At 37.4% G+C, this 288,358-nt stretch overlaps 1 protein-coding gene and 1 long non-coding RNA gene across 2 annotated transcripts; one reads left to right on the top strand and one right to left on the bottom strand.

Annotated features, from left to right (window-relative positions):
- Positions 1-65,553: 65,553 nt before the first annotated feature.
- Positions 65,554-66,874, bottom strand: LOC123454746. The gene is made up of 3 exons (XR_006633463.1): positions 66,622-66,874; positions 65,988-66,151; positions 65,554-65,880 (listed from the first exon to the last, which is right to left on the bottom strand). It is a non-coding gene; the product is annotated as an uncharacterized LOC123454746 (long non-coding RNA).
- Positions 66,875-67,159: 285 nt separating this feature from the next.
- On the top strand, positions 67,160-287,499 carry Adamts19 (ADAM metallopeptidase with thrombospondin type 1 motif 19). The gene is made up of 23 exons (XM_045133955.1): positions 67,160-67,246; positions 68,043-68,677; positions 125,154-125,319; positions 135,246-135,418; positions 137,211-137,294; positions 137,993-138,150; positions 152,048-152,091; positions 172,156-172,261; positions 196,905-197,045; positions 198,662-198,812; positions 208,772-208,873; positions 214,204-214,334; positions 215,679-215,851; positions 224,476-224,603; positions 227,156-227,276; positions 232,843-232,923; positions 242,614-242,771; positions 247,828-247,981; positions 257,114-257,249; positions 263,390-263,594; positions 266,118-266,270; positions 283,394-283,571; positions 286,324-287,499. Exons 1-23 carry the CDS (start codon positions 67,171-67,173, stop codon positions 286,473-286,475), a joined length of 3,606 nt encoding a protein of 1,201 aa, XP_044989890.1. The 5' UTR covers positions 67,160-67,170; the 3' UTR covers positions 286,476-287,499.
- The last annotated feature ends 859 nt before the right edge of the window (positions 287,500-288,358 follow it).

Here is a 288,358-nt window from a genome sequence, read left to right as displayed (position 1 = left end):
AACACTTTTCCAGTCCTCTTTTACAATAAATACATAACTCTATTTTCCAATATGACATATATTAAATGTTTGCCATTAATATTCGGATAATCATAAACATGGTAGTAAAACAAATTCTACTTATTTATATATCTTCTTCCAAATATTTTATATTCATGTGCATCAAGTTAAGTTAATTTATTTAAAGTATTATTTAAAGTAGGTAGATTAGATAGATAAATAGATAGATAGATAGATAGATAGATGTATAGAAATCAAATGGCAGTTGATGTAAGTGTGTATTGATCTAAATTTATTTATACCACATAAAAGAAAAAGCAAAAGATGAATTTTAATGTATTTTTATGTTATATAGTGAATGCTTGGACTGTCCAGTATTTCCATCTTTCTTTGTTTACCTTAAAATACTGATGACAAATTCCATTTCTGTGTCTACAGATTAACTTGATGTTCTATTGAAGTTGTCATCTCTTCAATATAAACTTAATCAAAAAGGACTAGGAAAAATGCTGGTAAGATCGCAAAGATTTGCATATATTACAAGTAATATCTTCCTACTTGTAGATATTTTTAAAATGAGTCCTTCAAATACTAAGAGTGGATGCCCAGTGTGAAAACCCACTGTGGTCATCAGTAGTACCTCCATCCACCATGTATGACCATGGTCAAACATGTGCTCCAATTTTCAATATGAGTATCTTCCATCTCTAGGAGTCTACTATGTTCTTTGAATCCACTCACATGACCCAGCATTTAAAAAACATATTTATTTATTTTTATTTATATTCAATCAATAGAAGAGAGATAAGAGAGAGAAAAAAATAGAAAGAAAATGGGCATGGCAGGGCCTTAGCCACTGCAAATGTATTCCAGATGTCTACCCCACTTTGCTCATCTGGCTTACATGGGAACTAGGGAATCATTCCTGGGTCCTTAGGCTATGTAGACAAGCACCTTAACTTCTAAGCCATCTCTCCAGTCCAGGAAGCATCATTTTCAGATCTCCCAAACTTTATCCAGGCTGAGATATTCTCATGGATCTGAGGTTCTTTGTGTGCTGCCAAGGTGGCTCTTCCTCCACCATCACAAAATCATACTTAGAGTTCATTCTCTTTTCCAGATATTCTTTACCCACATGCAGACCTTTTGTCCAGAAGGATCATGTGCAAGGGAGGCAGGCACTTTTATAGACTACAGAGACCCATATCATTCCATTTTGTCATGTGTCAGCCATATGCAAATGCTTAGTCAGCAGTACAATCAACTAAGTTGCCATTATCATTAGGATTGTATCAGTCCAAGAGAGTTTGCCTGATCTAAACAGAATTTAATTTTTTCACAACCACTTCTGGCAAGGCTGTCATCCAGATATTGTACCAACTAGGCTGGCTTGGTGTTGCCATTAAAGGGATAGAATGCCACGTTTGGAAATGTTCAGGGAAGAATCCTAAATTTTATAAGAAATGCATATCATCTCCCACTTATTTCTTGCTAATTTTTACCAAGGCTTGGGATCCTTCTCTGGGGATATCAGAAAGATGTCACCACACTACTATAGGACGGTGTGAAGACTATTAAATGATTATTCCTTACATTCAAGGATCTCAGACACTTGTGAGTGCTAGGGGAGAAGAAATCCAGAGTATCACTTGACCACAAGGCCACTGTGAGTTGACTCAAAAAACATAGTAGAGTCTTAGAGATCTAAGATAATCGTATTGAAAACTGGGGTACATGGTTGGCCATGGGTCATAATGTTGGTATTCTAGGTATGGCTGAGAAATATAGGCATTGTGCCACTCTGCTTCTGTCGAGTCATAACAAGTTTGTATCCAGGTTTATGTGAGGTACAACATGGAGCATGTGGCTGTGGCTATGGCTGTCTGCAATCATACCAGGTGATTGCAAGAATAGTATTGGCATTGTTATACTCATAGTGGTATGCTGAACAGTGTAACATGATAAGTGTTTTATGGATAATTTTCATATCATATTTCATGACCTTCTCAAGCATGCATGAAAAAGGATCTTAATTTTTAATTTTTAAAATTTTTTTAAATTATCTTAATTTTTACAAAAAAAAAAACCAAAAAAGACAAGTGAAATCTATGGCTTAGACAACCCTATGCAATTGGAAAGCCTTAAAACTAACACAAAACCTGGAATGTTTGGTATTAAAGTCTGATGCTTGTTCAGAGCCTCATTAAAGCTTTGCACCAAGAAGGAAAAGATGACTAAGGTCTTTTGATTTGCATGTGTAAAGATCTCGTTGTTTAATTTGTAAATATTCAAAAAGTGCTTGGGGACTTTTTGATACTTAATTAAAGATTGAGTCAATTACTATAATGCTTTGGATTTTCCATTTCTTATTCCAGGGGCTGGGGAGATGGCTCATCTGCTAAAGACACTTGCTGACCTGATTAGGACTCCCCAGTACCCACCTAAAGGCAGTCACACAAAAGGGTGCGTGCTTCTGGAGTTCATTTTCAATGGCAAGAGACCCTGTTAGGCCCATGTTCACACTCTCGCCCATAAATTAAAAAAAAAAAAATCAAATTTTCATCATTTATTTTTGATGCTGGAGATCATTATGTGTATCAGCAGATGTAGGTTGATTAGGCTAGGCATGCCTCTCCCTCTCACCCCAATAACCTGGATGAAGTATTAGTAGAAAGGCCAGAGCAACTGAAGAATTCTCTCATCTGAGAGCAAATATGTGAACAAAACAGTACATTCTCCCTGCATTGTGTCCTCAGCCCTATTTTTTTTAATCATGTAAAGGTTTGATGTTTGTTTTGATAATGAATAAATTAGAATAAAATATGAATGCACCCTCTGTAAGGACCCAGTGGGAAACTCTCGGCTGAGCCAGTTCTCAATCAGCAGGTGAATGGAGTTCAAGTTGGCACCAAGACTTGGCATGGGAAGTCTGCTAAGTTAGAATAACATTCATGATGAAAAAGCAAGTGTGTGTGCGTACTTATGTGTGTACAAGGGAGATAACTGCACTTAGAAAAGTTTCAGCTTTTTTGAATCACCAAAATTTCATATAAATTACTCTAGGTAATTGCCTTATCATGTGATTTATTCTTTATTTTCTTATTCTTCATTAATTCGACATACACACTTACTGATGCACACAAGTATTTACGACTTGGAGGCTGAACATCTTTGGAAGCTCCCATCTATAGAACAGGTCCATTGTTTGCATCAACTGTCACACACTTTCAGAGTTAACTTGAGCTGTTTGTTAAGGTGCCGGGTGTATGGAAAGAGAAATTATATTGCACTGCATCAAGAGCTTCCTGGACTTGGTGTTAATACTTCTTTTCCTGTCTTATCAAATTTGAGTCTGCTTCTGTGTTCCTGGACTTCTCCATTGGCATTACTTTTTGAAAGGTTACTGTATGTCCTTGTTCTGAAGACATTGGACATTAAAGAAATTATCCAATTCCAATTAAGCCAGGCACTGAAGGTAAGAGCCTGCATGTCTAGTAACCTGGACCCAATGTTGTTGCCAATCTCCTCCACTGCCTTTCCAAGAAAGCTGCCTTAATGTTAGCAATTCCCATGCCTTCACCCTGTCACTCAGATTTAGGCAAAGGTTGGCTCCTGCTTATAGCCTTCCTTTCAACAGGACATGTCTAAAAGTAAGAGGTGGCAGCCTTGGTATAGGCTTCAGTCTAAGCTATGTCTGATTTCTATAGGCAGTAAGTGTAAGGCAGACAAAATGATTTCCTGATACTTTCCCATTTTTGTTGTGTCCTTATATCCCATATCAAACTCTGAGACCTGCAAAGTATTAAGCCTTGAGAAAAAGTTTTCATAGAGGTAGGCAAGTGTAAAAATACTTATCCATATCCACCACCTTGCATTCCAGAAGTTTTTACATGCTATACATTTGTTTAACCTGAGGAACATAAAACTATATTTTTATTTTTTAAACTTTTTATGAGATAGAGAAAGCAAGAGAGAGTGAGAGACAGACAAAAAGAGAGAGAGAGAATTGGCATGCCAGGGACTTAGCCACTACAACCAAACTCCATACACATATGCCACTTTGTGCGCATGCGTGACCTTGTGAGCATGCGTCTCCTTATGCAGCTGGCTTATGTGGGCTCTGGGGAGTTGAACCTGAGTCCTTAGGCTTTGCAGACAAGTACCTTAGCTGCTAAGCCATATCTCCAGGACAAAGCTCTATTTTTATATGAAAGAAGTCTAAAAGTCCAGCTAACATGTGGAGAGAAATTTTGCAAAATAACTTATCCCAGGTAAGAATCATGTAACACCTGCATGTCACAGAAGGAGACTTCTATTCCTACCCCATGAGCCTCCTCCTGCAGTCTGGCTCAGTCTTTAAGTACACAATGGTCAATCTGGTCCTTTCCACAAGGCCATTGAAATTACAGCATTTTCTCTTGCAAATTAGAATTAAAAATGTGATTTTTAAATAAGAAATAAAATGTAGATAAGGCAGATTTGTTCTGAAACAGCTTATTTGGATGACATTAAGGAAAGAAATTAGATTTTTCTTTTTCTCTCAGCATGTGCTTTCTTCAAAGTCAAGGATACAGCAATAAACCTCAGAACATTGCAGGAAATATGATTTAGAATCTTCTCGTTACTACAAAATAGAGTAAAACAAAAACTCCCCTCTGTGAACTTCTTATGTCACTTTTTAAAAATAAAATAGTTGTGTTGTTTAGTTATTTATTGGAAAGAGGCAGATAGAGAGAATGGGCATACCAAGGCCTCCAGCCACTGCAAACCAACTCCAGATGCATGGGTCACCTGGTGTAGCTGGCTTGCATGGATCATGGGGAATCAAAGTTGGGTCCTTAGTATTCATAGGCAAGTGCCTTAGCCACTAAGCCAACTCTCCAGCCCTAATGTATCTGTTTAAATATCATCAATTTAAATAGATTTTGTGACTCTCTTAAGATTAGAATTTTTTCTATTTTGGGGGAATTTTTAGAATTTCAAGTGTAATAATTAGAACTTCTTTAGGGAACAGGAAATGTAAGATCTAGATAAAGCTATGTTGAAGTGAAATTGAAATTTATTGAATTAAAAGTAATATTTTATGTGACTAAAATTTAAAAAATTAAATGCCTAAAATTTTACCCTTGATATTATTTCTTTTCTATTTTTTATTCATGACTATCAAAGCTAAGGATTTTTTTTTTTTTTTGGTTAATAGCACAAATTTCTGATGTTGCCTGGGGCAAACAAACACAAATGGCTAAATATTATATTCCTACTATATAATTACTGAACTTAAAACTGGAAAAGGACTACATGGGTGGGAAAAGAGGCAAATTGTTAGAGGAAAAGTATATACTGAAGAAATTGCATTATAGTAATAAATGATAAGTTGCAGTTTTTTTATAATTTCACTAGGTGGCATGAAACTGACTTGAACAAAAACAAAACTACTGTAGAAGAGCCAAGAAGTTTGTGATTTAAAAAATAAATAAATAAAGCATTACCTAGGAATTATGCATATTTATTTATTTGAACAGCACACAACTTTGTTGCTTAATATTCATATTGGGGACTAAGTGGTCTGTCCATATAAAAGTGTTAGTGCATAGTAGTCAGTTCAGTATGTTAATATATTTTTTGTTTATGTCATTCAAATTATTAATATTATCAGTAAAGTAAGCCAGTACTATTTACAATATGCAATATAATTTGAAATGAGTCATATAATTATTTAATTACCGAAACAAAAAACTGCTAAAAGTAAATAGTATTTAAAAGTGAAGATATTTACAAATATATTTAGTTAAAATATTTTCTAATAATTTGTAAATTTTAGTGAAATATCCATTTTGTTTGTTTCAATTTTTGCTTTTCTTTTAATATTTATTTATTTGAGAGAGATAAAGAGGCAGAGAGATAGAGAGAAAGAATGGGCACTTTCAGCTAAACTCCAGATGCATGCACCACCTTGTGCATCTGGCCTACATGGGTCTGGGTAATCTAAATTGGGATTTTGGCTTCGCAGGCAAATACTTTCACCACTAAACCATCTCACCTGCCCTAACTATTCACTTTGTATGAAGTGCTCTTAACAATGCAATTGTACAAAGTGTGTGTAGGTATACCTAGCAAGACCCCCACCATATGTTGACTTCAAGTGTTTAAAGTCTACACAGATAACACATGTGTTATACTCAGTGCTGTGTTGCTGTGACCCATCACATATCCCACTGTGTTCCCTTAGGAATTGATAGATGAACAAAATTTATTTTAAATACACAAATATTCAATATTTACCATATGCAAATTCATCCCTCCCTTCCTACATTCATGCACATGTATGTATGGTGGACATGTATGTAGGGATGCATGCTCCTATGCTTGTGGGTGCTCATGTGTAGAGTGCACCAGCCCATGTGTGCAGAGGCAAAGGTGGATGTCCACTGCATCCTTCTTGATCACTTCTCCTGCTAACTTTTATAAGCAAGGTTTCTCACCAAAACCAGAGCTGACACTTTTTTTTTTTTTTTTTTTACTAGAAAAGCAAGCCAGCAAGCCCTGGCAATCCTTCTGTGTCGATCACGTCAGGACTTGGATTACCAGTGTGCACCACCATATCTTGCATTTTACATGGGTGCTGGGGCGTGAGCTCAGGTCCTTATGCCATGCATGCCATGGACTTGTCCCATTGAGCTATCTTCCCAACCTCAATATTCCCTTTCCTGTGCTATGAAGAATATAGCCTTGGGCTAGAGAGATGGCTTAACAGTTAAGGCACTTGCCTGCAAAGTCAAAGAATCCAGGCTCAATTCACCAGGACCTACGTAAAACAGATGCACAAGGAGTGTGCATCTGGAGTTAGTTTTCAGTGGCTACAGACACTGGCATGCCTATTCTCTCTCTGTCTCCTCTCTCTCTCTATCTGCTTGCAAATAAACAAATAAATATAAAATAAAAAATATGTAAAAAATATAGCCTAATAGAGATCCTTCAACCAAGTATGGAATTTATAAATAGTTTATATATGGTAAATGCAAAAACAGGGAAAACTTGGAAGATACCATACACTAGATAATTAACAATATGTGTGTACTCTGACTAAACAAAATATAGTGAGTAAATTAATGTACACATCCTTAATTTTCATTTTCCAATATCTAAATATTGTAACAGAGAAATTATAGCTAAAATGCTTATTTACATTGGCTTGCTTTCCCTATAATGATTTGTTTTTGACAGAAAAGTTGAGCATGGGTTTCATATGACTCCTCTAGTAGAAATTCACATCACTTTATTTTAATCCAAATTAAGTACAGCTGGGTGTGGTACATTCACATTTAATCCTAGTACTTGGGAGGCATAGGTAGGAGGATTTCTGTGAGTTTGAGTAAAAGCCTATCTTGAAAGAAAAAACTATATATATGCAAATAATTTTAGAAAATGAAAAGAAATGACAATCATTCACTCCTGGAGAAAGAGAGAAAACTATTTAAATTAATTGGAAAAATACCTAACCAGAAGCAACATATGGAATGAAAGGGTTTATTTCATCCCACCATTGCCAGAGAAAGTTTAATAATGGCAGAGCAAGCATGGCAAGAACAAATAGCATGGTGTCACATCTCCATACATTAGCCAGGAGGAAGGAGAGAGAATGAATTTGCTGAGTGCATCATACAGGACTGGACTATAACATCCCAAGGCACAGCCCCAGTTACACACCTTCTTCAGCAAGGGTCAACATTTCAAGTATAAGGCTTAATCACAAACACATATGGGGATGGGGTGCATTTTACATTGAAACCACCACACTCAGTAAGAGAAATAGTTACGTCAAATTATTTATGAGGAAAATAAGGCACAAATGTATAAGCAAAAGCATATCCAAAGCCACTCTTCTAATGAGCAGAAAAAAATTTTGAAATTAATGAGTATTTACATCAAACCTTGTTTTTTTTTTGTTTTGTTTTTTTGAGGTAGGGTTTCACTCTAGTCTAGGCTGACCTGGAATTCACTATGTAGTCTCAGGGTGGCCTCGAACTCATGGTGATCGTCCTACCTTTGCCTTTCAAGTGCTGGGATGAAAGGTACCACCACACCCAGTTTCAAGCCTCTTCTTGTGAATTATTGTAATTTATAGATTTTCTAGGTGGTCAATTAGAGATTCAATAAATTTTAAAATAACATACTATTTGTAGAGCAGTTTTGCAGAATATGAACTTTGATTTTGTTCTTATATGTCATAATATCTTGTGAGTGATTTATAATACAACAAATTTAAAAAATGGTTTGAAGTATATAAATTTAAAATGAGAAAACTATATTTGAGCAAGATAAGAATAAAAAAATTCTGGTGGTACTTTTACTTTCAGACATGTGATTTGAAACAAAACTCTTATGATGATAGTTGGAGAACCTACAAGAAGGAAACATGTGTCTGAAAACACTTGAGATTGGAGAAGATAGCTTTACCAGGCAAGAATTGGGAAAGGTTTGAACGTTACTTAGATAAATTTAGGACTTGTGTTTATTTCTCATTAAAGAATTTTCTGTTTCTGAGCAGAGGAGCCAAAAAGTTCAGCAGTGGAATATGTCCTTTGATGGTGTAGATAGGATAGAGGAAATTAGAGTACAATTTCAAGATATAGAAGATCTTCCTCTCACATTAGTTTGAAAATGTTGAGGGGCCCACCCCATAATAAGGGTGAAATCACATGGAAAGGTCCTTCCAAAGAATGTATATTCATGCAACAATCTCTATGCCACCACACAGACTGAGGCAACCTGATTATTTGTGCCATAAGCAGTAAGATTTAAAAAATTAATAAACAAATAAAGACACAGTAACATCCGTAACATATGTGGTTTCAAATTATTTCTTCAATCAACTTAAAAAATATATTTTATTTAGTTCTTGGAGGAGAGAGAAAGAGAGAGAGAGAGAGAGAGAGAGAGAGAGAGAGAGAGAGAGAATGGGCATGCCAAACCACTAGCCACTGCAAACTCCAGATGTGTGCACCACCATGTGCATCTGCCTTAAATTGGTTCTGGAGAATCAACCCTGGGTCCTTAGGCATCACAGACAAGTGCTTAACCACTAAGTCAATTATCCAGCTCTTCAATGAACTTTTTGAAGATGGTCTCTGTAGTAGTCAGTTTCAGGTCACTGAGATCAACTTCCTAACTATGCACAGTTATGGAGGAAGAGATATTTATTTGAAGTTTACAGAGCCAGGGAAAGTTATATAATAGCAGAGGAACCTGACTTGTTTTCACACGTCCAATAAGAGAAAGAGAGTAGGAGGGTAGAGAGAGAGCCAAAAACCATCACAACCAAGCACACTATAGGAACCCAAGGCAGAACTCAAACACTTTGTTCATCTTTAGACTGGAATTCAAAATCTGCCACCACACAATAGGGCTGGACCCTGTGATCTGCCTAATGACACCTCTCCAGACATGTGTCTATAGATCTAAATTACAAACTTAAAAAAATCCTGAATATATTGGGGGCCATCCATTCCAAACTAACACATTCTATCCCTGCCCCCCAATAGATTTATATTTATCTCATTTTACATTATAAATTGTATTCAGTACAAATTTAAAGGTCTCTGCACTCTTTATCAACTCAAGATACTTCCAAAATCCCTAGTGTCATCTGAGATTTAAGATCTCTCATAGCTTTGAGTCCTATGAACAAGTAATATACTTTTGACTCCTATCAACCAAGTTATATACTTTCATCATATAAAGGCACATAGTAGACATTTTCAATTGTTACAAGGCATAGCAAAGGGAGACTGAAACAATGCCAACTCAATAACCATCAAGCAAACATCAAAGTTTTATAGTTCAAGTCCAATAGCATAACCAGTGACTGTGGTCTCCAGATTTTGTAATTATGCCCCACCAGCTGGACTGAGTAGCCAGGGAAAACTTCCATCCCAAGCAAACAACCTCCATGGTAGCCTTTGTACAGACTTCGCTCCACAGTTTTGGGCCCCTTGCAAGCCATCATTTATTTTCTAATGACTTCATCGGCCTCTTCTTCAGAGCTCTCACCACATGCCCATATGCTGCATCTCAGCAGAGGCTCCTGGGGCTGTGTGTGCTTCATGACCACTCCACACATTTTCCATGCTTCCAGAACCAATACCACTTGTGTAGGACACAGCCACATTCTTAACTCAGGGAGGAAATAAATCATAAACTTGAAAAGCAGGTTTCTTCTCTATTCAACTCTTTTCCAAAAGAATTTGCATGCCTCTCATAGCCTTTCCACAGGCATCCTTTCCATTGCTTCAATGTAAAGGAGTTGGGCTATCTTCCTTCAAAATGCTAGTGTATTTGACAATAGCAGCTTCAGCAACCAGTTTCTGTTACAATAATTTTAAACTTATTTGATTTTTTTCCAACATAAAATTTTAAATATCTCAGTCAAATATTTTTGGCCAAGCACATCATCAGTCCATTACAAATTTAACCTTGATCAAACTTTCTGGACCAGGGTAGCAAAATGCAGCCAGCCTCTATACCAGTAGCCCCGTTTCAACAAGGCTTTCTATAGTTTTTCCTTCCCCTTAGAAAGTTCATAAGCCTCCAAGTTCATAAACCAAGCCTTCAAATACAACTTTCCCTATACTTAGCATTTTCAAACTATCATAATAGTCCATAAAATTTGGATTGCTGCTCCAGAAAGGCATCTTCAATTGTATTTTCCAAGACTATGTCCATTCCTCCAAAACAAAAGTTCCAAAAGACCAAAAATCCAAATGGTCAGATTAATCTCAACCACATCCCACTCTTAGTACCAATTATGTAGTAGTCAGCTTCAAGTCATAATTATGGAGGAAAGGGTATTTATTTGAAGCTTACAGATATAGGGGAAGTCTCTTAATGGAAGAAGAAGCTGACGTGTTTTCACAGGCCCAAGCAGAGAGATAGAGAATCCAAAAGCCAATAGCCACCACAAGCAAGCACACTTCAGGAACTCCAGAAGAACTATGGCACTCTGTATGTCTTTAGACTGGAATTCCAAATCCACCAGCACACCTTATGTCTGAACACCATGATCCACCCAGTGACACCTCTTCCAGCCATGTGGCTATAGATCTAAACTACAAACTTTAATAAAATCTTGAATATATTGAGGGCTATCCATTCAAAACACCATAGTATACAAATAATTCAAACATAACCAGACAAATAAACAGATAAGACAATATAACTAAAAACCAGCAGCTACAATGAAACACAGATGCAGACCTACAGGGGCTCCCAGGGTCAGCAACACACACACACACACACACACACACACACACACACACAGAGAGAGAGAGAGAGAGAGAGATATGTAAACTCATGTAGAAGATCGGAGATTTAAGATGGTACCATGGAAAACAGAATGTAAAAATTTAGCGTAAATGTAAATAAAGTTGAACATACATGTTCACATGGTCTCTTAAGCACAGAATGGAGATCTTGCAAGCCATGTCTTCATCAAGCAATTAAAGTGTACCTGGTCAGTACTAGAATCAAGTAAAGTCTGTGCCACCTGCTAGAGTGAAATGTGGAGACTGACATTTTTGCAATGCTTCTTTAACATGTAGATGATGTAAAACTACTCTTAAGGAAATGGCATTCCAAACTTGAAGGACAGTCTACACATTTACTGTTCCAAAAATCTTCAAATGAATCAAGCATGTCCGGACTATCTCAGAACAAAGAGAGAGCATACGTCAGCATGGTGCCTATTTCTGTTACAAGATATTTTCTTTTTGCAACCAGCATCATAAGAATACTAAAAATGTTGGAATCTTAAGGCACATAAAAATGATGAATTAGGGCTGGAGAGATGGCTTAATGGTTAAGGCACTTGCCTGTGAAGCCAAAGAAGGCATGTTCAAATCTCCAGGTCCCTATAGCCAGACACAGGAGCACAAGCGCACAATGCTGCACACGTGCCACAAGGGGGCCTCAGTGTGTCTGGAGTACGTTGGTAGTGGCTGAAAGGGCCTGGGCAACCAATCTCTCACACCCCCTTGCCTTCCCCCCCACCTCCTTTTTCTCTGTGTCTCTCACTCAAAAATAAAATTTGAAAACATTATGAACTCATAGTTTTTCTGATTTTGGTAGTTATAATATGACTATCTAGAAGAGTACTTTTGTTCTATTAAATCCACAAGAAAATAGTCAAGGATAAAGGGGTATATTCCAAAACTGTTAAATAGTTCAGACAAGTTTCTCTGTACTTAAATTCCAGCTTTTCTGTACTTGAAGTAGTTTAAGACAGAAAAAATGTAAAATGTAAAATCTCTTTCAAGTAATTAGTGGGTAAAAAATGCATGGATATAAATACATGCAAATTTATAAAATATTTTGATAAGCTTTTGTCAAAAAATAAATTAGTCATATATACTATAACAGTTAGAAAATAAATGTGGACAACTTCCTCCATGATTAATATACTTGGAACAGTTACATCTTCCAACAGAGAACAACTAGTGGAATCCACTTGGATCTGAAGAAGTTTCATGAGAGGCAGTATGTGAAGAACCTGAATTGACCATTGGATCTGAAGGCAATTTGATATTACAAATAATCTGAACAGGGAGGCTTAGGGACTCACAGAATGTGCCTACATAAGAACAGAGAAGCCATAAAGAACAGTTGGTAACAAAGAGCAGATGAAAATAGACATTTTATTCAAACATTTAAAACATTTATAAATTTTTTCTATTTACTGAACTATAAATTCTTAATTTCTAAAGAATAGAAATAGCAGAGAAATTTCTCTGGCCAGTCTGCCACTGAATCCAAATCTATAATGAAAGGACAGCACAACTTTAGATATTAAGATACATATTTCTGAAGAAAATATACCCCATCACAATGAAAACCAAAGATGTTTAGTACTGCCTGATCAACAATGAATAGATGGCATGCCCATGTAGAATGCAACTAAAGTAATAAGAAATCAGTGACTTTGAAAATATCACCAGAGTACATGCAAAAAATAAGCTAGAAAATTTATTCAAAAAGTTTGTAAAAAATAAGAAGAGTTTCTTAAAACTTAAGCTAAAAGAAAGTTAGCTTGAAAGCTAAACTCTTCAATTACCACAGCACCCAATGTTTACTTGTTTTGTGTTTTCTCCCTCATGTCTCTTTCACAGAGTGTTATGGAGATTTAAATAAGCAAGGTCACATAAAACAATGGTATAACCAGATAGCCCACAAACAATAAAGGCATTATTTAAAAAGATTACAAAAATCAGGTTATGACAGCCCATATAATGGGGGAAATCAATATTTGAAAATAAAACTTTAAAAAGATAACATAATGGAATTTCAAATGGGAAAGTGTGGGGGTGGGGAGGGAGGGAATTACCATGGGATATATTTTATAATCATGGAAAATGTTAATAAAAATTTAAAAAAAGATAACATAAAAATATCATTATAACTATTTTCAAATATCCAAGTCAAATATAACAAAAAAAAAGTTAAAAATATCACGGAGAAGATATGAGGAATGCTTCCCTTACTGTTTCATCACAATAGCTTAACCATGGTAGAAAAACTTTTACTTTGGGACTACAGAGGTGGGCTGAGTCATTAAAGATGCTTATTTACAAAGCCTGATGGCCCAGGTTTGATTCCTCAGTTCCCATGTAAAGCCAGATGCACAGAGTGGCACATGTATCTCCTTTGTTTACAGTGGCAAGAGCTCATGGAGTGCCCACGCTCACCCTCTTTCTGTCTGCATCTCTTTCTCTTTCTGCCTCTCTCTCTCTCTCTCTCTCTCTCTCTCTCTCTCTGCCATTCTCGAATTAATACACAAATAAAAAACATTCAAGCAAAGAAAGAACATTTTTTACATTTTAAACTTATTGATTTGTTTGAAAGACTGAGAGAAAGAGGCAAATAAAGAGAAAGAATGGGCATGCCAGGGATTCTAGCCACTACAAATGAACTCCAGATGCACATGCCATCTTGCACATCTGGCTTACGTGGGTACTGGGGAACGAATCTAGATCCTTAGGCTTTACAGGCACGTGCCTTAACAGCTAAACCATCTCCCCAGCACCAAAAAAAAAAAAAAAAAAAGTTAATATAGACTCACATCGATCGTCAATTGACATGCACAGAGTAGAGCAAAAGGATAAGTCAAATGTAATAATACATAAACATAACATAATATAATATATAAAATGATATAAATATAACATAGTAATACATAAACAAGAGCAGAAAACCCTACAGACAGAAGGATTGGTAAGTACCACAAAGTTAAAAGTAAGAAGCTTTGTTCTTCTAAAGAACCTCCAGTTGCTGGCAGTGTGACTCAGAGATGGTGCAAGGGTACCAAGCACACGGAATCCACATCTCATCACCATCAAGTATTCCCCACAACCTGATAAAAGGGGGCAAAACTATCTTGTCTGCTTTCCTATTAAGATTGTTCCCTTTTATGATGATTGTTTATATAATCATAAAACAGATATTTCTGTCAGTTCTGTGTTGTCAATTATATCACTGTCTGTAGTGTGCCTTTTTGTTTGTCTGTTGAGACTGGAATGAAGTAGCCCAGGCTGGTCTTGAAGTCATGACAATACTCAGGCCTCAGCCTTGTAAGTGCTGGGATTATAGGCATGAACAAACATGCCCAGCTGGCCAAGATTCTTGAACCTGTACTTCATAGGCAAGGATAACTCGTGGGCCTATAAATGTATTTTTATAGTGCTCAGACTGATATTTATGGAAATGAAAACAAGTGAGTCAAAACCAAATTCAGGTTACTCTACACAGTGACCTGAGTGTTTCCTTTAAAAATTGTCTAGCGTTTAGAAGGTGGAGCCACAGGACTGTTAAGTCAGGACAAAATGGAGTCACCAAAGACAGCGGGATGGCAACAGACACAAGGAAGTGAGGTCATCCACGTTCCTCAAGAAACCACCCAGCCATTATCCCTTCCTTGCCTAACAATGCCCCAGGTCTAGGTTTGTTGCCTCCTTATCTGTCAGGTCACCTGGTCACTATTCTGGTCTCACACCCTAGCCATTTCCTTTCCTCACCTTCCCCCAATTGAAGAGCTCTACATAGCCCACTACCTGTAACCTCAAGGTTCACTGCTCTGCTCTTGAGAGTCAAGCCTGGCAGCTGTGTTTTTCCCGGAAAAAAAAAAAAAAAAAGAAGTCCATCTTTGCCTCAAAGTAGTCTTGGTGGTCTTGGTCACTCCTGAACCTTACAAAGATAACTCTAAAGTTGTTAGTACAAGCTAAGAAACTGCTTTCTCACAGATGAACCTAAGATGATGCAACACCATAACTTCACTTCTTTCTGTATTCTTATGTGTGATACATACATGTATCATGAACAATGTATATAAATGTTTACACCAGTAATAAAATAAAATAAAATCATTTCAAAAATTGTTATGTAAAACATAACATGAAATATGCAAACGACTCACTTTGAGGCTGCACACGGCATGGTTGAGTGTCAGAAACATAATGTTGAGTGAAATAAGCCATGCACAGGCAAGAACACACTTTATGGTTCTTTTTAAAGCTCACAAAATAGGTAAAACCATGGTTCTGGGAGTTTGAATAGTTAGGACTTCAACAGGGATGGGAATAGGCAGTTTCTGGGAGTTGGCTCCATTCTCTTTCTCGACAGTTTCACTGGCATGTGTTCTGGAGTAAGATAGTGAAGCAAACATACTGAAACATGAAAAGGTCATGAGGACTAAAGATATATGCTATAAATGTCCTTTTAAAACATCAGCATTTTTTACTTTTTAAATATTATCTACTCACAACAGAGAGAGAGAGAGAATGGGTTCATCAGGTCCTCTAGCCTCACCAAACAAATGCCAGATGCATGTGTCACTTTGCACATCTGTTTAAGTGTGTTCTGGGGAATCGAACCCAGGCTGTTAGGCTTTGCAGGCAAATGACTTAGCCACTGAGCAATCTCTCCAGCCTGATTTTTTTTTTTTTTTTTTTGGAGACACTGACCTCAAACTCACAGTTATCCTCCTACCTTAGCCTCCCAAGTGCTGGGATTAAAGGAGTGTGCCACCACACCCAGCAAAACATTAGTACTTCTTAAAACTATACTTATAGAAAAATAGCAATTAACTGGTATTGTAATAAAATAAATGAATAGGGGCTTGGGATTTGGCTCAGTGGCTAAAGATGCTTACAAAGCCAACGGGCACGGTTCAGTCCCCTAGTTCTCATGTGTAGCCAGATACACAAAATGGCTCATGCATCTGAAGTTTGTTTGCAGTGGTAGGAAGCCCAGGCACATCCATACATCCATCCACTTTATCCTTTCCTTCCTCCCTGGCTCTCTTTCTCCCTCTTTTTCTCTCTCTTTTTCTCCTCTATATGCTTACAAGTAAATAATTTTTAAAAATTTAAAAATAGTATTCTAGAAATTCTGAAGTAAGTTATCCCTAAAAGGTACAAAAGCTCATGGCAAATACCTAAAATTTATTCATTTTTCTCTAAAAGTCTTCCTATTTCTCAGACACCAATCACAATTTAAAAAATAGAGCAAATTTCCATCCAGGAAGATCCTCTATGGAATTGGGAAACATGTGATAACATACTCTGAAATGTGTCACACTTTATTAAACTGGTGAAAGGATCCTGGATTAGTATATTTACACAGAAGGGACAAAGATGCACCCCTCAGGCCTGGCAGTTACTAAGCCCATGGTTCAGGATATAAAAGTACATCCATTTTTTTTTAAGTACACACTTGAGTGTGCCTCTCTATTGAGAAGGATCCACTTCAAAGAAATCTTGTTTTAGAAGTGCATGCCACAGATCCCTAATAGAAATGCTTTTCGTGACAGTTTCTCCCTGTCCTCATTCCAAGCGCCCAGCCGTCGGTGTTTTTATGAGCAATGCCTATTTTGTAATAAGGATCTAAACACAATCCTCAAACCCAAAGATCATTATGACACTATGACTCACCTCTCTGAATGGTGTGGACGTAAGAATAAATTCTTATTTTCTACCTTACTGATGAGCACATTTAATGTCTATTTAAGGTGATTGTCAGTCAAATTTCTGGTTTTATAACTAGTCTCCTAAATTATAAAAGGTGTCCTAGGGATGCATTTATTATAATTCTCTTAGCATGTTGAGAGATAATGATCATAAAATATTCTTTCACACAATTACACAATTCTGTACAGCACAGGAAACAAGTCAAGGCTGTGACCCAATGTGAAGTGTTTCTGGACTTTTTCCTGCATGGAACTGTCAACTTAGCAGTGGTGGCCTTTCTTGAACTATCCCCCAAAGGCAGTTCTGTAATCCATGTAGTATCATGAAGCAGAGGAGTCAAGGTCCTGACGTCACTGTGGGCTTGCCCTGACCTTGGTTGCATTGCCCAGGCAGCTCGCTGTGCTGTAGGCTTTTTTGCCATCACTCACAAGGACTGTCCAGGGAAGATCTGTCTAAGGTAGATGTCCTTGCCTAGAAGATACTGGGAAACCTAATCATGTCTCATGTTCTGCCAACTTCAGCATACAGCAATTTTTGAGTGTCCTCAGCTTCTGCATATGTATGTGGGAGCTTATGCTGCCTTCTTTAGAACTCTTATCACTAGCAGCTCCTGACATCTCTATCTGCCTCAGTCTGTATTGAAGCCCCCTCCCAAATAATCATTTTAGCAACTATATGCACACTTCAGTACTCGATATTAAGCAAATTTTATTTGCTGACTTACTGAGCAAATTAATACATGTCCATTGTGTGGCAAGAAAATACAACAGCTATGTATTTGGAGAAGGTAATAGATAGGCCATCTTAAGTGCAGTATTTTGGATACTATGGAAGTTCTTGTCCATGGTATATGACACACTTCTTACTTCACATCCAGAGCTGCCATTCAGAAAATAGCCCCTCAAAATCCCTTGATAAAGGGAGTCAGTGTTGCCAACCCTCTATCAATCATTACCACATCAACCCACATATCCCTTATATACAAAGTTAAGCTATGATAAATACTTGAATTCAAGTACATAGTTTAGAGGGAATTAAGGGAAAGTAAAGTTGACCCTGTCTAGAAAAGTTGATAAAAACTGTTAAGAAGAGTAAGTTTGAGAAGGAGGAGCATGGAAGATGAGCTGGGAGTATCCAGAAAACTCACTTCTTTACTGGGGAGAAGCCATAGATGTGCTGGTTGATAAAAGGGAGCCTGTGCACTTGGATATTATCAGAAGGACGAGCGTTGAAATATATTGGACACGGGAATGTCAAAGGATGTCATCAAAGGGCTTACTGAAACAGTAAGAATTTGATGACTTTCAATGTCATCCAAATATTCCAAAGTGGGTCTGCACAGGTAGAGTTCTTGTTTGTTCGCTTATTTTTTGGAATGATTTAAAGGTGGTATACATCACTGAATTCAGTGATAAGCATGTTTGACAACAGTAAAGTATCCATTGCAATTTTAAAAGACTAGAGAGATGGCTTAGCAACTAAGGCATTTGCAGGAAAAGCCAAAGGACTCAGGTTTGATTCCCCAGAACACACATAAAGCCAGATATACAAGGTTGTGCATGTGTCGGGAGTTCGTTTGCAGTGGCTAGAGGCCCTGGCATGCCCACTCTCTCTCTCTCTCTTTCACTCAGATTAATAAATAAAATGTTTTATATAAAAAGATCAAACTTCCTCCAAATTACTTTAAAAAACCCTTAAGTTCTTCAAGAGATCCCAATCTACAGTCACTTAACTTTGCTTCAAAAATAAATCTTGCCTGCAGCTTTAAGCGTCAGTATAGCTTTTCCTAGACTTTGCTCTAGAGGTGACATTGTTTAGATACTGTCTTGTCCGAGCAAGATCCCTTTGCGTTGCATTTATTATCGGGTGTCCCATGTCAGTGTGATCAGTAGCCAAGTGCACAGGCGCAGCAAGAGAGCATCAGCTGAGGTGATTGCTGAGAAATGACAACTCCAACAATGCACTGGCTCCTCACAGCAGGTTGGCAGCTGCAAGATAGAGAGACTGAAGGGTCGGTGTCCTCAGTGATTCATATTCTTTTTGACTACAGGACAGATGTACAGTGATTTCTCATTGCTGTCCTGTACCTCCAGATACCATTAACCATAGGTAAATTTAAAAGATATCAAAGGCATGTTGACATGATATTTCTGAACAGTTTGTTCATGTTAATGCTTTGAAGCTTGACATTTCAAAGCTTGTCACTTTGTCTTTCAGGTGGATATCTCGTCACCAGCTTTGTCGTGGTATACTGAATATATTTGTGTCAGGGTAAATGGGAGAACTGGCTTGCCAAAACGTTTTCTTTACTCATCTTTTAAAAAATATTTTATTTATTATTTATGAGAGAGGGAGAGAAAAAGGGAGAGAGAAGACACAGATCGAAAGAGAGAGAATGACATACCAGGGCCTCTTGCCACTGCAAACAAACTCCAGATGCATGAACCACATTGTGCATATGAGTTACAGGGGTAGTGGGAAATCAAACACGGGTCCTGAGGCTTTATGGGAAAGCACTTTAATTGCTGAGCCATCTCTCCAGCCCCTCTGTTCCTCTTCTTGCTCTTTTATTGTGATTCTTCTGCCTTTTCCTATGCATCCAAGTTGGCAAATAGATCTCAATGTATATGCCTGTGTCACTCTTGTATAATATGAATATAGATCAAAATAATCACAGGCATATTTTGTTAGTCTAATATTAACATAATCCAAAGTCAGCAACATGAGATAGTCTATCCCATAGTCATGAAGTGCAGTCATTGGAATAAAATAATCTTCTATTCAGAAGCTATAACTCAAAGTACATGTTCTACTGAAAATAGATCAGAGGAAAGCTACAAGTAGAAAAGAGACATATTTCACTTAAACTCTCAAATCCCTTAATATATTCTTTTTTTTATTAGTTTTCTATTCAGCAAATACAGACAGTTTGATATCATTGTTAGGCTCATCTGTGACCTACCCCCTCCCCATTGGCCCCTCCTTGTTGAGGTATATGGGTCGTGCATTGTGGAGTTAGCCCCCAGTTATTGGTATGATAAATGTCTCTGCATATCATGACCCAACATGGCTCTGACATTCTTTCAGCCCCTCTTCCACAAAATTTCCCTGAGCCATGTTGGGTTCATTTTTGGTCTACTTCAGTGGTGAGGTGTTGGGGGCCTCTGGGGCTCTGGCTCTCTGATTTGGTAGGCGTTGGTTTTTCTCTGTGTTGATCTCCTTCCCCTTTGTACTGGTATCTGGTTCATCAGGAAAACAGCACCCTTGCTTGTTTTGCCAGTTTTCCTTAGTTTCAGCCAGGGCCCTTTTGAGGTATGATGGGCCCTTAATATATTCTTGTTACACATTTAAGAATTAGTAGCACACATTTAAGATATAGATACATACATACATACATACATACATACATATATAGATATATACATACATATGTATACATACATATAAATATATGATATGTAGTTTCAATATGTGTTAAGATAGTTAATAAAATCATTTATAAAATGTTACTGAAAGTAAAGGTTGCTTTTAAACATATCCAAACAACATTCTATTTCCAGAATAATAAGAATCCCTCGCAGTGAGACAAATTTGTCAAATATTTCTGCCAAAGTGATATTGAGTTGATAGCTAATGGGAACTAGTGGTTCTATTTTTATCTTAGATTCCTATAAGCCAAGCCAACATACACAGACTAAAATACTATTCCCATAGAACAAGAATCTGTAAATAGGATATAGTGAATATTCTTTACTATTTTACCTCAGCAAGGAAAAGTCATACCCTAAGCCTACTTGGTTCAAGAATGAACTCATAGCCGGGCGTGGTGGCGCACGCCTTTAATCCCAGCACTTGGGAGGCAGAGGTAGGAGGATCGCCATGAGTTCGAGGCCACCCTGAGACTCCATAGTGAATTCCAGGTCAGCCTGGGCTAGAGTGAGACCCTACCTTGAAAAAAAAAACAAAGAATGAACTCATATTCAAGTCTGTGAAAGGTCTTCTGACCTGCTATGAAATGCTGTGAGATATTTACCTACCATCAGTTTCCTAATAATCAAACAAAAATTAAATGAATGATTTTCATTAAAATTCTAATCACTTAAGTTGGATGCAAATTTCATAGCTTTCTATTTCTTTGTCTGGTATACCCTCATTTGGATAAAGGGTTAAATTCTATTTGCATATAATTAATGTCTGCTATGTATCAGGCATTGATTTACAAACTTTCACATATATAACCACAGTTAATTTGTAAATGGCTAAAATCTCAATCTTCCTTGGGTTTATAAAGAAGGAAATTTGCTGTGACTTTTAAAACCACTAAAGGTCTGTTTGGGGTTACAAAAATGTGAATAAACATATTTGCATACGTTTTGTTCTCAGAAAGATGTTGACCAAGTTGCATGAATGGGTATACTCATCATGCTACCAAAAAGAGTTGAAATTGTTTCACACCTGTTTCTTATCCACAGTGCTTTGCATTATCTTGATTTTTAATGGCAGTTGTTTTGCTTACCTTAGCCCTGGACTAGGCTGAATAATTGCTTCATGCTTCTTCTAGATGCTTCTGTGAGTTCTCTGGAAACAGTAAGAAAGATAGGCTTGCTTTAGACAGTGCCAATCCAACGGTGATCTTTCTCACTCCTGTTTGCTGAGTCTCCCATGCTTCCTTATGCTCATAACTGGAGCTTGTGGACATCAGCACAGTATGTGCTCTGAAACAGGCTTCCTCCAGCCTTTGAATGAAGGACTTGAGGAGAATTTAGGAAGGAAGTAACAAAGGTCTGCAGTTGAAAACACTGTTGTATTGACGTTTCTCCATCGCAGTGCTATTAGAGCATGTCAAAGAAAACGCTGTCTTACAGGTCAGCTTCTCAGTGCCTTAGGTCTCTGTTATCTGTTTACCACCTCTAATGCCTGACTCATGCCTCTTACCCTACACTTTGTTCTTTTCAGTAGAAACATTTCCTCTAACAATTCATACCTGAGGAAAACAAAGGTCTCCCTGAGCTATTCCTTTCTACTTTGGAATTCAATTATTCCCAAACCACTGTACTCCACTGACTACCAACTTCCTTGAGCCTTTCATCGGTACAGCTGATGCTTTTAAGAAATTCTAGCTTCTCCTTTTTTTTTTTTTTAATCTTTACTGTAAAATTTGAGAATTGGAAGTACCAGAACTGAATTTTTTCTTTTCTCTATTTTCTGCCTTAAAAAAACCCCTGTATTTTGTGCCCTAAACATTTTCTATAAAATTAATTCCATTTTCCTACCTAAAAGAAAAATACTATTAAAAATGCTATTGCTTGTTATCCATAACGCAAGAACTAGAAAAAAAGCATTCAAGACATTTTTTTTCTATCTCATTAAAAAATTCAGAACATGAGCATTCTATTCTTGTTTTGCTAATATCTTTAGTCACATATATCCCAGAAATTCGGTTTCTTTCTAGGCAATCTTTATTATCTAACTTCTCAGGGCTCATGGAGTGACTGAGTCCCCAAATGCTAATACATTGCACTGCTGTGTCTGTTGGTGTGCGATTATTTGAAATCTTGTGTGACATGCCACGTAAGATTAAAAACTTACTGGAAACACAACACACACACATATATTATATTTACATGATGGCAATAGCCGCAGTAGCTATGCTCATAAATAGACATGTGATGACTGGTACCACATTGAGAGGAAGAAAAGGGCCATTAGCTAAAGTAATTTAGCATTTAGGTCTAGAGTACCTTTTTCAATCCCAAGATTATTCTCAAAGTAATTCAAAAGAACTTTGGTCATGAATTATCAGAAGCTTTAAACGTGAGCAACTCTTTCTCCTATCAATTCCATGTAAAACAATTTTTCTATAAAGATAATCAAAGCTGGGGTTGGAAATATGGCTCAGCAAGCAAGAGCAGTTGCTGTGCAAACACTAGAACATGAGTTCAATTCCTTGCTCCTATCTAAAAAGTCACACATGGGCGGTAGAGATGGCTTAGCAGTTGATGTGCCTGCTTGCAAAGCCAAAGGACCCAGGTTCATATCCCAGTACCCACATAAAGCCATATGCACAAGGTGGCATATGCATCTGGAGTTTGATGGCAGTGGCTGGAGGTCCTGGTGAATCCATTCTCTCTCTATTTGCCTCTCTCTCAAATAAATAAGTAAATATAAAATACTCATATGTGGCTACACATGCTTGTAACCCCAGTGCTGGAGACAGACATAGGAGAAAGAAGAATCACAGAGCTCAATGGTCATCTAATTTATCCAAAAGAAAGGTGAGGGTTGGGTTCAGCGAGAGACTGTCTCAGGGAAATAAGGTGAAAGATGGAAATAAGAGGGAAGGAGGACTTGCCATGAGTGTGCACAGGATGCACATATCTACATACAAACCCACACACCACATACTAAATATGAACAAAATAAGCTTATGAGTATAATTATATGTAAGTATGCCAAATATAGCACCATGTGTATGTATATGCTACTAAAAGTTAAGAGAAGTAGTTGCACATATGTTTTGATCAAGTGAAATAAAACTATTTGTAAAAATAAAACCAGGAACTAGAAACCTTATGGAAATATAAACTTTATAGCATATGACTGGCAATAATGTCTGTCCGGATAAGGAATTTTTGGTAATATTTATATTTCTCTATATTAAAATTATTTACAATAATTGTACATTAGTTAATAGAAAAGTTATGTTGTGTGTGTGTGTGTGTGTGTGTGTGTGTGTGTGTGTGTGTGTAGTATTCATATGTATACATTCCTAAACTGACCAAGTTGTTTTTCTTTACTGTAGGAAATGGTGGTGGTAGATCTTCCCATCTGATAAGGCTGTTAAGAGTTAATTAAGAGATGAAGAGATTGCTTAGTTCTTAGTGTTGTTGTCTGCAAAGCCAAACAACCAAAGTTCTATTCCTCAGGACCCATGTAAGCTAGAGGCACAAGGTGGTGCATGTGTCTGGAGTTTGTTTGCAGTGGCTGAAGGCACAGTGGTGCCCATTCTCTCTTTCTCTTTTTCTTTCTGTCCCTATCTTTCTCAAATAAATATCTTGTTAGTTAATTAGCAGTTACCCTTCTTGCTTTTGCATAAGTTCAATACTTGACATTTTGTTTCAGTGCATTTCCTTAATATATGTATAATTTATCTTATAAATCCCTGCAATGTAGAAGTTAAATCAAATGTTGCCTTACTTCATACCTACATGAAAACATGAAATTAAAAATAATTTTATTATAAAATGCATTACTATCCCATTTCTAACATTACCACAATAGTGTATAACATTGTCATCATGATAGCATTGTCACAGTAATAATAACATTGTTAATAATGAAAAATCATCATTATTCTAATACTAGCATATTGACACTATTAGGGTATAACACCATTCTTTGTTTACATTGTTTTTATTGAAAGATCAATTTCATCTTGGAATTGATAGACATTTGTTATTATAGTTATCATCATAAGTGGACATGAGGTATAGGTCATGCGTGGAGTTAGGAAATCTAATGTATTTTTGCAATTTTATGTGAATGATACTGCTGCTGATACTATTCCAAATTTGCCCAGGACATGTAATTAAAAAGTAGTATACCTAGGAATTCAACCTAGGTCTGTTTAATTCCAATTCTCCAAATGCTATTAATCTTCATACTACTGTAAGCAGATAACTATATATAATGAATATATGGCACTAAAATTATTTTTATAAAAGAGCTAGTGATTATAGACGTGCCTCCCCATATGTGTGACTGTTGCTTTTGTTTAGCAATTCTATGATTAACACTGTGGTTTATTTTATCTGTTCCAAAAAAATATCTAGAATGTTCATTGTAGTGTTCCAAACTTAATGAAAATAGAAAAGTCTTTGTAACAAGCGAATATCTGAGACCTTATTGAAATAAAAGGCTATTGTACACTTAAGCAAACCATCAACAGAGTCACTAGACAACCTACTGAATGGGAAAAAATAGTCTCCAGATATACCCTGACAAAGGTTTAATATCTAGAACCTGCAGAGAACTCAGGAACCTAAACAATAAAACAATCAAACATCCTGTCCAAAAAGCGGGGCAAGGAATTGAACAGAGAGTTCTTGAGAGAAGAAATGCAAATGGCCATTAAACACCTAAGGAGATTTTCAACATCTTTTCTTATCAAGGACATAAAAATTATAACAAGTAGGAGATTCCATCTCACTCTATTCAGAATGGCAACCATGAAAAAAATCAAATGACAACACATGCTGGTAGGGATATGGGGAAAAAGAAACCCTTGTCCACTACTGGTGGAATGAATACTCATGCAGCCTCTGTGAAAATCAGTATGGAGACTTGGTATAATGCTAAACATAGAACTACCAGTTGGCCCAGCTATACCTCTTTTGGGCATATGCCCTAACGACTCTACTATATACCAGAGACACATACTCAACCATTTTGAATGCTGTCCAATCCAAAATAACTAGTACCTGGAATAAGCCCAGATTCCCATTAACAAATGAATGATTAATGAAGATGTGGTACATATACACAATGGAATTCTACACAGTGGTAAGGAAAAACAAAATAACCAAATTGCGGAGAAAATGGGTGAGCCTGGGAAAAGAATCATACCAAGTGAGCTCACACAGGCTTATGAAAGTAAGCACCACATGACCTCTCCCCTATGCAGTTCCTAACCTGGATCAGTCTCAATTAATTGTAAGTCGTAATAAACGTCAAGAGTATGGAGATGGCACTAGAATGAAACTAGGAAAAAGGGGGAAATAGGTAGTGGCAGAAGGAAGGGCTACTCAACAAGTTGATGACCATCAAAAATAAGAAAGAGAGAGAGAGAGAAGAGAGAAAGAAGGAAGGAAGGAAAGAGAGAGAGAGAAAGACCTTGGGCATAGACTGGGGGTAGGTATATGCAAAACTAATGGCAATATGGATCACTTCAATAAAACATTTTTCCTGGATATTATTCTACAAGTCATTACCCTCAGTAAGTGGGAGGACGGACCCAAAGAGAAGAGCCTTATAAAAGATAGAGAAAACATAACCCTAAAACCATGGGCTCTGGTTGATAATTCCCACAGGACCAGAATTAGGTGCCCCCGCCAACAGTGAGCTATTGGTCAGGGGGATATGAGGTCCCAAAAATTATACAGGCCATTGCCAAAACACTTGGCTACAAGCAAGAGCTAAAAGGTAAGTCCCTATTGCTGAAGACACCACAGCCTGTGGCCACAGGACATCAGGTGACCATGCTGGAACTGAGAGGGAATCCAGTTCCTTGCTGGCTAGCTTCATAGTGCTGAAGGATACTATGAGAACTGGTGGAGTATAATGGTTGCCAATAAATAGGACATCCTGCCAAATACAAAATAAACTAGCCAAGCAACATTGCAATAGTGGCATATAATGGATGCAGGTAACCGATGGCTCATAGATTGGGCATGAATTCATATCTGGCTCTGGGAACTGAGGTAAAATCCCTAAGACAGGAAATCAATAGTCTCCAGAGAGAAGCTCATTGCTATTTGAATACGAGTGAAAATACACATCAATAATTTTCTCCAATAACTAGGCTTAGCCCCTTTAATTCAGATGGCTCTCATCTTTGGTTGGAGAATCTGTTCTGTCTTGCAGACAGTGGAGAATTCTGAGGAGAACCATTATACATCAATACTTCAGGAATAGAGAGCTGTCTACCATGAGATGGGTCACCTCCACTTCATCTGCCTGCGTCCAGAAATCACTACAGAGGAAATGGTGAGTCGACTAGTACCCTCATAACTAGCCTGGAAACCAGTTCCAAGAAAATGGAGACAGACACTGGTAAGTGAAATGCCAACAAAACAAGATCCAGAGGCTACAGAGAAAGCAACACTATATAATATCCCTATTTTGCCAGCCAAGACTCAGGAAACAATGCAGAAAAGGGGGCAGAAAGATTGTAGCACCTCAGATTGTCACAGGAATAGCCTGAGGCATCATGTCCACCAGTCTCCTCCCTCAGACTGACTGAGACCTCTTCATCCTCATAATGAATACCACCAACCTCACTGAAAAAACCCCTCAGAATTAGGGTGGTGGAGGGGGCTAAGAGTACATACAAACTTTTTTATAAAAAGTCAATGAATAATAAAAATTTGAAAAAAGAAATATTCAAAACTCTCATGACCCAGAGTCTTAAGCCTCTGACTTTTCCCAATCCTCTAGCCACTTCCACTCCCAGAAATATTCTTTCATAATAATTTGTCTGTATTTCTACTACCAAAAATGAACATTGCATTAAACTTATACAGTAGCTTTGAAAGTTTTTATTTTACACAAGTCTATACTTTTCAGCTTGTTAAATGTAATAATTTCTAGAAGTATTTACTCTGCAAAATCATTATCCTTGATTAAATGTTTAGTTAGCTTGCCACTTAATATTCTTATGGGAAAAAAGTAAAGTGTCTTGGAATAACAGGGAAATTTTCACTGTTCTGGGATAAAAGATGTGTTTGAAGATTAGATTCCACCCTTAATGCTGTATCTAAGGCCTAGAGCTGATTTGTGGTGTAAATTGTAAATTCAGTTATCTGGAATTTTTCTGGCAGGCCTTAATTAATTTCTACTCATTTTGTCAAACAAGAAATGCTACAATTTGAACTGAATATGGACTGTTGGAAGAGTCTTGATCTTCCCTCCTTTTAACAATAGGCCATTATAAAAACACATTCCAAAACAGTTAAATTATTCATTGAAATTTTCATACCCACTTACACTAGATTTGTCTCGAGGCCAGTTTAACAGTCTTCATTAAAACTCAGGGTTATAAATTTATACATGAATACTGAGTTGTTTGTTCAAAGCATAAGCAGTCCTAAAATTGAAGGCTAAGATTTCACAGCCAATTAGATGACATCATTCTGCTATAATTAACACCTCTACAATTAAACCTCTGCAATTATGGGTCACAGATATTAACATGAGTGTTTGAATTCTGACACTATGTAGTGAGTATGTAGACAAACAATTTGCACTATGGATTCCTTTGTTGTGATGAAACGAAATTATTTAATTCAAAGAAAATAATTTTAAAATATTAAAATTGGCTTATGTTCCTATATTTGAAAGCCAATAAAAATGGAAACATGAAACAGTATCCAAAGTTATATAATCAGAAAACCAATGTTGACATGAAAAACAATGCAAAAACATTAACCAACTGTGTGCACGTAGTCGGCAAGAGCCACCCACTCAATGCTGAGTCACGTGCCACAAGGATGAGGAGAGGCCAGTGTATTTCATGAACACTTGCCTTGCAAAATGGTTGCCCATCTCAGTGTTCCCCTACATAAGAAGGTACTGCCATAACTCTAGCCGAGCCAGTAGGGGACAAAAAGCTTGTTGTTAATACAACTGCCTTTACACATTTACTGTTAGTTGATACCTCAGGGCTACAAGTGATCAAAGATATCTGGGTGTTGATACAAAGAATTTTGTGCTCTTTTCTTCAAGTTCTCTTTCCCATATCCTAATTCACATCTTTCTGCTGTGGGTAGATTTACATTTTCTTGATTCCAAAATGCCAGTTTTAGATTACATCTCACTGACAGATGTTAGATACAAAGTTTTTTTTTTTTTTTTTTTAAATTTTAGAGAGGAGGGTGGAGGGAGAGAGAATTGGCCCAACAGGGCCTCCACTACTGCAATCAAATTCCATATGCTTGCACCACCTAGTGGGCACGTGCAACCTCATGCCTGCCTCACCTTTGTGCATCTGGAGAGTTGAACATGGTCCTTAGGCTTGGCAGGCAAGAACCTTAACTGCTAAGCCATCTCTGCAGCTCCTAAGTTTGTTTTTATTGTGTGTAAATGGAACTGTAGAGAATCCTATCAATCCTGGAACTACATGGACTGAAATAAGAGGTTGACACTTAAAGGTAATCAAATGATGCAAAGAACATAAGGGAGAAGTTTCCTATTAAGATAGTCGATTTCAATCTGTCATAACCTTGTTTTAAAAAACAGTTACACAAGGAATATATGTACCCATCCTTTGCATACAGGTTGACCTTATGACTTATTTGGGTCAATAGAATGTGGCACAAGGGATATTATAGGACTTCTGAGCTCAGACCTGAACACATCTTGTAAGTTACTCACTTGTTTTTAAAAATCCATCTATCACTTGAAGACGTGTGATTATTTGGAAAGCATAGGAGCCTCTAAAAGGAAAGATGGGGACTCAATATCACTAGCCACTTCAGCCACCTCAAATGAGGCCAAGGTGGTGTGAAGGAGATCTTGGAATTTCCACAAGATTTCATTGCTAGCTGAATATTTTTGTAGTTGAGTCCAACCAACCTAGGAAACATGAAAAAAAATGGCTGCTGAATTTCTGCGATAACTTGTCTATAGCAGCTGATAACTCAAACAGAATCCTACTACAAATGGCATAGCAATAATATAATCCTAGCCCCACTCCTTCCGTGAATTTGTTTTGTGTCTTCTCTGTAAAATATGATACTTTTTAATAATGTCTTTTCCAGACTTATTTCTGAAGCACCAATCTTAATCTCTTCTAAAGTTATACTTTCCTTTATATCAGTTGGCTTTTTCTTATCTTTCCAGTAACTATGTACTAGTAAGGATTTGCCACCCTCCTTACATTGTAATTTTCTTTACTCCATTCATTTATAAGTTATACCTTCATTGACCATCAATTGTGTGTGTGTGTGTGTGTGTGTGTGTGTGTGTGTGTGTGTGTGTGTGGTGTGTGTGTGGTTGCTTGTGCAGGCATGTGTGCACAGAGGCCAGAGGCAGAACTTGGGTAGCTTTATCAGTGCTTTCCTTCTTATCTTTTGACACAGGGTATTTTACTGGGCATGAAACTCACTAATTTGGATAGACTTAACTAACCAGCATGTCCCAGGGATCCTTCTGTCTTCTCCTCTCAAAACCTGGGACTAAAGTGCATGTCACCATGTTTCGCTTTTGCGTGGCTACTGGGAGGATCGGAACCCAAGTCCTCTTATGCTGCACAGCAAGCACTTTTATGTCTTCCCAGCCACTTGACCATCCATTTTTATATCTTCCAATATTTTTTAGCTTTTTGTTGAAAACTTAACTATCCCAAATTTCTGACTCAGGCCAGTTTCCTATTCTTTTGCTTAGAATCTCATCTTGAATTGTTGTAGAAAATTAAATTAAATGTCTCAGTATTTCAAACTTGGCTTTAAGCTAACTTCCTAACATTTAAAAATAACGATGCTGTTTAACCAACTCTACATTATTTACTGAGCTTATTGATTGACTTTCACTCCAGCCATTCTCCTATACATCTGATGACAACTTTCTTATTGGCCCTCCTTCATGGTTTCTTGGCCACTATATTGTAATAATTCTAATAATTTAATTTTTGCTCCACTTCCTAAGTGATCTCAGAAATATCACTTCCTTTTCTCCTATCTCATCTCCAAATCTCAATTGTTATCCAAATTTAATAAATCATCACTTAATTTGTTTCTTTGTGTTTATAGCTTAAAGGTTGTTGATTGTTTTTAAATGCAGACGTCAGCATAGAACTTAAGCTTTCAGTGTGGCATGCTAGCAATAATTGTGTGCAAATTGTTGACCCTTTAAATGTCCACTAGCTTTTTCTCCATGCAAAAATTCTATATACACATATAAATACCTAAGTATAATTGTATTTTATACATACTTATACACATCTATCCATATGTTTGGTATATATTACTGATGCAAAGATGTGTTGTAAATCATTTACAAATCACAATAAAATATGCAATATACTCTGCATTATGGCTTCATACAGTCTGCTGATTACAGCAGTATGTTGCTTAATTCTTGCAAAGTATTGTATTGGATCATATCTGATACAATTATTGTTGTATTGATAGACAACTATAGTCCTAACAAGAATGCTGATGACTTCAGTTACATTAACGGGTTAGTTATACATACCACATACTTTAACATTGGACCAGCACTGCTAATACCTTAAGCATACGTGTCCCATTCTTATTACTTTATCCTCATCCTGCAACATCACAGATATTGGGATTATAATTTTCCTTGAGTGGTCTGTAACAAAGAACTGTGACTCATAACAGATGCTTAAGTGGGAAGCAATGTATAAAAAATTAGTGAGCTGTTAGAGCTGGTGGAGGACTGGAATTTGAAAATTGCCACTAGAAGTCTGGGCTCTCAGCCATCCTGGACAAAGTGACTTTCATTGTTATTATCTATCAGGGGGAAAAAAAAAAGAGAAAAAAACCCTGAGGGGCTTTCATTCTGGTTAGCAAAATAACAGTGAATCCTCACAGAACACCCTGTCAGGACTGCTCAGTAAAAGATCAGCAATCTGCTTCAAATGTAGCTCTTGGCTTCTACTATAGTGACTCTAGCAAGACACTTCATTATAGACTGTCTTGAAAGTTTTAAAGGAGCAAGTCAAATCAGAGAATACAAAGTATACACAAACAATGATGCAAGAGTCTCATCAAAGAAGAAGTTATGTGTTCCTGCTTAGGATTTTCTTTTCCTTTTTTTGTTTATTACATTTATTTATTTATTTATTTGTTTATTTATTTATTTATTTATTTATTTATATGAGAGTGACAGACAGAGAAAGAGGCACATAGAGAGTGAGAGAGAATGGACATGCCAGGGCCTCCAGCCACTGCAAATGAACTCCAGAAGCATGCACCCCCTTGTGCATCTGGTTAGCTTGGGTCCTGGGGAATCGAGCCTCGAACCAGGGTCCTTAGGCTTCACAGGCAAGCACTTAACCACTAAGTCATCTCTCCAGGCCATGATTAGGATTTTTCTTAATTCATACAGTTTCTAAGGATCAACTAGCAACATCATAACCACTTGCTGTGAGAAACAACTGCTGAACATGTGTGACCTTCCAAACCTTACAATAAAACTACTTTGAATTTAAAATCATAGCAATAAAGAATGGATTCTATCTTTATTTCTTCTTTCAGTGAACTGTGTAAGCTTCCACTTGGACATGTTTGATGATGGAGGACTTACCATATCCTTATTTATGCTATCTGCAACAAACATGCAAAAACCAGTAAGACTAAAAACAGGCCTGAAGTCATCCAGGTTTCTGTCCTCATGGCTGCAGCATCTACCAACTTATTTTGCTAGTTTGGGCACAGGCTCATCAATGACCACAGTAGCATGCCAACAAGGTCCTGAATGTTTCTAGAGGGATCTTGCTAAGTAGGCAGAAACTATCTCCACAAAGATTAAGTTTAAAAATCAGTATTCTGCCTACAATGAAGTCACATAATCACAAAGCAACCATCTTAGCACAATTACTTTTTATTCATATGGAATGAATTCTTGAGCTTGCCAAAGCTCAGTAATAGAAGCAATTATATTTATTGAATTTATGCTCCACATTATGGTGATTATTGCTTTTTTTAAAAAAAAAATACTATTGAACTTAATGGCCTGTAGGAAATGAAGAAATTTTCCAACAGGTAAAATATTTTTGTTATGTAAGATCTTTTAGAAAAGTTTATTTCTCATATCCACATTTATAGGTCAGAAGTGCTAGATTTAAATTTAAATTATGCTTTTCTCCAAGGTCTATATTATTCTTCATCCCATGGCATTAAATACATGACTCATTTATTGAGCAAAAACTTCCACAAAGTTGTAATATTAATAATTTTGGTCCAAAATCAACAACTGCATTCTTTTTTTTTTTTTTAAGTAGACACCGTATGGACACATCATGTGTTGGAACCATCATTTCCTTCCTCCCTGCCCCTATTCCACTGAGGGCCCTCCTCAGTGGGATTGTTGGCATTCACCATGGTGGTGTGGGTTAGGAGTCATGAGAGCAGTTGGTCATTGTGGAGGGCAGAAGAGCAATGCCTCTTGATATTCCCTCCCACCCTGTTTCTCTCGCAATCCTTCCTCCCTCACTTCTACAACATCCCCCAAGCCTTGGTGGATGTGTTTTAAGTCTACTTTAGTGTTCAGCTCTCAGCTGCTTCTGGATTTTGACTTTGGTACATTTTGAGTATCCTCAGGGTCTGTCTCCATCACCCTGGCACAGTTTGTCAGGCTTTGCGTGGAAGCAGCACTTTTGCTCATCTCACCAGTTCCTCTCTGCTTTCACCTGAGCCCTGGCAGATGTGTGAGGGGTAGTTCATCTCCTCACAGAGGGTCAGCTCTCTTTTCTTGTCTTCACTATAGTGGTTTTGCAATGTATTTAAGAATTCCCTCATTGTGTGCTAGAATATTTGAATTTCAATATTAACATATACAAATCTGTAGATATTCACTACCGTGCTGAAAATTATGGGGCTTCCCTTTTCCCCTACTTATGGTCCTTGTCAGCAATGCTGTTTGCCTCTTTCATTTTACAAATGCTTACTGACCCCACACCTGATAATAAGCTAATTCCTGTGCCTGTCTCCTGACTAAGACTAGTGAGGTTCTTGATGCACAATGAACTAACATTGTAGTTGGAAAAGACAGCACATGAATTACTATGCAAACACACAAATAACTACGAAAAGTATAGATTATGGTAAAAAGCTTTGATTATGAATTTCATCAAGAAGAAACACACAGGTTGAGACAAAGAATAACAAAATGATATCGGCTGACAATCAATAATTTCATTCTAGCACTTTATTCATTAGCAGTAGCACAAGTAGAGAGCAAATGTCAGGTTTTCCAGAAGGGGGAAAGCTCTTCCACAAACTCATGTGTTGATTGATGCTGCAGGTGATATGGAAGACCATGAGGATTTTGTGTTCCTATAAACTTTATCTTAGCAACGTTTAGTCCTTTATAGATAACTGCGGTGGTTTGAGTAGATGGCCCCCAATATATTCAGTTTTTTATTGTTTGTAGTTTGCATCTGCAGCCACCTGTCTGGAGGCAGTGTTACTGGGTGGATCTTAAGGTGTGGTGGTGGGTTTCAGATTTCAATCTAAAGGTATGCAAAGTGTGCCTAGCTGGAGTTCCTGAAGTGTGCTGTTGTGGCTTTTTGACTTTTAGGCTTGTGCCTCTCTCTCTCTCTCTCTCTGTCTCTCTCTGTCTCTCTCTCTCTCTCTCTCTCTCTCCTTGGACCTGTGAAAGAAGGCCAGCTTCTTCTGTCATGTATGGAACTTCCCCTGGATCTGTGATCTTCAATAAATGTACTTTCCTCCATAACTGTGGCTGGTCTGGAAGTTCATCTCAATAGCCTGAAGCTGTCTGCTACAATAATGAATAAGTTGTTTTTTTTTTTTTTACCTCTATTTTGGAAAACTTAACTGTTTGGTCTTCTATGTAGGGTTCATAGGTTGTAACTAGAGACTTTTGAATCAATTGAGGTCTGGTAATAACTGTGAAAAGTGTCATGGTAGGAATCGAGAAGTCAAAGTCTCCAATTCCAGTCCAGGATCCCCATTCCCTAGGAAATGTCTTTGTACAAGTAGTGATAACAATTCTTCCTTGCCCATAAATGAGAATGTTACATTTGTAAAATATCACTGAAGTTTCATTACAGATCTGAAAATCTTACTCAGATTGAGAAGTGAAATACAGGGCTCATATCCATATTTATAGGTCAGAAGAGCACTTCTGATGGCTCAGACGTTAAGGTGCTTTCCTGTAAAGCTTAATGACCCCAGTTTGATTCTTCGGTACCCAAGTAAAGGCATATACACAAAGTAGCATAGCCATCTGAAGTTTATTACAGTGGTTAGAGGCCCTGGTGTACCAATTCTCTCTCTATTTCTCTCTCTTTCTCTTTCTCTTGGGGGGGAGGAGTTGTGGTGGTACACACCTTTAACCTTAGCATTTGGGAGGTTAAGGTAGGAGGTAGGAAGATGACTGTGAGTTTGAGGTCAGCCTGAGACTACATACTGAATTCTAGGACAGCCTGGGCTAGAGCAAGATCCTACCATAAAAAAAAATAGAAGCAAAATACAAATATTAAACAAAAATGTATGTATTATCTACTACAGTAATGTGCTATATAGTACATTACCATGTAACATAGAATACACAGGGCACAGTAGTAGAACGTAATATTTAGTATTGAGTGATTGAGTTTACATATTGCATAAACATTTACAGTAATATGCATGTATCTGTATTATATATTTAGGATATTTTAATACTCCACATTCTCAATGTAGATTTAGGAACTGTAATAATGTTAGCTTGACTTACTTTGTTCCAATTAGGTTCTTTGTTTATGAGAGGACACTGAAGCCTAAACTTATGAAGGGACGGACGTTGCCTTATACCCTGCAGCATCTAAGCAATGGCACAGTTGTCCCTCCCCTTTCCCCTTTGTCTCTGGACTTAACCCAGTCAGTCCTTCTGCTGACGCTGTTGCACTCATGTTGCAGCTTCCTCTGCAAGTCTCCTGAGCCTCTGTGGATATGGTAGAGGTGACCATGTTGTGGTGGGTAATCAACAATCTTTTCTAATCATACTGATGGATCCAGTTTTTCCCCAGATTCTCTGCCATCTGTAAAACCAAACAGAATATATGGGCATAGGGAAAGACTTTCTGAATAAGACCCCAGTATCCTGAGGAATAAGACAAACACTTAATCACTGGCATCTCATGAAACTAAAGTGCTATTGTACAGCTAAGTAAAATATCAATATCAATAGGCAATCTACAGAATGGAAGTAAATCATCACCAGCCATACATCTGACAAGGGTCTAATATCTAGAATAAAAGAAATAAACAATGCAATCAATCAATATAGTCAAAAATGGGACAGAGAACTGAACAAATAATTCGGAAAGGAAGAACAACATATGGCCATCAAACTTCTGAAAATATGTTCAACATGATTAGCCACGAAAATGCCAGGTATAACTTACTTGGAAAGTTCATCTCACTCTAGTCAGAATGGCTATTATCAAATAATCAATGACAACAAATACCAGTGAGGGTATAAGGAAAGAGGGACACTCATTCACTACTGGTGGGAGTGTCAGTTTGTATCACAGCTATCAAAATCAGTATGGAGGATTATTTAAAATCTAAAAAGAGGCTGGGCCTAGTGATGCATGCCTTTAATCCCAGCACTCGGGAGGCAGAAGTAGGAGGATCACAGTGAGTTACACACTGAGAATACAGAGTGAATTCCAGGTCAGCCTGGGCTAGAGTGAGACCCTACTTTGAAAAAAAATCTAAAAATAGATTTGCCATTTAACCAGTTCTGGGCATGTACACTAGAAACTCTACATTAATATAGATATGTTTTCTTATCCACATTTATTGCCTCTCTATTCGCAATAGCTAGAAAATGAAAACAGAACAGATGACCATCAACTGATGGATGGGTAATGAAGATATGGTACACATACACAATAGAAATCTTCTTCTATTCAGCAGTAAGAAATAATTAAGTTATGAAATTCACAGGAAAATGGATGAATCTGGAAAAAAATATATACTATGTGAGATAATCTAGGTTCAAAAAAAGAAAACATTGTATGTTCTCTCTCTCATATGCAAGCCTAACATGGAATAATGTAATTTGTTCACAAGTTATAGTAAGCATCAGTAGTATTAGCTAGGAAGTTAGAAGGAGCTTATCATAGCAGATATGAAGGGACTGATTCAAAGAGGGGATAGTAGGCTGGAGTGATGGCTTAGAGGTTAAGGCCTTTGCCTGCATAGCCAAAAGATCCCTGTTTGATTATCCAGGACTCACATAAGCCAGATTCACAAGGGTATACATGCAGCTGGAGTTAATTTGCAGTGGCTGGAGGCCCTGGCATGCCAATTCTCTGTCTCTATCTCTCTCTCCCCCCCTGCAATTTCTCAAATAAATGAATAAATAATATATTTTTAAAAAATAGAGGGGACAGGAGGGCTGGAGATATGGCTTATCAGTTAAGGCACTTGCTTGCAAAGCCTGAGGATTCATGTTTGACTCTCCAGGGCCAGACACATAGTGATGCAAGCATGCAAGTTCACACATGTGCACAAAGGGGTATATGTGTCTAGAGTTCAATTTCAGTGGCTGGAGGCCCCAGCATGCCAAATTTTGCTCTCTCTATCTCTCTCCCCCCACCTCTCTGTCACATACACATACTTTCTCACATTAAAACAGGCTAGTCTGCTGAACTTGCCTCAAAACAAGAGGTGTAGTAGACAGGCAAGTAGAGGGACAGAATAGATCAGATGCATAGGTCTAGGAGGAAACATATGAGGGAGGCGAGGGGTAGTCACAAAACTAAGGACAGCATGTATTAATACTGTAGCACTAAAGACTGCATGCACCAGCACTATAGCACTAAAAACCACACGTATTAGTACTATTGCACTATTGGCTGAAGGATACACTTCTTCATTACTAATGCATTATCTTTCACTAGGGTTTTCTGGCCATTATTATTGTCCAGTTTTCTAACATATTACTGTGTATATACAGGGTAAGATGAAATGTAAAATCTGAAATTTGTATTAAGAATGCTCAATCAATAAAGTTGATGCAATCTATGCAAATATCCTTAAAAACCCTCAAGCCTGAGACACTTTTGCTGACATATATCCTGGGTAAGGGCTACTCAACTTTTATGTGTGTGTATATGTGTGTTACATATGATACAAAAAGATAGACCTAGTACCCATTCTGTTACAGTTGGTAATATAGGAAATATATAATTTTGTTTAAATATATTTACAAAATTTTATTATTAAAAATATTATGTATGTGGGCTGGAGAGATGGCTTAGCGGTTAAGCGCTTGCCTGTGAAGCCTAAGGACCCTGGTTGGAGGCTCGGTTCCCCAGGTCCCACGTTAGCCAGATGCACAAGGGGGCGCACGCATCTGGAGTTCGTTTGCAGAGGCTGGAAGCCCTGGCGCACCCATTCTCTCTCTCTCTATCTGTCTTTCTCTCTGTGTCTGTCGCTCTCAAATAAAGAAATTAAAAATAAAAAAAAATATTATGTATGTGAGCCAGGCATGGTGGTACATGCCTTTAATCCCAACACTTGGGAGACAGAGGTAGGAGGATTGCTGTTGAGTTCGAAGCAGGTGAAGTAAGAGGAATCTATATAGCATTCTCTTCTGTGTATTCCTAACTTAATCTGTCATTCCTTGTTCCGTGGTATAATAGAGGTTACACATTGTAGCTCCAAGAAAAGCTCAGAAATATCATTTCACTGATACTTTGTGGGCAGAGGTGAGATACAGCTTTGTAAAAAAAAACTTTATGTCATTCAAAAGTACTGGTAAGCCAAAAACATAAGCTACATTTCAGTGATTATACAATGACTGACTTATCAATCTCCATAGGAAGAATTAATTGCCTTTAAGCATTAGCATATATGTTAAAATGTTGAAGAACAAAATACAACTTAAATAAAAATTGACAAGTAATAAGAAATAGTGGCTCTGCTGGTACAATGCATGAAGACTTGAGTTCAGATCTCAGCAACTTTGTACAAGTCTGGTGTGGCCTGTAGTCACAGCACTGGGGAAATAGAGGCACGAGGAGCCCTACAGTTTCCTGGTTACCTGTTAGCTGAATCCATGAGCTCCTGGTTCAATGAGTCACTTGTTTAGACTGAAGAGCTACCTGGTTTTCTGACTCTCCAGCCTGTTGGCCATTCTTGTTGGACTGTACATCCCAAGTCCTGTAAGCTAATCCAATAAATCCCTTAATAACACATATTCACTCCATCAGTTCTGTTCCTCTAGAGAACCCCTGCTAATACATTGCACAAGCATGGGGACTGAAGTTCATCTCTGCAGTACATACATAAAATTCTGGGAATGGTGGCATGTGCCTGCAATCATAGCACTGGGAAGCCAGAGATAGGAGGATCTCTGGGGCTTACTGACTAGCTTGTCTAATCAAATTGGTAAGCTCTGGGTTCATTGCAAGATCCTATTTAAAAAAAAAAAAAAAAAAAAAAAAGCAGATGGAGAGCAACTGAAAAATCACCCAACATTGAAGTCTGGCACTACACAACACACACACACTGTGGTGATTTGAATAGATGGTCCCCAATATATTCAGTTGTTTATTTGTTTATAGTTTGCATTGGCTGGAGGCAGTGTCACTGGGTGGATCTTAAGGTATAATGGTGAGTTTCAGATTTCAGTCTAAAGATAGGTAAAGTGTGCCTAGCTGGAGTTCCTGAAGTGTGCTGTGGCTTTTGACCTTTTGGCTTGTACTTCTCTCTCTCTACTTGGTCCTGTGAAGGCAGGCCAGTTTCTTTTGCCATTTATGGAACTTTCCCAGGATATGTAGGATTCAATAAATATCCCTTCCTCCATAACTGTACATGGTCTGGAAGTCCATCTCAGTGAACCTGAAGCTGTCTATACAGAACTTGGTACCAAGGAGTGGGCTGAGATGAACCTGGCCATGTGGATGTTGATCTTTTGGAACCTTTGTTTTGGAGGAATGGATTTGGTGCTTGCAACTGAAGATGCCTTCTGGAATGGTAAGCGAAGTTTTATGGACTATTCTATTGAGAGTTTGAAAATGCTAAGTGCAGACAATATTGAACTTTGAGGCTTGGCTTATGAGCTTTCTAAGGGGAAGAAAAGACTGCAGTGGACTTTGTTGGAACTAGGCTACTGGCATAAGAGCTGACTGTGTCTGGCTGCCCAGGCCCAGAGAGTTTGATCAAGGTTAAATTTGTAATGGACTGATGTGCTTGGCTAGAGATATTGGACTGAGAGATTTAAGATTTTAAGCTGAAAAACCTCAAGCAAGTTAAAATTACAGGCACTGAGACTGGTTTTAGGTTACTGAATCTGCTATTGTCAAACACATTAGCAATCTTAAGGAAGATGGTCCAATTGCTTTACATTAAAATGATGAAAAACTATGCTTTAAGAAAGACTATCATAGAAATGTAAACTCTTTTGGAAAGAGTTGACTGGAGAAGGAACCTGCTTTTCAAGGTTAGGATTTATTTTGTCCCTGAATTAAGAATATGGCTGTGTCCTGTACACCTGGTGTTGGATTCAGAAGCATGAAAAATGCGAGGATTGGTCATGAATTGCACATGGTTCCAGGAGCTGCTGCTGAGATGCAGCTTGAGGCAGGGCATGATGCCCTGATAGGCTGAAAGAGCCTCTGGAAGATGGACCGTGGTTTGCATGAAGACCTCAAGATGTTTTGGATATACCAGGACTATGCAAGCGCTACCATAGAGCGCACTGTTGGCCTGAGATGGAAGTGTTCCCTGGCTACTCTGCCCAGCTGGGGGGGCAGAATTGGAAAATCTGCAGACTGTCAGTCTCTGGTTTTATTGAACTAACTGCAGAAGTTTGATGGTGGTTGAGTTTGCATTGTTTTAGTCTATGCTTGCTATGCCTTATACCAGTTGAAAATGTTTACTCTGTAGCTTTATGTTAGAAATGTTTAACTTGTTTGACTTTACAGGCCTTAATATCTTAAATTGGTCAAGACTGTGTGGGGCCCTTTGAAACTGAACTGAGTACAATTTACAACGTGTGATGGTTATAAATCTATTGAGGGCCAGGGGCAGAATGTGGTGGTTTGAATAGATGGCCCCCAATATATTCAGTTTTTTATTGTTTGTAGTTTGCATCAGCAGCCACCTGGATGGAGGCAGTGTAACTGGGTGGATCTTAAGGTGTGGTAGTGGGTTTCAGATTTCAATCGAAAGGTATGCAAAGTGTGCGTAGCTGGAGTTACTGAACTGTGCTGTGGATTTTGGCTTTAGGTTTGTGCTTCTGTCTCTCTGCTTACCATCTTCCATCTGTAGGCTTCAATAAATATTCCTTCCTCCATAACTGTGCCTGGTCTAGAAGTTCATCTCAGTGAACCTGAAGCTGTCTGCTACACACATACACACACACACACACACACACACACACACACACACACACATTTACATATGCACACATAGTTACACATACATAGACACCACACACACTCACATGATATAGAAAAAAGTTAAAACAAAAATGATTTGGAAATTTCTAAAATCTTAATGGTCATATAGGCATACACTTCCAAAAGACCCAGTAGAAATAAAATAAGATAAACCAAAAAAGAATAATCTAAATCACATTTTAATCAAATGATGAGGACAAAGGTAACCTTGTAAGACATGAGGAACTAAGCTAACACTTTCAAAGAGTGTTTTGTTTTGTTTTGTTTTGATAAGGTAAGGTCTTGCTCTAGCACAGACTGACCTGGAATTTACTAGGTCTCATCTCAGGTTAGTCTTAAACTCACACCAATCCTCCTACCTTGGCCTCTCAAGTGCTAGGATTAAAGGTGTGCACCACTATACCTAGCTATTTAAAATTTTTTTAAAGGCTACTAAGAAAATTATTTTTAGTAAAAGTTATCCTTCAGAAATAAAGATGAAGATATTTAAAAACCAGCAAAAAATTGAGAGCTCATCACAATAATATCCAACTTTAGAAGACATAAAAGAAGTTCTTTGAGTTGAAGCAAAGGAATCACAAATAACTATGTGAACCCATACGAAAGCATAAACAATTGTAGCACATAACACAATAGATAAGATAAGATAAAATAGGATGTGGAATTAAGCCAGGTACTCATCAATGGATTAATTTTAAAAAGTGCTCAAATACATAATAAAAGACTATTTTGGCTAGGTTTGGTGGTGCACACCTTTAATCTCAGCTCTTGAGAGGCAGAGATAAGTGGATTGCTGTGAATTCAAGGGCAGCCTGGGTTTCAGGTCCACTTTATCTAGAATGATTCCCTGCCTATAAAAAAAAAAAAAGACTATTTTGCCTTTTAAGAGGAGGAAAATTCTATTATTTACAACATGAATGGAAAAGCAGGATGGCATACTATGTGAATAAGCAAGGAAGAGAAAGAGGTATACCCCAAGATCTTACTTGCATGAGGAGTGTTCAAAGGCTTGAGTTGTAGAAGTGATGGTCACTGAAGGCTAGGAGAGGCTGAATGAGGAAATGGGATGTCAAACTTCAGCTAAAGGAGGGAAGGTTGATTTTGTGATCTAGTGCAGAAAATGGTGACTATGACAATAGTACACTACAGATTTTTGAAAATGCTTAATGGTGATGATTTCAAATGCTTTCATTATAACAAATATGTATATGACGTGCTGGTGGCTTTTTAACTAGTTTCATATAATCATCCCACCATGTAAGCAATGTCAAGATTTACATTGCATTCCATAAATACATGCAAGTTCTTAATTAAAAATAAAGTTAAAATTAAGAATATATTTGAATTTAAATACTTGACAATTGGTGTTTTGATTAAGGGCTTTCAAGTTATTCTGTGAAAGGGATCTTTGAGTCAATGAACAAAGCGGAACTATAGATAGATTAGATGTTATAAAAAAGCATAAAAACTTCAGAACAATGAGGTTTTAAACAAATGCATGGAACTAGTTCTAAGAAAAATAGCTTGTATATATTAATTAACACTTTGAGTCATCCATGATGGCGCATGCCTTTAGTCCCAGCACTTGGGAGGCTGAGGTAGGAGGATTGCTGTGAGTTCAAGGCCAGCCTAAGACTACATAGTGAATTCCAGGTCAGCCTGGGCTAGAGTGAGACCCTACCCCTAAAATACAATTAAAAAAATCTTAGAAATCAGGAATATATTTATAAATAATAACATTGAATAGTTAAAATATACTTATAAAATATTTTTTATTTTTATTTATTTTAGAGAAGGGAATAGAGAGGGAGAAAGAGAGAGAGGGGGGGGGGAGGATGGGTGCATCAGGGCCTCAGTCTCTGCAAAGAAACACCAGACACATATGCCATAAACTAATCCTCATAAAGCCTACAGTGCTTAAAGTTCAAGCTTACCAAACTAAAAAAAAAAGTCAATTAATGCCTAGTTTGTAAAAACTGTCTCAGAAAATAAATAAGTCTTCCTCAACTCTGATCTGCAACCAGAAACAATTATAGAAAAAATATGCTATCTCCATCTATAAGCAGATGTGGAAAGGTAATATAAAATGTTAACAATGGAATCTTAGCATTTATACTTTGCTAGTTTTTTTGTTATGGATTAAAGTTCAAAATGTGCATATCCATAAACTAGCAATAAACACTTAGAAAATGAAAATTCAAGCAAGAGATAATTTACTACTCTCTGTTTAGCCAAAAAAAAAAAAAAAAATTATTGCTTTTACAGAAAAAAATGTTAGCAATACAGGAATAAAAACCCTTATCGCTTTAAGTTAAAAATAAATTGCCAGTCATTTTGAGGAATAATTGACAGAGTTGATTTACACATTAAGATAGGTATAGCCACTCTCTACAAATTTCTCATCTAAGAATCTGTCCAAGGCTTAATCTTGCATAATTTCACAAAGAACACATGAAGAATCCTCTATATAGTACTGTATGCGGTAGTTAAAACATGGAGAAACCCTAACTACTATCACTAGAAAGGTGCATAAAACCATGGTATAGTTATATATTAAATATACCATACTTTGTAATTATATACAGAATTTATATTAAACATGATTAAGCTATATTATTTCAAATTAATTTTCTTATAAATTGTTTGGTCAAAAGTGACATGCATATGCTTTTGTTGTGGACTATTTCAAAGTTACTGAAGAGTCTTGACTTACCTAATATTTTTAAAAAAATTACTTAAAATATCTGATGCAATAGTTGTATGGCGTTACATATCAGGCAAAACAAGACTGTGGTCTTCGAAGTAAAGAAAATGTATAAATTAAGTTCTATGCTTTCTTTGGCCTTCTATCTGGTGACAATTTACAAAAGAAAAGGAGGTCTTTCAGAGTATTGCCCTATTTGAGTTGATTAAGAAAAAATCAACTTTACACCCATTAATAATATACTGTACTAGAGATTGAATTTGTGCCACCTTCTAAAACTCATGTTCAGGTTGAATTGTCATTGGAACAGTTCAAAGGGAAATCTTTAAGAAATGATTATATCATGACAGTCAATCTCATTTTGCAACTGTTACTATAATAAAAAAAAAGACAAATTTTGGCTGGAGAGATGGCTTAGTGGTTAAGGCACATGCCTTTGAAGCCTAAGGACTCCAGTTTGATTCTCCAGGTCCCATGTTAGCCAGATGCACAAGGGGGCACACACATCTGCAGTTTGTTTGCAGTGGCTAGAGGCCCTGGTGCACCCATTCTCAATCTCTCCCCCTCCTTCCCTTTCTCTGTCTCTCATTAATAAATAAATAAAAGTAAAATCTTAAAAAAAAAAAAACAGCCATTTTGCTTACTCTGTCTCCCTTGCCATCCTTCTTCCACATGAGGGACAGTACTCCTCCTCTCCAGAGAAGGCAGTGTTCAAGATACTGATATTAAGACCAGGTCTTCACCGGACACCAAACACCCTGGTGCCTATAGAATGGTAAGAAAAAAAATGCTTGCCTGTGAAGCCGAAGGACCCATGTTAGACTACCCAGATCCTATGTAAGCCAGGTGCACAAAAGATGAGGCATGTGCAATATCACACATTCTCACTAGGTGGTACAAGCATCTGGAATTTGATTGCAGTTGCTGAGGCTCTGGGGCGCCAATTCTGTCTATTAAAAAAAATTAAAATTATATATATGTTCTTTATAGATAGCCCAGTCAGTTATTCTGTAATAGTAACACAAAACAGACTAAGATACATGGGAATGTCATCCAAAATATAATATTAGCATCATTAGAAGGTTTAGTGATGGCATTCCTCAGTAGACCAGAGTGAAAATTAAGAATGTTTAATTACTTGGGTAGCTTATATCACTGGAAATGATGAAATACGATGAAACAAATGTCAATTAAATTTTATCTCTAAAAGGAAAGGGATTAAGATTCTAGTAATGACCAACAACGTGAAAGTGGTCTCCAAGGAAGTCCAATGCAGAACTATATATGATTAATAGACCACAGATGTCCTGGTGTACAATAGATGACTTGATCAATAAAGAAGGTTCTTGGTATATGCCAGCAGAAGAAACCAAGGTTGGAAAACTTGGAACCATTCTGATAAGAAGTCAAAATTCCTTTCTCAGTTTCTAGACAGGTACCAATACAATCATCATTAAGAAGAAATTTACTCTATAAGAAGGACCTTGTTTAGAGTACAGAAAGTCTACAAAGTAATGAGCCCTCAGTCTTTCTCCAGAGGACCTTCTATTGATTCATATAGCTGTGTGGTGTTGAGGGTGTGAAGGGAATACCCAGACATTTCTAAGCCACTGGAGACAGAATCTCAGTTGATATTTATGTCAAGAAGATTCATGACCTTATTGTTAGCAAATGAGATATTGAGCCCAGGAAATCAATGGCTCAGATATGAATTATAGTAAATCTACTAGACCCAAATACATGACCAGTGGTCATTTCCTTGGCTTGCAATGCATAATTGGGTTTGACATGTTGGCAGCTGGCACAATACCCAACTAGATCTTGTGGGAGTAAAAGCTGTTATACTAGACAATATCAAGCCAAAGCCTCAAAACTGCACCATCACCAATTTGCAAACCAAAGACAATGTCATATTCATGATTCTTGGTAGAGACTGGCTCCCTCCTTAAGAAACTATAAGATTCAGATATGGAGGTTTCCATCACATTTCCATTTAATTTAGCAATTTTGTTCCTGCAGAAGCTGGATGGATCCCGGAACACGATGATAAACATTCTTAAAAAGTAAGAAGCCCAAGTCATAGCTATCCTATCAGGTGAACCACTATGCTAAGTCAAGTAAATATTATCTTAGAGTCATTGTATGTGGCCACTGATCAGTACTTTATTATTTACTTTTTTTTTAAAAAGGAAAGAAGCAATTTGTACTTAAAATAAAGTGACATACATTTAGAATTTAGAGCTTCATTAACTCCTCATCTCTCTGCCAGAATGTACAATAAACAATTCTTGACTGTGAGTTTATCCTATAGAACATCAACCTGATTTACTCAGTGATAAAATCATGATGAATGCATTAGAAGAAAAATAACTGATCAGCATTCTTTAATCTTTTGTAGGAAGAGACACACACATCAAAAGAGGAGAGAAAGAGAGAGAATGAGGGTCTATGCTTATGAGCATACCAGATCATGAGTTAAAGTGGAAGATAAATTACACCTTATAAGAACCTACCACGAAGAAGGAAGCAAAACCCCTCTCAGGCACCATAAGGCTGTAGAAGTTACACGTCACACCTGAAGGTAAAATTCCAGCTCAATGAAACCGGAGACACAAATGCTAACATTGAGAGCCGCTCAGGAAGTAAAAAGGGCTCTGTAGCAACCTCACATTCAGACTATATGATTTGATAACCACTACAGGTTGGAGATACTCATGATGGTAAAGGAGTCTATGTGTATTCGGTGGCAATTTTCCTTGTGAGCATGCCAACAGAGAGCTTTGAGGCTGTGAATCATAGGATAGTCCCTGCGGCGAGAAGCAGACATCTTTGGAAAAGCCATCACTGACATTAGTTGGTCAAGTGAAATGGAACACCCACTATGGGAAAATTCAATGCATATCATCAGCTAGCCACCCAATAATAAGTGGGGCCTTCTGAGATACTAACTTAGAAGTTGGCCATACCTAGCAATAATGCATCATAACTTGAAATTTACAGATCTTGGTTTACCTTCAAGCAATAGCAAAGAGCAAAACTAGTCCATTTCAGTTCATGTCTTATAGAGATAGAACTAGGACATATACAGAGACATGGGAAGGTGTTTACTAGGGGAATAGCTTCCCTGTTTATGAAGCAGTCGTACAACAAGCCGCCACAGAGCTGGAGAAATAGCAAAGACAATAGTAGTCTGGCTCCATGTATGTCCAAAGACATCATAAATAAAGGAGCCAATGGTATAATTCTCAGTTTCAGGTTAAAGAAGAGGCCTGGCAGAGGTAGGAGGGCACTGGTGTGAGTTTTAGAGACCAAAGGCAAGAAAATAAGGAGTTGATCTAAGTCCAGTAGAGAAAGACAGCCAAGCTCTAGTGGAGAGAGAAACAAACTGTGTTCTTGCTCCACTTTTTTTTTTGTTGTTGTTCCATCCAGTCTCCTATATGATTGGATGGTATTCCCTTACTTTAATGGAAGATCTTCGCCACTGAGCTCACCAACTCACCTGCCTGTTATCTCTGAAAATTCTTGATGCACACATCAGCAGCAGCTCAGTTAATCCAACCTAACATGTAACCTCCTGGATTTACTGCTTAGCAGAAGAAAGGTAAGCTTAGTGCCTACTGAGGCATAGAGAACTAATCATGCTTTCCTAGCTATCTGCTTATCATTTAATCCAGTCAAATGGACATGCAAAGTGCATGAAATGCTTCTTTAATCCCTGTGGCACCCACAACTGTGGAAACAGCATCTTGCCCTAAGGTCAGCATAGCCAGCATTGTTTGGTGCTGACTTGATATATAATAATGGTGTACCACAGAAGCCGAAGCACAGCTTGCCTCAGGGTGCCTTGAGACAGTGGGGATTATAGAGTCTGTCAATTATCAGAATTTTGGATTATGATGTTTCTTGTCATCTATACTGCATGATAATAGGAAGCCTGAAATTGGAATGTATGAAAATTCAAATGTGTTGGGAGGTTGACAGAAGAAGAAAGAAAAAGAAAAGATTGGAAAGATAGGGAACAAGGCTGTGTGAGGAGGTTCACGGAAGGGTGTTTGTAAGTAGGCACAACGTGAATGTTATCTTATGTACTGATGTCCACAAGTAATGTCCACATAGAAGAGGCAAGTGTGAAAATGGAGCCTGTAAGTGGCGGCAGCCAGTCTCACTGGCCGCTTTTCTGCTGAGAAAATGGAAAATGAATAGCCAATGGCAAGGGCAGAGGCTGCGTTTGAGCTCAACAGCACTTTCTCTGTCTAGCTGATCTGTTAAAAGCCAATGTCATGTGTCCAAAGAGATGACAATAGATCAGTGTTGATCATTTGAACATCTTGGCTTAGTGACTTAGGGAGCACATTTGTAGCCTTGAATTTTGAGCTAGCGACAATGATAGTTTAGGATTGCCTTTCCTACACACAAAGTCTCTCGGCTTACATTGCTATTTGATGGTGGATAGATGGTCTGATTGGCATAGGAGTTCATAAATGTCACATCACACCAAGTGAACACTTTACTGGCCACTACCTTCTTTGCTATCAACTGAAGGCTTTCTCCCTGGATCTCAACAGAATCCCAGGGATCCTGAGACAACTTCCCTGGAAGGTGGGAAGGAGGAGCCATGACTTCTGTCAAGAATTTCCCATCAGGGCTGGAGAGATGGCTTAGCGGTTAATTGCTTGCCTGAGAAGCCTAAGGACCCCGGTTCAAGGCTCAATTCCCCAGGACCCACGTTAACCAGATGCACAAGGGGGCGCACACATCTGGAGTTCATTTGCAGTGGCTGGAGGCCCTGGCATGCCCATTCTCTCTCTCTCTTTCTATCTGTCTCTTTCTCTCTGTCACTATCAAATAAATAAAAGTACCCAAAAAATTAAAAGAAAAGTATTTCCCATCAGAGCCATCTTCCCCACCCCCCTGTCAGATTAAAAGCATTCAGTCTCAAGGAGAAAAGTAAGAACATTTGCTACTTTAGAGCAAGAGCAAACAAGAACATGACTGCAGGAAAACGAAACAAGCAGCTTCATGAGCAGGGCAGCGTGGGGACATTAGTACCTAGCACTACAGCTAGAAGAGATACACCCCACAAATCACAGAGGCTGCCAAGGCTAGGTACGGAGAATGCGTGCCTCCTTTTCACCACTAAGGCTAAGAAAAGAACACACAGGGTAAAAATAACAATGGAGTACAACTGGGAAAATGGCAAGTTGCAGACTTGTATCAAGAAGCGTTGAGAAGTGCACTCAGGAAAGTTAACCCAGGCCCAGTGGGGCCTCACAGGAATATGAAACTTGGTACACTGAGGATTACCACAGCCATGTCAGCCTTCAATCTCGACCTAACCTTGCCTATATTAGTGCAAGCTACTGCACACTCCATGTAGAAAAAGGGTAAGTATTGCTCATCTCCTACACTACCATGCTATGCGACCAGTTTATCTTCCAACCCAAATTTCAAAGCATTTGTCAGTTCTGGAATAAGCAGCCTAAAGATACAAAGTAATTCTCAGAGCCACACTCTGATATGACCCCAATACTGTAACAGACAGGCATTTTGAAATAAATGCAATTGACATTTTTAAGACTAATAGAAAAGTTAGATGACATGCAAAATCATATGAGGGATTTTAGCAGAGAGCTGGAGACTATATGAAAGAATCAAGTGTAAATACTGGAAACCAAGACCTCAGCAATAGAAGTGAGACATTCTCTTTGCTGCACCTTATAAGAATTTCATTTCTTGATTCACACTGCTACAAATATAAATGGTCCACCTGATCTAACCTATCAAGTGTTTCTAATTTACCTTACAATGATGGTTCTGGCAATGAAATGAATGTAACAAATCTAAATCAGGTTACTTTATAGTCTCACGTGTGTGTGTGTGTGTGTGTGTGTGTGTGTGTGTGTGTGCGCGCGTGTGTGTGTGCATGTGTATATGCATGTTCATAATAGGGAAATGAGTTTTAACTAATTTCATAATAATAATTGAATTATTTGTTGCAATTGGCCCTAAGTTTGAGGGGACAGACTGAGGCGTGAAGATGGAAACAGCTTTGCACTTGAAGCTAATCAGGAGTGGCAGTTACTGTGGAATCTCTGCAGCTCACGCAAATGAGACTCCTTCCAGGGAGCAGCCATTTTTTATTCCAGCTATGGCTCAAGTTCCCAACTAATTCTGTTAAAAACACTTGTTCTGTGACAACACAACTTTCTATATGACCTAAAACAGCTCCAAGCAACTTACCAAAATGGGTTTTTCATTAAATTATATTTTAAAGTAATAATGATCAGGTTAAGTGGTCCCATTCAGCATAATACATGCAAGACAAAACAAGCAATAGAACAGTGATCTGATGTGAATTCTGTTGAATAGTGCTGTTAAAAATCATGCCGATCCCACCTATATGTTTTGGTGTTAATCACACTGTTTCATTGAGTGCTCACAGGCACAACTCCTGCCACTGGGTGAGCAGAGGCAATTATCATAGTGGCCACACAGCCTGGGAGACCTGAACTATCATAGAACCCAGACAGCCTGAGAGACCTGAACCATCATAGAATCCAGATAGCCACAGAGACCTAGACTATCATAGAACCCAGATAGCCAGAGAGACCCGAACTTACTGTGCCAGTGAGGGTAAGCTTTGAGGCCTAGGACTCTCTATAAAATTTTATTCTTCGTTTTATACATTTCCTTCCCTTTATTCTTGTAGAGTACCTGTACAAATTAAGTACACTGCTGTGATTTTTTTTTTTGAGATTTATCACATTACTTTACACTAAACAACTCTGCTACTAATTTACCACATATGAAGGTCTTCAGTATAGACAGAGAAATCACTAAAGCTCTTGATAGCTTTTCTCCAGAGAGGATTTTACATTAAATTAATAAATATTTGTCACGTAATAAAATGTTTTCTTGCTAAATTTACTCTATCTCATTTTCCAAAAAGAAAGTCCTATTTTAGCTAGTTAACAAAAAGAAGAAAGCAGTTAATTATATACCATTTACTTGCCATTATTTGATGTCTGATTTACCTAAAAAATATTATACAGTGTAGATTTTGTTCTAAAACAAGTGTCCTGGAACAAAATGATTAAAAGGATCTTTTAAAGTAATCTCAAGTACATTCATACTTATGCTTTCTAAAAAAAATTAGTGAGTCAGCTACTTAATGATGTAAATATAGCATAGGATTATACATAGAACAGTTGGAAAAAATCATGAATTTAATTAATATAAATAACTGTTTAGGTCAACATAAATACATTGTTATCTTTATAGACAAGAATATATTCACAAAAGCATTTTAAAACAAGATTTATCATATATAACTATGCTTCTGAAATGGAAAAGTAGTTTATAATCTACCTTTGATTTTATGCTTATTTATCCTGAGATAATATTTTAAAGGTTTTCCAGAAACAGGAAGGCATACCTTTCTGGTTCTAATTTAAATAGTCATATGATATGTGACCTTAATGAGTGAGAGCATATTCAGGACAGGGCAGTTTCTCAGATGGATCAAGTGTTTTTCTGTTAAATTGTCAAAATTTAAAACAAATGTCTCCCTATGTTGAAACAACAACAACCAAAAGGCAACTTCAAGGGCATCATCAGTCATAACTTTAAAGCTCATGCCTAAATAATTAACAACTAAATCATGTAGAAAACATAGCTTTGTCCTGATCAATTTGGGGTATTATTTAAAGTCTTCTTCTATAATGACTGATTTTCCCTTTGCACTTTCACTCAATAAACTTAAATGAGTCAATTATGTGCAATAAATATAAGCAAACAAAGAGGCATTGAACAATTTTAATTGTGAGGCTTTTCTTCCCTTTAAAATTCTTCTGAAGGCTTTTTTAAAGGTTAAAGAAAATTAAATGTTAAAATGGAAAATATTTTTGAAGTGTTTACCATAGTTCTCCTGTGCCTCACAAATAGTCACAAATCTTATGATGTACTTCAATACTTGGTGTATATTATGCCATTCCTTTCTGCATTCTCATGAAAACACATGTATACACAGGAGGGGATATTATGAATGTTGCACATGACTGACTTATTTAAGAAGTTATAATACAGTGTATAACTCTTTGCATAATAGGAGAAAAAATCCATATGATTTTAAAGTAATTGAGAATATGTGCTATAGTAAAGTGAACCATTAGTTATCCTTTTCATTCACCCATTGATAGAAGTTGATATTTTTCTTCAGCTTTGTGTGCCCATGAGTGATGGTACACTGAACGTTGTACAATGTCCTTAGGTGTTTGAGCCCCTCTGTTTCTAAGATGGTTTGCTTAGAGGTATAATGCAGAGTCAATGGTATGGGCCATTTTGAATGTGGTTAAATTTGCCAGTTCTGTTTTCAAAGAGGATCTAGCACATGTTCTCAAAAGCTTCCATAAACTTCTATTTCTCTTTTTATTGTGGTGAGTGAAAACTTGAAAACATGATTTTTTAATAATGTCCATTATTCTTGCTAATGGTGAAGTTGAACAACTCTTCACATATGTTTATTTCTATTTTGTCTTCTGCCAATTACTTATGCTATCCTTAACCACTTTTCTTATGGACAGTGGTCTATTTAAATTAATATTAATTTATTTTCATGTTAGTTATATTGATATTCTGTCTGCATGCTGTTTTCTTTCAAAATGTTTCAAAACATTTTAAAAAGGAATTCTATGTTTTTCTTTTATTACTTTTATTCTATATTGAATCAAAAAAGCTTCCCCAGCTAAAGATCATTCGAGTGTACTCTTGTAATGATGTTTTTGCTGCTGACATGTTACGAACCCAAGGACGGATAAACTTTTCCTCAAGAAGCAGATGCTCAAAAGTTTATTAATTGCTTTCATACATGCCACCAGTGCACATTGGCCATGCCCTTCTTGATTAAGGGTAGGTTTATGGAGAATGAGACTGTCTGATATAGTCCAAAAGGGATGGCTTATATGGCCTAGGAGTGAGTCCATCTTCAGAGGGAGTACAGGGTCTTCTACTTTGGGTCCTCTTCAAGCTGTTTGGGCATATAATTCTCATATAGACATTTTTTTTTCTCACTACCCTTTTATTGAGGTTCTTAATAATCTCTTACAACCTTGGTGAACCATTAACCAGTGTAGAAACTTACTTCATGTCATCCCTTCTTCCAACCAGGCAGACAAAAAATGATGCACATTTGTAGCCATAGTAATTGTCCTTCAAGAGTGGCTGGTTGGTGTTACCAGAACGTTACAAAGGAACCTAAACACTATGGCTGAGTTTATTCTTCCTTAGTCAATTTGTCTTAGAAAATTTGTCATGAAATGGTAAAGTTTGAGGAAGTGACTTCAGCAAGATAAGTGTGAGCGTGCACATATTTTTATAGTGAAAAGCTTATAAAGGATGGATTTCTCAGGACTTGCTTAGATTTGATTCTTATATACACAAGTTCTATTTTGTGAAAACATTTCTGCACATGCTAAATTAGATTCCTTTCTTCTTTCTTTCCTTTTCTCTCTTCCTTCCTTCTATATAATTGTTTTCTTTCCTCTACAGCATGAATACATACCTTCAGATATCAGCAGATACTTAGTGTCTGGCTATTATTATGCCAGGAAACATTCCCACCTCTAAGGAATACTGTTGGGAAGACAGGTCCACTCCTTCCTTCAAAATAGTCATATTGTATTAGAATGGAATGATACCCAATTCATAATGGGCAGCTCAGTTTACCTGCTCTCTGTTGTTCCATAGTTTGGTATTCATTCTCACCAATAGCAGGAAAAAAGTAAAAAGCTTTATAAAAGAAGGGAGTAACCTACTTGCATTAGAAAACATGAAAATGATCTAAAAAATTTGGGACTTACATTTCAATTGTCTAACCATGTCTTTGTAGTACTCTCTCCAGGGCTGAGTTGATACATACATATCTGGTACACATTTTCATTTCCAGGGCTTATAGAATGGAGAGTTATATACAGTTCTACAAGACAGGTCAGAGAGAATTTAATTGCTCTGAGTAATACTCAGCCTTTGGTTTATCTGATCCATGGGTTGGAAAGCTCACTCAAATTAACTATATCCTCGCTCCAAAATATTAAAGATTCACAAGATGTTTGTTTTTCCTAATGGGAAAACAAGGTATCGAAAAAAGCAATTAGGGCTGGAAATATGGCTTAATGGTTAAGGCATTTGCCTGTGAAGCCTAAGGACCCATGTTTGACTCTCCTGATCTCACGGAAGCCAGATGCACTAAGGTGAGACAAGCAGAAGTTTGCACAAGGCCACTAAGTGGTGCAAATATCTGGAGTTCAATTTCAGTACCTGAGGCCTGGTGTAGCAATTCTCTCTCTCTAAAAAAAAGAAAGAAAAGAAAACAGCAATTGCACTAAAATTTATATCTGGGCATGTGCTAAATCACTGAACTCCCCTTAACTTCACTGAGGTGGTAGGCTCTCAATCTCCTATTCTTCCTTATCATATTCTTTGCAGCCTGTCCTTACTAATTGATTAAACAAGTGTTATTTCTCTTAGGATTACATACCCTTTGATGTGTCTGCGAACCATTTCATAAAGTCTTAGACAATGGAGAAAGAAGGGATGTACATTGATCTATTTCAGAAAAAAGTAATTTTCATTGTTTTACATTTATAGACATAAAAACAGCACCAAATAAAAATTGTCTATTAATTATTGGAGGGTATACTTATTGACAAGACTTCATCTATAATTTCAGCTAAAATTGATTAACTTTACAATAATACATTGTAATCCTTCAGGGCTTACCTGTTAAATGCACAGGTTAAAAAAAAAAAAAAAAGTCACAAGCCCTGACCTCTGTAGTTTCCCCAGCAATTGAGTGTTGTTCTGATTAGATTTTTTTTTTTTTTTTTTTTTGTGGGGCATTCAGGTGATTTTCATTTGGAGATTCATATTAATAGCCTTTGCTCTGTATGTCAGGAAAGCCCTTGTAAGAGAGCTGGCAATTTTATGGTATTTCTTTCCTGGTATCCATTCAGTAACTGGAGAAAAAGTAAAGCACTTGTACTAGAGATGGTTACATTTCCACCAAATTCCACTTCTTTTCCTTGAATAAAATGTCATAAGTTATATTGCCTACTCAAGCTTTCAAAGATAGGTGGTATTATATAGCAAATTCCTCCAAATTGAAATATTCCCTCCCAAAGAAAGCAGGGAGCTAGGATGCTAGCACATCTGGGAGAAGTGAAACTTCCAAGGTCACAGGAACGCTCCCCCAAGGAAAGAGAGCAACAAACAACTGCTGATGGGAAATACTGACTAGCGCTGTGTAGCAATTAATTCTCCTGATGCGAGGAGAGAGTTACAAGTTCAACAAGTCTGGGAAAAAGGTTGCAAGACCCCCTTCCTAAGGATATATAAGGTAAACAACTCCTGGGAGAGATACGCTTCAAATAGCTGAGCTCCTAAAGATTGTGCAGTGTGTCCCAGAGATGCAACTTCTGTAAATCATAGCCTATGCTGGGGTGGGACTTTTGGTGATGCAGCTGCCTTTGAGTCATCCGTTGCTCTTGCATGCTACTCCTCGCCCTGCTCCATAAGTAACCCCAATAAACTCATTGGTTCACCAAAACTGGTTTTAGTGCAGTCATTCTTTGAACTGTCATCTGTGACCTATCTGGAGTGAACAGAAGTACATTTGTATCTCCCCAGAGAAAAATTTTCCCATGACATATGGTCCTGTAGACAGATTTTGTTAAATGATTTTGATTAAACATGATGTGTATCACTAAGGTGCTTGGAAAACAAGTCTATGTCTAACTGAGCCTGTCTTTTCACAGCCTGGGTACAGACTACAGATAAAAGAGTGCTGAGGAGGAATGACCCTGTGTCTTAAAGTATAAAGGATGTTTGACCGCAACTGTTACACAAGTGTAAAAAAATTCTATAGTTTTAATCCTTTTAACATCATTTGTTAGCCTAGTCTAATAAATACAGCATATTTATATTGTTTTAGCCATTTTGTATTTTATATTTTGTTACTATCCTGTTATGAGCACATCATGGATTCAGGATTGTCCTTGGCTCACCACAAGCAGATTTAGATTTTTTAAAAAAATGTCCTTCAGAAACAACCAATATAAATTTTCAAAATATTATGGATTTGGGGTTCTTCTGTGTTCATGTTTTTCAGAAGTAGCATCCAATAAAGCAGTGCAAAATATCAGAGCATATTCCTTTTCCCAAAATATCACAATCTTAGTACAGAGTTGCAAGTTCTACTCTTGTAGGCAGGGAGAGAGATTAACTTAAATATTACATCTCCTCCAGACTTTCTGAGGGGTGCTCATGTTTCTTCATTCAAGCAACTGTGTTCATACTTCATAAACTTAGACAAAATAGCACCAGGTAAGTTACCTAGCCATTTCACTTGTACAATCCTATGGTATGTTTGCAGTCACAAAAATGTGGTTGGCTCAGACCATGTGGATTTTCTTTCTTGTAATCAGAGCCTACTTTACCTATGAGGCTAATTGCTGCCCCATCTTCCAGGATGCTAAGCAAACACCTACAGATCAGCTGGTCCTCAGCACTATCCCATGCAGGAATTTTGCAATCTAAATGTTCCCATCACCTGTTTATTTTTCAAAGCTATTGAGAAAAGAGTTGCTTTTTTTGGCTTCTAATGGTATTTAAAGTAATTCTCTCTAGCATTCTAATCTTCTGGCCTCTAGATTATTGCCTCCCAAATACATCAAGAAAGTTTGAGACTTACAGGAGGTTCAAAACTCTTTGATCCACTCACAGAAAGCCCTTGGATGTCCATTCTAACCTGAACTGGCAGCTTAGAGTCTGTTCCTGCCATTGTTTTGTGTAGGATCAAGAATGAGTATATCATCATCACATCTTAGGTTCCATTTGACAAGTTCATGGTCTCAGAAAAATGTGGTTGCAGTACATATGTCATTCCAGAAGACTATTGACAATAATTTAAAGATAATATTTGCTCCTGTTTGTCATTCACTTGTAATGGATGAGTGGAAACTTCGGAGACTGGTCCTCTGAACGTAAATCACTGAAATGATGTCATTATGTAACCTCAAAATTGATGAAAATGTCTGGACAGCAACGCCATAGCCATGTTGTTATCATGGTCCCTACAGTGATGACAAGTTACTTAGTGATCCCTGCCGAAAGAATGCAATGGAAAAGTCCAGGCAGAAAACAATTGTCTTAATTTTGGAATTGGAGTATCCAAAGGTTTATGTAAATGATGAGTAAATATTTCGTATCAAAGAAATTTCTATGATATAAGTGGTATATAGGTCCAAAGCATGATTTTGTTGTTGTTGTTCACAAAGTTGAAGAATTCCATTATTATACCACGTACTCACTTCAGAGAGTTAGGAATCTGCATTTGTCATTTGAATAATGGTCTCCGTTACTACTGAGAGAACATTAAAATGCCTACATAGATGAGACTAATTCTAGTATTAACTTTTATAGGTAATCGAAATAAAGGAGATATTTCATGTCCGGTACCACACTCAGAAATAAAACACAAGTCCCACATGATCCTGCCTCCTAAAATGAATAGAAATATAGTTTTGTATGGTTAGGATGCTGAAAATATTAATTACATTAAAAACTTGGTAATCTTCATTGATCAATATTTCCAAAGGCCATTTATCATATCACTCTGTAATATCTCTGTCTCACTTTCTCCAAAAGTTCATTGAAACTGAAGAACAGTTTATGCACAATATTTTCTTTCTCTTTCCTTTTCAGGTGTCATTTTATTCTTAAAATAATTATCTGCACAATAAGAATTAAGAATTTAAAAGGCCATCTTATATCCTGTATGCTATTAAGCAATGATCAAATACCAGTGGAACTTAGAGTAACCATTAGCAGGGAAGGGGGGGTGCAAAAGTGGGAGAAAAAGAGAGAGAGGTTTTGGGGGGAGATTCAGATTCTAATTCAATCATGTGTTATGATGGCAAGATCTCTCAATATAGTTTTGTTTTAAAATTGTATGGAAGGCACAAAAATGAGCTGAGGTTAGTCCTAGGGAGCAATTTGTGGTATGCTGCAAAGAGTTTTGGGCAAATTGGATTTTGAATTGTTATGGCATAGATCAATAGGCCCTGACCTGGCACTTATGATGAATTATGAAGAAAAGAGGCAAGCATATATGGAAAAAATAGGACATTTAAGTTAATGTGGTTGGGAGGTGGCTTGAACTAGGCAGAAGGAATGGTACAAACAGTCCTGAAGGGAATAAATCATGGGCCATTTCAAAAAGCTAGAGAAATCCAAAGGAAGAGCATAATGGGATGAAAGTGAAGGTGTGACAGGACTTTGAGTACTTAATTATAATTGCCTGAGGTTTGAATTTGGGACCTAAGAGCGTGAGAAAGCCATAGAAGGCCTTTAGGTCAGAACATTATTTTAATTTTTTAAAATGATGTGTGTACCTGTATGCTTGTATGCATGTATGATTGTAGCTGATGTCCCCATGTGTGTTTATGGGTAGTGTATATCACAGCACATGTGTAGCAGTCCAAGGACAACCTCAGGGTGTCTTTTTCTCTCCCTCCACTATGCATTAGTCAGGGTGTCCTTACTTGTGGTTTTGTTTTTGCTGCTTGACTTGGAGTGGTGCACTCTAATTGGCCTATGACTTTCTTGATTCTCTTGGCCCCGCCTCCCCTTCCCACAGATTCGCTAATGAGCCACTTCGCAGCTCCTTTATATGGGATTTGGGGAGTTGAATTTCTTCTGTCAGGCTTACAAGCAAGCTCTTTTAAGGGCTGAGCTATCTTCCCAGCCCTGCTATTTTCATTTTAAATGATCACAAATTTGACTGTCGTGTAAAGATTGGATAGTGCTGGAGATGGCATAGAAGCTGAGCTAGGCATGTAGGATGGTGCAATAGTTTCCATAGGAGAAGGCTGCATCAGGTGAGCTCTAGAAATGTCAGTGAGAGTGAATGAAGACAGGAGCTAAATGAAACAAGCCATGGCTTGATGACGGTTGGATGTGAGTGGTAAAAATGGTATATGAATCAAGGAAGACTTCCATGCTATGGACTTCTGGGTGGATATTGGCACCCCTTACTAGATGTGCAATCTTGAGGAAGTGTCTCAATTTTCTAAGAGTAGACCCATTGATGGTTGAAATTTAAGCAGTTAGAGTAAGGCATACTCCATATCCTTCTTTAAATAGACTTATTGAAATCTAATTCACTGTTAAATGTACAATTGAGTGAATCTTGCAAAATGCATATGATCATTTAGCCAGTGCCATATATATAACGGTTCTCACTGAGAAAATTCCTTCTTCCTCCTTTGCCATTTAGCCCCTGGCTTCTCCAGTTGACTTGCTTTTGATTTGTGCTATCTTTTCTTTCCTAGACTTTAATGTAAACCAAAACATCTTTCACTCAGAATAATGCTTTTGAGAAGGTTGACAAGTGGCTTACTTCCTTTACTTGCTGTCGGTTTTCCACTAAGATAAGCTACAATTTATTGTTAACCAGTTGATGTACATATAAGCTCCTCCCAGGTTTGTCCATTATGAATTAGCTGGTATAAAAATTTGATGACACTTCTTTTGTATGTACACATATTATTTCTTCTTGATAAAAATCTGGGAATTGGCTGGATTGATGGAATAGTAGTTAAGATGCTTGCCTGTGAAGCCTGAGGACCCATGTTGTACTCCCAGGTCCCACGTAAGTCGGATACACAAGGTGACACATGTACAAGGTCACACATGACACAAGACGGCACATGCATTTGGAGTTCAGTTGCAGTGGCTGGAGGAGCGGGCATGGCAATTCTCTCTTTCTCTCTCTCTCTCATAAAAATCAGCCAGTGTATTGGGCTTGACTCAAAAAAAAATTAGGAATAGGGTTGTTGAGTTGTACAATAAGTATATATTTAAGAAAAATATGATGGAGAATGTAATTTCAAAGGGGAAAGTGTGAGGGTGGGGAGGGAGGAAATTACCATGGGACTTTTTTTATAATCATGGAAAATGTTAATAAAAATTAAAAATTTTTTTTAAAAAAGAAAAATATAATACCAATCTGTTTTTCCAAGGCAACTCTAAAATTTTGCTAAAAATGAGAGTGTTGATAACTTCATATTCTAGCAAACATTTTACATAATAGATATTTTTATTTCATTCATCCTGACTAGTATGATACTAGAATGTTAGTCAGCCTTTAATGCATATTTCTCTACTTAGTATTGGTGGATATCCTGATATATACAACATAGATGATAGATAGACATATTGGTGGATACATATAGAGATACAAAGATAGGAATAATGATGTCAACATTCCTCTAGTTGCAGCAGTTTAGTCACCATTATTGTAATAGTTTAAATGTATGCTCCCATAAAGTCAGACTTGGGTCTTGAATCTCCAGTGGGCAGAACCCTACTGGGGAACAGTCGTGTCACTGTGGGCAGATCTTGGAGTCCAGCTCTAAGCTATGTTTGAGGGTGGATCTTGAGTGCAGCTCAAAGGCATATGGAGTGCAGTTTGAACTTTTGCTTCATGTTTTTTGCTGGTGGTTTGATGGTGTCTCTCTGCTGTTGAATCTATGCACTTAAGCCAACTTTTTCTGCCATGGATGGAACTTCCCCTGAGATTTGTAAGCCTGAAATAAACCCCTTCTTCCCATATGCTGCTTCTGGTTGGATGTTTGCTCTTGCAATGTGAAGCTGACTGCAACATTTATGATAGACCTAAATTGAGTAAAGTATATTTTCTATATGGAAATGCGAAAGAAAAGGACTTAATATTGTTATGAGAGGAATTTTTTTAAATGGGAAATCAACAAGACAAACTATAAGGTACAATTCAATAAACTAGAAGTTAATATAGTTTTATTTAAGATAGTGTAATTTATTCACTATGATATCAAGTTGGATCACATTAATGTCACTCCACATAAAGTCTGACATGTATACTCTATGCTTTTGTTTGCTTGTGGGTGGTAGTACTTCTCCTCTGCCTACGTGTGTTTTTCTAACAATTTTTAAATTTTTTTTCTCTTGGTGATAGGTCCTATTTTCTGCCCATTGCTTGTATGGAAGTTTTTATTGGATGCTACAACATGAAATTTTTACCTTTTCGCTATGCTTTTAATTATTATTCCTTTAAATACAACAAACTTTATTCAAGTAGGCAATTAAATTACTTGCAAACAGATGGATCATTTGGAGACTTACTTTTATGCCTTATTGGGTTAGTCGTATGTCAACTTTAATTACGAAGACCAATTCAGTCCATGATTAAGCAGATACTCTTCTAAGAACACAATCCAATACCCTTTGTATTATGGTGTCCCTCCCCCACTCCAGCCCATGGGACCTGCGCTGCCTGGACAGTCTGCTTGTTCTAATGCTGTATGTGTTCATCTTCCTCATCCAAACCAATGGGTAGTTTATTCACATGCATGTACAAATCAGAAAACAGATAACTTCATCTGGGCTTCCCAGCTCCAGAACTTTAAGATTATGCTCCCAAATTCTTCTATATTCTTTCCATCTCATGATGCAACTTCATTTCCCTTGATTTTACATGTTGGATTTAGTGAAGCCTGTCCTGCAGATTATGGAAGAAGTGGTAGTGACCTCTGTTATTAGAATGCTAAAGCCCTGTTCCCATCTTGGATATACTTTCTTGTGACTACTTGAATAACTCCACTGGGGACACCAAAGACCTTCAGACCTATTCTTTTTCGGTGACTGTAGCCTATATTGGCCAATAGTTTACTTGCATTCTGACCATAAAAATTAACCATAAATGGGCCCTTTTCTGAAAAAAACAGAGTAGGATACCTTTGACTTTTTAAAAAAATTGATACTACATCTTTCTTAATTTATCATTAAAAATGGACAATGAATACCTCAATATAATTTTTTAACCTTGTGATGGTTTATATTAACTGTCAACATAATAGGATCTGTGGCAGAGGATGTAGATTACGTTAGCCTCTGTGGGACTATCTTGATTAGGTTAATTTAGGTGGGACAACCCACCTTATCTGTAAGGGGTACAGTTCCATGGAATCCTGGACTACATGGAAAGCAGAGATATGCCTGAGCAGCAACATTCATCATTCTCTGCTGACTGTGACCTGTTCCCTCAAGTCTCTGTCACCATGCCTGCCTCATCCTGATGGACTACAACTTGTAACTGTAAGCTGAAATTACCCCTTCCTCCCTCGAAATGATTTTCTACAGTTTCTTTGTCCCAACAACAAGAAGCTGACTAATTCCTACCTTACATTAACCATTGCAATAACAACAACCTAAATTTTGAGAGTGGCTTGTTACTACTGGACATTGGCCAGGGAGAAAGAGTATGGGGGATAGTCTAAAATGCCTTGAAGAAACTTTACTCTAGCTTTTATCTAGAAACAAATATGTATTTAAGTCTTTGGAAATATAGTATAGAGATTTCCTTGTGTCCTTCATCCAGTTTTAACCAATGATAACATTGAATGTGTGTGTGTGTGTGTGTGTGTGTGTGTGTGTGTGTGTGTGTGTGTGTAAGCACAGCCATATTAGTCAGGGTTCTCTAGAAGAACAGAACCAATAGAATTAATTGTATTAAAAAGGGAATTTATTAGATTAGCTTGCAGCAGTCCACCAATAGCAGTCTGTAGGCTTGAGAGACAATGGATCTGGTAGCTGCTCAGTCCACCGTGGCTGGATGCTTCAGAATTCCCAGTCCAGCACTGAAGGACTGAGACTTTCTCCAGAGCCACTAGTCTTCAGTCCATGCTGGAAGGCTAAGGAAACTTGGTTCCAATGCCAAAAGATAGCCAAACAGGATAGATCACACACAAGTGAAGGCACTCACCAGCAAGCAGCACAGGCAGCCAGGCTGGGAGAAGGGGATATTTCTCCCAGGGCTCCCTTACATAAATCTTCCCTCTGGGAGAGCCTTGTTCTCTAGGGGAAAGGCTCAGTCTGGGGGAAGGACTTCCTTCTTCAGTCAATCCTTCCTGCAAACAACCTCAGAGACCTGCCCAAGAGGAATGTCTGTGGATTCCTGTTTAGGTTAGGTTGGCAACAGAATTTAATCATCACAATAATATAGCAAACTAGGAAATGAATGCAGCATAATATTAAATAATTACAGATTCTACTTGGTTTTATTAAATTGCATGCCTGTGAATTGATTTATGTGAAATTTTTTTACGTGTAGATTCATGTATCATACCATGTGGCTCCTTTTTGTCTCCCCTTTTCTCCTTTGTAAAATGAAAGCTCTGTGGCAATTACTCTATCCCTGTACCCTCCACAGTTTGTTAAGTGTGTGCAAGGAAAATAAACTGCTCCTTTAGTTTCTCAGCTGTGCAAAAGGAGAAGCCCAGCATTCAATGACTTTTACTTAATTAAATCAATTACTGAATTACTGTCTTGAGAACATTGATGTATACCTGAAAGAGATGTTGATGGTGACAGTCTAGGCTTTGAGTTGATGTTTCTAGTGGGTGAACCTTCTGAAGGTCTTGGAAAGATGATGAGTACAGTTTGCATATGGAGATGACATAAGTGCTTCATAAAGAGGAGTGGAGCAGTAATGATTTAAAATATATATCCATAGAGTCTTTCATGCGTTTCTCTTTGACTATGAGCTGGGTGTAGTGACTTCCTTTGTACAAGGAGAACTTGGTAGGAATGATGATGCACCTCTTCTGAAATTCAGAAATAACTATGGCTTTTACTTTGTATTGTCTCCCAGATGGTGATCAAGGAGAACACATGTATTCAGCAGACCTATGGAGGCACACATGCATCAAATTGTGAGCTTTCTGCTACCAGCAACTTGAGTTTGAAAACAGAACTTTTGTGTCATCTTAGCTATAGTTTCTGAAATCATACCCCTAGCCAAAAATTTGGCTTCAATTTCTTAGGAACCTTGAGCCAGAACTACCCAGCTCAGCCACTCTTTTTTTATTGTTGCTGTTTGTTTTTTGTTTGAGGTAAGGTTTCACTCTAGCTCAGCCTGACCCGGAATTCACTATGTAGTCTCAGGGTGGTCTGGAACTCACAGAGCTCCTCCTACCTCTGCCTCCTAAGTGCTGGGATTAAAGGTGTGCGCCACCATGCCCAGCAAGTTTAGCCACTCTTCAATATTCAGAAATGGTCTGAGACTCTAAGTTTCTGTTGATTGAAACTTCTAACATTGTTATGTCTCAATAAGATACCTGACACACTCTCTGGAGCTCCCTCATTTTGGGTAGCATGCTTCTTGAATTCTTGCTATATTTCTTTGTATCCTACACTCCCTGTGCTCCAGGCTAGTAAGCTAGAAACGTTGTAGGGTCCATTTACTGCTCTTCTCTCCTGGGTCACAACCCTAAGCTGCCTGTTGCTTAATGTTTGCAAATCACAGTTAGACAGTCCTTGCCTGTATTAAAATTGCTTACGGTAAGAGTTAAAATCTGGTCCCTGTTATTCTGTCATGGCCAGAGCCAGCTTAAGCCTTGATGTCAATGTAGATGTGAGTTTTATCAGGATTTGAAGCCCTCACACAATTCAATGAAAGAGTTCTTTGTATTTTCTCAAGATTTTAAGTCTTTTTTTTTTCTCCCCTGGGGGAGGGCAGAGTTTAAGATTGTTTTAGGTTGTGAGAGGCTCAGTGCCAGCAATGAAGAGAATAAGGAGGCTTGGAGGCATCAAAGCTAACTTTGAACACAGAGCAGCCTAGGTTATTAATGCAACATGTGAACACCTTGTGCCTAAGAACACTTGGTTCCACTTACTCTGATGCATTCTCATTTACCTCTGCCCCTTCTGTCCTTGCTCTGAGAACACAACAGCAGAGCTTGCTTGAAGCTAGCTACCATCTGGAGACATATCATATGTAGCAACCTGTCTTAACCAACATATTTTTCCCAGCTGCTCTTTTCTCTCCTTCGGGGTTCATTATGCATACACAGGCCACAGTCCTGCCTTTTCTCTGCTATTCCACATGTATGTCACCTAATTCCCAATCAGAGTGTATCCTTCTCTCACATACACACGCTCAAGCCCACTTTAATGGATACTCTTATTTGCCCATCTACACAGGCTTCTCTAGTGAGAGCACAGATATTCCCCACACATCATTTCTCCTAGGCTTGTTCTGTCCCTAACTCCATCACACGACACTCATAGTGGCAGGTGGGCAGTAGAGTTATCAGTGACTCTACACCCAGGAGTTGAAATTGGAATATGATAACCATCAAGAAATCAATTGCCACTACTTACTTAAGCATCTTGGAAATTTTCCTGAGAATTTGAAACACTATTCATTGTAAATCATTAAATTAAGGTGATATGGTGAAAGATATGTAAAATCAATCATTTTTATTTTTCAAAACCCAACAGGCTTACAAATCTTTAAATGTATACAAAACAAAAGCATATACAAAATAAACTATAATAGCATTCAAATGGAAAAAAAAGTTGAGGTAGCTGGAAAATAGACAAATGTTTCTACAACAATTAACCTTTTCCATGAAGGACTAGTAGGGACTGTATGTAAAAAGGAAATAAAAGCAGAAATGGGAACTTAAAATGCAGACCAGTATTTTAGCATATTTAAGTTAATAATGTAGTTCATCTGAAAAATCCTCAAGTGTATTCCATAAACAATTTAATATGACATGCATTTCTTCTAGAATTTTATTTTGTTACTGTTAAAACGTATGTGAGAATCATCTTAAGATCTATTGATTCTATTGATGTTTTTCAGGAACTAGTATTAATAGCTTCTTGATTTCTGTAAAATGATTTTTTTTTTTTCCCTGATTCTTGGCTAAGTTTTAAATCTGAATGATTGGGTTCTAGGAAAAGAAGTCCTTAGGTTCCCAAGTGAGTCTCTGGGAACACCCTAGTTACTCCAGTTTTAGAGATCTTTACAAGGCAAGATTTGGAAACATAGCAGCCTTGACAAACCCACCTAGAGTGTCTACACTACACGTTTATTGTTAAACCCTGGACAAGAAAAGTATTCTAGGACCTAGCTTATTCACACAATGGGTTTCCTTTGAAATAAGATCTTCTGCCTTTCTTAAAGGCATAGCAGTCACCACTGACACTAGGAATGGAAGGTAAAACAACAAAGGACGTGGGGACCACTTTAAGTGCTGGAAGTTTTAAAGATGATTCACATGAACTTTCACTTCTAGGTGTCTGGCATGGTTGCAGAAAAAGAAGGACGTGGCAGGTTAGAATAATCATCTTCAAGTCTGATTGTAAGATCCAATGTGACTGACAGGGATGTGGGGCTGCAACAAAGAGGGATGTTTGAGATTGAAATTTCCCAGGAGAACAGTACTAGCATGCATGCGTGCACACACACACACACACACACACGAGACAAAAATGCTCTCACCTTGTCTAAGAGGTTTGGAATACAATATTAATATCAATCTAGTTAATCTCGTGATAAGGCAGGGTAAGGGGCTCTGAAATGGAGGGGTGTCTCCTTGTTGCTGTCCTGGGTGCCTTTAAAGCACACTCCACGAGGAACTGTATTATCTCCAGGCTTAGGAAAACCTGACGGATGAAGGAAGGTAGGAAGGCAAATCAAAAGTCTTGCAGACAGTCGGTAGCTACGTGCTCAAGCCTTTCCTAACTTTTGCTTTCTGCGCAGCCCGGGTGGGGAGAGCAGTGGACAAAAGGAGGAATCTGAGCAAGGGGGTGGGCTGGGAAGGGGCAGCTCGGCTACCTGATCGCACCTAAGCCAAGGAGGGGCGTGGGCCGAGGTGGGGGATGCAAATGAGTTCTTTGGGAACGGCCAATCAGGAGTCAGGTGAGGGAATTTGGTTCGGGACCACCCCTGCCCAGCCTGTGCACACGTGTGCGGTGTTCAGGGACCTTTGTCCCGCAACGTCACGCTTGGCGGGCACCCCCTTGGTCCCCTTTTCCTGTTGGATCCTCTTGATTTTTTTTCTCCTCCTACACCCCAAGTTGCTAACACAGTGTGCTCTCCCCCTCCCTAACCCCCCCCCCCCCCACACACACACCGCGAGTCAGAGTCATTCCCTTCCGCGGCTCGGAGCTTTAGTCTTTGAGCGCAGAGGAGGGTACGGGTGCTTTGGTACTGCAAGTAGCCAGGACAAGGGCACCAGGCTGGCCTGGGACACCGCTGCGCTCCAGCCCGCGCGGGCGGTCCTCAGCCTGGCGAGCCCTGGTGTGTCCGTGGGTCTGTTCTGTAGGTTTCTTCAGGCTCTGGCCCTTGGGGCCTGGAAACACTCGAGACGTCCACAACACAAGAAAAACAGACTCATCACCTAATTCGCCAGGGAGCTGGAGCGCTGCGGGGGCCCCTCCGGCGCTGCCTCCCCGCTCCTCCCCCACCCCACCCCACCCCCGCCCTCGCTCCGTCGGCCTCCCGACCAAGTCACACAGCCTGCCCCCCACCCCTGGCAGACAAAGGGCCCGGGCACCACTCGCCGGCCGGCCTCCAGCGCTCCGGGGAGGCGGCCCGCCCGCGGTGGATCGCGCCGGAGGCGTGCGCGGGGCGAGGAGCCGCGAGCGCGGGAGGGGAGCGCGGCATGGAGGTGGGCCCGGAGATGCGCCTCTCCCACCTCTGCTGCTGCTGCTGCCTCCTCTACCAGCTAGGGTTCCTGTGGAACGGGGTCGTCTCAGGTAAGGGCTCGCCTCCCTCTCCAGCTTCGCCTCCAACTCCCCCCCACCCCCAAGACCGAGCACGCGAGAGCGAGAAGCATGCTGAGCAGAGCTCAGTGCAGACAGATTTAATAATAATAATAATAATAATAATAATAACCGCAACAACTTAAATATAAATAAATAAAGAAAGAAAAATGTGCGCCCCGAGGCTTGGTGAGTTGCAGGTCGGGCACCGAAGTTGAGCGCGCACTTTTCCGGAGCTTATTTTAGCCATCTTTAAAATGCTTATCAATATATATATATATATATATATATGTATATATATATGCATATATATATGCATATATATATATATACATGTGTGTGTATGTATGTATATATATATTCCCCCTCCCCTCTCTGGGCCAAATGGTTTGCAAAGGTACCTGGAGGGAAAACTTGGGAGGTGTGCTCTGAGTTTAAGATTTTGGTTTTTTAGACATCACGTAAGTTATGTTGGAGTCTGCACCGGTTTCACTAACTAAATCCAGTCCCCCGACTCTGCAGTAGCCCCCCCCCCCCACACACACACACATCCTCTCCCACCTCTCCCATCCCGGTACTTTTATTCTGAAAACGCTGGTCTTTGTAACCTGATCGCGAGGCTTGCCGGAGTTGCGAGTTTCTGGGGCTGGACGGGTGGTCTCTCCCGTGCAGGCGTGTGAGCGCCGGTTATCTGCACGGATTGTGTGCCCGGGGATGCTGGTGTTTCCTGGAGCCCCCACACCTCTCTTTCTCTCTCTCTCTCTCTCTCCCTCTCTCGCCTCGCCTGCAGGGCTGCAGCTCGCCCCGGACGGCGAGCAGTGGGAAGTCGTGTTTCCTGCACTCTGGCGCCGGGAACCGGTGGACTCCGCGGGCGGCAGCGGAGGCAGCGCGGACCCGGGCTGGGGGCGCGGCGCTGGAACCCGGGGACCCCCGGCCGGCAGTTCCCGCGAGGTGCGTTCCGTGGCCCCCGTGCCTCTGGAAGAGCCCGCGGAGGGTCGGTCCGAGTCCTGGTCCCCGCCTACCCGGCCGTCCGAGGCTGAGGACGAGGAGGAACTGGAATCCCAGGAGCTGCCCCCGGGAGCCAGCGGGGCTCCCCGGGCCTCGTGGCAGCCGCCTCCGTCTCCGCGAACGCCCCCGTCCGCGTCCCGAGCCCTTCCAGGCGACCCCGAGCCCGACGGCGGGGAGGAGGTGCTGCTGAAGATCCCGGCCTCCTCCAAGGACCTGTACCTGCTGCTCCGCAGAGACGGCCGCTTCCTGGCGCAGCGCTTCGCCGTGGAGCAGTGGCCCAGTCCCGGCCCCGCACCCACCGGGGGGGCAGCAGAACCTCGCCCTCCGGCGCCGCCCAGTGCCGCCTGCTTTTACACCGGGGCGGTGCTCAGGCACCCCGGCTCTCTGGCGTCTTTCAGCACCTGTGGAGGTGGCCTGGTAAGCGAGCAACTGCCCTCCCCAGCTCCCCACCCTCCCCGCTGCACCCCTTCTTCCACCGCCCCCCCCCCGCACCCCTCTGCCTCGGTCCCATTTGCATCCACCTTCTCCTCCAGCCCTCTCTAGTATAGTCTTCTGGACTTCGCCTTGACACTCCACCGCCCAGGTGTCTACACCAAGCACTTCCGAGGGAACATCCCTAGGGCAATCTGAGACATCGGGTCTTGTTGGATGTATAAATGGCCTCAGCTAACTGTAAAGTTCTTAAATACTTTATGCAATTCTGCCTGCTTCCTTCTTGTCAGTGGATCAACTTCCTTGGGTCCTCCTGAGGTTCTAAGACCAGCATCCGGGGTCTTTTTAAAGCTGGTCTGCTTAAGTGGAATCTCTTGTTTAACCTCTTCCCCTAATCTTTTTTTTTTTTTTTTTTTTTTTTTTTTTTGGTTTTTCGAGGTAGGGGGTCTTGCCCTAGCCCAGGCTGACTTGGAACTCACTATGTACTCTCAGGGTGGCCTCGAACTCACTGCGATCCTCCTACCTCTGCCTCCCCAGTGCTGGGATTAAAGGCGTGTGCCACCACGCCTGGCTCTCTTCCCATAATTCTTAGATTTTTTTGTTGTTGTTTTTTTTTTTCAAGATCCTACTACTTCAAAAGTTTCAAAACAGTTCTCTATGGAAGTGTACCCTGACAGCTGTCTGGAATTTAAACACATTTACACCTGCTCATTGCCTTTGGCATGTCCTAGTAAGGGGGTGGGGGGAGGGGGTCCATTGAAAGCCTGGGACCAATGGACTCACACTGGAATTCTACCAATATCCAATGGGTTACCTTTGGTTAAGATTTATATGCTATTTGACAATAGTCCCTTTTCTTCCCTCTACTCAGTGTCGAAAAGTAGCAAGGTTGAGAGCCTTGTTCTGTTGGGGTGTGGAGAGAGAGTCTCATGACTGAGCTTGTAATCACAGCACTAGGAAGGCAGGGTGATCTTGCGAGCTCACTGTTCAGCCAGTAGAGCTTATTTGGCAAGTTCCTGGCCAGGGAGATAAGAGATCCTATCTAAAATAAATAAATAAACAAATAAATAAATAAATAAAGTATAGGGAAGGACAACTGTGGCCTCATGAGATACCTTCTGTTGAAGAGGGGGCAGAGGGTCGCTCTGAGTCCTGGTAGCTACCTACCCCACATTCAGTGGCAATAATTATACATTCACCTTGTCCTGCTACTATGGCCACAATGGCCATTACTGTTCATATAACGCAAAGCTAACAAGATGCCAAAGTCTCCACGTGACTTGCGGCTTCATGTTGCTTTTCATTGGGCCATTTATGAAATCCACAAGAGCTAGCATGAATGCAACTTGCTCACTTTGGCAACGAAACTAACAGCCAAGGATGACAGATACAGAAACTACTGGTGTTATCCAAATAACTTGAAATCTAGAAAAAGAAGCTTAAACATTTGAACAAAGTGAAAGTGGAAAATTTCACCTATGTCACCTCAGTCCTAGAGTTAAATGATGTAAACTTCTGGGCAGGGTATATTTTACCAGATGGTGAATATTCAAATAGGAGCATTTTTAGGCATGAGTGAAAAAATGGGCTCAGAAACCTACATGAAAAGCTTTGAAATGAAATGTGTTTTCTATGGAAGGATACTTGAATCCTTCACTGGGGAAAAAATTGTGGGGGTCTTATTGTCCACTAGCTTTTGGCTAGGGATTAAATAATTACATATAGAAAGTTCTTGGTGTGGTAAGAGTAATAAGGGATAAAGCATTTCACTGTGTTGAAATGTGGGCTTTTGGTCAGATTTTCCAAATGAGTTATGCCTTCTCTCCATACTTAAGGGAGCAAAGCTAAAATTATGAGTAGGTGTTTTCATAGACTGAATAGGAGTTTGACATCCCTCCTGTGTTTATCATGTTGGGTTTTTTGCTCACTTTTCCTATTCGCCACACATGTATATATCCTGAACTGGGAAGTCTTTGTTACTGAGGAAAACTGACATTGCCAGCAGTACAGTATAGCAGTCAGAGTTGGACTCAAAATTTAGGCAAATAGCCAAGAGGGTGGTTTTGTTACTCCAACTGCCACACCAGTCTTTTTACTTTGAGCTGCAGGGTTAGGAAAGAGAGCCCCATTTGATACCTAGACTTTGGCATTGCCTTCTTCCCTGGTGATGACATGCTCCGCACGCCTCCTGTGTGTAGAATGACAGACTTAGATGGTTGAATTGAAGATTTGGATGACCAGCTTTATGGATATTAAATGCATTCTAGGTTTTCTGTTAGGGCTAGAGTAACTTCCCTTCAGGAGCTCACAGATGAGGCACCATGTATCAAGGGATGTGATGGGAAAAGTCATGAAATAATGCCATGTCAGCTTGATTGTGCGGCGAGTAAACTTGCTGCTGGGCTAGCTAAAGCCAAATGCCCAACAGAGCCAAAGTTGAATGTACTGGTTGTTGCAGGGACAGACTTGAGGAGTGGTGTGACAGCGTAGGGACTCAAGGGAACAAAAATAACAGAACCAACTAACTCCTGTGACCGGTCTAGAAAGTTAACTGAGAAGATCTTAAAATGTCCATTGAGATCAGACCTTCAAAGCCTCAATTGCTAGCAGGGGTGCCCAGGCTTGACATTATCTGCACATTTGTTGAGCTTGGATGCATGCAGCCAGTGGATTGCCTGTTGTCTCCCCTGTTCTGGACTTTGGCCTGCTAACTTGGATGCTGATAGGACTACGTTATGCTCACTCTGTAACCTTAATGTGTAACCTCATGAATTCTTTATGTAGAGGATGAATTATTTTTAAATGAAACCACCTTTGGCTTTTGAGTGTCGTATCATAGAAAAGGTTTTCGTATTGTTAGTTGCTCAGTAAAGCTTAGATTCTAGTGTTCTATTCTACCCCCTCCCCCTGTAGCTAGTTTTGCCTACTAGCTATTCCTTAGCTACCAAGCTCAACACCTTTTGGATTATTACATATTATTTATTTATTTATTATGCAAGACTCAAAGAGAGAGAGAGAGAGAGAGAGAGAGAGAGAGAGACAGAGAGAGAGAGAATTGGTGCACCAGGGCCTCCAGGCCTCTAGCCACTGCATTTGAACTCCAGATACGTGCGCCATCTCGTGTGCATGTGTAGCCTTGCATGCTTGCGTCACCTGGTGTGTCTGGCTTTGATCAGACCAGGAGAGTTGAACATGGGTCCATTTAAAAGGATAAAAAAGTCTCTATAAGAGGAAACAGATCATCAACTTCCCAACATTGTAAAGTAGTAAGCATTTATGGGGCTTGGGCCATTTATTCTTCAGATATTGACCTATTTTGTTTTGTGAAAGGAAAAATGAAAGGATGTAAATTTTGGAAACAGTGTCAAGTATTTAATCTTTCTGCATTTCACTTACTTTCCTTATAAGATGCATGAATTATACTTACCTATGTAGCAGCCAATTTATCAAGTGTTATGATTTCTATTTCCCCTAATTAGACAAAAAAAAATCCTTATGTGAGTCAAATATTAGATTGGATGGGTATACAAAAACCACAGTACTAATCCAGCAAATATTTATCGAATGACTCCCATGACTAAAGCATTTTGCAGATACAGAAGATGAAGAAATGGTACACTTCCAAGAGTTCTCAACACAACTTGTCAGTCTGTAATGTAAACAGGAAGTGTCTTCGATGGAAATGTATGTAAATGCAGAGGTGCTGTGAGGATTCTGGGGAACTAGTTTTCCTTTAATTTCCAACATCTTATAAGATGCCTAGCATAGGCACTAAGAACATAAAGAAATAACCATATGCAATGCATAAAGTACTTCATTATACCTTACATGATATTCTTTAAAAACTGAAAAATAAGGGGCTTGCAAAATGGCTCAGTGGGTAAAGATGTTTGCTCTACAGGTCTGCTTACCAGAGTCCAGATCCCTGCCACACATATAAAGTCAAGCGCAAACTGGCACACACATCTGCAATCACAACCCACCTACAGCAGTGGGAGACAGAGATAGGAGAATTATGGACCAGTTAATCTTGGCAGCAGCAAACAGCATCAAAAGAAACCCCGTCTCAAACAAAGTGGAAGGGGAGTACCAACATCCTAAGACTATTCTCTGACCTACACATGTATGCCATGGTGTGCGCGCACCCATGCACACATGTATTGGAATACATTTGCATAAAAGTACTCATAAATAATAATAAGTACAAATATAAAAGTAACAACATAAATTTTAGGATACAGTGCAACAGATGTTTCTTCAAAACTGACACTTTATTATTACTTTTTGGTAATTCTGGAGATTGAACCCTGCATACTATGTAAACTATATCCCAAGCACAATAATAGTTTAAAAAACACATCTAAGTAGTAAGTCAAATAAAATAGGTTTGTACCTGCTTTGCCTATGGTTAAATTGATTCATTTTTTTTTTTTCAGGATGATAGCTAATAGTGATTAAATTACTAACCACTTTCCTTACTTAAGAGTTTTAGCTAGGCATGGTAGTACATACTTATCATCAATCCTAGAAATTGGAGCCCGAGGCAGGATGGTTATAAATTCAAGTCCAGCCTAGGTTGCATAGGAAGACACTGTCACCAAACGAATAAAAGTTTTATATATTAGAAGTCATTTGTATTTGTTTTTGAAAAAGAATATGTAACTCTGTGTAAATACCTTCCCCCCCCCCTCAATATTCTCTCTTCCTATAATCAAAGAATTGCATACTGTTTCAATTTGAACACTTTGAACAAGCTGCCATATCAAGAGGTAACATCAGAGCAGAAGTCAAGGCAGGGAGGGGAAGAAGAAGGCAGAGCAAAGAGAACAGAATCAATATAAAAATGGAACAAATTGTTACCCATAAGAATGATTGGATATAATGGAGCTGAATTTGAATGACCATTAGAAAAGTCAGTAGATGAATAGGTAAGTAATTTGTGTCTTGGCAGGTCAAACCCAGAAATTATTTCAGAACATGGTGCAAAGGACAAATGTATACAAAATATTAATGAACACTTGTGGGCCATGACTCATAGACCTAGATCTATAATTTTTCTAATAGGAGTTAATTCTCTTTTAGGAAGTACTTGATGAGGCATATTAAATACATGTACTTTTACCTTACCTTCCAGCCAAGCTTTGATATTAGGCCACAAACTACATTTTTCAATCTAGGTCAGATATATAGAGCTTCTGCTAAGTTTTCCCCATTATATATGAAACCAATTCCTAGTGCAACTTTATGTATTTCTTTTAGGGGAGGGGATGGTTCGAGGTAGGGTCTAGCTCTAGCCCAGGCTGACTTGGAATTCACTATATACTCTCAGTGTGACCTTGAACTAATGGTCATCCTCCTACCTCTGCATCCCAAGTGGTGGGATTAAAGCCTGTGCCACACCTGGCTAGTTTTGGAATTCAAATTACATACAAATGCAAAGTAGTTTACATTTACAACCTTGAATTTTTTAAGGCTATTGTTGTCTCAGATAACATTAGTTGCATTTTGTTTTGTGCAATTTATCTCATTACCCAAAGTTCTGACCAGAACAAATGTATTTTGTACTCATGTTTCACTAGTTTAAAAATTTAGTATTTGATTAAACTTTGTAATTTCCAAGTCATATGCCTACATGTGTTTAAACAAGAAAATGTCGAATATTAGAAAAGGTATAGGGCAATTGGTAGGAATAGTTGTGTCAAAACAAGAGCAGAGTGTGAGGTTTATTGTGAAATGGGCCTCAAAGATGTATTTTCCAGATGGAATGTATGATTATTAATTTAATGATTTGACTTAACTCTGCTGATATCATTAATGCTGATTAGGTAAAAGTTGACAGTTTCTTGTGTGTGTGTGTGTGTGTGTGTGTGTGTGTGTATGTGTGTGTGTGTGTGTGTGTGTGTTTGGGAAACAATTCAACAGAGATAAATCACTTTTAGAATGAAATGACACCCAGCAGACTTCCGGTTGCATAAGTAAAGTGAGACCCAAACCTTGATTCATTGTGACAAAATATTAAAAAACATAAAGGTCCAGAGAAAAATCCCATGAGTTTAGTAACGAGAGATTATGCACAGTGGGATGAAAATCTCTTGATCTGCAATGGTTGAATCGGTAATCTTGGATGCCAGAACATGGATTATTCATAGTACCAAGTAATGGTAATGATTTTGAAGCCTGAAGTACATATTCAGCTAACCTCCCCTTCATATCAGAGGCCAAAATAGAGGTGTTGTGGCTGGAGAGATGGTTCATGGTTAAGGTGCTTGCCCGGAAAGCCCAAAGACCCAGGTTTAATTCCCGATGCACAAGGTGGTATATGCATCTAGGGTTTGTTTGCACTGGCTAGAGGCCGTGGCACACCCATTCTCTCTCTCTATCTTCTTCTCTCTCTTAAATGAATAAATAAAAATAAATGAAATATTAAAAAAAGTTATCTTTAAAGTTATAAAGACTCAAAGCTTACCACAGGGAACGTCTGAAAATCAATGAAGTCTCCCCACATCTGTTCCACATTTTTAAGTGTCCCTTTCTAGGTATAAAAAGGGTTATGGGCTGGCGAAATGGTTTAGCGGTTAAGTGCTTGCCTGTGAAGTCTAAGGACCCCGGTTTGAGGCTTGGTTCCCAGGACCCATGTTAGCCAGATGCACAAGGGCAAGCATGTGTCTAGAGTTTGTTTGCAGTGGCTGGAAGCCCTGGCACATCCATTCTCTCTCTCTCTCTCTCTGGCTCTTTTCTCTCTCTGTGTCTCTCAAATAAAATAAATAAAAAGTTAACAAAAAATTTTTAAAAAGGGTCATGTGCTTCTATGATCTGAAGTAACTGAGGCACAAGCATATAAATAGCCATATTTAAGTTTATAGCTTCTAACATTCTTGCAATATTTGAATAGACGTGTGCGATTGTCACAAATGAATCCAAAAGATTTTCCACTTTTAGTAGTTCTGTTTTATTTGTTCCCAAATATATCCCATAATTGCTCTCCTAAACTTGGTATTCATGCACATTTGATGGATTCCTATGTCCCCCTATTATGAACAGAGTGAAAGCACTGTTTTCTATTTGATGTACAAAAGTCAAAAGACATGTGTATGTACCCGATAGTAGTACACGTATGTTTTTATTTTTTTAGGCAAGCCAACAAACTACTTTTTTATGAGAGAGAGAGAGAATGAGTGGGGGGGGGGGGGAGGGAGAGAATTGGCTTTGGCATATGAGGGCCTCTTGCCACTGCAACCGAACTCCAGATGCATATGACCCCTGTGTGCATGTGCGACCTTGCCTCCTTGCGTCACTGTGTCTTTGGCTTATGTGGGACCTGGAGAGTTGAACATGAGTCCTTAGGCTTCTCAGACAAGTGCCTTAACTAGTCAGCCATCTCTTCAGAGAAAAGATCTTTTTTTCAAAAGTGATATTTATTTATTTGAGAAAGAGAGAAAAAGGACAAGGAAGCAAAAAGAGAGACAGTGAGAGTAAGAATGGCCCTACTAGGTCCTCTAGCCACTGCAAAAGAACTCCAGACACATGCACCACCTTGTGCATGTAGCTTATGTGGGTACTGGGAAATTGAACCTGGGTCCTTAGGTTTTGCAGGCAAGTACCTTAAATGTTGAGCCATTCTACAGCCTCGTGCAAATATCTTTTACTCATTATTCTGTTTAATTTTGGTCTTTATTTCCAATTCGAGTTCTTTATATGTTAAGATTATAAATGATATGTTAATTACACAAAAAAATTTGTAGAGTGTAGCAAATTTATGAAATATATAAATTTAAAGTGTTACCATCCATAGATGAACACTTACACTTTCAATGTTTTATGAAAATACCAAATCAAATACCTTTATTATTTTTCAGATTTATTGGTAATCTAGGAAAAGGACATATTCTTAAAAACAATTTATATTGGTTCATAAGACTGGCTCAATCAGCTTGAGAAAATTCAGTGGACATATTTGGTAAAGACTTAATCACACAATGTAGGAAAACAAATTGTGAAAGTCTTTTGAACAGGAACTATTCATATTTTAAGTATAATTATTCTCTTTGGCAATTTTCTTGTAGCAGTTAAATAAAAAATCTAAATAGGGCTGGAGAGATGGCTTAGTGATTAAGACACCTGACTGTGAAGCCTAAGGACCCAGGTCTGATTCCCCAGGATCCATATAAGCCAGGTGCACAAGGGGACATATGTATCTGAAATTCCTTTGTAGTGGCTTGAGGCTCTGGCATATCCATTCTCTTTCTCTCTACATATGCGCCCCCCATTAAATAAATAAATAGAATATTAAAAACTTAAATATCTACCACCCTTCTATCTATGTATCTATCTAATCTAACTACCTGTGCAAAAGATATAGCTATATATCTATATATATCTATATCTATCTATCTATCTATCTATCTATCTATCTATCTATCGATATCTATAGATAGATATCGATAGATAGATAGATATGGCAATTTGCAAATTATTTTTATTTATTCATTTGAGAAAGAGAGAGATACAAAGACGTAGAGAGATAGAAGGAATATGAATAGGCACACTAGGATCTCCTGCCACTGCAAACGACCTGCAGATGCATGTGTCATTTTGTGCATCTGGCTTTATGGGTACTGGGGAATCAAACCCAGGTTGTTAGGCTTTGCAGGTAAGTGCCTTAACCACCAATGTATGCTGTAAGTATTTGTCAGTGGTAGACTGTATATCATATTATATCTATAAAGCCCCCAAAAATAAAATGATAAAATTAATAGTTCCTTCCTTCAAAGTATTTACAATTCTGAATAAACTATTGATTTTTTTTTGCTCAATTTCTTGTCTGTATTTTATTCATTATAGTTCTTTGGTTTAGCAGGTGTCCAATGTCTTTGTGTTAAGGGAACAGTCTTTAGGTACACAAATGTCTGCAAGACATTCTGTAGTTTTCCAGTTCAACATAAAGAATGGCGGAGGTAATTTAGTGTCATATGGGAGAAAGTCTTGTGTTAGTGGAGAAGTAATCGGATGCTCCAGTCCTTTTACAGGAAGTAATATGACGGATTGTAATGAACAGGATACTGAAGGAGCTGTAGTAAGACGCTGTATGAGCTAAAAGTTGATAAATAATCATGTATTGATCTATGCCTTACCTTCTTGAGAAAATTTCTAACATGGGCCAACATTGTGAGGACAATTTCTTTTTCTTGTTTACTTAAGGTTTACTAACTGAATCATTAACAAGGCATATTTTTTTAGTTTACTTTAGTTTAGGGTTTTTTTTTGTTGTTGTTGTTGTTTTTTCTTTTTTTGTTTTTCGAGGTACAGTCTCGCTCTAGCCCAGGCTGATCTGGAACTTACTATGTAGTCAAAGGGTGGTCTTGAACTCAGAATGGTCCTCCTACCACCTCTGCCTCCTGAGTGCTGGAGTTAAAGGTGTGCACCATCACACCCTGCCAAAGCATATTTTTAATTAGAAAATATTGATATCTGAACATTCTTTAAAAATATTGCATTTACTTATTAATTTATTTCAGAGTGTTTAAGAGAGAATGAGGAAGAGAGATAGAGAGAAAGAATGGGCACATCAGGGCCTCTAGCCACTACAAACCAACTCGAGACACATGTGCCACTTTGTGCATCTGGCTTTACGTGGGTAGTAGAGAATTGAACTCTGGTAGGCTTTGCAGCCAAGTACTCTTAACTGCTGGGCCATCTTTCCAGCAATTTCAAGTTTACTTTCAAAGCAATAATAAACAGCACATTTAAATTGTGCCCATTCATAATTGGATGTTTTCAGTTGATTGTAATTATACCCCTTCCCAATAGCTTAATGATTTTACATTGGATAAAACACAACACAAGGAAAAGATGTGCTTGTATAATCAGGGGATTATTCCTATAGAGAAGTGGATTAAATTAGGGAAAGTAATCCAGTGCAGAGGTAATAGGAAAAGAAACAGTGACTTCTTTTGGAATATGTTTAGTTTAGAAGTTTTATGCCTCCTTTGTCCAAATGAAGACCACAGTTTGATGCAGAGTGCATCTTGGGTGCAGCTCCAGTGAGCACGTCATGTTACGTCCATCTCATCTTTATTCTGATGCCAAGTCTGGGACTGAGAGAAGTGAGAGAATGGGAGCTCAGCCACTTCAGTGCTACCCAGATATTTTTATAGGATTACTATGTGGTAGTGTTGGAAAGACCTGGTGATTAGATAGTTTAGTACTTGTTTATCCAGTAAGAGGAACTTGATTTCTTTTTATAATTAATGTGTGCATATCTTCAGTAAATGAAATCTTTTATGTTTTTATTTAGATGATCATGGAAACGAGCTGATGAATTGATGAACACAGGCCAATTTTAGTATTATTAGATCATTTACTTAAGAGACAGAGAGGGAAGGAGAAGGAGGAAGGGGAGGCATGGGGTGAGGAGAGAGAGGTGGGGGAGAGAGTTTCTTCTTCAAAGACACATTCAAAGGAGAGGCTTCAAGCTTTCTTTCCCAGATTCTTTGTTAGTCCCATTGCCTCTGTAGGGGTTAACTCAAAGACCACTTGTCGAGTAAGCTTGCATTGAAATATTTTTGACTGGAGACTTCTTGGCATCATGTATGTTATTAACATGTGTTGTGTAGACACAGTATAAAAACTCTGGAGGTATAAAAAGGAAGAAAGTGGTGAGATAGAAGTTGTGTGATCTGTATTACAACTCAGAATTCTGAATTGCACTTCAAGGCTAATGAATCTAAACCTACAAAGGAATTTTCATGTAGGCTATCATTTGAGGCAGCTCTTGTAGTGACTTTGGCATTCACAGAACACAAGGTCCTTCATGGACACGTGCTTTTTGGGTGTGTGCTTTGTGTTGATCAGACTTTAGAAATTTGAGTTAACTTAATGCTTTCATTCTTTTTTATTCTCTTTTCTTTTAGATGAATTATGGCAAACTTGCATACCTTCTATCTTTTCCTTCTCACTTTCTTACAGAAGCTTATTCTTATGTCATGAAGTGCAAAGGGACCTAAAATTCACATTATTAATCAACAGGCTATAAACAATAAGTAGTTGGTAGCTGGAGAGATGGTTTAGCAGTTAGGCACTTGCCTGTGAAGCCTAAGGACCTCGTTTGGAGGCTCTAATCCCAAGGACCCACGTTAGCCAGATGCACAAGGGGGTGCATGCATATGGAGTTTGTTTGCAGTGGCTGGAAGCCCTGGTGTGCCCATTCTCTTTCTCTCTCTCCCTCTTTCTCTCCTTGTCTGTCGCTCTCAAATATAAACAAAAAACAAGCTGGGAAGTAATAGAATGGCCAGTATGAATATTTTTTTTCACTTCAGATGAAAGGTTAGAAATTAGACATAAGTTGAAGGTGGATTTCCAGTTTAGAACCAGGAGGTAAACAGGAGGTTAAAAGGACAATGGGAATTGATAAGAATTAAATGATAAACTATACCAAATGACAAATAACAGGTCTTGTCTACTCTTTTAGCTCATAAATTTGATGTCAAGGGTCCTATGAAGTCATTAAAGCTTGTAGTCAGAACAATGAACACATAAGGAGCAGGCAGATATCTGTATCATCTAAACAGAGGCGTGTTTATGGTTATTCTCCATCATACTTGTCAATTGAAGTTATATAATGGCAAGTGAACGCAAAAGGTACTTACTGCTAAATCTTAAAGCATATTGCCAGCAAATATTTTAGTTTCTGCAACTCAGAGAGGCAATTAAGATGTGGACAGAGCAATTTGCGTATAGAAAGCATATCTAGAGTTGGGGTGTTGCTTGTCTTTGGTTATACCATTAAAAAGAACATAAAACTTCAAAAAATATAAATCACAGTAAAACATCTGAGTACTTCATTATGGGAAATATCACATGTTAATTAAGTTTGAATAATTTTCTATGTGAATAGCTAATTTTTAAAAATTAAGTTAAGTTTCCAATGTGCAGTTGAGATAATTCTTATATCTTGGGCTGGAGAAATTGCTTAGTGGTTAAGGCACTTGCTTGAGAAGCCTAATGACCCAGGTTCAAGTCCCCAGTGCCCATGTAAGCCACATGCATCATCAGGTGGTGCATGCACCTGGAGTTCATTCTTAATAGTGGCAGGAGGCCCGGGAGCTCCCATGGTCTCTTTCTCTATCTGATCTTCCTCTCTCTCTCTCTTCAATAAATAAATGAATAAAATATTTAAAAGACAATTGTTATATATCTATAAATTTTCAGTTGGAATGTCATTAGGTCAAAATAGGCACCTCTATTTTTCAGTGTTTATGTAACTATTAAATTCATAATCTTAGGATAAAGTTTCCTGTATAGAAAAAAATTCTAACTCCAGGCTAATTATTTCTCAACAATAAGATATATTCATAGATGTCAAGTGGATTTTTGTAGGGCAAGTCATATAAAATGTAACAGGTTAAAAACAGTAACATCAGTGAATTTTTTTTAATATCATTTATTAACAACGATTTAAATGCCATAAAATTCACCTACTTAACTGTGTATCCATTGCCCTATTTCAGTTTTATGGCATTCCCATCACCTCTAAGTGTCCATCATACCACTTTTCAGTCACTCTGCATCCTTAAACCCAGGCTACAATTAATGGATTTTCAGCCCATATTAATTTTTTGCCTACTTTATATCAATGAAATCTTACAAACGTTTCTTTTGTTTTGACATGTGTATGAGTATGTTGTGTACATACATGTTTATATGTGTGTGGGTCCGTGTGTGTGTGTGCATGTACATGTGGGTGCCTGAGATCAGCATTAGACATCTTCCTCAATCACTCTCTATCTTACTTTTTGAGATCGGATAGGCTGCCAGGCCAAGGACATCCTGTCTCTGCCTTCCCAGAGCTGGGATTGTAGATGTGCCACTGTGCCAGGCTTTCACATGGGTGTGCCTCACACTTGCACACCAAGTGCATACAAAGTGTGCCACCTTCACAAACCCTGTTTTGTTGTTCTTTCAGCTATCATCATTATGTATAGGGTTTGTCCGCCTTATGACATTCTCTTTTCTTAATGAATTAATCTATTGTCTGGATGCACCGCACTTTATGAATTCATCAGTTGTTGGGCATTTGGATCACTTCCATGTTTTCACTATTACGGGTAATAATACTATAAATATGTGCAAGTCCTTGTGCAGGTATACTTGTATTCTCTTACAGTGGATAAATTGGAATGGAGTTACTAGTCATAGACTAATTTTGTGTATAATATTTCAAGAAACCATCATACTCTTTTGAACACAGCATTTTACATCCCACCCACAATCTGTGAAAGCTGAAATTCTTCATGTTCTCAAGAATACAGGCTACTTTCCTTTTGCATAATATCTATTCTTAAGTGTATGTAGTTGTGTTTCACTGTTTTCCATTTGTGTTTTCCTAGTAAATAACTATATTGAGATTTTTTTAATAAGTCAGTAGCCATTTATGTGTTATTTGATGCATTGTCTATTTAAATTTATTCACATACTCCCCTCAGTTTATATCTGGTATTCATTTTTCAGAGACCATCATAGAATTTAGAATTCATATATACACACATATATATATGTATATATATACATACATATATTCATATATGTATATATTCACACATACATATATATGATTTGCTAATATTCCTTCTAATCTATGATTATTTATTTTACTTAATAGTGTCCTTTTATGTCACTTAACATTTTTAGTAAGATTCATTTTACCTTTTTTTATCTTTTATTGTTGGTCATAATTAACCCAAAGTTTTATACTTTCAGTCTTACAATCCCTCCTATGAGGGAGGTAGACTCATGAAATGTGGGAGCGGGTGGAAAGATACAAGAGGAAATTAAATCCAATGATGCATACTTAGGGTATCTTTTAAGTCTAAGAATTTGGAAAGCCCTTATTTCCTCATTTCCATTTGAAATGCCGTGGAATAGCAGGCTAACACATCCCTGGGGATAGCCTACCACTGCCCATTAATATGGTTGAAAAGCTCTCCAAAGCATTTGCCTATAGTTAGCTCAGTTGTGGTATTTTAGTAAGTGTTCTAATAACTTGGCTGCTCTTGTCTTTGGCTGTGGACTCTCCACTGCCAAATTTTTGGGTTCTTGGTCATATGGTCTTATGTGCTCATGTTATGAACCTATTAATAACTCACCATAGGCTTGTAAGTGAACACATCAGACTCTATATTGGAACTGCATAACCAAGTGTCTATTTAATACTTCTCTCATTTCTTTCCATTACCTCTTTCTCTAGCACAAATACATTCAGTGCTTACATTCCCCCTGTCTCTGTTACTATGAAATGAATTTCAATACTTTTATCATAGAAGGTTAAAAATACAAGTGAGAGAGAAAAAAAAATGAAGAATCACTGTCATCATATGATGGTTATAACCATGACAACAACATAGGCTTTAAAAAGTATATTCAAGGGGCAGGAGAGATGGCTCAGCAGTTAATGAGCTTGCCTGCAAAGCGTAAGAACTTGGGTTTCATTCCCCAGTACCCATGTAAAGCCAGATGCATAAGGTGGCACATGAGTCTGGAGTTGGTTTGCAGTGGCTACAAGCCCTTCATGCCCATTCTTTCTCCTCTCTATGTCTCTTTCTGCCTCTTTCTCCTCTCTCTCTCTCTCTCTCTCTCTCTCTCTCTCTCTCTCTCTCTCTTTCTCTCTCTCTCTCAATAAATAAATAAACAAGCTGGAGAGATGGTTTAGTGGTCCAGGCACTTGCCTGCAAAGCCAAAGGACCCAGGAACCATGTAAGCCAGATGTACTAGGTGGCTCATGAGTCTGGAGTTTGTTTTCAGGGCTAGAGGTCCTGGCACACCCATTCTCTCTCTTCTGCTTCTTTCTCTCTCTCTCTCTCTCTCTCTCTCTCTCTCTCTCTCTCTCAAATCAAATAAATAAAGTAAATATTTTCAAAAATGAGAACAAATAAAAAATATTTATTTCGTTGATAGATGGGGGAGGGAGGGAATGGGCATGCCAAGTCTTCTAGCCACTGTAGATGAACTCCAGATGCATGTGCCACCTTGTGCATCTGAATAAAATATTTTTAAAGTATATTCAGGATCATAAACTGAATTTATAAAAAAATCTGCTCGTGCCAGGGAGGTACATGTTTTAGAAAAAGTATCACTTCAAAGCAATGCTTATGTGCTAAATCTGCTTTTTAAAAAATCATATCTTAAGGGATTTATTCGATGTTGCTATGTTAGGGAACTTTTAAAACTAAAATGTATCTAACTTAATATTATTTCCTTAGTACACATTTTGTTTGGGTATGCCCAGTTACATTTTAGGATGTCTGGATGTTCTTTACATTATATTTCTTGTTGTATTGCTGGACCTTGGTTCTTCCAGGTATTCACTCCCATCTTAAAAGGCAGATTCTGCAACCAAGAGTGAGAACAGCATAAATCAAAGGAGATAAGCATAGTCATTGAAACAGCTTTCTGATGGGCACAATAGCCAACTGCTCGGGCAGGAGATGAGTCATCTCTACCACATATGCCAGAGCCCAGCCGACTTTACAGAGGAAGTGGTAATTTAAACACAAGTGCTACTCTCACTGCTAGATGGCAATAAACACTAAGGAGACTTAAAACCTATCAAAGCAGAAATTCAGGGGCTGCAGAGAGCTGTATACTAAAGGAGACGTATAACAGACCCTCCAAGGCTCAGGCAATGGTAGGGAAGAAGGAGCAGATGGATTGTAAGAGCCACAGCATGGGAAAGGGGCCATTGTCTCCCCCACAGAGACAGACTGATGTATTCATGACCCCACAGTGAATACCCCACCAAGGAGAACCTTCAGTGAAATGAAGCAGGGGGAGAGGAGAGTTAAGAGACTATGACCCAGTGGCTATATGACCAATAGACAATATGTTCACACAGCAAAATTAATATTAATAATAAAATGTTAAAAATTATATATTTTGAAAATGTGAGTAAAATTCAGATGTAGGGAAAAAGCATATATTTCAGGGTCATGAATACCAGGTAACAAATAATAAGAAATAGATCTACAATGAATAGAAAGAATATTTGATTCTTCCAATAATAATACTTGCAAAGCCTGCAGCGACTGACACTTCTGCTATTTTATTTATTGACTCTGTCAAGGAGAATCAACAAATGCAGATGCTGCTGTTTTCATTTGCATCGATTCTAAAGAAAATAAAATGCTTATAATTTTTCCATTACTATAATTGAACATCATTATATACCACATTCACATTGTAAGAAAGCATGACCAGTTTGCACTGAAATCCACTAAGATACATGCTGTCACCAAGCTGTATACTATGAATATGGAGTCTATAGGAGATTAAATAATTATCCCAAGTTAAGGAGCTACCCATATCTAGGGATGATATTCAAAACTGTGTTACATGTGTGTGTGGTGGGATAGTTGTCTCAATTTTGGCAGAGATGTATTATTCAGTCACAATATTTTAATTACTTTATCGAAGGTATTTTTTATTAATACATTAATTAATAAGGAATAGATAGAAAGGAAATATGCATGTTAGCTATGTAATTTAGGTGGGAAGAGGGAATATAAATATAAAATCTACTTTTAACTTTTCTTTCTGTATCTTCTCCTGTGTTAATATATTAAAGAAATTTTCACACAGTAGATATTTCCTTTCAAGTATGTCAGTCATTGCTCTCTATCAATAGCACCTACAAAAGCATGGGACCAGAGTATATTACCTCCTGATTTTATTTTGAGAAAATTCTGTGGTTGGAAACTGCTGGCATGTTGTAATCACTTTGTCTGCAATCTACAGAAAGTTTTTTCATGTCATAAATGGCTGTGCAAATAGGAACAGGTATAGACATTGGTGGCCATCTGTGCATCAGTTGCTACATTTTAGACACTGTCTTCTGTTTTTGAACAATTGCATAAAGTCCTACAATAACCCTATGAATAATGTATTATTTTATCCAGTTGATTTGTCACTTAGGATGAAGTGTAACTGGCCTAAGGTCAACAACAAAGCTAGCTGGACTCAAACCCAGGTCTGCCTGATTTCAAGGCTGTTGCACTTTCTTCAGGAAAGTGGTTTGAAGACTAGATTCTCTCAACTGCAGAGTTGTAAAGTGTCACCCACATAACTTCAGGCTTGAGATGAAAGCAAATACCATTGCTTGGCCTTCATTTTGATAACATCAGCTCTGTTTTTTGTGTTTATTTGTTTTATGTGTTATAGCTTTCACATGACATTTTCTTACACTAACATGCTAGTTAAATTTTTTAAAAAAAGAACCATCGTGGGCTGTAAAACTTTTCTAACTTCAGCATAAGGTTAATTAGAAATACTCTACTTTAGGATAAACTGTAATAACAGATCCATACTAATAATTGTCCAACACTGCAAAATGTTTTGAAGTGTAAGCTGAAAAGGTACACTCAAGAACCACCGAAATCTCTACTGTTAGCATGATGATATGCGAACCAAAAAAGTCAGTTAGAATACATTGAATCTGATGTATCTATATCTCAAGGATTTGTACAAGGTGGTGCATTTGTACCTTAGTGATTGCTGGCATTGGACAAAGGACTGTTAGAGAGGGTAGTCACCTCTGAGAGGGAAAGCCAATGAGCAATCTGTGTGTATGTCCCAGCTCACAGTTTAAGAGATGTTCTAAAACGTCACACTGAAAGGGAACCTAAAGTTGTACTTAACATTGTTGGTGAGCTAAAGAAACAAAATTTGAAGTATGGAAAGTGAAGGGACTAGAACTTTCAGAACTAAAATAAAGACTGGAACTGTATGATTCTTACAAACCAGGGGGAAAAGGTGCAGATGGATTGTAACTTTGCTGATTTATGTTTATAGAACATTCTAACCTGCTTTTTTTTTTTTTTTTTTTTTTTTTGGTTTTTGGTTCTTTGAGGTAGGATCTCACTCTAGCCCAGGCTGACCTGGAATTGACTATGGAGTCTCAGGGTGGCCTTGAACTCACGGTGATACTCCTACCTCTGCCTCCCAAGTGCTTGGGATTTAAGGCGTGCGCCACCATGCCTGGCAACCTGCTTTCTTAAATATGCATTATTTTTCCAATGCACAGAGTACATGTTCCCATATACACTTTTTTTCTACTATGCAATAAATCTCAAATGTATGAAGAGCATAAGATCATACAAAGGAGGTGTCGCATCCTAAGTAAATGAAATTAAAGCTTATTGAGAAGAAATGTGAGATAGTCAAATACTTAAAACAAAGTAGCATACTCTTAGATAGCATACAAGTCAGGAAAAGAATTTCAAAGTAAGTGAGAAAAGAATAGTAACTGAATGAAAATGAATGCGAGCATATGGTTTGTGAAATTCAACTAAAATGCTAATAGAAAAAAATGTATGTTTTTAAGTGCGACCGAAAAGGCAAAAGACTTAAATCTATGACCTAAGATTATACGTGAAGAAAGTAGGAAAAGATTTAAATGAAAAAAAAGTAAGCTTATTTTTGTAGAAATAAAGACAAAAGCATTACCAATGAAAATTATTCCAATAATGAAGAAAACCCAAAGTTAGACACCTTTAAACAAATCACAATACCGTTCTTACTCAGCATACAAATCTTTGAAAACACAAATGTCCTGTCTGCTTATTTGCAGAGGAGGCATTGCGGATGAGGAGGTGTGAAGAGGATAACAGAGAATCTAATCAAACTTGACGACAATAACTTCAGCAAACCCAGAACAACACTGAGTAGTTTCCCTTCATAATGCTACTGCCTCCTGACCCCTTGTTCCCAGATCCAACTCTGGGGGTGTTCTGTGGCCTTGGAGGAGTCAGGGAGAAGATGCCGCGAATCTGTCAGTTCTTTAACCTTGACAGTGCACTGAGGCCACACAATTTCAGATATTCTGTTTACTTAGCACACATTTTATATTTTCACACAAATCTTTTGAGATACAATGCATACAATGTATAATTTTATATATATACACACATGTATATATGCACACATACACACAATCCCAGTCTCTTATTCCTCTCTAGAAGTTGCTTCAGACAGCAGTCTCGGCATTGAGAGCTTTCCTAAGGACTTAGGCAGACTACAGGTATAAGCGGCCCTTAAGGTCCCCAGAAAATTCCTTAATGTCTCCCTTCCTTTGGCCCTTGAGGTATCAGGCTTTGATTAAAGAATCTATTGAAATGTGAGATAAAGAAGAGTAGATCTCTCTTCTAAATTCCTTTCTTTTTTACCCTTCAAAATCAAATGTACCGAAAACAGCTTTCTAAATTCTCAGTTTACCTAAAATTACAGTAGTGAAATTATGAATCAGTTAGTTACCCAGCCTAAAGTTCTAAGTGTTCCACTCTGGCACATACTTGTACGGCTCCAGGTAAGTGCTGTAAACATATCCCAGCAGAACTTAAACTAAGGAAGAGCAGTTTGATTCCTGTCCTATCCAGGAGCCTCCATGACATCTCTTAAAACATATTACAACACAACTTACAACGAGAGGCAACGGTTGTGGTTCCTCTTGTGTCTGGGACTTCCAAGTCATCTCTGTGTCTTTACCATCCTTGCCTCTGTGTCCCATGTCACTGGTCTACTGCTCACAAAATCACATCACCACACATTTTCTATTTTTATTGAGATTTTTCTAAATGCGTGTTTATTAAAACTGTATTTTTCAACATATTTTCGTTAATTATTTGCATATTTGTGCACGTGTGCAAGAGAGACAGAATGGGTGCACCAGGGCTTCCAGCCACTGCAAATGAACTCTGGACCTATGCGCCACCTTGTGCGATGGCTTACGTGGGTGCTGGGGAATTGATCCTGGGACCTTAGGCTTCACAGACAAGCACCTTAACCACTAAGCCATCTCTCCAGCCTCAAAAGTATATTTTAAGATAATTCCATTTTATGTTATTAGTATAGGGAGGCATGAAAAATAACATTTATTATCTGTTTATATGCATAACTTTGTCTATGTAAGTGCAAATTTTGTAACTTACTTATACAGAAGAAATTGTTATATATTGTGGATCTTTTTTGTCTACATGAAAATATTTTCTTGAACTCTGTGGCTTAGACAGTATTTTATGCCATTTGGGTAACATATACTTTTAAAAATGACAATATAGTGTAACATGAAGGCCTAATGACTTATTACAACTCCCCTATGGCCCCGTAGTTGCAAGCAAAGAGTTCTACTTTCTATTAGCTTTTTTATTTTGAATAAGATACTTGATTTCTTTAAGATTTTATTTCCTTCGTTCTTTTTTTGTCTTTGTTTTTTCGAGGTAGGGTCTCACTCTAGCTCAAGCTGACCTGGAATTCACTATGCAGTCTCAGTGTGGCCTTGAACTCATGGCAGTCCTCCTACCTCTGCCTCCCTAGTGCTGGGATTAAAGGCGTGCGCCACCATGCTCAACAAGATTTTATTTCTTTATGCTTAAACTGTGTAAAGGAATTTCCAAATTTATGTAGCTATAGATGAAATTAGAAAACGTTCAGCAAGGAGAGATGGCTTAGCGGTTAAGCGCTTGCCTGTGAAGCCTAAGGACCTCGGTTCGAGGCTCGGTTCCCCGGGTCCCACGTTAGCCAGATGCACAAGGGGGTGCACGCGTCTGGAGTTCGTTTGCAGAGGCTGGAAGCCCTGGCACGCCCATTCTCTCTCTTCCCTTCTATCTGTCTTTCTCTCTGTGTCTATCGCTCTCAAATAAATAAATAAAAAATTTTTAAAAAGAAAAAGAAAAAAAAAAGAAAATGTTCAGCAAGTAAATTGTTCTTGTGTTTTGTCAAACTCAGGCCTAATGAACGTAGGTGGGTAAGTCTTTGTTTCCAAGTGCTCTACTGTGCATTCCAGTTACTTATTAGTTACTAGTTTGTACACTTAGGTGGCCATTTATGGCAGGCAAAATATATCTGGAAATTGGCAGTGTATCTAATTGTATCTCTTGAAGTGTGTGTGTGTATGTGTGTGTGTATGTGTGTGTGTAGGGGATCACAATTTCACCTACTTGAGAATCACTATTCCAGAAAAGAGCATTGTGCATGGTGTCAAATCGGCTACCTGAAGATGGACACATGCATGCCACTGTTCTCTAAGACATCCTCCATGGATTCCAGGAGATAGGGTTTAATGTATTTGTGCACAGCAGTGGCCATGTAGACAGATTTTCGTGTCTGTAGACATTCCATTTGGTGCCATTTTATAATAATAAAATAACAATAATCTTGTAATATATAACTTACATAGATCCTCACATACCTTTGCAAGTATGCATGCACAATATATTCTGCCAAATCACCTTCTTTTTTTTTTTAAAAAAAAAAGTATTTATTTATTTATTTATTTATTTATTTATTTGAGAGCGACAGACACAGAGAGAAAGACAGGTAGAGGGAGAGAGAGAGAATGGGCTCACCAGGGCTTCCAGCCTCTGCAAACAAACTCCAGACGCGTGCACCCCCTTGTGCATCTGGCTAACATGGGACCTGGGGAACTGAGCCTCGAACCGGGGTCCTTAGGCTTCACAGGCAAGCGCTTAACCGCTAAGCCATCTCTCCAGCCCCCAAATCACCTTCTAATTGTGCTAGGACAATTTACACTGTCGCCACTTGCACCTAAGCACTACTTGCTAGTATTCGTTAGGCTTCTATGTATCGCCACCATTCCTGGGGAACTTTAAATGTGTCTTTCCACAACTTCCATATCTTCCATGTTCATAATCTTTTGTATATTATCTCATTTGTCTTCTAAGTCATTCAAAATTCTACATGGTCCTATAATGAGAAAACACGAGTGAGCACAGAAGGACATAGATTCATGTAGCTAACAGTTGTTGCGGATGTTAACATTACAAGTGTTGCTTAAGTTTCTAACTTTAAAATGTGCACATCATGTTGAAATCCTCATGGTACTCCTTTCCAGCCAAGTTCTCTCTAGCATCTGCAGATGTAACCACTATTCTCAAGTTGGTAAACATATTTGCATTCATATTTTTATAATTACCTAATTGTAAAATTGCATATTTGTGCATCCGTAAAACATATAGCATTGTTTTGTGGTTCGAAAATTTGCATAACCGGGATCATACTGTAGAGATGTTTCTGAAAGTTGCCCTTTCAAATTCAAAGAGTGTGTTCAGAGAAAATTACTTGAGGTGCTTCATGCAGCTCTAGTCTACTCTTTAATTACACTATGTACCCATTTGAATATGGTGCCACTTGTTTATCCATTACTCTATTGGTGGATGTTTATTGTTTCTCATTTTGTTTTTAGGAATTCTAAGCAATGAAACAATGATCATCATTTTACATTTTATGTGTAAATGTGCAAGAGTTTCTCCTATGTATATAGCTATTACTTAAATTTTGGTTCATGAAGACACATCCTTTTTTATTTAGCAACGACTATAAAAATTATACTGCTTGGTAACTGTAACATTTCATTCAGCCCTGTATTTTCCCATGTTCATACCTAATCAACTCTTGGTGCTGCCAGGCTTTATTCTTTTTTAAATTATATTAATTTTGTTGACAACTTCCACAATTATAGATAATAAACCATGGCAATCTCCCCCCACTTCCTCCTTCACAACTCCACCCTCCATCATATCCCCTCCCCTTCGCAGTCTCTCTTATTTTGATGTCATCATCTTTTTCTCCTATTATATAGTCTTGTGTAGGTTGTGTCAGACACTGTGAGGTCATGGATATCCAGCCCATTTTGTGTCTGGAAGACTGCATTGAGTCCTATCCTTCCTTTGGCTCTTACATTCTTTCTGACGCCTCTTCTGCAATGGACCCTGAGCCTTGGAAGGTATGTTTTCAGTGCTGAGCATGCCTCTGTCACTTCTTTTCAGCCCTGTGGTGCCTTCTGAGTCAACCCAAGGTCACCGCCACCTGAAAAGAGAAGCTTCTCTAACCAAAAGTGAGAATAGCACCAATATATGCATGTGAACATTATGAGAAGAGCTTACCAGGAAAATGGTGAACATAATATATACACTTAGGAAGACACCAGCAGGTGTTACATCCCTAGGGCTCATGACTTTCTTTTAAATAATTATTTATTTATATGCAAGCACACAGGGAGAGGAAGAGACAGGGAGAATGAATATGGTTGTACCAGGACCTCTAGCTGATGCAAACAAACTTCCAGGCACATGTGCCATCTTGTACATTGTGCTTTACATGGGTCCAGGGGAACTGGTAATTAGGTTTTGCAGGCAAGCACCTTAACCGCTGAGCAATCTCTACAGTCCCAGACTTTATTTTTTATTGTAATCTTTACCTGTATCTCAGTATGTGTAGGAGAAATATAAAGTCAATTTTTAAAAGAAAAATGGAAAATAGAATAATACATTTAAAGCACATCACCTAATTAACATAGAAACTTTACATCTAGTCCACATGGATCAGTTATCAAGATTGTCTTAATAGTGCAAGACCATTACACCTCCCTCCACACATATTAAATGACTGAAAAAGTACGAATGTGTTCATTTGCTAAGATATTAATTGAGTAATAACAAAAAGATCTAAGGGACTGGGGAGATACTTAAGTGGACAAAGTGTTTGCTGTATCAGCACCAGGACCAGGGTTCAGATCCCTAGAGCATATGTAACAGTCAGGCTCAGTGGTGCATGCCTATATTCCCAACACTGAGTGCTGAAGGACAATTCCTGAGGTTTGCTGGCTAGATGCCTAGCCAAATTGGTGCATCCTAGGCTCAGTGAGGCCCTGCCTCATAACATAAGGTAGACAGTGATTGTGAAGGGCACCTGAAACCTCTGGCTTGTACACATATACATACATGTGCTTCTACACACATGTACCAACACATCCACGGACATGTGCACATACATTGCTAAATAGCACATGTCAAAAGAGGAAATCACCAGAGTATTCAGTGAAAATGATAACAGAACAAAATGTGAAATTGCATTGTTTGGTGAAAAATTATATTTGTGCTAGGAAAGAGGACAGGTTTATATTAAATTTTGAAGAGGGAAAAGTAAACTTCAAATGTAATAGATGAATCAAAATATTACAGAAAACAGCAAAATAAGAGAAAGTTTGAAACCCCGAATAATGAAAAAATAATAATTTTCTGCAATAATAAATAAGTGATATATTCATATCTAGAATAATCAAAGAGGAAAAAGAGAAGTGAACAATGAGAGAAGCAACACCATAGTATTTGAAGTTAAAATGCTGATGAAATCTTTTTAAAGCACTTCATATCAATAAAATTTAGTAGAAAGGGATGAATTCTTTTAAATAAATATATTACCAATCTACTATGTGAAAAATGTAGAATAAATATGAAAAGCTACATATTCCAAAATTGAATTTGTCATTAAACTTTTGCCTCATGAAGAAAATTACAGGCATACATGGCTTTTAAAAACTTTAATATTTATATATCAAATATGTAATTAAGAAATCCTATAAGTCCTTTCAATAATATAAATGGAAGGAGCACTCCCTAAGTTTTATCAGAAATTTCCTGACATCAATAAAAGATAAAGATACTGAAAGGAAGAAATTAACAAAACTGTAAAATTTCACATGAACAAAGACCATGTAATATTTAATAAGTATCAACAAGTAGATCTAGAAAAACAAAAACAACAACAAAAACCAGCATGACTGAAAAGTTTATCCCAAAATTGTAAGGTTGGCTTGATATTTAAAATACCTGTCAATGTCATAACTGTATTATAATTTCAGTGTTATGCAGAAAATGATAATAGAATTCACTACTAGTGATGAAATCTGACAAGAAATTGTAAGTAGACATAGCCATGTCAAACTGTTAATGGAACTCTGTAGGAAACATATGGTTAACATTTTTCTTAAATTTGAGACTATGTCTCTTCCCTCCATTGTCAGGAAGAAGACCAGGATGTCCATTCTCACCATGCATTAACAACATTGCACTCAATATCCTATAATTACTGTAAAATTAATGGGAAGTAATTGAATATTAAAGTCAGGGAGATAGAACAACAACAAATCAAATTGGGTTTATTTGCAGGCAATACTGTGCCATGCACATAAAATATCTTAAACAAGTCTATGAAGTAATAAGTAGAATAGACGAGTTCAGCAAGGTCATATGATATAGAACCAATGTAGAAAAACAAAACGACATATCCTCCCCAAGCTTAAAACAACCAAAACTGTTGTTCTGATTACTACTTTTTTCTTTTTGAGGTAGGGTCTCACTCTAGCTCAAGATGACCTGGAATTCACTTTGTAGCCTCAGGGTGGCCTTGAACTCACAGTAATCCTCCTACCTCAGCTGCCTGAGTGAGTGCTGGGATTAAAGGCGTGCGCCACCATGCCCAGCTATTCCTCACAGTTTTTTTTTTTTTTCTTCATTTCCTTTAGTATTCTACTTGCTTTCTGTCAGCAGTAAATTCAAAGGGACAAAACAGTAGGATTTCCTTCTTTGATAACCATACGTTTTTTTAAAGGATTTCTGTGGTAGGTTTTCACTCAAGCTCAGGCAGACATGGAACTCACTCTGTAGCCCCAAACTGGCCTCAGAAATCACTGTGATCCTCCTACCTCTGCCTCCCGGGTGCTGGGATTAAAGGCATGTGCCCCACACCAAGCTCCATACTATTTTGTAATACCCAACAGTTTAAAACTTTTCTTCTTTAGAAATAATGCATTTGGGAAAAAAAGAAATAATGTATTTGGAATTGGCAATATTCAGAAAAAATGTAATATGGCAATATACAATAAATGATGTGTGTAGTGTCAGTAGTACAATAAAAAACTGATACCATCTTGAAAACCATAGATTTAAAAAATAAGTTTAAAAACTATAACTAAAACAGGGAAATCTGGGCTTCCTTCGTGCATGGTGTGTTGACTCACTTTTGGTCACATTTCTACTCACAAATCATAATATACATACCACAAGTTTATGAGCTAAAATATGTATTCTCATTTATACAGCTTGATTTAGAAGTTCATGTTCTACTTTCTGTGTAATACATTTGCATGTTTTTTTGGCAGCTGCTTACTGAGCTCCAAATAGCAAAGCATTTTCTAGATGCACATTCCTGTTGAAACAATCTCATTTTGTCTGTAAAAGAGGTCTGGGACATTACTCATTTAGAGTACACTCAGAAAAACATATGCCTTCAATTATAAATTAGTCTGGCAGAGAATGAATTAGTGAAAACTGCCATTCATATGTATTTTTGTTACTTGTTCAATTAAGCCTGAATGGATTTATGCTCATATGTGGAATCATATCCTATTTGTGAAGTACACTTAAAAAGTGTTACAGAAAAATTGTGAGACCAAAAGAAAGCATGAAGTAATGTAGTTTTTGTAGCGTATGTGTGTGTGTGTGTGTATGTGTGTGTGTGTGTGTGTGTGTGTGTGTGTGCGTGTGTGTGTGTGTGTGTGTGTTATACCTTTAGCTCTCAGTGTTATTTATTTTCTGTGAGAGACCCTAACAGTCATAACAAAGTAGCTATACTAAACTTTTAGGTTGTGTGAAAATCTTAATCATTTACAGATAAAAGACTTAGAACCTTGTAAGCTAGAGCATAGGAGTATTTCACTTTCTGTAGAGATTTAGATTGGAACAATGTGCTTTCACACATATAATTTCATTTAATGGACAGGAAGGAAGCAGTTATAAGTGAGATGAGAAAAGTTTGCTTAAGTTTCACTCTTAATGCTCCCTTTGTCTTAAGTAACTTTAACTGACACTCATACCCCGTCTTTCCTAATCCAAGTTATCAACCCATGACCTGAGGCTGTAAAGAAAACCAATTTGGCTGGATATGCCTTCAAGCTAACGAGTGGTGGTGAAGGAAACTAATCCAAAGGATAGAACAGACTTAATATGCTATCATTCTTTAGTAACCTGTGAAAACCAATCTTTTAATGCTATGATCCAGCCTCTTTAGGCATGTTTCATAGTCAAGCCAAAAAAAGGGGGGGGGGGAATTCTAAGTCATTATAATTTAAGGCCAACATTTCTTTTTGTAATACGTTATTTATTATTTTTAATGAGAGATAGAGACATAGAAAGGGAGAGAGAGGGAAAGGGAAAGAGAGAGAGAGAGAGAAAGAGAGATTGAGAATGGGCATACCAGGGCTTCTTGCCACAGCACCATTTTTTGCGTCTGTCTTTATGTGAGTACTGGGAAATTGAACCCAGGAAGTCAGGCTATGTAAGCAAGTGCCTTTAATTGCTGAGCCATTTCTCCAGCACAAGGCCAACATTTATGAGATCCTGTTATGAAAAATTGCATTGTTTACACATTTAATTAATAAAATTTGTGGCTATTTTCTGTTTAAATCCTTTTTCTTTCTGCAACTAAAGTCACATTGCAGAAGAAAGAGTGCCTACTGAAGATGAAGCCCCTTGGAAAATTCTGTCATCTTTATTGCTCCTGTATAGATTTTACTGTTTTAGACAAAGATAGTTGATGAGATCCTTGTGGTAACCAAGATGATCTCAAATCAGTGCATGGTGAGATTCAGTGAAGTTATTACTAAGAAACACATTTTCAGATGTGTTGGCTCATGAAAGCTTCAAATTTGAAATGGAACTGCAGGAGACTTGAACATGCCTTCCTTAATCTAATGGTCTCAGACCTCCTGTTCTGACATTTTTGAGATGCATTAGGGTTCATTGTTTTTTTTAGTTTTCTGGAAGAATGAAAAATTACAACTTATGGGGCTTGTGTTTATATTTGGTACTAATTATTATTTTTTTTTAAATCAGCTTCCTGTCTTTTTTTAAAAATTTTTATTTATTTATTTATTTGAGAGTGACAGACACAGAGAGAAAGACAGATAGAGGGAGAGAGAGAGAATGGGCACGCCAGGGCTTCCAGCCTCTGCAAACGAACTCCAGACGTGTGCGCCCCCTTGTGCATCTGGCTAACGTGGGACCTGGGGAACCGAGCCTCGAACCGGGGTCCTTAGGCTTCACAGGCAAGCGCTTAACCGCTAAGCCATCTCTCCAGCCCGGTACTAATTATTTTTTAGGTCTACAAATGCTTTGAAAGTGTCCTTTTGTACCTAGGGCAATGTTCTACAACTCAGTAAATAGAATTTGCTACATGATTTCTGCTGGTGACAATGAGGTATAGAGGATGGAGACAGCTCTACACTGCTGCCTGTAGCAGCCAGAGGAATTCTCTTTAGACTTCAATACAGGGTGATTTCTGAGGCGTATTAGATAGGGTTATGTGGATAAGGGAAAGGTACACATCACAAGTGTTTTATAAGGGAGTCAAGATATATTTTTTCTATAAACAATATTTATAGTCTGTGATATTCCCAGAAAATTACAGGTTCACATCTGGAAAAATAAGAAAGGTTATTCTCAAAGGTCATATATACTTAGCCCTTAAGCATAATTCATTGCCATTGCAGCACTCATTTGAAATTTCTCCATTGAACACAATATAGTCTCTACAACTAAATATGTTATTGTGCTGGAATTCCTGACTTTCATCTGTTTTCAGCCAGACTCTGAGATGAAGAGGCTCCCTTTCCTTCTCACATTCTCATAATTTCCCCTGACTTCTATTCCGCCCTCACTCTATGGTTAATGATAATGCTGTACGGATTAGCCTTTCCTGATCCGTGAGGTTATATCACATGCGTAAGGTCTCAGAGGTCTCAGCTGATGGACCAGATAATTGAATATGGTCCTCCAATGTTATATCCGTGGTCTGTGCTTTTATCCTTAAATTTTCTTCCAATTAAAATTATCATATATCTTTTCCTATAATAAAACACAACTTCATACAACTTGAAAAACAATACAAAATATTGCTATTAGTACAGATGCATTTAATATGGGACTGAATTATTTATTTTGAATTTGTTTTATTGTATTTTGTTTTTATCATGCAGTTTGAGAGGAAAAATAGACGCAGTCATATTTTAAAATGAGAAAACAGAGGTAGTGAGCTTATTTGGAAGGGGTTCACTTGACTGCCTTAGATTTAAAGCAGTCTCTGAATCCAGGCTGTCTTGGTCTGAGTCCATGTTCCACAAGTCTTAGCTGGATAGCCTTAGGTCAACTGCATGACCCCTCAGTGTCTCAGAATCTTCATTTTAAGACTTGACAGATGATTGACTTCTGGCATCATTGTGAGTGTTACAAAAGCATTTTTGAAATAAAGACACTGTTTTGGGGATGCATCAAGTTTTAATAATTAAGCATTATTTTAACACTTGATTTAGGTATTTTTGAAGTTATTTAACTGAATTTAGAGTATTAATTTAGGATGTCATGAAATTCAATTTGTACATTAATTTGTTTAAATATATCAGAAACAAAGCATATACAACTCATCCTGCCCCTGCCTTCCAGTCAATGTCTGCTGTGCAACCAAGTAGGTGAATATGGGTTCTCACTGCCATTTGAACTCCCAAATTCCTATTACTACCATCTCCCCCCCAAATTTTTACCATCGTTTTGGTGCTAAAAGACCATCCAGACAGATTCAGCTCTTCAGGAGTGTTCAGAAGCTCCCTAACAAGTGTGGAAGAATGACTTTCCTTGGCTGAGTGGTCAAAGTAAGCACAGCAAAAGTGATGGCGGGTTATGATGTTCATTTTCTTGCAGCCTTGAATTTTATCAATGACCTTCAAAACTGTACAAATAATCTGGAGGAACAAAAACAAGGAAAAAGTATACATTGGCACCTTAGTAGGTATTGTGACAGGTGCAAGGCAGGAATAAAATTTTCTTATTGTGACCAAAAGCAAAGCCAATTCCTGTTGTTTCTATAAGTATCAAGTCAAATGCATGTTAAGTAAAATTAATTTGATCAACATAAATCTCGTGGAAAGTAGAAGAATTACTGGCTAAGTGAAAGTCAAATGTAGATAGAGAAGCATTCCTAATGCTTCAAGAAATCTGCACTCTCCACCATGGATGTTTCATTTCATCCTATTTTACTGAAAATAATGCTGAACAGGTCTTAAATATATTTCACGAATATATACTTTTATAAACAACTCATTAAATTGGCTATATGAACACAGGTAACTCAGGTTATTTTCAATTACTTTTTAATTAGGAGAAATACTTGGCACTACCAGTTTTTACTTGCTGTTTCTCTTGTCCACTTATTTGTGCAAGTATTTCTCACTGAAGCTATTAAGCCATTTGATATGTATGTTTATTTAAGATATAATAATTTCTGGCTTTATCTAAAGGTCTTTGATGCATTTTGTATTGGTCTTTGTTCAGGGTTAAAAAAAAAAAAAGGTGAATCTAACCTTTTCATCTGCAGGTGGACATCAACTTTATTGAATTGGCTATTTTTTCCCCAAAGTATGTTTTGATAATGCTATAAAAAAAAAAACCCACAGGTGAGCATAGCTGTGTAGGTTTATTTCTGAGCCGTCTATTATATTCCACTTGTCTTTATGCTTGTTTTGGTGCCAGTAACCTGCTGTCTTTTCCGCTCTGGCTTTATGCTATAAGTTTAGGTCAGGAATTGTGAATACCTACTTACGTTTGCTTTGACTATGTGTGGTCTTTTGTGTATTCCTATGGATAGTTGGAATATTATTTTGTAGTAAAAAAATAAACAACAGAAATATATAATACAACAGTGGCCCACAACATTTTATAGCAATTACCACTGCCAGCATTTTATGAGAGTACATGACTCCAATAACCATAATCAATTCTCTAGTTTTAAATATGACATCTGAGGAAATTTCTGTAAAGTGGCATTTGCTTATTGTTTCTATTTTCATCTCCAGCTTCTTGGTCAGGGTGAACTTTTGTTTTGGTCTGTTGTATGCGTGTATGATATGTGTGCATGTGTGTTCGTATGTGTGAGGTCAGAGAAAAAGTTTGGGTATCCATCCTTGTCCACCCTTACCTTCCAGCTTTCTTGAGTCAGGGTCACAAGTTGTTTTCTAACAAGAAAGGTGGCCCCTGAGAGCCTGGAAGATTCTCCCACCTCTGCCTCCCTTCTCTCCTACAGACATGGCTGGTATTATAAACACCTGCCACAGCATTACACTTTTATGTGTGTGGGGGCCCCAAACAAAGGAGCTCATGGTTGCATGGCAAGAGCTTTTTCCACTGAGCCATCTCCTTTTCCCATTGATTATCTTTTTATGTCATTATTCATTGGGGTTTCATCCATGTGAATTTCCTATCCCACAACTTGGAATGCTCCTTTTATTGTACCTTTATAACTCAGAGTTATTTATTTTAAATATGCTTATTATGTTAAAATGTTATAAATGGGGCTGGAGGGATGGTTTAACGGTTAAGGCATTTGCCTGCAAAGCCAAAGGACCCAGGTTCGATTCCCCAGGACCCATGTTAAGCAGATGCACAAGGGAGCGCAGGAGTCTGAAATTCATTTGCAGTGGCTGGAGGCCCAGGCGCGCCCATTCTCTCGCTCTCTCCCTTTCTCTGTCAAATAAATAAGTATAAATAAAATAAAAAGTGCTGTAAATAAAAAATATGATAAAATACGACCTTGAGATATTACAGCTCAGCAGGTGCAAAGCCTACCAGACAGGGTTCTGTTCCCCAGTGCTCACGTAAACACCGATGCACTAGTGGCATCTGGAGTTCTTTCGCTGCAGCAAGTGGACCTGGCATGCAAAAACTTTCTTTTATTCCTCTCTCTCTTGAAAATAAGTAAATCCTTTCTAAGTATATTTTCTTCCAGTCAACCAAGATTCATATAGATTTTTTAAACCATAGAGTAATTTAGCATATTGAAATTTAATGCAGTTTAATGTAAAAATGTGAACAGTGTGTTTGTTGCACATGACCTTTGCTCTAATGTTATAAGCACATCTTTGTGGCATTCTCTTTAAGTATTTGGGAATTGCTGAATTTCAGTGAAAGACAGGATACAGAATGAGATGTAGATTTTTATTTATGTTCCATTTAAAAAACACAATGCTATGCATTGTTGTTGGATACCTATATGTACCTGAATTCTGTTTCTAAAAATTATGTAATGAATTAAATCAAATGGAATAATTAGTGTACACAAAAACTAAATGGATTTAGGAGGAAGAATGCCTATCAAAGGTATCTTTAAAGTTACCAGCACATTTTGAGAATTATTTGTTAGAGAGTGCTTGAGTATTGGTTGGATAATTAAAGATGAATGTGTGCATGTTTATTTATTTCGTATGAAAACAGGAGTTTGTAGGAGTAACTCTTTTAATGAGTAGGTTATTCTTGCTACCTCTAACAATTCTTAGAATTTTAGCATGTTGCTTTTCCTATTTTGATATGATTATATTGAATTATCTTAAAAGTTCAAAGACTACATACCACATTCATCATTAAAAAAAAAAATAACATCACATGCTTTCAAAGTTTTGCAATATGATCTTTAGTGAGGCAAATGTAATGGCTATGTAGCATGTGTCTTTCCTGAATATGTCATTATTTACCTGATCCTTTCTTTAATGATGGACTTTGGGTTGATGCACATTTTGTTTTTCATTTTAAATTTATACTATATGGTTGTTGCTTGTTTCAGATCTCTTCTTTCTTAAAATTATCATCAAATTATGCCTATGTATTTTTTTCTTCAGCACTTTTATATTGTTGAATGCAACAGAAATATTGAGTGCTACAAAACAAAGCAGGGAGGTTTTATTCTGAGGGAATCCAGTAACACTGAGGTACACTGCCATAGTTCTATAAAGATTTCCTATAGTTTGATGTCACTTTTTCTTTCACTTTCATTAAGTGCTAATTTTAGCTGATGGTTGTTGTTGTTTTTCCAGGTAGGGTTTCACTCTAGCTCAGGCTGATCTGGAATTCACTATGTATTCTCAGGGTGGCTTCGAACTCATGGAGATCCTCCTCCCTCTGCCACTCTAGTGTTGGGATTAAAGGCGTGCTCCACCACGCCCAGCCCTTTTTGCTGCTTTTGTCCCAAAATAATTAAAGATTTATTTAAATTATTATTTTCAGTAATAATTGTGTTATTCTAAAACATATTTATTTATTTGCAAGCAGAGAGAAAGAGACAGAAAAACAGAGAGAATGGGTGTGCCAGGGCCTCCGCCACTGCAAAAGCACTCCAGAGTCATGCACCTCTTTGTGCATCTGGCTTTATGTGGGTACTAGGGAATCAAATCCAAGTCATTAGTTGTTGCAGGCAAGCGCTTTAACTGATGAGCCCTCTCTCCAGCCCTAATTCTGTTATTTTTAATATTAAGCAAAACATACAACATGCAAATAGAATATGAGCTTGTATAAATATTTGTGTTCTTATGGCTGTAAATATATTGACATATATACCAGTTTAAAATAGGTATCATTGAATGATCGTGCTATTTGAATCTGTCTTTCTCTGTATTTCAACAAGTTATTACCTTTTAAAGACATTTTAAAAACTCAGTAAGTGGGCTGGGGAGATGGCTTAGTGGTTAAGCGCTTGCCTGTGAAGCCTAAGGACTCTGGTTCGAGGCTTGGTTCCCCAGGACCCATGTTAGCCAGATGCACAAGGGGGCGCACGCGTCTGGAGTTCGTTTGCAGTGGCTGGAGGCCCTGGTGTGCCCATTCTCTCTCTCTCTCTCTCTCTCTCTGCCTTTCTCTCTGTGTCTGTCTCTCTCAAATAGATAAATAAAAATAAAAAATTAAAAAAAAACTCAGTAAGTTCTATTTAGATGATTACTGGATACCCCAGCCTCTGCATTCATACGTCTCCCTGATGCTAACTCTGGAGAAGCTCACCAACATAAACTCAATCCAAACCCACCTGCTGCTGCCCTGTGCATTCATCCTGAGCATGGTCAGTTGAAGGCCTTCTAGAATAGCCTGTAGACTGCCCAAAAGGGTGACATTCCTGCCCCAAAAAGGTCATGGAACCTGCTTGCATTCCTCTTTCTACTGACCCCTTGTCCAAAATTAGGATTAACATGGCCAGCTTGAGGAAATTTCTACTCAGTCCATTTGGGGAAACTCTATTGCTACATTCCTTTTTTAAAATTACTTATTTATTTAAATTTTTGTAGTCAGTGAATACGGTCAAATTGGTTCCATTTTTAGCCTCCTCCTGTCCTCCTCGCTCCATGGGGCCCTCCTTGTTGGGGTATATGGATCGTGTATTGTGGGGTTAGCCTTTAGTTTTGGGTAAGAGGAAATGTCTTTGCGTGTCATGACCCAATGTGAGGCTCTGACATTCTTTGTGCCCCCTCTTCTGCAAATTTCCCTGAGCCATGTTGGGTTAATATTAGGTCTGTTTCTGTGTTGAGACCTTGGGTGTCTCTGTGTCTCTGGATATCTAGTTTGGTAGGGGTTGATTGTTCTCTGTGTCTATCTCCTTCACCATTGGGCTGGTTTTATTTTAATGTTCCATTATTGAAATAATGAAATTATGTCTGATTGTTGCAATGTACATTCTTTTATTTGCTATCCAAAAATGGTTCCGATTCCTTTTCTCTACTGGTTTCCCTCTTAGATAAATTTTACATGTAATATTTTCTCACAGTAGCCAGGTCTTAGTTATTGTTTCTTCAAAATGGGCTTGAGGGGATAGAGAGATGGCTTAGCAGTTTAGGCATTTGCCTACAAAGCAAAAGGACCCAGGTTTGATTCCCTGTTGCCCATGTAAAGCCAGATGCACAATGAGGCACATGCATCTGGAGTTCGTGTGCAATGGCTAGAGGACCTACATGATTATTTATACTATATGGTTCTCTCTCAAATAAAATAAAACATTAAAAGCAGATTTGATATGATCCCATGTGTACCAAATTTTTTCAATTTATTTTTTATACTTTTTGTTAAATCTCAACTTTTTTCCTTTAAGAATTCAGATTAACATTTTAAAAGTATTTAATTAGCCGGGGGTGGTGGTGGTGGTGGTGGTGCACGCCTTTAATCCCAGCACTTGAGAGGCAGAGGTAGGAGAATCACCGTGAGTTCAAGGCCACCCTGAGACTACATAGTGAATTCCAGGTCAGCCTGGACTAGAGTGAAACCCTACCTCAAAATAAGTATTTAATTTTTCAAATTGATAATATTTGTGTAGTCTTAATACCATTTAAATGGGGATGCAATGTAAATGACAACACTGTCTTCAGTCTTAACATTCATGCGATTCAGATTCAGTTCGGAAATGTTAAAAATAATCCATGGATAATTTTTATTTCATTAAGTGTTAGAATCAACATAAAAATAAATTTTAACACGATGGCTGTATATACCAATGCAAAAGTTATAAGAACAAGAGAAAGATGTCTTTAATTAGTTTTTTAAAATTATTTTTATTTTTATTTATTTATTTGAAAGTCACAGACAGACAAAGAGAGAGAGAGAGAAAATGGGCACGCCAGGGCCTCCAGCCACTACAAACTCCAGATGCATGTGCCTCCTTGTGCATCTGGCTAACATGGGTCCTGGGGAATCAAGCCTCGAACCGGGGTCCTTAGGCTTCACAGGCAAACACTTAACTGCTAAACCATCTCTTCAGCCCCATAATTAGTTTAATATGACTTTTAGTGAAATAAAATGGCTTAACCCTTACTCTTCATTATAACTAAGATACAAATAAGAGAAGACAAATAAGCAAGTGTTATCTATTTTACCATGATGTTTCAGTTACTTTTACTGTGTGTTCTTAAATATTTTATTTTTCTGGATGTTTCATTTTCATTTCAAATCACAAAAGTATATCCATTACTATTAATATAGCATTGATTATATCTACAGTATTAATATAGTAATAAGTATATTCATAGTATTAATGTTGCAAAATCTGTATGCATTGGTGATGACCTTTGAGATTGGATCCTTCTCAACCTTTTCCATTGAATTTATATTGCAATTTGCATTAATGAAATAAGGAATTGAATGGTACCTGTTCCTAATCACTTTATTTGAACTGTAAATGCATAATTTACACAGTAATTATTGCCGGAGGGAGGTCATGTGATGTTTCGGGAGAGCAGTCATCCCATAGGGATAACTGGTTTTCTGTTCTTACCTCTTTTTCCCAACAGAAGCACTGGAAATAATAATCATACCTTTCTTCTTGATATATTTTTTATAATTTTATTTATTTTCAAGGAGAGAGAGAGAATGAGAATGGGCATGCTGGGGCTTAATGCCACTGCAGATGAACTCCATATACATGTGCCACTTTGTGCATCTGGCTTTACATGGGTTCTTGAGAATCATACCCAAACTATCAGGATTTGCAGGCAAACTCCTTTAACTGCCCCTTTGATATGTTTTCTTTTCTTTTTTTTTTCCCCTCACTTGTCATGCTGGACATGAACCACACCTCCTAACTTTTCACTCTTAGAAAGCTTCATTGATCTTTGTCTCTCTCAGTTTTTCAAGGTAGGGTCTCTCTGTAGCCCAAGCTGACCTGAAATTCACTTGTAGTCTCAGGCTGGCATCAAACTCACTGCAGTCCTCCTACCTCTACCTCCTGAGTGTTGGGATTAAAGACATGTGCCACCTCGTCTGGCGATTATTACTCTTCTCTGCACTTCCTTAACACTTGTGTGTCCTATTCTCTCTATAGTCACTTGGTGATTTCATCCAGATCCGTGTTCTATATGACTCCAAATTGTAAACATTTAGATAAGGCATCTCTTTTGAATTCCAGGTTTATATCCAGCAACTTATTTGACAGTCAACAAGAAGTCCAGTGGATATATCAGTTAGATTTCATACTGAATTGGTCTCCATCCTTTCCTTGTTCTCTTCACATTCTTCTCCATAGTATTGGTGTTTAGCAATAGAGTTCCATTTGATAGAGTTGAGAATCACACTCCAATCCTCCTACTGTGAATGATACTCTTTATCACAAGCCACACCTCTAAAACCAGTCCATTTTAACTTTTCTACCTTCAAAATTTATTCTGAATCTGGCCCTTTTCACTGTTCTCAGCTGTACATTAGCTTTAAATGATGGCTAAGCTTTTCTGTGAATTATTGTGGAAGCCTTTTTCCCTTTTGTACAGTAATTACAGAAGACCCTTTTTTTTAAAACAAGTACAGGTATGTTCACTGCAGCGTTTATTATGTCAAAACATACATAGTGCATATAAAACGACAGAGTCTCTAAATATCCACAGATTGATGTATAGTCATTACTGTTGAGTAATCAGTAAAACAAATTGGTTTGGGGAACAGGGACATAATTCACTTCAATTTAATCAATAAATAGCTAATTAAAATTGCACCAAATAAAGATTAATATGTATTAGATATTTGGGTGGACCACATATCATATTTTTATCCTGCAAGTTTCAGGACTGAAGTATTCCCTCATAATGACAAAAATAACAAATCCTGTTTTCATCCTGTTATTCTAGACTGATCTGCAGAAGTGTCGTAAAGTAATCCATTTCCTCGAGTCTCTTATTTCAACTCTGACTGAATACTGAACGTGTTTGCATCAACCTTCCTTGCCATAGAGGGAATCCAAGGAAGTGAAATCTAAGGAAGACAAGCTAGATCCAAGTAAATAATAGAGTAGCAATGGAGGAGGGCATGGAGCCAATTTCAGGTCAGAAATGGTCATAGTCACTGGGTCATGCCCTTATATTATGCATTTGAGGCATGGAAAGACTTGGAGTGTAGAATCAGAGCTACTAGTTGCGAGCAGGAACTGAAAGTATTCTAGACTAGTAATAAAATCATTTATGAGGCTTTGTATTATCCAGCAGTGGCATGAATTGCCTCAGAGTTGTGACTGCATTATTGGTATATAAGATACATAAAAAGAATTTAACAACTTTACTAATGATATCAAAAAATGAGGGCTGGAGAGATGGCTTAGCGGTTAAGCGCTTGCCTGTGAAGCCTAAGGACCCCGGTTCGAGGCTCGGTTCCCCAGGTCCCACGTTAGCCAGATGCACAAGGGGGCGCACGCGTCTGGAGTTTGTTTGCAGAGGCTGGAAGCCCTGGCTCGCCCATTCTCTCTCTCTCCCTCTATCTGTCTTTCTTTCTGTGTCTGTCGCTGTCAAATAAATAAGTAAATAAAATTTTAAAAATTGACACATTTTGGTGGAATTTGGATCATGTACTGAGCCCTAATTTCTTGTCTTGATGCTTCCTCATTTATAAATGATTTTTAAAAATTTAAATTTATTTTTATTAGAGAGACAGAGAGAGAAAATAGATATGCCAGGGCCTCTAGTCATTGCAAATGAACTCCAGATGCATGCACAGGGAATTGAACCTGGGTCCTTTGGATTTGCAGGTAAATGCCTGAACCACTAAGCTTTCCTCCAGCTGCAAGAACATTGTTCTTGATGAAGTCTGCTGTATGCAGGATATTTTGGGTTTAGATTTCAATATTTATGTCATTTTACGTCAGCTCTTTAGGTTTTAAGATCTCTAAGGTCACCTCTGAAATTTTCATTTTCCATTAGCTGTCTCTGTACCCCCAGATAGGACATATATAAAGGAGAGAGTCAGTAAATATTGGGAGACAATAAAGGTCAGTTCTTTGTTGTCATGTGTACTTCTGCACTTAGAGAAACCTCATGGTTAAGAAACAAGGCACGTGGGATCTAACTATTAATGTAAGAGTTAGGTACTTTCACAGAAAATCCCATTTTAATTCCTTGATGACATTCATCATGGAGGTGGGAAAGAATCCTTAAAGGATCCTATGGAAAGGCCACCCCTAACTATATTTCGCTGATATGTTAAAAATGAGAAACAGGACATAATAACATCTTCAAGTAAAGCCTTTAATTATTAGGATGTTAGTTACTGTGGCTTGATTCTTTCAGAACAATTCCTTGTTTTGCACACATCTTTATGTCCTACAAATAACGTATTAACTGACGCTGTCTTCCCATGGTAAATATTACTGAATAAATTAATTATTGTATTCATCTGACCTCTAGTTGAATCCTGAAAGTAAGTTGCAACAGATTTTCCATGTCTGTGAGTACCGATGCTGTGGTCCTTGAATAGTTTGCTCCACTAATCTTGTTTCCATGGTGAAATGAATCTGCATTCACTCTCTAGGGGTATGTAGGAGGTTGGCAACATCTCTGTCAATTGTGAGGTCACCAGTAAGACCTGGCAGGGATGAGTGCTTCCCCAAACTGCAGCTGTGCAGCTTTCTCAGTGGGCTCATTTAGTTCCACTTACAGAGCATAACTAGGCAGGAATTGCATGAGATAAGTGCCACAGGAGTTCATCACCATGGTGAATAGCTCCAAAAAGTCACTGATTCGCTAACCTTTTAACAACTAGGCACATCACTTAATATGTGCCAGTTCATTATGTGCTTAGATAGGTGGCAAGTGGAAAGCCACTTTTTTCTCTTTTTTTAAGAATTACTATAGGTCAGGTAAAGCTAGTTAATAATAAATTTAAATCCTCCTCCTGACTGAACTATATGGAACATGTAAAATTTTCTCCGTTTTCAACAAAAAGAAAGTTACATTGTTATGACTTTTTTTTTAAACATTTTTTTTCTTTTTTTTTCATTTATTTATTTGAGAGTGACAGACACAGAGAGAAAGACAGATAGAGGGAGAGAGAGAGAATGGGCACGCCAGGGCTTCCAGCCTCTGCAAACGAACTCCAGACGCATGCGCCCCCTTGTGCATCTGGCTAACGTGGGATCTGGGGAACCGAGCCTCGAACCGGGGTCTTTAGGCTTCACAGGCAAGCGCTTAACCGCTAAGCCATCTCAACAAGCCAATTGTTATGACTTTTAAGAATGCTAATGAAGGCATGAAAATGGTTCTTATTTTTTGCTGTTGAATTCAAAAGCATCTTGGTCACATGTGTTTGGTCACCTTGTATAGAACTTGTAAGTTTTTCAATGTGAGAGATATAAGTTATACAAGGGCAATCAATAGATTCTTCGTAGCAAACTGAGGCAGAGTTAATTCCTGTTCTTCCTTCACAGCTGCTCTACAAAGTTAATTCTGATTTAAAAAATAACTCAAGCACGTATACTGCTGTTTTGCTACTAATTTTACCACCAACTTTTCCTTCTTTGTCCCCTTTTCTGGTTCCTTCTCTACTTAACATTGTTAAGGATGCCAGGGTTTATTTTGAGTCTCTTTATCCTCTTGCTAGATAATATCATTCATTTCAATGGACTGGAATATGTTCTTTCTGGAAGCTCCCACATAGGAATGTAGCTTAAGTTCCTCCACTAATCTCCATTCTTCAAGTGTCCTCTTTATTCCTATCTATTTGAATGTCTCACAGGCATATCACAGTCCTCATCAGAAACAGTTATTCTCTACTTTTAAATGATTCATCCGTATGGTCTGAATTTTATGTCCCAATTACAAACACTAACTTCTCTTCTTGGGAATTGAAGCCAGAGCCTCTGGAGTCATGCTTAGCCATCCAGTGACCTTGTCCCTCCTGCTGCAATATTACATCATTAACGAAGTTGAGTATCTGCCCTGTGTTCTGGGTGAGAGTCAAAAACAGCCCGCAGTGTGTTCACTTTTCTCCACATCGTTCATCTGACCTCCATGGTCACATACCTGAACTATTAAGATTGACCTCACTTGACTGTGATCTCTGTATAGTGTGTTTGTCAAAAGCAGACCTAGAACGATTTTCTTTGGAAATTATATAAGATTATATGTTGTCCACTGACATTTGCTTCCAATTCCCTTTCATGTAAAATCTGCATATGGCATCATGATTTTAGAGGTTGCTTGCACAGAGCTCTGCCAGCCTCCTAATTCTGTCTCTGCTGCTGTTACTGTGCTTAACACCTGTTGTTTCCATGTTATTCATGTCAGGTATTTTTATTTTAACTGTGCCTTGACTGGTGTTCAGGTGTTCCTCACTGATAGGCTTTATATGAATGACACCAGTGACAACTGCTTTAAGTACCATAGTGCTCTCAAGGAGGTTTGGTGTCTCTCTACCTTTCTATGTCCATCTTTTCAGTATAATCTTAATCATATATACATATGATACTTAATTATATCATAAAATGTATTTTTATTTTATTTTTTTATTTATAATTTAATTTTTTATTGACAACTTCCATAATTGTAAACAATATCCCATGGTAATTCCCTCCCTCACCCCACTTTCCCCTTTGAAACTCCACTCTCCATCGTATCCCCTCCCCCTCTCAGTCTCTCTTTTTATTTTGATGTTATGATCTTTTCCTCCTATTATGATGGTCTCGTGTAGGTAGTGTCAGGCACTGTGAGGTCATGGATAGCCAGGCCATTTTGAATCTGGAGGAACACGTTGTAAAGAGTCCTACCCTTCCTTTGGCTCTTACTGACTTTTCATTACCTCTCCTGCAATGGACCCTGAGCCTTGGAAGGTGTTTATTTATTATTCATTTATATATTTGAGAGGGGAAAAGAGAGAGAGAGAAAGAATGATCATGCCAAGGCCCTGATATGCATCTGTCTTTACGTGGGTACTGGGGAATCGGACCTGGGCTTGCAGGCATTGCAAGCAAGTGCCATAAAATGTATTTTTAAAAGTTAATAGTTATCATAAGAATTATGATGGGACAAAAAAAATCTCACCCCTTTGATTTCTGCTCTTTGGGTTGATTCTCTTTCTTCTTGGACCTGCCTCAGCCTAATTATATTATGTATTGCATTTTACTGTGACATGTACACATGAGGAACAAACATGTAAGTAAGAATAGTAATTTTTTTTCTTTTGTGAACATGAAATAGATAAACTGACTCTCCTTGTGTTTTACAGAGTCATACATCCCCTTGGGTGTGTGACATTCTTCTGCTGAGAAAATGCCTTTTCTCCACTAATACTCATTTTCAATGGACTGCCTTCATCTTTTTCTGCAGCTACAGTCTCAGATGCCGTTTCCTTAGAAAGGATGTCAGGACACACTACTTGGTGTTTATCAGAACCTTATTTGCTTCTGTAATGATACTTGTTACAAGTATTTTTCTCTGAATGCATGATGTTTTCTGTCTGTTTCATTAGTATACAAGGTCCACAAAGACAGAAATCAAGTCTGCTTCCATCATTGAATCCTAACACTGTCATCATCTTGTATTCTGTTTGCAGATTTCCAGGTATTCAATAAATAGATCAGTAATGAATTTCACAGTCTCCACGGAGATGCAATGGGTCATAATATCATTTGGTTACATTGGTTTATAGACTAATATGTAGATCAAAAACTTAATTTACCCCCCATTCTTAGCATGCCTTTTATTTGCTTTAATATTTCATAGATATCCAAGATGATGAATTTAAAAAAATATATAAAAAATGAGATTATAGTAAAATGAATGGATGCAATAATATGAAAATCATTCTGTTTTCCTGATCTAAATTAAGACAACCATTAAAATAAATTAGATAAATAATAACAATAACAAAATATTTATCATTTTGAGTAATATTAAGAAAAGGCATTCTGTTGTAGCCCGGTTCACATTACTGGCAGAAAACACCTGACCCAGGGCAGCTGGTGTAGAAAAAAATGTTTATTTTGGCTTACAGACTCTAGGGGAAGCTCCATGGTGGCAGGAGAAAACAATGACTTGAGCAGAGGGTGGACATCACCTCCTGGCCAACGTCAGATAGACAACAGCAACAGGAGAGTGTGCCCAACGTGTGCCCAACACTGGCAAGGGAAAGATGGCTATCGTACCTATAAGCCCACCCCCAACAACACACTGCCTCCAAGAGGTGTTAATTCCTAAATCTCTATCAGTTGAGAACCTGTCATTCAGAACACCTAAGTTTGTGGGGACATCTGAATCTAACCACCTCCATCTGTTGTTGGCTTTGCCAGTTTTTACCACTTCCATTTCTTTTCTTCAACGTAGAGGACCAAACACAGCTATTTTTCATCATACTTGTGACTTTGTCTATATGTAGCAGAAAGAAGGAACATTTTAGTATGTTTTCAAATTCATATCAATGTCAAATGTCCTAGGAAAGCTCAAGAGAGGACAATGGTTTATAAGAAAATGGGAAAAGAATTTTTTTCTCATTGGTAGTACATAAATCTGTTCCCGTGTAAAGATTATATAAATAAAATATGACTGTGTTGAAAGAATAAACACAGGAAGCCAGCGTGAGACACCCTGTAGTAAAATCTGTAACTGTGTCCAAGAAAAGATAGAGGATATAAAACCAAAGGAAATTCTCATCAAGGTCTCTTTGTAATTATGAGTCACATAAGTGACCTAGCTATGGAAGGACCCAGATCTTTTTGATAATCATTTCCTTTTGTGTCATGCTTCCAGCTACACTGACCCTACATTTCCTCAAACATGCCACATCTGAGCTGTTCACATGTCTTGATCTTGCCTAGAATGCTCTCACCCTATACCTGGCTTGGCCATTTTTCATGAGCTACAGTTCTTCTCAGATGTCCCTCCCCACAAAAAAAAACATTCTTTTTTTCTCCCCCAAGAAAGGGTCTCACTCTGGCTCATGCTGACCTGGAACTCACTATGTAGTCCCAGGGTGACCTTGAACTCATGGTGATCCTACTACCTCTGCCTCCCGAGTGCTGGGATTAAAGGCGTGCGCCATCAACACGCCTGGCCCAAAAGACCATTCTTACATAACTTTAATCCCTTCATAGCTCTTGCTACTACCAGAATTCATGTGTGTGTATATGTGTGTGTGTGTGTGTGTGTGTGTGTGTGTGTATGTGTATACACGCACACAACTTCTCACTGTGTAAGCAGGACATCTAATAAGATACACTACCACTGCCCCATTTTTTCTTCTAGTATTTATTTTTAGGTGATACAAACTCTGCTAAACTTAACTAAAAAGTCAATACATTCATTAAAATATCCATTTCGTAATCATTACATGTTCCACACTCATATCAAATGCACATTGGTCTGCTGCATACCTCCACATTCAGGCTTTTTTAGAGTGAACATGCAGTGCCAGGGATGGGTGGGGTCAGATTCCTTTGCCTGGCCTTGCCTTGCCTAGCTTAGACTTTACATTATTCTCCTCAGGACCCTGAGCTTCCTATGCTTCTTATAGAAATGGAGCAGTAAAGGATGCTGACAATGACATGAATGTTCTTTGGTAAGGAACAGTAAGTATTATGGTATGTTATGTGCCAGGTGCATAGAGGCCACATTTCTAGCTTCTTGGGAGAATGTCCTCATTAAAGATGCCCTTCCGTTCTTGGAGCACTCACACTTGTCCTGAGAGACAGGGCTTCATTCTCCGTTGGTTACTTTAATATATAGATGTTCGAGGGAGAGAGAGAGAGGAAAAGGCAGATAGAGAGAGAGAATGGGCACGCCACATCCTCCAGCCACTACAAACAAACTCCAGACACATGTGTCACCTTGTGTATCTGGCTTACATGGGTACTTGGAAATCCAACCTGGGTCCTTAGGCTTCAAAGGCAAGTGCCTTGACCACTAAGCCATCTCTCCAGCCCCCTCTGTTGGTTACTTTTAACTTGAACCTTGGTCTTTAGGTATCTGTCAAAAAACATCTAGGCTGTGTTTGTGTTTTTTTGTTTGTTTGTTTGTTTGTTTTTAATTATAAAATGCTACACAGGAGCCGGGCGTGGTGGCACACGCCCTTGATCCCAGCACTTGGGAGGCAGAGGTAGGAGGATCGCTGTGAGTTTGAGGCCACCCTGAGACTACATAGTAAATTCAAGGTCAGCCTGAGCTAGAGTGGGAGCCTACCTTGAAAAACAAAAACAAAAACAAACAACAAAAAAAATGCTACACAGATAGAAATTGGGGTGTAAATGATCACATGAAGCTTAACAAAGCTGTCACACAAATACAAAGTTGTAGGCTTCCTTCGTGAATGGGTAGTTGGTATCACACTCATGCAGTTATGCTTTTACCCAGAGCCCTCTCCCTAACCTATGTACTAGAATTTAACAGTACTCCTTTACTTAAAAATTCTTGTCTTACGATGAGAAAAGGATATTTTAAGAATTAAACATAGCAGAGACAAAGACAAACTAAAACCCTAAAACATTTTCCCAAGTCTGTTGTAGAGAATTACTGGACACCTACCCTGAGAGGAGCCTGGGGGTGAAACCCTTAGTGTTTGGAAAGCCCGCGTGCCTTTGGCAGCCAGTGTGTCCAGTCACATCAAACAGCTGAGATAACGTTCAGAGCCCTCTGCTCAGTGTTTCTCTCCGCTGCTCTGTGAGCGATAATGCCTGGCCTTGCTGTTGATATCAAGTTTTGGATGTCTACCATCTGTGAGGTGCTGTGCTTGACATCCAAATCCGTAGTGCAGAATTTTTTCAAGATGAGGATTATTTGAAATAACAATCATATGGCAGGCGTAGCTTTTTTCAGCTTGCCTCCCAAAGGCAGTGTACATTTGAAGCCAGACAATTTTTGGTTTGAATCCTGTCATCATCATATATTGATTCGTAATGTTGGGGCACAATAAATCTTTTGGGAATTCACTTTTTGTAACCATCAACACTAGTGAAATTAACAAGTATGTCCTAAGATTAGTTAGCCAATTAAATGAAATGATACATATAAAGTGCCTGACATATAGGCAGGCTCCTTTTTCTTAAAGTTTTTATTATTTATTTATTTATTTGGAGAGAGAGAGAGAAAGAGGGAGAGAGAGAGGAGACAGAGTGAGAGAATGGACATGCCAGGGCCTCTAGCCACTGCAAACGAACTCCAGATGCATGCACCAACTTGTATATCTGGCTTGCTTGGGTCTGGGGGAATTGACCTGCCTGGGTCCTTTGGCTTTGCAGGCAAGTGCCTTAACCACTGAGCAATCTCTCCAGCCCCCAGGCTCCCTTTTAATCATTTGCTTATGAATGTTTAAAATACATTTGAAAAGAAAATTAATTAAGTGCTATGTAATTTTTAAATGATTTATTTCTTTGGGGAGGGGGAGAAAGAAATAATAGGCATGCTAGGGCTTCTAGCCACTGCAAACAAACTCCAGACACATTGTCACATTGTGCATCTGGCTTATGTGTGTACTGGGGAATCAAACCTGGGTCCTTAAGCTTCTCAGGCAAGTGCCTTAACCACTAAGTCATCTCTCCAGCCCAAAGCACTATGTCATTTTTAACCGGGGCCAATAGCAAGTGGATGGAGCCATGATCAGAAATGCCCATTTGGGAGGACATGCTGCTTTGAAGGGAGTGCTGGTACAGAGGTCAGATGACTGACGTAAGAGAAAGAATAGTGGACCTCGAAGGGAAGAAAGGGATTATGGGCATCTTAGATGTTGGACTATCTTCATAAAGGTAGTTTATCTATGCACTGACTGATAAAAATAGAGAATGTTAACCAGTGTTAGAAGTAAGGATGTGCCCTGCATGAGGAACCAGAGGTAATTGGTAAAGAAGACTGAAGCTAGGACTGTGAAAATTTGAGGATAATAAGAAATTTTGGGTAACCTTGTTACAGTTTGTAGACGGTCCTAATTTAGAGAAGTGGTGTTGGGGCTGGGGGCTTTGAATTAAGGTAGAATTATTAGTAGAATGTGGGTAGGAGGTAAATGTCTACTTATATGTTGAAACCAAGACTTTTTTTCGGTTAATATGGGGACTTAAACAGTAGTCTTAACATTCACATTAATTTATGGATTTGAACAAACATGCAATTTATTATTATTTTTTTGTTCTTTTTATTTATTTATTTATTTTGCTTTGTTTTGCAGGATAGGGTCTCATTGTAGCTCAGGCTGCCCTGGAATTCATTATGTAGTCTCAAGGTGGCCTTGAAATCATCATGATCCTCCTACCTTTGTCTCCTAAGTGCTGGCATTAAAGGCATGTGCTACCATCCTTGGCTGTTGAGAATGGGCACGATAGGGCATCCAGCCACTGCAAATAAACTCCAGATGCATGGGCCACCTTGTTCATCTGGCTTATATGGGTCCTAGGGAATCGAACCTGGGTCTTTTGGCTTTGCAGGCAAGTGCCTCAATCACTATGCCATCTCTCCAGCTCAACATGCAATCTTTTTCAGGCTTGGTTTTCTTAATTTTAAATTTTCAGAACTACCCAGAATATTTAGAAGTTTCCTTCTATTCTTGTACTTGTATAATTCCCTTTGAAGCTCATTGGCTGTGAAATAGACTAGAGTGATTTTTATAGTCCGGTTGCCTGAAAAGTTTTCCTAAAGATAATTCTTGGACATTTAAGGAAAGCAACACTGGAAAAGACTAATGGAAGAAATGGAACTCTAATTTTCCTTTGATGAAGTCATGGGTGGAGTGAATAGATGCTCTTCACAGTAGTAAATTGCACTTTTATCTCAGAAAAGAACAATACATGGGTTTAAGAGGACTGCAACTTGAGTACCTGTTCTGTAAGAATGTACAAGGAGGAAATGCTCACTTTGAATCTAAAACCTTGATTTCAAAGATTTCATACTTCTGTGCAGAAACAGGGACATTCTGGAAACAGAACCCAGCATGTATAATGGGTAAGGATGGGTAAAGATATAATCATATAGTTACATGTGTATTCTAGTATAAATGTTGCTTACCCACTGATCATGGGGCATTTGAGAAATAAAAATAAAAATGGAGAGGTAGACAGCAGTTTGTCGTAGCTTTATACTTTTTATGCCTTCTTCAATAAAAGCTGTGAGACTATAATCCTGGGCATAAAAGGGAAACACTGAGGGGGTCAGGATAGAAAGGCAGTTTTCTGATAGTATATAGCACAGATAGGGTATTTGAAGCATATTTTCAAACATGCATATATACATATTAAATGGACAACTGCATGAAGAATTACCCCCATTTTAATTCAATATGTATTATATTTTACATGTTATATGTTATTATATTATATATTTACATATTTGTTATATTTTATTAAACCTAAGACAAAGATTTATGATATCAAAACTCATTCTGTGCCCTATATTATGTTTATATTTTAAGGTATCATGCTTTATGTACTTAATAAGGTATGCACTGTAACATTGCCTACAAGAAAATACTTAAGGAAAAAAATACACGCTGAAATACAAATTCAAACAAATAAGGCATCTTGCATTATTGATGCCACATCTTTTTATCCATTTGTTACCAAAAATAAAGCACTGTGATCTTTCTAAGATCTCACTATCTCGGTAATACACCTATTCTTCATTTGTTGTTTCTGTGAATGCAATGTGACACGTGCACACGCATGTGTGTGTGTGCAATGCATGCACATGCATGTACTCACCTAAGTGTGCTTAATTTAGGTGGACTGAGCAGAACGTAGGGTTTGCTGCTCCATCACTCTTTAACCAGTTCTTGTTTAATCTGGAGTCTCTTACTGATATGGGAGCTTGCTGCTTTCATAATAAGCCTGGACATTCCCTGGTATCTGCTCCCATTGCTGGGAGTAGGATTCAAGGTGCCTTTGGCAATGCCTAGCTGTTTACATGGATCTGGAAATTTGAATGAGGGTGGTTTCAGGCCGCACCAGTCCCTCGTGCTTGTGCAGGAAGTACACTTAAACCCCTGAGCTGTCTCTCCAACCATTAATGCACCTAATCTCTGGACAAGACACTGATCATCCCAAGACATTCAAAACTCTGCTGTTTCCCACTCCCCCTACCCCGCCCATGAAGAATGCTGTTATTTTGTTTTTCAATTTAATAGGTTCATTTTACTTTTTGCATTTTATTTTTATATTTTCCTCTTTCCCAAACCGGGCATCTTTTTCAATTAGAATGTAGAACCTATATCCAGTTTTCTGAAGCTAATAATGGTTCATCCCTGAAGGAACACCCTTCCCTCAATCTTATACAAATGCTGCCACTCCTCAACCCCATCTCATATCCTGGAATTATAAGATGTGTCCTCCCTTCCCCTTGGCCTTTAGTTCTGTTGATATATTTAATTTTATAGTAATTAATTATTGAAATTGCCAGCAACTGCACATATTTTGTGTGAGTGTGTGTGTGTGTGTGTGTGTGCGTGTGTGTGTATGTGTATTGTGTTCAGATGTGTGCTTGCATTTGGAGCCAGTGATTGACAGAAGGTGCTTCCTCAATCATTCTCTAGCTAACTTTCAGTGGAGTCTGTTAATGAACCTGGAGCTCACAAATTTGGCTTGAGGAGGTACCCAGAAAGCATCCCTTGTCTCTGTCTCCCCAGGACTTACAGGCAGGTGCTACTATACCAGCTTTTATAGACGTTAGGGTCCAAACTCTGGTTCCCACACTTGGGCAGCAAACACTTTACTCTTCACTCCATTGTAAGCCCCAACTGTACATGATTATAGTGTTAATATGATGTTCATATATGGATAAATACTATAAAAGGCTAAATCATGTTTATTAAGCCCATTAATTAATCAAGCTATTTCATATACCTGCCATTTTTTGTGAGAAGAAAATTTAAATTCTACTCACGTTTCAAATGTACAGTGCTTTGTTGTTTTTTATGGTTGTTATGTGGTACAGTAAAACTCTTGCAACTATTTCTCCACTAACTGAAACTTTGCATTCTTTGAACCATCTTCCAGCCTTCTCTCCTCTCCTGACCACTCTCCTACTCTGCTTCCATTAATGCAACTTTGTAGATTTCCCATGAGTATGAGTACTGTGTATTGCTATTGTCAAGTCCTTGACAGGAAGCAGTGTAAGGAAGGAGAGGGTTCATTCAAGCCTGCAGCTTCCAGGGCATACATTCCATCATGACTGAGCACGCTTAGCTGCAGAAGCAGGAAGCCAGGAGCTCACATGACAGCTATAGCCAGGAAGCAGAGGATGAACAGGAAGTGAACAGTCTAGTAAACCCCAAAGCCTGGCCCCCAGTGACCCACTTTCTCCAGCAAAGATCCATCTCCTAAAGGTTCCACAACCTCCCAAACAGCACCACTGTCTGTGGACCAAGCATTCATTCCAACACATGCACTCATGGTGGACATTTTACATTCAAATCACAACATTCTGTCTCCGATTCTTACAGGTTCCATGGCCATCACAGGATGTCACAGAATGCATTCAGTCCAACTTAAAAATTCCCCATAGTCTTTATCAGTTACACCACTCTTGAAAATCCAAGGTCTCTTCTAAGACTAGAGATGATTTTTTAACTGTGACCACTTATAAAATGTAAAAAAAGCAAATTATGAATTCCCAGCATATATGACACTATGACACTGAGTAAACATTCCCATTACATAAAAGATGAATCAGGGCATAACTAGGAAAGATTGGACCAAAGAAAGTCTGAAACTCAGCAGAGCAGATGCTAAATCCAGCAACTTTATGTCTGGCATGTCAGGCTTAGGATGAAATCATCTGGGCTCTGAGAGGCTTGGCTACAGGACTCCTACTCCTCCAGCCCTGCTGTCTGAGCAGACATAGCTCCTTTCTTGGGCTACCTCCACTTAAAGCCAGTAGCTTTTCTTAGTAGATATTTCAGGGTCCTGATATCTCCAAAATCCCGGGGTCTCCATTGCAACCTGGCTTTTATCTGAGCCACTTCATTCATTGCCTTTCAGAGCCTTCTTGCAGAGAATCCTCCTTGCTTTAGTGTCTCTCTGAAACCATTGCAATAGATACTAGACTTCCTAAGCATTGCAGACTTGTGCCTATATATCCCAATGCCACATGGGTAACAGTTCCGGCTTGAGTTAGAGCCTGGCCCCTTGGACCTCATTATAGTAGTTTCTGTGTACTGACCATGGGGTAACACATTACTAGACTCTCACTTTCCAGGAAGAAGGAACTCCTTCAGTATTCTCTCTTCAGGACTTCTTTCAAAAGAATTTCCACTTTTACATTAGTGTTTTCCATAGGTTCATGTCTCGGCTTAGGGCACTTGTTCTAGTGTCTAGGTGCAAAAAGAGATTTCTCGTTAATGATATGAATCTTGCACTTGCAGCTGCATTTTCAGCACTAGAACATTCATTGTGGGAAATTTTAAACTTGATCCTTTCCTCATCAAATGACACATTTTTCATACCTATTTGTTCTGTTTATTGCACTCACTATTGATCTGGATAACAGCTAATAATCATACCTAGACATTTCCTCTGCAGAACCAATTAGATCATCATTATCTTTCAGTTGAAACTCAATTTCGCTGAGGTTCTGTGCACATGGATAGAATTCAGCCAGATTCTTTGTGCGATTATCCATGAACTGCCTCCTCCCAAGCAGTTCTTTTGCCTTTCTGTGGCCTTAGGGTGGGATCTTGCTGCCTTTTCCCCAACTTGTTCATTTCCTAAGTCTCCAGAACGTTCTTTCTCTCTTCAACAAGGGATATTTCAACTCAGAGGGATCTGCTGCACAATACTCCATCCCTGCCTCTGGCTCTTACACTCTTTCTATCCCCTTACCCATCATGTTTCCTGAGCCTTGGAGGGGGTAAGAAAGATGTTCATGTAAGTTTAAGCATTGGGCCATTGTTACTTGGAGTTTGAGCTTGACCAGTTGAGTCTTTCCATCACAACTATTACCAACTGCAAGAAGTGCTCCTCCGTGACCAAGACAGACCATAGTATCAATACTCTGTGGGCACAAGCGTAGATATTTAGCAAATATTTTGATAGGACAGTCACCTCTATTCAGCAGAACAGCAATAGTGGTTTCCCCGTTAGGGTCTATGACCTCCCTAGTCATAGGCTTTTAATTAGGTTTACAGCACCAGACATGAACTCTCTCCTGTGAAGCGGGCATGGAATCTAATCAGAAAGTTGTTGGCTGTACCCACAAGAGTTGTGGCACTGTCACACAGGTAGGCACATGCTGCCTGACGTGTTGGTTACTGTAGCACACAGGGTCCATAGCTGAGTAGGACTGTTGATGATTATTCTTCCCCAGAAGCCTACATAGTATCGTGAAGGCCAACTGCCAGGGAGAGTGCTTCCATACCAGCCCAAGTCTAATTTCTCCACATCCACATAACCAAAGCATGCCATGCCTTCAACAAAAGGCTTTTTCTTGTGTTCTCAGATGCCTTTCATAACATGTAAGACACCAGAGGTCAGCATTGTAACATTTGTAAAACCTTACTATAAAATCTTTTTCCAGAGGGTAGGCAGGATCTCTGAAGGCCCACCACAATATATTCTAAGCAGCACCAGTTGGTCAGGCATCGGTTGGTCTTAGGAGTCAGCAGTTACAGAGATGCTAAAGGAGAACACTAGCAAGGTTTAGCTCATCAAGAAGAGATTCCATTACCAGTATCAGTTGTTTCTGGAAAAGGCAATATTGGGAACAGCACCATAGATGGGAGGCACTAGCTTTCCATAATCCCCAAATGTATCCCATAAAATATCCCGCTTCCCTGCCCTGTGATACTGCCATGGGACTGCTTTGCATCTCTCCACCCCTGGTGGGCTCACTGGGGCCCACTCAAGCTGCATGGTGCAACCCAGGGCCAACGGGGAAGGAAGCTGCTCTCCAGGGCTGCGGTGCCTGCCTTTGAGCTGGCTTGCCCTATCCTCCTGGTTTGACAGGCTCCAGAGAGGCAGCACTGAATCTGTCGCCTTGGAAACTTTCTGAGACTCCCAAGCTTCCTTCCTGTCCTCAGAAGGGGAGGCAAGAGGCCTTGTTTTCAGTTCAGAAGAATCTGCTACACAAGAGTTGGTTATCCTCATGACAGTCCTGTCGCTATTGTACACTGGGCGTGTCTGTACACTTGGGAGCGTTTAGTAACTGTAGTCACCAAAAAGTTAGCAAAAAGCCAAGGAGTAGGGAAGAAACGTTAAAAAAGGGATTGGAAGGTAGTAGAATATAAGTCATATGAAGGTAATGGGGAAGGAAAGAGTTAAGATACCTCCTTCGCATACTGTTCTGATTTCCATTGGCAGTACACACACACACACACACACACACACACACACACACACACACACACATTTTTGGTATGTCACTCTACATCAGGCTAACCCTTTGCCCATTGGCTATATTTTTATAAGTAAATTTCTAAATGACTTTTGTTTTTGTTTTATCAAGGTAGGGTCTCGCTTTAGCTCAGGCTGTCCTGAAATTCACTATGTAATCTCAGGGTGGCCTTGAACTCATGGCAGTCCTCCTACCTCTGCTTCCTGAGTGCTGGTATTAGAGGCGTGCGCCTCCTTGTGTACACGTGCAACCTTATGTGCTTGCATCACCTTTTGCATCTGGTTTATGTGGGACCTGAAGAGTCAAACATGGGTCTTCTAAGCCATCTATTCAGCCCCTAAATCATGTTTTTATTTGTTTGTTTGTTTGTTTCTGTTTTTTTGAGGTAGGGTCTCACTCTAGCCCAGGCTGACCTGGAATTCATTCTGTAGTCCCAGGGTCGTCTCGAACTCATGGCGATCCTCCGACCTCTACCTCCCGAGTGCTGGGATTAAAGGCGTGCGCCACCACGCCCGGCCTCTAAATCATATTTTTCAAAACAGATTATCACAGATTTACAATATTTGTTCTGTTTAGTCTTAAATTATCCAATTCACTTAAACTTTGCTGAGAAATAAAGTTGTGGTTAAGCAGTATGGAAGAGTGAAGACCTGAGACGGAGACAGTAGTTCTTTGGTAATGAATGCGAGGAGAAAATGGAGTGAGGGAGTGAAGTGGACTCCCCAGCGGAAGCAGGCAGGGAGGAGGAATGCTCTACGGCTCCTTGTCTCATGTGGTGCTTTACTCATCCTATAAACAAAGAATGTCATGTCTTCCGCAGTAGGATCCCTCCTGTCTTCTCAGATAGCTTTCTTAACATGTAAGACACATTAAATGTTCAGTGTCTGTTCTTCTCTTCAGTAGCCCAAAATTAATGGAGATTTGACCAAACAGAATATTTAAATTTGATAGCAACAGCAGTGTTTACACATTACTGAGCATTGGCCAAATCAAATTTTGTACTGTTATTGGAAATGGGTGGCAGTATCAATTGATGCTAATGATAGCTTTAAAAGCCTACAAGTCAGTTACAAATAAAGTTTTTTTTTTTAAATCAATGCCAGTAAAGATGAAATAACAGGTAGCTTATTTTCAAATAAGCATTGCTAAATTGTAAAATATTGATCTTCCTGTTAAATTTTGAAATACAAATGACAAAGTAATGGATGCGCCTATGTATATGGCAGGAGGCAGAAAACAAACATTGAACTTAATTTCACTCTCAAATGTTATCATGAAATATTTCAAATGGTTAACATTTTGAAAAGTATGAAAAGGGCAATCAGGAAAAATGTTCGCATTTACAATGCAGAACTGGATCCTGTTATTATTTCACCTTAGTTTCCTATCCTTTTAAAGTTTTTGCACACAAGTAAATGCTGCCTAACTATGGATTTTTGAACACAGGCATTTAGTGGAGAGGTTGGTATGTGTCTGTGTATTTACACAGCTGGTAAAAATCACAATGCAGATAAAGCAATCTATTTTTTTTTCTGATGAAAAAATAATAGGCTTTTGTTAAATAAACCTAAGATTTTTATTATTTGGCTTCAATGCAACTAGTATGTTGCATGATATAGACCAAAGCTAGAGACATGTGCGCCATAGCCTGGTCTCAGAGAGAGATCCCACACCGTGGCATTTAGTGCTAACTGAGCTCAGAGTAAGCTTTGTCCCACATGCCATTCTCAAGAGAGTAGAGATATAGTGGCTGTCAAATTACTGGGCATTTATAACTCTTCTGGGTTTTTTTTCTTTAAGTCTATGTAAGCCGGACATTGTGGTGCACGCCTTTAATCCTAGTACTCAGGAGGCAGAGGTAGGAGGATCATGGTGAGTTCGAGGTCAGTCTGGGAATACAGAGTGATCTCCAGGGCTGGAATGAGATCGTACCTTGAAAACAATAATACAACAATGGAAATACATACATACATCTATAGAGAAAATCATAACATGCTGGGTGTATTACATTATGAGAAAGTTTCTACTTAGTAACAGAAAATATGACAGGAGAATATTCTTTGCAAGCAATACTTGTTATCAGAGACAGAAGGGTCCATGAACTTTGATTCACTGGACTCCATTAATAGTCGAATGATTGAGTGCTTAAATTTGTTATGTTTATCATTTCAATTAAAATAAAATAGCGAGGAACTCATTACAGTTACCCAGCATGAGATCTCATGATAAAAGCAGTAGATATATTTTAAGAAATTATCCATCAAAGAGCCCTGTTTTTAAAATTGTATTTATTTATTAATTTTATTTGACAGAGAATAAAATGAGTAACATGTGACACAGTCATCTAGTCTTTCTGTATCAATTTTTTTTTGAGGTAGGGTCTCACTCTGGTCAAGGCTGGCTTGGAATTCACTATGTAGTCTCAGGGTGGCCTTGAACTCACTGCCATCCTCCTACCTCTGCCTCCCGCCCGGTCTGTATCAAAGTTTTAATACATTCTGATAATGCAACAAATTTAAATTTGATTTCTGTACCTGTGGAAATGAAGTGAATGAGGGGAAATTAGGAATTGTTTGTCTACTGAACAAGCACTTGTTGACTATTTGATGCAATGGATCCTTGATCATGACTGGGAGAAAAAGAGAAAGATATCCTATAACATGAAATCTCTTTCTGGGTATCCAAAAATAATTCATTTCTAAGGTAAATATATTCCCTTAATTTTCAGTTCATAACATATACGATATCTGAAGAAATAACTATTATTATGTGACATGCACATCAAATTAAAATGAGTCCTACAGTGCATTTCACATGGTTAGTATGAAACAGAATTGCAGACTGCTATTAGAATTGGGTTTGAATAATTCATGTGTTCAGGGGCTGTTTCTGTAAAAATGCTTCCTAAAGTGGCAACATAGTTAAATGGGTGCTATGTATAGATTGATTTTATAGCCAAATAATAAATATTATAAAAATTAACTTTTACCACTTACTTCACCTATGTGGAATATTTTCCTAGTTCTATGAAATTTATATTCCAAAAACGGAAAAAATAAATGAGTATGCTTAGCTTCTATGCATTAAAGGATACCAACTACTAAGTTCTTTTTATTGGTCATAACCAGAGCTTACAGTTTTCCAATTTCTCTACACAATTGGATGACTATAAAACTATTACTAAATGAAATCTGTGTATGAAAGTGATGTCTTATTTTTCTAATTCATTCTGACAAGTTTCTAAAATACTTAGTAGAAGGCGTTAAGAATATTTTAAGTATTTATTTCACAGCTATTTCTCCTGTATTTGCCATGATATTTTACAAGAATTACTTCATTAAATAGAAATTGTCAAGAAGTTGGACTGTGTGGTGTATGCAATTAAAGGCTGCATTGCTCTTTCTGTACATGTAAGTGACCCCATGGGTCTCCCAAAGTGAGCCTTTAACATTCCAGAATTTTTACTGTGCATCTGTTGCTGGCATCCAGCCTCCCACCCACACAGGCTAAGACTAACCAAATGAAGTTTATGCTAGTGCTATAAAGTACATAAAGATGAAGTAATGAAATGGTAAGATAGTTACCTTTCAAGTGGGGTTGCTGAAAGAGCCCTTCTAGAAGATTCTATGCACATCTGTTAAGAAAACGGCAAGTTGTGTTTAGAGCCTACAAAGTAATTTTAAATTGTATTTCTTACATATGTTTTTGTGTTATATATTCCAGATGGGATTTATACAACTCAATGAAGACTTCATATTTATTGAGCCATACAATGATACAATGGCCATAACAGGTCACCCACACCGCTTATATAGGCAGAAAAGGTCCACTGAAGAAAAAGCCACAGAAAAGTCAGATCTTCACAATCATTACTGTGGTGTCATTTCAGGTAACTAATATTTTTGAAGGGATTTAACTAAATGTTTAATGTGAAAATAATCCTTTAAAAAGATCTGCCTGTCTCTGTCTCTTCAACTTTCTTACCCCTGACTCCATGTTCCATGTCTCTCTGTCTGTCTCTATCTATCTATCTATCTATCTATCTATCTATCTATCTATCTATCTATCTATCTATCTATCTATCAATCATCTACCTATCATACATATATCTATCTATCATCTATCTACCTATCATCTATCTATCTGTCTGTCTATCTATCTATCTACCTACCTACCTACCTACCTGCCTACCTATCATCTATCTATCCAACTATCTATCATCTATTATCATCGTCATCATCATTTCTGTATCTCTTATATCAGCTTTATTTTTAACATGGAATCTCATTGACTCTTCACATTTTATGATGCACTCTATCTTAATATTTAAGATTAAGAATTCATAAGATCTTTCAAGATCATATAACATATCCCATAATGCTCTTTAATTTTGAAGTCTTTCTTTGCACTGCACTGGAATCTAAATAGCTGACAGAATTCCAGATGGGTTGAAATTAATACTATGAGCTCATATCCTTGTTTTAGTTCACCTGCAAGACAGCATCATAGATAAGACTTTACCTTGTCAGGAGCATCTTCCTCTTCCTTTAACCCATCTAAATATCACTTGGAGGTTAAAATTACCATAACTATCACAATAGAAAGAAGAATAAAGATTTATTCTTTCTATTCAAAGTATCTGAATTCAGTGTCTGAAACTTTCAGAGCCTCAAACACATTCCCAGCTATTGAATCATCACCTTCTTTAATCTTCAAGCACACAAAAATAAAATGAGGGAGACTGCTTTGTCTGCATTTTTTGGTCCTTTAGAAAATCTGTAGACATCTAATGCAGTCATCTCAGAATAGTAACTAACCTGAACAATGCTTTCTAATATAATGAAATATGAAATATGAAGTTTTAGAAGAATTTCCAGTGTAAAGAGTTTATTATTAAAATCACAGATTTTAAATCAATTATTCATGTCATTATAGCCAAGATATAAGTTGGAAGTTTGATTATGGTATTTGAAGGTTATTTAAGTTTATGAAGTATATCAGTAACATTTGCAGAGCCATCAACAATCCAAATCACAATTGTTTAAAATATTTAGCTTCAGGAAAAATATAATATACTTCTGTTTAGTATATGTTTATTTCAAAGTAATCAGATTTTTTACATTGTGTGAAAACTCTTATTGAATGAAAACACTGTTTAGCAGTGAGTACATCTTGATGTTCTATTTGGTGTTTCAGATGTTACCAAGTTGATTAAAATATAGCCACTTCTTCCCTATTTGAGGGAATGTAAATGCCAAGAAGTTGGCAGCTGAACAGAAATTATAACGTGAACAAAAAAGAAAATATTTTGTATTGTGAAACCATAACACAACAGCAATAATTTGGCTTTGGTCCATTTAAGGGGATTACATCGTGTGACTTATACTGGAAATCTACAGTACATAACTTTTGAATCATAGTGCATTCCAGCTGTTCTAATTACTCATGTGCACTAATGACACAAAGCAGGCTTTGTGTGCCATTATTCATGGAGGAAAGTCTCCCAGAGAGTTAACTCTAATAGGTTAGCAAAGCGTAAGTGCATGGTTCATGTTTGGCCAACACTCACAGTGATTCTGGTACACATTTCACAATACCTGTTATGCATGTTTTATGTATTAGTGTTGACCCTTTTGGAGCAAGGAATTACATTCAAGGAGGATAAGCTGTCACCAATTAGATAATTTACTGAGCTTCTTTAACTTGTGGAGTTTTTCAAATGCCATTTTAAATTTAACAATATCTGAAATGAAATATTTATTTTTACTCATGTAATCATCTTTTGTTTTTCCTTCTTACTTTGGGTCTACATATTAACATGATAACATAGCTTTAATTTGGATGATCTTAAAGAATCATCCTTATAAAATAGAATCATAAAAATAATTATTATATTATGAGAATAGGCATGCATATGAATTATAATGTATTTATCTTCATCTTGGTCTTCCCCTGTTTAATAATTTTAACATCATGGATAGATTGTTTCTTTGTACTGATTTTTTTCAGCAAGGCCTTCCTACTGTTATGATGACTTTATTATGCTTTTTGTTAAAATATAACATAGAAGAGGGAAAAGTGGAAAAGTTTAAAAGTTAGGGGCCTTGGATTAGAGATCCAGTTTCAGTCTCACTCAAATTAGCTATTCTATGCCATTTATACTTTTGAATCTTATCTTCTGTATTTGCATTGTAAATATAATCAGTAAGCTTGCAGGTCAAATGACACACAACTTTTTTTTTTCTAATGTTTTAATGACATGCCAGAGCCTCTTACCTCTGCAGATAAACTTCAGATGTATTTGTCACCTTGTGCATCTTGCTTTACATGAGTAGTAGTGGGGAACGGAATCAGGGTGTCAGGTTTTGCAAGCAAGTGCCTTTAGCCTCTGAGCTGTCTCCCCCTCCCCACAAGCCTTGTTCTTAAGGGGTAAATAATAATTATTTTAGGTAGTCAGATAAATCAGCTATGTTCTTGCACCGCACAGTAGTGACAGTGATAATGATAAACATCTTGTTCCTTTAAGTAGGGAGCTGATATCCAAGAGGAAGGAATATGTCTTAAGGAATTGCAGCATGAAGCCTGTGACGCAGAACTCTTGAGTTGAGGTTGTCTGTGTTGAGATACCTATGTCACCAAATCCTAAGTGTGTGAACATGGGAAACTGACTTTTTCTCCCAACAAGCCCATTTACCATATGTAAACTAGGAGCAGTGATACCTGAACATCAAGGCTGTCCTCAGAATTAAGTGTAATTAAATGGGAAATTGAAAAACATATGTGAAGGTTGTAGCATACATTGTTAATGAGGCAAGGGCATTTCAGGCAGAAGAATCAAGATGTGCAGAGGTAGAAAGGCCTGAGAAAGTATCAGGCAGGAAGCAGAATCCAAACTCCTGCCCTTGGTGAGCTGACGCCCTGGAGAACAGCTGTACGCTGCCCAAGAATGGGACTCCTGTATTCTGACAGCAACATTATCAATTGTAGTGCTTACCATCGTATCATAAACCTATAGGTGAGTGTAGGACTCAATATGAAAAAGAGACCACTTATCATATTAAAGAGCTAGGCTTGAGCAGGACACAGAGAAAATGTTTTTTAAGCTGACTTAACCAGGCTACTGTTGAAATATTTCCCACAGTCATCCAAAAATGCTGCACAGATCACTGTCAGTGTGTGGAGGGGATAAGCAGAATGCATGTTGAACATCTGTCTGTGCATAGTTCTCTTTTCCTTTTCTGTGTTTTTCAAAATTTTATTTATTTATTTATTTGAGAGAGAGAATGAGAGCACCTGAACTCCAGATGTATGTGTCTCCTTGTGCATCTGGCTTTTGTGTGTTCAGAGAAAATCAAACCAGGATACTCAGGCTTCATAGGCAAGCACCTAAACCATTAAACCATCTCTCCAGCTCTGTTTTTCCTTTTTTATTTTACACCCCCCCCACATACAATGTATTTTGGTCTTACTTCCCTTATTCCCCTTTCCTCACATTAACACCCTTCTTCCACATTAAGCCCCAACTAACTTTCATAACTTTTTATTGTTTAGTTTGCCTTTCTTTTGACCCATGAGGGGTTCCTTACAGGAGCATGAATGAGGGGTTTCTTACAGGAGCATGGGTGAGAGGTTCCTTACAGGAGCATTGGTGAGAGGTTCCTTACAGGAGGATGGGTAAGGGGTTACGTACTGGAGCATGGGTGAGGAGTTCCTTACAGAAACATGGGTGAGGGTTTCCTTATAGGAGCATGGCTGAGGGTTTACTTACAGGAACATGGGTGAAGCATTGCTTGCAGGAACACAGATGAATTGTTACTTACAGAGTATGGATTAGGGGCTAGTAACAGGAGCATGGGTGAGGGATTCCTTACAGGGGCATGGATGTAGGGTTCCTTGCAGGGTCATTGGTGAGTGGGTTACTTACAGGAGCATGGCTGAAGAGTTTCTTACAGGAGGATGCATGACGGGTTCCGATAAGAAAATATGAAGCTAACATATTAATGCTAAGATAGCTGTCACTATAAAAAGCAATAAAAGAAACATATTTTTCTGTCTTTCCTGCAACTATACAGTTGGAAATCCCCCTGTTTTATGAACGGTTCTCCTTTTTCTATTTTTTTTTGTTCCTCTTTAGTTTTTCCTCAACTCTGTTTCCTTTTCTCTGTGTTTCCCAATATATAGGCATTTCTTTATGTGATACAACTCAAAACACTCAGTTTAACATCACATTTATTAGTTACAAAGTCTGTCTCTGTTTCAGTCTGTCTCTAGATATGTAGGAACAACTACTCAAATGATTGCCAAAAATCTCAGACAATATATTTGATGTTGAAGCTATTATAAAATCCCAGTGAATTTATTTATGTTTTAAAGAGCTCCTTTTTTATAAACTTGTCTTAACTTTATAAAGGGTGGAAAAGTCCTTTGTATTTACTTGCAGAAAAAAAATTTGATTTTACTGAGCCTATCCCTTTTGAATTCCTTGTATTTTAAATTTAATTTTGTCACCTTTATGTTAGTGAAATATTTATTTCCTTGTCACTCAGTATATGAGAGCCATTAAATAATTATTATTTTTATTTTTTAAATTTATTTTTTTATTGATGACTTCCATGATTGTAAACAATATCCCATGGTAATTCCTTCCCTCCCCCACTTTCCCCTTTGAAAGTCCACTCTCCATCATATCCCCTCCCACTCTCAATCAGTCTGTCTTTAACTTTGATGACTTTTTATAGTAACTCTTAATATCTTTTAAATAAGCCATATGTAAACCTTATTTCAAAATATTTTTTCAGATTATAGGCTCTAGAGAGAAATCAAACAAGATAGTGAGATTTTAGATTGAGACTACCATAGCTGTCACTATGTAAGGCAGTAAAGGGAACAAAATATCCAAAGGCTGGGGATGTCATTCATTTGGCAGAGTGCTTGCCTGGGAAGAACAAAGCTATGGGTTAGATCCCCAGTATCACATAAACTGGGTGTGGTAGCACATGCATGTCATCTTAGTACTCAGGAGGTGGAGACACATCAATCGGAAGTTCAGGACAATCCTAAGTTAGATAGCATTGCAAGACTCCCTCTCTCTCTTTCTCTCTCTCTCTCCATATATATATATATATATATATATATATATATATATATATGAATGAGACATTTAAGAATGAAATTCAAAAAAATTAAGATCCAGCATAGTCTGAGTAGACTCTTTTATGGTAAGGAAGTCTTCATTGATAAAGAAAAATTCAAAACTATAACCAAGAGAACAAGCAGCTAAGTAAAAAGCTCCAACAGTGAGGAAGCCCCTACTGACATGGAAGAATGACACAGGAGTGGGGAGACAAAAGGTTGGTCTAGCTGTTCCTGAATTAGTTTTATATTTCTAAAATATTACATGAAAGTCTGTTGCCTAAGTACAAACTGGAATGCTTAGTGCAATGCAGAGAAAATTGTTTAAAAAATGAGTTGACAAATCACATGGCCACATTCAAGCCACAATATTTAAGGCACATTAAATTATTCTTTGAGCTATCAATAGTCTGTGACTGTTGCTTTTGAACTCACTGATAGTTCTTACAAGTTTTCAAGGATAAGGAGAAACACCTCTGTCCCTCCTTTGTGGAGCTCCGAGTGTGACTAGAGACAGCCAAAAACGTTTTACGGCCAACGATGAATCGGTCTATGGAAGCTGCCAATAAAATGTGAGAATGTACACACATATGCAATCTTACATGATCCATTGATTGGGTATCTATTACCTGGACATGATGAGTCTCTTTATATTCTTGAAGGAATGTTTCCTACTAAATATTTACCATAAGGTTGTATCATGAAATATTAATCTATAACTGTAGGTAGAATGAAATCACAATTGAAAAATACTACACAATCCTTATGTGATATAGGTCAGAAAGCAAAATCTGTTCTTGTTCTCCTCAGGCCTTTAGTATTCGCTTTAGGCACCAAACCTGGGTTCATAAGGTTTACTTTTAACCAAAGGAATTCTGTTCCCCATGACTAGTCTTGGTTTTGTTTCTTGCACTACCATTTCACATCTTATTATGCTTACTTTCAATATTTGAGTGAGATTTTCTTCTTTCATAATATACCAATTTAGTTACATGCTATTTGAGTAAAATTGACTTATTTTTTTAAAAATATTTGGTTTATTTTTATTTATTTATTTGAAAGTGACAGAGAAAGAGGGAGAGAGAGAGAGAGAGAGAGAGAGAGAGAGAGAATGGGTGCGCCAGGGCCTCCAGTCACTGCAAACAAACTCCCCTTGTGCATCTGATTAACATGGGTCCTGGAGAATCGAGCCTCAAACCGGGGTGCTTAGGATTCATAGGCAAGTGCTTAACTGCTAAGCCATCTCTCCAGTGCAAAATTGGCTTATTAAATAGATTTTTTAAAATTTGTGCTATCTCTAGACAAACTGATTAATTGTAATTATATGGATGAAAGCTAACCAGAAAGTTACCAGCTGTGGTGGTGGAGATTGTTCATGTTAGATATCAGATCTGATTTTGTTAGGTTCAGAAGTTATTACTAGAAAAAAAACGAAAAGACAAGAACCCAAGAGATAAATTTACCCTTTAATTATGCAAAAGATGGACTGCAAAGAAAAGTAAAATAGGGCTGGAGAGATGGTTTAGTGGCTAAGGCACTTGCCTGCAAAGCTAAAGAACTGTTTGATTCCCCAGGACCCAAGTGAGCCAGACACACAAGGTGGCTCATGTGTCGGGAGTTTGTTTGCAGCAGCCAAAGATCCGAGAGTGCTTATTCTTTCTCTCTATCTGCCTTAAATGTGGGCAGTATGGGTTATATAAAACGGATATACCTGGGCTGGAGAGATAGCTTAGTGGTTAAGGTACTTTCTTATGAAGCCTAAGGACCCATATTCAATTCCCCAGGACCCAAATAAGGCAGATGCACAAGGTGGTGCATGCATCTAGAGTGCGTTTGCAGTAGCTAGAGGCCCAGGAGCACCCATTGGCTCTCTATCTGCCTCTCTTTCTCTCTCATAAACATTTTCTTTAAAGAGGAAATAGCTGGCTGAGCAGCAGCATTCATTATTTTCTGCTTCCTTACTGTGGACTGAATGCATTGAGTTGCCTCCAGATCCTGCTAGCATGTCTTTCCAGCCACGAGGGACTGTAATAAACCTGTCTTCCCCCAAACAGATTTTTGTTAGGCATTTTATCACAGCCTGTGCATCTGGCTTATATGGGTCCTGGGGAATTGAATCTGGGTCCTTAGGCTTCATAAACAAGCACCTTAACCAATGAGCTATCTCTCTATCTCTCTAGCTCTGTCTGTTTTATATAACCCATACTGCCCACATTTAAGGTGGATTGTCCACCTTCATTGATCAAGATAATCCCTCACAAACATGCACAGAGGCTAAACTAAGTATATATCCCATCACAGGTGATTCTGGGCCCTATCAAGTTGACAATATAAACCTTCACACAATTTATTGTTTTGTCATTGTTTTCTGTTTTCAACATTAGTTCAAACATAATTTTACACATTGCAACAATTATTTCCCTTTTACTGTTATCTATTATCTATGTTTAATTATATATGCAAGCCAGATTTTATTTACCCATTATAGTAGTGGTCACTTGAACTACAATGGCTGACACTAAATAGATGTCTTCTTATCTCAAGTGCTGACAAGAATGCTGAGTGCTCTAAAGTGTCGGCCATTGTAGGAATATTAATTTATTCAAGCTTGAGTGTATTAAATTAGCTTTTCTATTGACGACAGATGTGATTGAGTCCTCTCATATATCAATTAGCCATTTAGATATATTTTTGTAAGAAATGGCTGTTCAAGTCCTATGCTCATTTTTTTCAATTTGGATATCTGTTATTGAATTGCGGTAATTCTTTATTCTGGAAATATTTTGTGAATATCTACTCCCACACAGTGACATTTTTTCACTGTGAAGGTAGCATGATTTAAGAAAGTGGTTGAATTTTACAAAGTCAAACTTTTAAATATATTTTGTTTACAGTTGCCACTTTTATTAGACCCTTAAGGTCTAGCTTTACATGTTCCTGGCATAAAATGGAGTCAAAGCTTTTGTATACCCTGCATACTGATTGGGGAACCTACCTAGAACTAAGACATGTAGGTCAGTCATTTCAAGTATTTCTTATTAATAGATATTTATGTTGCCAATGTCAAAAGTAAAGTCCTAACATATTTTATTTGTTTATTTTTTTCAAAGTAGGGTCTTACTCTAGCTCAAGCTGACCTCTGTAGTTCCAGGCTGTCCTTGAATTCACAGTGATCCTCCTACCTCTGCCTTCCAAGTGCTGGGATTAAAGGCATGTACCACCACACCCACCTTGAGTAATTTTTATATAGAGAGTTTTGTATTAGAAATTTTCCTGGCATTATTTTATTAAAGAACTCTCCATCAGCAATTCTGGAAAGTAAATGACATTATTTTATCATTTTACAGATGAGGAAACTGGAGATAACTGGGAAATACTAGCTTCCTAAAGATATTTATCTTGTAATAAATCTCAGTTAATTCTGGTCATACTCTAAAGTCAAGTACCATTTGAGATTCCATGTCACGGGAAATTTAATTGGTTTTGCTCAACATTATGGATATGTAACTCATTTGCCATTAATGTAACTAATTTACCAAGATAAGGGTGCATTTATAGGTTCATTTTAGGGCTGAGGCAGTTGTTTTTTGCTCAATAAGAAAGAGGACCTGAGGTTGATCTCCAGCAACCTTGTGGAAAACCAGACAAGGCCACAAATGCCTATAATTCTAGTGCTGAGGAGTCTAGAGTCCAAAGGATCCCTGGGACCTGCTAGTCACCCTGTGTACACCAAATCTGATGAACTCCTCCCGATTCACTGAGAGACTCTCAAGGAAATCAGGACACCAGATATTCTACCCTGGCCTCTGAGCATGTATGCAGAGTATTCTTGTGTATAAACACACACATGCATACACTACATCAATCAAAAAGACATTTAGAGGCTGGAGAGATGGCTTACAGGTTAAGGTGCTTGTCTGCAAACTCAAAGGTCCTAGGTTCAATTCCCCAGGACCCACATAAGCCAGATGCATAAGGTGATACATGCATCTGAAGTTTGTTTTCAGTAGCTGGCGTTCCTGGCACACCCATTCTCTCTATTAGCCTCTCTCTCTGTACTAACTTAATCAAAATTAAAAAATTAAAAAATAAACATTTAGGGCTGGAGATCTGGCTAAGTGATTAAGGTGTTGTGTTTGATTCGCTGGTACCCACGTAAAGCCAGCTGCACAAAGTGACACGTGCATCTGGACTTTGTTTGCAGAGGTGTGGTAGTTTGAATGTATGTCCCGCAAGAGACTCACATGTTTTATGAAGGCTTGTAACTTGTATTTCCAGTCACCTGGCTGGAAAAGTTGTCACCAGGGATGAATCCTGGGGTCCAGCCAAAAGATGTGCAGAGTAGTCTGGGCTCCTGTTGCGGAGTGTTTGGCCACCTGTTCTGTGCTTGTTTATGGTGCTGGCTACATGGTTGTGTCTCTGCTTAGGTTTGTGAAAGGAAGCCAGTTTATTCTACCATAATGGAACTTCCCCTGGATCTGTAAGCCTCACATGAATCCCTTCCTCTTAGAAACTGTGTTCATTCCAGCAGCTTAAAGCTGTTTACAACAAGCCAAAAGAGACCCTGATGCACCCATATTCTCCCTCCCTCCCTCCCCCCCCCCTCTCTCTCTTGCTTCATCTTTATCTTTATCCCCTTGCAAAAATAAATAACATATTTAAAATTTTGTTTGTCTATTGCAGATAAACGAAGACCTAAGTCTAAAAAGCTACCAGAAACTGGAAGAGGAAAACGACATTCATACAAATTACCTCAAGAATATAATATAGAGACTGTGGTGGTTGCAGATCCAGCAATGATTTCTTATCATGGAGCAGATGCAGCCAGGAGGTTCATTCTAACCATCCTAAATATGGTAAGTGAACGTTGAAGTTCACCTGCATGAAATATATATTTATAAAATGAAGTTCTTTCCGCCTATGCAGGGAATGTATCTTAGGGCTTCAAGAAATTCTTTAAAAAGTGATTCATGAGTATTCCTTTATTTTACTGACATCAATAAAAATTTTGATTTCATATCTTCAGTATATCAAATTGATCTATGCACAAAGTAATAGCAAATATGATTAACTTTGTTATCTCCCTTTCTTCCCTGCTCTTTCTCTGTTCTCCTTATCTCTCCTTCTGCCCCTGCTTTTACTTTCTATATTTTATTTATTAATTATAAATAAGAGCATTGTACTTAAAATAATATAATTATTTATTTGGTAGAGAGAGAGAGAGAGATTAAGAGAGAATGTTTTGGCATGCCAGGGCTTCTTGCCACTGCAAACAAACTCTGTTTGCATCTGGCTTTACATACATGCTAGGGAATTGAACCCACGCCATCAGGTTTTGCAAATAAGCACCTTTATTGGTTGAGCCATATATCCAAGCCCATACTTTTTTTTGAAAGACCAGCATTGATAATCACAGAAATGTTACAACCTTTGTTTATATGTGTGATCCCAAGTCTGTTGATTCATTTTGGAGCGTTATAAAATGGATGCTGCCTCCCACCTTTAGCCTATGTAGGTATGTGATTGTGAATGCCAAGCATTGTTCCCGTTAATAGGTATCACCTAATAACTACCAGATAAAATCTTAATCAGCGGATTCTCAGCTAAATTTGGTGATCAGTGTCTGGATTGTAGAGATCTAGCTTGTACTTGCATCTCGGGCATGTTTATTGCTGCAGTAATCCTTTTACTTAATTACATATTCTATTGCATAAACCTTCAAGGAGGATCTCACAGGTTATAATGAACAGTGTGGTTCTTGGAAAAAACAATCTAAACTGAGTCAGATGTTCAATGGTAATTCTAATTACCTTAGAAATCAAGGTAGGAACCATGCACGTGGGGATTAAATACATGGCCATTTTTTGCTCTTCCGACACTTTGATGCTGCTTGCTGTCTAGCTCCACTAGCCCCCAATGCCGGGAGGCCGCCAGCCTACCCTGGCATCTCAGGAAATAGGAATTTTCTGAGACAGCCATGGATTTTGTAATACCGATTAAGAAATTGCTAAATTTGGGCTGGAGAGATGGCTTAGCGGTTAAGCGCTTGCCTGTGAAGCCTAAGGACCTCAGTTCGAGGCTCGGTTCCCCAGGTCCCACGTTAGCCAGATGCACAAGGGGGCGCACGCGTCTGGAGTTCGTTTGCAGTGGCTGGAGGCCCTGGTGCGCCTATTCTCTCTCTCTCCCTCTATCTGTCTTTCTCTCTGTGTCTGTCGCTCTCAAATAAATAAATTAAAAATTTAAAAAAAAGAAATTGCTAAATTTTAATTTAAAATGGCGTCGGTCCACATTAAAAACCAAATCATGTTGGGGCTGGAGAGGTGGCTCAGCAATTAAATGTGCTTGCTTACAAGCTGGGGAGAAGACATCACTTCAGTGGATGCAGCCATCCTTATAACAAGGTACCTTTTCCAAAGGCAGTTAAGTTGCATCCCTGATGGCTCAGGTTCTAAAACCCACTACTTAAATTAACACCAGATGCACAAAGTGGCACGTGTATCTGGAGGTTTTTTTTTTTTTTTTTTTTTTTTGGCAATGGCAGAAGGCTCTGGCATTCCCATATTCATGCTCATTCTATCAAAAAATCATGTTACTTACAGCTTTACTTTTCAGTTTTACTTTAGGATTCTTATTTTTATTTGCTTTTAGGTATTCAACCTTTTCCAACACAAGAGCCTTGGTGTGCAGGTCAATCTTCGTGTGACAAAGCTTATTCTGCTCCATGAAACTCCAGTAAGAAAGCCTTGAGTCTTCATTTAGTTAAGTGGGTGAGAAATTATTCAGGAACTTTTAAGAAAGGGAATGTTAGGGATGTACTTTTATGGACTTAAAATCCAAAAATATCCACTGAGTCACTTAAAGTATACATAAAAGTGGACTTTGGTTTCGGGTAATATCTCAACTTTATTTGAAAATGGAATGTTCTTAGTTTCCAAGGAACATAACAACAAACCTTGACTTTCCAAAATGTAATTTTAAGTCATTTTAAATGACTGACTTATGTTATGATTTAAACATATGTTTTAAAAATGCTTTCTTATCTGTTTCATTTTTAGTGGAGAGTCATATTCTGGGGCCATACTTTGGTCAGTTAAAAAGCACTAATTAAAAAGCACTTTAGAGAAACTTTGTGTATGAATTGTGGAAGTAATTATAGAAATAAGCCTAGAAGTTCCACAACTTTTAATGTTCTGCTATTCTTCATTCCTTTTTAAAGGTAGCTTCAAATAGATTTTATAACTATTACACCTTCCTCAAATTTCTTGTACTTTTTTTTCCAGCTCAGGCTAAATTTACTATAAGTGTCTTCCAGGGTTAATTAATATTATGGCCAGCAGTCTGCTACAGTATTTCAGAAAGTTCCTCCAGGTTTTAGTGTTTGGGTATATCTAAGACTAATATGCCTGGATGTCAACTGTCACCTGTTACAGGCAGATCTGTATATTGGGCACCATGGAGAGAAAATGTTGGAGAGTTTCTGTAAGTGGCAGCATGAAGAATTTGGCAAGAAGAATGATATACATGTAGAAATGTCAACAAGCTGGGGAGAAGACATCAGTTCAGTGGATGCAGCCATCCTTATAACAAGGTACATTTTCTAAAGGCAGTTATATTGCATCCCTCATCCACTGCCTGTGCTGTGAATCTCATTAGTCCCTTGATGTAATGCTTTTGTTCCAGAATTTATGTTCCAAATATTTTTGGCATAAAGATTTTAGTCATTTTTCTCCATTTATAATAACTGAGTTCTCAAAAGTCAAATGGTGAATGACATGTTGACAGAATATTTGTTTAGTTAATTTAAAAAATTCCTTTCAGCCGGGCGTGGTGGTGCACGCCTTTAATCCCAGCACTTGGGAGGCAGAGGTAGGAGGATCGCTGTGAGTTCAAGGCCACCCTGAGACTCCATAGTGAATTCCAGGTCAGCCTGGGCTAGAGTGAGACCCTACCTCGAAAAACCAAAAAAAAAAAAAAAAAAAAAAAAATTCCTTTCAATTTTTAAATATTTATTTATTTATGACAGATAGAAAAAGAGACAGACATGGGGAGAGTGAGTATGGGCATGCCAGGGTCTTCTGCCACTGCAAACGTAATGTAGACTCATATGCCACTTTGTCCATCTGAATTTATGTGGTTATTAGGGACTTGAACCCAGGCCGTCAGACTTTGCAAGCCAGTGCCTTTAGCAGCTGAGCTAACTCTCCAGCCCGAATACTCTACTTTTTGATATGGAAGACATATCCATTGATGATAGTAAGTTAAAACTGAGGTGAATTCTGGTATAATATAAATTTATATGTTTTTCAGTCAATAGCATACAAAGTAGATTTATAAGTTAAGTTCAACAATTTATGAATAATCTGGATCCACCTAGGAAATTTTTCAACTATGTCCCAAAATAATTAACTATGAAATACAGTGTGAATGTATTTATAACATATATTTTAGTGCTTCAATTAGTATAATATGTATATATAAAAGGAGAAACTATGTAATCTCCATATTAGTATCTATATTAAAAACTATCCCTATATTTACCATGCTTCTAAGCAAGTGATAGCAGAAATGAATGAGCATTGTGCATCAACAATTTAAATAATAAAATATAATTTAAGTAATAAACATTTCATATTGCAAAAGGTAGTAAATCAAGATTGTTTTCTGAAACCTGCTGAATGAATGAAAGTTTCTTGATTATATTCAACAAGTCTAGTCATGAATAATTGTCAAAGAAAAAAATATCTATGAATAAACTCAACAGAGCTTCCATGTATAGTGACTCAGATACTGGTGTGTAACTGTGATAAACCATGATGAAACTGGAAAATAGCAACATGTTTTTTAACAATATTACACAACTGCTTACAGTCACTGAAGAATATCTCCTAAGAGATCAAACATATATTAGAGCAGCCCACAATTTTCTCAGCTTTTTGCCAGAGGATCATTTCTTTGCTTGTATAAGACCTGGGTGTCTAGATAAAGTCTGAAGTCCTGCTGAAAACACCAGAGGCAAGAGTCCCAAAGGGGCCCAGAAAGACATGTGCAGATCATCTGCTGAATGTGGCAAGGAAGGGGCAGCATTCATGCCAGTCAAGACTGCCCTAAATGTACCAGACTATTGTTACAAGGGAGTTCAGGTTTTGAAAAAGATGCTAGTACACCAGCAGACTCAGACTGAACCTTACGATAGCTTTACCTCCCTCTTAACATTTGTCTATGAAAAGAGAGAGGCTCAGTTCCATCATTATGACCACATGTCACTGAAATGACTTCTAACAAACCTTGAAGTCATGCCTAAACAAGTTCTTTAGGAGGGACAATTGAAAGAGTTCTACCAATTCACAGGAGCTTGGGAGTCATATTGGGCTTTAGGTAAGTAATTCATCTCTCTACCAAATAATAAACACAAATTTGCCCAAGTTATAGATGATGAACTGGTAATTGAATTGCCTCCTAAAACAAGAGTAGGAACTTTCCAAATAAAGTTGTTAGAATCATGTCTAAAACATAACATGCCTAAAGCATGATAAAAAATATCCAAAAAAGAACCTAGAAAATGTAAATAAAGGAAATCATTAACGGAAATTGATCTTGAAGCTTTCTAGAAGATGGATTTACCAGAATGATATAGTTGTAATGGAATTTCAAAGGAGAGAAACAATAGGTGAGAAATATTGTTTTGAGAAAAAATCAAAGAAATACTATAAAATTGAATGAAAAACAAGTGTATAACCTGCACACATCATCAAAAACTGTTGTAGACCAAAGATAAAGAAAAATAAATTTATATCATCCATATAGAAAAAAATATATTATGATCCAGTCACCAGTGGAAACATCCTTACAGACACATCCAGAGTCACTCTTTGCTGATAACTTAGCCTCTCTCCATCTCATCTTGTGGATAGTCAGGACCAAGAATCATAGTAGCTATACATAAGTCTTTTAAATACTTTGTCATTTGTTTACTATTAGAGAGAAAAGGAGACAGGGAGAGAAGGGGCAGCACAGAGAGAATGGGCTTGCCAGGTTTTCTGACCACTGCAAGCAAACCACAGATGCATGTGCCACCTTGTGCATCTGGCTTTACATGGGTACCTGGAAATCATACCTGGGTGGTTTGGCTTTGCTGGCAAGTGCATTAACCACTAAGCTGTCTCTCCGGCCCTAAATATGTCTTAATAAAGAAGTGATATCCAGAATGTTCACAGGATTGTTTATGTGTATACACATAAACACATGTATTAATATATTAAACTCTTGGAGCTTAATGAGAAATGTAAATATCTATTAAAGACATAAAATACGTTTAGCCTTATTAATATCCATAAAATACAAATTAAATGTGCATCCACTTAAATGACTTCAGTTTTTGAAATCAAAAGCACCAATAGTGGTGATGGTGTATGTCTGAGTCATAAATGGGAGTATAAAATAATTTGACCCCTTTGAAATAGCGCTGATTTTCTTCATGAATTCATTTTACATACATTGCAGATCAGATTGTAACAGTTAACCAAGAAAAATATTTACTTCTATAAAACTTGTCAATGAAAATTTATGTTGTGCTTGTGCATGTGTCTAAATCCAGTGAAAATTTAGTCAATGATTGATAATTTCATTTCTGTAATCAGTCTTCTTTGCTTTGGGATTTCCATTGTAAGTTCACTGAATAATTCAGTCAAGCACTGAAACTTGAAACATTTTATTTGTTTAAAAGAATGTAAGTCTTCCTTGTATGAAAAAACTATTGCATTTTTATTAGATAACTCACATTGGACTACCTTGTTTCCCAAATTCTATCAGTATTAGGTTTTATATTTATGACATAATAAAAAGGAAGGAATATCCACTTTTTAAAATAAACAAATTTAGTAATTCCCAAAATAAAACATAAACCAGCAGGTTATTATTCATTATATTGGGTCAGTTTAGCTATTACATGGTTCTATTTTCTCAACATTAAGTAGGTTGGTAGGTAGAATAGTGATAAGAAAAGAAAACAGGGGCTGGAGAGATGGCTTAGCGGTTAAGCGCTTGCCTGTGAAGCCTAAGGACCCTGGTTCGAGGCTCGGTTCCCCAGGTCCCACGTTAGCCAGATGCACAAGGGGGCGCACGCATCTGGAGTTCGTTTGCAGAGGCTGGAAGCCCTGGCGCGCCCATTCTCTCTCTCTCCCTCTATCTGTCTTTCTTTCTGTGTCTGTCACTCTCAAATAAATAAATAAATAAATAAATAATTTTTTAAAAAAAAAAGAAAAGAAAACAGGTGGCAATGATTATTACTGTGAGAAACTAACAACAAAATTAGATTCAGAAAATATATCAAAGGAATGTTTCATATCTAAAGGCAGATTAAAAAATGGAAATTTTTTAAAGCACATGATGACTGAACACATAGTGTCATGGAAAATATATTGGACCCTAGATATATATATTTTTTAATTTAAATTTTTTTATTTATTTAAGATAGAGAAAGAGGCATGTGTGTGTGTATGTGTATGGATGTGTGTGTGTGTGTGTGTATATATATATGGAGAGAGAGAGAGAGAGAGAGAATGGGCACACCAGAGCCTCTTGTAACTGCAAATGAATTCTTGCTGCGTGTATTACCTTGTGCATCTGGCTTATGTGGGTCCTGGAGAATAAATCCAGTATTTTATGACTTTGCAGGCAAACACCTTAACTGCTAAGCCATCTTTCCAGCCCTTCTTTGTCTTTCTTAATCAAACATGATTCATAGTAAGGGTTTATGTGTATGTATAAAACATTTTTTCATGCTAACACAAAATTTTATATATTTTTTTTCAAGGGCTTGGGAAATGGCTCAGTGGGTAAAGAGTTTGCTGTGTGAACATGAGGTCCTAAGGTTGGATTCCCAGAACCACATAAGACTGGGCGTGTGAGGCTGGAGAGATGGCTTGGCAGATAAGCGCTTGCCTGTGAAGCCTAAGGACCCCAGTTCGAGGCTCAATTCCCCGGGACCCACATTAGCCAGATGCACAAGGGGGCGCAGGCATCTGGGGTTTGTTTGCAGTGGCTGGAGGCCCTGGCGCACCCTCTCTCTCTCTATCTGCCTCTTTCTTTCTCTGTCTGTTGCTCTCAAATAAATAAAAATAGACAAAATTTAGAATAATAAATAAATAAATAAATAATAACTGGGCGTGTGAGTGTGTGCCTGGCTGTAATGTCAGCCATCCTGTGATAAAATATGAGGTGAAGATGGGAGAATACACACAAGCTCTGGACTAGCTGGGCTAGGCACAGTAAGATCCCGCTGGATCTGTCATAGCATTATTCCTCAGAATAGATGGACATGTCACTTTACATAGCAAGACGAAGATTGCAGCTATGAAAAAGCTGAGAACGTGAGTGGGGGGGGGGATTGTTTTCTTTCCCTTCTTTTAACAATGGAAATAATGCTTCTAAAACTAAAGAGGACGGCAATAATAGTGTAATAATTAGACCAAATGGTGTCACAAGATTTGTAGGACAGAGGCAGAACTTCAGATTAAGAGAGGAACTGCAAGATGCAATACTTTAGCGTTTGAGGACAGAAATGTGGTCACAACCTAAAGAATGCTACGGTGTCTGGAGATAAGAAATGGGTATCGATTGTACCTTTGAGCTCCAGAACTACTGATTTCAGCCCAGAAAGACCTGCATATTCAGTTGCCATCTAGATCTATACCAAGTTTGTTTTGTCCTGTCATTAAGTTTTTTGGTAGCTGCTAATAGCAGCAATAAGAAACTGATTCTCTCACATCATTCCACACTGTTATATGTACAAAGAAGATCCACTCTCTTATTATGAAAAATGTCTTCTTTTATCTATGGACCTTTTTTAGTTTGGTGCTCTTAAATAAAATATCCTACAATTATCTTCATTGTTATAAACTGTGCTAATACTTATTTGTAGCAGTAGTTAAAAGAACTGGCTCTGTCAAAGGGTATACATATATAATATACCCACAGATTTTTCTTTTTTTATTCAACTATGGAGTATTTCTTATGCGGGATATCACTCTCTCTCCATCCCTCTGCTTCTAGTCCCACACCCTTGAAAATCATTCCACCAAAGACAACATTATATTCCTAAGCAATCGTTACCATTTGGCCAAAAACACCTAGTTAAATGTTTTCCTAATTTTGATTAAAGTGTCCCTTACTAAGTAGTCCAAACATAATGGTGATTATAACCTTGATATTGTAAAGAAGCTGTGAACAAAGCAAATTAAGAAAAACGAATCACCATAGACTCCTTATTCCTATCTGTATTTGTCAGGCTGACCTTATGACTGTTAAGTGTCTATTGAATGTTCATCTTAGATAATTATGAAACATTGCATGGTATGTGGACACATTACTAGAAAGAAATTTTAGCTCAGGGATTAATTTTGGTCTTAGCTAAAACACATGATGTTCTTATAAATCTGAATCTATCTGAGGTAATATATTTGTCAAATTGTTCTGTGTGATACAATAAAATAAATAGTTTAAAGCTGACCTACTTGTGGGCTCATGGTAACAAAAGACACAAAACATCTTTTCCTAACTTGTCAGCTCCATGATTTCTTAGCATAATTTTCATATCTCTCTCTGAAATCATAAAATCTAAATCTCTGTGTTTTAAAAAAATTCTTTAATTTAAAATTCAGTTTTTGATAGTTTAATATTTAAATGCTTTTGATTTATGTACAATACTTTTGAAATTAATTATGAATAAGTACCTTTGGCAAGCAAAGTAGAAAATTTAATAAAACATAGACATGGCAAAAGTATCTTGATTTAATACAAGTCATAGAATAATTTCTGAATGAATCATTTATAGGTATATCCCAGAGCACTATAAAGTCTACAATAAGACTTATTCTCAGATGCATCTTCATTCTTGGAAATTAAAGACTATTATTTTGTATAAATCAGAACTTAAACAGAATTTATTGGTCTCCTCAGTTGCCAAAATCTAACAGTATCATTTCCATAAACTCACATAATGAAATTCTGTCATTCAGACTTGTGAATACTAGGTCAACATGAGCCAAAAGTGGGAATTTGAGTTTGCATGAAAACAAGTCTAGGCACAAAACAAACTTGTATCTTAACCCCCCCCCCCTTATTCTTTTTATATACTTTGAAATTAGGAATGCTTTTTTTTTTTTTTTTTTTTTTTTTTTTTTGGTTTTCTAGAAAAAAATACCTGACAACTGAAAACTAAAAGTTCTGGTATCATCTGAGGTAAATGGTACTAGAAATTAGATCAGTTTTAGTGATAGATGCTTCCAGTGTTTTTGGAAAATAGGAGCTTGCAGGTTCTTTAGAAAAATTATATCCCTTATTCAGTATTTTGCTAAGTGAACAGAGTTTGGCATATGAAGAACCCAAGTACCCCTGACAGTGATCACTGCATCTGTCTTAGTTTTATAGTGTTGTTTAGTTACAGATGAAGCCCCTCGGTGCACATTATACAAGTCCAATAGCTGTGCTGCAGCCTCAGGCATCGTGATTGGATATATTTAGAATAAAATAAAATCCTTTCCTTCTACATCTGAATCTACTTTACACTCAGTGGTTCTTGGCTCTGAGGTGGAGATGTGATTTTATATGGTGCTTTGATTTCCTGCATTACCATGTTATGCAGTATCACCTTCCTTCTGGTTTGGAGAGCCACAGAGCCTCCCTCAGCTTTGGGTGGAGCTTAACTTCCAGGTCAGAGTGTGGGACCCCTCTGTGGTCACTAACACTCCCCAAGCCAGTGGTCTCTCAAATGCTTGTCTCAATGACCTTCAAAAATGATGAGTGCAGGCACAGTAGAAGGGTAGACTACAAGGTTTATTAAAATGTAACACATAGGGCTGGAGAGATGGCTTAGCGGTTAAGCGCTTGCCTGTGAAGCCTAAGGATCCCGGTTCGAGGCTCGGTTCCCCAGGTCCCACGTTAGCCAGATGCACAAGGGGACGCACGCGTCTGGAGTTTGTTTGCAGTGGCTGGAAGCCCTGGCGTGCCCATTCTCTCTCTCTCTCCCTCTATCTGTCTTTCTCCCTGTGTCTGTCGCTCTCAAATAAATAAATAAAAAATGAATCAAAAAAATTAAAATAAATAAATAAATAAAATATAACACATAAAGTGAACATGGGACATGCTGGGAGGGGTCTGGCACAGGCTGGCTTGAGACTTAGATTGGGGGTTTCTGTAACCTGGGGGTGTAAATTAGGTATCAAGTGGAGGCTGATTAGGTTGGCTATGTGGTGAATATAGGGGGGCTTCTGAGAGTCTGATGATTTTTGTACCCTTGGGGATGAAATTTAGGCATTGAGTTGTGATAGACTGTGTTACTTTGTACAAAACAGTCTGTCATTAAATGGTGAGTGAGAGCATTGGTTGTTTTGTAGAGCCCAGCCAACATCCTGTGGAGCCAATATTAGTCAAGGGTTTTGACCTTTTGGAAGTCAGGGCTTTTGTGGATTTTAGTTCCCAGACTCTGATTTCTAGGCCCATTGTATAATCTGTGCTCATTGCCTGTCGGACCAGCAGATATCTGTTCATTTTGAACCTGTAACCCTGATTAGGCACCTACAAAATGGTGATTAATTACTTCTAGTCTCTATGAATCTGCTTGCTGTTTTTGTCTCCATTTACTTGTAGTTAGGAAAAAAAAATAAAAGTAGGACTACCCATTATTTAATATAATGTCTAAAGCTTTTTTCCCACCTATCCCAAGGGAGGGTCCCAGAGATGACTCTGTGTGTGTCACCATCTTCTGTGACTTCAGAGAATCCCACTTTACTCATCCTTGTGCTTTTCTTCCATCTAGCTTATAAGAAATAATTAACATGCTCCATCACATCAGAATATGTAGAAATAGAAACACTTCAGTGTGCAGGTGAGCACACCTCTAGTACCTGCAATGCCCATCTAGACATGATGCCTTATGTGGTCTGAGGGTAATATATATGTGAACAAAGACATCATTATGAAATGCTAACCTTTTACAGTGAAAGTAACTTAGAAATGTAACCCAGGGAATTTTGCAGAATTGGGGGTGGAAAGATTGTAACAGCTGCAGGTTAGGATGTCATGTCCAGAGGCATGGCCTCCCACTAGTAACTGACTGCTGTTTCCACAATACGTAACTCACAATCCCAGGGGGAATACCAGCACCCCCACTCAGGAGGCCCAACAGCATGGGGACAGGGAGGAGGGAAAAAGGTGGCACCAACACATGATGTATCCATACTAAGTATGTTCTTAATAAAAAAGAAAGAAATATAACCCATTATTTTGTACATCAAAATTTTAAATTTTTAAGTAAACATTCTTTTTAAAAAAGTTCTGTAGCTCTCAAGGCTGACAGGTGGTGAATGCATATGTCCTTTATCAAAAATATGCCAGAAACCTTTCAATACGCTTGATCTATGGGCATATTAAGACTTTATACATTATGTTCTCTGGGAACTATATTCTCCTCATTTGGAGTTACTTTAAAATACAGAGAAGAAATTTTTTTCCAGAGCTGCATACCAGAAAAAGCAGATCTTTGGCTTATTTTGATACATGAGAAAGATTCAAAGGAAGCAATGTAAAGAACCAGGTGTACACAAAATCGGAAGAGTGAAATACTAGATTCACCCACTGGTATAGGAGACCAAAGGCCATCATGAGGCCTTTTACTATAGCATCTGCTTTATGGCCTCTGCAGTAGTGAGGTTCAGCCTGGGAGAAAGTTGCGTTAGAAGCTGATAGTCAAAGTACTCTGACCAGGAGGTATGAGGTAGTGGTAGGTATTTCTCAGTGGAAAGACGCTGAGGGGTAAGAAGAAGCTATGGCATTAGGGCTTCGTTTTAACATTTGTTAGGGCTGTGAAGATACCACTCAGCTTTTTATAATCATTTAATTGTATCCTTGGAAGTGAAAGAATAGTGTTTTCCTTAGATAGACACAATTTCCAAATTTGTTTTTTCTAATTATGGAATGTGTTGTCAGAGAGACCTTTGTAAGAGCAAAACCCATCACTATGAAACTTTTCAGTGCTAATGTAGCATCTGATTTTGCAGTACATTAATGATTGCTTTGTTTCCTTTGCTATTTACTTTCTGCATTAACGAAAATATACTTACATTGTGAAATTCATTCAGATAGAGCAGTTGACTTTTAAGATTTTTAATTCTAATATCCAACTTTAAATTATGCATGAGATATTAACCAGATTATGGTTTTAGTAGAATAAAAATGATAGTATCTGTGAGTAAGACATTAAAGTTTATATAAGCTGGAATAAACATGCCACACTCTTTCAGAAATCATTCAGAAATACACAGGAATTAGTAGACAACACATTGGAGTGCTGTGCCGTGTCTGATGCTTTCTGGGATGACCTTGTTCCCATGACAGATGAGAATTTCCTGAAGGGGGCAGTAGTCTCAATAGAGCACAGGTGTCTCTTCCATGTTTTATAAAGTCAAAGAAGGTGAGTGAAAACAGGATGCTAAAACAAATTAATGCTCAGTAATAGTGTGAAAGAGAGCCTAAGTCCACCTTATTTGAGATTAAAAAAAAAATCTTATTGAGAATTTTAATATGTGAACATAAAGAAAATTAGACATTTATATCACGTTGCACTCTTCTGTCCCCTACCCTAGTCCCCATTCCACTATGGACCCTCCTCAGGGCATTACCAGTAATCACTGTGGAGTCATGAAAGTACCACTCAGGCCCTGTGGGAAAGACAGTGCCTCAGAGAACATCTTCGTAGCCTGTGACTCTTATGTTCTTTCTGTCTTTCCTCTGTAGTGTTCCCTGAGCTTTGAAGGGCATGTTACAGGTCTTCTTTAGTGTTGAGCGTTCATCGGCCCCTAGCTTACTGCATTGATGAGTTTTAAGTCTCCTCAGTGTCTACTGACATTTCCCTGCAGGAAGTTTTACCAATGAAAGAGCAGCATTCATATTTTATCTGCCACTTCCTCTGTAATGTTTCCTGACAGGTGTGATGGAGTTGACTCCTCTCTTGTCATGCACTCAACTTGATTTTCCTGTGACTCTATGGCTCTTGATTCCCCCCAGTATTTGCTGCCATCTGGAAAGAAAAGATTCTCTCTCCAACAATAAAAGTAGAATGGATCAAATCGAATAAGCATAGACATTTAGAAGACCTTTTGACAGGTAGAACCTCTCCTTTAAGCAGACCAGTATTAGATCTCTCTAGGGTCTGTGACCTTTTAAGTCATAGTCTTCTGACTGGGTTCTTGTAGCAGACAGAAATTGCCTTCACTGAACCAAACTCATATTCAAAGAGCAGTGGAAAGCCACATGAGCTATGTGCCACTATTGCTCAGGCGGGTATAACTTGTGTGGCTGGTTGATTTTGCAGCTTTCAGGATCCACTGCTTGTTCACACTGTTGGTGGTGTTTAGTCCCTGAAGCTCTTAGAAGATTTTATACTATGACAGCTACAGAACTGGCTTCTATCTCAAATCTAGCTTGATCTCTCAATTTCTTGAAACCACTGCCTGTGGTGTCTTCACTAATAGGGTTTTATCATTTAATTCAGGTGGGTAAACAAGTGCTTTGTCAATGGCCTATATTGTTTTTTGGGGTATCGTGGGTCTCTGTGACCAGTAGCTCACTGTGGTGGTGACCAAATTCTGCCACTGGGATGTGCCTGTAACTGCCTAGGGTTCTAGGGTAAAGATGTGACCAATCCAAAAGGATACTTCAACCACAACCTCTCTGTCTCTCTTTCTCTATTTTTCTCTCTCCCACCTTAACCCCCTTGTTTTCTGTGCTGCCCCCCCCCCCATTTAAGAGTTATATCTTTTAAAGAGCTAACAAAGAGGTAGTTTTCTATATACCAATTTTTACCATCTTTATCTTGTGTATCACCTCCCTCCATTACTCCTGCCCCCCAAACCCCTTCATACCCTGCATTTTGACCCTTCAGTTGCCTGTCTACTATCCTCTCTTCTAATGCTCCTAATATTTCTAATCTTTCTCTTTGTTGGACTGTATTAAGTCTGCCACCTGGTCTTCTAGTCTAGATATTCTCTTCTCTTCTTCATCCATTCTACTGGTGAGACTATTTTTTTACTTGTACATCCATGTTTATTGATGCTATATATACAGTAGCTAAGAAATGGAACCAGCCTAGATGTCCATCAACAGATGAACTTTTCATAGAGTTTTTTTATTTGACTGATTGTGTTTTTCAGAGCTAGAATTTCAGCTTGTTTTTTTTTTTTTTTCAGTATTTCTGTTTTCTTACTCATGCTTGTAATGATCTCCTTATTTTATTAAGCTGGTTTCCTGTGTTCTCTTGGAATTCCTTCAGGAGTTTGTTTTATTCTTTAATTCCTTCATTTCCTTCTTTAATTCCTTTTATTTATTTGAGTATAGATAAAATCTTTTTTTTTTAATCTTTGTTAGTCATTTCATCTAAAACTATCTCATTGGGGGACATTTCTAGTGGATTTATAATTTTTGGTGGGATTGTATTGTCTTGGTTCTTTGTGTTTCTTGTATTATAATTTTGTGATTTTGCATCCTGAGTTGACTTGATCCTTGGGTTTTCTAATAATCTGCAGTGCCTTTTAGATTTGGAAATCCAACTTCATATGCCTTCAGAGTATGAGTTTAAGGTGCCAAGTGTAGCTCTTGCACTCCAATCCAACCACAGAAGTAATCCTTGGTGTTGAGTTTGCCTGCTATTCAAGTATTCTAGTGGGCTGGGTGGAGCAATATACTGGCAAATTCTAAAATTCAACTGAGAAATATACATATTCACTAAAAACCAGCACAGAGTATACAATTATGGGGATTGAAACAAACAGATAACCTTATAAAGCCTTAATCCCTAAGGGTGTGTGTTGTTCTACACCCTTAATCCTGTCTGCTAGGAGGTTCAGATTACTGCTGTGAATTGGATTCCAGGTCAACCTGGATCTGAATCAGACCCTGCCCCCAATAATGACAGAAGCAAAAGACAAAGGCCCTATAAATCTAAAAGCATCAAAAGCAACAATATTTAGCTGCCAAATAAAGCTTAATTGAGAATGGTAAAGCCAACCAAGAATATGTAATTCATAACATGCCCTGACATGCAAAAAGGGATTAGCACTTCCAGCATAGGCCTATGTACCTATTTTTTTTGTCAGTCGTACTCATTACCTTTTGGGATGGCTTCCAGTCACATCAATGCTGAGTGCCCACCTCGATCCCTCCATGTTGTGCTGTGGATCTGGTGTTCGGATCAGCTGTGCTGAATGCTGTGCCACAGAGGGACTGAATGCATGCTCAGGAGGTTCATGGTTCAGATAGTTGAAGGATGGGAGAATGCAGGAAGCCTGGAGAGCCGTTGGAACTGCTCAGCTGGTCCCAGCTCTATCTCTTTCGGGAGCTTCTTAGCTGTTCTTCACCATCTCCCTTTCAGGTTTGTTGACTTTGCAAGGAGGCTGATGAGGTTGAAGAATCCCCTTGTTTGGTCTCTGCTCCTGCAGCACGGTGCCACACGGGTGCCTGGATAGCAGGATAGCAGCAATCGGGGCCACAACTGCCTCAGTGGGGATTCTTGCTGTTTTCCTCCTTTCTGATAGCTCTTGGTCTCTTCTTCTTCTCAACTGTGGCTAATAAAAACCCTATAGATCTTTACTTTTCAGAAGAAGAGTGTATTTTGCTGTGGTTTTGCTTATATCCCTCACTAGGCTGGTTTGCCGTGGCTTCTATGCCACTGTCTTACCTGGGAGCTGAGCCTGTGTTTTGGAACCTGAGGAACAAATTAAGTAAATCAATGCCACATAATAATAGGAAGATAAAAAACAATTAATTTAATAAGTACACCTACAAATTTTAAAACTCTTAGTTTAATTACTAAGTTCTAAGAGATTATTGGTGAAGAAATCCTAAAAAACTGGGAACAAGAGTGAAATATTATTAAGGAATGCCATATAAGATAAAGTGGTGAAATAACCAGATAAAGTATGGAATATTATTCACAGAACCCATTTATGTAAAAAATCATATTTTCCTCAAATATTCAAATGGGTATCAATTTTTAAAATATCTTGCCAGTCTTTGAAAGGAGACTGTGCATTTCCTTAATTTATTTTCCTCACACTTAAAACCTCAACCTGGAAATTTTTATTATAAGAATTTCTTCTAAAATTTCCCAAAATGTTGTCTTATTTCAATACTACATACCAATTTTTTTTATAATAAAGCAATGAAATAATCCAAAAATTCAAAACAATATAGGATTTTATTTTTGAAATATTTATGTAAGGAGACCATTAATTAGGATTAAATCATATGTGCTTATGATTACACTTTGATTAATCTTTCTTTTTATAAATGATATTAATTTATTTTATTCTGTTTGTTAATTTTTTAGAGATAAATGGTATGGCTCATACAACTTAAATGAGTTTCCTGACGCCATGATTACCTGAAAGAACTTATCTTTATTTTGATTTTTTTTTTTTTACTTTCCTTTCTAGGAAAGATTTCTGTGTGCACAAAGATGAACCATGTGATACTGTTGGTAAGTGTATGTGAAGTTTTTTCAGCGTTTAGGGAGCTCAAGGACCTTACATACGTTAGCTGTTCAAAAATAAATTACTTGAGAGTGCTGGTTTTGAAAGAATATTTTTATAATATCAGATATATATGTATATGTAATACATATGCGTATTTCAACTGTGTTTAATGATATTAGCATATTGTTTCATAGCATATCATAACACATTTATTACTAATGAAATAGTTTAAAATATATTAAATGTAGACTGGAAATCAACTTATGTATTTTTGTAATTTTTCCAAAAATACACACATCATTCATTCCCACTGTTATTATTGGGACCAGAAGTCTACATACATTTATAACTTTATGATTGAATATTTTATAGGAAAATGGATGAATTTTTGAGTTCGTTGTAGAGTATATAAAGATTCACCAAAGAATTTTCCTAATTGGTAAAGATTCTTTGCACACAAAGTTACAATCTTCCCATGTTTTTCTATTTTTAGTTGATTAGTTTGTTTGCTTTTTTAAAATTTATATTAGAGTGATGAGTGAATACGAGTGAATATGGGCACTCCAGGGCCTCCTGCTGTTTCAAGTGAACTCCAGATGGATATGCCACATTGTGTATTTGGCTTTAAGGGGGACTGTTAAGCTTTTCACACGTGGTCCTTAACCCTTGAACCATTTCTCCAGCTCCCATACTTTCAAATAGATTTCTAAAATCCTTAAAACCTAACCATATAAACAAAACAGTAGTTTATATTTTTGAGAGAAAATCTGCATATATGTTTAAACAAAAGCATCTATATTGGGCTGGAGAGATGGCTTAGCGGTTAAGCGCTTGCCTGTGAAGCCTAAGGACCCCGGTTCGAGGCTCGGTTCCCCAGGTCCCACGTTAGCCAGATGCACAAAGGGGCGCAGGCGTCTGGAGTTCGTTTGCAGAGGCTGGAAGCCCTGGCGTGCCCATTCTCTCTCTCTCTCCCTCTATCTGTCTTTCTCTCTGTGTCTGTTGCTCTCAAATAAATAAATAAAAAAAATTTAAAAAAAAAAGCATCTATATTAATATAATTATTATCTACTGAAATAAATCTTAACTATATTTTTTTCAATTTTAGGTCATGCAGCTATATGTGAAAATGTATTATTTTTAAGATGCATTTAAGAGTTTTAATCTGATAATGACACATATATATTTCTTTCTATAGGGTGATAAGTATTTTTGCTTTCTTTGGTGTTTCATTTGTTCATTGTAAAATAAATAATAAAAATGGACAGAAATAATGAGAATAACAGAGTAAAGAGCTGTGGATATTTTATAAACTTTTCCTAAGTAGTTCAATTAACTTGAGTTCTAATATGGTTACAATGTTGGATGCAATGTGGAAAACAGTTATGATAAAGCAAATGATGATTAATTTTAGGGACTATTTGAGAATTGTCTATCAGCATTGAAAGTGTTAGATGTCTTAGAAAAGCTGAATTGACTTAGGGTTAGTCCTCTAGACTTAACTCATCTGAAGTTTTATTCCTTTCCTGCTTAAACCTGTAGAAATGACAATTTAATATAATTTAGTTCACTCTGACCACAAAACTTTTGATCATCAACAACAATGTCTCACCATATATACATTTCCACCATCTAAGCAGCTATCTTTCCACCACAACCTGAAGACTCCATTAGCAAGAATAGATAGGTGTCTTAATTTCTTTAAATAAATGTGGGTGATCAACAAATCAACTGGTATTTTCCTGATTAGGCCCATTAGGGGAGGACTTCAGGACACCAATTCTCAGCAAGTTAACATATACCATTGCCCTGGTCATGACCTTTGAACTCTCTCATCCTTGCCTCGTCAAGCAAAGTAAAGGGCATTTTGATTGATACATGCATATCTCCAGTTGGATACAGGAAAGAAAGGATAGCTCCCTGATCGCTATGATCACCATGGCATCCACCCAGGATGAGTCTAATATTCTTCACTGCAGAATAGAGAGATGCAAGATGCCTTTCTCCTAGAAGATACTGTTATGTGTACTTTCACTACTATGACTAGAAAAGTACTCTGTGACATATAAAAAGTAAAACAAGGTTATATATTACCTATTGTATATGTGAATCACCACAGTTTGTCCCTCTAATATGTACAATTATTGTACAGTGACTGTAAATTAAAATAAGAGGAATTTTCATGCATGCATATTAAGCACTGGTTCTGTTTCCACAAGGCAGTTTTCTCTTGCCTTAGGGTGATTGCTCATGATATATCATGTTTCAAATTTGATAATACTCATGTTTCCAAAGGCTTCACTAGTTTTGTCTAGCTCATGTAAGAGATATCATGCAAAAACATTAAACAAGCATATATATTTTGTCAATTATATTATTATGTATAGAGTTCTAGCAAAGCAAAAGATATTTCAGATTCAAATCAATAAAAAGCTTATTTATCAACAGTTTAAACTCCAAATCTAATAAAAGTTTATATTTTTGTCCTATATTTTTCTGAGGTCATTTATACCTCATTCAGCTTTTATTTATAACTAATATCAATTAAGTCTACTAAATAATAACAAAATTTCCGACAGTGGAGAGGGAAATAAATGGAATTTGTATATATTTGTTTGGATAATGTGTGGTTGAAAACTTCAGTGTGACAGTTTCCCCTACACATCTGGCATAGTGAGAAGGGAAGGACAGAAGTGAATGGTTTGAATTTATATTAGGAATTTAAGTTACAAGTGGAGAAAAAATGCCTATATTTTTAACTACACTGGTATGTTTTGCACTGTACACTGGAATTCCAACAGTGCTTTCATAGATAGTTTTATTATCATTTTCCACATGAAGAAGTTTCTGAAATAGAACAGGTGGATCATGCATTTTCAAGTCAGACATCTAAATCTAAACCATGGCTATGTTATTTATTACTTTTATGAGGAAGGGCACTTGTTATTTAACACTCTGAAGACCTGGATTCCTTGTCTGCAACATAGAGGTTGCCCCCCTATGACGCTTGTCAAGCAGCTTGACGTTACTGGTGCTCAGTACACAGCACCGTGTGTCACATCCTCCGATTCCCTGAGAGTTGGTTAGGTACTAGCCAGCATTGCACCAGGACTTGAGTGTGCGCTGCCTCTGCCTCCAGATTTAGTGATTACAAGAGTCATTTTTAAAACAAGGTGCACTCTGAACTAGGAGAAAAATATAATTATTAATTTTATAATCAGATAATGCATCAATGAAGTTCTATAATAAAATCAGACATGCAGTGTTAGATGAAAAATAAATTTTATTTGCTGCTATTTTAATATTGAAAATGGCATATTTTGGTGATCTGCTCTGTCTCTCTCTCTCTCTCTCTCCATGTATATGTATGTATGTATGTATGTGGATATAACATGACTCAAACTCAAAACTGTGTTTTATATATATATACTTATAAAACACAGTTTTGAGTTTGAGTCATGTTATATCAAGGTTATGAAATACTACAAATAAGTGCTCCAATTGACAAATTATATTTACTTTTATAGAATTATATTTAAAAAGCTACCCAGAGTTAAAATGTCAAAACAACTTTTACTACTTCCTCAAATATATACGTTAGGCCTGTTGTTTTACTTAGGAAGATACCTTGGTAGATCCGTGCTTATGTGTAAAGATACTGGAAGAAAAAAGTAAACATCAAGCATTTTAGCCAATAAAAGAGCAAACTTTTAAACATATATGTGTTTGACTTCTTGCAGGTAATTGCAAGTTATTTCACAATCAAAAACTTGCTAGAACTGTATTAGGATTTCATTCAAAGTGTTAAATCTTAGATGGGATGAATTGTGTTATTTTACTTAAATTTGAAAAGAAGGAAAATACAATTCAGCATTTAAGTGGAAACCCCTGTCTGGTAGTATTGTAATGAAGCTGCCTTACTGTCTATTCTATGACAGGTCGAGTAACAGACTCCCAAATGTAATGTGAAACTTGTGGGCATATATATAACTAAGAGGAATTAATAAGCTGACTACACAATAGGGACAGTATTCTAAATTAACCTGGTATGTTTGATGTAATGATAATGATCCTAACAGTTGGAGAAGTTGAGCACAAAATAATGAATCAGAGGGACACGTCATGTCTGAAGAAAGGTGGAGACAAAATGTGGTATAGAAAGGTCTCAGCACACCTTTGCTGGATCCAAAGGACAATTCTGCAAACTGCCTTCAGAAAATGAAAGAGATATAGGCATGCCATGTCCCTGGGGCCCTCCACAAGGAGCACAGAGTCCCCTGCTTGCACCTGGCTTAAGTGACAAGATTTGCATCAACTTGTAGAGAACTACACAAGAATAAATTTGCATAGGTTGTGATAACTGTTACAACAGTCATAGCCAACCAATGCACTTTCTAATAAATAATGGCCATTTCACTCATAGTGAAGGGATGAAGGAAGGTGTAATTTTTAAATGTTTAAGTACCAGGACAATTCTGTATCTATAATTAACTTTGAGAACTAGTAAAAGGAATGCAATTTGATACTAAAAATTTGAATTAGTACCATGTCATTTAAATATTTATAGAGAATATCAAACAGGCTATGCTAACTTCATGACTGACTACAATTGACTATTTCTAGCTGAGAGACTAGATCTTCACCAATAATGTCTACTTGTCTTAACAATTAGAAAAACAATAAATTTGGCCAGGTGTGGTGGCTCATGCCTTTAATCCCAGAACTCGGAAGGCAGAGGTAGCAGAATCTCCAAGAATTCAAGGCCACCCTGAGACTCCATAGTGAATTCCAAAAAAAAAAAACCAAAAAAAAACCAATAAATTTATTAAAATTGACTCAAAAATGCTAGGAAATTATGACTTTCTAGATGATGATTTCTACCAAAATTTCCAAAATGGATCCTTCCAATAATATATAAATCATTTCAGAGAACAAAAACAGGAACAATAAAAATCCTATAAATTTCCAACCAAGTCAGGAGAAGACTACTGAGAGTGAACTGATAAACTACTTTTACTTAGTAAAGAAATGAAGGAAGAAAATAAAACAAGTAGAATTATATTTATTTCAGGGTTATTTCCTTTTTCCAAGTAGCAAAATTGTTTCATGAGTTTAAAAAAATATATCTTAAATGTAAGTACACACTACAGTTAGAAGAAACAGAAAAGAAACCTGTATCATCTCTCACTGGATGATAAAAAATATATCCCATACAATGCAAAACTCATTTAAAATAAAAATTCATGGCAAAGGGCTAGAGAGATGGATTAGCAGTTAAGGCTCTTGCCTGCGAAGCCTAAGGACCCAGGTTCTATCTCTCTGCAAGTCCCATGTAAGCCAGACGCACAAAGGTGACACAAGCACAATGTCACACGTGCCCACTAGGTGGTGCAAGCGTCTTGAGTTTGATTGATGTGGCTGAGGTCCTAATGTACCAATTCGCTCCTTCACTGTCTCCCCTGCCCCCTTCCAAACACACACTATCTCTTAAATATATATACATATATCTTGAGAACAATGGAAAAAAGAAGGAAGCTATTTGCCAGTGAAAGTTATTCAGACAAAGTGCATTTATATATTTTCGTAATGTGAAGCATCACAAGTGTTCCTCTTGAACTTAGAGACAAACTGCAGATGATACTGTTACTACTTCTATTCAACAATAAACTAGAGATTTTCAGCAACAGATAATCGTGCACCTACACACACATGCACACAAAAATACATAGAATGTAAAATTGAATAGGTAGGATGGTAGAATTTAGGTAAGTGATTAGATGTAAAATTAATATGCAAATCCAATTATACATTCTAGTGACTGACTGAGAAATTCAGTTAGGCTTATGTTTAGTGTATGAAAAGATGAAGTGGTCTGGAACCATTTGGTATGAGCATGCCATCATGTGAAAAATAATGTCGGACACACTGTGATTCAAAGGAGAAGGTGAAACTCAATAGAAGAGCCCTATTCATACTCTGAAAGGGCAAATATGACTTTAAAAGTTCTTTTTTCTCAAATTGCTCTACTTATATAGTGCATTCCATAGATTCCTAGTAACAGTTGTGAAGGAATTTGGCAAGCTGGTTCTAAGTGTTGCCTGCAAGAACTTGGCTGAGAAGTGCCAAGTTTGATGAAGAAAGAATAAAGATGAAGATCTGCTCTTTGGGGTATCAAAATATCTAGTCAGTAAGGAAATGTACTTTCATTTCTTTGGAAATTTCATAAACAAAGCAATTCAGCAGGAAATACAGTGTCCAATATATTATATTGAAGAGTTTTAACATGGAAAATGTTACAACCTACCTTGTAATTTAAATGTCTAAAAATAGAAGAAACTGTGGAAAATAATTTTCTGCCTTTGAAGTTGAGACTGATTGTTGAAAGAGGGCATAAAATGCTAAACGTGAAGGATATGCTCAGTGAGTTCAACTATACTAATATTAATTTACTAGTATCATTATAGTTAAATTACTTATTCATTTGCCTGTGATGTTTTATTGTAAAATTGGAATTTTCCTTCCTGGGAGTGAAAAGAAAATGACAGTGAAGTTTGATACTACTGTGGCTTTGGTGATTTTACCCACCGTTACAGCCATGAGTACCAACAGTGAGCCAGTCTTGGCACTGCACTGCAGAAAATGGAATGGAAGCTCCGTTCCACTGCTTATCTTTGGGGGATTCTACCATAAATGCAAAATGATTGGCAATACATCGGGTTGATCACTGATGACTTCTTCACACTCAGGCATGTATTTCATGAGAATTTTGGAGAACTTTAAATTCTGGAAGGGTAGAAAATTGGTGAATACTTACAGCTGGAAAAACAAAGCGATTTTGATCAACATGAGTTTCCAGGCACGAATATTTTCCTAAATTGACAGAGAAACAGTGTCATCTTACCCCTACCTCTAGTTCGATGGTGCCCTCCCCCTCCCTGCATGTGATTGTCGAGACTAGGTGCTTCAGTATGAGATAGCACAGTGTTCCTAAGAAATGCTCCTTATCTGTATTTGACTGGATTGGAATGATGCAGTCTTTTATTCTGTGCTCCTGGTGTTCTTAATTCATGCACTTGCAAATTGTTCATCAGGCAGAAAGGCCACCTGCAAAGCAACCACCTGAAAGAAACACATTCAGACACTAAAACTTATTAAAATAACCCTTTTATGCTGACACTTTACATGTGAGAATCTCCAGACATTTCATTTTCCAAACACCAAGACAGTTTCCAAACCACATTTCAGCAAAAGTAATCATTTTTATTGGGTGAGAAGAGGTAAGGCAATTTTTTAGTGGCTTATTTTTCATTTAAAAGTAATGACATTTTCTCTTGCATTGTGGCTACTAAAGCACAGAGAAAATTTCAGAGGCTTTCGGGCATTTAAAGACACTCCTGGGACCACCTTGTACTGAAAAACAAATATTAGTTTACATGCAGTTTTAAATAAACATAATCTTTTGTCCTTCATAAGAAAATAAGGCTTACTTTTTCCTATGTCAACCTTACCGTCTATGTAAATTAGTAGCAAAATTAAATATTGAAAGGCTCTCAAAGCCTTTTTATTCTACATTTACCATATCAAGTCCATGCCAAGTTCTGTGCTGGATTCAATGATAACACTGAAGTTCTTTCTCTCTCATTCTAGTGAGACATGTACTGCAGTGGAAGAAATTCCTAACCATCTTAGAACCATGCATCATACATAAATGGATATAATTTTACATAAGGTAGAGTCAGGCCTGAAATTCACGGAGACAATGCCCATGTGAGATGGGTGAAGTGTTAGGTGGTGCATGAGGCAAATGTCCTAAAAGAAATGCTAGTGTAATATCCTCCATGTTGTGGGCAGGATTCTGAAGTCAAAGATTCTTTCTGCACCGGGCTGTTCACCCAACTCTTCACCTAGGTGAGGTTGTGAAGGGTTTTACAGATTTAATTATAGTTCCTCACTTCACCTTAAGATTAGAGCTTTAACCAATCAAGCATCTAAACAAGTGTGCTAATACATATCTCTTAAATATCAAGATGTTTCTGAGTTATTTTTCAAAAGTTGAAAATGTTCACTCATTACACTTTAGTAATCTTCATTTGCAGAAAACCCTATTTTGACATTAGTAGAGATTTAACACATCATTTATTTAAAGTGTAAATATTACGAGAAATTGCTACTTACATAAGTAAAGTTACTTTTTAAAAATGTTTGTTTTTATTTTTATTTATTTATTTGAGAGAGACATACAGAAAGAGGGAAGGAGGGAGAGAGAGGAAAAAGGGAGAATGGGTGCATCAAGGGGGTCTCCAGCCACTGCAAATGACCTCCAGATGCATGCACCACCTTGTGCATTTAGTTTACTTGGGTACTGGGAATCAAACATTGAACTAGTTTCACAGGCAAGCACGTAACCACTAAACCATCTCTCCAACCTAAAGTTACATTTTTTTTTTGTTATTACTATGGTAATAAGAACAATTAATAGTGTTCTTAGTATTTGTCCCAAAGTTGCTATAAAGTGGTAATACCTAGAGAATAATGAGATTTTGAGATCTCTCTTTTGCAATTTAGAAAAACATAGGCACTTTCCTTTAAATTACAAGATGCTAGCTCTTTTATTTTAATTTTTTTGTTCATTTTTATTTATTTATTTGAGAGTGATAGAGAAAGAGGTGGGGGGGGGAGAGCGGGGAGGTGAGAGAATGGGCACGCCAGGGCCTCCAGCCACTGCAAACGAAATTCAGACGTGTGCGCCCCTTGTGCATCTGGCTAACATGGGACTGGAGAATTAAGCCTCAAACCGGGGTCCTTAGACTTTACAGGCAAGCGCTTAACCACTAAGCCATCTCTCCAGCCCAGATGCTAGCTATTTTGACCTATATAGAACAAACACTGTGTTAGCAAGCTAGATGTTACTGGAACAAAGAGCCAATATAATCAACTTAGAAAGAGAACAGGTTCACTTTAGACCATTGTTTTAAAGGGTTCAGCCCTATCTTTTATTTATTAATTTATTTATTTTTCCCCACTGTTTTCTAGTCTGTAGCATCAAATTACAGCAGGAAAATGTGGCCAGGCAAAAATGCCCACATTGTGGCCATAAGAAAATAAGAGGAATATGAGAGGCTAAATGTGCCACTATCTCCTTTGAGAGCACACACTCGATTATGGAATATCGCTGAAAGGTTTTACCAACTCCTACTTGGACAAAGCTGGGAACTACAACATCAGTGGATAGTTAAGTTCTTATGTAGAGCCAATTTCTGTCTAGTTTCAGGCAAAGAAGAGTGTATACTGTCCACCCATTAATCACATCAAATGCTACTATAAAACTTGGGAGAATGGAACAATTATGTGAAGATTTTTGAAAGTAAAAGTAGGAGTCAGATTACAAAGAAGATAGCTATTTGATACACTTCCTAATTGGCAATGTACTTCTTTAACATTCTCTCTTTATATATGTAATCCTCATTCTAGACTCTGTGCTGCTCAAAATCGGAAGTTTTAATTAGGGAAAACATAGAGAAGTCTCTAGTTCCATCCTCCCAGCTCAGGATCACAGGACAATAATGGCCATGATACTCAGAGAAAGTTGAGGAAATCACTCTAGAAGAACATAGCCCTGTTCTCTTCATTCTAGGCTTCTTTCTTCCATAACCCCACAGAGATAGTGGTGAGAACAGCAACAGAGGCAGGAAAGGAAACATAAAAGTCTGAGATGAATCCTCCTCGCAGGTGAGAAGTATTCTGATCCAAGAAGACAGTTGAACAGCTTGGTGCTTTGTCTCTGGTTTGCACTGCCTAGAAGTGGTAGCAGACATAATGCTAAGAACCACACAGCCCACTAGTAAAGGTAAGCCTCGGACTTCCCAGAGGAGCGCTGAGATGAGAGCTGCAAGAAAGTGGAAGAGTTTTGGAAAAGTACCCAATAACTTTGGCTATTAACCAGTTTATTCTCAACCCTAACCATTGCATGTATGGATATAACTTGCCCATTATGAGTTAGATACCCGAGTCTTTTAAGTAATAGAGCATAAATTTGCACTTTATCAAGAAATTAGATCTCCAGGGCAAGAAAATCTCACTGATGCATTACAACAGAAATTAAGGAAGTTTCATTGGTACTGGTCTACTTGATGTTGTTCAGAGAAAAGCTTAACATAGAACCTTCCTGATTCAGTCCATGAAACTGGTGCTATTCTAATGTTATGTAACCAAATCAAGAAAACAGACAAAAAAAAAAATTAAAGTATACATGATTAAACTATACAACAGCATTTCATGAAAAACATAAGCAATTTGAATCCAGCAATGTATAAAAAGATAATAAAATAGTAGAAGATTAGTTATTTCAGGGAAACAAGGCTGGTCAATAATTGAAAATTAGTCCATGGGTTTAATTGTGTTAATAGCCTAAAGAAGAAAATCCCATCCCCACGGAGTTTCCTCAGGGGGAAAAAAAAGCTTAATGTCCACTCAAATCCTAGTCACTAATATTTATTTATACTTGATTTGTTCCTATCTGCTACATGCTGGAGACATTCCAATGCTCTTCAACAAGTAAATGAATAGTTTAATGTAACATTCATATTATGAAATATTCCTGTTGATTTATCTAACTGTTTGGGATATATATGATGAGTGAAAGAACAGTGATGATCTCAAGAAGGTATGTTCTGTACGATTCCTTTCCTGTGGCATTATCAGAGCACAATTATAATAGAGGAGAACAAATGAGATTCCTGTGGTTCACAACAGAAGCAAAGATGACTTTATCCTCCTTAATTCCTGGCTGCTGTTGTCTAGCACTGTGAAACATAAACCAAGCAGACATGTTGCAGAGATAAGATTTGGGCACAAAAATTCTTAGGAAATGTCATCAAAAGTGATTGTTCTTAAGTTGATTTTTATCTCAAGATATTTATTTTTTATAGTTAAAAATTGATTTCAGGGCTGGAGAGATGGCTTAGTGGTTAAAGTGCCTGCCTGTGAAGCCTAAGATCCCAGGTTCATCTCTCCAGGTCCCACATAAGCCAGATCTACAAGGTGGCACATGCATCTGGAATTCATTTGCAGTGGCTAGAGGCCCTGACATGCCCATTCTCTCTCTCGTTCTCTCTCCCCTGTCTCTCTCTGTTTCAAATAAAAATAACAATACTTTAGAAATGATTTTAGGGCTGGAGAGATTGCATAGTGGTTAAGCACTTGCCTGTGAAGCCTAAGGACGCTGGTTCTAGGCTCTATTCCCCAGGACCCACGTTAGCCAGATGTACAAGGGGCCGCACGCATCTGGAGTTTGTTTGCAGTGGCTGGAGGCCCTGGTGCACCCATTTTCTCCCTCTCTCTCTCTCTCTCTCTCTTTCTCTGCCTCCTGCTCTCTGTCTGTCACTCTCAAATGAAAATAAATAAAAATAAACAACAAAAATAAAAATGATTTTAATGATACCATCTCATTTCTATTGGAAAATGCATTAGTGGATATATTAAACCCTGGAATTTGAAAGGATGTTTAAGTATCTTTAGGGAATGGAAACATTCTTACTTAGAAAACTCTCCAAGTTGTCCTGTACTGTGCATTAGGGTTGTTCTGAGGAACATTGAGAAGTTAACAACCCTGTGTTCAGCACTCAGCATTCCTAAGGGAAATTATCCCAATTTCAATATTAGGAAAACTGCATCTCAGAAAATGGAACAAGTTGTCCATCAGTAACAAAGCCAAACCTGATGCTGGAGTACAAACATATTCCTTAACATAAGAGCATCAATCCCTCATTTTAGACCAGCTCTCAAAACAGCTTTATTGAGTTATAAGTTGGTGCTCAAAATTTGAAACCTGCTTCAAGCATGCAACTGGATGAGTTTGGATGCAAGCATAGACTCCTAACACCTGTGTCCCTATTTTGCTGCTTGGTTTTCTTGTATAAGACAGGTTTTGGAAAAACTATCATCAAATTCCAGTCAGGATTTTAGAAAGAAAGCATCAAATATTTTTTGAAGATAAAAGCTTAAAATCTTACAAATACACCTAGTGTTGTTGTCACTTGTCTTTTTACTTGCAAATTATGCCAAAATGCCATTTTAAACATTGATAATCACAGTTTACAAACAAATATTTGCAGTTGTAATTATTTTAAAATTATTATTACACCTTTCAGATTTCTCTAGCCTGTAAAAAGATATGACATGACTTGGGTTAAAAAGCTGACCATACTGACTAAAAAGAAATATATGAAAAGTAGCAAATTATTAAAAATTGGTATGGAAAGAAGGATACTGTCAAGCTGATTTCAAATGTAAACTGCTTTGTAGTTTAAATGCCGTGAAACAAGGCTTAGCTTGCTTAACTAGCAAACTAAGAAAGCAGTTTTGACAACTTTAGGTAGTATCACATTTTTAGTTTTGAGTGTCTCTGTTTAATGCCTTAAGGACATAAGTACAGTAAAACATTATAAAATCATGTAAGCCAAAATTCCTGATTTATATACAACCAGAACACTCAAATTTTTCAGTCTGTTTCCTTAAACTTACCTCACAAAAGTCTTGAGCCATGATTCATCTTACCTGTTTTTTTTTAAGTCCTGACAGTTTGTTAATCTCCAAGGCAGAAATTATTTATCCCAATTCATTTCTTTTGTTTGTCATACCGAGAGCTATGACCTCTGACTTACCCTTTAACATGGGAAGAATAACAATTTCCAGCTGTGTTTGTTCACACAGACTCAACAGTAAAATTCCTCTTACTGACTTATAAGAACTAGATGTGTAAGCTATCCACTGTGACTTTTTCAGTTCGTCCCATGTGCCACAGTATATTTTAGTTTCAGTGAACACTAAATTAAGAATTTCAATTATTGTGTTTTATTGACTTATAAATGATATACCCCAAACCACAAGCAAGTATAGCAGAATCTGGTTTGATTTAAACTCTCTAAGGACTTCAGAGTTTCATCTTCTGAAATCGACACTTAACCTCATGCTTGCATGAGAGGGATATATAAACTCATGCAAAGTAGAGCAGTCTAGAATGGCAGTCATGCAAAACTTCCTGCGGTGGTTTGAATCTTTGGTGGTTTTTGAGTACCTGTTTCCCGGCTAGTGGCAATTCAGCCAATGGAGCCTTTCTGGAAGAGGCGTGTAGCTGGGGGTAAGCTCTGCAATATCACAGCTCAGCTTCCCTCTTTGCCCGAGCTCAGTTCTCTCTTGCTTCTTCCTGTCAGCTTCTGCGTCAAACTGTGAGGCCCAGCCTGTGTTCTACCCTCCTTTCCCTGTCATGGTTAAACTTCCGTTTGAGATTATAGGCCAGAATAAAACCATTTATTCCTATCAGCTGCTTCTAGTCAGGTGTTTTGTCCCAGCAATGTGAAGGTACCTTGCAGACATAAAAGTTCCAAATTATTCTCCCCACGTAGAAGACAGCCTTCTCATCACTGAATAAGGAGGAGGCAGGAAAATCTCAGTGTTGTGGGTCACATTAGAGCTTAAAGTACAAACAACAAAAGAAAAAAAAATCTTGCTTTAAATTTTTATTTACTTATTAGGGAGATAAAGGGCATTCCAGGGTCTCTAACCACTGCAAATGAACTCCAGATACATGCACCACCATGTACATATGGCTTGCATGGGTTCTGGGGAGTTGAACCTACGTCTTTAGGCTTCCATCTCTCTGGCTTGAAAAATCTATTTTTGAAAGCCTTCTTGAACATGACATTCTTTTCATCTTTTGGATGAGCCCGATGTGTCTAAACGTTTATGTGAATCATCTTCCACCTGCTTCTTCCTGTATTATTTTAATATTTCATCTAGAATTTTTCCAAGGATTTGGAAGTGCCTAGTGTATGTGAGCAGCCCTGAAACCCATGACACTTATATAACACCCTGTCTCCTAGAGAAGATATCAGAAGTGGTTCACTTTCCCATTTTTCTTTTACTATGGACAATTTTATATGAGGACATAATGTACTTTTGTAATCAGTTTGCATTTTTACTTATGATAATTTTGTTTATTTAATATTCTATCTAGAACTTCCTTCCAGCTGCCTGCAGAAAATGCAAGCACTTTGAGCCATGTCCAGATCTCAACTTAAATATTACTTGGAAAACAGAGAACATAGGATATGCATGCATTTTGATCATAGTCCACTCCCACTATCTTGTCTCAATTCCCCTATCCCTATCCCCTTTACTATGAACCCCTTCTCCTTCCTAATTAGTTCCTTTTCTACATTGGTGCCTCTTTATTTTTTCTTGTGGTATAGGTGTGTTCCTCTGAGTTAAATTAAGGTTGCTTACATGAGGATGGGCAGAGGTTACTTACCAGAGCACATGGGTCCTACCAGTGACTGTACCCCGACATAAAATGTCTCACCACCCTTCAGCCACCACTAACTGCCCAAAACTCCTCTGGGAGGAATGATGACCTCATACCCTTCTCCAACATCAGACAGAATATTAATTGGCACAATTTTGTATGGATCTTCGTGCAGGTTACAACCATCAGGAAGAGTTCATGAATGCAATGGCCTCACCATGCCTGGATGATGGTGTTCCACAGTACTTGTCCCTATATTCTGGCTCTTATGCCTTTCCAAGCCCTCTTGTGCATCATTTGCTGGGCCGTGGAGGGGAATAGAGATGCCTGAGTTAGTGCTGAGACTGTGTTTGGTCATGGTCCACATGGGGGTTCTCTGCTATTCAGAGTTCTAAGGTTTGGCATATGGCTGTTTAAAATATCACTGTCTGAAGAGAGAGATGATGGGAGTGAGAGGGCCTTAAGCTGCTGCAAACAAACTCCAGATGCATGTACCTCCTTGTCCATCTGTCTTACGTGGGTCCTAGTGAATTGAAGCTGGCTCCTTTGTCTTTGCAAGCAAGTGCCTTAGCTACTAAGCCATCTCCCCAGCCCAGTTTTGAAATCTTATTATCATACTTGGCAATGTCCTTTCCCTCAAGCTTTCTTGTGCTCTTAAAAAGTTTTTAAAAAATGATTTTCAGAAAATGATTGTGCTGAGAAACCAACAAGCAGTGCTTGGATTTCGATGCAGTCATCTTCCTTGTTTATTCCAGGCCTTCACTGTTCTGTGCATTTTGTGTTGTGTCAGAACTCTTTGTTCCCTGGTACTTAGAGAACCTGCACAGCTGATGATATTTTAAACTACTTCAGCATTTAAGAGAATCTGAATCAGTATTGTAAAATGTGTGTAAGTAGATTGATATCAAACTCATTATTTGTATAATGTAATTTTATAATCCTAGATAATCATCTTGCCTCTGTAGTCAGTCGTCAGGTAATAAGCAGACGAGTGGGCGGATTACTCCTTTATCAAATATGTTCCCAACCCAATTTTAATACAACAGTTGTGCAAATGGATTTTAGATTATCCGAGTCATTAAATCATTTCAGGTTGTTCTGGTCAGTGGATGAAAAAAGGTTTTTTTTTTTTTTTTTGCTTTGTTTGTTTGTTTTTGTTTTTTTCTTAAGGCCCACATTGATCCAAATTGTGTTAATCTTTGTTGCAGAGAATTTCACATAAGTAATTGTTTTATCACAGTCTGTATTCTGGATATGGTAAATATAGTTTCGATGTCAGGCCAGGCTACCGAGCTTGTGTGTTTAGTGAACTTAAGCCTCCTCCACGTGAAGAGTGTCTACTCTCATCAGCACCCGCCTCCCTCACTTCTTCAGTACTTCATGCACTGTGCTTTCCTGCCTTGCCTTCCCTTGTCTGACACTGGCCTACACAGTTCATTGTGTCCCTCTCAAAAAGCCTTTCTTGCTCTTTTTATTTTTTTCTGGTTTCTCTTTTTTTATTCTACCATACTGTCTTACGTATATCTTCATGAATGCGTGACCATATTACAAGATGTAGTGTGCCAGGCTCACTCCAAAAGGTATACTTGTGCTGTCACTGCAAAGCACATCTTATATATTTGATCCCGTTTTTGATCTCAAGGAAATGTAAGACTCACAGGTAAATAAGTTAGAGGGTGTGGTTGAAGCCTAGATAATTTTCCTGAAGCTGCAGTGGAACTTCCTATGAGGAAAGCCAAGATTTGGAACTCCGGTAGTCTAGCTGGGTGTAAAAGTAACAGTGCTGGACTTAGAAGACAGTCGTAAGGATATTTACCTGCCTGGCCTTATGTGAACTCTGATTTCTCTATGGGTTTGTTATTGATTTTAACATTTTATAAATGTACCCTTTGGGGTTTCTGGCATCTCTGATAATCTTCACAAGATGTGTCTTATCCTGCCTTAGCTATCTTTGGTTTCCAATGGAGAGATGTTTTTGGCTTCTTGTTCATTGCTTGATTCAATTTAAATGAGAAACTAGTTTCCGTTTTCTTTACATTTCAAGAATTCCTTACATTAAGAGTGCTTTGAAATGGCTCTATATTATATCTGTATTTAATAACAGCTGTGTTAAATCCTCTCCCCTTGTAATTTTGTCCCTTGTTATAAGAAGAAACAGATGGATGCTAAGAAGGGACTGAAATGCATGGCCTTTTAAAACTGAATAATGTAAGTCATTTAAATTAGCCATGGTAACAATTACTCTCTATAACATTCAAGGCAAGGAAAAACCCCTTGATCTGCCAAGTGTACGAAAAATGAATTTCAGATTTATCGAGTCTTAGTTGAAGTTACTAACTTTATACTTGCATAGAAGAAGAATCAGAGTAGAGAGTTGTTTTTAGTTGTTAAACCTCACCCTGGTTCATGAGAGGTTTCAATTGTGAGTCAGTTCTTACAGACATTATCACTCTAAGTCTTTAAATTTCTCACTTTACAGCCATAATAAGCACATGCATTTAGAAATGGAAAAGAAGAAAATTCACACAGTCTTACCACATAATTTTACTGCTATTAGTAAGTTACCATAACTACCATTACTTTGACCTCCTCTGTACATGTAATTACTATAGCATGCACTTACTTTGACCTACGCTGAACATCTAGCAGTGTGCCTTTTCAGTATAGCTGTGATCATTCCTCTAGGGAAATATATACTCATCACTCGAACACATTATATTGCACACATCATACTTTAAAGTATTAATGACCTCATATTGTAAATCAGAATATTATCACCCTATGTTTATATAACTCACAATAATGAATGATTTCCTCTAACTTTGTGGTTGTCGGTTTCTTTTGTCTGGAACTCCGAAGGAAATGACTTTCTCCTCCCTGTGTCATAGCGCTGATGCAGGAGGGGTTCAGTAGTGTCGCATCCCCTGGCTTTCTGGTTCCACCCCAGAACCTCCCCTCAGTTTGCTTCTTAGCACTCAGTTTGCAGCTGCAGCTCTTACCCTTTGCCATAGCACAGCGACGTTTCATTGATATGGAGTCTCCCACATTTTCTATGACGTTGGCTCACTTTCCCACCTTTCTACGATAATTGTACTCATGTGCAATTTCTTGTTCACCCACTATTATTTAATTCTTTGACTTTTATCTAGATGACGAGACCCAGTCACATATGGAAAGTCTCTGACATCTTATATCCTTAAATTCTACTCTATTTGCAATAAACAGAAACATTTTAAAGTATTTTATTTTATTTTTTGTTTATTTATTTGAGAGAGAGAGAGAAAGAGAAAGATGGAGAGAGGGGAGAGAGAGAGAAAAAAAAAATGAATAGTTGCACCAGGGCCTCTGTCCACTGCAAACAAACTCCGGATGCATGCACTACCTTGTGCATCTGGCTTTACCTGGGTGCTGGGGTATTGAACCTGGGTCCTTTGTCTTTGCCAGCAAACACTTAACAGCTAAGCCATCTCTCCAGCCCCACAGAACCTTTCTGTGAAGTTCCTGCTGTCTTTCTTCACTAACGAGACACTCCATTCTGCCTAATATTGTGTGATATCCTCCAAATGTCAAGCTTCTGTTCTTTCACCCTTTGCTTAGACATGAGGAGCCCTTATATGCCTGTCTCTTCTTTGATTCTCAACTTGACGGTCCGTACAGTCCCTTTGGCTCTTCTTCCACACTTGAACAACAAATCCTCACCACCAATGAATCCATGCATTATTCTTCTTCCTTTCAGGCATTAGGGAGACTGTCCTTCCACTGGGCATCTTGCTACTTTCCCACCTTAGTTGAAAACCATTTTCTCTCACTCATTTATATTAAGTAGTCCGTGCTTATTTCCTCTAAGGAAATTTCAGGCTTTTGATTTTCTTCAGAGGAAAAAAAAAAAACACAAAACTATCTTCCAGTCATTTATCTTGGATGCATGTTCATATGTCAATTGCTTTATCTTGGACATGTAATATGTTTCTTAAAATATATATATTTACATATTTATTTGAGAGGGAAGGAAACAGAATGGGCATGCCAGAGCTTCCAGCCACTGCAAATGAAGTCCAGTTGCATGTGCCACCTCGTGCATCTGGCTTACGAGGATCCTACAGAATTGAACCAAGGTCCTTTGGCTTTGCAGGCAAGCCCCTTAATTGCTAAGCCATCTTTCCAGCCCTATGTAATATTCTTAAGTGAATAAACTACATCTCTAAAAAAAATCCTACAGCGTATGTTGTTGGAAATTATGAACCTGTAGTTATTCCTGAAAATGTGCAAAGGAAAAATAAGGAGCTTAACACTAGCACATAGCTACTGTGGTAAGACTAGAAACATGTACAAAGAGGTACAAAGATAAAAGTTAGACACAAATTCCAATATTACTTAGTATGGGGAAATATGTTACTCAAAGTGTAAAAATTATTAATATGTGTCCACAAATATAAGATATGTTGGTAGTCCATGCCAGGTAAATTTAAATCTGAATGGGAAGGTTGATGGTATTAGTTGTCAGGAATAGATGTAAAGACACAAGTTAATCCTGTAATAAATTTTGAACTAACAATATATATCAGTATGCTAACTACAATGAAACTTGGTTAGTATTTTCAGAGGACAGTTAGCCTCTGATTGGTCTTTTATTTTCATATGATCAAGGAATGTTTAATGCTCCATTAAGATAGGTTACTCTTCTTATATCAAGGCAAAAAAGAGGTTTTATAGAGAAATTTAACAGAAAAATCTTCTGACATAAGAAGATGTTCTGACTGTTTTACCCCCAGAAAATACATTTGATTCTTCTACCCTGATATGTTAAATTAAAGGTCAACTAAAATTTCTACTTTAAAGAGTATTCCAGGCTGGAGAGATGGGTCAGCAGTTAGGGTGTTTGCCTACAAAACCTAAGGACCTAACTTCGAGTCCCCAGTTCTCATGTAATACCAGATGTACAAAGTGGTCCATATGTATGGAGTTCATTTGCAGTAGCTAGAGGCCCTGGTGTGCCCATTCTCTTTTCTATCTGCCTCTCTCTCTCGCTTAAATAATTAAATATTTTTTTAAAAAAAATAGTATTTCACTATCAGTTACTCTAACAACAGACAATCTTATTAACCAATATATTTTAAGAGGAAGCCTTTTCAATTATTCAAATAGTACATTTATAGTAGTTCATAGTATATAAATGCATAATGTTGTTAACTGAAAGATGAATATAAGTTCAAGACTGTCTTATGTAATTTGGTTTCTTTGGTATTCCTTTGAAATTAAGTTCCTTACATGAGATGAAAAGTACTTAATGCAATTCATGTTTTTTATTTACATCTTATAAGTTGTGACTACAACACATATATTTATATGTTATATATTTTAAAGTATACATTTTTAAAATTGGATAAAATACAAAATAGATCATTAAAAGTATAAAATTAGAAAGGATATTAATGTTTGTGATTGCCATATTTCCTTCAAACAAACAGGGAGAGCAAGAATGAATAGGTATGTCAAGATTTCTTGCTATTGCAAAGGAACTCCAGATGAATGCACCACTTTGTACTTCTAGCTTTACATGGGTACTAGGGAAATAAACCCAGGCCATCAGGCTTTGCAAGTAAGCACATTTAACCACTGAGCAATCTGTCAAGTTCACTTAAAGGTTAAATTTTACAGCTTAATAATAATGTATTTGAGTGGTAAAACTCATCATTCCTACAAGAGTTTAGTTATAGATATTTTCTGTTTAAATCAGGTATGTGATCTTTAATATTGATTTTTTTTTTAGGGATAGCTTACTTGAATGGCATGTGTAGTGAAAAGAGAAAATGTATTATTGCTGAAGACAATGGTCTGAACCTTGCATTCACAATTGCTCACGAAATGGGTCACAAGTAAGTAAAAACCATTACTGTATAAATGTATATATGTATATATTTTTATATGGAAAACAATTTGTTAATTTGGGTTATTGAATTGCATTAGTATCCTTTTTTCCCTTGGTAACTCAGGGTCTTTGAAACTTCAGTAAACTCAGAAAGAAGTGAACTATCTAAGTAACAAGATAATTTTTTTTGAAATTTTCAACCATTCATGACACTTTGAATAAAATCTTATTATATGATTGAAATCCTTATCAAGACAATCAGTTCATAATGACTTACTGGTTTCACTACACATTTCCAGACAATATAAAAATTGCAATCATACATTCATTTAATTTCATTATATCTTCCTGGACTGTATAGGCACTTGAGTTAACGATGATAGGTCAGGGAAATTTGAAATAGAATGAAGTATAAAATGAAACTTTCATACAGATCATGACTTATTCAAGTACATATGAGTGATTAAATCTGTATCATTAGATATCAAAAGTTAAATATTATAAAGTATCTATAATCCACTTTAACAACTAGGACACTATTAGCAATGATTTGTTTCTTAAAATAATTTCATTGGTAAAACTGTGTATGTTTATTATGTGTATGCTTTTTTGAAATTTTGCCAGTTAGATAAATTAAAATAATATAAAATGTATCATCTCATATTCATAGTATTTTTTTCAGTATTAACACTTGTAACAATTTCAACATGATTGATTTTAAAAGATTTTTAAAAATTTATTTGAGAGTGACAGACACAGGCAGAGAGAGAGCGAGGCAGATAGAGAGAATGGGTGCGCCAGGGCTTCCAGCCACTGCAAAGGAACTCCAGATGCATGTGCCCCCTTGTGCATCTGGCTAATGTGGGTCCTGGGGAATCGAGCCTCGAACCAGGATCCTTAAGCTTCACAGGCAAGCATTTAACCACTAAGCCATCTCTCCAGCCCTCAATATGATTGATTTTAAGTTAGTGTGTTTTTTGGTTTTTGTCTTTAGAGAAAGGATACCACAATGTAGTACTGCCTGGCTTTGAACTCATTCCTCCTGCTCTGCTTCTTCAATGGTGGGATGCAATCCTATTTTCCCACACCAATCTTATCTCATTATTCTTAAGTATATTAATATATTTTGGGTTTCTTCCATGAAATTTTCCAGTCTTCTGTAGATTTATCAGAATACAAGGAGTTAGCCTGTTACTTAAGAACAGGGAAAAAATGAGGAAAAAAAAAAACCTCAGAAATATACTTTTAAATCATCAACTTTTAATAAAACTATAAAAACTAATAACTGCCTTTAATATTATAATTGGGAATAATGGGCTTTAGATTCTTAATTCTAATAGAATTTTAATAATTTCAAGATAGTTTAAATTTGGTTATAGTAGAAAAACCTATAGACATTATTTGAGAGAAAGATGATAATGATAATGTTTAGAGGAAAGAAAAATGAAATAGCCATTACTTTGTGAATAACTTTCAAATTTGGATTATGCTTTAACAGCTTGATATATAAGCAATCAGTTACATTTTCATTAATGGATGGAAATATTTTTTAAAATACCATAAATCCAGATATTTAAAACAAATATCAAAACAACTTCTTCAATCAGTGTTTTATTCTAATAGATAGGAACAACATTGATTAAAGAAGCTAACCACAAAAAAATCTCAGTTCTTAACATCCAAAGTCTGGCTGAAGATCAACTGTTTAGAACAAATGCTAGATGAGGCAATTTGAGAAATGCCTCTTTCCCTTAATGTAATAGAAATAAATATATTTGAAACCAAGAAAACTCAGATTGGAATGGACAAAATGAAACAAAAATATTGTTTGATTTTTATTAAACTGTATACCAGATCAATAGACATATGCCAAAGGGATGTATATAGTAGGTGGATTAGGACCAGGGTATATTATATATGTTTAAATAATTAGTCACTAAGATTTCTCTTCAGAAAGTAATGTTTATCTCAGAAGCAGTGACTGCTGTTTTCTTAATGTTAGATATTGCTAACAAAGCAAAAAATAATTTTATCTTCATAAATATCTAATTAAAGGGAGAAGAGATTTATATAAAAATGATTGTTATCCATTACTGTAAAAGGAGGAATGAAAGAAGATATATTTTAAATGTTCATATACTCATTTCCCCTTAAGTAGTGGGAATCTTCATAAATCATTAAATTATGATATATATTCATCACATAGACAGTGGACACTTTTCTGCAAAGTATAGTTGATTGAGTCAGTTTCTTAATAATAAACCTTTATTTTACTTTTCATAATATTTTCTTTTTCAGTTGGCAAATTGTATAGATAGAAACAGTCTTTTAGAGCCTCAGCAAATTATTGACTATAGTTATGCCAGCCACTATTTTAAAATGGCCTCATTCAATCATTTCAATTCAAAAATATCTTTATAGTAACACATTACATTTTTAAAACTTTTTTTCTTTCGAGGCAGGGTATCACTCTAGCCCAGGCTAACCTGAAATTTACTATGGAGTCTCAGGGTGGCCTCGAACTCATGTCAATCATCCTACCTCTGTCACCGGAGTACTGGGATTAAAAGCCTGTGCCACCACGCCCAGCTAAAACTTTTCATTATGCAGAAAGCTTGTATAAATACTTCTTGTTGTTGGTGTCATCATTTCCTTCTATGCCCCCACTAAGGAGAGTGGGATTGCTGCTATTCACCAAGGAGTTGTGGGTTATGAGTTGTGAGTGCAGCAATCAATCATTGTGTGTGGGAGAGGGGGTGGCAATGCCTCTGGATATTCCCTCACACCTGTGGCTCTTACATTCTTCCTGCCCTCTTCCACAAAATTCCTTGAGACTTAGCAGGTGTGCTTCAAGTCTACTTTAGTGTTGAGCTCTCAGCAGTTTCTGGATTTCTGCTTTGGTTCATTTTGAGTATCTTCAGTGTCTGTCTCCATCACCCTGGTGCAGGTTTTCAAATTAGCCATGGAAGCAGCACTTTTACTAATCTAGCTACTTCCTTTATGGTTTCACCTGGGCCTTAGCTGCTGTGAGAAAGGTGGTTCATCTGCTGACAGGAAGCCAGCTATCTATTTTAGTAGTCCTTGATTTTCACTGCTTTCTGAAAAAGAAAAGCAGATTCTCCAATGGAGAGTGAGATCAGGATCAGTTAGAGGGGATAAGCATTTTTAATTTACAGATGTTTTGATGGGTATAGCCTCTCTTTTCACTGAAGACTAGTGGGAGCTTATCATTGGCATCCATAATTGTGGTTTCCATAGGATTGTGACTTGGTTCCCTGTTCCAGCTATGGGTTCCTTTCTACTGAGCAGATCTCTTAGCCAATCAGAGAGCCATTGGTTACTCTCCTAGGCTGTGTGTCACTATTGCACAGGTTATGATTATCTTGTCACGCTGGCTGCTTTTATATAGCAGAGTCCTCTGCTTGTTCACAATATTGTTGGCTATTTTCCCCCATTAGCTCATGTCATGCTTTTCAACAATATACAGACCAACCATATGGGAGCTGGCTTCCTTCCAGATTCAGCTTGATCTCTGGCTGTTCTGCATTGGCAGCATGTGGTGTTTTCAGCTGTAGTGTCTTCTCTTTCTCCTCTTGAGGGTAGTCAAGTGCTTTGGCAGAAGCCTGCCTTGTTTTTGGACGCCATGTAAGTCTCTCCAGTGGATCAATAGCTCAACGTAGATTGAATCCAATTTCTGACACTGGCAGTTACAAGTCAGAGCTAAATATTTGAGGGTTAGACTTCATCCCACCCTCTCCAGGACACTTCTTACCAGATGACACTTCCGTGCTCCTAGTGATCAAATCTTTTAATATGCTGTCCAGGAGGAAGTTTTCTACAGTAGCAATTCATATTGGATTTGGTCTTGTATATATCTCTCCTCCCATTTTCCCATTCCCCTCCACCCAAACCCTTCCATCCCTCTTATTTGTCCCTAAGTTGATTGTCAAATATGCCTGAATTCAAGCTCTTCCAGTTTAGAAACCACAGATGAGGAGAATATGTGGCATTTTTCTTTCTGTACTTATGTGAGTTCATTTAGTATGATCTGTTCTAAGTCCTTCTATTTTCCTAGAAATTTTGTTATATCAGTTTTTCCATATTGCTGAGTAGAAATCCATTGTGCATATTCATCATGTCTTCATTATCCATTTGTCAAATGATGGACATCTTGGTTGATTCCAGTTCTTAGCTATTTTGAAATGAACAACTAGAAACATGGTTGAGCAAATATCTCAACAGTGAAGAGTAGTCTTTAGGGTAGATGCTCAATAGAGAAATGACTGGGTAAATTGATAGCTCCATGTTCATCTTTTTCAGGAGTCTCCATATTGATTTCTGTAGTGGTTGTATGAGTTTGCACTTCCACCAGCAGTGAATGAGGGTTCCTCTTTCACCGCATCCTCACTACCATTTATTCCCATTTGATTTTTCAATGATTGCTATCCTTTCTGGAGTAAGGTGGATCTCATAGTTGTTTTAATTTTCATTTCCCTAATGGTTAAGGATGTGGAACATTTTCTTATGTAGGTGTTATCCATTTGTATTTCTTCATTTGACAATACCTTATTCAGTTCTGTGCCCCAGTTTTTGAGTGGATTGTGATTTTTTGTATTGTATAGTTTTTTGAGTTCTTTGTAGATTCTAGATATTAGCCCTCTCTCAGTGGTATAGCTGGCAGTTTTTTTTTCTTCCATTCTGTGTGTAGTCTGTTTATTGTAAGTTTGTACAAAAGCATTTTAGCTTCATGAGATCCTACTGGTTAATTGTTTAATTTCCTGAGCTACTTGGGTATTGTTCAGGAAGTTTATCCCACTCATTTATCATGATGAGTTGCCTCTATTTTTTCATCTAGTCATTTAAGAGTTTCAGTTTTTAATATTGATGTCTTTTATCCATTTGTGGTTGATTTTTATGCATGGTGAGAGGAACATCTAGTTTCGTTTTCCTAAATGTGGTTATCCAATTTGTCCAGCACCATTCATTAAAGATGCTATCTTTTCTCCAGTGTAAGTTGTTGTCTCCTTTGTAGATCAAGTAACTGTAGTTACTTGAACTAAGGGCTTAATCTTCAATTCTGTTCGATTAGTCTACATGTCTCTTTTTATTCCAATACCATGCTGTTTGTGTTACTATGGCTTTGTAGTATAGATTTTTTGGGTCATGTATGGAATACCTCCAGAGGAGTTTCTTTTTCTAATGATATTGTTAGATATCTGAGTCCTTCTGCCATTCCATGTAAATTTTGAGATTATTTTTATACCTCTGTGAAAAATGATGCTGAGATTTTTGTTGGCATTGCATTCAATCTGTATATTGCTTTTGGTGGAATTTCCACTTTCACAATATTAATTCTAACTATCCAGGAACATGAAAGGCCCTTCAATCTTCATATGTCCTTTTTAAAATTCTTTCTTGAGTGTTGTTATATTTTCGTTATATAGTTCTTTCAGTTCCTTGGTTAGTGTTGTATTCCAAGGTACTTGATTGATGGATTGTTTGATTTTTTTTTTTTTTTTTGCTATTGAAAAAACACAGCCTTACTGACTTCTTTTTCTGTATGTTTGTCATTTGTGTGTAGAAAGTCTACTGACTTTCATGTTCATTTTGTATCCTGCCACTTTGCTGAAGGATTTTTCCACTTCTAGAAGTCTTATTATAGACTCTTTCGGGTTGCTTATGTATAGGATCATGTCATCTAAAAATAAGTTTAGTTTGACTCTTTCCTTTTTAATTTGTATCCCTTCTATAGCTTTCTCTTGTTTTATAGCTACGTTAGGAGTTCTAGTACTATGTTGAAGATCAGTGGTGAGAGTGGGCACCCCTGTCTTGTTCCTATTCTCAGTGGGAGCCAATTGAGTCTTTTCCCTCTTTAAGTATTATTGGGTTTTACATGCTTTGTTTATAGCCTTTTATGTTGAGAAATAAATCCCCTGTGCCTAGTCTTTTCAGCATTATAATCATGAAGTGTTGCTGTGTTTTGTTGAAGGCCTTCTCAGCATCATTTTAAATGATCAAGCGGTTCCTGTGTTTATTATCTATGTCGTGTGTTATGTTAATCAATTTCTGTATGTTGAACCATCCCTGCATCCCTAGGATGAAGCTTACTTGATCAAGATAGATGATGCTTTTGATATGTTGCTGAATTCTGTTTGTGAGGATTTTGTTCAGTATTTTTACTTCTAAGTTCATCAGGAATATAGGTCTATAGTTTTCTTTTCTTGTTGGATCTCTGTCTGGTTTCAGTAATAGTGGGATGCTACCTTCATAGGAGTTGGGGAGCATTCCCTGTTCTCCAATTATGTTAAAGAGCTTGAGAAAAAAGTTTTTTCAGTTCTTTCATGAAGGTTTTACAGAATTCAGCTAAGAATCTATCAGGTCCTGGGCTTTTCCTTTTGTGAAGGTTTCTAATTATATTTTCAATCTCATGTAGGAGATTTATCTGCTCTGGATTAAACATAAAATATTTTAAACTGATCTGGGAAGCATATATTTATATTTCTTAGCCTGAACTGGCTTCTAGAATTTCTCAGAAATTAGTATTTAGCTGAATATTCAAAATGAGTCAAATAAAAATAAATCTTAGGTCAACAATTTGAATAATTGAAGAGGATAAAATTTCTTTCTCTTAATAATGCAAATAGAAGATACAATGCCAAGAATAGTGTGGTTTTGATTCCTTGAGAAATTACCAATTTTAAAATATATGTAATTATTATACAAAAGTAAAAACTAGACTCTACTATTAAAAGAAGAAATAAATGAATTGAACCAAGGCATTTTTATTTACTTTCAAAATTTATTTCATTTTTGTACAATAGCTCAGGGGATTTTTAGTTTTACTTAGTAAATATTTTTTGACAAAGAGATGTTTTTATTCTTTAAAATGAGTTAATGTATGCCCATGAAAGAAATAGAATTTTCATAATTCATTATGATAATGTCTAAAATGATAATTTTACATGTAAAAATACCTTATGACTTGTTTATGAAATTAGCAGTTTGTTGAAAACACCACCCATATGTCCATATTCACCATATTCAGTATATTTTTAAAAATAGTTTATTTATAAGCAGAGAGATACAGCAGATAAAGTGAGAGTGAGTATGGGCATGCCAGGGCCTATAGTCAGGACAAACAAACTCCAGATGCATGTGCCACTTTGTGCTTCTGGCTTATTTAAACCCAGGTCATTAGGCATTGTAGATAAGCAGCTTAACGACTAAGTCATCTCTCCAGCCCATATTTAATATACTTTATATGACCCTGATGAGCAATAGTTTGTTAAAGTAAGGTACTTTGATCTTAGACCATAGCCCATAATAACTATGGTACTTTTCATTAGATTAAGAAGTTGGGGATTTTTGCAACACCACATCAGTGTAATTGACTTGTTGGGTGGGCTTACAAAATTCAGTTAAATTATTTTACTCATATTAACAGATTATTACCATAAAAGGACTTAGATTAAAGTCATGAAGGACAAACAGAGCAGACCAGTAGGCAGAAGGTCCATTTTAAAGTTGTTCTCTCCCAGTGGAATTGTGTAGATGATGCTTAATTTGCCAAAACGCAATGTGTTAAAATACATGCAAAGTATTGATAACTAGAGCAAATGGCTTGAGAAGTAATATCAAGGTTTGTCCTGGAGTTTGGTTGCATAGATGTGGCAGACTGCCCATGAGATGAATCTTTAGTTTGCAGCCCCTTGAGAGGTCACACTGACTCTAGACCCTACCATAAATCACATCATTAGCATGAATTGCCATGGTCCACAGCATCCAGCTAAACAAAGATATTCTTGTCAAGGGTACCGGCAGGATATTCTAAGGGCTTAGGGTTTACCTCCCAGGAACTAGGCAAGGAGAAAACCTTCCCATGGAATGTGCTGACCTGAAGACCACCCAGAGTTTCTGAGTTAACTCTTTGCTACATTATGATATAATATTTTTATGCTGTCCAAAGCTCATATTTTATATTAGGGTGCATTTCACAATAATAAAAATAACATTGTTATACACTCCTGTGTAATCAAATCCCACAAACTTCTGATCTACAATTTGTCATGACTGTTGATTTACAAATGAACAAACTGGGGTAAATAATATTAATTTTTCAGGATATTATAATTAAGTTCCCTGCCTATGAATATAAACATTTTCCTATTTTAACAGGTAAATTTTGATTTTAATGTAATTTGCAGATTTTATGTAGGTAACTTTTATACTTTCTTTTATTATTCCTTCTGTGAGTGTTGATAGTTATAAGTACTTCTGAATTCTAATTCATGTATTAGAGAAAGCTTTTATGTAGTTATTTTATATTCTTTCACTCCCTTGACCTCTCACCCTTTTCCAAATCCTCTCTGCCTTCCTCAATTTCTCTCACAACTTAGCACTTGAAGCCATTTAGAATTCATTTTAGTATATCCAGTAAATTTTTCATGTGAAGTTGTAGTTCTTATTAACTGCTCAATAAATGCTATTACTACCCCAGTGAGATCTAAGGTGAGATAAGTAGCTATGCCAGGACATAGCATAATGCTTCCTTCACTCAAGGAGCCTTGGTGTTGAAGCCCCTAAAGTGTCCACAGAACTAATCTGTGTGCTTAGTGTTATCACTGATTTGCATTGTGCCACAAGCTAGCTGTGGAATAAAATGAGTTCACCAAATATCAACCCGTGAATAGACCACTCTCAAATAGGCCTGCCACATAATATGTGGCAGACCCATTTTCCTCTCCACCAATATTTTGAAAGTCGCTTGCATTTGAGCTGCAAAAAAAAGCCATCTGTAAATTTTGACCTAAAATGTGATATATACTTATATATCTTCATCATCCCATATGTATGATGTGTGTTCAGCAAACTTTCATGAGGTAATTCATTCAAAGAATAAAATGCAAAAAAAATTGTTCTTTTGTACAAATATTCAGTGGTGTTTTATATTACATTGTTAAATATAGATACTGTTTATATAAAAATATATGCATGAATGTATATAGAGAAACAGTGATGTAGATAATTCATGTACATAACATGCTATTTTGGGTCTAAAAATGATTCATTCCTCTTTGTGGAATCAAAAAAAAACTGAAATGGCTCTTTTATTAGTAAGTTTGGTGAGATTAAAATTTAACAGAATTTATTATGTATTTTAACCAAAGCTTAACCTTAGCAGTAGCTCTTTTTAAATCAGGGAAATGTTAATTTTTTTAAATATGTATTGATAATAAATCCTGTGACCATTATTTTTGACTGTAACAAGTTTAAAGTTCTTGTTCAATGAGCAAAACTTAACACAGGCTTTGAACTGAGGCCAAAGCTTTCTGTTTCCTCCTGAAGATGGAAGGCGGGAACACTGGCCTTATTTTAGAGATGACACCTGCCAAAGCTCACACAGCTAAGAAGTGTCTCAGTGAACATTCGAAGGCCAGTCTCCCCAGATACAAAGCCCATGCTGTGAATTCTAGGACTGTGCCAGAAATGTGGAAAGAATTCTTTTTCTAGCTGATTTAACCCTACTCTATTGGATCCTGGGTTGGCTCTGGACTACCTATACTGGATTTATGTCTTCAGTCACATCTCAGTCTATAGCCCCTTCGTTCTCTTTCCTGTCACCACAAAGCAATGTAATTACACTAAAGTTCTTCTAGAGCTAATAACATATTGTGTATCATACAGTCGCATGCGACTCCTCCCACCTGGTTGTAATTTTACTACCCATCCTTGTATAGTTATTGCCTCCTGCTCGTAGTTCATAGGTCAGATAAACACCCCTTTCCTAAAGGAAGCGTTCTGTGCAGATCAGTCTCTCTATTCAGCATCTTAATGGCACTACTTAAGCCTTTGTCAATGCACATTTGTTCATCCCCCAGATATATATCAGGCTGTAACCTCCAAATATAAAATGATATTTTTCTCTTTACAGGATTCCTATAGCAATTAACAGTGTTTCTTATAGGCTCTTTGTTCTAAAATATTCATTAAACAACAGAATGATTTAATATCTATGATAATTGTTTTAGTAAGTACACTATTATGTGCAAAAAATGCAGGTGAATCTAGACAAGAATATTGCACACATGTACAGATTACTTAGAATTTTCTCTTATGGCCTCAATTCCTTACCTACTTCACTACAGGTTTGTTGACCTCTTTGCTGACTACAAAAATTAAAAATAAATAACTAAATGAAAATGCCATGAATAATCATACACACATAGTTGACTTAATGAAGAAAACTACTTTGAAAATTCATTTTTACAAATTTTATTTTCTAATTTAATTTTGAATATTTTGTGTATGTGTGCCATGCGTGTGTGTGTGTGTGTGTGTGTGTGTGTGTGTGTGTGTGTGTGTATGCGCATGCTCACACACGTGTGGGGTGGTGCAGGTGCATGCATGTGTGGGGGAGTCATAGCACAACCTCCAGTGTTATCCTCAGAAACATTCACCTCTTTTTTTTTTTGTAGAGATATTCCATGCTGTTAGCTATGAAGATTTTGTTTTGTAAAATGTCTGATTATGCAATGTTTTTATAAAATAGATGCCACATCAAAATTCCACTGGATTTTAAGAAATTAGATGTGATAAACATTCTGAGTCTAGCTGGAAGAATGAATGTAAAATGGTGAAAAAGTGAGAGGGAACTTTGATGCTGGATGTTAAAACCAAAGTTACCAATGCAAATGCTGGTATGGCCTGAGTACCTATGCAATTCAGAAGTAGAGAAGTGGGCTCAGAAGATGCGCGGAGCAGTGGGGAGATAGCTAAGGTGATAAAGTGCTTGTTTCATAAGCATGTGATCTGAGTTGGATACCCAGTATCCATGTAAAATGCCCGCTGTGGTGGTGTGTGTCTCCAATCCCAGCTCTGAGGAGGTGTAGGCAGGCTCCCTGGAGCTAACTGGCCAGCCAGTCTAGCACAGTTGGGGATCTCCAAGCTACTAAGAGACCCCTATCTTAAATAGGCAGATAGAGTTCCTAAGGATAGCACCTGAAGCTGTCCTTTGACCTTCCACATACACTTCCCACACATTATGCATTGCTGACACTTGCTCCTCCTCCAAATATACATGTATACATCACATGCACACACACATGCACAAAAGGTGTATAGAGTTGGATAAGAAGAATGCACTGTAAGTCAGTGGAAAAAAGTCGACTGTAAATTATATCTCACAAGTCACTTTTTCAAGCATTATAAGAGGAGCCTATAATCCCAGCACTGAGGAGGCAGAAACAGGAGGCTTTCTGGAGGTTTCCAGCTGGCCACTCTGTCCTAACTGGTGAGAGGCAGGCCATTGAGAGTCCTTTCTCAAAAAGAGGTGAATGTTTCTGAGGATAACACTGGAGGTTGTGCTATGACTCCCCCACACATGCATGCACCTGCACCACCCCACACGTGTGTGAGCATGCACACACACACACACACACACACACATGCATGGCACACATACACAAAATATTCAAAATTAAATTAGAAAATAAAATTTATAAAAATGAATAAATAGGCCACTCTGGTAGCAGAAAATATGTGTCCCACATACATTATTTTTTTTTAATTTTTTTTTATTTATTTGAGAACGACAGACACAGAGAGAAAGACAGATAGAGGGAGAGAGAGAAAATGGGCGCGCCAGGGCTTCCAGCCTCTGCAAACAAACTCCAGACGCGTGCGCCCCCTTGTGCATCTGGCTAACGTGGGACCTGGGGAACCGAGCCTCGAACCGGGGTCCTTAGGCTTCACAGGCAAGCGCTTAACCGCTAAGCCATCTCTCCAGCCCCCACATACATTATTAAGAAAGGCTCTGGGATGGAGAGATGGTTTAGCAGTAAAGACACTTGTCTGCAAAGCCTAAGGACCCAGGCTCAGTTCCCCAGACCCACGTAAGCCAGATATGCATGGTGATGCATGCTTCTGGAATTTTTTTTGCAGTGGCTAGAGGTCCTAGTGTGCCTATTCTTTCTCTCCCTCCCTCTCTCCCTCTCTCTCTCTCAAATAAATAAGTAAATAACAAAAATTTTAAAAAAGATTAAAAGGAATGTTTCAACAGTATTAGGAAATATAACTCAAACACATATTTTCTCATTCCATGTCTCTCTCCCTCTCCTTGCAAATAAATAGATAAGTAAATAAACATACAAATAGGGATCTCCTACCTCAGTTCTTATCAACAAGTTCAGCACAGTATAAAATAAGAAGTTTTATAGATAAGAACGAGGGTAAGAAAATTAAGCTTGAGAACATAACAGTTATACACATAAAAACACAATATTGGGGCTGGACATATGGCTCACAGTATAAGGTGCTTGCCTGAAAAGCCTAATGACCCAAGTTTGATTCCCCAGTATACACGTAAAGCCAGATGCACAGTGGTGTATGCATCTGGAGTTCCTTTGCTGCAACTGGAGGCTCTGACACACCCATTCTCTCTGCCTGTCCCTCTTCTATCTCTCTCTGCTTGCAAATAAACAAATTATATATATATAATATATATATATATAATTTAATATATATAATATTAATGTATAAAATATGCTCTTGGCTGCAGAGATGGCTTAGTGATTAAGGCTCTTGCCTCTGAAGCCTAAGAACTCTTGTCAAATCTGTAGGTCCTTTGTACCCATGTAAGCCAGTTGCAGTGAAACAAGCATGCAATGTTGAAAATGCACACAAGGGGGCACATGTGTATGGAGTTCATTCACAGTGGCTGAAGGCCCTGGCGCACCTATTCTCTCTCTCTCTTACTCTCTCTCTCTCTCTCAATAAATAAATAAATAAGTAAAAATTTTAAAAAATCTGGCCTTAATTAAAAATATACAAAATAACACCAAAATAAGGTATGATTTATTGTGACATGATACAATACAAAGCATTCAAGATGTAATGCAACAAATGATAGAAAATGTACACCTCCATTGAAATTAATTAATCAACTAAAGCTATTATTAATGAAAACATGCCATGTCATCAGATCTGCTGTAAGTGATCTAGAACTTCACGCATGTTCTCATAAATATACAGGGTTTAATACTGGAAGGTAAGAAGGTACTTTCAAAAGTTATATTTAATGCTACTTGTTCAAAGACTTCTGACAAACAAAATGAGATTAAGATGGAAGAAAAGTCAGAGGAGGTCAAAAGTAATGTGAGAATACATAGAAATTAAGTTGAACTCTTCATGTTATATATTAAAATCAACTCAAAAAATAAAATCTGATAGTATTACATTCAAAGAATATATTTGCAATGTCTTTACAACTTTATGCTATAGGAAGTTTTCTAAAACAACAAACAAAAAGAAGGTAAGTGTCTTCAATGGAATTGGTCTTGTCCAGACAGTTAATTTCTAGGACAGTTTCTGTATTAGTTTGTTGCATTGCTGGGACAAAATACCCCACCAGAAGCAGTTTATGGAAAGAAAAGTTTATTTTGCCTTATAGTTTGAATGGGAAATTTTATCCTAGTGAAGAAAGTTTTGCAGGAGCACACAGCCAAGTGTGATATCTTCCCAGCAATGGGCAGGAAGTAGAAAGACAGAGCAGGGCTAGGCTATACTACCCCAAGTCCTAAGCCCAGTGATACACTTCCTCCATTAGCTCTTCACCTCACAAAGAACCTACAAACTGCTTCAACGGTACCACTAGCTAGGGATTAAACATTCAAATACATGAGGCTATGAGGAACATTTTAAATTCAAGTTACACGGTTTCTTTAAGTATTTAATTTATGTTAGAGAATATGACTCACATATGGATACATGTACATAGATTACATTGGTATATAAGTGGTGTGTGTGTGTGTGTGTGTGTGTGTGTGTGTGTGTGATAAAATTTTATTTTATCAAAAAGAAAACAAAGACTTCAGAGGGGTGACAAGAATATTATGGCCATGCTTGGAAAACATTATCTATCAGAGAGTTTTTATAAAATTTTATTTATTTATATATGTATGCATGTATAGGTATGATAGCATCTCTTGCTGTTGTAAATGAACTCCAGATATAGGTGCAACCTTGCATCTGACTTTATATGGCTTTGGAGTATCAAACCAGGGCATTATGGTTTGAAAGCAAGTGCTTTTCGCCTTTGGGCATTCAACCTAGCTCCCAGAAAGTATAAAAATAAAATAAAAATTTGAACTGAGGAGGAGGCTCAATGTTAAGAAAGCTTGCTGCATGGGGCTAGAGTGATGGCTTAGCAGTTAAGGCACTTGCCTGCAAAGCCAAAGGACTCAGGTTTGATTCTCCAGGACCCACTTAAGCCACATGCATCAGGTGGCACATGGATCTGGAGTTTGTTTGCAGTGGCCGAAGGACCTAGTGTGCCCATTCTCTCCCTCCCTATCTCTCTTTCTCTCTCCCTCTCTCTTTCTCTCTCTCTCTCTCAAATAAATAAAATAAAATAAGTGATGTTAAAAAAGGAAGCTTGCTGTTTAAGCATGAGGGAGTCTTGTGCTAGAGACTGCCATGTTTGACTTCCCTGAACACACGTAAAAACCTGTGTGTTGGGCTGGAGAGATGGCTTAACGGTTAAGCACTTGCCTGTGAAGCCTAAGGACTGCGGTTCGAGGCTCAGTTCTCCAGGACCCACGTTAGCCAGATGCACAAGGGGGTGCACATGTCTGGAGTTCCTTTGCAGTGGCTGGAGGCCCTGGTGCGCCCATTCTCTCTCTGTCTCTCTATCTGCCTCTTCCTCTCTCTGTCCCTGTCAAATAAATAAAAATAAACAAATAAAAATAAAAACCTGTGTGTAACCTCTCACCTCTGTAATCCAAGTCTGTAGGAGCAGAGATTAAAGATCACTTGTGCTCACTGACTGACAACTCTGGTTAAAGGAGAGACCCTGTTTCAAGGAAATATATGGATAAGCAATAAGGAAAGGACATGAGTCATTCTCCTCTGGCTCCACATGTATGGGCATGGGGGGCATAAATGTTTATCCACCACACGTCACACATACAGCAGCTCACATACTCACACAGAATCGTACAATCTTGATACACAACCACTCAAACATGTTTGCTCTTTTAACACAAAGGAAAGTAATTTGCAAATTATGATGAATAAATAAGTTCTATTTTTACTAAAAATATCCAGAAATGCATTAAACTCAAAAACATATATTTTGATGTTAACTTCCAAAGAAATGTACAAACTTTATAAACAGAATAATGTGTTGCCACATAGAGGGTTATAAAAATGATTTAAATAAATGTAAAACTATTTTTTGAGTTTAGCAAGAAATAACCAGTCTCATAAATGACATTTATCTTTAAAATGTGTAATATAATTGCACCAAAGCACCAATATCTTCTTTTCATTTCCTTTCCTTTATTACACATGCTGATTGTAGTACTCATATGGAAAGAATCAATATAGGAAATTTCTTATTAAGGCGGAAAAAAATTGGTAATGTACAATGAACCCTTTCAGCTATTAAGATGGTTCTTAGCAGATCAAGAAATTTGTATTGATGCCTGAGTAAGGAGGCACAGCAACAGTGAAAAGAGTAAGGAGCTCCCCAGGCTCGCAGGAACAAAGCGAAAACGGCAACTGTCATAGATTATGCACCGTCATCAGTAACGGCAATGAACTATCCAGTAACAAAACCAGCCCAAATGGATTACCTGGTTACATAAAATAAACCAGGCAGATGCTATATACCCATGTTTTTGTTTGGTTTGTACTTTTTCTCATCATACATAGTATCTGTGCTTATAGACATGATGTTAGTAACATCTAAGGAAAAGGAATGAAATAAACTGTTCAAACTTAAATATTACTACAGAAAAAATATAACAAAATATTTCAGGTGAGTGAGCAGTGATCTGGTAAGTGAGGTGGCCGTGATCTGGTAAGTGAGGGAGCAGAGATCTGATAGGTGAAGGAGCAGTGATCTGGTAGGTGAGGGAGCAGAGATCTGGTAGGTGATTGAGCTGTGACCTGGTAGGTGAAGGAGCAGTGAAGTATCAATTATCTATTCAATTATAATGACTATTTTTAGTAGTCTAATTGCAGGCAACTTGTATATGCAAGTCCTAAAATCATTGACTTTGAACACTTTCAGGAATAAATATAAAATTAGGATAATTCACAATACTCACAACAGAATGCAAACAATTTACAAAGAATCAACAGATTAATGGATATCCAGGCAAAAATACTAACATTCAAAGGTGTGTTATTTGGTCTTCACAAGAAGTAGCCGGGCGTGGTGGCGCACGCCTTTAATCACAACACTCGGCAGGCAGAGGTAGGAGGATCGCCGTGAGTTTGAGGCCACCCTGGACTACATAGTGAATTCCAGATCAGCCTGAGCCAGAGTGAGACCCTACCTCGAAAAACAAACAAAAAGAAGAAGAAGTGTATCCTCTTATTTGTAACAATACAGCTGAACTTTGAGGAGGTAAGAACCACCGTAGAAGACAAACAGTACGTTTCATCATGTGTAAAGGACCTACAGAGATAGCAGCTGTTGCTCATGGGCACAATACTTCTGTGACAATAAGAGGAAGTACTGGAAATGTAATGGACAGCATGATGTCTAGGGTTTTTTTTTTTGTATTATTTACTTTAAACTTTAAAAAATGCATCTCAAGTATTCTTACCATATAAGAAAATGGCTGCAATCTTATTTGCTGCTCATATCTCAGCAGAGCTGTGGAAAATAGATATAAAAACAAGATGCTCATAATTTAATAAGAAACTAGCATTTGTCCCAAGAGGCATCCTGTCATACATAGATTTGGTTAATAGTTCCCAGCTTCTAAGACTATCCATTTAAGGGGAAATAAAAATTTTGTCCATTTGTCTGGCAATGATGTCTATGAGTATATCTATAACAAATGAGAGAGTATATTGCCTTAAGAGATTTCAGACTGTCAGAAAGAAGTAAATAAAAAATAATAACAAATGATGATAAAGATTAGGGCAAAGAGAATTGTGAGTGTGTGTGTGTGTGTGTGTGTGTGTGTGTGTGTGTGTGTGTATGTGTGGGTGTGTGGTTGCTTTTATAACTCCACATTAGTTGAGTCGGTACACATTCAACAATAAAATTTAGTAAAAAATTAAATTGCTTCAAAAACAAAACTTAAATGACAATTTTTTTCTGCTAACACATTCTAGATTCTAATGCTGTGCAGACACTACCTTTAATTTATCAGAATTTAGATAGTTGTGAGATATCTGATATAGCCTGTATTTTAAGAGCACAGAAGTTCATGGTCATTAGTCATTGCACAGTCCTTGGTAGATAAATGCTAAGTTAAATTTTGAGTTGGAATCATAGATGCAGTTTAACAAAGGGGATCATTTAATGTAAAGGAACTATACAGAGTGTTAGGCTAGAATTGACTTTTCCAGACAAAATTAGAGTAAAATTAGCTGAAAGCTGATTTGAATGAAGGGATAAGGAATATATTTTAGCTGGTGGGTCATTAGTTCTCAGAACTTTGAGGAAATACAAATCTCTAGGAAATGTGCTCAAATGCAGTATCTTAAGTCCTATCTGAAAACGCTCTCCGTTGGTTTTGATGAGGCCTATGAGCCTGTTCCTAACATAACATCGGCACGTTCTGTCACCCTCATGCAACTGGTCTATTGTTCGCATATCTGGTATATTGGGTTACAAAAATTAAAAGTCGGGCTGGAGAGATGGCTTAGCAGTTAAGGTGCTTGCCGACAAAGCCAAAGGACCCAGTTTCATTTCCTCAGTACACACATAAAGGCGGGTGTATAAGGTGGCACATGCATCTGGAGTTCATTTGCAGTGTCTAAGGGCCCTGATGCACCCCATTCTCACTCTCTCTCTCTCAAATAAATAAGTAAAAAAGTAAAGTACTTTTAATTAAAAGATTTGCTTGAGAAATTGCTGTTTTTTAGAACATGACATTCCAAAGAAACTCGTTTAAATATAACATTACAGCATAAAGTTATGGCATAATGTCAGCCATTCAAAAAGGATGGTCGAGAAGTGGAGTGAATCAGTCTCTGCTGTCAATCATGGAAGCACAGGTGGAAAGGCCGGGGGATGGGCAGAGAAGTGTAAGAAACACACTAAGGGATCCTGGGCTACTTAAGGACAAGGAATAGAATGTTCTAATACTAATGGATAACCAATTTTTTGTTTTGTTTTGTTTTTTTTCACGGTAGGGTTTCACTCTAGTCCAGACTGACCTGGAATTCATTATATAGTCTCAGGGTGGCCTTGAACTCACAGTGATCCTCCTACCTCTGCCTCCCAAATAGTCAATTTTTAAATTATTTAATTCATTTATTTATTTGAAAGAGAGAGAGAGAGAAAGAAAGAGAGAGAGGCATATGTAGAGAGAATGGGCATGCCAGGTCCTCAAGCCACTGTAAAAAAAAAAAAAAAAACTTCAGGTACATACATATGCTTCCTTGAGCATCTGGCTTTTGTGGAATCTGGAGAATCGAACCTGGGATATTAGGCTTTTCAGGCAAGCACCTTAACCACTAAGCAATCTCACCAGCCTCAATAATCAACTTTCTTTCTTTCTTTCTTTTTTTTTTTTTTTTTTTTTTTGGTTTTTCAAGGTAGGGTCTCACTCTGGCCCAGGCTGACCTGAAATTCACTATGTATTCTCAGGGTGGCCTCGATCTCTCGGCGATCCTCCTACCTGTGCCTCCCGAGTGCTGGGATTAAAGGCCTGTGCCACCATGCCCAGGTGATAATCAACATTTTTACATTAGGCACTGAGTCTTGTTCACCTCTATGACACCATGTCTTACAGTGGCAACACAGGGTTGTCATCCACTGTGTGCTGTGCTGGTAGGCAAGAATGCTGTGCCTGCATGCCACATAATGGTCGTTTCTTTGTTTTTACCTTATTGCTAACTTAAATCACTTTTATGCTTACTAATAGAAATATTTACTCATTTTTGTCTGTATATCTAAATGAATTAAATTATTAACATAAGAAGACATTCTGAAACATCTTGTAAGTCTTACTGTCCAATCGTTTTTCCATGAGTACGCATGAGTGAGATTATATAAAATCACATATGACAATAAGTTATGCGTGATTAATGTCATTTGTGGACATACAATCTATTTCCAGTTACATATTATGATAATATGTTTTTCACTTGCTAATTTTTCAATAAAGATACAAATTTTAAAATGAGCTATTATGCCATGAAAATTAATTCAGTCAGCAAAAAAATACTTCTTTTGTAATATTACCATTTATAAATCAGATACTTTCCAAATTTCCCAGAAAACATGCATGAACTCATAACTCTTCTCTACCCTTTTAAACATCAAAAGAGACTATCTTCGAGATCCAAGCCCGTGTCCAGCTTGCTGCAGGATATCACAAAACTTCCTGGCATGAACTTTTTAAACAAGTTGGAAGTTTTATAAGATAAAAATATTTTTTCAGTTGACTTGACAACCCTGTACAATATTAAGGGAGAGCTTATTTGCCCACGGCTTTTTGTCAAAATGAATTTAAAATGAGACTATTAAAATGTAGTTTAGTTGCACAGCATGAGCAGAGGTGTTACCAATTCCTTACTTTGAAAAAAATGTTTTCCATGCAATATGTGCTACTTGGTTACAAAGCTGTATATATGGTGGTATGTTTCTTCTAAAACAGGAGAAGCAGTTAAATCTTCAGAACATAATAAATCACCTGCAGAAATGGAGTTTAGCCCAGAAGGAGAAGCATTACAGTGGCATTTTCTTAGAGGCCTGTCTGCTTAAGCATCAGACTGCATGTCTCTTAATCACAGCTCTTCCATTAGTTTCCATACTGGTGTTTTTCTTTGTAAACTAGAAGCCCTTATAATGGAAACATTATGGGGCTATTGTGAGGATTAAATGATAGCACTGTAAATGACTAATATGGTGACTGACACAGATAAAGACTTACAAATTAATTGTTTTATATTCAAGCTGTAGAATCAGTATTCAGCAGTCTCCTTATAATTACAGATGAGTGTTTGAAGAAAGCCCAATGCCAATTTAATGATAATCTTTTCTCTTACAAGTAAAATAATATTAGGAAAATTTCACTAATGGCAAACAATGTTCAGATCACCAGATCTCTTCATGGCCAAAGTGAAGTCAAACATGAGAATGAGGATCCCAAAAGGAACTCAATGAGAGGCTTGTAATCCTCCCAATTTGGGAAATCATGTATACCCCTTTGGGTAATAACCAGAGTGTTAAACTTTGGAAACAGCTTCTCTCCTTCTAGATGCACACATTAGGAAATGTTATTGTTGCTACAGAAAAAAAAATCAGTCATATTTTCACAATGATAGCATTTGTGTGTTTTTTGAAAGACTACACCATGATGAGGCAAGAGCTGAGCATATCACACGTGACCAGTGGCCATTAACTAATGGTTCGTTCATTCATTGAAGTGTACTACAGCCAGATTACACAGGGAGGCAAGACAATGTCACTGTCTTGGGCTACATCAGAAATGAACAGTTAGCAATGTATTAAGACTTTCTTATCAATTTCTGAGACTATGTGCTTTTTGCAAATGCTTGTTTTCACAAATAAAATAACTCTTGCTACCATCATTTTCTGGATTTTTCTTAAGTCTATACTTTGGAAAAATAAAGGGAGTAAGGGCTGGGGAGATGGATCAGCACTTAAGGCACTTCACTTCAAAGCCTAAGGACTGGGGTTTGATTCCCCAGTACCCACATAAAGCCAGATGCACAAGATGACACTTAAGTCTGGAGTTTGTTTGCTAGAGACCCTGGCACACCCATTCTCTCTCTCTCTCTCTCTCTCTCTCTCTCTCTCTCTTTCTCTCTCTTTCTATGTCAGGCTGACTCTCTTTCATCTCTCCCTCAAATAAATAAATATTTTTTAAAAAGCAAATGCAGACAATTACTTTTTATTCACACACACGCACACATATATTTGTGTCTCTGTGTGTGTGTGGTGTGCATGCCACAGTCCTCCCTCCCATTGTCAGAGGGGAGCATTGATACCACATATGCCTCTACTCCACATCTGGTATTACATGGCTGCTGAGGAGTTGAAACCAGCCCAGCAAATTACGTTTGTTTTTTTTTTTAATTTTTTTTTTAATTTGTTTGAGAGCGACAGACACAGAGAGAAAGACAGATAGAGGGAGAAAGAGAGAATGGGCGCGCCCGGGCTTCCAGCCTCTGCAAACGAACTCCAGACGCGTGTGCCCCCTTGTGCATCTGGGTAACGTGGGACCTGGGGAACCGAGCCTCAAACCGGGGTCCTTAGGCTTCACAGGCAAGCGCTTAACTGCTCAGCCATCTCTCCAGCCCACAAATTACTTTTTAAAATGTTTATTATTATTATTATCATTAACATATTTCATATGGATACATCATGTTTTGGTACCGTCTTTGCCCTTGTCTCTGCCCCCATTTCATTGGGGATGCTCTTCAGTGAGATTGCAGGTATGCCCCATGTGGTTTTGTTTTATGGATGTAGGGACAGCAATCAGTTATTTTGGGGGGAGGGGAAGGAATGCCTCCTGGCATGATGCCTTGACCTGTGGCACGTACAATCTTTCTGCTCCCTCTTCTGCAAAAATCCCTGAGCTGTGGTAAATTAGTTTAAAGTCTAATTCAGTTTTAACAATAGTTATGACTGTGTCTTTTGACAACTTAGAATGACCCAATATAGTTTCTGTTATTTACTGTCCTGTATAAGCATTGTCTAGTGCACATGGATTGCACACACCAAAAAGACATTCTACCTCAGCTTTATGCTCCTAACAAGGCAAGTCAGACTGTGTACATAACTCTTGCAGAAACAGACACATTTATTAATTTTATTTTATTTTTTGGTTGTAATTTTATTTTACTTTTAATTTTTTAATTTTTTTTATTAATTAGTTTTGTATTCAGAAAATACAGTTAGTTTGGTACCATTATTAGGCTCATCCATGACCTACTCCCTTCCCCTTGGCTCCTCCTTATTGAGGTATATGGGTCATGCACTGTGGAGTTAGTCCACAGTTATGGGTAGGAGCTTGCTTCTGTACAGATGACTGAGGATAAGCTTCAGAAATCAATCTCACTTCAGTATCTCTCCTCTTTTCCATCCAGTATTCTGTCAACAGAACTGTTTTATATACATTCATACAATCTTTTACTTTTCCTTATTATCTTCAAAATTTGAAAGGATTTCCATGTTCCTATAAATCTATGTCAATTATCCTAGTAATATATGTTGACATAGAAAAAATTTGACAACATCAGAATTGGAAAGCAATGTAGTACACTAGTGATTGTTTTCTGATATTAAAATATATTACATACATTTGATCATGCATTTTTAGTTTTTCTTAAATCAAGGTAATCAAATCCAAAATTAAGACATAAAATTATACATTTGCTAATTAATCAAAAATATTGATAAAATTGATTACTGCTATGTCAGTTTCTTCTTTCAAAAATATTGTTTTAGCAGTTTTTATTGAAATTTTAAAGTATCTTAATGAATATAAATGTTGATAGATTTGTTATTTTTCAAACCTATTTGAGAAAAATTAAGTCTAATTGTGATTTGATAACAACTTTGTAAACAATTCTTCAAAATTACTATTTAAAGTAAAAGAATGATATTTTTATAAATTTTATTTATTTATCTGAAAGAGAGAGAGTCAGAGAGTGACAGAATAGGCACACCAGGGCTTTAAATTCCAGATGCATGCGCCACCTTGTGCATCTGGCTGACATGGGTCCTGGGAAATTGAACCTTGGTCCTTTGATTTTGCAGGCAAGCACCTTAACTGCTAAGCTATCTCTAAAGCCCAAATTTCTTGTAATTGTTGCAATTTTATAATTTTCTTGAAAAATTCTTATATATTTGTCATGAATGACAGTTTTATGTATTACCTATACTGTAACAACATGAAATTGAATTTTGTACTACACTCGTTTCATATCAAATTTATCATGTACTAAAATGAACTTTCCTCCTACTTTTTCACTATAGGCTAGTTTGGAACTTGCAACAATACTCCTCCCACTGCCTCACATGTGCTGTTATTACAGGTGTAGAGTGCAGTACCACATTTGTCTTGTCTCATCTTGAAGTCTATCTTGTATGGATTTCATAAAATATGAGCACTGATGGACTTTTGTATTTAAAAATGATATTTTGTATTCAATATGTTCTAATATATTTAATTCATACATACAAATGTTAATTGATGATAGAGGACCTTGCCTTAAATTTGTGAGATTTGCTGTACCTTGAAATTTTAGAATTAAATAAAATGCTTTAAGGACAAAAAAGATAAAAGTACCTTATATAGTGTATATTGAACATAAGAAATGTTAGATAACAATTTCAAAAGAGCAAGAAACAAATTGAGAAAATATAAAACATTTTATTGGTACTGCTAAAGACAGAATGAAATAAATGATATAGAAGATGATGAAGGAGCAAGATATACAACAAGGTAGGCCAAAAATTGCCATATTTGGGGATGAGAGGACATAGAATGGCCTGATCACATTCTGACAAATGTTGAGCTCTCTAGGACAATGTGGAAGGAAGGGAGGGGAGTATGTAAGTAAAGACTTGAAGACTATAACCCAGTAAGAGTAGTAATTGTCAATGCTTTCAAGAATAATTTTTAAGATTGCCTTTCAATGGCAATAAGATGAAAAGGAAATAACAGTTGAGAGAAATATTTAGAATAATAGAATTACCAAGACTTTGCCCAAATACAATAAATAAAATAGCAATGATCATTTGGGAGTTGAAGGAAAAATGGTGACCCAATGATTACTTGGAAGACAGTGGCTCGCAAAAACATTTTAAAAAGTGCAGATAAAAAAAACAGTAAAAGTTTTAAAGAGAAAGTAAAGAGGGCAAATTGCAGATATGTCAATTTTAGGCACTCCTAGAATATCTATTAATAAGTCATATATATAGAATAAAAATTCTATTTACATTATCAGCTCTAGGATTCACTAGAAAAGATAAAGTTTGGCTGAGAACAATGCAGGTCTTCTGAGATACCAGCAACCAACATGGAGTCATGAATGTGCTAATTGGTTCATGTCAGGAGGTCAGTGCCCCAAAGTACTCATTCCCCCCACCCCCCGTCACTCCTATAGCCCTCTCTTCCACAGTGTTCTCTGTGCCTTAGAGGTGGTCAAGAAGGTTGGTAAGAAGTAGTTTTGGTTATTTGATGTGGGTGATAGAAGACAGTTGTCATGAACTAGATGGGAAAATGTACTAAGAAGTTAATGATTTAGTGCGTTTTCAGATTTTGTAACATATGTAACAAATTTTGGAAGAAGAAATTGATCCAATAAAATCACAAATGCAAATATGATTGAAGAGAAATTTACTATTTCTAAGTTTCATAGACAATATTATACAAAAGTAGGTCTGAAGAGCATTCTGATATACAAGGTGTAAGTATGCATTTTGTAGGCTGATTAGGCAAATGTTCTTAATTAAATTATGATATTTAGTCTCAATCTGGATGCTAAAAATTTCAAAGTAACTTATAAAACAATCTTATTTTAAACTAATTTCTTTAAAGCAAATTTCTTTGAGTATTTCATCTGCTATTCCATTACAGTAGCGAAAATTTTTAAAAAGATTATTTACTTACTATAAATATTTTTATTTCACTTGTATTCTAAATCAGCATGGGCATTAATCATGACAATGACCACCCTTCATGCGCTGATGGTCTTCATATCATGTCTGGGGAATGGATCAAAGGACAAAATCTTGGTGATGTTTCATGGTCCAGGTGCAGCAAGGACGATTTGGAAAGATTTCTGAGGTACTAAGGTTGTTGCATTGTGAACATTTTTGTGTGCCTGTTTCCTCTGCTACCCAGAAAAGGCAATGTAACAAATTGAAAAGGATACGCAAGTGGAAATGGAGCATTCGATTCCAGTTGTGGTTCTTTTGCTGACTTGGTATGTGGATTGGGACACATCACTTTACTCATCTGCTTTTCACTTTGCATATTTCTCAGAGGAAAAAATGGGCAGGATTATTTGTGAGGTGGAAAACTGTTATAATAATAAAAATCTGCCATTGTATTTAATTGCCTTTTCCATCTTTCCCAAGGGGAATATGCTCATTGCTCATAAAACATTTGTTATCACAAAGAACCTCTTTACTGGCATCACCACTATTCCATTATGCTACTTTTGTGTGCTTAAACTTTCTTTTTTCCACTGATGTTATAACCATGGCAGGTTTCTTTGAATCCCTTACCCCCTCAATAACAGGAATAATTAACATCTGTCTACATGAAAAATACTGTTATTGTCCTTGTTTCCATTTCACAGACTTTGTTCTTTATTATCTATACTTTTGACGATAGCAAATGAAAAAAGTAGGTGATATTTAATGTATTAGAGAGATGTTTATGCTAACTAAAAGTCTAAAGGGGAAATATATGAATTCTATATTATATATTATTAGCTAAGTCATTATAAAGATTAACTTTAATCATTTCCCATAACTTTTGAGCAGACAAGCATATTTTTTTCTATTAAGTGAATATGAGGCTCTAATAAAATACCATGTTTGTGCATGACTACAACTCTGTTCTGAGCTATGTGCAGAAAGCTCTGTACCTTTCTGCCATCACAGTCCAGGGCACAGAATTCAGAGCTTGATAAATGAAGCAGCAGCAGCAGGAGCAGCTACTGCTTCAGTTGCCCCTCAGTAGACCCTGATGTGCATGTTCTTGAGGCACAAAGTTTTGTATGGCTATGTTCACATGAAGCATGACTAAGGAAATTCCATGTCACTTTGTAAGTGGAAGTTATATCACAGTGTCAAGTATAAAGATATCTGGACATTAGGAAATAATATTTATTTGAAATACAGAGAGAGAGAGAGAGAAAGAGTCAGTCAGACACAGAGAAAGAGAGAGAGTATGGGTACCAGGGCCTCTTGCCACTGCAGACATCAGGTATATATGCCACTTTGTGCATCCAGCTTTACATGGGTACTGGGGAACTGAATGTAGGCAATCAGGCTTTGCAAATAAGCCTTTCATCTGCTGAATCATCTCTCCAGCCCTAGTCTAAATACCCCAGTATAGCTACTCTCCTCACCTAATGCTGTCGATCAAGTTACTCTCTTTATCTAAGCTTCTACCTGTTATAAATGCTTAAAATCTGGCCTTCCAGTATCATGTGCATTAGCTGAGTTAATTCCTATGTACAGCCTTTAAAACAAAATTACTCTGTTAGTTTGAGCAACACTTTAATATTATTGAAAGTATCTTGTATAATGATTTTTAAAAGTATTCTCATAAATGGAATCCAGTAAAAAAGTTCTAAGTAAAAATGTAAGTTTATTATTAAGAAAAGTTTCTTACCTCTCACTAACTAGTCATAATAACTTCTTACATTAAATTCAATTTTTGGCACATAGGTCAAAGGCCAGTAACTGCTTGCTACAGACAAATCCCCAGAGTGTCAATTCTGTGATGGTCCCCTCAAAGCTTCCAGGGTTGAGCTACACTGCTGATGAGCAATGCCAGATTCTCTTTGGGCCCTTGGCTTCCTTTTGTCAAGAGATGCAGGTAGGTATCATGTCCAGAATTCAAATGTTCATATTTGAATGGTCATACTTGTTTAGAATTTCAATCGTTGGAGGAGGCAATTTTGTATTAATATTTGAGGACCCAAATCACCACAGTTCTTGAAAGAAGAATTTGATAAGATGCTTTTAGTATTTGAAAAATTTGACAAATCATCAACCACAAACGTAGTGTCTGTGAATCTTTGATTATTTTCATATCAATTACTATTATTTGAATGCTGGACCCTCCTAAAACAGGTATTTAAAACTTGTGATTGTAACACTATGAACAGGTGGAGCCATTAAGAGATTAGGCATGAGGGTTCCATTCTCTCTGGTAGAACAAAATGAAAAAGTGAATGTGACCCACTTTCTCTTTCTCCCTTCTCACCTTGTGCTGGGTGGTGATGCAATAAGAAGGCCCCTGCCACGCACCAGTATCAATAGTCAACTTCTCAGCCTCCAGAATGAGGCAATTCATTTCTGTTATAATTTTCCAGGCTCAGGTATGCTGTTACAGCTGCATGACATGAAATATTTTACAAATTATTTTAATAACAGATCCTATTTTATTGAAGTAAAATCTTAACTATACTGATTGTATGATATTTGAACTCTAAATATTGTCACAGACTAAAATAAATCATTTATGAGCTTTGCTGATTTCAAATTTTATGCTGATCATATGAAAGTTATAATCTAAGCCTATTGGTAGGTCTACAATTGTGGCCTAGGGAAGATTTCTTAATATTTACTAAAAGCAGCTTGTGTTAGGGTTCTCTAGAGGAACAGAACAAATAGGATGAATTGTATTAAAAGCGAATTTATTGGATTAGTATAGGACAGCAAAACAATAGTAGCTTGCAGGCCTGAGAGTCAAGGAGCCTGGTAGCTGGTCAGTTCCTGAGGCTGCGTGCCTCAGCAGTCCTAATCCAGCACTGAAGGCCTGGAAGGCGTCCTGGAAAGACCTTGCTCTTCAGACTGCACTGAAAATCAGCAAGCAACACTGGCAGCCGCATGTGAGAAAGGGATACTTTCCTTCCCAGGGCCTCCTTAGATAAAGCCCCCCTCTGAGAGGGACCGCCCACTCTGGGGGAAGGACTCACCTTGGGGGAAGGATTCCCCCTTTAGTTAATGCTTCTTGGAAGAAACCTCAGAGACCTACTCATGAAGAATGTGTGGAGTCCTGGACAAATCAAGTTGATACAAAGCTTAACCATCACAAAGGTGTTAGATACAGATCCGTCATACTAATGCACTGTTGTGTAAGTTCCAACCACTGTGGACATATAATTTGTGTCTCAATTTTCATATAATTTAATCAGGAGTTCTCATGGCCACCTCATTTTTAGCGAGTTACTAATACATTTCAATGTCCATGGCATAAGGGCTCCAGTTTGCATGTATCCAGAAGAGTCTTAGCAAAAAATAAAAAAATTAAAAAAATTAACTCCAAATCTGGCAGCAGAGTTTGGCCCATAACATCTTAATTAGGCAATTTTTCTCCAACACTTAGACACTTAATACAAGCATAACGCTGATCCATTTAATGATACAAATTTTCTGTTAGGATAATAGCTTTCATCTGCAAAGTATTTAAAGGAGCAGATATAGAGATGCTTCTGACATATCTTGACCCACAGCAATAATAGCCCACTCTTCTGCATTTAATTAAGGGCTAACTTCTTGGATGGCCTTCTTCCTGAGTCCCAAGCAATGCATGCCTTCAGTCCATCTGGCATATGTGGCTAAGCAAGCTCCAAGTACATCAAGTCATTGTAATAGCTTCCTGAAATAGCTTGCCTGGTAATAGAGGTAGGAAATGTTTTCTAGAAACAGTAAGATATGACCCTACAGAAATTGCTTTTTAAAAAACTAACACTGATGTGTGTTAAAATTGAAGTTACCTAGGAAACTTAAGGTTCTCTTTTTAATGAACAAGACACATTGTGAATTGCTTACATATTAAAGGTGTAAAAAGTGTTTTCCTATGGTTGAATTATTTGATGACTCAAAACCTCATGTCAAAAGTTCCAGCTTTACATTTCTCTAATCTACTTGATTGATCAAGTTATAGGAGACTTTCTAAGACTGCTGGTACCTTGTAAAGCATTGCAAAAAATTGAGTTGTAAAACTTGAGAGGCAACACGAATTTGACCTTGCAAAGGCTTAACATGAAACATTTGTTGGACAAAATTATATTATTTTTGACTTAATATAAAATTGAAGTAATGAAGACTGTGATATTAGCAGAAGGAAAGACATGTCATTATTATAAAATAAGGATCCTCTTATAAAAACTCTCACAAATGTGTAAAATTGATTTTCAACTAAAGTGACAAATAAAGAAACTGGATAAAGGAAGGACTTTCAATAAATTATGAGGCAACTTCATGGTCACATTTGAAAATTTTTATCCTAATGAAAAATTAAGTGTAGATGTATGATACATCTTAATATGCAAACTATAAAAGTGTAAAACTTCATGAAAAATATAAGAAAACTATTTCATAAAAATTACTTAGGACACTGGAAATATGACCCTTAGATGAGCAAAGCTAAATGAAAATTTATAGTTTGGAACTTACCAATGGAATAATTTCCATATAGGAAATCTCTGCTAAGAAAATGAAAAGGGCTTATCTGATAAAAGTATGATGTCTACAGTGTGAAAATGTGTCTAATACTTGGCAATAAAATATCATGTGTTCCATTCATGAAGATGAACACAACATTTGAACAAGCAATCCTTAAAGGATGTTCTGGGCTAGAGACATGGCTCAGTGGCTAAGTGCACTTTCTGTGTAAGACTGAAGGCATGAGGACTGAGCCCAAATCTCTACATCCCAAGTAAACAGCTGGGCATGGCCATAGGCACTTGTAATCACAGTCACACAGAGGAACAGAGACCTGAGAATTAATAATTGACGTTCATAGCTGCCAGTAAGTTTTTGTAACATGAATCTATCGCTTTTTCTCTTTCCTTTCCCCTGTCTAGGTCCCATCTCTTTCTCTTGATCCTGGTTATAGTAAACCACAGTAGCAGCCTGGACTAAATCGTCCAGTAGCTTGCCTGTTTTGACTAGCAGCTTTTGGAGTTTCCTACGAATGTCACAGGCTGACTGAGTCAGGAATTTATCTTCGAGAAAGATCTTTTCCTCCCGTGACCTTGGTTCCCTAATTTTGTTGTTGTTGTTGTTTGAGGGGAGGAAAATTCTGTGTTTCAGTACCTTTGGAGGCTGCTTGGGGTTAGAGCCAATTACAGCCAGTATTTGGTAGTCTAACTCACAGCTTAGGTCTTATCTGGATGGTCTTGGAGATAGAAACGAGGTGGGCATAGAGACCTCCACTCATTTTCCTTCTCTCCTTCTAAACAGATCTAGCTACCAGATGGAATTAGAATTGAGAGTTCCTTTGGGGGATAGGTTTCCTTATCTCCAAGAGAGTGTTTAGGCCAGGCACAAGTGGGAAAAAAATTAATGCTTTCTTTTTGAGATTCTGAGGTTCTCTCTTGTCTAAGTCCTTTAAGAGGCAGGCCAGTAGAGAACTGGAGGGAATCTTAGAGGCCTTGGTTCCAATCTAGGAAGCAAAAACAAATGGGAGAGGTCAGTAGAAGGTTGTCCTTTTCCCTCCTTGGGCCTCTCAGCCCTGTGCCTAGAAGAGGGCATTCATCGCAGTACAATAGAATGCTCCAGAAAGCTTCCCTGAGTGACGGAAGTGGCCAATGCTTATCCACAACTAAGAGTCCAGGTCCCTGATAATTTTTGCTTATAGCCTAAGTACCTCTGTTATCTCCTCCTCAAAGAGTATGTGTTCTGTCATAACCTCGCCAGCACAGGGGTGAGAGTTCTGTAAGTAACGCCAAGTGCTTAAGTGACAGGATCCTTCTCTTCCAGCTTGGTTCTGTCATATATCTACCTTGTTTGTTTTTGGTGGTGTTGTTTTCAACCTGGGGTAAGGAAAACCAGAATAATGCCCTGTCTCGTGCAAGATAGAGTGGGTCCCCAAAGAAGTTAAAGTAGTCATCTTTGTATATTTCTTTTTTTAACCCATGTTATTTTGTTACCACTACAGTAGATAAAGCCTAGACAAGATAACCTAAAGAGTATTAGCATGCTTTAAATAACAAATTCTACAGTTACAACTTGACCCAGGAATTGTGTAAAGAGACCCTCAGCACAGATTAAGATTTAAGAAAGCACAGAACATGGGGGAGTCTTCCTTGTCTTTCTAAAAACCGAAGTTACAATGAATGAAACTAGATGGTTTCTTTTCTGAAACCTAAATAATGAACTCAGTGACGACCATGTAGCAGACTAGAAGTTTTAAATGTGATGTTTAATGTAGTTTTATAACAAAAATAATCAGGGACTAATAAATAAATCTTGACCTTGTTAAGGCTCAAGTTTCTTCCATAGTTAAAAGTCTGACAGACAATGGTACGTAATGATCCTGGTTGAACATTTTAAAACTAGTTTTTGTAACTTTCATCATGAGCAGATCAGTATCCGTGAGCTGAATTCTAATCCTGACATTAGGAGGCATGGTAACATAAACAAATTTACCAATTTATTAAAAGGACTTGAACCTGATTCATGCCTGTTTTCTGTCTCAGCCACACATTTAGCCTCTAAAATCATCCAAAGATCCCATTTTCTATCAGGGCAGCAGAAACTGCAAGGACTCAACTGAGCCATGAGGAATCTGCCTCTATCAAGCTCATGCCTGCCCCCAAGTCTCTGAAGAACGTCATCTCCTTGTGGCAGGAAAAGATGGACCTACCACTTAAGGAGAGGGTAAAGAAAAGGAAAACCAGCTTGGGACTTCAACCATGCTAGCCACGGCGGAAGGTCCCCCCGTGCCGACAGCAGAGGGGATGCCAGATGATCAGTGGTCACTTTCTCCATGCCCTTCTTGTTTATATGGTTGATAATGTCCTTTAGAAGAGTCTGAGTCAGTGGTCTTCAGAAAGAAGGGCTCAAATCCCAGTGGAAGCCCACCATCTAGGTGTTAGGTTGGTTTCCTCTGCCAATTATAGAATTAAGGTTAAAAACACACACACACACACAACAAAGTTCATTTACAGAGAAAGTAAGAGGCAGAGAAACAGTATCCTCAAGAGAGGAGGGGATCTGCAAACGCCCTAGTACCCTATCCTGGTTGGTCATCTAAACCAAAGATGTAATGTACAGGTCTTAGGCATGTCCAGGGAAGCCTGGCAAGTGAGACCACCAGGAAGAAGCAGGAAGTGAGCAGTCCTCTCTGTCATCTTAGTTATCCATCTTGAGACATACCTGGTAAACAATAGAGCTGTCAGGCTGGAGGTATGGCTTAGTGGTTAAGGTGCTTGCCTGCAAAGCCAGAGGACCCAGGTTCTATTCCCCAGGACCCATGTAAGCCAGATACACAATGTGGTGCATGGATCTGTAGTTCATTCATAGCAGCTGAAAGTCCTGGCATGCCCATTCTCTTCTCCTCCCCCCTTTTCTCTCTGTCAAACAAATAAACAAAAATACAATATTTTTTAAAGAAAGTGTAGAGCTGTTTGCCCAGGGCCCTTACTTCCCTATCTTTCTACCTCAGAGGGGAAACTGCCCAGCTCCTGTGTTCGCATGAGTTCATTCCTACGTCATCGAAGGTAGCTGGAGTGTGATCTGAGAATTCATGGCTCAAGAGTAAATGGCAAACTTGGACTCCTCTGATTTTCTTCCCTCTGTGATTATTTCTTAGCTCTTAGCAGCTTTGATAATGCCTGGGTCTGTTTTTAGGATAGCATGTTTTCCCCACTGTTTCTGCCTTCCAATGTTAGGCTGTGATCAAGGACAACCTTTAGGTCAAAGTCGTAAAAAGCATCATCTTTCTTTGTGCTGATTTCTTAGCTCTAAAAATATGTGTCTGCCTTGGTTCACTATCCAGCACCTTGGGAACTTCATTTTCTTTTGTTCTGCCCTCAGTTTGTAAATATTTCCTTCAGCAATGTGGGTCTTTCAGGACCTTAATCCATTCCAGGGTGTGAGGCATTTTATTTAATTTTGCATCTTTTCTATTTCAAATTCTTCCTTTTTAAAATGCTTTACTCTAGGCCTTCGATAAGTAGATTTCTTTCTATTAATTTCTTCTTACTCTGATTTTCCTTAATACTTCCTAATGAAGTCCTTCACAACTGAGTGCTTTATTAATTGGCTGTTCATGAACTATGGTTCCTTTCCCATGCTGGTCATACAACTCCTGACTCTAATGATCCATTCAGCTAGAGATGGTAAAAGAGAAAATGTCAAAGTTCTTTAACTGGCAGTGACTTCTCTGTTATTTGAAAGAATGTAGAATGCAAATGAGCTAGATTTCTAGCATTTCATGTCACTAAAAAGAAGGCATATAACTGAAGATTAAAATCCAATTGCTGCCATTTTATGAGATCAACATTTATTTAGGTTTTGCATTTTTGTCAGTCTCATTCCTCAGCATTGCTTTTCAGTCCTTTGCTGTGAGATCGTGCTCTGTTTCCTTAGAAACATAACTTAGTAGTTTCTTTCATTTTATTTTATTTTTGTTTGTTTGTTGTGTGTTTTTCAAAGTAGGATCTCTCTAGCCCAGGCTGATTTCAAATTCACTCTGTAGTTTCAGGCTGGCCTGGAACTCATATTAATCCTACCTCAACCCAACAGAAGTCTCTTTCTTACAGACTTGTTAGTGATAGTTTTTGATTCCTAGTTATTACTTAGCCTTCAGTTTTGAATAAAATATTACCTAAGTTGAAGAGTCTAATGTCTTGGTATGTTCTTGCTAGAAGTTTATCTTCGGACGTACTAAATCTTAAAAATAAATAGTATTTCATTGTTAATTGTGATGTTTATTGTAGATATTTCCACAGATATTGTAAATAAAATCTTTTAAAGGATAATTGCTGATACTTTTCAAAGGAAATGTTCATTTGCATTACATACTTGTGTAAATTGATAAAACAGATTTGTAAATTATTAATTTTTGATTGCATTAATCAAATCCTTAATATTAAAGCTGAGGAAAAACAATCATTCTACATTGAATTTTTTTTTGAGACAAACCCAACAGACTATCCCTTTTTTTAGTGAAAGGAGTAAGACTGAAAGAGTCCATGCATGAGAGAGAGAGAGAGAGAGAGAGAGAAAGAGAGAGAATTTACCAGCTAGGCCTCCAGCCACTGTATTTGAACTCCAGATGCATGCGCCCCCTTGTGGTGTGCATGTGACCTTGCATGCTTGTGTCACCTTGTGCATCTGCTTACTTGGGAGAGTAAAATGTGGGTCCTTAGGCTTTGCAGGAAAGCACCTTAACCACTAAGCCATCTCTCCAGCCCTACATTGAATTTTTTATTACTGTATTCATCCCGTTAATATTTGTTTACTGTATTTAAGTCTAAGTTCAAATATTATAGATCACTATTTTTTTCTTTTAAAATTCCTATATTGTTTTGGTGTCATAGTATGTATTTATAAGTATGATTTCTCTTTCTTTTCTCTAGAGCATTTATGTAAGTTGAGAATCCAAGTTCTTTAAAAGATTGTTGATTTGGGGAAAAGATGTGTTCTTAGTGGGAATATGAACAATCAACTTTCACTCTTCAGTGGTAACAGGATAATAACGAATTAGAACGAATTTTTTTTAATTATTTATTTATTTGAGAGCAACAGACACAGAGAGAAAGACAGATAGAGGGAGAGGGAGAGAATGGGCGCGCCAGGGCCTCCAGCCTCTGCAAACGAACTCCAGACATGTGCGCCCCCTTGTGCATCTGGCTAACGTGGGACCTGGGGAACCGAGCCTCGAACCGGGGTCCTTAGGCTTCACAGGCAAGCACTTAACCGCTAAGCCATCTCTCCAGCCCTAGAACGAATTTTTAAAGCATTATTCAATAACTTGAGCTGTATTTGTGGTAAAATGTTGAGCTATTGAAATTTTATTTTGGAAGATAATACATGGAAAAGCAGTGCTTACTATGTCCAAGGATTAATTACTGCTTAAATGCATATCATTTTTAATATGGTTTATTTTGACATGCATTTGAGGATATTTTATTGGAACTATTTGTTATGAGAAATGATAAATTTATGAACAGTTAGTTTTCCATTTAACTATACATGATATAGTACATTCAAGGAAGCCTATTAAAATCCTATTTGAGGGCTGGAGAGATGGCTTAGCAGTTAAGTGCTTGCCTGTGAAGCCTAAGGACCCCGGATCGAGGCTCGGTTCCCCAGGTCCCACGTTAGCCAGATGCACAAGGGGGCGTATGCATCTGGAGTTCTTTTGCAGAGGCTGGAAGCCCGGGCGTGCCCATTCTCTCTTTCTCCCTCTATCTGTCTTTCTCTCTGCGTCTGTCTCTCTCAAATAAATAAATAAATAAAAATTTAAAAAAATTTTAAAAAAATCCTATTTGAGGTAAACATCCAAAATGCTTTAGAGATCTTTTTTCATTATATAGTATTAATGATAGGATTTTTAAGAAGAAAACGCTGAGCTGTGATGTCCTGTGCAAAATACTGGAAGTATTATCAGTTTTTGGTTTTTGTTTGTTTTTTTGCAAACCAAGTTAATAAAATAAAATTTGACATTTGCCTGTGTAACATATGGAGAGGGCTTTGTATTACATTCATTCTCAACCATTCTCCTAAGGGAAAGAATAGTGATTGTAGAACAGAGCTCTAAGATCACATCAGACAACTTGGTTTTTAATGGTGAAAATTCTGCTTCTTCATCTACTTTTTTTTAATAAGAGAGAAGATTGACGCACCAGGGCTTCCAGCCACTGCAGTCAAACCGCAGACACATGTGCCACCTTGTGCGCATGTACGACCTTGCACACTTGGGTCACCTTGTGTGGGATGTGCAAAGTCAAACGTGGGTCTTTAGGCTTTGCAGGCAAGTGCCTTAAAGATCAAGGCATCTTTCTAGCCCTTTCTGTTCCTTTGACAGTTAATTTTGAACTGAATTTGTCTTGAAAGGGGCAAAGTGTTTAGCAACTAAAATTACTAGGTCAGAGGTCTATTTATGAATATGTCTTCAAAAGCACATGAAGAATAACTAGCCCTTGGGGATTTTCTAGAACCCAGGATACTACAGGACAGCAATATTTAAGAATTCTTTAAGACAATGAATTTTTTGAGAAATATATTGTAACTAAGAACACATTAGTTTAGATAATGAATTTCTAAATATAATAATATATATTTGCATGAAGCATTTTGATGTAGAGAAAATGTTTGTTACAGGAGATAAAATGGAGTAAATGAATTATATGACACAATTGACTGCAAATTCAGAAACTGACAAATAGTTCTTAAATCTAAATCTAAAATAAATAAAAATAGGAAAATAATACTTTAGGAGTTGTGAAAAGTTCAGGATTGAATTACAACACACTTGTTTGCAGCATTAGTTAAGTTTATTCCTCACAATGTATGTACTTGGTTTCCATCATTACTTAACTTTGATTGTCCTGCAATTCCTATCCTGTATTGTATCCAACCACCAGATTAAGCTTCCAAAAAATAAATACAAAAATGTCCTTTTTACTTATCAACCTGCCAGCAAACTGCTAACTGGTTTTCCTTTTTCCTATACATGGGTTCTGAGGAGTCAAACCTGGATCCTTAGGTTTCACAGGCAAGAGCCTTAACTGCTAAACCATCTCTCCTGCCCTAAATGTTGTTATCTATGTATTTTTATTTATATCTATATAATTATAATTTCTAAATTTAGTTACAGATATTTAAAATAATTAACTTTTTTTTAGTATATTTTCTATTGTTTTAGATGACCCTTTCTATCCCAACAAACTCTAGGCTGTTTCAGTTATATCTAATATTAAGAGTACCTAAAGTATATTTTTATTCTAATATAATTTTATTTTGTCAAAAATTTCTGTCTCAAAAATAATGGACTTCATTTTGGAACTTACTGTATTGTACCTTTGCTTTCAGCATGTTATTTGTACAGGACTGTGGTGCAAAGTAGAAGGTGAAAAAGAATGCAAAACCAAACTTGATCCTCCAATGGATGGAACTGATTGTGACCCTGGTAAGGTAAGTCATTTATGTGGCCTAAAGCTAATGAAAATGTTAAATGAAACTTGAGAAACTTGCATTTTCTCCTTCTGGTTGGCCATATATATTTTGCTTAGTGGGATAAATTCAGTATATGAATATGTTATCATTTTATGTATCCTTAATTTTTTAATGTTTTTTCATATTCATGTTTTTTAATATCGGGGGAATGAATTTTCATTGAAGTCTATTATGGTATTGGTTTATACTTTCAAAAACATGTGAGTTCATATTATTTTACAATTCAAATAAGCAGTCATAACATAGATAATACATAAATGGCAAAATTTCTCAGAACACTATGGAATCTTTTAAATCTCAGGAGTACAATTGGGTGTCTTTAAGTTTTCATTGTCAGTGTAGCCATCATCAATAAACTGTTCAAATTAATTTCCTTTTATATTTTATTTATTTCAGGGAGAAAGAAAGAGAAAGGCAGATAGAGAGAGAAAGAGAATGGGCACACCAGTGCCTCTGGCCACTGCAAACGAACTCCAGATGCATGTTTCACCTTGTGCATCTGCCTGACATGGGAACTGGGGAATCATACCTGGGTCCTTTGGCTTTGTAGGCAAGCACCTTAATTGCTAAACAGCCCTTAACTTCCTTTAATAACCATAAAGGGCTAAACTAATTTGCAGTTATACATTTAAAGATCAAAACAAATGTTATCCAAAACTAATTTTCCTTTAAGAAATATGAAAGTGATGGACCTAGGTGAACTTATAGTTATGGCTCCATTAACAAAAATTGAATAGGTCAGTACTCTACATAATATTTTAATTTGTATTATTTTATTTGTATATTATTGGAATGTGGATTGGCAAAAAATCAATTATATGCCATGCTAGGTTAAAAGCACCATTTGAAAAACTGTAGTAATCTAGCAATTGGAAAATTGCCCTAAGTACTTAAAATATTAAGATATACCTACATACAATCTCACCCATGCCCACAAAGATGCGTGTGTAAGGATGCATTTTGCCATGGCAAGAAAGAAAAATGAAAAAAGTATTCATCAGAACAAGAATAGTTACTGTGTGGTTTCTGTGAAGCAAAGCAGATATGTGTGCAATGGCATAAGGAGGTCTACAACACATATTGTTAAGATAGTCATGTCAGAAAAACAGATAGTTGATAAAAACCACTAAGATTAAAGAAAAACTTAAATGCTTATAGAGGGAAGTGCACACATATTTTTAAAACATAGTTTGAAAATATAAACTACAGATTGTAATTAATAGTAAACCTTTCTAAAGGATGTGGATTTTATAGATGGGAGTAAGGCAACAGGTAATGTGAGTTCATAGCATTTTTTTTTTCTAGCCATTCCTGAGTAGTTTGATATGAACACATACTTTTTTATTACTTCTATTGATTATTCAATTAAAAAACAAAATGTACAGGTTGGTTGAGTGGAAACTGAAATTCTTCCTCCCTAGGTGCTCTTCAGTAAGACAGTAGTTCCTTGGAAAAAACTTCTGTGAAACCTCAGTCAGTTGTTTATAGACAGAACCAAATATGATTCTATGGCATTAAATGGAGAATGAAAACTTAAGTCTGTTTTTTTTTCTCAAGTTATACACAGAAGTGTAATAGTGTGTACATTTTAGATAAGTCTCATGTTGTTATTCTATTTTCTTACTTAAATCAGAAAGCTGCATCGTCCATGGAACACAAATGCAGCAATACAGATTTGACTAACTGTTCAGCCAAAAGTCCTTAATCACACCAGTCATTCATCTTAGTTAACCTTTCCTTTTTATAATTTGAATTTCTAGATATGTTTCTATTATATTATTTCTTCTCATATTGTTCAGAGTAATTGGTATTCTTCAGGTCTCAAGAGCAAAACTTCTATCTGCAATCAAAACTTCACTCAACAAAAGTAAAATGTTATGAGTTCTTATGATCATGTTAGTGATACCCTCATGGAAGTTCTGTATTATGTTGTATGTTCAAATAACTAATGAACTCCTCGGGCTATGGGGCCTTCTCAAATGCCCAGGTATGTGTCCCAGCTCTGGTAGGAGCCACCATAGAGACAGCTTCCGCACTAGGTCTCTGTGTGTGGAGACGCTAAAGCATTTAAATGCGTCCACCCTCACAATAAACAGCAGTCATTGGTATACTGCAAGTCAAGAAAAAAAGCTGAGCATTTGTAAAGTTGGCTACTTAGTGGTGATGTGAATTGTGTGGTATGAATCTACTTTGTCTACGAGTATGTGATTTAGTCTTAAAAGGTACCTACATGGTTCTATTATTCAAAACAATTTTGAAAGTATTTATGTACTATTAAATACAGAATTTTCCAAATTAAAGGCAGCCTTTTTATTCTTCCTTTCTCTTTGCACCATTGCTACAATTTTACAAGTAGCAATATAAGTACATGTATATTTATCAGAGATTAAGGAGTCTATGAATGAGTTAGTAAAAATAATGAATATATGCTTTTTACTTATGATATCTGATAAGCACAGGAAGGAAATTAAAGTTAAATACAAACTTAGTAAAATTTTAGACTGTTTTAAAGGATTCATTATAATGTAGGTTTTACTTTCCTAAATTAAAATACACAAGCTGGCTATTGTGAACCACTATAAAAAATACTGGGGGCTTTGATGTCCTGACAAACACAGAGTGCATATGAAGAGAGACGTATGTTTCCCTCACTCCTCTTCTCTCCTCAGTGTGGGCACAGGGTTTGCTTGGAGGATGGTCAGTCTGCCTCGAAGTTTACATGACACTCTTCCAATTGTGCATTTTCATGGCCCTCCCAGGCATATCCACATTAAAATTCTGGTGCAACAGTAATACATTTAGACTTCTGTAGTGTATATACTGCCTCAGAGATAGTCAACAATATATATGTATGTATGTATGTATGTATATGTATGTATGTATATATATGTATGTATATGTATGTATGTATGTATGTATGTATGTATTTATTATATAAACAATGGTATTTTAATAAACCGTACTGAATTTGTTAATAAGACAAATTTTGAGTTTTAAAACCATGTGTATCTTCTGTGAGATTAAAAAGTACAAATGCATGGCACAAAACATAGACCAAATTGATGGAAAATATTACCAGTACTTCTCTAGACAAAAATCCAATGTAACATACTGTATGATAATCTACATATGTTTTAATGTGGAGGTAAGCATTACTTAGAAGAAACAAAAGCAGGTCACCCTCCTTTTATCCAAAGATGTGGTTGTTTGGAGGTGACAAACTTTACATGTTATGCTCTACTTTCTTTAAATTTCATTAATTTGCATGTGCATACTGGCAGCTGGCATATTTGTTTTCACTTTCCTCCTCCAGCCAGATGTGATCTTGTTTAAATTAATGCAGATCTAGATGCCAGCCTATTCCAGAATATTTTTACTCTGCTATGAACTCTTCTCCAGCCTTTCAATATCATCCTGCTGGTAAATGGTCAAAGAGCAGTGGTATGCTCCATGGGAAAAAATATATGAATCAAGTAGTCCAGATATGGCGATCGACTGAAGTATGACAGCTTCCACACTCGCGTTTTTCCCTAGCTGCCATGACATTGCTCACTGTTTCAGCCCAGTAGCTCACTGGGTAAAGTGCTGGCCACACAAGCATGAGGACCTGAGTTCAAATCCTCTGAATCCTTTGAATCAGAGAAATGTTGAACATGGTGGTGCACATCTGGAAATGCAGAGCTGGGAGTCAGAGACAGGTGGGTCCCAGGACTATCTAAGGAGTCTATCCAAATTGATGAGCTCTAGGTGCAGTAAGAGACCCTGTATCAAAACAATTAAAATAAAAATAAGGTGGAGTGTAATTGAGGAGGAACACCAAATGTCTACTCCTGGCCTGCACACAAGCACCGATGCATGCAGAAGCACCAGTGTGCATGCATGTACCTACATGTGTACTCATACCACACCACACATACATATCCAAAGACATTGACAACATAGTTGACAGATGCAGATTTGTGTGTGTGTGTGTGTGTGTGTATAAACATTAACTGAGCTCACATTAAGTAATATATTATTAATTTCAAATTCTTCTATGAATAATAAAACTCTCAAAATAAATTTTAAGTCAAGACAGATCAATAAATACCTGAATGAATGGCATGTCACTTCTGTTCATAAACTCAATAACAGTACTATAATGATACTCATAATGAAGTACTATTGTTATTGTAGGTATCATCCATGAAACTTTGTATATTGTGCTCATTGTTTCATTCAATTTCTGAAAAAAGGTTCTTTAGGTAAATATAATTTCCTTTCTCCCTTGGATGAGAGCCCTCTGAGCATCATAGCATTTCTGCAATTACCTTAAAATTGTTTGTAAATAATGATATCCTTAAATGAAGGAAATCCATCAAAGCTGGAAGCATCAACTTTCTCAACCATGTCATTTGACCATGACTAACCTAAATGGTCTTAAATTTTAACTTATTTTCAAGAAGGATTTCCTGCTTTGACCTGTTTGTTTTCTGTTACCACGACCCATGTGAGTTTCAGGCATTCTAGAGAAAGTACTGTGCTCTTGTCCACGTAATCCTGGCTACTGAAATAGCCTCACTCCTCACTCGCTGCACTAATTTTAATTTCATGAAAAAGAAGCAAAAATAAAAAGGCTCTGGCTGTTCTCTTTTCTTTTCCCTAATCATTCTTACCAATTAACTTGCCCAGTTCATAGATAACAAACTTGCTACAGAATACTTGGAATGCAGTGCAGAATTTCACAACCTAATAGCTTAGATCTTTAAAACAATTTCAGCACACTGGGAGCTCTTTCCGTGGTGAGATGTAAAGGAAATTCTTAAAATTAAATAACATCTTTTAAATTGCAAAGATGGAAAATAATCTGAATCAATGATATTTCAGTTCAAAAGTTTTGAATTTGCTGAAATGTTTTACTTAGCTATTTCTTATTTTTACCCTTTCACATTATTAGGTTTTTTGGGGGTTTTTTTGGGGGGTCCTTAGAATATGCTGGTCTTTTTTACTGCTTTTATTACATCAAATTTCCTCTGCATCATCTCCATCCTATACCATCACAGCAAACACTGAAGTCTTAGCATTATAGCACCAAATCTCTGAGGCAAGACCTTGTTACCTGACAACGCACTGTCAGTACTGGGTTATTATATCGCAAGTGCCAACTTCTTGTGTTTTCCAGGCTTTTTTCATGTTTTGGGCTGCCACAGTCCTAATTTACTTGCATTAATTCCAGTGACTAAATAGGCCAATGAATGATTTTCAGTTGTGCCCTGATTTGTTCACCTAAGACATAACTTTTGGAATAGTGGTGTAAAGCTGGAGAATGTACCAGCAGGACCTCCGCCCCTGAGCACCCTGCTGGAGAGTGGAGCACGTGGAGTTCCTGTAGCCGAACCTGCAGTTCTGGAATCCGCAGTCGAGAGCGCAGATGCCCGCGGTAAACTCAGAGCTCTTGGGTTGGTCAGGGGTGGGAGGAGAGAATTCTTTCTTCACATTGTGAATACAAAAACATTTGCCAATAAACCATATTTGAAAGCAAAGCATTCAACTCTACCACACTTCAGAAAACAAGAAAACTGCATCAAATTATTTATATAAAATGTCGTTTCAAAAGAAAATCAGTGGCTGGAGAGATGGCTTAGAGGTTGGGGCGCATGACTGCAAAGCCTAGGGACCCAGGCCTGATTCTCCAGGTCCCACATAAGCCAGATGCACATGGTGGCCCATGCGTATGGAGTTCGGTTGCAGTGACCAGAGACCCTGGCATTTTCATTTTCACTCTTTCTGTAGCTAATAGACAATATAATTTATATATATATATATATATATATATATATATATATATATATATATATATAATTTTTTTAAAGAAAATCAAACCATCCCTCCTCAGAATAAATAATGAAACTACAAAACAAGATAATTTTGAGTGAGTCAAATAAAATATGCTGGAAGAAGGAGAGAAGAGGCTGGCCTTGGAGCATGCCTTTAATCCCAGCACTCAGGAGGCTGAGGTAGGAGGATCTCTAAATTTGAGACCAGCCTGAGACTGAATAGTGAATTCCAGGTTAGTCTGGGCCAGAGAAATGCCCTACCTCAAAAGCCTAAAGAAAAAGAAAAAAAAAAAAAAAAAAGGAGAGACATGGGTATTAAAGAAATTATGAGAATAGGCAAAGGAAGAATGTGGAGAATAGAAATATGATGGGACTTCAGAAAAAACAAGTAATGATACGAAAAATTTATATTGCTAATACTAAAATCAAGTCAACCTGAACACATGTACAGACGGGGATCATGGTAAGGTTATCTCATTGGATACCATCATGCCTACAGAGGCCCCTGGCCAGTGAGGATGCATCTCTGCCTATAGGCTTTCACCGTCTGTAGCACACCTCAGTCACAAGCAACTTCCAAGGGCCTACACGCATTCACCTGAAGACATGTTTCATAATTCTGAGACCCAAACTTAATCACAGGAATTATAGTGCTCCTACTTTGCACCTAGCCTCTGCCTTTTATGCCTGTATTTGATTTTCATGACAAGCTGCTTTTTACCACTCACATAGTTTGGAAAGAAAATCAATTAAAGATTGAAAGATATATTTTGTGTATTATCATAATAAACATCTGAATGTCCTGATGTGAATCTTTATAACAAATTCCTGCTTTCAATGGTAGGTATGATTGTAAAGGATTATATTTTACTATATGGTGGTTTTCAAATTTAAAAATGGTTTTGGTCATAAAAGGTCAGTTTAATTATTTGTACTATCTTTTCTAGACTAGAGTCTGAAGCAAGGGATTGTAATGGTCCCAGAAAGCAGTACAGAGTATGTGAGAATCCGCCCTGTCCTGCAGGTTTGCCTGGATTCAGAGACTGGCAATGTCAAGCTTACAGCGTTAAAACTTCCTCCCCAAAGCATGCCCTCCAGTGGCAAGCAGTTTTTAATGAAGGTAAGGCCCACAGACCCACCACCATACAACTAAGTAGAGTCTAGCCATGAAAAATGTTTTAGAATGCTAGCATAATTTTCCAAATAATCCTGTAGTCGTCTGGAAAAGGAATTTAGTCCTCACCTTACTGGGATATTATATTTGCAGGATTAACAAAGGTATAATCTGCAATTCCGGTTAGACATAGCTATTTACCTATTGTAGCAACTAAAATTAAAATGTATGGACAACAACAAATGCTGGCAAAGATAGAGAGAATCTAGACATCCCAGGTATTGCTGATAGAAATATAAAATGATGGGATTCTCAGAAATTTTAAAGTTACAACTCTTGACAGACATGAAAACTTGTGTCAGTATGAAGAGGCAACCGGAGGAACACCTTTATGCAGATGGACTAATTTAATACTGTGATTGTAAATAATTATGTAAGCCATATTATAAACATTCCACTCAACAAGGCATTTCCAAGTCTTTCTTTCTTTAATATTTTATTTTTATTTATTTACGTGAGAGAGAAAGATGGAGAGAGACAAAGAGAGAATGGGCATGCCAGGGTCTCCAGCCACTACAAACAAACTCCAGATGCATGTGCCACCCTGTGCATCTGGCCAATGTGGGTCCTGGGGCATTGAACCTGTGTTCTTTGGCTGTGCCCGCAAGTGCCTTAACTGCTAAACCATCTCCCCAGCCCTTTCCTAGTTTTTCTATTTTACCATATTGACTGAGGTGCGATATTTAGGAAAACTGTATAGGATGCTATGCTGCCTTGGCTGCAAATCTTTTATTACTTCCAAATAAGAATTTCCAGAAGATTACTAGCTGCCTTACTAGTTCACAGCGCTACTTTCCCATGGAAAGTTGGTTGCGGATTGGAGCTTCAGTGAGGAAACTACAGCAGAGTACTCCATCTTCATCAGTCCACTCGTGACCCCAATACCCCTCGTCAAATGGAGCTGCAGTCTCCATCATTTCCCTAACACTACTGTTGGCTCCTAACCTGCATGGCTTCAGGGCTTCCTGCTGATGAGCGCATTCTCTTGGCTTAAGTACAGGAACACGCAAGCAGTAACAGAGACCAATAACCAGTTGCAGGTTGTCTCTCTTCTCTCTTTGTAACAGGAGGAAAAAAAAAAAAGAACCTTCATTAGACAGTGACCTCTTCTCCTCCCACCGTCAAGCCCTGAGCTTACATCCATCACAGACACTTCATCTCCTTTCTGGCATCTGCCCAAACTTGTATTCACTTTCTGAAGCCAGTCCTCCCAGGGCACCTCAGATGCGACCCTTTTCCCTTTTCAGTTATCTTACTGATTACTCCTTCTTTCTCACATACCTTTAAAAAACTCTTTATTGATAATTTAGTATATGTACATATGTGTTTTGATCATCATCCCCTCCCATCACTCTTTCTCACCAGTACTCCTCATACTGCTTCTACTGAATCAATTCCTCCTTCCAACCAGTCCCTAGACTATTACGATGTCTTTATTTTATTTTTTCCATCCTTCTTCATCCATGATAGCACTGTCCCAACAGTGTACAGGTAACAGCCACTATGGGATCATGAATGCAATGGCCACCACATATCCAAAATACAATGCTCCAAACTTCTCCTCCTCTCCATCTCCTGGCTCTTGCATTCTTTCTGTTACCCCTTCCACAATGTTCCCCGAGTTTTGGCAGGTGTGACAGATTTTTCATTTAATGCTGAGCATTTAATTGTCGCTTCTCACACTTTGTGAACTATGGAGTCTCCCCAGTAGTCACCTCATTCTGTGAAAAGAAGCTTTGGTGATCAAAAGTGGGAGCACTATTTGAGCACAAGCGTGAGTATTTAAAGGCCAACCTGATGGACACACTTATCCCTTTAGCGTCAATTTAATTCTTTTAGAAATTACAAAGAAAGGGCGGGAGAGATGACTTAGCAGTTAAGGTGCTTGGCTGCGAAGCCTAAGGACCAGTGTTCAACTTTCCAGGTTTTACATAGGCCAGACACAAGTGAACAAGGTCACACATGTGCATCAAGGGGTACATACATCTGGAGTTCAACTACAGTGGCTGTGAGCCCTGGCATGCTAATTCATTCTCTCTCCCTCTCTCTCTCTCTCTCTCTCTCTCTCTCTCTTTCTCTCTCTCTCTCTCTCTCTCTCTCTCTCTCTCCCTACACACACACACACACTTTTGTTCTCTTGCATGAAAGAGAAATTACTGTGAAATAAACACCTGATGTAAGTCATATTTATATCAGTGAGTAACAAATCTAGTTGCCTAATTAGCAGTTTAACATAAAAGTAAATTTATTTTTAACTCAGTCACAAGACACAGAAAATTGTACATATAATGAAAAGTGTGTTTGTGTGGGTGAGAGATGAAGCAAAGAGAGATGAATGTTATTCAGTCATGCCCCTTCCCCAGCCCATAGAATTGTTTCCCACATGTAGCGTATGTCTTCCCATCACAATTAATTTCATATTCCAGACTTCCTCACTAACAATCACATAGGAAAATAAATTTATTTTTAACTCATTCATACAACAACACAGAAAATTTTATGTATAATGAAAAGTGTGTGTGTGTGTGTGTGTGTGTGTGTTAAACAGAGATGAATGTTATTCAGTCAAGCCCCTCCCCAACCCATAGAATTGTGTTTCCCAAATTTAGGGTGGGTCTTTCCACCACAATCAATTTCATATTCCAGACTCCCTCATTAACAATCACATAGGTTTTTTTTGATTCTGACTCTAAAGTCAGGTTGACAACACTATCCCTTATTAACTTAACTTTAAATGCATCACTTTTAAAACATAAACTGCCCCCCATAGGCTCTTGACAATATTGTCATGCATAATACATGAAGTCCTTCTTCAGAAATCCACATATTCTTTAACATACAAAACTATTCAAAAATTCAAGTATAGAGTCTTTTCTGAGACTCAAACTCTTGAATTGTGCGCATATATAATAGTTTAACAATTCCAATAAAAATGACACAGGATAAACATTCCTAATTCAAAAACAGGAATGAGGACCTTGCAAGGCTAGAGCAAGACAAAAACCCAGCAAGACAACATCCAAATCTTGCAGGTCCATGCCTGGTATTGGGGTCCCCTGATGGAATCATTTGCACTCCAGAGGGTGAGGGCATTTCACGTGTCCCAGCTCTGCTTCCTACAGCATGCATAGCCTCCCTGGAGGATTTCTCTACCCATATCTGGAAACCTCCTGGGAAGACATTCCATGGTTCTAACATCTTCAGAATCTAGAGAGAAAGGACAGTCTCCATTACAGCATTTTGGTTCACCTTCACATCTTTTTAATTTTTTTTTAATTTTTATTTATTTGAGAGCAAAAGACAGATAGAGAAAGAGGCAGAAAGGAAGAGAGAGAATGGGTGCACCAGGGACTCCAGCCACTGCAAACCAAATCCAGATGCATGTGCTATCTTGTGTATCTGGCTTATGTTGGGTTCTGGAGAATGGAGCCTTGAACTGGTGTCCTTAGGCTTCATAGGCAAGCACTTAATCACTAAGCCATCTCTCCAGTCCCCAACTTCATATTTTAATATAGTGAACTTTCAGAGCCTCCTTAGAAGGACTCATGTCACCACACATTCCCTCTCTCTCTCTCTCTCTCTCTCTCTCTCTCTCTCTCTCTCCCTCTCTCTCTCTCTCTGTGTAATAAATAAATAAAGGAGGATATTGTCCATCATGAATGGGAAGAAATGACAGCAGGAGAATAAATCTGTAGGTCACAGTCATCATAAAGCAAAGAGATAAGAAGGCTGGTGCTCAGCTCACTTTCTCCTCTTTATGAAGTCCAGGACCCTAGTCTATAGACTGGTACCGCCCACAGTTATGATGCATCCTCATGCTTTAATGAAGCTAATCTCAAAACTCCCTCACAGATAAACCCGTATGTATTTTTCTCCCATTGTGATCTCAATACCATCAAGTTGACAAGATTTAACTATCACACACTCATATATTGATACATTCATAGTATATTGCACTGTTCAGATCAGGCTAAATATATTTATCTCCTTGAATATTTATGATGAAAAGTTTCTTAATCTGTTCTTGTACCTTTGCAAAATGTAGAGTACAAATTGTGGTCTTAAGTCACTTTGTGAGCAATAGCACGCTAAAAATTCTGGCTTCTGTCTAATTAGAATTTAGTATCCCACTGATCATAGATTCCCTGTGTATTCCACTGCTGTCTCTACAGCCTCTGATAATCACCATTCTACTCTCAATTTTCATAAAACCACATTCACGTTTTTAGAAGTAACACATGAATAAGATCATGTGATAATTGTCTTTGTATGACTTGCTTATTTCACTTAACAAATGATCTCAAATTCTATTCATAAAATGGCAGAATTTGATTCTTTTTATGTCTGAATAGTATCCCTTTGTGTATATATACACATTTTCTTCACACCATTCATCAGTTAGTAGGTACTTATGTTATTTAGAGTTCTTGATAATGTAAATAGTACTGGAATTAACATGATATCTCTGCTACATACTGATTTCTCTGTCTTTGAATGCATACTCAGTAGTAGAGTTAATGGTTCTTATAGTAGTTTTTTTTTTAAGTTTGATGAATCTCTCTACTGCATTCAGCAGTGAATGTTCTAGCTTATATTCCTGCACAATAGCTTAACAGGATCCTGTTTCCTTTACATCCTCATTAGTACTTACTATTGTTAGTCTTTTTTAATAGTCATTCTTATTAGAATGAGGTACTTTCTTATTTTGGTTTTAACTTATATTCTCAATTTTAATTTTTTTTTATATTCTTTCTCATTCTTTTTATTTTAGAGAGAGACAGACAGAGAGGGAGAGAATTGGTGCACCAGGCTCTCAGCCACTATTAGTAAACTCTAGATGCTTGCACCACCTAGTGGGCATGTGCCACCTTGTGCTTGCCTCACCTTTGTGAATCTGGCTTATGTGGGATCTGGAGAGTTGAACATGGGTCCTTAGGTTTTGCAGGCAAATGCCTTAACTGCTAAGCCATCTCTCCAGCCCTAACATACATTTTGATAATTTTCCAACACAAATTAATTTAGCACATTATTTTGTGTGATGAATTAAATACACAAGAATAGCTAGCTTTGATATATCATTTTGGAGCAAAAAGAAGTATAGAATGTTAAAGTCTAAATTATATGACATCAGATGCCTCAATGTTACATAGTATATATTAAAATATAGCCAGGAGTGGTGGCACACACCTTTAATCCCAGCACTCAGGAGGCAGAGGTAGGAGGATCGCCATGAGTTCAAGGCCACTCTGAGACTACAGAGTTAATTCCAGGTCAGCCTGGAACAGAGTGAGACCCTACCTTGAAAACCAAAAAAAAAAAAAAAAAGTATGTATATATATATATATACACACACACACACACACACACACACACACACACACACACACACACATACACACACATATACACATACATGCATACATACATATATATATATGTGTGTGTGTGTGTGTGTGTGGTCATATTACTTTCGTATGATACATAATTCTGTTGCTAGGAGAAATAAATATGATATCTGAAAATAAGTGAACATTTATTATCTGAAAGAATAGGTGTGTGGCTTTAACACTTGTATATTTTATGTATTGTCTGTGTGCTGAAATTTGTGTGTGGCTTTAATACTTTGATATTTTGCATACTGTCTGTGTGCTGAAATTTGTCCGATATCAATGTTTAATGCATATAAAGAAAGGGTTGATCTTTTAAATGAAGACATAGTACTTCCCTGCCAAGCAATGTCACAATCTCCAGGGACTGGTCCGGGAAATGAGATTGAGATCAAAGACTTATGTTGCCTACAAAGCTAAAGTATGGAGTTGGTATTATACATTATATTGCATACATTATATTAGGAAAAAATACAAATATTTTATGTGACTTCTTGTTTGGAATATGAGTGGAATTTTCTGGGAAACTAACTCCTTTCCACTCCTTTAAGTTCCAGAAATAATAGTGCATATTGCCACTCTTACAGTATTGCAATTATAGTAGCTATTTTTTACATTCAAAGATATATAGATAGAGCTAGCAGTTATTGAATAAAACATGCCCTGCTTCAATGTGTGAGAGCACACAGAAATGCTGTGCTATGGCTTATAATGGCCTCTTAAAGGGATATTTCAAAACTATGCACTTTATAGGCCTTGTTCCAACTCATCAAAACTGTTCAAAGCAGGTTGCAGAAGCCACATGTGAAAACTGTTTGAAATACCAGTTCTGAAGGTTTGTTTAACTGCCTGTCTTCTCTGTGCAAAGTGATACCCTGGTTCTGCCTCGGGCTGTTATTTTGTATTTATAGAATTACATCAGCATACGTGGAACTCCACTGAAAAAATAAGAGAAGATTAATGTCAGAGACTGTAAATTATTTTGCATTCTATTTATACAAACTTAACAAACAGTAAAAAGCCTGCCTGGTGTCAAGCCAATAGAGGAGTAATGTACCATGGAAATTGCACTAAAGTTTCAGATTTGGATATCAGTATTGCTAGTGTGACCAAATATTATAACTCCTCTGTAGAAGGCTTAGAAGTATGGAAAAAAAAAACTTTAAAATTTTTGCCACTATTGAATCTAAAATGCAAGTGTTTGAAATCCAGCCATACCATATTGATGGTAAGGTGCCAATGAGGAATAATAGGCATTCAATAATTCTTCACCTTGCAATGATGATTCCTAGTCTGGGCATCATAGAAAAATGACATGATCTCTGAGTAAGCAGTTGTGCCTTACGATTGATACTTTTATGGGAATATGTGGTATCTCATGTTCAAAGCTGTCATGAGAATGTATTGTTTCTCTGCAGCTCTGGATTATGATGAATATGGTGACAATTGCTTCCTGTGGATGTTCTTTTTTGTCTTTACTAGACTGTATAATTAGGAAACCTATACAGAATTAAAAGTTAGTTTATTTTCTGAACCCAGCATGGCTCAGGGAAATTTTGTGGAAGAGGGGGTAGAAAGAATGTCAGAGCCGCACATTGGGTCATGATACACAGAGACATTTATCCTACCCATAACTGAGAGCTAACCCCACAATGCACGACCCATATACCTCAACAAGGAGGGGCAAAGGGGAGGGAGGAGGACAGGGAGGAGGCTAACAATGGTACTAACTTGACTGTATTCACTGAGTACAAAACTAATTAATAAAAAAAAAACAGTGTATTTTCCAATAAATTCCAATATTATTTTCTAATAATTTTTGTAATTGTATTTTCTTTTCTTGGATGTTCTTTTGTTGTCTCTAGTAGTCTTTTGAATTAGAAAATGTGTGTACAGAATTAAAAATTAGCATATGGGAATTTAGAGATGAGCAACATCAAGGAAGACTTCATGGATAAAGCAAATATTCACCAGGACATAAAAAATAGGCAGAATTTTTATGTGTTCTTAATATAAAGAGGTGACAGGATGGGGAGTTGGTTCAGTCAACAAAGCATTTGCTATGCAAGCATGAGGAACTGAGTTCAGATCCCTAGTGCCCATGTAATGGCCAGGAATAGTGGCACTTACCCATAATCCTTAACACTGTGAAGATGGATACAGGAGGATCCTCAGGGTCTAATGACCCACCAAGCTAGCTGATTCAGGTGAGTTTCAGGTTCCGTGAGAGACCTAGTATCAAAAAATAAAGTAATGCTGGAGAGATGGCTTTGTAGTTAAGATGCTTGTCTAAAAAGCCTAAGGTCCCAGGGGCTGGAGAGATGGCTTAGCAGTTAAGTGCTTGTCTGTGAAGCCTAAGGACCCCGGTTTGAGACTCGATTCCCCAGGACCCACGTTAGCCTGATGTACAAAGCGGTGTATGCATCTGGAATTCATCTGCAGTGGCTGGAAGCCCTGGCACATCCATTCTCTCTCTCTCTGTCTGTCTGCCTCTTTCTCTGTCTGTTGCTTTCAAATAAATAACTAAAAATAAACTAAAAAAAATTTTTAAAAAAGCCTAAGGACCCAGGTTCAATTCTCCAGTACCCATGCAAGCCAAATGCACAAGGTGGTGCATGTGTTTGAAATTTGTTTTCAGTGGCTAGGGGCCCTAGTGTGCCCATTCACTCTCTCTCTCTCTCTCTCTCTCTCTCTCTCTCTTATAAATAAAAATATTTTTTTAAAAAAATAAGGTAAGAGTGTTTGAAGAAGTCATGTGCTATTGACCAATGGCCAACAAAACTACACATACATCACACACATGTGTTTAAAAACAAGTAAGACATAATCATTGCAAAAATATGAATAAAAGTTTGGGCATACCTCATATATATATATTAGGGAGAATGATTATTGTTTGTGGAGTAAAATTTTTGTCCCAGAAATTAATAAATGTACATCTAAAAATAATTCAAAACACATAGATTTACTAAGAGGGAAACAAATATGCATTGGGTATGTTTTTTTTTTCCAATTATATCCTCTAATAGAATGAGCCTCCAGTATTACCATATTCTAATGTTGTATTGCTCAATTAGTATTGGATTTGATTTTTACTCAATAATCATCATTAAAATAACAGAACTTAAGGTAAAAATATTTATACAGTCATGTTTGCTCATATTTTATACATTTTGTATGCAGAAAAACCATGTACCTTGTTTTGCTCTCCTATTGGGAAAGAACAGCCTGTTCTACTGTCAGAAAAAGTGATGGATGGAACTTCCTGTGGATATCGAGGATTAGATAGATGTGCAAATGGCAGCTGTCAGGTAAGATTTCAACAGGGAGATCTGTATGCTAAGTATGCTGAGGGAAGATCTGGGGGCCATTGAAATTTAATAGCATGGTGGAAAGCTGTGTGTCTGGCTTACATGGGTCCTGGAGAATTGAACCTGGGTCTTTTGGCTTTGCATAGTGGTGCTTTAACCACTAAGCCGTTCTTCCAGCCCTCAAATAAGTTTTGTAAGCATCCTTAATTGGTTCATAGCACTTAACCTTTTATTTGCTTTGGTCTTCTAAAAAAAATTTTCACTTGCACATATTTCTGAAGTCTTTAAATTTATGTTTGAAAAAGTAGACTTTCAATTAAGGGGTGTATTAAAGGCATGGTTGAAAGATCAGTGTCCATACTATAGAAATTTTTCATCGTAATTCTGACACCCTCTCATGTTGACTTCCTTTAATGGTTAATATGCAAGAAGCTTAATGCCAAACATTTCCGTGAACATGGAAATGAGAAGGATGCAGCTGTGTGCACAACAAGAAATGCTGACCCCATGAGGAACTCTTAAACTGGGCTGGGTTCTTGGAGTTGCTACATTTTGGGATAAGGAAACCAAACCTTTTTATCCCCACTGGGTAAACAGCACCAGGAGGGAGATATAGCTTTGAGGAAAATGGGGCTATGTTTATTTTGTTTGTTGTTACTTTATTCTAGGTAATTCTGATGCATGTCCAAGAAATTTTAGAGAAATAACTTTGCAAGCAATGAAGGAGGAACTGGGTGGCCCTGTACTGAAACCATGATACCATTAAGAAATGGTCTTCTTGAGCAACTCATATGTGATATATACAAATGCATTAACTAATCTGTGAAGCCAATTTGATAGGACAATATCCACTAGCTTTTTGCTATATAGTTCAGAGAAAATCGATAAGTGAACACACACACACGCCCCAAAATTTTAAAACAGTTAAAACCTGTGTATGTATTAATCAGTGTTCCAACAGAGTTTAGGGACTTCTGCATTGGAAGTTTGGAAGATCATGCAACTTAAATGTTTTTGCAGCTCTAATATTTTCTATTTTTCTACCATGCTATAAAGTTTAAAGTTTTTAATCATAATTAATTCTTATTGGCATAAGAAAGAGTCTTAAGATTATATATTACTTTCCTTTATTCTTCCACAGAATATGGAAGTGATATTTTAGTTACCTGTAAAAAGTTATCATAGATAAATTGAACTATACATACTCTGTTTTCAGAATTATATATCTCATAATTAGACCTCTTAACATTATGATATTATATATGATGTTTTCAGATTAGAATGTTTTAAATTTATTTTTCAAAACAGTTTTCCTAACTGCATGTGCATTGCTGTGATTTTCATATAGTGTCACAGAAGCCAGATGTTTTACAGAATCCCTGAATCGACATTAAAATTGCAGCAAAATATTCTGCACAAATGCTATATGAATCAATGATTTTAATCAGATTAAAATTCTCTGAAATGGATTGTGGCTTCCAACATCATTAGAACACTTAAAGATTCAGTTTTTAATTAAAATGCTTCGTTTGTCTTTCAGTATAATTAAAAACATGTATTTTTTCTGCCAGTTCTCTACAAATGGGGGCTTGTTTAACACGATTTGCTTTATTACATCCAAACTAATTATGGAATTAAAAATGTGATGAACTGAGGACTTTGAATAGGGCTTTCTGTTTGTAGCCCTGCCTGGCTCAGAGTAGTTCCTATCACAAAGTATACAGATTTATTTCTGGATTTCCCTGTCATTTTCCATTATCCAACATGCCAGGGATGTTTTACATATCAGTCACCTGTCAAATGGCATTGCCCTTTCTAAATAGTTCATCTTCAGCCTTTGGACTTATGTGAGCATGTTGAAACTATGAGTTATAAAACACAAAAGCTGCAACTTTCATTCCTAAAATACTTGATTAATGAGTTATAGTATAATGTGTCTCCCAGAGTTTTACTTAAAGTAGGTTTCTCAGAGGTGAAAGCCACTTGCTTGTAGAGCCTGCTAGCCTGAGTTCAATTCCCCAGCAATCCACTTAAAGCCTGGATGCAGAAAGTGGCACAGCATCTGGCAATGTTGACAGCACCAAGAGATCCTGGTGTGCAAGCACATGCAAGCATGCACACACACGTGCACACACGCCTGCATGCGCGCGCGCGCGCACACACACACACAACTTAAACACTTGTAGAGTTTGGGAAAATATCAAGAAACTAATAAGTACTAACATATTCAACCATTTAACAACCATTTGTGTTGTTTAGTATTTGCCAAGAAACCAGCCAGAAAGTAAGATAGAACAATAAAAGTGAATTTTATTTTCCTCATTATTTTTAAATTATTTTAGAATATCATCTAATAGATAATAAAATATAGTCCTATAATTTCATCATTCTACTGATTTTATCATTTGACATGAGGAAACAGAACATAGCATTTTGTTATTTTGGCCATTAAGTATATCTGACTTGTAGAGATGAGACTTATCCTAAATTAGTAGTGAAGGAAACAAAGGGAAAAAATTCAATTTTGGCGTATTCTTACTCTTCACTTACAGAAAGTTGGTTGTGATGGCTATTTGGGATCTCTGGCCAGGGAAGATCATTGTGGGGTGTGCAATGGCAATGGAAAATCATGCAGAATCATTAAAGGAGAATTTAATCACACCAGAGGAGCAGGTAAATGTTCTGTTTTTTTTTTTCTCCAAAATTACAGTAAGTAATGTTTTGGCATAAAAAGATGACATTAAACTTGACTTAGAGGCCATTATTCTAATTCTACTAAAGAACATTTTCAGTGACTTTTGAATGATGTTTGGTGATGACATACAATATATTTGATACGAGCCAGAAATTTGAACAAACTCATTTCCCAATGAGAGCATGAAGTCATCTGTTGTGCATTCAGTAAGTTACAGCAACAAGGGAATCACCTGATTTGCATTGGCTAATCTTACCAGGTTTCTAAATACTATATTCTCCAGTGAAAACAAAAGGTAATTATTTGCAACCACGTGAAGCAACCATTGAGACTATTAGTCTGCACATTTTCAGGTTTCTATTCTCGTGGTTTGTTTTTTGTTTTTTTTTTTTGTAAGTTTTTAACTAAATTTCGAGGAAAAAAAAAGTGCTTGGAACCAGAGTTCTAAAACAGAGTGGCGTTGTAAAAGCCATCACAGAGGTGGCGGGAGATGTGGGAACATGTTCCAAACGCATTAATAGCAAGACTTCTCTCCTCTCCTGTTTCTTCGTCTGTAAGTACCACTACTCTGGGGATACAAGGGGGAGATGAGTGTGAATGATATACGTGGTGTGAGTCTGGAAATGTTCCAGTAGAAAGTGAGAAGGTCTATGCTGGATTATAATGGCCTGCAAATGTATTTCATCTGCAGCAAATGCTGTGTGCTCAGGTTCTCCAGCTTCTTGGGAGGACATAGGCATTTTCTGTGCTTCCATTGCCCTCCTTTCCTGAATGTCCCTATTGACACATCATTTCTGACAACTTCCATCAGGATTTATGTGCTGGTGTCACATACATTACCATTGTTCATTTTATATATATATATTTTTTTATTTTGACTACAGCATTGATAATGCTTATGGTGAAATGTACATTAGCTATATTATGAAAGACAAGCAATTTTTGTTGGAATAATCTAGGAACAGGAGCTCATTATAGATAAAGAAAACCTGAAAAGAATTTCAGACACAGCCTCAAGATTGAATATAATCTTTATCTAGGCCCAAGCAGAAAAATAGAGCAGCAAGCCCAAACAATATGACACACCATAATAAAAAATTAGAAAATGGACTGCAGAATGGCTTAGCAATTAAGGCATTTGCCTGTAAAGCCAAAGGACCTTGGTTCGATTCTCCAGGACCCACATAAGCTGGATGCACAAGATAGCACATGCATCTGGAGTGCATTTGCAGAGGCTGGAGGCTCTGGCATGCCCATTTTCTCTCTCCCTCTTTCTCTCTTTCTCTTTCTCCTTCTGTCTGCCTCTTACCCTCTTTCACTCTCTCAAATAAACAAATAAAATTTTAAAAAATAAAATAAAACTAAGATCCAGGGAAAATTGCAGATGAAAATCTCAGTTTCTGAAGCTGTGCAAAGATGGTGAGTCCCACAAGTCAGTCTGCTGGCCGGGATTTAGAAAAGCCACATGGCTGAAACAGGCCCTTGGACTTTCAACTAAATATACTTAAAATAAGCTATTCTTTCTGCTTATATTGAGAAAAGTATTGCACTGCTGAAGCTGAGCTGAATTTTAAGATACTGAAGATACAGTACAGTGCTACAATGTCTAAAGAGCACTTGCATACTTAAAATGTGTGTACACAGCTCACTGTCCAATACAGATATGCACAGGCATTGGTGTATTTGCTTGAAACAACATTTAATGTCCCAATTAAACAGGAGAAGTCATAGATACCACTAAAACTTCACTGATGCTTTTCTCATATTGAAGCTATGTAAGTACAGGATTTTTCCCTTAGTTTTTTACCTCAAACCCTCTGACTTTTTTCCACTTTCAAATGTAGTAGTTTGATAAGTCATATTAACTGTAAGCCCTTAAGAAATGAAGAATACCTGGGCTGGAGAGATGGCTTAGCGGTTAAGTGCTTGCCTGTGAAGCCTAAGGACCCCGGTTCGAGGCTCAGTTCCCCAGGTCCCACGTTAGCCAGATGCACAAGGGGGCGCACGCGTCTGGAGTTCGTTTGCAGAGGCTGGAAGCCCTGGCACACCCATTCTCTCTCTCTCCCTCTACCTGTCTTTCTCTCTGCGTCTGTCGCTCTCAAATAAATAAATAAAAAATTTAAAAAAAAAAAAGAAATGAAGAATACCTAATTCACCATTTCTTTCTCTTCCTTGCACTGTGCTTCACAGTGTTCACTGGAAGGAAAGCTGAATCTTAAATGCGGCCCACTCATGGCGATGGCCCTATCACCTATCTCTCTCTCTCTCTCTCTCTCTCTCTCTCTCTCTCTCTCTGCAGCATCACTGCCACGTGGGTTTTCATACTGGCTAACCAGTTTCTCAAAGCAGCTCACTCTTCAAATTTGTGTTTATCTGCTTCCTCTTAGCTTGACCAGCTGAATTCCTGGATAGCCATCAGTGTGGCGTCACCTTCTTAAGGCGCAGTGATCTCTGAACAAGTCCTGCCTCCTACTGCTTGGCTATTTCTGACAAGCTTTTTGTGTCCATATTGTATACCTCTGGATACATTTGGAATTTTATATTTACATAATTTATACTTATATCTATATAATATTTCATATTTATATTTGTTTGTATAATGGCTGTTTTGGTTCCACACCATTTTTCTCAATTACCAGCATTAGGTGTAGCACATTGATACCTAGTAACTTAATCCATAATGGAGCATTACATGGTCTAGAATGTTAAATTTAAAATAAAAAAGCTATACAAGCTTACTGTTCAACCTTGGGCTCCATGTTCTTGTGATTTAAGGAATGTTGTATTTATTTCTCTTGAGATTTTTTTTTATCCATATAGTTTATGGACTTTCTGAATTTCTTGAAGTGCTTGCAGCTTTTTTGATCCACTAGGCCATGCACACTGTATATATTGTATGAGCAACACATGGGCAGACACATGTGGGTGTTTTCTGTCCCTTTGCTCTTTTTAGAGTTTGTGAAATCATTTTTGTTGAAGGAAAAAAAAATAAACTTGAGAAGTAATATTTTCCCTTAGTACATTTATTTTGTCTTTCATTATTACTTGCTTATCCAAGCAATAGCTTTTTATAGAAATGAAAGATAAATTGTATATTTGCCCAGCTTAGACACTTTACAGTTATCACTATACACTGAGAAGTAAATAAGCATCAAATGTGTTATTTTGACAAAAGAAAATGAACACACTTTTTCGTATTAGGAAGGTGTGCTTTTTGTTTGGCTGTTTGCTACCATGAGGGAGGGAGTGATAGTTTAACGTAGTCTGTTTTATGGAACAATAACATATCATAGTGGAAAATTAATAGTGGAATTTGATGTATCCGAGTTTAAAGCTCGAGTCAGCTACTTACTCGACCTGTATGTTAGAAAAGCCCATTTTTAAAAATTTTTTTATTAATTAGTTTTGTATTCAGAAAATACAGTCAGTTTGGTACCATTATTAGGCTCATCTGTGACCTACCCCCTCCCCTTTAGCCCCTCCTTGTTGAGGTATATGGGTCGTGCATTGTGGAGTTAGCCCACAGTTATTGGTACGATAAATGTCTCTGCATTTCATGACCCAACATGTGGCTCTGACATTATTTCTGCCCCCTCTTCTGCAAAATTTCCCTGAGTCATGTTGGGTTCATTTTTGGTCTGCTTCAGTGATGGGGTACTGGGGGCCTCTGGGTCTCTGTCTCTCTGATTTGGTAGGAGTTGATTTTTCTCTGTGTTGATCTCCTTCCCCCTTGTGCTGGTATCTGGTTCAACAGGAAATCAGCACCCTTGCTAGTTTTGACAATTTTTTTAGTTTCAACCGGGGCCCTTTTGAGGTATGATGGGGTGGATCTCTCCTTAGGATCTACATCTATGTGAAAAAGAGAAGCAGATTCTCCAATGGAGAGTAAGTTAGCACCAAGACACAGTGAACTTACTAAATTCACTTGCCCAGAGGCATTGAAGGCAAGTGCCTTAACTGCAAAGCCATCTCTCCAGCCTCTGTTTATTTCTTTTTAAGACACTTCCCTTGATGTATATGCCTTTTTTGTGCTCTGAGTTAAGGTGTTTATAACAGATATTATCATTTTAAAGAAAGGATAGTGGTTAGTCATAGTGATATGTGATCATAATAAGGAGGCAGATTTAGAAACCATAACTTAGGCAGGGAATTAGCCATTATATATCATATTTTAAACATAATTTTGCAATTTATATAATTCAAATTTGTATAAGTTATCTATTCACTCTCTTTCCAGTTTAATTATCTGCTTATTTATTGACAGAAACTACCTTGTCTTTTTTATGTGTGTAAATACCCAACAACTATGTGTGTTTTCATTACTATACATTTTGTCCACTTAAAGAATGCCTTTTACCATTTGGTGCTACTTAAAATGATTGGTAGTACTAAAAATGGGCAATTCAGTTACTAATTAAATAAATTGTGTACTTGAATGGAAGTCTTAATTGAAAAATCATATGCTGGGCTGGAGGGATGGCTTAGCAGTTAAGGCATTTGCCTGCTAAGCCAAAGGACCTGGGTATGATTCCCCAGGACCCACGTTAGCCAGATGCACAAGGGGCACACGCGTCTGGAGTTAGTTTGCAGTGGCGGGAGGCCCTGGCATGCCCATTTTCTTTCTCTCTGTCCCTCTTTCTCTGTCAAATAAATAAATATAAAATATTTTAAAATCATATGCTCTAATTCTAGCCCTTCAATCAGGTGAGATTTATGTTATATTCTGCCATATGTTAAATTACTAATTATTTTGAGGAATTTAAATGATTAACAAATAGAAGACAGCTTTGCAATTATCGGTTAAACATTTTAAAGTAAATCTGTCAGAAACATGAATATACAAAAAATGCTGGAACATTAATTTTAAAACAACTATTAAGCTAAAACTAGTCACTTGCTCCATCACTATTCTCCACTCAAAGAAATGCTGATTTCTCCTGTTTCTGCATATTCTCTCATCTTATCCCATGTTACTTTATTTTATTGCAAGTATTATATCCCTAACCGCTGTTGGAAGATATTTCCTGAGAAATGCCAAATGCACCTCATGTTAATCTGTGTGTCACCTGCAGAGGTGACACAGTAGATTGCTTGGTGTGACTTTCACTTGTCTCCAGCTCCACTTTCAAAACTTTTGCCAATTTCCCAGGGAATGCTTGATCTTTCTTCCTATGCTTAACCATCACAGGGCCTGTTCCAGGCCAGCTGTCTTCTCTCCAGCTCTGTTACCTTCTTCTCTGCACCTTTTAACTTAAAGGCATTCCCAGAGCATTCGCTCTCCCAATCCAGTGTGTTTTCAACGGGCTCTCCCATTGGGCTTTTCCTCTCCTCACAATTCATGAGCACTTTCTGCATCCAATACATTTGCCTAGTTGCTCTCAATAGAGCTCTGTGTTCAATATTTTTTTCCTAGAAAATTCACTTAAACTAATGACAGCTTTTATAGTAATTTTTTTTTTGTTGAATAGTCACTGAAATAGCAAAACAAGAAGAGAAGAAGGAAAGCCAATTGATATCTATTTCATGTTTTATTGATCCTTACAGGTTACATAGAAGTGTTGGTGATACCTGCTGGAGCAAGAAGAATCAAAGTTGTGGAGGAAAAGCCAGCACATAGCTATTTAGGTAACGTGTTACTGACACAGAGAGGATCCAAGTTCAAACCAAACTCCTTGCTATGGGAGTGATGTGAGGAGGAGGAGGAAGTTCATCTGTTTCTTGTTTCATGTTTGAACTTCCTAGGAAGCATCTCTTGTTATATTGAGAAAGAGTTTCTACCCTTTCCACCCAAGGATTGCCTGAAGCAAAAGTAATCAGGTTCTCTCTAAGCTTGAGAGGGTATAAATCCCTTCCACATGTTAGCCTATTATAAAAAAACAACTTCATTGAATGCCTTTGGTATGTTTTATTTCTAATATATGCATCTATAATGTAATCCATTAATATATCTTGGTATATGCATACATTGTGTTTAAATGTTAATTCCATGTATAAATGCTTATATGTGTTTATATAATGACTATATTAGAAATAATAAAATTTGTCCCTCAAAAAAATGTAACCAAACGTAGCGAAAGGACTGCACCTCGTATTGATAAAAGCTTCTCTCATGCTTCACTCCAAGAAAACTCACCTAGGAAGAAAGTTTTTTTTTAATTTTTAATCATTGCTTAAACAAGACTGAATTGGCTAGTTTAGTATTTTAATGGAGTCAACTAATGATTTTCTAAGACATCAAAAGTACATACTTGCTTATGCCCTGCAGTTTTGACCCAGTTTGTTCACGGCCCGCACATGAGGCTGACATCAAGCAGGATGAAGCACAAGAGACGGATTGTCCTGGCGGAGAGTGAACATGGCATCGTAACGGTCGTTTTTTTAAAAAAGAGCCTTCAAGCCTTTGTGTAAAAATAATGTCCTCATTATTCTTCCTCAACTGAGAAATAAATATCCCAGTAGGAAAACTGCTTTTACCTGGGGGAAAGCACATTTCTACTACTCTGCGTTGTCACAAGTAGTGTAACTTTGGATATGAAGTGCTATTTCCTTTAGAGTTTGCTTTCCAAAGGTAATAATTTTGAGCCAAGGAGATGATAATAAGAGAAATTATTATGAGACACACATTTATTATTATCAACATATAAATTTGATCAACTTTGCCTACTATACTTTTAAAGTTTATATTGTGTTAATATATCCTCTAAATTAAAGAACCAATAGATAATTAAAATTTATCCATTTAATAGCAAATTATTGACTATTACACTTGGGTCTGTTTTCCTTTTAACAAGATGCAAAGGAATATAGGATGCTTCTAGTGAACTTTTTTTCAATTCTATAAAATACAAGGAAATTTTTTTGAGTTCTAATAACCTGAAAAATGCAGCTAAATAAACCACCCAGATTTCCCAATGGGACAGTATTGCCTCTAAGTTATTTCTTCTTAATCTCTTCAACAAATCATGGCTGAATTTAGGGTCTCCTTGATAATCCATGATAATTTAGTATAGAAGGCAGCTGCATCAAGCTGCTATAACAAAATACCATAAATTGGGTAGCTTATAACTGACAATTCTGTATGGTTTTGGAGGCTGGCTGATCCAGCTCCAAGCTGCTAGCAGGTCTTCTGTTTAGTAAGAGAGCCCTTTTCCAGATTCATGAATGATACCTTTTTCTGTGTCCTTACATGGGAAAAGATAATAGCTGGCTAACAGAGGTCCCTTCCAAAATCACTAGTCTCATTCATGTAGAAAGAATCTGTTTAAAATGTTCCACAATATTATTACCTTGGGAATTGTGTGCTATATTCAATTATGAACATGAAGACTTTTTGTTTTGTTTTTGTTTTGAGTTAGGCTCTCACTCTAGCCCAGGCTGACCTAGAATTCACTTTATCTCAGGCTGGCCTCGAACTCAAGGTGATCCTCCTACCTCTGCCTCCCTAGTGCTGGGATTAAAGGAGTGTGCCATCCCCACATCCAGCAGATAGAGCTTTCCTTATCTATTGATCCACTGATTATGCCAAAGCAAAGTCCTCCTTGGCCCTTCACTTCTTGAAGGTGTAAGGGAATCTTGTCTGTCCTATCTGTGGGTACAGCTTTGAATTTGTAGAACTAAGTCTTGGAATTTTCCCATCCAGAAGTGGGCAAACTGCTTCTAGGAGCAGAGCCTGGGAAATGGGAGAACTAACTCTTGGGATACCTAGGGGTGGGCTACCTGGCTCTGGCAGCAGCCTGAGGGAAAAGAAGTTAAAACTCGAAGTTTAAAGCCCTTAGCAAACCCGCTGCTTCTGTGTCTCTGGTCTGACTAAGGCTGGAGCTTCCTCTGAACACATGCAATCAATGGTATTTGTAGTGAGCAGACAGAAACCAGTAATAACTAACAAGTAGAAAATTGTAGAGCAAAGGATAAACAACTTTTGACTTTGTTTAATCCTTAAACATTTGTTAAAGGAAGTGATTTAGAGGTATGACTCGCAGGACTGCTGATCTAGAACACACATGTGCTCTGATAACAAATTATTTCAGTAAATCTGTGGACCCTCAGATACGACCTCATTATCTTCAGTGCTGTGATCAACACGTGCGTGGCTTCCTCTGAGCTGTCAGGACAACCAGGTCACTGTGGAAACTGGGCAAAGAATGTAACGTGAGATCAGTCAGCATCACTAAACATTGCTTGCCAATGTCAGTGTATGTGCTTTTCAGGCCAAAGGTACACCAAGGCAGAGGAAGCCTAGTCACATTACTGTACATGAGTGGACTATGTAAGCTTGACTTTAGGGCAAGTTACAAGTGAGAAATTTAGCACCTCACAGCAGTAATCTCAGAAAAGTTATTTGTAAGGTCCATAAGAAATATTTTCACAGTTTTTTCCATACTTCATTCCCATATTTCATTCTTATAGTTCGTTCCCAGTTTTTTTTTTCTTATAGTTCATTCCCATACCTGTCACATAATTAATGATGGGACTTTTTCTTCATATGCGCCATGACTTCACACCATGCCACCACCCCCACTATATCACCCTGTGTTTCTCTTAGAATTTATGGTTAAAATTTCCTAGTTTATGTGCTTGCTTTGACTTGTCTCTCTCTATTATTAAATACTGCAAGCATATTTTTTGGTACTTTGTCAGCAATGACCAAAATGAATTCTCACACACAGAAGACTATATCAACATCAACTTTTGAGTGAAGTATATTAAGAAAATGTGTTTCACATGCACATAATAGTTGGTATAAGACAGTACATTAATATTTTCACTAAAACCTCACACCACCAATATGGAGTAGTCTCCCAATTTTTAAAATCAGAGAATAAGAAAGAGTTCACATTTCTTGCCCAATGTTAAACATCCAAAATCTTTAATTCAGCATTTGAACCCAAGGCCATGTCATCCATGCCCCGTACTCATGAACCAAGCCAAATGTTGTTTGTCCCTTTTTTTTATATGTCATTGTTTTCCATGCAACACATTGTGTTTTTTAAGTGAAATTCTTATTGAAACAGATTTTCCTTAAACTTTATACACAGGATGTCCTTCCTCCCCCTTTTGAACTACTTTATTGTACAAAATCAATGCAAAAATGTATGAATTACAAAATGAGTATTTTTGTCACTGCCTCCAATTCTGTCAGTTTCACGTTCCCCCTTACTGTGGCTCTCTAAATATACATATCCAATAATTTTTATTTTTATTTAATTTTTTATTTTGATTTATTAGAGAAAGAGAGAGGGAAAGAGTGAGAGAAATGAATGGGTGTGCCAGGGCCTCTAGCCACTCAAAACGAACTCCAAGTGTATACTGAACCTTGTATATTTAGTTTACATGGGACCTGAGGACTGAACATAAGAACTTAAGCGTCACAATCAAGTGTCTTAACCATTGAGCCATCTTCTCCTGATGCTTTTTTAAATTTTTCAAGACCATTCAACTAAAATTTGAATCCTGATGAACTTTTGAAAGAGTGCATGGCAAAGAGGCAAGGAGATCAGCTGAATAAACTAGTCAGTGGAATCAGAATAGGTAGAAAATAGAGTGGCTTCTAGAAACACTGAGGAAGTCCCGTTCATAGAATTTGTTGACAACTGTGCTGATAGAGAATGAAGCTTACTTCTAGATTATAGCAAGTTGCGTGGCCATTTACTGTTAAAGGACAAGTCTATAAGGGACAGGTTTGAAAATCAAAATGAAAAAAGACACAGAAATCCTCGACTTCAAGCTGTAAGACCTACAGATGGTCTTTATCATAAGTCGTAGTTCCTAAAGGTTCCCTTGGGTATAAAAAGGAAGTTGTTAGAAATTTTCATCTGAAATATGTTTAAGGAAAAAAGAGCTTTGGCCAACTGATCATTCTCAAATTACCTTGTCTACATCAAACTGTATATTACTACATAGGAAACCTTTAATCACCACCCAATACAATCATCCCTTTTCATTGCTCTTTCTTTGATTATATTTTTATATGTAATTGCTAACTGCCTTGCTAAAGATTATAGCAGTACTATTATGCTAGTGATTTTTCCATAAGCCTGAAATGAAGAAACCATATGTTGTATATTTACAAAATTATTATAGCCTGTGACTTAAAAAAAAAAAAATCCCTCATCCCCTCCCAAAGATACATAAGCCAACTTCTTGTGTTTTCACACATAAGGCACCATGGACAAAACTCTCATGAAAAGATTTGAAATGACCCAAATACAAAAAAAAAAAAAAAAAAAAAAAATCTTTTACTTTAATCATTTTGAGATGCTTCAAAGAGGCATAGGAAGTGGCTGACAGTCCAAAGAAACAGGTCTCTTACAGTTCCTGAGGGTGAAGTCTGAGATCAGGGTGCTCCATGAGTTGGAAATGACTGTGACCTTACATAGTCGAGGAAAAGGAAGTGAATCCACCTGGGGCTCATAAAATGCTAATCATTTATGAGAAATGTACCTTAATAATCTCATCTAATCCTAATGACCCCCCAATGACCCTTCTCCCAAATAAGTTCAAAGAGGTCCAAATAAGTGGGAGTAGAGTTTCAGCATATGTATTCAACCTATAACACTTCCAAACGGGAAGGAAATTAAGTGTCCTTGAGATAACAACACTAAAAACCCCAAAGGAAGAGAAGTCTGGTGTGATAGAGGGACAGAAATGAATTCATAACAAAAGGAGAAAGAACAAAAAAATGTGGCTGTATTAACACTAGTGTGAAATGGAGGTAGAAAATCAATTGCCATAAGAGTTCTGAATGCAAAATGGGAGGACTGAATTGCAGCAGCAGTTTATACTAATTGTGAAGTCAGAAACCCTCAAAACTAATTTTTTTTAATTTAATCCCTTTTAAGCAATTCATCTTCAAACCAAGCTGCAATAATTTTTATGAAGTTCAACAAATGTAACATTTAAATGTAATTAATATGTAGAATAATCCAGAAAACAGAAAATAAAGCCAGATCTTTGGTGTATTGTCTTTAATCTCATCACTCAGGAGGCAGAGGTAGAAGGATCGCTGTGAGTTCCAGGTCAGCCTGGGACTGCAGAGTGAGTTTGAGGTCAGCCTAGGCTACAGTGAAAGTAAATAAGTAAAAAATTTAAAAAACAAAATAGAACCATGATCTAAACACTATATAAACAAGAGAGGCTAGGATCCAATATACAATCTATAGAGAACATAAGGATAACTTTCATAAATAATAAGCCAATTTATCTTTTAAATACAACATCAAGAAAATAAGAGGAAAAAATGTGGTCTCAAAGAAAGTATTGGCACTTAGCTTCAAAAGCTCCTTTTATACAAAATACACAAATACTAAATTTCCTCAACAAAGAAAATATTCCTGATTAGCATACAACAGTGAAATATTTAGAGGTATTATCCACCTTAAGAGCAGTGTTATTTTTAAAATTTAAAGAACTTTGGGTTCTTCTTCTTGAATTATATAATTTATTTTTCTGTAAATGTTACATCGTTTTCATTTAGATATTTAAATAGTAAGGTTTTATTTATGGGAAGGGTTTTAAATCTCACTTTGGCTTACCCAGCATATGTACTATGATATTCTTTACACATACAATATTTTTTTTGTTTTTATAGAATTTTCCATGTAGATAGTGTACATAATAATTTATATAATTATATGCTCTTTCATACAATTTTGGTAATGGATGCCTTCAAGGAATGGGTCTGTTTTATTTATCTTCTCAAATGTACTGGCTTAAGTTGTTTGTAATGTTTCCTTGTGATGCTGTCACATCTAGTGGAGCAATCTTCTGTCCCTTATTATGCTGCTGTTCACTTGTGTATTTTGGTGTTTTTCCAGTTAGTTTTATCAGTTACTTGATTTCTTAAAATAACCAACCTTTGGTGTTACCAGCTGCCTCTTCTTTTAACTTATTTCTCTTTCCATTTATTCCTGTACTTTTGTCTTTCTTCTGCTGGTTGCAGGCTTTCGTCATGCTTCTACATAGAGTCTTAGACGGTTCCTTGTACTTCTCCATCCTTTCCCCATACGACGCTGCACAGCTGTGAGCATCCCTCTGTGCACTGCTGAAGCAGTGCTCCACAGTGTATGTTTGGTTCCCACTATTTTCATCTTACACCATCATGTCTATGTTGACCTGTATGTTGTATATAAATGTATTTTTTTCTAATTTTTTTTGTTTTATGTGTGTTTATTTATTTGAAAGTGACAGACAGAGAAAGAGGCAGAGAGAGAGAGAGAGAATGGTCACGCCAGGGCCTTCAGCCACTGCTAATGAACTCCAGACTCATGTGCCCCCTTGTGCATCTGGCTAACGTGGGTCCTGGGAATCGAGCCTCGAACCGGGGTCCTTAGGCTTCACAGGCAAGCGCTTAACCGCTAAGCCATCTCTCCAGCCCAAATGTTTTTTTTTTTTTTTTTTTTTTAATTTCCAACTATTTTACTTACCTAGATAAGTATTATCATTATAGATTTCAGGTTTGTCTGTGGTAATAAAAGAATGCTTGCAAAGTGGTGTCAATTGAGACTTACGTTTTGACATGTGACCTAGAACAATTCTGAAAATTCTGGTTATAGTCTTTATTAAATATCAGTAACATGCATCTGGTTCAATTTTTCTTCATGCTTAGAGACATTTTTCTTGCTTTATCAATCCAAGAATGAAAAATAATAAAACCTCCAAAACTATTGATTTTCCTATACCTCCTTTCAATTATGTCAGTGTTTGCTTTATGCATTTTGATGCTTTATTACACATTTGAGATTTTCATTTATCAATAAATTTAAAAGTTCACCATCTTAAAGATGTCTTCTGACCTGCATTAGTTTCAGTGGTGCAGGTGTATGTATCCATTTATGTCACACCATTTTCTCTCTGGCCACTTTTAATTGTCTTCTGTCAGTCACCATGTTTTGTTTTCTTGTGTTTGTGTGTGTGTGTGTGTGTGTGTGTGTGTGTGTGTGTGTGTGTGTGTACGTGTGTATTTCCTACATTGTTTCCTCTCTCTTTAGACCGATGTATGAGTCAATTTTTAAATCCGTTTAGAATAGTTTTGAACATAGTGTCTTCAAATAATTGATATGTTCCCAATCCCTTTTTTGGGATTCCAGTTACATCAATGTGAGTAAAAAAGATATTACCAATGTGTTACTGATGTTCTCATCATTGTTTTCCATTTCTTTTCCTCTGAATTTCTGTTATTTTCTTTTTTATTAGGGTCTCTTCTACACTCTGACTTTTTGCAATGTCCAATATTCCTTGAGGCTCATGCCATATGCTTACTATTTGTTGTCTTGTATATTATCTTATTCCAAGAAACATGAATTGTTTTTTATTTTAGTTTACTCTAATGTTATATAGTTCCCTTTAGACTTATGTGCATACTACTACATCCTGTTTACAGTTTTTATTTACTTACTTTTCCTCATCCATCTTATGGGTGAAACTCATTTTATTGACTGACATTTTCCTGATTATGGTAGGTCACAATTTGTGTAAATTCTTCATATATCTAGTATTTTTAATTGGATAATTGGCATGATCAATATGTCATTGATGAATAGCTATATTTTATTTTCTTTATTGTTAAACATTGCTTTGGTGGAGAGAACATGAATTTACTTTCAACGTAGCTAGATTTGTGTTGACAATTTTAAAGCTTTGTAATGTAGACCTCAGGTAGCTTTAATCTGTGATTAGTCAAATCTTACTTCCAGTATGTTCAAAAGAACCCTAACCCCTCTAATTACCTAGAATATGTATTTTCTTCCACAACTACTTGAACTGAAAGGGTTGGAAAGGTTAGAGGCTCTTGCTCGTTATTCATTTCTCAGCTTTCAGGAGTCACACCCTTCTTATTTGAAGTTGAACATTCAGCCACAGGCGCAAAGGTCCTCTTTGGATGTTTGCAGAGCTCTTTGTCTCATACCTCGCTCTTCTCAAGTGGGCCACAAATCAGAGGTCAGCTGCCTGAGCAAATCTCAGCTCCATTTTCTGTGCCTGCCTCTCACCCAATTCTCTTAGTGCATGCTCTGCTCAGGGCTAACCTCCAGGTTTAGGTAGAAAACCAAGCAGTTTTTGAGAACAGTCAATTGCCCTCCAACCCCTGGGCTCACTGTCCAGGCCGCCGTGCTGGGCTGCAGAGTTGCTCCACACATTGCTTTGCTCGTCACTGGTGGGAGAGCAGAGCAGCTCCTCCTATTCAGACATCACCAGAAAGAGAATTTCTGAAAATGTATTTTTTTGAGGTTGATGAGGTAAAACTAATCATTACATGGTCCAAACCCCAGATCCTTCATGTGAGACTAGTTTTAAGCTACTAAATTGTAAGAATTTTTATGTATATGTGTACATCATTTTCTGGGAAATGCTGATAGCTGAAATATGAATGGAGTCTAAATATAACATTCTACAAACCCCAAGATGAGCTTTAAGGGATTTTTATTAGGTATTTTCAGGAACTATGCCTTTGTAATTGTGATGTGAAGTACAGACAGGGAGGTGGAATTACACTGGCCACCATTACAACCTAAGCTAAACTATTTCTCAAAATATTTATATACTTTAGAGGAAAATAGTGATATACTGGGCCTTTTAAACAAAACCAATAATTTTCATAAAAAATTTTTGCTATTGCCTAAAGCATGTCCATTTATTGATGGTAGACGCTACTTGCAAAATGCTAACTTTCCTAGGAACATAGGTCTTCCTCAGTAAAATATATTTATTTAATAATGTCAGTGTTTCATTTAAGCATTCTTACTGACTTTATTTCAAGTATATGATAAAATTTTACTTTATAGAAGATATTGCTGAGGTAAATCTTGTAAACATGTTGCTTGTATTAATGGAAATGCAAGTGCCAGAAAAATCTTTCAATGAACTAGAAATACACCAACAGAAATTCACAATAAAAGAAATATAAGGAGTTGACAAGCAAACGAGAAAAGTCTTTAACTCCAATAGTAATACAGCAAGATGCCCTTGAAAAAGCTGGACTTGGCACTGGACGTTCTTGTTGGCCCAGGTTCAACTCCCCAGTACCCGTTTAAAGCCAGATGCATAGACAGAGTGGTGCGCATGTCTGGAGTTTAGAGCTGCTGGAGGCCGGCTCACCCAGACTTTCTCTCTCTCTCTCTCTCCCCACCTCACTCTTTCTGTCTCCCTCCTGCCCATACATAACTTAAATAACTTCTAGAGGCTAGCCTTGTTTTGTAATTTGGGGTGTTAACACCTTGGCTTAGAAACTAATGAAATACTATTTTAGAGATAGTATGGAATGAACGTTGATAAATGATGTGGACTTGTCAATACTCATGATATTTTCCAACCTCTTTATAGCTCTTCGAGACGCTAGCAAACAGTCTATTAATAGTGACTGGAAGATAGAACACTCTGGAACATTCAATTTAGCTGGAACTACTGTCCATTACATAAGACGAGGTTTATGGGAGAAGATATCTGTAAAAGGCCCTACCAAGACACCTTTACACCTCCTGGTATGTGGGAGAATTTATTAACATTATTACATCATCAACTTCTTTTCTTAAGATTAAAGTTGTCACTTAAAAGCCGGGCGTGGTGGCTCACGCCTTTAATCCCAGCACTCGGGAGGCAGAGGTAGGAGGATTGCCAAAAGTTCAAGGCCACCCTGAGACCTCATAGTGAATTCCAGGTCAGCCTAGACTACAGCGAGACCCTACCTCGAAAAACCAAACAAACAAAAAAAAAAATAGTCACTTAAGAAATGATTCTTAATGGATTTTAAAATGTGTTTTAATTCACAATGTTTAAAAATACCAAATTGTAAAGGAGAGCAAGATGTTTTCATAGAGATATATTGCCAAGCAATAGGGAAACCTTTGTCTAAAAGCATTCATTTACAACTCAAAATGGATATTTATTTTTTTAAAAAATGCTATAGAATGATAAATATTGCTATTCCAAATGTCTATTAAATAAGGCTAATTTAAATGTAACATGCCTTTGATAAACTATTATGTGGAAGAAAATATTTATTAACCCTGTCTTAAGAATCGACCTTTGAGGCTAGGAAGATGGTTCTGTGGGTAAGTGTGTTTTTGGTGTAAGTACAAAGCCCTGAGTTTGAACCCCAGCACCCATGTAAAAGCCTGTGAGTGTCCATGTTGGCCTGTAACTCCAGCATAGAGGGTGGCAGGGACAGAATTATCTCTGAGGCTCACTAGTCAGCCAGTCTAACTGGAAAAGTCAAGAGCTCCAGATTCAGTGGGAGACCCTATTTCAAAGCAATAAATTGGAAGAGTGATAGGGATGGACACCTGATATCTTCTATCTCTGCACAAGCCACGTGTATTCACACACACACACACACACACACACACACACACACACACACGGGTAGTACCAATTACCTTGCTACTCAGTAGCTTGATGGATTTCAAAGTTTGAGATGATAATGTGAGTCATGCTGGCCTGTGGGAGATGCTTGAGTCTTAATCTTGGCAGTCAGTGTTAATGGCAAAGAAATTAGAGGACCGTGTACATAGCTAGAGTGAGTTCTCTATTGTAGAGTTAAAGAAATTTAAAATTCAGACATCTCAGTACCTCCTTAAGTCCAAAAATAAACCCGTTATAACACATAATGAATTTACTTGTTTTATATGTCGTGGTAGTCCATGAGATGTAATATCTCCACTCAATTTAAGATGCATTTTTCCTTAGCTAGAGACAAATTACTAACCTAGAAGCCAGAGATTCAAATCACGCATTGGCTCCTGTGTTTCTTGCACTTGTATTTACCCATTTCTTGAGACTATTTGTATAAATGTACATCAAGATTCATTGACTCTGGGCCAGTATTTGAGATCCATACTTTCTATCCATCTTTCTTTCTTTTTTCTTTACTTTTCTTTTTTTTTGTTGTTGTTTTTTTGTTTTTTTTGTTTTTCAAGATAGGGTCTCACTCTAGCCCAGGCTGACCTGGAATTCACTATGCAATCTCAGGCTGGCCTCGAACTCATGGCGATCCTCCTACCTCTGCTTCCCGAGTGCTGGGATTAAAGGCATGCGCCACCATGCCCAACTTCCATCTTCCATTTTAATACCACTGCTCCTGGCCCATGAACCTCAGTTTGAATGGCAAGTCTTTTTGTAACTGTGTCTGCTTTCACAGCAAAGATGGAGGTGGTAAGATGAGTTTCCTATCCATCTTCTATTCAGTCTTGGTAACATCCACCCATCTTTCCACACTGAGTGTCAGATAATGGTCGAGGTGCTTTCTATTCATCACAGCATTGAACTCTCACCATGACCCTGTTGGTGAGAAAGGTTAAGCTATTTGTGCAGTGTTGTTCAATTTTATTTAGCTGTTAATGAACAATTCTTGCTCAATGCTGCCTTCCCTGAAGAAGTCTTTGAACTTTGTACTAAACTTCTTTGGATCTTAAATATATGTGGTCATTGAATAATTATCATATGCATCCCAACATAATTCTTTTGTATCATATTATATAATTTTAGTTTGAAAATCCACCCTGTGCCTTATGTCCTGTAGAGAGGGAAAGAAATGACTAATACTGTGGGAACAGTGCATAGCACCTTCTATGATTACATTTAAGTATAATAATAATAACAAAGATATTATTTTTATATACTATATTTATTCATTCATTTTTTTTGAAAGAGAGAGAATGTGGGTGTGCCAGGGCCTCCAGCCATTACAAACAAGCTCTAGATATGTGCAACACCCTATGCATCTGGTTTATGTGGGTACTGGGGAATTGAGCCTGGGTCCTTAGGCTTCACAAGCAAATGCCTTAACTGCTAAGCCATCTCTCCAGCTCCAACAAAGATACTATTTTTTAAACAATTTTTTTGTTTTATTTTTATTTATTTATTTGAAAGGGACAGAGAGAGAAAGAGTCAGAGAGAGAGAATAGGGACATTAGGGCCTCTAGCCACTGCAAATGAACTCCAGATGCATGTGCTATGTTGTGTATCTGGCTTATGTGGGTACTGGGGGATTGAGCCCCTAACCAGGATCCTTAGGCTTCACAGGCAAGCACTTAACTGCTAAGCCATCTATCCAGGCCAACAACAAAGACATTATTAATTATTGAGTGCCACTAAACACCATTTGCTTCATTATAAAACCGTACGAATATCATCATTTTATGAGCAAGACTGAGGCCCTTGTACATTACTTTAGAATCTTATACCAATGTGAGAGCTCAGTTTAGAGCAAAGGGATTTCCCCACTGCAGAATCCATAATCTGATTTGGACTTTGAAGGTATTTTCTGGAAGCATGAACATGATTAAAGTCAGTGTCTATGTAACCTGGGTTTACTCAGTATTTCGAGGAAAACTTCAGCTCTAAGATATTTTTCTTTAATGACTGTTATAAGTTAAAACTGGTACTGACTTTTGAAAGGCAACAGCTACTGTTGCTGTGCTCCAGCATGTGCCCCTCTTCTGTAACATGGGCACACCTTCCTTTCTGAAAAGAATTTTGCCAAGTTCAAATGGTTTAATAGAGAGCTAATGATTTTGTGGCCAATGTTTCTTATGTAAATGTCATTAGGTATTAAAGAAAAATCTAGAGTTCTATCATTGAATGCTGGCTTATTAGGAAAGTTAGAACTGATTTCATGTAATTAAATAAGTTGGCAAATAGATATTATTGATATGTTCATTGCATCAACTTTAAATTGACACAGTAATCTGATTATAAAAACAAGTAAAAACTCATTTAAGCTTTCTCTCTAAATTTATTAGGTTGAAAGTAGCTTCAATTTGGCAACATTAAACAAAATACTTAAGCCAAAATAAGCACTGTGCGATATACTTTAAATTTGTAACCAATATGTTTTACATTTATGAACTTAAAACTATTGTTTGTTATTGATATCATTTCATAGATATCAAACTAATTCTATAATCCATACAATGAAGTGATTCAGTATTTATCTTGCTATATTGGATATAACCATAAGAGAAAAAAAATATATATATAGTATATATGTTCACACTCTTGGCTTTAGACTTGTTTTTTAAAATCTATTTTATTTATTTATTTATTTGAGAGAAAGAAAAAGGATGAGAGAGAGAATGGGCATGCCAGGCCTCCAGCCACTGCAAATGAACTCTGATGCATGCGCCCTTATGCCTCTGGCTTATGTGAGTCCTGAAGAATCCAGATTTGCAGACAAAGGCCTTAACTGCTAAGCCATCTCTCCAGACTGACTTTAGGCTTATTTAAATGTTTCCTTCAGTGTTAATTTTCTTATTCATGTTTACACTAGATACAAGTTAAATATTGAATAAAGGCCCTCCAAATTAGCACAGATGTTATAATGTTGCTATAAATGTTTTTATGCCTCACATAGTATTATACACACTATTTCCACAGACTCTCAGATGCATAGGAGTGATTTTTTGACAGATTTTATAGAAATAAATTTTAGGGGACTAGGGAGATGGCTCAGTGTATAAAAATGCTTACTATCCAAGGATGATGACATGATCTACAGAATTTATGTAAAGACCACACCCAGTTGTAAGAGTCTGTAGTCTTGGCTCTCCCACAGTAAGATGGGATATAGAAACAAGTGAATGCCCAGATGCAGTTTACAGTAAGAGACCTTGCCTCAAAGCAAGGGGGATTGCAAGGACCAACACTCAAGGCTGTCCTCTGGCCTGTACATGTGTACTGTGGTATACACATGCCTATAGTTACACACACAAAAATAATTAAAAATAAATAAGAAGTTTATAAAGAAACATACAATTTTATTCCTTAGTTTTTGAGTAGGTACATGCATAAACACATATATACATTACAAAGTATATATATATCTGCCTATGATGATCCAGTTCTGATTTAGCATTGATACCAGTAAAGACCAAAATGGCATAGTCTCAAATTCAGTCATTCCCACATACCTGGTTTTTTTTTACTTACCTCTTTATATATATGTGTATAACCGTCCTATCATTAATATATTTATTTCAAATCCATTTTAGCATCCACTTATGCTCAAAGGAATCCAAAAGAAAATCAATAACACTGTCAATTTCTATGATAGCTCTCAGCAGTCATTGAATGAAATTATGATCTTTCCAGTGATGTGGCCTGGTGGAGTACAGTGGTCCCTAAAATCATCCATACAGGGACATCCCTTCCTTCTTTCCATAGGAGTGGAAGCCAAAGTTGATACTGTATAGTAGATCAAATCTTTCCCTGTCACACAAACACCCACCAGCATCATCTTACACATGTGCTCTGCTTTGGGGCACTTGCCTGTCAAATTGAAAGAAGATGACCAGGTATCTGTGACCTCATTCAAGTGAGCTCTTCCCATTCTAGGCATAGCCCACAGGTAAGTGTTACACTCCAGTCTTTTCAGAAGTGTGGCATTTTAAATCCTTGAGTCATGGCACATTTCTGGTGTAAGTTAAAGGTGTATGCTCATTGTATAATAAGCTTTGTAAAGCATTGACCTTTTTGTGCATCTTTCTCATTGAGTGTGATGTAGTCTGAACCATTTGCCTCAATGATTTTGATGTGCTGCAGGTGCTCCTATTTCAAGATCAGAATTACGGTCTTCATTATGAATACACCATTCCTTCAGACCCTCTTCCAGACAACCAGAGCTCTAAGGAGCCTGAGCCCCTCTTCATGTGGACACACACTGGCTGGGAAGACTGTGATGCCACGTGTGGAGGAGGTGAGAGACTGGAAAACGTCTTTGCAAAACTTCAATTGTTTTATGATTAACCACTAATAATCAAGCTATCTCTAAAATCTCATATTCACAGTTCTAGACTTTATAAGCATTTTCAATTAATTCCTTGTGATATCTTTATTGATTAAATACCTGAAATATTTTGTGGCAAAAATAGACTTGAACTTGAAAAAGCTACTTGGTTTTGTTACATCTCACTCCAAATGAGTATCCATTGTGTGAATTATTCTAATACTAGTATGCTTGTTTATACAAGGTTTCCTAAACACCTCTTAGATTGTTAGATATTTGCTATTACTTCTTAGAAGATCCTTAAAGTTCTAAATTCCATGGTGCATCTACCCACAAGACTCCTACACCTTCTGAACTACATGTGGTAGTATTTTGACGGCAGTCCTGAATTTGCCTAGTAAAGTTAAATATAGTAGTGTGTGACAAAAATTTATTTCCCATTTTTAGCTTACACTCTGTGTTGTGTGTGTGTGTGTGTGTGTGTGTGTGTGTGTGTGTGTGCAGGTGCATGAAGTGCACATGTGTGTAGACAGAGGACCATCTCAGATGCCCGTCCTCAGGTATGCTGTTCAACTCTATTCAATTCATGGTCTTTCCTTTACCTGGACCTCACCAGTTAGGCTAGACTAACTGCGCAACAGGCCCAGGCCATCTCCTCAGTGCTGAGATTGCAGCCCGCTTTGCTGCTCTGTGGGAGATTCAAACTCAGGTCTTCGTGTTGGCACGGCAAGCACTTCACTGACTGAGCCACATCCCGAGCCCCAGCTTACTAATTTTGAAAGCATCCCATTATTAACCACAAATATAAAACACTCCAAAATCGTGTTGTGTTATCATTTTTTATACTAGCTGTTGAGGAAACAAAAGAACAAAACTATGTCCTATAAAATGTGAGATTAGAAAATCCCTTAATCTTTCCTTTTATTTTCCTGGTGGTACATTTTGTTCTACAAACTAAGTAGACTTACATTCACAGAGGTAGTTAGTGGTAAGAGCAAGGTAAGATTCTGGGCCATAAGACTCCCTTGTACATCTTATTTCAGTTCCATTTGTTAACACTTTAATAGCCCCATGTAGCAAATGTTGTCTGAGGCTAAAAGGAAACAGTCAATGCATAAAATTATCTGGCATACATAGCATCGAAGATATGAAGTGGGTTGTGCAAAGAAATGAGCCATCCCTTTTGTCTTCTGGGAAAAGAAGCTGTTGGTGTCCAATTCTTGAATGTTGCCTCGGCAGAGGTAGAAAATGTACAGAAAGAAACTGACGTGTGAAAGGGTGTGTTTGGGACAGCAGTGAGGGAAAACGAGCACATGGAAAAGTAGTCTTGTTATATCAAAGTGAGTTAAATACTCTGGAAAGAAACAATGAGGGGCAGTAAATAGGCTGTGGAACTGACCAGGGATAAGTACACATTAAAATATGATCTGCAGAAGGTGCTCGGTGAGGGTGATGCTCAAGAAGAGAAAAACTTGAAGTTGCTTCAGGTGAGTACCACTGAAGGCTCCCAGGAGTAGAGAGTTACAAATTCAGGCACAGAACAGGAGCGGAGCTGGCATCCTCAGGGGACGGCAAGGGCACGTGCCATGGCTCTCCCTCACTCTAGGCAAAGGGAAAGCTTGAAAGAAGTGTCTGTGATTTAAGCTTTAAGATGTTATTTCTGTAGCTGAGCTAAAAGTAAACTAGATAAAGCTGAAAGGCAAAAGCAGAGGTATCTGTCAGGGAGAGACTGCAATGGTCCAGGACATGGGAGTTAAACCTGTGTGGAACCAACAGATCACGATGATGGTTTACATATGAAGCTATGAGAGGCAGAGAGTGGTTGAGACTGAGGCCTTTTCAACTGGCTGGACGGAGTCACCCTTGACTTTCGTAGGACAGTCTCAAACTGCACGATGAGGAGGGTATGGAGTCACCACAAAAGTTTGAGTTGCCTGTTAGACCTCTGAGTGTGACATGAAGTAGACAGGCAAGTGTTTAAGTCTGGTGTTCAGGAGAGGACTTTAGACTGGAGAGGTGCAGAATATGAACAGCTTGTTAAAATGAGGAGAAGAGATGGTATCCCAGTGAGTAAAGAGAGGGTAGCGAGAGAGAAGATAGAGAATCTGTTGCAGGATTGAGATTTGGGCTGCTGTACCATTGGAGAGATGAGAAGAAACCAGAAAAAAAAAGATAAAAACTTGCAGCCAACCACATAGGACAAACACGTAACAGGGTGAATGGTGTAAGACAAGTAAAGAAACTGTTACAACAAGGGGAGAATGACCAACTGTACCAAAAGCTACTGAGTTAAGACACATAGAATAAGAATTAACTATGATATTTAAATGGCAATAGTATTATTTTTAAATATATTGTATTTATTTAATGTAAAACTTGGAGGTCAATTCAGATCTTTAAAGTTTAATTTTAATTTAATGTTTAATTTCTTGGCTTAAAAGACTTAAGTGGAAAGGATTGAAGACACAAGGCCAGAATTATGGGAGAATGGAACTCTAATGCAAAAAGTACTCCTGAAAGAAGTGAGCAGAGAAATGTGGCTGTAGCTGGATGTGGATATAAATCAAAGGATTTTTCTGTTGATTTCAGTGAATGGAATTATGCATCATTGGTTGTCATTGTGCTTTTTCTAGAAGATAACCTCATGCTAGTAATGCCAAGGATTATATGCATACAGACAGACAGACAGACAGATAGATAGATAGGCAGGCAGACAGACAGATCGATTGATCCTGGATCCTGGTAGAGTGGGATAGGACTGTATGGAAGGGGCTGGAAGGAGTAAGTTGGCATTAAGCCAGAATATGGATAGCGTATCACTAGTCAGAGGAGAAAAGGCAGGTTGGGGACTTGCACTGGTACTTCTCCAGTTGCATAAATTCTCTCTACAAAGGTCATCATGATGGGTGTGAAGGAAGTAGAAAAGGAGTTTTGGAAAAAGAGAGTGTTGCTTGGGCAATGACAGGATAAATAATGTTATCAGTCAGCTGAATAGTGTTCTTCTGTTCTACCAAATTATAACTTTTGAGCAGGCAAGGAGAAGCCCTTCGAGTGTTGATCTTTGACAGAGTTTGTGGCCTGCAGCATTTGACAGCGTCAAAGGACAGCAGGAGGTGGGGACAGTAGCAGGTGGCTCCCTGTGGCGCGGCAGCTCTCGAGCAGGCCTCCAGCAAGTGAACCTCTGACTGCAAACACGAAAGCTCTTGTGTAGCGTGGGAGGGCAAGGAGGTTCACATTTCTCAGCCCATGGCATAGCCTGTGTTGCTGCTCCAGAGCTTAGGGTGTCTGAAACCCTTTGTCCCGGCTACTTGATACTTCTTGATACTTCTCTGGGACTCTTTTTATTTTTTTTTATTTATTTTATTTTTTTATTTATTTTATTTTATTTTATTTATTTGAGAGAGACAGACACAGAGAGAAAGACAGATAGAGGGGGAGAGAGAGAATGGGCGCGCCAGGGCTTCCAGCCTCTGCAAACGAACTCCAGACGCGTGCGTCCCCTTGTGCATCTGGCTAATGTGGGACCTGGGGAACCGAGCCTCGAACCGGGGTCCTTAGGCTTCACAGGCAAGCGCTTAACCGCTAAGCCATCTCTCCAGCCCTGGGACTCTTTTTAGTGACCAGGACCTTCAGCATCTCTTCCCTACTTTCCTGGATGTCTTCGAACATCATTCATCCTCATTCCTCCATCCTCTCCACTTCATGCATCCCTCTTATTCTTGCCCTGGCTATGCTCTAACTGTTCAGCTCCATCTTTCTGTCACCATAGTTTCTGCAGCTCCAGCACTGATACAGATGCTGCTGCCACTGACTGCTGCTGATTTTGAAGCTCTTCCTTCTTTTGTAGCTGTCAGTGCAGCTACTAAATGTAGGTAAGAATAGACCATTCAACAGAAGTCTTTTATTAGGCCTGTAATTCACTGAAGCTCAATACAGAAAGTCAATTACAAACTGTTTACACAGTCCTGGCAGAGGCTGCAAGTTTAGAAGCAAGTTTCCTTACAATGCTCATGGAATGTTCCAAACAGCTAGTGTATGGCGGTCAGGGTAGTCTAGCTGGCTTTTTGACTGACAATCCTTCTGCACAAGGCAGCCAGCACAGTAAGGGAGATTGCCACAGTTGCCCAGGTAGGCAGTAAAATTGCCCTGTCCTCATACTTTTTTTTTTTTTTTTTGCTTATTTTCAGGAAAATGAGCACCCAAAATAGTGAAGTTAATAATAAAGAATTATTCATTAAAACTATTTTATCATATATCAGTTATTTTAACAGATTTCCATAATGCTTCAGTCATAGTTAAAAACTTCCCAGTGTTTTGGGATGAGCAGGTTCCCCGGGTGTGTGTTTTGATAATGTGGTGATACTAGTGATCCGCTGTGCTCACCATTTAGTATGACTAATAGTGTTGTGTGCGTGTGTGTGTGTGTGTGTGTGTGTATGATAGTGTTACATGTTGGATGTGTGTAGGTGAATCTGATGAAATAAGAGGAGCGTGCGAATGGTCTCAGACCTCAGACTGTGTGTAATGAATAGAGGATGATGGACTCTGTCATTTAGTTATCAAAGGTAAAATGTAAAGAGATGAGGACTTCAAACAAGATGTAGAATTAGGGATGCATATACCGACTGTCTGGATTTAAAGTATGTAAACTTGGGCTACTAAGGGGATGAAAATACAAGGAATAAGAGATAGAGATGATGTGGAACTGGTACAGCAATTAGAAGACCAAGGAAGGTACTAGTATTACTCAAGAGACAATCAAGATAGCTAGATAAAGAAGAGGGCCAGGAACTGAGAAGAAAGTATGGGAGAATCAGTCCGATATTGCCATTTTAGAATTACACTGGGGAAAATGTCAGAAAAATAGAACAGGCATGCCAAAAGGCAAAATGTGAGAGTAAAGAAATGGAGTGACCCAGGGGCTCGTGATTGGTTCAAAGCTGAAAGTTTAGGAAGAAAAAAAAAAAAGTAAGCAGACAGAGCCCCGGGGAGAATCATGAAAGCCCACGCTGTCTAGATGTGAAAGTAGTGTCAGAGAATCAGCACCCTATTCTGGGAGCATTGCAAGTGCACATGTTCAGAGCAGCCAGGGTGTACACTCAGTCCTGCACTACCTGGTCCCACAACGTGGAGACAGGCAAGGATGATGTTTCCCAGCACTCATTTGGCTCCCAAGGATGTAGGGTAATTCCAACAAACACTACTCAAATTGGCAAATCTCGTCACTCATTGTTGCTGCAAGGAAGCTTTTCTCCCTAGACACCACTTTCACCACGGATTCAGTGCCTCAGCTCTTCTGTCCTCTCTTGTCACAGCCCATGCACCCCCAAATCTTTATACTTCTGCTTTGCCAATTCTTTACTAATGTCAGAGCTCTCTTCCTTACAGGGTTCTGCATCACCTTCTCTACTCAAATAAAAACAAAGTACAAATAAATTGTAGGTGAAAATATCTATTAGGGAGTTCTCGTTACTAAGCCTCAGATGAGATGTTTATTTCCTCACTGTGCTGAACACCCTCTAATTCAGCAGTGGTGGTAGGAAGCTCTGAGGTGGGAGGGGTGGAGAAGCAAATGCACCTTATAGCTGAGAATAGTCATTACAATGTGATTATATTTAAAAATTGGTCAGGTATGTGGTTGCTGGGTGAAATATAGCATATTATGTTTTTTTTTCTTTTTTCTGCAACTCATGTCAGTTAAAAAGCAATATTAAAATTAGTTAAATCTATAATTTATCATTTTTTAAATTTACTTATTTGAGAGAGAGAAAGGAGAGAGAATGGACATGCCAGGGCCTCCACCCATTGCAAACAAACTCCAGATGGATACACCACCTTGTGCGTCTGGCTTATTTGGGTGCTGACAAATTGAACCTGTGTCCTTTGGAGGCAATTGCCTTAACCAGTAAGCAATATCTCCAGTTCTATTATTCTTTCTTAATAGTTTATTTATTTATTTATTTATTAAAGAAAGAAAGAGGCAGATAGAGAGAGAGAATGGGCAATCCAGGGCCTCTAGCAAATGCACATGAACTCCAGACGCATGTGCCACCTTGTGTATCTGGCTGTATGCAGCTGCTGGGGAATCATACCTGGGTCCTTTGCCTTTGCAGGCAAGCACCTTTACTGCTAAGCCATCTGTCCAGCCATAATTTATCATTCTTAATAAAGCAATTTTTTGTTTAGTAGTAACAATCTTTTCCATAGATCCTAGCACATATTATGCCAATTTTTAAATGTTGAGAAATAAATATTGTGCATGAATTATGTAATTTTTTTATTTAGAAGTAATATTGGACTTTCATCAAAACATCTTATAAATTATCAACATGAGAAATTAGAGTACATGGAGTTTAAGAACTTCCTAATGTCACAAGCCCATGTTGGCTGGTATTAGGATTAGCGCCCAGGATGCTCAAGTTGAATCCTTTTTCTCCCACCTCATGATGTTTTCAAAGGCTTCATGCAAGTTCTTGCCCTGAAATAAGAAATGTTCCTTAGAGGTTATTTATGATTTCTTTGGATTTAAAGAATTGTTTCATTGTGTTCTGTTAAATAAGAACTTCAAGATGACCCTATTTTCATTCCTAATGGCTGATTTCATAAAGCAGTCTTAATTATGTGCACCTCTGCACGCACACTGTCCTTCCATAGATGTCCCCTCTGAACCAAGTGCCTCCATGTAGCCAACAGTTTTCAATTATCTCTATGTTAATAGGACACATGCTCATTTCATTGCCAAAATATTTCTGGGCTTTGGGATATTGTTTGCCTTTTAGTTCATAAATAAAGTGGATGGACAGGATTTCAAGAATCACATCATTTCTAAGTTTATGTTGTTGGTTTTATAGCCAGAAAGAGCTTTTTAATCTTGCAGTGTGTTCATGAGTTAAATAAGAGTATGTTTAAAACACAGAATATTGGAAACAGATTCATATAAAATTCATTGTGAAGAGAAGGGAGAAGCAATAACCGTATTATTTTTACCTCACAAGAATCAAAAGGCAAGTGACACATCAGCGGACAACAGAAAACTACAGCGTTTTGATGTGTTACTTTCCTAATTCTGTTGAAGGGATTAACTGACTGTAATGGTGTTGTCTAGCTGAATTTTGATCTTTCCTATCAATAGATCAAACTGTTTGAAGAAAAGTTTGGTAATTCAAACTCAATTTCTTATGCATTTGTATTGATTTATTAATGTCAGTATTACTAAAGGAAAACCTGAAAAAAATATAGAGAGAAAAAATAATTATAAAAGCAAGTCATAGCCCAGCATGGTGGCACACACCTTTAATCCCAGCACTGAGGTGGCAGAGATAAGCAGGATGGCAGTGAGTTTGAGGCCTGCCTGAGACTACATAGTGAATTCCAGGTCAGCCTGGGCCAGAGCAAAACCCTACCTCAACTCCCCCCTCCAAAAAAAGCAAGTCGTTATGTATACATAATCTCTCTTTCAAAGCTCCACGATTTTATTAAAATATTTGGAATGCCCAATAGTCTATAGAGAATTTTATGCACACAAACACATGACCCCACCTCCACAACATGATTCCTCATTTATTACACAAGTGCTAGAAATGTGATCCGTCTAGATAGATTATAGTTTTATTATAAAATATTCATTTGATTGGCTAACTACAGGGCATTAAAAAGTCAGTTAATCTATTTGACTGGAAAAGAAGTCTTGCTTAATGTAATGCCTAATCTTTGTTAACTATCTTTAGAGCGCAAAGATTCAACGATGAAAGACTCCCTTTCTTTTCAGATGTTGTCCAAATTCATAAAGAGATGTATATATAATGATAATTTTCATTTATTTATTATTACACATGAGGAATTCTAAGAGATGTCCACAAGCTTGATGAAATGAGTGACACACAGATGAAGCTAATTGCTGAAAAGCAAGGGATATAAACTGTCAACAGCTTATAGCTTCATGGGTCAGGCAAAAACCCAGCCACCTCACTGTCAGTATGTCCCTGCATCCTGCTATATCAAGTATATGGGAAACATCGCAATTGGACACTGGAATTAAATTTTCCTTTGACAAGTGAAAAAAAAATCATATTGCAGCCAAAATGACATCCACCTAACCACCCTGCTCTTCCCAGGGAAGGAAAGGCAAGACATTTAGGGTTCATTGGATCTCTAGGGATGGACACAGATCCTGAGGAGAGAACCAGCTCATCTCACCTCATCAGGGTCCCAGCTGAAACCAAGAGTAATTAAAATGAGAAAGAGTGTTGCTTTTTTGGTGAACCTGGTACCAACCAGCACAAGGGTGAAGGAGATAGACACAGAGAACACTCAATTTCTACCAAACCAGATATCCAGAGTCACAGAGGCTCCCAAAACATCATCACTGAAGTAGCCCTAAACCATACCCATCATGGTTCAAGGAAATTTGAGGGACAGTGGGCAGAAAGATTGTTAGAGCCACATGTTGGGTCATTATGCACAGAGACATTGCCTCTAACTGCCATAAACTGATGGCTAACCCCACAATGCATGACCCACATTCCCCAACAAGGAGGGTCCCTGCAGAGAGGGGAGGAGGCCAATGATGGTACCAAAATGGTTATATACACACTGTGTACATAACTAATAATAAAAGAAACAATATAAAAGAAAAATAATCAGAGCTAGGTGTGGTAGCACACACCTTTAATCTCAGCACTTGGGAGGCAGAGGTAGGAAGATCACCATGAGTTCAAGGCCACCCTGAAACTACATAGTGAATTTCATGTCAGCCTGGGCTAGGGCAAAACCCCAAATGATAAAATCGGCCCATGTTTATATACTTGCCTGTGTGCTTTCTGGAATTTTCATCAGGGATCATATGCTCATAACCTATAACATACATAGAGCTTTCAACCATTTAATGCTAAAAGATAAGTCAGTTTCTAATAATTAATCTTCAAATAACATTGTGTAAACAACCCTTAAGTCTATAGATAGATCCTGCTACATAAATTATAAATAGTATATTCACTGGTATGAATTGTTATAAAAGAACTCTGAAAACTACAGGCTTTGAGCACCTCCCATTCATAAATGCTGATAACAATATGACATGTTCATGTGCTTTGATCTTTGCAGGAGAAAGGAAGACAACAGTTTCCTGCACAAAAATCATGAGCAAAAACATCAGCATTGTGGATAACAAGAAATGCAAGTACTTGACCAAGCCAGAGGCACAAATTCGCAAGTGCAACGAGCAGCCTTGTCAGACAAGGTAACCCACCCGAATCTGGCAATCATTAACGTAGTTTGCCCATTACATTTCTGCCCTTTGAAACAAGCTTACAAAATTACTGAAATCACATTTTCCTGGCAACATTACAAAGCATTATATCCAAGGTATGAACTTTTAAATAAATAGGATCTAAGAAAACAAAGGGTGAGATTTATAAGTATGCTCTTTAAGTTATAGAAACAACCCACATGTACAGAGGAGTGGTTAAATCTTTTCTTTCATAGATCATATCTTCACATGTAATACTTTATCACCTTTAATTCAGAATTTTTATACATGAACATAGCACAATACCCTCTGTCCTTTTTATACCCTCTTTTCCCCTTTTCCCACCACTGTTCCACTGAACATCCTCCTCTTGCCAAATAGTCCTTCTGTTTTGATGTCTGATTCTTTTTGCCTTTCTCCTTCCTCTATGTTAAAATGTTGATGGGTCAGATTTGTGCAGGTCAAGCACTATGAGGTCATAAATGCACTGGTCAGTTCATGTCTGGAAGACAGCGCCCCACAGTACTCCTCCCTATTCTGTGGCTCATACTTTCTTTCCACCACCTCTTCTGCAGCAGTCCTGGAGCCTTGAAGAGTGATAGATATCAAATGTAGTGTCGCACTCTCCACTGCCTCTTGTTTTCAGCTTTGATGAATTGTGGCTGTCTTCACTGCCCACTACCATCTCCACAGAGAAACTTTCCTGGCTAGCTATGACATACCCACTAAGATTTTCCCCACCTCCTCTGCAATGTTCCCCAAACAATGGAAGATGTGACAGAGATAACTCATCCAGTGCTAAATACTGACTTTTCTCCTCTCATCACCTTGATAAATCAGCTCTCCCCGGTATTTATCACCATCTACATGGGAAAAAAGAAAAGTTTCTCTAACAGAAAGTTATAACAGCATTCAGTGGGCTTTAACATATACATTTAAAAGGCAATTTGATATGTTTGACCAAAGAACAGGTAGCTTCCCCCATTGGGCCTATGGCTTTCCAAGACATAGGAAATTATATGGGAGCTTGTAGGTCATCTCTTCAAAACCATTGCTTTTGGTTGAGATTAGTTATTTGATTCAGAACTCTGTGAAATGAGATAGACTTGCCAAGACTAAATAGGACCAAATCAGGTTTGTCCAGACCCAGCTTTCTGTAGGTTAAGACATACAAGGGCCAGGGGTTCCTCCTGATGCCTACAGACAGTTTCTAATTTCTCCTCTTAGAGTTTTCAAGGCAAACTTCCCCATTTCTGATATCTGGTCACCAGATTTCTGATGTGAGACAAATAAGAAACTCATGAATAGGAAAAGGAGATGTCAATGCTATCCAGCTACAAATGGAGTAGAAAAATTTTAAATGTCACACCTTACTAACAAAAAGGTGAAGCAGAGACAAGTGAATACAGCCTGATTATAATTCTGAAGCAGCAACATGGCTACCCACCCCAGAGCCCTTGCACCTACCCGCTTTCTTCAGTGAGACTCAGAACTTAGCACCCCAAAGTCCTAAACATGTTGAAGAAGTGGAAGATTAAAAGCGGGTAAAGCAGGATTGATTCCTATCGAATAGCGACATAAATATTTACTTTATCTGACACTCAAAAGAATTTCTTTCTTTTTTTTTAATTTATTTATTTGAGAGCGACAGACACAGAGAGAAAGACAGATAGAGGGAGAGAGAGAGAGAATGGGTGCACCAGGGCTTCCAGCCTCTGCAAACGAACTCCAGACACGTGCGCCCCCTTGTGCATCTGGCTAACGTGGGACCTGGGGAACTGAGCCTCGAACCGGGGTCCTTAGGCTTCACAGGCAAGCACTTAACTGCTAAGCCATCTCTCCAGCCCAGAATTTCTTTTTTTGTTTGTTTATTTTTATTTATTTATTTGAGAGCAACAGAAAGAGAGAGAGATTGAGAGAGAGAGAGAGAATGGGCACAACAGGGCCTCCAGCCACTGCAAATAAACTCCAGATGCATGCGCCCCCTTGTGCATCTGGCTTACATGGTTCCTGGGGAATCGAGCCTGGAACCGAGGTCCTCAAGCTTCACAGGCAAGCGCTTAACCACTAAGCCATCTCTCTAGCTCATCAAAGAATTTCTTGAGACTCAGTATATTGGGATGAGTTGAGAATTCCCAGGAGGTCAAACAGAATAATACCTTTCCCAATGGAAATATGGTGAATGTCCACACCCTACAATGCAGACGTGTGAAAAATGTATGGATCTGTAGCCCAGTATAAGTGATCTCCCCTAGAATTTTCTACCATGGTTAAGTGTAGGAAGGTGTTCAGTAGGTAGAACAAAGTTGCTAGTTAACCTCATTGGTAGTTTTTTTTTTTTTTACATTAAATATTCTCTTTGGAAATTAGTGTCTAGGTGAATGTTTAGTTCCGTGTTCTACCCTCCGCCATGTCTTTTATGTGCCGTATTGTCTCTATTTATGCCTTATTGTAAACTCAGTTATTAACCCCTCCAAAGCTGTTATGTTTCATGTTACTAGAAGCTTAAGATATTTGGAGACATACTCTCTTTCATTTACAGTGTTGAGATTTCAAGCCTTCTTGGACTGTAGATCCAATAATAAATTCAAATCGCTGAAAGCTGAATATCAACCTTGGCTTTCTCCTATGCTCCTGCTGTGACAGATCTTAGCCCCATTCAGATCCACACTTCTGAACGAACAACAAAGATGATGATGAAAGAGCATGCAGAAGAGAGAAGCACATTCATGAGCATTTAATAGTTCACATACCTTGCACCTGGGAGTGCTCTTCCTGTGAGGCAATGTAGTGGTCAGGAAGGCTGACACATGCTGTTATCATGGCCAACAGCCAGCTCCTTAAGTCACTTCACCCCCACTGCTTTGACATACAAGTAGAGCATTTGTCCGGTTAGCTAACGAATCTGGATCCTTAGAGTTATCATGATGCCTAGCATTCTTTTTTGGTCTTCCTATCCTTTCAATATTAAAATTCAGAATTATCTCACGAAACTTTACTTGAAATAACCATTATTTCATATGCCATATACTCTGTTTTTTGCTTCTTCTTCTTTTTGTTTTTTTTTTTTTTTTTTGAAAGAGCAAGGGCTTTTTGTGATGTATCAGGAATGTTGAATGATCTGAATTTAAGATCAAGACCTACATACTGCTTACTTTCAAATTTGTGAAAAAGTAAAGTGTGCCTGACACAAAATTGATCGCATAGTCAGTGAGTTCAGCTACCTCAGGAGAAAATATATTGATTCTGACTTGCTAAATGAATAATTTGTAAAACGTCAGATCATTTCTAAGAATTTTTTATAATATTTTATTTTTTTATTTATTTGAGAGACAGACATAGAGAATGGGTGTGGCAGGGTCCCTAGCCACTACTAAATAACTCCAGATGCATGTAGCACTTTCTGCATCTGACTTATGTGGGTACTGGAGAATCAAACCTGGGCCTTAGGCTTTGGAGGCAAGCACCTTAGCCACTAAGCAATCTCTCCAACCCTCTAAGAATTTTTTGTAGCAAAAGATTGGAAGTGATTTTCTTAAGGATATTTATATATCCTTCCCTTGAAAAGGGACACCACATATATTTTAACCATCAAGAAATAATGTCAGTGAGGTTAGCTTAACTGTTGGAAAATAGGAAATAGACACAAGCAGTTATTGGGGATCATCACAGGAAAATGTTTTAAGACTTGGTGTCAGATCACAACTTTATTTCTCCTGTTTCTTCTGTGGCTTGACCTCTGGAAAGAACAAAAGCATTCTGTTTTTCATTCCCATCCATTGCAAAATTTGCCAAATGGCCTGATGTCATCTTGGGCTCCACATATAAAACAGACTGATACACTAGTAAATACTTTTGTTAGAAGAGAATGTCTTGCAGATAAGGAAATAGAGTAATTCCAAATTAGATGATTACTAAATTATTTTTAAAAATGTTTTACTTCCACTATTAAGCAGTTTTCAAGTAGTAGGAAAGTAACACTTATCATTATGCCAAGGATATAAAATTTGACTTATTTTTAAGATATGAGACTCCATGAAATTATATGAAATGTTTTTCACAGTATCTTCTGGGTTCCAAAGGTAAAAGAAAAGGTGCATTTATGGGAATAACTTCTCTGGATATTCTTTATAGAAATGTAAATCAGAAACTAATCTGACTTTGGAAGCTGGTAGGTTGGCATCATACCGGGCACACCAGCAAACAAACTCTGTAAGAGTACCTACTGCACTGCAAATGTCTTCATGATTTCTTTTTCAGAAATAGAAACACAAAATGGCTTAGAATTGAACCGACTTTTACACGTGAAACCTGGATTGTAAGACAGTATGCTCCTCATACTATGGGTCACTGCTAGTAATGTTTAGGTTTAGGTAAATTGCCTAATAACTATTCATGTAAAACAGGAAATCCTAAATTCCATTTCTAGAAGTGTTCAATGGAAAGCTATTATATGAAAACTGTAATGAATTTGCAAATTAAAACTAGGGTTGGAGCTACCCCAATAAGGAACTTATGACTGAAAGAAGAAGGAATGTCTTTAGGCCACCTTTGGCCCCTACACTTCGAGGAAACATCTAGTAAGTCACAAACCAGAGGACAGAGGGCCAAGGAATGGAAAACCTGTAGAAGAAAGAGAACAAAGCCATTCTAAAAGGAAAAGGTTTGGAGCCAGTGCTCAAGGGCCCAGGCATAGGAACTTACATGAAAAACATGACCTGCGGAGCTGAAGAGAAGCTCAGCAGTTACAGGTGCTTGCCTTTAGACTCTGATGGTCTGTGTTCAGTCCCACATTTCACACATAAAGCCAGATGCACAAAGTGGTGCATGAGTTTGGAATTATTTTGCCGTGGTAAGATGCCCTGGCATGCCTATTCCTTTTCTTACATTTCTCTCTCTGTCTTTCTCTCTCTTTCTTTTTTTCCCATACATATGTACAGACATACATACATATTTGAAAATAAAATAGCAAGAGGTGAAAATAAAGTGTTTGGGGAAGAAATAGCATATGGTTTAATTGCCAAACAGATTATGAAGGTACAAAATCGCATCTAGATTATAAGTATAAATTATTTTAAATAAAAGTCAATGTGTGTATTATATATACAGTTATCCCCCTTTCCTGTAATTTCATTTTGTATAGCTTCAATTAACCGCAGTCAAGTTTAATCCAAAAATATTAAATAAACAAATTTGAACAATAATGCTTGAATTTTAAATTGCCCGCCATTATTTAAAATAGGGTGATAAAATCATAATCTATGCAGGCCATTCTGCCTGTGATGAGCATCGTTCTTAGACCCCCACATATCCATGACATTAACATTGCTCTCCTAGTTACTTAGAAGCCATCTCAGTACTCAGGTGTGCTGCCCCAGCATCACAGTTCTATATTTGAGTAACTCTCCCATGGGTACCTTCACACTAGGCCACACTGTCAGGCAGTGAAATCACTTATTGTTTGAGGCTTCCTGTTAAAGTCTTTGACCCATTTGGAGCTTTTTAGTGAAAGGTCAGAGGTAAGGATCCAGTTTCATTCTTCTGTATGTGGAGCTCCAGTTTTCCAAGCACTACTTTCCAAAGAAATTGTCCTATCCCTATGAGCTTATTTTTTTTTTTATTTTTCTATTCTTGTCAAATATCAGGTTGGTACAGCTGAGCAGGTTAATGTGAGGATCCTCTGTACTGTTGGGCTTATATGTCTGCTTCTCAGTGACAGTGTCATGCTGTTCTTGTTACTTTGGCTCTGTAATACACAAACTAGATAAGGTGTTACTTCCAACCATGATATTTATTTATTTATTTTTGCTTGGGATGGATATTAATAATTTTAAACTAAGATCTGATATGGTAATATGAAGAAAGGTAAAATGATATGAGAAGAACCTCTCTTGTATACTTTGAGAGTCTAAAAAAAAATAAATAAGGCCCTGAGATCTAAATTATGAAGCATTGAAGATACTAGAAAGTATAGGTTATCTGGACATAACTGTGTCTAAGTAAAGTTAAATGAATACATAAATCACTGTTTCTGCTGATTCTAATCATGTCAGATATGTGGTAGGTAGATATCTTTTAACTTGTTTCCAATGATTTTTATTTTTATTTTATTTTTTTTGCTTTGTTTTTAGGTGGATGATGACAGAATGGACCACATGCTCACGAACTTGTGGCAAAGGAATGCAGAGTAGACAGGTGGCCTGTACTCAACAGCTGAGCAATGGAACTCTGATTAGAGCCTGGGAGAGAGACTGTGAAGGCCCTAAGCCTGCATCTGCGCAGCGCTGTGAAGGCCAAGACTGTATGACTGTATGGGAGGCAGGAGTGTGGTCCGAGGTCAGCAGACACTAGTTCTTCTCCTTTGCCTCTCACCCTGGGCTTGCCCACACTCAAATTGTGCCATATCCTCAATTCTTTTGCACAGCAGTTGATATTTTCTATAGTCTGTTGATTCTTCTGACTTTTAAAAATTATGCTCAACTGTGAAAAATATAAAGGCCATTTACTATGTGTTATATAACTACAATTCTGAATATATTTTTGTAGATTTTAGAATTCTGACTTTTTTTTTCATGTAAACACTGGGAGTAACTCTTAAATACGCATGCCCTAAGACACATATTTGACTCGTCACACATTTCTGAACATTTAAAAGAGAAATACAGAAAATTAACATTTAATAATCATTTTATATGTGACAAGAATGAAATTTTATTCAAATTTAGTATATTGTTTATGTATGTCCTCTAATGCAATAAACTTAATAATTTCACTATTTTATAAGGGTGGATAACATAGCTAGAGAAAAATTAAATAGTTTACCCAGGAGTAGAGTCAAGGCATGGTGCACGGCTAATGTATTACACTGCACACTTCTGCCAGCTTATCCTGTGCTACATACAGGTGTGGTCCATGCCAATCCATAATGATGTAGTTTCTGTTATCATGCTACATATCCTTATATAATCATGTATGCTGTTCATTACATATATTTTATAACTTCTCTGAAGCACTTAAAGTGGATGTGTAAGTGTATGGACCCACACAAACACACTAACACTTACGCACATGTGCACAGGCCATCTATGTGCACACACAGAGCAAAACTATCCATGTGCTTACTTTCTGAGGATTAGATATGATATAAAAATGATAAATAGAACATGTTCTGTTGAATAAGTAGCTCATCTTTTAAAAGTGAGGATGAATGTAATGCCGTTTCTAAATATTCTCTAGACCAAATATCCAAAAGGCATTTTAATTAAGAGCCCAAATTTCTGTTCTCTTGCTTTTCCTTAGAAAATAACTTATACCTTATTGTGTTATAGGTTCTTTTTTGTTTATAATGTGTACTTTTGACCATGAATGACAGATCAGATATTTTGTCAAGGTGAATCTTTTCAGCCTGGGGAAAAATTCATGAACACCAGAAAAACAGAAACACTCCTCTGCAACCCAAACATGATATTTGCAATGCTTTAGGATGAAATGAGTCAGAATATTGAACTATTTATAGTTATGGCACCACCTAGGAGAAATAATATGTAATATTCCAACATGCTAATTAATTTTTTTGAGATAGGGTCTCACTCTAGCCCAGGCTGACTTGGAATTCACTATGTAGTCTCAGGGTGGCCTTGAACTCAAAACGCTCCTCCTACCTCTGCCTCCCAAGTGTGGGATTTAAGGCATGTGTCACCACACCAAGGTAAAAATATTTTTATTTTATGGAACAACAACCATTTTAACTATAAAATATAGAGGTATAAATGTTAAGTGCAAAATCACGATGTGTTTGCATTAAAATTTAAAATACTCAAATTCCAACTATAAATTATAAGACAGTTTTCAATTTTTGCACTATTTACTATGTGTAGAATGCCATTGGTTCTATTATTATGCTCTTAATGACACAGTTGTTGCTGAAATGTATAAAAGTGTGAGGTCCATGAGCTCAATGCAACTCTGAGCAGTGATGTGGGAATCAATGTGGCAATTCCTATGTAATATCACTTGGGATAAGTGTGCTGTTTGTCTTCCTTTGGAACTTTATAAACTGAAATTATAAGCTATACTTTCAAGATTTGCCTTATCAGTTCCATCCCAACCAGCCCTCTCCCTCCAGCTCAGTGAGATGTTGGGGTCCATGCCAACATTCACAAATTCCTACCTTTGACAAAAACTAAGATGCCATGTGTAAATTTCATAACAGAGTGCATAAATGTGCATGTGAGAATAAATTATATCTACAAAATATTGATGGGATATGCATGCTTCAATTTATTAACTATCATCAGTTAAGCATCATTATATGTGAAATTAGCTAAACTATTTTTGAACCCTACTGTAGTTTAAACCTGAGAATCCATTTAGAATAATGACCTGTAGGGATATTAAATTATGTAAATGCATTAATCATTTCATTTTCACTAAGATTTTTCTCTTACATTTAAGAAGTGTTCATGAGAATTGGCATTCTTGGAGAAATAGTCATATTTTATCAATATTCTTTGCAGCTGAAGAATAAAATATAGCAGAAACGTAATGAAATTTCACCACATAATTACATAGAGAGATATAGGTGTACATTCTTTGTGTCTCAATCTTGGTATGTTGTTTTAAATCACCATTATTGAAAATGGTACAAGGGTTCTTAAAACCTTTGACCTCTAACACTGTGCTTTAAGCGCCGTCTGCCTTTGGATATAGGTGCTTAGCCTGGTGCTGCCCTTAAACTTGTCATTCATTCTTCATCCTTTATGTGAGTAATACTCTTGTGAGAAGTGATAGACAAAAATGGTGAATAGGCTGTAGCCTATGCACCAACTCTATCGAAACCCTCTTAATATTATCTTTCAGTGCTCGGTCAAGTGTGGCAAAGGTGTACGTCATCGGACTGTGAGGTGCACTAATCCAAGAAAGAAATGTGTCCTTTCCACCAGACCCAGGGAGGCAGAAGACTGTGAGGATTACTCAAAATGCTACGTGTGGAGAATGGGTGACTGGTCTAAGGTGAGGATCGTCCGTATGGAGGTTAAGAATCACAGAGAATCATAACGAACATCAGGTTATGTGGGGTATATTATACCCAGCTATAGCTCCTGCCTGACTCTCACTGTCATGATCTCTAAGGAGCTACATTAAAGATTGCAAAAAAATATATTAAGTATTTAGCACAATACTTAACACAAGGAAGCTTGATAATAACATTACTTGTGGCTAATTTTTGTTGCTACAGTTGTTTCTCAGAAATTTAATAATACATACTTAATAAATAGAATTCATTTATGTCAGCAAATTTAAAATATAAACCAGCAGAAGCAAGCAAAGGGAACTCACATCTTAATATGTATAACGTACTACTTTGGGTTATATGTAATGAAAATTGGGAGAATCAAAATTCCTGTTCTTTTTTAATTTTTTTTTTTTTTTTTTTAGTAAAGCAAAATTGCAGTTAGTAAGAAAAAGCTCTAGTATAGGTTTAGTCATGGGAATTAACAGATGAGTAGAAAAAAAAAAAAAAAACACAAATAGAAAAATGTGTCCCAAAGTGGGCACAGAATTTTCGAGGACAGAGGGCCTGTAATCAGAATTCTTCAACCCCTTTGGCCAACTCAAATGGATGAAACTCATTTGTCATGTGAGCAGTAAATTTTATTTAACACCAATAATGTTTCCTAAAGTTTTATGTAAATATAACTTCTTATATGATGGGGTTATAGAAAATATCTAATATAGTCTCCTTATGATGTATTAATAAACCCATGTTTTAATAAAAAATTCTCATCTGAGCTGGGCATGGTGGTTCACGCCTTTAATCCCAGCACTTGGGAGGCAGAGGTAGGAGGATCGCCATAAGTTCAAAGCCACGCTGAGACTACATAGTGAATTCCAGGTCAGCCCTGGACTACAGCGAGGCCTTACCTCAAAAACAAAAACAAAACAAAACAAAAAAAAAACTCATCTGACTAAAAATGACTCTAAAATGATATTCTCCAAAATGTAAATAATCAAATAATTTTACATTCAGTTTGGGTATCATATACTTACCATATCTTAGAGACACAACCTTTCTTATTTTCCTTTGTATCATAAATTATTAAAAATAAGTAGCTGTTGTAGTGATTTAGAAATGTCCAGAAGATCACTGGAAGTCATTTTAACGTAATATATAAAGCATTCCTAATGTCAGACTTTCTCAGTGTCACTCCACATGAAATTCTGGACATTTAAAATCTGATCTCTTTTCATGTGTCTTTTGTAATGCCTTTAATTCCTGTCAGTAGTTTGCACATTAAAATTTCTGAGTTCTCAGAAAACTGTTCTAAATTTTACTTGGGACTTTTTGCCAGATGCTTTTGAAAACAAGCATTCAACCTAATCCATGTAGCTTTTTGTTGTTGTTGTTTTTGAGGTAGGGTCTCACTTTAGCTCAGGCTAACCTGGAATTCTCTATGCAATCTCAGGGTGGTCTTGAACTCACAGTGATCCTCCTACCTCTGCCTCCCGAGTGCTGGGATTAAAGGTGTGCGCCATCCCTCCCAGCTGCCATGTAGCTTTTTAATTGGCTCACAGTTCAAAGTGAACAGATTCCAGGAAGCAGAAAAATCTCAAACTAACCACAACTAATTTCTGTTATGTTCAGGATTTGTTTCACTAACCCTAAGGAGAAGACATAGAAAAAGACATTGGTAAGAATTCAGGTGATACAGGATGACTGTGATGCATAAATGAGTATAGTTATTAGGCCATTGAATGCCTTGTGAATTTCCTTTGTTTATCAGTAAAATAAGAGAAGTTGCCAAGTGTTTCTAATATAATAATGTCTTTGATCATGCAGAATAAAATGAAGATGTAGAAAAAAGCATGAGATAAAGTGAGGAGGTATAGTCATCTTTTCCTAGGAACCTATTCTTTCAGCTAGTGAAACTCTAGTAGTTTTTATTTTATTTTATTTTTTTATACATACTAAGCAAGTGAGCTCCATCTGCAGCCCCAGATGTCTTGTTTAAATAGGACAGTTCTACTCTAAGAAAAGGTTTGAAAACTACTACAAAAAATAATATATTTCCAGCTATATTAATAAACAATATAACATATAATATAATACACAAATACTTTGTGTATGTACATGTGTTTGTAAGTGTGCAAGTATGTGTGCACTTTTATTTGAGATAGAGTAAAAGGAGGCAGAGAGAGAAAGAATGAGCACATCAGGGCCTCTAGCCACTGCAGACAAAGTCTAGATGCATGTGACACCTTGTGTATCTGGCTTATGTAGGTACTGGGAATTGAACCTGGGTCCTTATGTTTTGCAAGAAATTGCCATCTCTCCAGCCCCATACACTATTTTTTTATTTTTTTGAGACTGGTTCTCCCTTTGGTCTGGAATTCACCTTGGCTAGCCAGTGAGTCACAGATATCCCCCTATCTTCAGCACTGGAATTAAAAATATATACCAGTGCACGTAATATTTTTTAATGTAGTTTCTGAGTATATAACTGAGGTTCTCATGCTTGCAAACCAAGCACTCGGATGACTCACCTATCTCCCTGAGCAGTAGAAATATTTTAAGTGACAGAAGTTATCTCCCAGTAGCTTCAAAATACAAAAGATATCAAAATCAGAATATTCGGATTTGACTCTAATGTTTGACACAGGACCGGAAGCTCATACAGTATCCATATGTAAATCTGATTAGCCACTCATAATGTCTTCAGAAAAAAAAAAGGTAAATTGGAAAATTACCAAAAATAACTGATTTTTGTTTTTAATGTGTTTTTAGTATTGCTACACTCAATATGCAATTTTTAAATATATTTGTATTGAAAAACCTTTAGCTGGGTTTGGTATGGAACTATACTGCTATGCAGGTAGAATAAGAGACTACTTCTAATACATATTCATTCTTATTCCAAGCCTTTTAGCCTTCGTTGGACTCTTTTTTTTCTTTACTTGCTCATTTGTTTTCTCTCTTTCTCCTCTTTTCCTCTCACATATAAACACCTTTATTTTTTCTTCTTTAAGGACTCAGCATCCCAAATGCAAAAAAAAAAAAAAATGTGCACAAATTAAAACCAGTGGCTCCATGTGAAAGCTATTGATCTCACTCTCTCTTTTATGCTTCTAAAATATCACTGTCATGTTCAAATTAAGACCATTCCAAAGTAGTTAAAGAGGAAAGGAATGATGCTATGGTTATTAAATTTCAATGCATAAAGTATTCACGGACAGAGAAAATACACAGATCTCTTAATCCTTATCAGTTCTGAGCCTAGAACAGAAATAGCTACAAGATGTGTTTGGTTGTGACTGGATGTCTGTGATCCTCTGAGGTCGATTAATATGTCAACCTTCTTCAAATCCTACTCAGATTATTAAACTAGCAATTCAGTCCGGTGGACCTAATATTTAACTAGGGTTGGCTTTGATAAAGAATGTTGAATTTACAGTCCATGGAGTCTTAACACTGAAAAACCACTCCTCTTGGAAATGCAGATAGATCACTGTCTGGATCAGTTCAAAGGAAAATGTATCATCAGGTTCACCTGTTACCAGGGTCACTGGGAAAAACAGCATTGGTGACATGAATAATAAGTACGTGGCTGTGGCTTCCTAATACTTGCATTGCACATGTGTCAGTCTCTGTGATTTTTAGCACTTACATTTTGAGCCATTTTGTGGAAGTATTGCTTTCAGCTTAAGAGGAAAAAGCTGATCCCAGTGTGCAAGAAAGAGGAGGCTATGTTACCAATTGTTACCTCTGATTTCTAAGTAGATACAATGCAGCCTAGGTTGGACTTGTGTGTGTTTTATTGCCACTACAGAGTTTTCAAAACTAGGATACACAAGTGTCATTTCTTTGATCTGGTAGTTATGTGTCATATTCTGACTATGTGCCTGATACAGATAAGGCCTGAAGATCTTTCCCAGAGTAGAATATGACCCTGATTTTGTGGCAGCATGAATCTCTGCATTCACTCATTGAAGTTGACCTAAGGATGTAACCCGGAATTAAAAGGGGGGGGAAACAACATAGTTCGCTGTGATTTTTTTTAAGACATACTTTTGCTTGCATTTTTGCTGTCTTTATTTGAACTTTTACAGTTTCCGGGTTGCATTCATAGAAGCCAGCAGACGAGAATGCAGTGGAGTATTGTTTCCTGTTACTGCTACGTAGAATATAAACCTGTTTAAAATTTTAAAGGACTTAGCTCTTCCATATAACATTAACAAGTGATTTACAGTGATTGAACCAAATTGATAATTCTTGACTTATTCTGAGATCTAGTTGAAACTCTAAAATACAGACTTATTCATTACTTTAAAATTTCAGGAAATGAGTAGCTTTTGCCACAAATCAAATTATGACATTTTTTTAATTATTTTGCTTTTATTTTATTTTTATTTATTTATTTGAGAGCAGCAGACAGAGAGGGAGAAAGAGAGAGAGAGAGAGAATGGGTGCGCCAGGGCCTCCAGCTACTGCAAACGAACTCCAGATGCGTGTGGCCCCTTGTGCATTTGGCTAACGTGGGTCCTGGGGAATCGAGCCTTGAACCGGAGTCCTTAGGCTTCACAGGCAAGCACGTAATTCGAAGCCATCTCTCCAGCCCAGATTATCACATTTTACCAGGAATTTGGACTAGAGATTATGAGAGTCTTTGAGATAATGTAATGCAGAACGCAGGGCTGCAAGCAGTCAGCATTGCAGGAAAGTAGTTGTACAGCCAGCTGAGCATATACTGTATAAATGCTACACATAGGGGACAGTGAGTCATTTTGAATTTATCCTGCCAAAGGAAACCACAACCATATTCACACTTTCAAATGAATAATAGAGGAGTTACATAAATGAAGGATCTAAGCACTAAGGCAATTTTTCCTGGAAGATATGTAAAATGTATGTCTAAGTGCAGGCTTCTGACTATAAACTAACATTTAAGTAGATGACAAGTCTACTTATTTTGAGGTCAACCTCACAGTGAAGATTTTCTTATATGTTTTATAACTATGGAAGACTTTCATACATCTGAATTATTTCTAGTAAAAATAATATTCTGAGGCCAAGAATATAGTTCAGTCAGTAAAGTACTTGCCTCACAAATAAGAAAACTGGATTGCCTACCCAGTGTGGTGGTATAGTCATGTGATTCCAGCACTGGGGAGGCAAAGACACATCGCATGTGCACATACATGAACACACATGTGCTCACATATTCACAGACGTATATTAAAAATAATTTCTCAGCCTGGTGTGGTGGCGCACACCTTTGATCCCAGCACTCGGGAGGCAGTGGTAGGAGGATCACCATGAGTTTGAGGCCACCCTGAGACTCCATAGTGAATCCAGGTCAACCTGAACTAGAGCGTGACCCTACGTCAGAAACAAAATAATAATAATAATAATAATAATAATAATAATAATAAGAAGAAGAAGAAGAAGAAGAAGAAGAAGAAGAAGAAGAAGAAGAAGAATTTTCTTGCCATACATATGACTTATTAAAATCTACTTGTTATATTGCCCTTCGACTATAGAGTATGAAAAGATAAACATTTGTATTCCTGAGAAATTAACACTGTATTAGGAGAGATGGCTTAGTAGGTAAGGCATTAGCCTGCAAAGTCAAGAGACCCGGGTTTTATTCCCTAGTGCTCATGTAAAGCCAGATGCCCAGGGTGGTTCATGCAACTGGAGTTCATTAGCAGTGGCTAGAGGTCCTGGTACACCCATTCTCTCTCTCTTTATCTGCCTCTTCATCTCTCTCTCTCTAAAATGACTAAATACAAATATTTTTTAAAGGTTCAAAAACAAAATGCACAAATTAACTAAATAAATTTATCAGTCCCTTAATTATGCTTTGTATAATCAAGAACTATAACTATATAAGGGTCACTATTTTAAATAATTATTAAAATGATTCAGATCTAAGTGCATGGTCAAAGAACAACCGTTTCACAAACTGTTCTTTACAGACTTATTTAAAATAAAGTTCAAGGCAGAAGATATAGCATGAGCACCTGCGTATGATCCCATAACCCATATTAGAAAGCCATAAGTGACCTCTGTCTTAAAAATAAGTGGCTAGCCAGGCATGGTGGCACACACCTTTAATCCCAGCATTTGGAAGGCAGAGGTAAGAGGATCACCGTGAGTTCGAGGCCACCCTAAGACACCATAGTGAATTCCAGGTGAGACCCTACCTCAAAAATTAAAGAAAAAGTGGCTAGCACCTGCGAGGAATGGCACCTGAGACTGTCTGGCTGTTCTCTGGTCTACACACACTCAAAGGTTTTGGGAAATGGGTCACTGGGTAAAGTGTTTTCTCTGTAAGCAAGAGGTCTGAATTCAGATCCCCAGGACCAAGTAAGATGCCACATGTGAAGGCACAAACTTGCCACTCCATCTCTGAGAAGGTGGAGACTGAGGGACCCCTGGAGCTCACTGGCTAGCTAGTCTAAGCATACACATACACGCATGCACACCACGTTCCCCCATATACACATTAACAGGTTCATGTTGATTGAATAAATGCCTGCCATTTTTCATCAGATAAGAAAATAAACTTTTTGCATTATACTTATTTAATGTATTAAATGGTCTATAGGATCTTTGTAGCTCAAATTATCTGACAGCTATAGTTTTACTTTTGCATGCATATGTGTGGTGTACATGCATATGTATATGCATATTTGTAAACAAGGGTGTGTGCATGTGAGTGTGGGTGTGCATGCATGTGTATGTGACAGACTATGGAAGCCAGAGGTTGACATCTGGTGTCTTCCTTAATCCATGTCCATCTTATTTTTTAGTATTTTATTTATTTATTTGTGTGAGAGAGAAAGAGTCAGATAGAGAATGGGCACACCAGGGTCATTAGCCACAGCAAATGAACTCCAGATGTCTGTGTCATCTTGTGCATCTGGCTTAGGTGGGTACTGGGGAATCTTACCTGGATCCTTAGGCTTCACAGATGAGCATCTTAACTGCTAAGCCATCTCTCCCGCCCTCCACCTGATTTTTTGAGACAGTGTCTCTCAATACACCTGAAACTCATCAATTTGGCTAGTCTAGCTGGCCAGCAAGTCCTAGGAAACCTCCTGTCTCAACCCAGTTTTTACATGAGTGATTGAGATGTTCATGAAAGGGCAGCAATGGTGGGCTATCATTATAAAATTCATGCGTACATAAGATGTGTGTTCATTAGTACTTTGTACTATAACATGTTTTTCTTGTCTTCCATTTTTGTACTGATCAATGTACAGATTCTAATTTTTGTTTTCCTTTCTTTTGCTGTAACAGGGATTGAACTCAGGGCCTTGTGCATACTAGGCAAGTCCTCTACCACTGAGCCATGTTCCAAAGCCATAATTGTTGTACTGTTTTAACAGTCCTTTCATAATATGTACAATTTGGTTAAATCTTTCCTAAGCAGTCTGTTTGTTCTTGCAGCATACAGTTCCCTGGTTTGATTCAACACATGAACATTTTGGTTAAAGTCACCAAAAGAATTATCACTTTAGAATCAAATGAAAAAGGAATGAAACACACAGGGAGAATCAGCCTCAAATTTCTGACCTGTGGGAATGGATTCTATTCCAAACAGCCATATGTTAAATAAGGCAGACAAGTTATTTTAAAAACACTGACCAAAATAAAAAGTGTATCTTAAGAAATCAACCCTGCTTTTGTTCTTTTGTATCTGTGTTTTACACTCACTCTACTAAAGAGTTAAAAGTTGCAGCTGCCAAGCATATACATAAATGAATAGGAATGCTGCACTAATAATTTCCAGTGGAAGCCATTATTCAGTTGTGCTATGAGATCCACACTCCTGTGAATGCTAATTCTTTCTTGTTAAACCACTTTGGAATATACCATTTGTTTCCAAAGACAGATTCCCTGAGTCAATGCCACTAACCTTGTTACAGATTGGCACCTATTGTTATGGATTATATCATGCCCTCTAAGATTATCTATGATATGAGTGGAAGCAAAAAAAAAAAAAATGAGCTCCTCCAGTGACAACTTTCTCTTAATTTAGGAATTCCCATTTCATATGAAAGCCAGCTGGAAATGAGTAAAACATTACAGAGCTTTCCTTAGCTTTTGGCCTGAAAAAATACACATTCTCTCCAAAAATATATATCCTTGGCATGGTCTAGAAGTAAAGAATCTAGAATAATCTCTGTTTTGACCAAGTATTAAAAGTGTTATTTTTTACTTCTAAATGCACTGAAGGTCATTTTTTTTTTATTTTTAAGGATTTTTTTTAAATGTAGCAATGTTAATTTAGCTTTTCTTAATCTAAAAGATAGTGTATAAATATTAGGGATACTTTTATTATTATTGAATTTTCAAACTTTCAGGTAAAATTTTTAAGATGATATTTTATAGGTTTTACATCTTGTGAAGTTTCACACCTGCTTTAGGATTGCTTTTAACATGACTCAGGTTAATAGTTCCATAAGCCCACTGAAAAACCAGTTGAATATAATCAAAATCTACAAGTTTACATACACCCAAATTCCCATGTGGTCCACAAATCTAAATTATCTAAATATTGAGGGTGAAGAATAACCAACTAGAGCAAAAATATTACCTATGTGACTGTTTCTAAGTCCAGAAATGAAACACTGACACTAACAACTAGCCAATAACTTTAAAGTTTGGCATTTCTTATAAAATTTCAATATCTTTATAGTCTGGGTGTGGAAGTCTTGTTTAACCCTCATGTTTATTGTCCCTCATTGGGTCAAATAATAACTTCCTTGACAAATGGCAAATATTTCTATAACAACAGTTGATTGATAGATTTTGTTATCACCTTAAAACAGTGTTAATTGCTTTAATTTAAATGCAATCCCATTCTACCACTATTTTTTTTTTATTTCTGTAGTACCCAATCAGACATGTTCATTCAATATGCTTTAATTCTAGGACAACTTTTTTTATACTTCTTCATTTCATATTCTGTTTAAGTAGGATTAAGAAATTTTATATGGAATAGTTATTCACCAAATCTTGCAAATTCAAGCATAGATTTTCATTCAAGTTAAATCTACAGATAATTGTTGACTTCTCAGTGGACAGCAAGACCATATGATGTTAGTACATGAATACATGTAGTGGATCTCAGAACTGAGGTATGTCAAGAGTAACACAAGAATCAGAGATCAGTAGAAGGATCTAGTTTTGAGACTACCCTGGAGTACATAGTGAGACTATTTATTGATAGAGAGAAATACATAATTTTTAACCGTGTGTGAGTTGAGTGATATTTCTGAATACCCCATTTACAAAGGATTCCAACATGAAATTAACTTACCTCGGAATACATAAGTCACTTTCTGAATAATGTTCCTTGGTGAATTTTATTGAACTATAATTGGCAGGCCACTCTGTGAGACATTATGGAAATTCCTGCATGATCATGAATTTTCAATGATACAAAGTTTTATGCCTTATAAAAATAGATTCATGTATAATAAGACCAAGCTTTGAAGAACTGGGTGAACTGTGGGTATCTATATTTTCCTCACTTAGGCACTGTGTACATTGTAGATGGCATTTATCAGTGCTTGTACAGCCCCTATTCTTTTAATTGAATGTATTTTGTTCAATCTCAAATTGTATTTGTTATCATTCACTTGCATATAGTATGAATATATAAAATAGAGTGGTATTCATAGAAAGTGCTGGAAAACATTTTTTAATGTGGATTATTGACACATTTAAATGTAACATGAAAAGAAACTTACATATGAAATGCTAAAAATTTAGCAAAAGAATCCATTCATATTTCCTAAGTAGTGCTGAATTCATCAAAAACTTACTTTAAAAAAGTTTAAAAAAAGAAACTCAAATTGAGCTGTCTTTTGCAAGTTCTCCCTCTACCCACTTATAGCTATGGGGCTTTGGGAAAGTTACTTAATTTCCCTGTGTTTAATTCTTCATTATGATACAGTGATATTAATAAAATCTTCCCTATTTGTCTATTGGAAAAAAACTTACTTAGTTTTTTTGAAAGGTGGCTCACATAATTTGCATTGCATTAATCAAAATCAAAGCAAAACTTTCTATTGATGCCATAAATAATACTGACAGGACTGAAATTTCCATGTTCAGTTTTCTTTATTGAGAATTTTAACACATGATCATACAATTTGATATTTCCCTCTATTTCCCTTTTTTGTCTCCCTCCTCCAACCTATTTCACTGAGCAACTCTGCTCTTCCCTTCTGTTTTCATGTCTTAATATTTTTGCCTTCTCCACCCTCTGTGTGAAAGTGGTAATGGGCTCACAATTGTTCAGGTCTATGGAAGTAACAACAGCCACCAAGAGGTCATGAATGCATCAGTCAGTTCATGTCCAGGGGACAGTGCCCCAAAATTACTCTTCCCCATTCTGTGGCTCTTACATTCTTTTGCCATTTCTTTTCTACAATGTTCTCTGAGCCTTGAAGAATAGGGCAGACACTTCAGTTAAGTATTTAGCTCTATATAACCTCCTATTTTCAGCTTTCATGGGTTTGACTCTCCTAGGTACCTAGTACCATCTCCATAGAGAAGCTTCTCTGGCTAACACTGAAAGCAGCACTCATATTCTTTCTGCCACCTCCTCCACAATGTTGCCTGAGACCTGGTGGGGTAGGAAACATATAAGTCCTCTTGACACCTTGATGAATCATGCATTGCTCTGGTATTTGCTACCATCTGCAAAAACAAGCTTCTCCAACAAAAAGTGAAAACAGCCCTAATCTATGGCTATAAAAACACCCAGTAAAAAGGAAATATGGTGGGTGCAATGTCTCCATTAAGCAAGCCAGATAAACAATAGTAGCTTCCCCTATGGCTTTCTAAGTTTTCCTCTCCATTGCCAGGCATGAATTTCCCCACCTTCCCTGGTGTGTGCTTCAAATCCAATTAGGGAGCAGTTGGTTACCCTTAACTGGCCTGCCACTACTGCATCTGTAGACATATCTTGCCTGGCTGGCTCATTATATAGCTTTTGGAAACCTCTGAGGCTTTTTGGCTAGCTTGTATGGTAGAATTGGTGAGTTCCAGGTTCAGTGAGAAACCATGTCTCATAAAGATAAGGCTGAAGCAATAGAGGAAATATGTAATGTAAACCTCTGCCCCCCCACACACACACATGACCACACATACATGCACAGCACACATTCTAGAAGAAAAAAAAATCAATGGAAAGTTATCTCATATACTGTGAATTTTTATTACCAGTTGTTAGCAAATTGAATTCCTAGCAATTTTTTCTTAAGTAAAATTCTAAAATACTGCTTAGCTTCAAATTTACTTGACATCTTCAATATATATGTGTGAATACCAAGATTTAAAATGTATTCACAAGCAACCTGGAGACAAAGGAAAGAGACTGGTTGAAATCAATCTAGAAACTGAAAAAAAATATTGACTTCACAAACCCCACTGTAAGCATTAATTCTTCCTATTAGATAATTTAGTATATTCTAGTCTGTGAATGTATGGTAAAATATCAGTACACATAGTGGAAATGATCCTTAATATATAAGTAAAACGTATGTGGTGTATATGGCAGAACAATCAAAGGGTTTGGAATCACAAGCCTTGTATTTGAGACTGACCTGGAGAACAATGTTTTATCACCTTCCCCAGCAATCTTTCCCCATTCTTCTCAGCTTTAAATTACTGACATCACAAGCTAATATCTGAAAAGATAACACTTGATTCCATTTTATTGCTCATCCTTCTTGACTCGAGAATACAAACTCCTTGACACTGGGTGTTTTAAAGACAATTTACATGCATGAACTTTACACCTTTAGATTCAGAGACTAGTAATTTATTATCCAAATCAGGGTGCTGTGAAAGAAGGCTCTAATAATAATCATTATCTATGTGTTAGGCAGTAAGCACAAGTGGACTATGAAGGACTGGGTGCATTCCAGGATGTTTCCAACATGTTTTTACCCAGATGCGTTAGTTATGTTCCTTAGAGGCTAATTAGTTTACAAACATAAAGCTTATTTTGTTCATTCTTATAACAAATATTTCACTGAAGGCTGACAGTTATGAATACATAGACATGCAGTTAAATAATTTCTGTTACTTTTATTTCATGCACAAATCTCGAAATAATGAGTGGGTAATCAGTGAATATTTTTAAACTCAATAAGTGAAGTAGCACTAAGAGATGTCATACTTTTGAGACATTGTCTGACACAACTTTTGTCATATTGCCATCCCATGGCACGGTGTATTGTTAATTCATGTACTGAGCCTTTCTGCAGTGTCACCCTTGAACACTGCACAGCAACCATATTACTTCAGAGAAACTTATCTGGAAGTCTCTTGTCCTTGGTAGTTTAGACCTAGCACCATTGCTGTGATTCCTTGCCCTTAAGGAAAAATAGAAATAAGCACAAATTGCCAGAGACAGTACTAAAATACATGTCTCCTAATTTCAAGACCAAAAATCATTTGGGCTTTTTAAAAACATTTGTCATTGAGAAAATAACCATTTTTTTCATTTTGTCTTCTGTAATATAACTAAGAGTAAGTTTGGAAGGCGTTTTTGGATTCCAGTTGTCTCATCACAAATATATTTGCCCATTTTACTTATGTATTCTAAAAATTTTGCTAAATTACATTTTATAGATAAAATAATTGCTAGCAGGAGTTTACTTTCACTTTCAAAGTATCCTAATAGAAACTAGATCTTTAAAGGTATTAAAGATTTAATTTAAACAAACTGGTTTTATTAATTTCAAAAAACATGATAATGCTTTTCTTAAATTCAGTATAGAGCTTCGATTAATTCCTGGATAGTATATTTACTTTCAGGCTATGCTCAAATATAAATAGAACTTGAATAAGGCTTGAAACTAGTATCCTTTATTAATTTCTAAATGTTTCATGAAAGGTCTCATTTAGCCATTATCATTTATCATTAGGGAATCTGTTATCATGGGTCTTTAATGAATTTTATTTCCTATTTGCCAATCCTTAAAAATAACATGTGTGCTGGAGAGATGGTTTAGTGGTTAAAGGCTGTTGCTTGCTTGCTAACCCTTAAAGCCCAACAGCACATATCCAGTTCCCCAGCACCCACATAAAGCCAGATGCACAATGCTGCATGCATCTGGAACTCATTTGCAGCTGCTGGGGAACCTGGCACATCCATTCTCTCTCTATCTCTCTTCTTTCTATCCCCTCTTGGCTTGAAAGTAAGTAAATTTTTAAGTAAAATGTTTGGCTTGAAAGATTGTTTGTGGTTAAGGCAGCCTTCTAAGCTTAAGGACCTAGGTTTAATTCCTCAGTACCCACTTAAGCCAGCTGTACAGGGTGGCAGTGGTTAGAGGCCCTGATGTCTTTCTCTCTCCCTCCCCCCCCTTCATTCTCCTTGCAAATAAATAAATTAAATATTTTTAAGTATAAAGATAACATGTTACTTCAATTTGTCCATCCCCTTTGCAACTAGCATTAAAAGATTACCTGAAACCATCAGGAAGGTCTGTGATGGATTCTTTCAAGTATAACTGATACTTCTTTATCTCCTCAGAATGAATTCATCTATTGTAAACATTCTCTTATTCTTTTGACTTTTTTACTATTGTAATTGCTTCAAAATTCTACAGAAATATTAAAACATACCAGAACATTATTTTATGCACATAATCTTAACCCATTATATGCCTTATTTATTTTCTATATTCTTAATACATTTTTAAGAAGTATGCCTTCTTTTACATAGCTACATATCCATTTTATAAGGTGATCTTAATGTAAAAATCTTATATTAGAACCCATATTACCCTATAGAGCACACATTACTCTGTAGAGCACACATTACCTTAGAGCACACCTACTCCATAGAAATCATATATTTGGTCAGTTGTTTCCAGTGTATAGAGCTTAATCAACTAAGTTCCTTTTTCAAATAAAAAAGTTCCAACTCCAAAATCCCACATGAGCTTACACTGGACTTAGAAATAGATAGATAGATAGATAGATAGATAGATAGATAGATAGATAGATAGATAGATAGACAGACAGACATATTTCATAACCATCTTACTACAAGATTTTAAAGTGTCACATTAGTATATTTGTATATTCTTTAACCATAAATATTGCAGAAATGTGTGGGGGTAGTTGGGAAAAGAATGGGTCCTTGCATAAGGAATTGGATTTAAGAACTTTTTAAGAGACAGCATTCTATCAAGTAGAATACTATGAACACAACTGCAAAGTAGAAGTAGAAATTACTTAGGTATAAACTTATAATAGAACAAATTGTTTAATGAGGAGTGGTAGAAAATGCAGTTGAAGAGGTTGATGTATGTCAACTTGGAAATATTGGGATATTGAGATTTTTCTTCTGCAGACCATGATGAGCTCAATAAATGAGGTTTTTGTTCACAGGAGAGTCATATAGCCAGTTAATGTGTAGAGTTCACTGTAGGGCAGAAACTAAAGGTAACTATTGTAGTAGTAGATTGTGCCCAAGTGTTTATGCGGGACAATCAGACAAATTGTAACAGGTAATAGATGGGACCTGGGTGGTTTGAAGGAAGAGCTGACACCAAGGACATGTATCATGTCAATGCCTTGGTAAGAAGAAAATATCAAAACTCGTATGTTTACATATTTGAAAGTTATTACCAGAAAGCACTTAGCACTTTCATCTATAATCATATATATGGAGATACTTCCTGTACCAAGGAGTGGTATTATTTGCTGCTAGACACCTGACTCTGTGGTTTTGGCCTTTGGAGCTGATTTTCAAGAGGAATGTGGAAGGATTTGAAACCTTGACCTAAGAGATGCCTTGAAATGCTGTAAGTACAGATTGATGGACTATTCTGGTCACTATTGGAAGACCTGAATGCAGTAAGAACTATGGACTGTGAGGTTTGGCTTATAAGGGTGAGAAAGAGCTTTTCTTGGACTGAGATAGAAGCACTTTGTGTGAGAGGCTTGCTGTTATGCCCCTGTCCTGAGAATTTGTGCAGGGTTGCATTGCATAGATATGAACTGGTATGAGCAGAGGAATATGGCACAGAAAAAATGAGATCCTTGGGCCAAAACGGCTGCCTGTTCAGCTGTAATTGTATGAGAGATTACAACCATTGAGACTGGGCCAGCTGACCTGCATTGGGACAGTAGGGAAAATACAGACTCTCTTGAAGGGGCCTGAATGCTGAAGAAGTGTCCTCTTCAAAGTCTGCTTTATTCCCCTCTGGATTAACAAATTGGCACTCTACCTGGTATTGTGGAGTATAAGAAATACAGGAAAGAGAAGGTCGTTGAATTTGCAACACAATCATGTGTTTTGGAAACGGCCATGGGTAGTATGAAGCAGATTTGCTGGATGCCTATATGAAGACCCATTGGGGCCATGAGGATGAACCATACATTGAAGCGGAGACCCAGTCGAGATGCCAGAACCACAAAATGGCTGCTAAGGAAAGCTGCCAGTCCCAGATGAAGCTTTCCAGGACTGTGAGTGGCCTAGCTGGAGGGGTGGAATTGGAACTCCAAAGACTTGCTATTGGTTAGAATTATGGGTCTTAGAGATTTGTTACTGAATAGAGTTGTTGGACTTGGAGTTAAAGAATGTGATGCTTTCCCTGTTTAAACCTTGTATTTGTTGACTATTTCTTTGCTGTGCCCATTGCCATATTTTGCAGTGTGAATGTTCATTCTGTGCCATTATGAATGTGGGGGGGTATTTTTTGCTATTATGGCTCAGTTAGAAGGCCTTGGATTATGGGGATGTTTGAACATCATTAGGATTGATGAAAATTATGGGGACTTTTAAAGTTGGACTGAATGCATTGCATTTTTCATCATGGATGGTTATCAGTTTATGAGGACCAGGGGCAGAATGTGGTGGTTTGATTCAGGTGTTCCCTATAAACTTACTTGTTTTGAATACTAGGTTCCCAGCTGATGGATATTTGGGAATTAATGCCTTCTGGAGGAGTGTATTGTTGGGGTGGGCTTATGGATATTATACCCAGTGTCCCCTTGCCAGTGTTTGGCACACTTCCCTGTTGCTATGGTCCACCTTATGTTGGCCAGGTGGTGATGTCCACCCTCTTCTCATGCCAGTATTTTACCCTGCCATCATAGAGCTTCTTCTTGAGTCTGTAAGCCAAAATAAACTTTTATTTTTCACAAGCTGCTCTTGGTCAGTTGATTTCTGCCAGCAATGCAAACCTGTAAACCTGACTGTAACACTTATTTAAATATTTCTGAAAGAATAAGTAAGCCTATTTCTTCAAGTATTTATTATATAAAAATAATATGACTTGTAGGCAATCATTTTAGAAGCACAATAATATACCTTCTACATATAATTTTTATATTTTAAAATAATTGTATTTTCTTACCCAAATTAGTCTTGTCTTATTTATGTTACAAGCTAAGTCTGCTGATATATATGGAGCCTGGAAGCTTCTTTAATGAAGACTGCCATGTGTGTCTTCTTATGAAGAAAGACAAACTATATTTGTCTGGTCTGCAAAAAGGACAAAATCCAGGTTATAAATTATTTTTATTAACATAATAATGGATGCTATCAATCTGTCAAGAACGTTGTTCCAACATCGCATTGGCTTTGAGAAGCCATCTCGAAATAAACATTTTAAAGCCAAAAGCAAACCAAAGAATGATTATATGTGAAAAACTTTTAACAATTTAGGTCCATAGCTGGGTATGGGCTAATTCTTGAACAATAATGACTAAATTAAAGAATAAATCATGAATGATTTGTTTCAAATGAGGTATTTGGTCTTTGAAACCATCTTCCCAAGCCTTACTAGTGTCATTCTCTATCTCCTTCCTTTCAAGTCATACTCTCCAACTTTCTGTGTCCTTCTTTTCTCTTCACTACTCAAAGTTCTGTCATGGGTCAGCCAAAAGATTTCCACAGCAGTGTGCCCAAGTTATGAATATTGGTGTTTCTGATTCATATTTTGCATAGGCTCTGAATATTTTCACTCATGCTTATTTTTAAGGTATCTAGCTAGCTAGCTAGATATCTAGCTATATATCCAAAACTGGTTGTTTACAGCCTAGAAAAGTAAAACAGCAAAATAATTCATAACAACCATTTCATTTCTTCTAGTGCTCAATTACCTGTGGCAAAGGGATGCAATCCCGTGTTATACAGTGCATGCACAAGATCACAGGAAGACATGGAAATGAATGCTTTTCTTCGGAAAAGCCTGTAGCATACCGGCCATGCCACCTCCAGCCCTGCAATGAGAAAATTAATGTGAATACAATAACATCACCCAGACTGGGTAAGCAGATCAAAATGTGTGTGGCTTTCAGAAGCATGGAAATATATTGCATATCACTTTCAAACTCGAGTCATGAAACTTATTAGTTTGGCTCTCATTTGGATCTTCTTAAATATGCCCTAGTCCAAATGGCAATGTGTGTTTAAAGATGTCAGAAAGATTGCTTTGATTCCTAAAAATCCCTAGTCAGAGGTCACTTCCTAAAGGATTTAACCCAACTGTACCTTCAGACCAGTCCCATGGCAGAAGTATCAACCACGTTACTATCCGTGCAAGAGAAAGTTGTAGCATAATCCATAGCTTCAACATGCTTATGATACCTTCCTTTTAATCTTGGATACAAATTATCTTCTGGAGAGACCTAGAGTAAAAAATAGATTTCAGTAAATGTGGGTGCATAAATCTATACCACTGAATAAAAGGTAATTTTTTTTCATCTTTGGGGCTATAGTAATAAGTTTAAAATTACTATCAATATTTTGATTTAATTCTATGTGATGAAATGGTTTCATCTTTATTCTCTGTTCTTGCCATTTAATCTAGTCTATTACCAAGCAGTGTTTTAAGTAGTTGCAGCCCCCTAATGAGTAATTTAGACTCAATGTTTGTAGTAATTAGTTGCTGTTAATACCACTTGAACCTGGCAGTCAGTGAACCAAATTATGTTTATGTTTCATTTTAACCTGTGCATTTAATTTTATGACAATCCATATCATGCAAAGTTATCATGTATACTTTTCTAAGCGTAAATAGTTATCGTATATTCTTTTCTAAGCATAAAAAGTTATAATATGTACTTTTCTAAGCATAAAGTACAATGAACCAGGAATGTTTAGTTCTCATGGAAATACAAATAAAAAATTTGGTGAGCCAACTACTTAATGTTTCTACAAAATAATCAGTCCCAGTAGAAGAAGACTGATTAAGACAGAAAGAAAAGCAACCCTCAAGGAGATGGACATATTAAATACACACTGAGTCATTGAGGTATCATTTGGCAGAAAACCACAGAATGACAGAAGGATTTCATGAAAGCTGTGCTTTCTCTGAGTTTTGTAAAGGAAAATAACGTGTTGAATTTGGATGGTGATGAAAAAACAAACTGCAGCAAAGTGGGGGTTCATCACAGGCGCTGGAGCACACCACGCCTGAGCATCTGCAGACACTGCCACACCCCCAGTGTTAAAACAAGACTCTCATCTCAAACACTGCTCTTGTAAACGTCAGTCACTTCTGAAAATCAGCTCGTATGTGAAAAACCCAAAACACATGCTTGTCAAATATTTTCCCATTTATGTATGCTGTGTAGGAAACCAGGAATGCAAAATAGGTGTAAGCATATGCTCTTTGACTATTTTATTGTAATTCATTTATGGGCATACTAATTAATTTTCATTACCATTTTGGTGGACATATTGAACCAAATAGACATAGTTGCTCACAGCTGTATTCCCAGCAATTGAGAGGGTTGAGACAGCATGATTGACATGAATTTGAATTTAACCTGAGTTACATTGTAAACTCCAGGTCTATTTGGGCTACAGAGTAGAAACTTGTCTCAAAATCAATCAATACATACATACAGATATAGATAGATAGATAGATAGATAGATAGATAGATAGATAGATAGATAGATAGATAGATAGATGATTGATAGATAGATAGATAGATAGATAGATAAAGGAGGGGAGAGGAGGAAAGAGAGGAGAGGAGAGGAGAGGAGAGAGGAGAGGAGAGGAGAGGAGAGGAGAGGAGAGGAGAGGAGAGGAGAGGAGAGGAGAGGAGAGGAGAGGAGAGGAGAGGAGAGGAGAGGAGAGACTTGTAAGGTTCTGGTTCACAAAAGAAGAATTAGACAAGAACTATTTCTTGGGTTCAGAATTTATTTAAGAGCAAGTGAAAACCTGGCAGGGTCTGAAATGAAAGGAAAGAGGCTTCAGAAAGACTAAGAGGAGAATGGTAGTTTTAAGGCTTCTAAGAGGAGAGGAAAAGACCGTCTTTGGCAAGGAATGATGTGAGCTGAGTACCTGTGACCCAAGCCCACCTGATCTAGTTATGTGGAACACATCTGCTAAACTCCTAGTGGGAAAAAAAAAAAGGCATAGGATGTCACATCTCCACGCAGTAACACAGGTGGTAGCTGGCAGGAGGTAGCATTGCTTAACATCTTCACCTTGGTGAAATGGAGCTTAACAGAGAATATGTCAGAGTCATAGGCCTGGGCACGTTAGGGGTATATCGATCACAACTGGGGAGAGGGAAACGAGAATCAGCTTGCCTAAAACATAATAATAATATTCTATTTTTTTCTCTTAATCATCTCTACTAAAATCCAAGAGAAACTTAAGTAAAAGACTTTACAATTGTAGTTTTGAGCCACGTCTATGGTGGCAGATACTTATGATCCCAGAACTGGGGATCATTAGTGTAAAGACAGCCTGAGGATTATATAAGAAGGCCTTGTTTATATAAATAATAGCTAGATAGGCGATGAACAGATGATAGATTTGTGAAACGGTTGTGTCACACATTGAACATGGGAAACCCATTTTTAGCATGCTTAAAAAAATTTTTGGAACATTACTCATTCACTTGTATCAAAGGGTGAGTCTGTCTATCATCTGTCCTTTAAGTTCCAGAAGGTATGAAACGAGTTAAAATGGGTCAAGTTAACTTCACTGAAATGATCAAATTTGTTCCTACAAATGTCATCCATGTTGATGCCGGTGGTGAATCAGTGATGCTCTGTTGCAGCTGCCCTGACGTTCAAGTGCCTGGGAGACCAGTGGCCGGTGTACTGCCGTGTGATACGGGAGAGGAACCTGTGTCAGGACATGCGGTGGTATCAGCGTTGCTGCGAGACTTGCCGGGACTTCTATGCCCAAAAGCTGCAGCAGAAGAGTTGACGTCAGGCAGGCTGGCTGATAGCTCACAATCTTCAACTGCATTATTTATAAACACACACTAGCATGTTTTTTTCAGACCAAATATTATCAGGTTACATATAATTTAATCAAAATAATTTATTTTTGCCTGCCAAGCTTCTAATGTAGTGTTTGGTTTGGTTATGCAAACATTTTGATTTACACTATAAAGCTTCATAAATAATTTTATGTGAATGAGTAAGTTGGATCTAGTGATCCAATAAGAAAAAGGAAAAGAAGACGATTAGAATTTTGTTGTTTTTGTTGTTTAGGGCTGTCTCTAAGGTGCTATTTTCTCTCCACCAATACCATTGAGTTAACCCGTATGCATACTACCTTATCATTATAGTTCAGCTATCTATGGAGGAAAAGGATGTGTGTGTGTTATTTTCTTGCATCCTGCTCCAGAAGTAGCCCATTTTCTGTGATCTGCAGGAGATGCACAGACATAACAAACCTCATAGTGTTGAACAGTTGAAGAGAATGTATTATGAATTTGATTCAGATTTAGAGACAACTATAGGAAAAATTCTACTGTAATTATAATTTTATGGTAATTTTAGTAACGAAAAAGAAAAGTCAAAACAGACTTTGATCATGTTCATGAACCATGTACTTGAATGAACACAAGTCCTGTAGCAATGAAACACTGTGATGATTTACACTGAATCACCATTGCACTGTTGACATAGTGTAGAGAAACTGTTATAGAAATGGTTAACATCCTACAAAAAAATGTGTTATTTTAGCATGTAATTAGATTTTGGCTTTTAAATATTTTGAATGAAGAAAACACTGATCTGTGTATTTTCCTTATAACTTTTTAGCAGATTTATGAGAGAATAGTAGTTAGACTAACAAATGCTAATGAGAAAATGTAATAAATATTTTGCATTCTTTGCCCTAGGAATAAGAAAACAAGCAAGAATCATATGATATTGTGGTAGTTTCATTGTGGTTTTCCTTTTAAAGATTAAAAGATTTATAATTCTGTGAAATGTTTAAAAGCCAGTTTAAATTTTTTTTTTTCTTGTGAGAAAGTATTGTACATGATTCACATGATTTTGTAGAAGTTTTTTTTAATAAAAAATGTGAAACTTTCTTTTGGGAGACAATTTATCATGGAGTTTTCACATTTCCACATTTGCTTTTGTTGTATTTCCGAAAAGAAGTTTGGGCAGTGCACTGGCAAGGGAGGGAGTCACAGCGACCCTCTGGACAAGGTAAAGCCGCTCACCGCTTATTGTAAACTGCTCAGCTTCCCTAAGATTAAACACCCTTCCATGTGATACAACCCACTACACATGCAGACGTCATTTGTCTTTCTTTATGTTACCTCATGTGATTTGAGGTGCAGAGAACTAGTGCAAGAAAATGTGGGTTCCCTGACCACTGCTATGGCTGTAACAAGATACTTTGTCTCTAACACAGAGTTTGGTGTTTTCTGGCAAAAAGTTACAGAAGGCGAACTTGGCTTACTATACGCAGTGTCATGCCTTGAAACTTTCACAATACTTGATACCTTGTTAATCCCTTCATTTTAGTTGGCTGTATAATGCTGAAGTAATTTTATTCCTAGATTATTCCTTACTATTTAAATATTTTAACTTAGTTGCACAGATCAAAAATGAACCAATTTCTACATATCTGACATAAAATACTATGTGAACCAAAGAAAGAAAAGGAAGAGAGTTTTAATACTTGTTTGTGATTTGTTTTCCCTTTGAGGCAATGTCTCACTTTAACCCAAGCTGACCTGGAACTCACTTTGTTTTTTGTTTTTTTTTTAATTTTTTTATTTATTTATTTGAGAGCAACAGACACAGAAAGAAAGACAGATAGAGGGAGGGAGAGAGAATGGGCGC

Source organism: Jaculus jaculus, chromosome 14, assembly GCF_020740685.1.
Source record: "Jaculus jaculus isolate mJacJac1 chromosome 14, mJacJac1.mat.Y.cur, whole genome shotgun sequence".
NCBI lineage: Eukaryota > Metazoa > Chordata > Mammalia > Rodentia > Dipodidae > Jaculus > Jaculus jaculus.
Note: the sequence above shows the minus strand (reverse complement) of the source record. Positions and strands in the feature narration are given on the sequence as shown.

What these genes read in the sequence shown, in the direction of transcription:
- Adamts19 (XM_045133955.1), top strand. Translation starts at nt 67,171, where the DNA reads ATGCGCCTCTCCCACCTCTGCTGCTGCTGCTGCCTCCTCTACCAGCTA. An exon ending in AGGCAGGAGTGTGGTCCGAG is followed by an intron (nt 263,595 to 266,117) that starts GTCAGCAGACAC and finishes ATTATCTTTCAG; the next exon opens with TGCTCGGTCAAGTGTGGCAA. An exon ending in GAATGGGTGACTGGTCTAAG is followed by an intron (nt 266,271 to 283,393) that starts GTGAGGATCGTC and finishes CATTTCTTCTAG; the next exon opens with TGCTCAATTACCTGTGGCAA.